At 39.7% G+C, this 249,722-nt stretch overlaps 3 protein-coding genes and 1 long non-coding RNA gene across 10 annotated transcripts; all 4 read left to right on the forward strand.

Moving 5' to 3' along the window:
- The first annotated feature begins 13,333 nt into the window (after positions 1 to 13,333).
- Positions 13,334 to 20,397, forward strand: LOC309694468. Its single transcript, XR_014272883.1, has 3 exons — positions 13,334 to 13,401; positions 15,821 to 15,900; positions 20,353 to 20,397. It is a non-coding gene; the product is annotated as an uncharacterized lncRNA (long non-coding RNA).
- A 47,611-nt stretch (positions 20,398 to 68,008) lies between these two features.
- On the forward strand, positions 68,009 to 163,932 carry LOC309693571 (neuropilin-1a-like). 3 transcript variants are annotated; one of them, XM_082512921.1, is made up of 18 exons: positions 68,009 to 68,086; positions 70,980 to 71,154; positions 97,057 to 97,238; positions 108,035 to 108,262; positions 113,491 to 113,661; positions 120,481 to 120,647; positions 134,381 to 134,536; positions 135,580 to 135,724; positions 140,265 to 140,440; positions 140,956 to 141,111; positions 144,825 to 144,969; positions 152,032 to 152,205; positions 152,744 to 152,785; positions 155,566 to 155,703; positions 157,732 to 158,033; positions 158,420 to 158,516; positions 159,073 to 159,117; positions 160,675 to 163,932. In XM_082512921.1, exons 2-18 carry the CDS (start codon positions 71,003 to 71,005, stop codon positions 160,947 to 160,949), a joined length of 2,751 nt encoding a protein of 916 aa, XP_082369047.1. In that variant the 5' UTR covers positions 68,009 to 68,086; positions 70,980 to 71,002; the 3' UTR covers positions 160,950 to 163,932. The 3 variants fall into 3 exon arrangements, with proteins under 3 accessions (XP_082369047.1, XP_082369046.1, XP_082369048.1); XM_082512920.1 differs by lacking the exon at positions 68,009 to 68,086 and adding an exon at positions 68,880 to 70,066; XM_082512922.1 differs by lacking the exons at positions 68,009 to 68,086; positions 70,980 to 71,154; positions 97,057 to 97,238 and adding an exon at positions 102,457 to 102,661.
- A 4,829-nt stretch (positions 163,933 to 168,761) lies between these two features.
- Positions 168,762 to 200,274, forward strand: LOC309693364 (integrin beta-1-like). Of its 3 annotated transcripts, none has more exons than XM_082512475.1 (17): positions 168,762 to 169,122; positions 170,870 to 170,953; positions 181,767 to 181,833; positions 183,472 to 183,557; positions 190,616 to 190,832; positions 191,867 to 192,037; positions 192,158 to 192,396; positions 192,540 to 192,695; positions 192,870 to 192,965; positions 193,612 to 193,701; positions 194,135 to 194,275; positions 194,502 to 194,704; positions 194,951 to 195,189; positions 195,274 to 195,496; positions 196,402 to 196,637; positions 196,881 to 197,047; positions 199,131 to 200,274. In XM_082512475.1, the coding sequence occupies exons 3-17, from the start codon at positions 181,767 to 181,769 to the stop codon at positions 199,194 to 199,196; spliced, it is 2,397 nt and encodes a 798-aa protein (XP_082368601.1). In that variant the 5' UTR covers positions 168,762 to 169,122; positions 170,870 to 170,953; the 3' UTR covers positions 199,197 to 200,274. The 3 variants fall into 3 exon arrangements, with proteins under 3 accessions (XP_082368601.1, XP_082368602.1, XP_082368600.1); XM_082512476.1 differs by having other exon boundaries at positions 170,870 to 170,885; XM_082512474.1 differs by lacking the exon at positions 170,870 to 170,953 and having other exon boundaries at positions 168,763 to 169,122.
- Positions 200,275 to 201,317: 1,043 nt separating this feature from the next.
- LOC309693661 (enhancer of polycomb homolog 1-like) lies at positions 201,318 to 237,614 on the forward strand. Of its 3 annotated transcripts, XM_082513088.1 has the most exons (15): positions 201,318 to 201,670; positions 209,118 to 209,213; positions 222,993 to 223,152; positions 225,730 to 225,875; positions 226,072 to 226,278; positions 226,409 to 226,557; positions 226,746 to 226,893; positions 227,211 to 227,375; positions 228,901 to 228,990; positions 229,261 to 229,409; positions 229,560 to 230,008; positions 232,876 to 232,994; positions 233,125 to 233,260; positions 234,179 to 234,554; positions 235,404 to 237,614. In XM_082513088.1, exons 3-15 carry the CDS (start codon positions 223,053 to 223,055, stop codon positions 235,474 to 235,476), a joined length of 2,307 nt encoding a protein of 768 aa, XP_082369214.1. In that variant the 5' UTR covers positions 201,318 to 201,670; positions 209,118 to 209,213; positions 222,993 to 223,052; the 3' UTR covers positions 235,477 to 237,614. The 3 variants fall into 3 exon arrangements, with proteins under 3 accessions (XP_082369214.1, XP_082369213.1, XP_082369212.1); XM_082513087.1 differs by lacking the exons at positions 201,318 to 201,670; positions 209,118 to 209,213 and adding an exon at positions 210,632 to 211,129 and having other exon boundaries at positions 233,128 to 233,260; XM_082513086.1 differs by lacking the exons at positions 201,318 to 201,670; positions 209,118 to 209,213 and adding an exon at positions 210,633 to 211,129.
- Positions 237,615 to 249,722: the final 12,108 nt, after the last annotated feature.

The following is a 249,722-nucleotide window of genomic DNA, read 5'->3' on the forward strand; positions in this document are numbered from 1 at the left end:
AGGCCAAAATGTTTTTCTTTCAATCCTTTTTTTTTTTTTTTTTTTGGTGGGAGGTGTTAGTCTATGACTACGCAAACTCTGTGTTTGTCTGGTAATGAGTGTTAAGACAAACCGCAAAGTCAATCCTAGTACAACTGTATGTATGAGACCAATTACAGATATTAAAAGAACAATCATCCGACTAACCAAACAAACAACAAAGACACTATTTGAATCATCTTTGGAAAATTAAAGGGAAATAACAGAAATGGCTGGAGCTCCTGTTTCCATTTTATCAATAAAAAGCAGTTCTGAAAACTTGTTTTGATCATTTTCCAGAGTAATGGAAAACATTCATTTCTTTTTAGTGCACTGAGCATCACAAAGTACTTCACTGGCTGATAATTATATTGGAGTGGAAACCAAAAATCACAGACAGCAAAACTATTTGAATGTCTAGATTCTACTAAAGGAAAGATAAATATTTTTCTGTGAGGTAAAGTGGATGGAGGAAATTTAATCCAGACATTTTCTTTTTTTCAGTCACTTTTAGTTTAGTTCCTGGACAAGAAATTTGAGATGATAGCTGAAAAATTAAACACAACAACAGGATAACCTTGTTAATCCACAGGGGCGGTAGACTGACCACCACAACCAACCGCTCCACCCTGTCATCCCACTTTTTTCTATGCACAAACTGCAAGGAGGTGCAGGCACACTCCATTACCTCTGCAATGGCAGTGGAATTGAATTAGCCGAAGGTGGCTTAAGCATGTGGGCTTTCGTGAACCTGTTAGCGAGGTGCGAGTGCATCATCTTTCACAATCAGCCGCCTGTGTGATGTACACGGGAAAATGAGGCTGCTGTGGCTCTGCAGATGGAGTAGCACCTCGCTGGTGAAAATGTATTCGTTTTTCCTCTTGCTTTTTCTGGGGTGAGAGATCCTGCTAGTGCGAGGGTGCTGGAGAGAGATAGGAAAGATAAAATAGAAAAAGGGATATTTCTGATTTGATCTGTGGGTCACAGTTAAATCGGAAGTTTAATTGCAGTAATAATTGCTGTGAGACTTATGCACGATCTGATATCGGCGTGTTGGTGTTGTTCCCAGATCATCATAGTAAATGTTGTTCCAGGATCAACATAGCAAGTGACCAATCAGAATGTTGTGATGTCATACTTTTGTGACTTCGGGAAAAACCGCCGTAAAACAAAAAACTGTACTTAAGCTGCGAGAAACCGCCTCTGTCCGCCGATCAACGGACCCTAACCCTGACCCTAACCCTTTAATAAACGGTAAGCAGAACTGATATTGTCCTTGCAACATTGGAATTTCATAAATGCACGAATGGCTTGGCGCGCAAAAGAATAATGTCACAACAATGTGATTGGTCACTTGGAATGTTGAACCTGGAACAACATTTTCATGATGATCTGGGAACAACACCAACACGACGATATCAGATCATCCGTGACGCACGCACAGTCTTCACTTTTTACGAGCGTAAAACTTATTACAAGAAAGAGCTGAAATGTCAATGGCACATCACCCTGGTAACCAAAGTCAAACAAATACTGCAGCATCACTGAGAGCTAAAAACTGTCTAAAATCTTTATCAAAATTATCTGTGTGGCTGCTTTACCAGGTGTAGCAATTACGTTTAACATCCAGGCATCCATGAAAACAGAATTTATGAAATTTAAGGGAGTTGGAAGTTAGCAGGAAGTGAGCTCGCTAGTTTCCATCTAAAGATGATATATTACATTCTGACTGAGGGATTTCTGAAAAAATTCAAACATATAGCTCTGCTATCACTTCCAACATAAATGAAGACAGAAACCTAAACAGTAATGACATTTGTAGGGTTACTGAAGTTGGGCTAGCTGGTATATAATGAAGTGCTACGTGGTGGCTAGCTCCACAGCTATGGTTAGCATAATATAAACGCATTAGCACAGTGAAGCTGTAGCATGAATGCTAACTTCCACTCGATAAAAGTTAACGTGAGAGTTCCCGATGGTTAGGGACAGATATAATCGCATGGCAGGATGCTGTAAACGGACCAAACTTCAGTCAGGAGAACAACTGAGATAATCCATCCACAACAAGACGTTAGTCATTCATTTATTGCTGCATTGGCTGGGTTGTAGTTACATCGTAAGGTTTTAAAAACTGAGCTTTAAAATGAATAGTGGTAATGAAAACCGAGAGAGGCCAACAGTGATCACTGACTGTTTTTAGGGGCTTGTTCAGATTAAATAGAACAAAATACAAAACATTAAAACATGTTAAAAACACAACAGCCTTAATAAATGCAGAGTAGTTTGGACCGGAAGCAGGGTTCATCATGTCATCACTTAAAGACCGGATAGCTAAACAATGATGAAACAATGGAGGTGCAGGTAGGAAGACATGGCATTGATCAAGTTAAACACATAATACACTATCAGCTGAATTTAGTGAAACATTGAGATAGTTTCATATACACCCACTAAAGTCATCAGTAAGATCACTCAGTGATGAATATTCCTAAACTTTCTCTAAAGAAGGACTGAGCTCTCCTACTCAGAGGCGCTGCTTACTGCCAGGCAAGGCAGACAACTGACTTCCTTCCAATCCAATCTGATTTGAAGCTGCTAAAATCATTTGTGTTGTCATGTTTTGTTTTGTTTTTTAGCTTTTTTTCTCAGTAGTTGTGATATCTGATATGGGTTTATTGTCTGCTTTACATTTACCTTGCGGCTGTTTTTGTAAACTCGCTCGTGCCTTGCTAACAGAGCAGAACCATGTATAATTTTTTTTATTGGTTTACATATTAGTCAGCTGTAAAATTAGATTTGTTACAATGGTTTATCAGTCTGAATGATCACTGACAGGCTACTGAGTTGTTAAATTGTGATTTTTAATTAAGATTATTTAAATGTGAGAAGTCATTGAGGGCAAAATCTTGTTACTGTACTGGTGAGTAATATTTTCAGTTGATACCAGCCATAAAAAATAGGAAAAAGAATCCAGGGAAAGAAAAAAATATACATACAATTAAGAATACATGATGGAAATTAAGACGGATCAAAAAAAATGTTTTTGAACCTAGCCTAACGTTCACTACTCAAAGAAAGATACCTATGTGGTATATATTTACACCTATTTGCTGTAGTGATCTGGTCATAGTCATGGATTTTATGGCTGTGGGTAGTTTTGTACTGAAACTGCAGTAATAATAGCCCATTTCATGGGGAGATGGCTCTGCATTCATGGCTGTCTAATCAATACTGTCTGTTAGGCGTCTGTGTTTGATGTGGGTTTGCGATTCTGTGATAACTGGTAGAATTAACTGGTGGCCTTGGACAGAAAATGTATTATTTTGTGTTTACAGGTTTTATACATTCAGAGTGGCTCTTCTTGATCCTGTATTTCTGATCAATAATACCAATCAAGTCCTGCACTTACACAGGAGTAAAGCCCTTTTTACACTGAAGCATCTTTTAGGGATATTTTTACATTATTTTGACCCACTGCAAAGAGCACAGCATCCATGCATCTTAATATTATGATTCAAATAATCAGTGAGGGGAACGTACTGTATGGGTGCTAAACTTGTGCTGTCATTTGATAGTTTCTGGACAGGTCACTTTTGTATAGCCTTATTTATGCTTATCATTCAAACAGCGTTTCATCCTGGAAACACTTAGCAGGTTCCTTTATCTTGTCATGAGAACAATTTGCTGACTAGAAAAGGTATCCAGTTTCTTTGGGACTGCAGAAATTCATTTGTGAAGTACCTTTGGTTTAATTCTTGTAAATTGCATGTTGTTCATAGTTTGCAGAAGAATGGATGTCTTGGACCTTTGTTTAAAGTGCCTGCAGCTTGTTCTATCGATGTACACACACACACAGTGACAGCTTCATGGGTCTTAGAAAAATGTATGAACTTAGACTTTTGATTTGTGTTGTCATCTTCTAGAGTAAACAAGAAGGATGTGCTTTGGATCCACCGAAGAATCCATCCATCCTTTTTCTGCTCCTTATCTGGGTTCGGATCATGGGGGCAGCCGTCCGAGCAGAGAAGCCCAGACTTCCCTCAGCCAAACCACCTCTTCCAGCTCATCCGGGGACACTGAAGCGTTCCCAAGCCAGTTGAAAGATGTAACCTCTGCAGCGAATCCTGTGAATTTATTTTTTCACTCTCTTGCTTGCACCGTACAGTTGGTGCAGCAATGCATTTGTGTAGGATTTAGTTTCTCACAGACTTGAGGCCCCTATTATGTGGAACTCCACACCAGCATCGGCTTGGCATGATGCATAATGCTGATGTACTTTTTTCCCGTGTCAGCTCCCATTGCTCCCCTTTTCTCTGCTCCTGGCACCTCCATTTCATCACTTCTTTCTGCGGCCTGTGTGTAGTAGGACAATTGATGAGGGGAAAGATGCTGCTGGTTGAGAAATATCATAAACTATGAGATCCACAATCTCCACAACATGCCTAAAAATGACCACAACTACTGTTGTAAACATCAGCACAGCTCGTACTTTAGTGTGAGACTTGGTATGTAATGTCTTCGTTAGTAAGAAGACTGTAAAACTGACGATGATTCAGACCTCTGGCTGAGAGGAAATAAACAGCTCATACAACCACTCTTATGATGTGATAGACTATTAAGAAACTACAGTACAGTACCTGCTGGTGTTAAAGATACAGTGAAAATTACAAAAATCATATTAACATAGTTTTGTATTGCTATTAATTGTACATTTTTTATATTTTATTTCTCGCTTTTACTTATTTTGTTATACAGCGTTTTGTAACTTAATGTGAAAAATGCTCTATAAATAAAAATTTTCTTTTTTGTACATCAGCAATTATAAAATTAATTATTTGGAATTGATTATTAATTATAGAATTAATTCACATGTGAGAAGTGTGTTGTGTGAGTTTCCTTTGTTGGTAGATTTGGGATTTAAATAGTTCTTTGGGTTTCATTCCAATCCAATCCAATCTTATTTATAAAGCACTTTAAAATACCCAGCACAGGAACAAAGTGCTGTACAGAAAATAAGTTAAAACAATAGAATAACAGAAAACAGCAAAATAAATGAATAAAACACATAAAACATTTCATTGACCAATAGAGGAATTGGTGTTAGGTGAATGAACAGTGGGGGGAAAAATGTCTTATCACCTGCAGCCCAGTTTGCGTTCTAGTTGTTTCTCTGTTTCCTGTCTGTGATTCACGTGCTTCTTTGAAAGCACTTTGAGGAAGGAAACATAGAATGATTGTCCCAGTGAGACTTTGTGGTTGTTTTGGTCTTTTTACCTTCATTTTTATACGGACTATTGTGTGTGACGTAGTTGACACAGCCTTGAAAAGCTATTCATCAACATACAACACTTGATGTTTTGTTTTTTTTTTGCTAAAATTAGCGCAGCTTTTCAAGGCACCCTTTTGAGTGGGAAGTCTTCATGTTCCTCTGTGACAATGTTATCTCGTGGTGCAGTAAACAGCTTTGCGACTGCTCTATCTCGCTATTCCCATACACCAAACTTGGGTCATATAGTTGATTGAGATAAGCCTCGAGATTTAAGGAGTGGCACAGTCAGATTTTGGGATCATGAATTGTTTGTGTGTCTTTGATAATGTATCCTGATATTGAGCTAAATAGAAAATATTTTTCAATCACTTGATGCGACTGAGGTTTCTGATATGATGCAGTATTAGAACCACGAGGTGAGAGAGAACATATTTATTACAATTTTGCAGTATTAAGAGTGAGATGTTATGACAATAAACAACATTTTATTGTTTACGTACAAGTAATCAGCAATGATTTACTTTATTAGAATCATTTAAATAAAATATTTGCGCTACTTTCTCACAAAATTATGACAAGGCCACCAAAACAACAGCAAACACATATACAAGCACACATACACCCATTACCCCTAGTAAAGAAAGCATAGGACCTTTATTGAGCTTCATTTTTCAACTTTCAGCAAACTCATTGAGGTCCTCCTTTAGCCTGCGGTGGGTCCTCATTGACCTGTTAGGGGCCTGCATGTAAATAAAGCATTAAATAGTTTGACAATGTGGAAAACTCCACGCATCACTGCACCATCAAACCAACAGGAGCTGCTCTGGAGAGCAATCAGTGCTGACTAAACACGTCATATTGATGGATCTATCAGCCACTGGCTGACGTCCCAGAAGCCCCTGGCTTTGTGGTTGGACCATATTGTCAGCTCAGTTTGAGATCCAGCACCATGAATCCTAATCCTTCTGTCATGCCCAAACACCTACTGACAGCTTTAATTACTGCCGCGAGAGAAAGAGGTTTTCGTACCAGGGTGGCCCAGGTCAACAAGAGCATGTTTTATTGTTCAGTTAGGAACATTTTCACTAACAGTGAATCATGTCTGTGGAAAAATTTCAGTAACACTTTATTAGGACTGTCTTATTGATGTTAATTGGTCAAAAGAAAAATTCTGTGGTTTCTTTTTGAGTTTTGGGCTGTCAGACAAAAATCTTGATGGTGTCTTGGGAACTTTTTCAAAGTATATGCTGACTATAATTTGTGACCAATATTGGTAATTAATAAAGCACTGGAATCCCTTATTGATGGTTTGGATATTGTAGTAGCACAACAGGCCCTTTGTGACACAAATAAAAATAGGAAATAAACTGAAATAGAGCACAAATAAGACATGTTCCTGCTTTTGGCCCGTGCAAAGTTCTGGACAGTTGAAATATGAGTCCAAAACATACACAGGTAGAGAAAGGTAATGCTTGTGAACTTTCATCCAGTAAAGGGTTTTACAGAGACAATGGATGATTTCATTTTTTAAATTAAATTAAAATAAATTTCAATATGAGACAAAGACAACCTAAAAAACCCAACAAGCTATCCAAACCTACCTGTCCTTATGTGAGAAAGTAATTACCTCCCTTAAGTTAACTGTTTATCATATTTCTTGCAAAGCGGAGTCCAGTTTTACTAGCCAATTTTGTCACACAGGTTCTGTTTATGATCTCAACAAACAACACATCATTGCCATGATCTAAAGAAACTCAAGAACAGATGAGAATCAAAGTCAATGACATCTGTCAGTCTAAAGATGGTTACGACACTATTTTTAAGGCTTTAGGACTTTAGAGGTGAGAGTCATTATCCACAAAGGGGGAGAACTTGGGACAGTAGTGAAGCTTTCCAGGGATGGTCATTTTTGGGAAAATATTCTATGGACCGATGAGACAACAGCTGACTTTTATAAGCTAAAACAATAGTTTTAACCCATTTGAGGTTGTTTTATATTGATTTTTTTTCTTCTTTTCAGCAGGTAGACCTTCTAATTCTACACATGAAAAGCCCTTGTGGGGAAATTGGGGTCTCAGAGCTTTATTTAATCTTTATCTGGAAAACCTTTCTCTATGTGGGTCCCCAGACAACAGCCATCCATTAAATATACCTGCTTTATCCTGCAGAGAGAGGAGTAAAGCTTATCCCAGCTGATATCAGGCAAATAGTGGCACACGCCCATGTGTCAGTCCAATCAGAGCTAACACAAAGAGAAAGGCACCTCACACCTTGGACCAATTTAAGATTATCAGCTAACCTACCAACCATGTCTTGAACATGTGCATGGAAGCTGGATCACAAGAACATGAAGAAAAAACCCTGCAGAGAGGCCCCACTAAACCCCACAGTTTCTTATTTCACCTCAGTTGGATCAAAATTGCCTAAAATTGGTTGTGGTATCCACACATAAACTCTCTGCTTCCTTTGTCTTCCTTTTTTTCTGGCATTCTTAAACAATTATCAAGACTGCTTTATCCAACAGCCCTGTTTCTCCATTCCTTGATAAGGGATGAGTGCAGGTCTTTGATCTCAGACTCCAGACTATTTCCTGTCTCAAGAAGGCAAACACAGGAAGTGTTGGAACTGGGGGTTTTACAAGGTGGTAACAACGAGGGCAGAGTAAATCAGTGCCCAGTGACACCAGCTCCTACGAAGTCCGTGGGAAAGTTACTTGCAGAAAAGAAAAGCTGAATGCAAACTCACCAAAATATAACAACAAAACTGAGATTAGTGTGATAGCATATAGAAAAATTCCAAATGAGAAATCACATAAAAAGCTTATCACCTGTGATCAGGAGGAATAAAATCCAATGAAATGGTAATCTGCAATGTATTTTAGTGTTTTGCAGGAATCAGCTTAATATTCAGACCACTGAACACTTATTTGCATTTTTTTCTGCAGGCATTTATCAAATCATAACTCGTATGGAGGCCAGAATTCTAGGTTTGTGAGGTTGATTATTAACAGTTTAATATATTCAGACAAAAGAGTGTGCTTGCTCACCAGTCCATATCTATTGGATTCTTGTTCATCCCATCCAACCAAAGAACTCAAAGTCAGTACATATTTTCTTTCTACATATAACTACATATTTTTCTACATAGCTACATATTTTTCTACATAGCTACATATTTTTTCCTTTTAAACAGTTTGACCCAAGAGGTGGTCATACCTTTAAATCCGATTGTGGTTGTCATATTGCATGTATTTACGTAGGTAAGCCTATTGCGATGACCTTCTATATCAACATAACCTGTTACATTTTTACCAGACTGTTTTGTGTCAGCAGCCACGTGAGGTCAAATGCTTGCAAAAAAGCCCCTGATCTCAGAAGTCCCCATGTATCGGGCTCATGTACATGAAGTGAATCTCTACACAAACTGTGCATGTAAATGTATAGACCATGTGAGGAATTAGTGAAACCTTAACCCACTCTTTCCTTTCAAAAAGCGAGTGAACTGTGGGATTCAGGAAAAACATACACGTGAGTAGAACCACCATAAATGTTTGATTAAGTCTCTCATTAACAGGGTCGTACGTGAACTGACTCATGCGGCTTCCCAGCTTACGATAACATAAAAATGTGAGGAGTTTAATTATTATACAAACCATTTCAAATCAAGGAATTTGATCAACGCTCTTTACAACAATAGTGTGCATTCAAAAAAGTCCTAAGCCATTACCAGCCACGCGTCAGCACTGGTTCCTTGTGACTTCTATGTCTAAAGAGCAAAGAAGGTCTTGTTTGTTAAAGCCCATCACGACACACAACATTGCCCAACTCCCTTGGCTTCATGCGCAGTGGCTGACAGGCAGCTAATGATTCTCAATGAGGGTTCCCTGCAAACAGCCTCATGAATTAGTCATCACCTTCCCTTGACCTGTGCTATGATACAATCTCTGCCAGCCTCGGAAGCCTCCTGAGAACCACAGAGGTTATGTAAGTTGAGAGATAGTAGACTGGAGGGATAGTGTGCAGAAGCAGCCAACGTCTTGCAGTCGAGAGCTGCACAGCTGTGATGGATGGTGGCAATTTGTTGTTAACGTGCAGGTTGTGTTGCCATGCAAATATGTACGCCCTAGAAATAAGTAATGGACATCGGATTTGCCAGTGAAAAAAAGGTCAGTGTATTTTATGTAAAATTAGACACAGGCAGTGTATGGAGGTCTGAGACCCCACGTTAATTGTCCAACAGTTGTGCAATAACACAGCACAAGTCACCCTCCGTACACCAGGATTCATCAAATCCATTCATAGTGGAAATGTAGGTAATTATAGCTACAAGTTGAATGTGAGGAAGTGCATGTAACTAATATATCTAACCATGACATGTTACTCTTTGTACTCAGGTCCTAAAGAATACTACAGGCAAAAGTCCAACAGACAAGTATTTTAGGCAAAATATTCTCTAAACTAGGGTAGACAACATGTTTTTGGTGTCATTAGACATAAAATTCAGCACATTGTAATTCATGTGACGGAGAGGTAACCGGACACCTTTACTTCCTCCAGCCTCTGTTTTCAGGCTTTAGAAAATCAAGCCCATGAGGACTTATTGAGGTTTATCAAAGATCTGTTCAGGTACTATACAGAGAAAAAAATATTGATAATACAACATGATACATTTACTGAAGAATGTATCAATGCATTTATAGGTAACACTGAAATAATAAAGGTTGTCAGTGAAATCGGTGCGATGCTGAATGTTCAGTATAAATTGTTGCTTGATCAGAGTGGCTTATTTTCATGGTTGCACCAGAGCTCTTCCCCGTCTTTCAGCTCAATTACTAAAACAATAGGCCATGCTAATGGAAAAATACTCACTAATTCATTGGCCTCCTGTGTTTTATGATGCCTGCAATAATGACTGCACATTATAATGTTACCAAAGGCTCCTAATGAACAAAATATAAAGCAAAGGGGTCCATGGAGCACAACATAAAATGTAATTACAATGTGCTACCATGAAAAATGACACTCGTGAAACCAAAATGGTGAACTGGCGTACGTTTTTTGCCCCAGAAAGCACAAAATAATTTTATAGTAATTAAATGATTTCCCCGGTGCTTTAAAATAATAATCATGATCTGTTCATAAATATAAATGTCTCTGTGGTGAATAAAATTACTTGCAAAATAGCCAGAAATTAATTATTTAACATTTGTTGTTGCTCAAAGCTAGTATAACTAACTATGAGCATTTGAAAAGAAAAAAGTGCCACCTAAGGAGAAGTAGAAAATACAATTGTAGATTCATGAAATGATATGTTTTTTTTAATCAGCAAGTAACTAAAATGTTAAAGAGGTGCTCGTACTCAAATCAGTACTTTAACTTTTCTGTTTTGTTTTGCTGCAGATGTACTTAGAGGCCTGGAAATGGCATTGTTTAGTTTAATATTATGTTGTCACAACAAGTAATATGTCAGGGTTATGCTTCAGTCATAGACTGAACTCCATGGATGTAACCACTGCGATGTCTCCCACTGGTTGTGGACATCGAGGCTTTTTGAAACAAGATTTGACCTTACTTGGTAAATATGGTAGAGCTGGTCAAGCAATGCTTTTACTAGAAAGCTAGCTTGGTTAGCAGGATGCATCCTGTAGTCGGTGATATTAAGTGGCATGTTGCATCTTTCAGTAAACATGAACATTCAACAAGGAATTCTTGGGGCAATCATGGCTCAAAGAGTTGGCAATTCGTCTTGTAACCGGAAGGTTGCCGGTTTGAGTCCCGGCTCGGACAGTCTCGGTCGCTGTGTCCTTGGGCAAGACGCTTCACCTACCGCCTACTGGTGATGGCCAGAGAGTGAATGAATAGTGGAATTGTAAAGCGCTTTGAGGGCCCCGAATGCAATCCATTAGTATTATAATAATTATTATATTATTATTATAATATTATTATAATAATTGAGACCACAAACCTGTTTAATACGGTTTTAAATCAGGCCAAAGTATTCTCATTAGTCCTTTATGCAGTTGTCATGTGCTAGCAATTAGAAGCAAAGCAGGCTGTGCCCATTTATAAAATGTCAGTGGTTTCTGAAATTGTGGTTGATTTCCTTTCTTTCTAATGGAATAACATTAGAATAATTTGGGAAATATACATTGGGTTCTTTCTAAGAGTGTGCGATAAGTAATGATTGTAGAAACTCCACCATTCAGTGAGTGCTCAGCCTAAGTTATGTCAAGGAAAAGATTTGAGTCACAAAATTATTTTTTTAAAATTATACGTATAGTATTATAGTCACTGAGACAAGTAGGAGTCTTACATATTCTGGGGGTCCCCTAGGCTGATGCAAAATGGTGACCATAAAAATGGCGGACTGATCACAGTTGTGCACAAGCCATGTCACGATTTCAAATCAAAGTGTGAAGTAATTTCTCGACTGAAAAGTGGGTAAAATGGTGAGACATTTATCACAGATTGTGAGATACCCAACTGAGCATTCATGCAATCACTGCATTCTCACATTCGCAAAGGGTCATATGGGACGTAGGACCGCTGGGGCTTGAGAGAGCATCATGGCCTGCTGTGCCTGCGAAGTCACACAAGAGTCACAATCTGTGCTTCTTCTGGTTTGGAAGGCGTCAGTAGGCCAGGACAGATGGGAGAGTGAGCGGTGTCATCTGGTCACACCGTGGCAAGAAGGGCATCGGGGCGACCTTTGTGTAATTAGATAGATGCCTTCTGCGGGTTGGTTGGTGAGCTCACACTGAAACCTGTAGCTGTGAGCCAGTGATGCTGGGCTTTGCATTAAAACACTAGACAGGGAGCTCGGCTTTAATAAAATGCCGTCACCTGACTCTTTCACAAAAGCATTCACCTTGCAGAGAGTTTGTGTGGCTACGAGACCCAATTCAGCTTTTAATATACTCTATGTACAGACTGCAAGAGTGGAAATCCTGGAACACGTATTAAATATGAACACTTGAGACAATTAAAAGCCTTAGAATAAAATATATAAAATCTACCTTATTAATGCACACATGCACAAAAACACTTCTTGTACTTACTTCTTGTACATACTTTCTTGTAGTACACTGCTGCAAATATAAACTTTATGAGCTTCTGGCCACACATAACACAAAATTCTTGAACAATAAATTTAACATCCATAAATGGCAACAAAATGCCATAACACATGAAGGCCCATCAATAAACTCCAGTCAGGGCTTTAAGCTCGTATACGCTTCCCCAAAGTTGGATAAAAGGGGAGGGTCATGTCACAAAGGACATCTGGTGTAAAATATTTGCTAAATGAATGATTCCATGCCAGATCAGGAGATCAGACCTTGGATGATTCGCTGCAGGGAACCTGAAAAGGAGCAGCTGTAAGGAGGAACCAAGATGGCAATATCTGTGGTATTCTCACTGTTTTGACTGGTATGAGTACACCACTTGAGTGCACTTGGTACACTTCATGCAGCATTACTTGTCAGTGAGTTCATTTATGCACTCAAAATATGAAGTTTAAGCACAGAACTATGCGATTTGAGACACGACACCCAACAATTCATGCAAGGTTTATTATCATTAATATCTGAAAGACTTAACAACCAGTTGCAGTTGCTTCTATCATCAGCTGAAGACCATAACTTACCAGCAGCTAGCGCTTGCTCTTTATTTACATGCACTCGCGCAAAATATGAACTTTCCTCTTTACAAAAATGTGCTAAAAGGAAGAAAAAGCCAAAAATTCACATTGTGACTAAAATATGGCCTCAAAATAGCTATAAGGGGCGTCTGTAGAGTACCTTGCGGGTTTTGAGTATGCTTTATAATTGGCTGCACATTTTGTTTTTTACTATAGTCTCTTACTCTTGGTGATGCTACTTTCATGGTTGAGTGTGCTGTAATATGTTAATGATACCTATGTGTGTGCCTCCCAGTACTGAAAACAGCGCTGAGGTGCAGCTGGATGTAGTTGTGATTGTATCGTTGTTTTTAATTGTCTGCACCTGCTGCAGCGTGCTGTTGAGATGAAAACAGTCTTGCTGTGCTGCTTGTTGCTGATGTTTCTTTAATGGAGTTCTAAACTTTGGGATCCATTTATTTAAAAAAGGGACGAAGGTAGGTTTGTTTATAGATTGTGTACAGTAGCTTGGGCTCTTGGATGTAAAACTTTACTTCCACCAGGGACCAATTATAGCGGTATGTGTTGCATGGCCAGTTTTAATTTTGAACTTTGAATTGGATCCATATTAATTTCAGACACGACAGTCTGCGTGTTCTTCTTTAATCACACTGTGACCGAAAATGAACTTGCATAAGGTTTCTCGAAAGACTTTATCTCATTTTCTTCTTCCCTTTATTGAGTCTCCTTGTCTGATTTGGGATAAGGTGGGTGCAGTTGGTGCAGAGGGACCATCCAGTAGATTTGATTAAACCAGATGGAATGAATGAATGGCTGGAGGAAAACGTGGGGAGGGGGTGAGGAAAAGTGAGGGACTGGAGAAGGGGCAGAGCAAAAGACAGTGAGATGAGGAGGGGAGGATGAGGGTTACAGCACTGCATTATGCATTGTGGATCATAAGCCTGGGTGGCTTGCTTTATAGGCTGGTGTCAAGGGTGCCACTCCTGCTTCACACTCTGTGGTGATCGGCCTGTTGCCATGGCAGCAGCAAAGCAACTCATTAGCAAATATTACCCTTGGTCCACGGAGAGAGAGCGAGAACCGGGTGCTGACTTTGACCGACAGCAGACATCAAATAATAGGTTTAATACTGACTGAGAGGAACCTGATAAACTCTGCTGGATTGAGGAGAGTGCATTGGTCATTTGCATATTAAGTGACTGGATTTGTGAGATGCTCTTCTTACTGAAATCCATCTGCAGTTATGAAGCCTCTGTACTACTAGACCTTCTTTTGGGAATATATTAAATGTCCACATTTTCATTTTGGCAGCAAACTGCTTCAAATTCATCACTGTGGTTGTTGCATGCAGGCTGGGAAAGTGTTTCATTTCTGCAGTCAGTTTGAATGCAATGGGTAAAGCTCCTTCTTACTATTTGCAAATAATATCAAGACTGAAGAACAAAGTTTGCACAGCATATCTTCCAAAACATAAATGTACATAGCTGCTGCTAAATAAACATGCTGTAACATGACCCTACATTGTTTTCTAACTAGAAGTAGTTTGGTAACAATGTTACCAATGCTTGGAAGCGTTCCAAATCCCTTTATTTTCTGACCTCAGCACACTTTACTATGTGCTATGTGGAAATTTATGGTCAAGGATGTTGTTGTAACTTTTACAAAGTTAAAAAAGAGTACTACATGAGAAGTGTAATTTTCTTCAGTAAACAGCACTCTAAATTGCTATGGATTTTTTAGGTTCACAAATCTTCTGATACATTTGGAGGCAGCCCCTAAAAAGTCCCACTAACACTTGGGGAATTGATGTGGATTTATGTTCCTGGCTATTGCAGAATATGTGAAATGGGGACCTAAATGCAGACTTTCAGACTGGCAGACATATTCAAAAAAAACATCCATTTATTATAGATGGTAGCAGAGAGTATAAAGTTGCAAAGTTTTCTAAGATTCCAAGAACAGCTGAGAGTGCGCAAGGATGGCAACAGACGCTGAGACAAAGAACTGAATGGAATAGTATATATACACTACATGTACACAGAATGGCAGTCAGGGAAGTGGATAGAGCAGGGGGGGGAAAGACACAGGTGCAATCAAGACAAAGAAAATGGAAGGGAAGTCAAATCAGACTGAAAGACACTAAAGACCTCTTCTGCATCTCTTAATCGGGGTCGCAGGGGAAATGGAGCCTATCCCAGCTAACATAGGGGGAGAGGTGGGGTACAGCCTGGAGGGTCTGTCGCAGAGCAAACACAGAGACTGACAACCAATCGTACTCACATTCACACCTATAGGCAATTTAGAATCAACATTTAACCCAACCACAGTAACTGCATGTTTTTGGAGATGGAGAGAACCCATGCACACATGGGAAGCACATGCAAACTACAAATAAATAAGTATTATAATGCAATGAGTAAATACCACAATAAAACAAAAGGCAAAATGCAGTCACATAAATTAACTTAATTAAGTGTGACCCATCACTAGAGACTACTGGACCCTTTGGGAAGATTAATAAATATGGACACGATGAAATAAATACTAAATATCTTGAGCACCAAATGTGAGCTTGTGTGATTAACTAGAAGGTACTCAGACTGAATTTTAGTTTGCTCTTTTGTCAGTGTAATATCTACTTAAATATAAGTTGAGTTGATGAGCTGATTGCAATATATTTAAACAGGAATTTTCACTGATTGCAGACCAAGAACATACCCCACGTAGGACTCAAATTAAAAAAAATTTTTTTTTGGCTGCTTTGCTGCTTTCAGGAAAATTTCAAAAGTCCAGAGTTCACTCGAGTGCCCACATACCATAGCCTTAAAACTTTCATTTCAGACAAGCCAAAACACATAAATTAAAGCTTTTTTTTTTTTTTTTTTTGCTCTACAGATATGATTGACAGCTTATACAGTCCTGCACTCCTCTGCAGCACTGCAGTGTGGGAAATGGCAGTGAATCTTCAATAACAGGTGATCACGGCTGAGCAAACAACATCAAACCATAACAGCAGAGTGCCAGAACATCCAGAACAGCCATCCTTTCAGTCTCGCAATCACACTTCAGTACGTACAGCTCGAAAAAGAGCCTCGCCCAGGGTGTGTGTGATCATGGTAATGGAAAATAGTGTATAATCGAGAAGAGCGCTGGTGAGCTAATGAAAAGGGTAGCGGGGTGACATTTTCAGAGTGATGTCTGAAGTAGAATGACATTTACAGAGAAGAAGCCCCAAAGACAGTCTTTTTTTAAAGGGCCTGTATATTATATGGGAGCAGCACAGGAGAACGTGAAATGTGAAGCTGATTTCCACATGACTCATGCGTGCTGGTGTCAGTTTTTATCTTCAGGTAGTATCATTTGGCTGGATACTGGTGCACAGATGGAAGATGTGTGAAAAAAAATTCCCTTTCAAACTGTCAAGCATTAATTTGAGACAAAAAACTAACAGGTTGTTGCAGAACATTAAAAATTAACAGAGTGCATTAGCGATTAAAAAAGGTCATTTCGTCTAAAGATATGAATCTTTTTGGATGATTGCGATTCTTATTCATCGAATGGCAACAAATGATCACCAAGACATCTGTTCCAGGTGAGGTAACCCAGCAGGTTCCTTTTAAAACAGCTGTGTTAACACATAATTGACAAGTTTCACAGCCTGACAGTAATGTCTGGCAGTGCAAAGGAGGATTTCTCATAATGAGATGGTGCAAGATGGATAGCCAAGGCAGGAGAAACGTGAAAGGTTTGTGAGACATTAGGTCATGGCTGTGAGAAAGATGACTGTACGGTGAAATCTGGTTGAAAAAAACAAAACAAAAAAACCCAGCCTGAGCTCTTTGACGGACTTGAAAGAAAAAATACCACAATTCTGCTGCGAGACCTCAGTCCTGCTAGAAACCCTCCCTCAACAAAAAAACATCAACAATATTGATGCCTTAGTAATTTTAAGTGTGTTTGAGCTAATGGAAATCTTAACTTCGTTAGTATTTCAGGTTAAGTAAGCATGTCAGTGTTAAATAACCGTGCCGCACACAATCCCACGTAATCTCAAGCGGTCCAAAACTGCATATGCATGATGTCCTTTGGTGTCAGTGCCTTGATGCAGGAGTCACTGCACTTCCAGATGGCAAGCGATTTCATAAAAGTCCATATATGAGGAGTGGAGGGGTGGTGGTTGCTAGGATACAAAACCTGCCACCTTGACAAAATCTAAGAGTTTGATGTTATGAAAGCTGTGTACAACTTCCTGAATATTAGTGTGTATGTCCAATTAGCTAGTGGCCAAGCAACTGAATGAGTCTCCAACTGTCGAGCATGAACACACAGCATGAGTGACACAGCTGTTACTAAGTTGCTAATGCAAACCGACGTATAGGAACATACGTATCCACATGTGAATTTTCAAATTGCACTTGAACATAACAGGCACAGATTTAAAAACAAAAGCCAGCGAAAATGTTTTATATTTAATAATAGTAGAAAAGATGGGATGGGGATAAGAATGAAAAAGGTGTATACACATTTGAGTCACATATACATTTAGATCAGCTGGACACTGGTGTAATTTTTATGTACACTAAAAAACTAAAATTAGGGAAACTATAAAAAAATGCAAAGCAGTGCATTTCTTTATTTAACCTCGAGCTTCACTTCGAAACTCTAATTTGACTGAGTTTTGGTACACAGCGAAAAGAACTAATTACTTCAGTTTGCAAAAATACTTAGACCTACTGTGCCATGATGGCGTGGAAGAAATACTGATGGGTTCTTGATTGTGTAATCAATCGTCCCATTAAAGATGTTTAAAAAAACAATTTTTCTTTCAAAATTTTGCTTAAATCTGACATCATCTTATTAGAAACACAACTCATAACACGTGTTAAATGTTAACATCAAGTTTCTTTGCAAGAGTTACAATCAGAAGGTTTCCAGATGTTTCCTTGCACGGACCTGTGGATTGTACTAAAACGATGATTCACTGGGAGAATAGTCCATTGTGTCTGAACTGCACAAAAGGCTGAAAATCAATGCAATTTGTGCTTTTTAGTGGTGTAATCATTATTTAAGCTCATATGGAGTTTTGGCTACCATATAATGTCAACTTGCTTGTTTATCTTTTAGGTAATAGATTTGTTCTTATGTGTAGAAGTGCAAAGGAAATACCATTCTCATATTAAAAAGGCACAGTCTATGTCTTCTACAGAGGTCCCATCGTCCTGATACCGTTATCCAGTTCAGTTTTAACTGTAAAAAGTTTGCCTTTTCTTCTATATGAAAACTAAATATATTCAGAGGGGTATAATTTTTTAAAGACATAAGAGACTTCTAAGGACACAGCAAAAGTGCAGCTTACAGTAAAAACTTCACATGGCATTAAAAGTCTAACAATTTTCCGTCTGGTTCAAACACATCATCCAATGTAACTAAACAGCATGAAATCTTTGCACAGAAACATGAGCCATTTTCTCACAGAGGACATGCCCACTGAGAGAGGATCGGGTCATTTGAGAGACACAGATCAAGGAAGAGAACGTTCCCCTGCCACATGGGGGACTTAATCAGGACAGCTTTTTGAGACTGTGATTCTTCTCTTGAGAATGGAGATTCGTAGGGTTTGAACCTTTGATGTCTCTGCCAGTTGTATGGCTGCATGTTTTCCTTGGCAATCAATGAGCTAATAAGCATGTAATGACAATGGCCTGATGGTTGGATATGCAACAGATGTTTTCTTAATTCGCTGTTTGCTTAAGTTGAATGCCGGGCTAGAACATGAACATTAGCTGGTAAAGTAGTACAGTATAAACAGTATAAACAGATAATGAATAGGAGATATGGTTCAAATCTTATTTAAACACATCCTTACACTTGCATCTAAGTGCATTATGTTTAGTAATACTACTAAATTGTGTTTTTAAGGCAAAGTCTTGACATTGTCACAGACAAAGATGTAATTGTTATTGACATGAAAACATAATATAGGTGTACCTTCAACATTTGACTGCATTCCCTAGTCTACGTGAACATTACCATTGGCCTGGCTGCTAATGCACCTACAGTAAAACAGTTTTAAGACGTCTGCCTATAACATCAGTGAGCTAAAACTGTGGATCGATTGTACAGCTTACATAAAGCAATATAAATATGATATATGTGATAAATCTATATGTGATAAAATGGCAAAAATGGCTGTTCAGAAACACCAAACAAAAGAATAGAAAAATACAAACATATATTTGTTGTTCTTCTTCCTTCTTGCAAGTTACATCTTGACTGTATAAAACAAAGAAAGCAATTTCAGGGAGAAGTAGTGTCACTGTCTGATGAGCACTTACACATATGCAACATGTACATGTAACGTGCATGTTTCTACGTGTAATTTAAATAATTTGTAAGGATTTGACAATATAAAAAATAATCCCCAAAACTGATAATCCTGGTACCTGAGGCAGCTCATATAGTAAATCTAATTCAGATTGATTAATGTGTCTGAGAGTTATGGAACAGACTTATATACATAATGAAAGCAGCTAATTTCTAGCCTCAATTTTGAGCATCTTCTAGAAACTACTTCAATATACAACCAATTGAGACGAGCAAAAATCAAGATCAAGACATGTAGAGTTAGCTGAGCAAATGTCTTTTTAACATCTGGTTAGAATGCATGTGATCCCCTGTAAATATCCAACCTCTACAGGTGACATAAGGAGGCTAAATGTAGACTAAATGGTATCATACAGCATGTTTTTGTTTCCTAACCTGATTCGTTCATTCAACAAATGTTTCTTGCAGATTAAAAAAAAAACCCCAAACCTTTTGATTATCACGTGTGTCTATGTTTGTGTGTGTGCATGGGTTTATATGCCAGAGTCTCCACACCAGAATTTAATATGGATGACAAGTCGAGTCTACAGGGTCTCAATTAGAGTCCGAAGGCTGTTTTCCTCTGTGGCAGATTTTCTCAAATGTGATTTTATTAGTCAGTCAGAGAAAGCAGGTGGGTTTTTAGCTTAAAATGCCCACTTACTCAGTTAATTATAGATATCAGTTTGTGTATTGTGTTTAATCAAGGGTGCAGCAGTGATGTGGAACTAAATAACAAACCCAACATAGGCAGGGACCTCAAACAGCCTGACATTAAAGATCTGAAATACAGTTTTCACGGTTTTGTTCTATTATTAGGGTTCTGCATGAACTCTTACTCATAACCAGCAGATAAAGTTAGCAGACTTGGTGGTTTCACAGGGTCTCTGTGGTTTTTACAGTGGCTGCAGCAACTCATGACACAATAACTGCATTATTACCAGGACATATGTCACTGTTTAAGTTGCTTTAATGATTTGAGAGGTCACTGGGAGTATAAGTGATTTTAAAATTTACATTTTTGAATGTTTTTTTTTTCTTTTTCTTTCTTTTTTATTTTGCAGTTCCATTATCCTGAGAGTGGGAAGCAGAGTAAAAAGGCCATTCACCTGCATCTTAACATGGGCTTAGCACTTCATAAAAAGATAAGGAGTTGGACAAAGCCCTAAAGCCTCATGGTGAAAGCTGCTGACAGTAATTACAGCATGGTGACAAAAGAGGGCTGAAATGTGCTGACATTTGCAGAGAAGTGTAAAGGCTATCTTACACTAATAACCACTACAGATGTTTACTTGTTGATTCAGTCATTATGTCAGAAGCATGATGCATGTTTTAGTCAGGTGCTTTTGCATATTCCTGTGCTAAACCAATGCACTCATTTTCCCACACAACAGCCTCTAAGGAGAGTGACCCACTAATCACTGAAAAGCACTCCTTCAACACCATCCACATTTCAGGTTTTTCTTGTACAATCAATGCATTGTTGCATGTCTTCCCATCAATAACTTGACAATAAGCTCATGTTATTGCTTCTGCAGAATCTGACAGCATGACATTCCCTTTGAATGATGACACTTAATGGTTTATGTCTCTCCGTACACCCACTATTTTGATGGATGAGACATATGCTGTCGTCTGCAGCGCTGCGGTCACAGCATCTCTACATCTTATTGTCTCATAAGTCATTGAGCTTTTGAGGGGCTCCTGCCACTGCTCTCATGCCCCTCTGCAGTCTGCTGTGTTTGTGCAGGCTTAGCTAAGTACAGGCTAATTAAATTATTAAATGTCTGTGGTTTAATCTATATAAAGACACAGGGTGATAGGTGAACAGCTGCTTCATCGAGTGATGAGAAATTAAAAAAAAGAAAAAAGCTTTCAGTCCTCAATCAGTCGTTCCTCCGTTGCTTGTTTTGTCTGTCTACCTGTCACTTTCTGCCACACACACACATGCATATGCAAACATGGAAACTGTTTTCATGGAAACAGACATGTGCACAAAGCTGTTATGTGTTTGGTCCTCTTTTTGTTATGCTATTTAATTATGTCTTTTTTCCCCCCGTTTTTGTGGAACGGCCCACACACACACTTTGTCTTTTACTCCTTCCTTCATTGTATCACTCATTTTGTTTCAGTGTCACTCACCCAGTGTCTTTCTTTCCTCACGCTCTGTTGACAGTGAAACTATTTCTAGATCCCTGAGCCACACAGCACTGTTTGCTGTTATGCTGAACGCACCAAACCAGAGATGAGTAAATCCTGTTTACAGCAGGTACATGTAGATGCACGTGCAGTGACATACTGTCATGTATACTGTCAAGATGCACAACATATTTGGCCAAGATGCACATAAATATGGCTACTCTACGTGATTGCAGCTTGTGGCTGTTGCGGGAATATATGGCTATGCTTACAAACATGTTGGAAGAGACATTTTGTGTCAAAATACATGAATGCACCTAACATAATCTTAACTTATTTAATAGCTTTTGTGCAATTTGTGAAATATGTCATTTTTATTGACGTATTTGTCAAAGACACTGCCATCTCGCATCAGGAGTTGATGCTTCTGGCAATAAGGAGTTGATGACAATTTGAGAAGGACCCAAAAGAATCTGATTTGATCACATTTGTGGTGCTTAAACTTAATCAGAGAAGGAATTTGAAAGAAATGGGACAAAAGTGGAAAAAGGGACACAAACTGTAGTTTTCAGGCCAACAAACCGTATGTCAGTCTTAAAAACCTCTAAAGAGGTGTAATTGGTGCTTTTCTGCTCTATTTGAGAATTCAAAGCACAATTTGCCTCAATCACCCAAATAGTGCTTTCTATCTAACTGGGAGCAGACTAGGAGCAACCAGGGATCAAACTACCAACCTTCCCATTAGTAGATGACCTGAACTGCCCCAATGTATAAAATAGCATCCCAGGTGCAGCAAGGCAACAATAGCACTGCTTGTTGTCTCCACACTGTTATAGAGTTTGTTCACTCTTCTTATGTTTCACTATCTACTATGCAGTTTTATTTACCAGGGCTTTTGAGTTTTGGGCATCTGCTTCATCTATATTCGTTAAGGATATCAAAATGATATCAAAAAAATATGTGTTAATGATATTTCTGACAATATAAGAAAACAATATACCAAATGCTTTATTGGTGCTTGTAGCTTGCAGGCAGTTTTTGTAAATGTAAGTAAATGAAGGTCATTTCCAATTCGTTATTGTCACTTCCTAATTGGAAAAGTGAATCTTTAGAAATAAGGTGCCAGCAGTAATAGTAATAGTAGTAATATAGGACTATAGCTTATTACACAGCACGAGTCAAATGTTTCCCTGGATTTTTTTTATTAAAAGTATAAAATAACTGCTTCCCACTAATAATACCTAGATACACAATATTGGCACATAATAAAACTGAAAAATATTTTCTACCCAGGATGTCTTGACCCATCATGATGTAACTTGAGGCAAGATTTTTAACCAGCTTTTCCATGTAAGTGCATCAGTAATTTCCATCCACCGTTTGCTCTTCCTGTCATATGGAATGCAGTTAGAGAGTAAGTGCAGCTAGTGATGCTTGGTTGAGTCATTTGTTTAGATTTTAGTCGTGCATCACCAGCTGCAAATATCTCCTCCTTGCATGCCTTTGTACCCTGATTGTACTCAGTGGTGTATTTTTATCTCAAGTGGTGAAACGAGTTTGTTGTTTCCGTGTTTATCTGGAATAATTTTCTTGCATAATTTGTAAAACACTGTGTGTTGTTGGAGGTTGAAGTTGAAGTTGGTGGTGCTGCTGATATGACATTTTTATATCTTAAATCTACACTGGCATTTATACTGACAAACTGTGGCACAGTGGTACAAGTTTCATTTAATGTTACACAAAGAATCAGAAGCACAATGTACACACATTTGAAAGCTGCAAACTTTTTCTGGAGCAGGAGTAGTAGCTAGCAAAATAGTCTGAAGAAAGCTTGTTAAAGGTGAAGTTGTGCACCGTTTACACTGTTAATTATGTATTTTAATGTAATTTTTCTTTGCTAACAACAACACAAACACGTTTAATACTATGTCAAACATAAGTGTGTAACCAAAGTAAATAAATAAATAAGCTTTGAGGCTTTAAATAGCATAGAAAGAAGAGAGAAATGTAGTCCCTAATACATTAAACAACAGGTTGTAGTGTCACACAAACCCACAGAAGTGCTGCAGACTCAATCTTCAGTGTGAGGCATCAGGTTATGGGGTACCCAGCGCTGCATGTTATATCTTTGGTGCTACAAAATTGCCATTAAGTGTCATCAAAGTGCATTGCCTCTCAAGTGCAGCAGATTAATATGGAAATTATATGGTAATTATATTATAATTATTACCAGTTCATTTTCTTCATATATTTAGAAGAAATTCATTACATGGCACTGAAAGCGATACTCGGTGCCCTAAGGTGCATTTTGTACACATAATGCATTCCCTGCTATGAAATATGCATTTTGTATTCGGGGAATTTTTGTACTCGAAATGTACTGTGAGACAGTTGGTGCTCCATTTTAAAGCAATGTGACTCAACCGGAGGAGGGCGTTGGGAAAATGGACTCTTTATACATGAGGCTGAGGAGAGGAGTCACAGATTTATTTGTTTATCCTCTTCTTTTAAGTTTAATGTTTATCTTTGTCATATATTCACACAAGGATTCTTTGTAAGTTCCTTTCGTGGGTTTTCCCCTGACAAGTTCCTATTTGGCTCAATTTGTTTTTTGACGTATCTTCGACCCTGTTCTTTATTGAATTACTTCAAATTAGATTTGTGTCTTTCCCAAGTCGGAGGCTTCTTTACACCGTAAGTGAAAACAAATAACTCCTCATGCTTTACTGTGATCCCACATTCTCCCTTCAGTCTTTTATACCGTCTCAGTACCTCATGATCCATTTTACTCCCTCAAGTCATCTTTCCCCATAAACCGCTCTGTTTCCTGCATTTTTGTGCATAATTAATTCAGTCTCATTGGTGTTCCTGATGAGACTGAGTGCTCCTTTAGTTGCAGCTAATATCATGTGGGGTCATATTAAAGTAATAATAGTATCCTGTACCCTTTAACTTGCTCTTACCCAAAATACATGACCCAGTTTATAAAGTAAACCTTATAAATGAAGCGAGAAGTGTGAAAAATAACATAATTTTCAACACTGTTGACCTGTGCCACTCCTACTACGGTATAGTATTCATACTACAGTATGTTTCTCTTATTTTAACTCTGAAACATATGTTTTTTTTAACTGTCTTTCACATTTTGGATTTTTCTGATTATTATGCTGCACTAAGCTACTGACTTATAGTGATATCGGATTTGTTTTAGCACTGATTAACATATCTTAGTAGAAAAACACATTAAAAATGAATTTTGGTTGGAGAAGGACTGCAAGAGATTAATTTGGTGGCCTACAGGCTACCTTTTTATTTTTACTATTCATATAGACTTACTGGTTATTTACATCTTGGTAGCACAAGGCTTCAAAACGTCATTAATTCTTCATGGCATAGATTCAGATAGGCTCTGGAAATATTCCTCAGAGATTTTGGTCTATATTGACATGATAGCATCTCCTAGTCACTGCAGATTTATTGGCTACACATCCTGTTCCAACACATCCCAAAGGTGCTCGACTGGATTGAGCTCTGGTGACTGTCAAGGCCATTTGAGTATAGTGAACCTTCTCTCGTGTTCAAGAAACCAACTTTAGTTTATTTGAGCTTTGTCACATACTGCTGAACCCGGCCGGGTACACTGTGGTCATAAAAGGATGGACGTGAGCAACAACAATACTCAAGTAGGCTTTGGTATTTAAACAATGCTCACTTGGCACTAAGGGGCCTAAATGGTGCCAAGAAATAATCCTCCACACCATTACATCATCACCACCACCTTGAACTGTTGATACAAGGCAGGAAGGAGCCATGCTTTCATGTGTTGTACACCATATTGTGATCCTACCACCACAGACTCATGCTCGATTTCCTGTTCTTACTGTAGCTGACAGGAGTGGCACCCGGTGTGGTCTTCTGCTGCTGCATTCATTCAGAGATCATCTCCTGAATAGCTCATACCTGTGATGAGGGGTTATTTAAGTTACTCTAGTCTGGTCATTCTCCACTGACCTCATGCATTACCAAAGCATTTTTACCCAGAGAACTGCAGCTCCCTGGATAGTTTCTTTTTCTGAAACCACTGAAATGGTTATGTGGGAAAATCCCAGCTGATCAACACTTTCTGAAAACTTCACACCAGCCCATCTGACAACAACAGCCACGCCACTTTCAAAGTCACTTAAATCATTTAACAGTTAAGTAGTGACCAAGAATAAAAGCATTGAGCTTGGAATAAGCATAGTGCGTCATCTTTATTTTCGTTGGAAGTTTGAAATGAGCAAACCGCATTAGTGTGATTGTGATTAGCAGATCCTGGGTCATCCAGTTGATCTAATGTGTTTTAAGCAATGTCTGAAGAACAGGCCCTAGCCTACTTACCCAGGCTTGTTATGTCTGTACTGCAGCACTCGGTGTTAAAATGTATCCGTAAAACATTTAAAAAAGCACTCACTTTGTTTTGGGTTGTGATGCTGTATATGATATTTTTGCTCCACTTGCCAGTGAAGTGATAATGGAATAACTGTCACAAAATGTACTGCGTTATGGAAAAAGTTATATTGTTTGTGCAGATTGTTTTCTATCACAGGCTTTCTCTTTAATAGCATAAACATGTTGGCGAATAATTTTATTTCCCTTTTCCTCGTGCATTTGTAAACTCTGCACCATAAAGTCGTCATATCAGTCATACAAACCTGTTGCACTGAAATGTTGGACTAGAATGAGTAACTACTATAGGTTAAGCTGCCAAACATTCATTTGTCTTCAAGCTCACATCTCCTTCAAATAAGTGTCTAAAATCGGATAAATAACACTCAGTAATCCCTAAAATGCTCCTCTCCAAATGAACTTTGAGTATGAATATGTAATATCTGGCTGTGTTTATCTCAACAGTTTTGCGTTATGTGTAACAGGCAATTTTGGCTTGGAGGTGCATTTCTAGACACATTGTGCAACAGAAGCCTCTCTGTCAGTGCGGATTACTGCATTTTATGGTAAAAGTTCCCCCCCCTGGGATGTCATTACTTTAAACCCTCCTGCAATACATCAATTTCTAATTAACATTTGCATACTAGATTGTAAGGGTGCCTGAGAGATGGAGTAGGGGGGCCTCGTACACATACATTTATGCTAATTAATTGAAATAAAATGAGCCTGGAGTGTAAGATGGGGCGGAGCAATAGAATGCTTCAACACCCAACGGGAGGAGAAGGCTTGATGTTCGAGTGCCGTCAGAGACGCCTGGTGCATCCAATAACGCCAACTCTCTGATGACTTGTAATAGTTAGTGGATGGTGCTGAAAGTCTCTGTGGTGGAGGATACTTGTTTGTGTGTTGTAGTGTCCAAGACTGCAGACATGGGCCATATCTGGGGCGTTTTTTGCAGTCACAGCTGAGTTTCTAAAGAGTGGATGTCACCCTGGCACCATGCACCTTCTTGCACTTGCTAAGCAGAGAACCCAGAAGGTGTTTTTGTGATGCAGTAGGCATATTTCTCATTTGATTCTCCCAATTTTAAAAGTTGTCGAGTCAACAAAAATGACACAAATTACCTATTACCTTTTTTTTTTTTTTTTGCTTGAAGGCATCAGTTTTACACCCTTGATTGCAACATGTTGTAAGACAACGTTCCCCAAACCCCAGGCCACGGACCGGAGTCGTTTGGTACCGGGCCGTGAGAGTTGAGGTGTTAAGTGTATGGTTTTCAGGGTTTTTATCGGTTTTTATTGTTATTTTTTATTGTTAACTCAGTTTCCCTGGGTCTTTTCCCATGTGTTATGAATAAATCTTCTGTTTTTTGGTACCTGTACTGGTTTTATTTTGTTGTATTTATCTGCAACACCTTATAGGCCGCCCCGTGAAAATATTGTCATAAACCGGTCCGTGGTGCAAACAAGGTTAAGGGCTGCTGTTCTAGGAAGTACAAATGATGAGGCCACCTACAGTATTAAAAAGTTTGCAAGGTAAGATTTCAACAGTTAACTTTAAAGCTTGACTTTCTGGTAGATAACTTTATTACCTGCTGCTGCCCCAGAGAGGTACCAGCTCAAATAGAGATTCACCTCTTGTTATTAGTCAAAGATCAAACACCAGTTTTCAGCAGAGGCATCAACAGTGTACAAGATAAAGATCTCAAAGTGTGAATGCAGAGTTCAGCGCAGTTCAAGATATGCTCATCACCCATGCTGCTCGCTAGTTCCAGTGTGCACTGCAGACAGGGCAGAACAGGTCTTCCAGGTAGCGGTCAAGAAAGAGAACTTGAGAAGTACACGGGAGATGACTGAGCCAAATTTTAAAAAGTTGTCTGTGTAAGCCTGAAAACTTTGCTTATAATTTTATACAGTGACTTTTACACAAAAATATATAAAAGCTGTTTTATTGATTTGTCTGCAAGGTTTATGGTCAAATATCTAAAAACTCTAGTCTTATAGCTGCGGAACACATTATCGTTACATTACTTATAATGGAAGAAGTGTTTGCAAGAAGTATTATGTGAGATATGTGTGATACGCAGAGAGTTGAACAAACTGTTGCCCACTTGGGCCAATTAACATAAATTAGAAAATGCCCGAGCTGAGAATGTCTGCATCATTTCACAAATTTCCATTAAAATCCAATCAACAACATCCAACTGATAAACAGACTGAGGCCGATCCATAATCCCTCCCCTCAGTTTCATCTCGGGAACAATTGTCCAGCAGCACGGCAGATAATTTGACTGATAAGATCTTAAATTAAACTACATAGAATTTGTATCTTACTACTTTTAATTTGCAGTAGAGATTAGGCGAAGGCCATGCATGTTTGTGCGAGACGGTGCTCGGGGGAGACGAGTGGGGGGGGGGGGGGGGGGGGGGGGGGTCATGACTTTGCTCCAAGTCAAAGGTCTGTTGAAATGAAGCGCAACATCCCTTTAAATGTTGTTCTTGCCTCATCTGAGATTAAAGTGGAATTAGGAGCTAACACATGATAAATTTCTACTTTGTATGCAGATGCGCTAATGCGAGAACTGCCTCAGTCAAGAATGGCACTCAAGGCAAATAAATGGTTGGCTTCTGAAGCAAGGAGCTACAAAAACAACCCAAGCTCTCCCCCCTCGGTAATCACAGCGGTGTAGCTGTATACATTAGGGGTGTGAACTACGAAGCTATTTTTATAGCAGTGTAAATGGTAAGCCTTCAAACACGGGAAAGGTGCAATCAAAGAATAGTAATGGGCAAGTGACAGCAAGTCCTGCAGACTCAAGTTCAGAGCAAAAGGATTTTTTTTATAAGAACAGCAACTCAAGACTGTGTTACAGTGGTTTTCTTTCTGCAGGCAACCTTTGTTCATTTCTTGGAAAGTGGCTTTTTATATACACGGAACTGAATTACCATCAGAAGTTAGTAAATGCTTTCTTGTGTCCTGTTTTCGGTTCTTAATGTTCTGTGAGGTTAAGGGCTCCAACAAATTGGCAGATCTACACAAAACAATCTGTTTGTGTTCTTTAACCTTGCAGCAGGTTTCAAACTTAGCAATGCTTCATGAGATGTTGGTTCACAGCTTATTTTTTCTTAATTAGTTGGTGGAGACTGAAAATTTTACTCCAGATATTTTTGCTGTAAATTTATCTGGAGACTTGATGTCGTGAAGTTTCTTTTAAATATGCAATTAAGCCAAAATCTGGGGGAAATTTCTTAGATTTTGCTGTGCGAATGCCTCTAAAGTCACTGACATCAATCACATTGTGGGTCAAGATATTAATATCACTACTGGGTCATAACTGTCAGTTTTATATTATAGCTATGTTTAAGGTCACTTTAAATAAGCGCAATAAATTCAAAGGAATAGTTTGGGTGACTGATATATATCCGTGTCCTCTTGTTTCACAGTACAGACGCGTGCGGTTCAAGGACAACAGGACCTTTTCATGTTTCTAGAAATAGTTCACCTCTTTGTTGTAAGATGAATCTGCTCTCTCTTTTGGATGAAATTACATGTTGTGTGTCAAGTTGAGACAGAGTAATACGCTCTGATTATCAAGCAATGCACCGAATCTTCGAGTATCTCCAAGGAATGCTAATCACTCGTCTATTGGATTTTTCTGTGACGCCTGCCATTAATCCTCACCACAGTCTCATGTGATGAAACTGCGGCACTCTTTTGAACGTAATTAACTCCCATGATCGCTTTTGAACCTCACTGCATTGAGTGCTCTGATCGAGAGAAATTACACCAGGCTATTGCGAGTATTTAATGGACCCACGAGTGTCAATTAATCTAGAGAAGCTTTTCATTGCACTTTCTTTTCATGTCCACTAGCCCAGGTTTTTTTTTTTATTAAAAAGCTCTTCTACCGAGCCTCTGGTTTTGGAAATGAACAGCTTTCTAAGGCATTACAATAACCGGGTGGAGGGTGGTAAACCTCCATCGCTCGCGCTGGCATTTTTCACTTCTGACTGTATTTGTTCCTGCTAAAGAGTTTGGTTTAACCGTTTACATCCAGCGGTGCATTTCATTTAAACAGTCTTACAACAGTATTTGTTTTTGTGCAGTTTCTACCATAGCATTTTTAGTTGGATACCTCCCTGCTTGTTCAGTCCAGAAGGTAAAAACAAAACTTTGCAAATGAAAGCCTCCATTTTTTTTAAACATCCGCCCAGCGTTGGCCACAAACAGCAGCTGTTTTAACCCCTCAAACAAGTCTTTGGTAGTTCTTGGTGAAGTCATGCAGGGCAACACAGATATGGAGGACATTTGTTTTCCTTTTGTGTTGCTTTAAAAATACTTACAATAAGTTTTATGTAGTTTTCAGCCTCAACGTTGTTGTTATAAACAGCAAATAGCTGTGGGTTGGCCTGAACCCCATTGTAATTGTGATAACGGAGTGATCTTAGTTAACTGGCCCTATGTATACCATACAGTACATAATGTACAACATGACTGCCTTCATGGTCTTTTGCCAATGTGGTTAACATTTGCTAAGTGCAGACTTCTAACCCTCATACATTCAGGTTATGTTAGGTAAAAACGATATTTCTCACAGTTAGAGGAAACCTAAAGTATGCTAGCTGTTTGCAGGAAGAGGTACTTTGCACGCCCATCTATTCAACACAGCTTCCTCCCTCTAAGCTGTTTGCTGGATTACAATAATGCCACATGACTTCCTGCTTTGCAGAATGTAAACATGGGATGTTGTAAGCTGTTAAAAGAGCTAAAGTTATTTTTGGCGTGACAGTCTTTTATTTGAACTCATTGGCTGTGCTAACTTGAGTATGATAGCCAGCCGTGGCGAGCTCACAGTCGAGATTATTTTATGTCTGCAACTCTCCTGTCGAGGTGGTGATGAGCACTGATATTACAGCATCTGGCTGAACAATTATTCCCACAGCACTCAGGGGAGCTTTGAGATTATGCTGCATTCCCCCAGCGAGCAGTGCAGCAAACAGCTCTCTAATTCAGTGTCTCCAGAGGGAAGCGGGAACGCTGCAAACAAAACAGCAACAGATTGTGCTAAATGACAGGTTTTGTGGTGTTAAGTTTTTCAAACCATATGTAGTCTTGTTTACACTAGCCCCAGTGATCTAGTCGTTTTGAGAAAGCAGTTCTCGTGTTTTTCTCAGATTTATTATTTTTATTCTAATTGTCAATATTTTAATAATTACATTAATGTGCCAAATGTTTTAGAAGAAGTTCCTTTAGTCCAACTTTTCTTTGTTATTGGATTATAAAACCATTTCTCAAAGTTCAAAGGGATAGCATTGAGATATTTTAAATTATAGAAAAGATTTGCACACATGGTTGACCAGAAAATGCCACTCCTTTTTGTCTTCCTTGTATATTCTTTGAAATGTTTTCACATTGACTGGATTTGTTTGTTTAGTTGTGTGTTCTTAGCCTTTGTATATATGCTCTTACACCTGGGATATTACACAGGATAACCACACTGCTGCTGTTCTAAGTAATTCAGCAGGGTCAAAATGTTAATTGAAGTCTTGCTTCTTAAAGCAACTGTCAATTTAGGAGAAGTGAAGTGTTACAGCTTTGCTTTTTCAGCCAAGTACCTGCAGCCCGTTATCACTGCACTGAGGCTACCAATAGTATAGCTTCACTGTTATGAGCTGCACAGGCTGACTGCAAAGTACAATTTATTAAAGCTTTGTTGAAAACAGATGTGTTCTGAAAACTCAAGTTAGTAGAAAGTCTGCCAACCATATTATATCAGGCAGATTAAATAACTACGTTTTTTGATAACTGATTAAATCTTTTGAAGGACTATCAATTACAGGAAAGTGTTGTTGATCAATGTTCTCTCTGAGATGGTGAATTATTGATCTATTTTATTGTGGCCACTTTGCTGATTTTAGGAAATGAATTAATTTAAAGCAAGCGTGAAAGTTAAATACACAGAAAAATATTTTATATTGTCACTTTGGGACAGGAGGCTGTGGAAAACAATTTAGGAATTGAATTTTCTTTTCTTTTATTACGGTACCTAAAGGTTATCTTTGGATAATTTTGATTTGTAGGCATTTTCAGTAGGAGCTCTTGATTCCAACAGATGGGTTTGGGTTTTTTTGTAATGTGGTGAGGGGTTGTCAGAGGAACAGGACTGGCACCAGCTTAACAGATAATTGTTAAATATTCACTAAATCAGTCTTCCAGAGTTTGCCCAGCTTCTAATCAAAAAGCGTGGTGGGCATCTTGAGTAATTGATGCATAGCTAATGACTTGGTGATTAATAGCTTGGCACAGGCTTGCATAAATGCGGCTGATCCAAAGATGAGAAAAGGAGGGGGGGGGGGGACCTGAAGACAAAGACCCTGCAATGTTCTGTGACGCATCGGAGGCCGTGGAACATTGTCGAGGCATCGCTTTTATAAAAGCCATCTAATTAGCGGAATAAAGCTCAGTGCTGGTTGTGTTAATAAGTGATGGGTGTTAATTAGGTTTGTCCAGGCATATGGAGATTTGCTCCCTGGATTAGCATGCCTGTGAATGACAACAAAGAGGGAAGACACAGTTGGTTAAGTCTGCTGACTCTCATTGACTATAGGGCTTCTGTGATGGCTGAGCATCCAATCTCCGGTTTGTGTTTTGATTAATAATATTCAGTTAAAGGTCTTTTGGGTTTTGTAAAGGTCATAGTTTCGTTCCGTTTGACAGCGAGGTGACTGTTTCTGATCGGTTTCACCCTCCACTCCACAAGTGCCAGCCAGGAGATGAAAAGACACTAATTACTGACCTCTGTTCACACTAATACCTTTCTCATTTAAATAAGGGTCAGCGGATTCCTCATCTGCATGCAAGCTACACCAAGCAGTTATTAAATACCAAGAGACTTTCTTTCCCAGGTCATGAGAGCTGATAAATGAAATCTGCAGCTGCATCTAAGGATCCTCCGGATGTGAGAAACAGCAGTGCATGATGCCATTATCCCATACTGTGCGCCTAACTAAGACAGATGGTCCTGGGGGACCAGCAAAGCATCGCCATCAACCTCCCTCCTCTCAGCGAAGAGGTGATTGGTGGAACCAGCCTTGTACTGGGCTAATATTAGCCACAGATAAGGACACCTACAGAGTGGGGACATTTGGCATCAGCTAGGGATGTAGGGAAACCTTCAGTAGTTATACGTAGCCTGGAAAAATGACAAAAGGGATGGCTGCACGCTACATGATCTTTCACTTATTTCGAGGTCTTGAAAAATATCTCTGTACAAATTGATTCCCCTTCACAGCGTTTTTAAAACACTGGCATCTTTAATTTGAAGTGATTTTTTTTATAATTGTACAAGGGTGAAAGGTATATCTGTTACTGTAAGTCGATTCATTTAAAAGTGTTACTGTTCATGTCTGATGTATATCAAACACAAGAAGATTCAAAACGTGCACCGACTTTTGAATTTGGCTGGTCTCCCTTTCAAGATCGTCTCCTTTTTCATCCCTGGACCCTTATTTTTTTATTTAACCTTTATTTAACCAGGAAGATCCCATTGAGATTAAAAACCTCTTTTTCAAGGGCGACCTGACCAAGATAGGCAGCAGCAAGTGTCTCACAGTTACAGAAATTACTCAAATAAACACAGGCAGCAACAACAAACATGCAAAAATTAATGGAAAAAAAATACAATAAAATAAAAAATTCAATAAAATTCAGTAAAATTTAAAAAAAAAGAAAGAGTTAAATTGACAATCTGACACTTAATGAAATGAATTCAGTAATTTTTCAGTCGTTCTGCAGATTGTTCCAAGCCAAGGATACTAAATTGACTAAAGCTCTTTTCAGTTTGAAAATGGAACAGAAAGCAACAGGTAACCATGCGGACAAAGAGAATACCGACCAGCGTGCTCCATTGCAAGCAGGGAACATATATAAGAAGGTAGCAACCCAAGTATTGCCTTATATATAAAACTGTATAAATGAGAGATCGTCCGACTTTCCAAAGTAGGCCATCCTACCTGAGAGTATAATTCACAGTGGTGAGTCTGAGATTTAAGGTTAGTGATGAACCTCAGAGAAGCACAATACACAGTATCAACCAACCTTTTCTGGGCCTCTCTGGAAACCCTGTTCACTTTCATGCAGATATCTGAAATGTAACCATCAACCTCAAAAGAGCAAACAGCAGCTTCTGTATCAAATTGATCAGCCTTTAATGACGACTGATGTAACTGCTGATGAAAGCAGTGACTTAGCCTGGACGTGGCACATTAGGTTACAGCTAAAATAAGGTTGACATTCACAGGGTTATGAAGCATAAACGTATCTCCAGGAATAAGGCTCATCTCAGACTTCTACAACTCTGTCCTGGGGCATTTTTGGAAAGGCCAAATGTCCACTTCTCCTTCACACTGGCCTCAACTTCCATCTATCCTAATCTCAGTCCTTAAATTTCTTGTGCCTCATTTTCAGATACTAAATACTGCCAGAGACATGGTTGTCATCTGTAGCTTTTCCTGCAATGTTCAGTGTTTGTTTTTCTTATTTCAAAGAAGAACCATATGATAAATAAGAACTGTGACTTCCTAGCCACTTTTGTCAGTCACTCAAGAGATTTTGGCTCAGTTGCAAGTATCTCTTGTGCTTTTGCTTATACTTATACACCCTGAGCGGCTCATTACAGGCAATAAATGCATATGAGGAATCAAAATAGATGAAATCCTGGTTTGGTGTCAAGTGACTCATTCGGCCATAGAAGGGAAAAGACTATCAGACATTTTTTTTAACCATAAGCTTTAGTCTTTTAGTGTCAGCCAACATAAATTTTAAGCAGTTGTTACTCATTAGGAGTTGTTGGTACAAAGTGACTTTACATGCAGCTCTCAGTCCTGAGGTTAGCTTCAAGAGAAGTACAAATTTCCCATCAGTGTCACATTATTGCAGACAGTTATTTGGACAGTCGCACATTTTTGCTCTTTACTCAATGTTGACATTAACCATCTCAAATTAAAGTGAGGCCTGGCACTTTAATGTAGCATGTTTTATTTTATTTCAAAATGAATGTGCTGAAGCACAAACCGTGAAGAACACACATTGCGTTGGGCTGACAATTAGGGTGAAGAACAGCATACGTCAGATGTGTCCTTTCATGTTGTACTATCCTTAAGACACGTCACTCACAATGCACTTTTTATTACAAAATCACCTGGCTGTAGTTCCTAAGGTTGTGAGTAAGGCCTCATGGATTAGACTGCAGTCTGCAAATAAATGATGAGGCTGGAATTGAGCAACATGGTGCGGCAGGCAGCTGCTGTGAAAGGCCACTGCACTCTGTAGTTTAGTTGATCTGTAACTAACTTGCACATGGATGCCAAGGTTTCCTGCCAGGACATTAGATTGTAATCGGCTGATCAATGTTTAATGTTGTCTGTTTAATGTTATGGCTCATGGGTGTACTTGATATTTGTTTTCTCTCACAGCCTGTTTAGTAGCTGTCAGTTTTAGTTCTTTCCTCGAGTGTGTGATTCACATGAGAGTGCCTCCCATCTTATATGTTATCAGTACCCCTGAGGGTTTACGTGTGTGCTGGGAATGAGGCAACCTTTCTTGTCGGTATGTTTTAGAAGGTGTCTAAGTGAGAAATGGGTATGGATTATGACTTGGCTTTCCAAATAAACTGCTATTAAATTTGTTTTGTGGTTTTGGCAAGATTGTGTGTAGTTTGGGCAGAACAACAGAGCGATTGGATCCTGAAAACCTAATATTAATAATAATCATCATCATCACAGTGGTGGAAATTATAGAAATGTTACTGGAATAACAGATACGCTCCTGATTTGTTGTTTTAATATTATTCGTCTGTAACTCTGAGTACATGGCTGAGGAGAACTAAAGAATATATATAATGATATTATATTAAAGTCTGTAAAATGACAGAAGTGACAAAAGGCAAAAAGGCAGCACAGTAAATAAAAACTTTTTTACAAAAAAAACAAATTTCGAACCTGCCAATTCTGTGATTACATAAAGTCAACAAGTAATGTAATAATATCTGAGTTTAAAAGTTTTGTCGTCCCAAAATCGGACATTTCTTTAAAACAATCGCTATTAAGATGCTGTTAAGTATAACAAAACTGGTTTGTGTGTACTTGCGTCGTGCTGTTCACATCATGGCTACACATCTTTAGAGGCAGCTAAGTAGTCTTATGGTGTCATCTTAGTCGCAGATGTACGTAAACACACGCACACACACTCCGTCTGCTCACCGGCTGCTGTCATCTGCTGGCACGAACACACACCAGCTCGTGTCCTGCGGGGGTGCTGGAGGGTCGTGGGTGGTAGGGCAGGTTTTCTGGCAGGCCTTCGGCTCTTCACCCCACACACTGGCCTGTCTGTCTGAGCCTCTTTTCTTGTCAGCTCAAGGACTCCTCTATCAAGTGTCTGTCACTATCGCTGTATGTCTCTGCAGATAGCTAACAGATGTCTAAGTCAGAGTTGAGTGAGTGACATGGCATCACGTTGAGGGTGGTGGGATTATGCAGCATGTAAAAGGATTACAAGTGAAATGCTAGCGGATGTCTGCTGATGTTGATGCGGCAGAAGACACAGTAGCCTTCTCAGATTATCAGTAATGTCAAGAGCATTTCACTGCTTTTGAGTCAAATCTACATTGACAGCCTTTTAGGGATGAATATGCCTTTGTAAATGCAAAGCTAATACCTTTTGAAGGGATTCCTGAATCCCTAAAGAGCCATGTAAACCTTTAAGGTTAAAAAAAACCTCTCTCCTACATCCATTGCTATTTAGCTCTACATATAGGCAGAAAGACCTCTTCACAGTGCATCTCTTTCTTTTGTTCAGGTATTTGTTGTAGTCACAAACCTGTCACTTCCAGCATATCACATATTGTTGATCTTCAATTAAAATCAGTCCCAGAAATTCCGCCATGAAAAAATGCCACTTCTCCCACCTCTCTTCCTAAGGAGCCAATCAAAAGCCAAACTGGGGGGAAAAAGTGCTGCATTGAAATTTGAGTCATGGCTAAATCCACATTAATTCAGTCAGAGGATTTACAGTAACTGGTTAAATAACTACTGCCAAATGCCAAGACGTACTTCCTCCCTTCCTTCCACAATCCTGGACGCATGCAACACATCTAACAGTCATATCATAGCCTGAGATCCATGGATGTTATCAGCTAAATTTAACTGAATGATATCAAATATCTTCCTTTTTTAAACTCTTTTTGGTTTAAAAAAGAGAAGAGACGAACGTTTTTTCCTATAATGAGTCTTGTAAGAGTTGTCCTTGATATTTAACCTGATATCCACTTACGAGGACATTATACTGCAACTGTTCTATCGAAATTTAAAGCGAATGTCTTCATGTGTGGATCAAATTTTTCTCTTTATTTTTACATTCATCAGGTCCCAATCAGCCCAAATAGCAAAGAGAAATTTAAAATGCATGCCATGAAAGAGTTCAGGTCTTAGGAGGTTAAGGCAAAGTAAACACATGTTACTCTGGTACTGTTGCAATTTACATGATAAAGAGGAACGCTTTAGCAATTATAATCTGATCTATTTTACTTACTGATTATAAAGCACCAGTAAACTTGGGGTCTTAGGTATATTCTTAGAAAATAGAGGAGTAGAGACAAATATGAAAAAAAGACATGATGTAGAGCAGTTTTCATTAAACCCAACGAGCTCATACAGTGGATTATTAATAATTTTACTACTCACAGTTGCTCTATCTCTTTGGGAATTTTCTAATAGTTTTAAAAAAGGGAATATTTGAGCCTGAAACCAGTTTCCATCAAATTAAATCTATAATCACAGTTTAAGTGTTGAGTTCCAAGTTTTCTCTCAAAGAGGGGAAGCAATACGAAGATATTCTAATTAAATTGTTACACATTAGCGGAGATTACAAGAAAAACAGATGAAAATCAGGATACACTTCCCCAAATTCCAGAAACGCTTAGCATCAAGTACAGTAACAGTTGTTTTCTGTTCTTTGATGCTGTTATCTGTTGTTTTACTGGAGGGACACTGAGCATAAATATGTGGATCAAGTATGAAGGCACAACAACATATTTACCCCTAGTGTTCATTTGCTAAGAAACTGCCCATTTTTAATAAAAACGTTTTTATTTTTTTTTTTTAAATACTGTGCAGTATAAATCACATTCGCTCATGTTTCTTTAACTCTGTGCTTATAGTGCATGATTTCCAGGTTTTCTGTATTATCAGTCATTACACTCTACAAAACTGCAGATAATGGCTAAAATGTAAAAACTAAATGTCGAGCCGTTGTTATCTCTTCTGCAGAAGCTTTTCTTTGCCTGATTTTGACATTAATGCTTTATAACTATTGTGCTGATAATCTTTATGAAACCTATAATTATGTTTTGAATGGATCTTTACTCCGCTGGGGAAATCACTTAAATCTCAAAGGCTTTTTGTTTAATTTATGAGCGATGGGACTTTAATTCCACTGGCTAATGAAAACTAATGAAAACTTACATTCAGATTTCAGTCATAGATCAGCATATCAATAGCGCTGATGCAAGGCATTTTAATTCATTTACCAGCCTGGGATCCTTTATTAAATATTACTCTCTGGCTTTTAACTTTGCATACTTTCTGCATCACTGTTTACATTTCAGGCATCCAATCCAAGCTTATACTGATAAATCTTGCCATAAATGTGAAGAGATCTTTTAGGATCTTTGATGGGCATGTTTGTGGTTGCAAGGTTTGAACTTCCAGGTCACAGCGTTACCCTCTAACCACAAGCCCAACCTTTAAAGGAGTGCATTTCAAAAGAACCAATAATCTTCAACAACAAGTGTAATTTATGGGTCAGTGTAGCCAAGTCACGGTAGATTAATTCGCAGACTTGATGCAGGGCATTGCCAGTGACTGAGCTGAATGAAATGTTGAATGGACTCCCCTCGCTTGGCGGTGGGGGAAGTGAATTCTAATTCAGCCATAGTGCTGCACAGCCTACTAATACACCATTCAGAGTGCAGGATGGAGGCCACGTACGGTGAGCAGTGAATAAAGACTAGAATCAAGGCCAAACCAGACTCTAAGGTTCCGACCTTGAGGTTGCAAAGTCTCCACATGTACTGACTGAGAATAATGATAACTTGCCTGTACACTGTATATGTGTAGGTCTCATTGTTGCAAGGTCTTCAATAGTGCTGCTCTTACTTGTTTAACTAAACTGTTAACTGTCCTTGTGTGAACAAGTCTCATGCTGAATCATAACAAACCTATTCTGAGACTCCAATTCTTTTTAGCCTTTAGATGGTTGGAAATACACGTAAGCTATTCACATAGACTGTAAGAAATGTTTAACTTTAAGTGGGATGAAGATAAAAGAATGAAATAATATTGAGTGGACTCGAACCAGGGACATCACAGTTATGATCCCTAAAACAAAGATGGCCAGAAGAACTCATATGCTTTGCATTGCAGCTCCACAACCATTGGTATGTGAGTAATGAGCAGCCCATTGCAAAGCATTGTGAAGAACCACTAAAGTTAAAAGGTACTATAAGTGCAGGACTGCTTACCATTTATTATTGTTGGTGTTGTATATGGATTATTATAGAAGTTGAATGGAATCAACTGGTGAAGACCTTCTCCAGTTCACATCCCCATAAACAGAAATTTGGATTAAAAATAAATTTTTTGTAAGGATGTTTTAATTAATAATCCACATCCATTTTTTCATATTATATAATTATGAGTAATTATTCATTATTATTATTATTATTATTACTATTATTATTAACAATAATAAAAAAAAAATATAGTTTTATGGTCGAGGATGTTTGTAGATCCCATTGTGATCTGTAGTGAGAGTAGCGAGCAGGTGGACAACAACCCGGATAGGTGTAGGCATACTTTGAAGAGAGGTGAAATGAAAGTCATTAGACACAAGACGGGTATAACAGTACAGCTACAAGGAGTAGAGGTAGTGAAGGTGGATAAGATTAAATATCTGGGGTCGACCATCCAAAGGACAGTACATCCTCTTCCTAATCTCTCTTGTGCACTGACCACTGCTCTGGGTGGTGACCCCAGGTATTTAATCTTATCCACCTTCATAACATGCATGCATTCTGTCTTACTTCTTCTAACTTTCTTTCCTGATTGATTTGTGACAGAAAGATAGCAGCAAGAGTGAAATTGATTCACAAGATGGTAGTGATCTGCTTTGAAACGTGGTTTCGAGATGGTGACACTGACAAAAGAGAGGCAGAGCTGAAGGTGGAAGAACTGAGATTTTGTGACCAGGATGGACAGGATTAGAAATGAGTACATCATACAGACAGCTCAGGTCCAGCACTTTGGAGATAAAGTTGGCGAGGCAAGGTTGAGATGGTTTGGATATGTACAGAGAAACGATAGTGAATACGGTGGACCAAGGAGAAGAAAAAGAGGAAGACCTTAGAAGATGTGATGGACGAGATGCAGAGGGTTGGTGTGACAGAGGAGGATCCTAGGCATGGTGTGAAATGATCCGCTGTGTCAGCCCCCAAAGGCAGCAGCCAAAAGAAGAAGAGAAAGAAGCAGTTACAGTTATGTAAGGGAAACGACTATCTCTATGGAGTTTAAACACTTGGAGTAATAAAATAATTACTTAATTACTTAATAAAAGAATTAATTAATTTTAATTAATCTAGTTAAAATGACGTTAACGCCATAACGCTGTTAGCTCATCATTAGCTTGTTAGCTTTTGGTTAGCTATTAGCTCGTTAGCTAGCGTTAATGAGCTAACCGCGCTAACGCGTTGACGCCGTGCAGCCCCACGCACGGGTCGATCCGCATTAACTCGCTAACGGAGATTTGCCCCGTTAATGCGGTTATGGCGCTAACGTCATTTTAACAAGATTAACGCTGACAGCACTAAAAATAATACACATTTTCCTTGTAAAATCTATTTTCTTTCCACATTCTGACTTAAAAGCATGTGAACACCCTGAAGTCAAAGAGAATGGCTTCCCCACTTGGGAAACGGCAATGCAGGAGTTTTATCCCAGTTCCTTCAGTAAATGAACTTAGATATTATTGAGTTCACTTATAATAATTAACTTACCCATCTCATAAACAAAAAATGCTAATATGTTGCTAATATAATACCTATCTTTTATCATGCCAGAGTTGAAATGACACAGGATTGCAAAGCACTCAGAAAATCAGGGTAAAACTCTGTAAGCAAACAGTGTGGCACACATAAAGAAGGTCTATAACATATTTTTATTAAACCCTATTGTGATATGCTGATAATTCAAACAGTGAATTTACTTCATGTAAGCAAAAACTGATGGTATTTCTTTCAAGTCATGTGTGAAAAGCTTTTTTACATGTACATCCTGTTTCCACATGCCAGTAGCGTGCAATAGCGTAAGTAAAGAATTGCCACCACATTCATTCATGTTGCATGTTTGCACAAAATATTTTCTGCAGTAAAGCCTGAAGCAAATACCTTCAGCTTCTTGCCAGTACCTAGTGACAACATTTCTCTTCGTGTTTTCATTGTGTGCACAAATTTATCAGTGATAACCATGCCCACATGTGCTGGATGATTTAAATACAGAATCCATGTGTGTTTGTGCAAAAACGTGCAGACGCGTATTTTATTTTTTATTTTTTTAGCCATTCACAGCTTCCAGCAAAAATACGTTGACATATTATACTTGACAGTCATATCTCATAAAAAAAATGTGTATTTTTGTTTAATACCTGTGACATTTGTTTGGCATTTGAAGCCGCCTCCACATCGTTCTCACGCAGGACATACAGGAATCAGATCAGCCATTTATGGATTTAAATCCCAGGATCAGAGTGTTCCTCTTAAAACACCCTTGAGTTGAATTCTCAATGACATTTACATCTTGTGATTGCTATTTTAGATAGGCCTGGCCCCTAGCACATTATTTAGATGTCACTGGGATAGTGGATAGCATTTCAGCTGAAATTTCCCTTTGCCTCTTCCAGATAACGTTGAGGAAATATGAGCTTCCCTAAAGCTGCCTGGCAGAGTGACATTTCCATTACGGGTAGTGTTGTGACAGTGGGGAGTTGGGTGCAAATGAGAGCACGCATATGTGAGACTTGATCATGTACATGTGGATTTGGACAAGGCTCAGAGAGTGTGCATGTGTTTGGATCTTGTAGCAGGTGTTTGTGTGTTTGTTCATGCCTTTATCTATGTTTACATGTCCGTGTCGTGACAAATTATTTGAAACATGCACAAGCCTGTTCACATGTCCATTACTCTCGCACCAATGGAAATGCGCATTCGCCCAATGGCAGAGCAAACTGACACTTTTCTTTTTTTGTGGTTCATCTATTTCTTGAATGGCAACTAATTTTTTGACTTTATTTTCTTAAAAGCGAGAGTACAAAAAAACATAGATTTTGTTATTTTATTAACAAAATGTGTGGATGTGTATCTATGAGTAAAATACCTGCCCTGCCCACACTTAAAATGTGTGTCAGTTTAAGCCATTCAGTTGTTTCTTGGCAAGTATTTTGTAACAGAAGAAGAGACGGCATTTTTGGTCAAGGATAACGGAGCTTTTTGAAAACGCTCTCCAAAGCGGATATATTTGAAAACACCGTTTTCACCTCGCAGCATAGACTGCGTAAACGGAGCCTTTAGGAAACAATGATGCATTTAAGACACATGAGGCAGTCATGTGACCAATTAAACTAAGATGGCGGAGGGCATTACACAGCAGTTATTTTGTTTACAGCGCTATTAAAGATTAATATCAGTCTGTACATGCTCCAGATCGCTTTTCTTCAAATTCTTTAATTCTCTCTCGCTTTTGCAACTTTGTACTTTTGTGTTACTCGCAGCAACAACTCCACCTCATTGTCAGTCCATTTAAAAAATTCGGTGCTTTTCTGAAAACATTTTTGCTGCAAAGTTTCAAAGAGCCGGAAAGTAAATAAACGGCAGACAGAAATGACGCAGGTCAAATCGTCTTACGTTTCACGCATGCGCAATACAGGAACGTAAGCGCTTTCAGTTGTTTCAGTGTGGATGAACAACTGTTCGGAAACGATTGAAAATGAGAGTGTGGACATGGAGTGTTTTTAGACAAAAACGCTGTTTTCAAATTTATCCGGATTAGTGTAGACGTAGCCCAAGGTCATCCACACGTTGGCAGTCAGCAAAGAAGAAACAGAAACTAGAAAGTCCAACAAGGAAAACTGAAATTTGTCAAATTCAATGAGACAAAAGATACATAAAATAAGAAAACACACGAAAATGCCTGGAAAGTATGACTATTCAGGGCCCAAGCTAAATCTTCACTGGAATAAAAGAGTGCAAGAAAGTGTATAAAGTGAGAGGGCTGATTGAATAATTGAACATACTGATCCACAGCAGAGCAAGTAATCACAAAAGGCAGGATGTGAAACAGACTGACAGCAAAATGAGTGAAATGACCCAGAAGGCTCCGGCACGACAGCCATAAAAAGACCCGATCAAATTCTCCAAATGCAAAGGAAAGGTGCTTCACTGTTTTTAATTAGCAGGGGATCACTTTAATTTTAGCTAAGCACAGGATCGCTGAATGCATGAAAAGGAAAGGAGACAATGCCACCACACAATTCAAAGCACCATCTGCAACTACATCATTAGCCTAACTGATTATATATAAAGTAACACAGATCATCATGTAAAGTACTGCTGCTTTCATCCTAGGACATAACTGCTAATATGCAGACATGTTTTTGAACTTCTGAACTTGTTTAACTAACAGGCAATCTACGTATGAATGCTCATAGCTACTTTATTAATATCTGCATATTGTAGCGTGATAATTAGCCAAGTTTAAATGATCAAAGTGAAGGTTTTAGTAGACTTGTGTTGGTGCAGGTAGATTCCCTGAGCACTGCGGTCCCTTTGAATCTTCCATTACACCTTTTAGCCACTTCAGAGGTCTTTCCCTAATCACTTTTCTTTACCCTCAGAGGAAAACCTTAAGTTTCGTTTTTAATGCAACCATGCAAATAAATGGAACACAACACTAGACTTGGGGACAGCATGGTGGAGCAGTTAGCACTGTTGTCTCACGGAAAGAAGTTATCGTGCTTCCTCCCACAGTCCAAAGACAGGTAGGTGGTTAATGGTAGTTAGTGGGGTTAGGTTAATTGGTGATTGCAAATTGGCCATGGGCGTAAATTTAAGCGTGAATGCTTATCTGTTTCTCTGTGTTAGCCGACAGCCTGGCAACCTGTCCAGGGTGTATCCCGCCTTTCATACAGTGGCAGCTGGGCTAGACTCCAGTCTCCACCACCCTCACAACCCTGAATTGGATAAGCGGAGGAAAATTGATGTATGGCAATGGACAGGGCCATACTCTAAACCGGCCTCACTTGTATCACTAACCATGATAAATGTACAAAGATCCATCATACTTATGATATGGTTGATGACAATACATCATACAGGGACTGCAAGGTGTCGCAGGCAGAGTTCATAAACGGCGTGCACAGAAGACCGTCTCTATCACAAACATAGTTTTTAGATGAAACCCTCAGTTTTACAGCATTTCCCAAATCCAACAGATGATGGACGAGTACCCAGAGGATCAACCCAATAAATTAGCAGAACGGCAGCCTAATCATGTTAGCAACACCCACAGACATCTGGTAAACACTTCAGCTGGAACCATGCAAATGAACTCTGGCATAATGGTCGCCCAATTATGGATTTGACTAATGGGGGGAGCACAGGGTGGTGGGTGATATGTTTGTGACTGAAATGATGACTGCGATAGTGTATATATGTTTGTTTTTTCTAATAAAAAAACCCCCATACTGCATTTATTTTTACATGTGCATTGAATGCTTGCATGTAGCATGTAGGAGGTGTTTGTCTGTTTTCATCTATGCTTCTTTTTTTGTGTCTGAGGCTCATTCTGTTTGTTCATATCCATTTATATTACATTCTTTCATGCATGTGTGATTATGCAAATCTGCATCGTTACACATATGTGTTCATATTTGTTTTTGTCTCGATATATTCAGAGAGGACCTTTTGTGCATTTTCTCTATGTATGTGTGTACATGTGCTCCCCCCTGCGGACTCCCCCCATCTCTGCCTGACAGCATGACAAATTTACATTACGGAGCTCACCTGTTGACATGCAGGGGGCATGAAAGATAACTCTCGATATTGCCATGGTAACTGTGGCCCTGCTGTTACCAGAGACCTACAATGCCACGATGCAGTGTATGCCTGAGTGTGTGTGTGTGTGTGTGTGTTTGTTTGTGCCAAAGTGTATGTATTTGTGTGTGAAAGAGATGGAGTGGGGGGTAGCTGTTGCTTACAGGGGTTGGATGTTCTTTTCCAGAGGTATAGTCTGCGACACAGCGGGTAGGTGACAGGGATTACAGCCGCAGCCAGAGGTAAATAATATGACCACGCTGCTCGTCCCTGTGCAGAAAAGCCTCTATATTTCGGAGTGGTTGCCTTGGCAACTAGGAGCAGAGAGTGGCCCTAATTTTGTGTTGGACTCCCTGATACAGATGAGCTGTTCAGTGTTTTGCGGAAGGTTCTTATTGAATGTATTTTGTTTGTTTGGCAAAAGGAAAAGATAGTGAGAGATACAGACTTTGTGTTCGGTGAGCTCTGCTGCTACTAAGTGAATATACTATATGCATGATGCCAAAATCCTTCTAGAAGTAAGTCTTGCCACTTGGCAGCCATCCCACCATTTGAAGTGGGCTAGCAAAACCAAACCCTTAATTAAATGCAGTTTGGTACAATATACATTATAAACCACCGCTCGCATCTGATGAGCAGTGCTTTAAAATGCTGATGACAAGCACCAGAATAAGATTTTAAAAAAACTTTTCTCCCAGCAGGTTCTACTTATACTCTGAATGCACAACATTTCACAACATTGCTGCTTCATTTCAGGTAAACGCCCTGCTGATTGACATTACAGGTACAGTAAGCCAAGAAAACAAAACATACATTAACCAACGTGTTTCTGATGACATCATCTATATGGCTGCGTCTGTGCAAGAGCACGATTGCCAAATATGTTTTGCAGCTAACCTACCTTAAAACAAATGACTTCTTCTTTTTGGGAAGAGGCAGGACCACCACCATCACAATTTGTCTTGTGATGCTTTATTTTGAATGAAATTTTTATTTTCACCCATACTTAGAGCTCACTAGTCACTAGTCTGGCTTTAGCTAAGTGGGACTAGAATTCAATTCAGTTAAATTTATAAGGTACCAGTTAGCAACCAGTTGCCTCAAGTCAGAGTGAAAACCCAAAGGATCCAATGAGCAGCAGTTGGTGATGGCGTGGAGGAAACCACCTTTTAACAGGAAGAAACCTCCAAAGAATGAGACTCAGGAAGAGAGTAGATAAGTTAATGAGTTGATAGGGAGTGAAAAGACTAACATTACACTTAAATATTCTACTCAGAGTGGTGTGTTGTTTGTGCTTTTTGATTAAATAATGGTTCTTTCTCACTTTAATTATTAAGGCTCAACTAATAAAAGTGAAACTGCATAAAAATGCAAAATAAATGGGTGGCAATGGGTTACTCTATTCACAGAACCTGGATCCTACTGAAGTGTCCATGAGCAAAGCAACATAGAATAACAAAATAAAATGGGAGAATGGTGCATTCCTAAAGCCCCATCATCATGCTGCCTTGGCACACTGCTGAGCTTTATAGACGCACTTTTAATGTTTTTTTTGTTTGTTTTTTTTAAAAAGCAACTCAAACACTGAAAATGCATGAACTGCTCTTGTTCCTGTTTTTGGTTCCTGAGCTTTGCCCTCAGAAGACAGATAAAAATCACAAAATCAAATAAAACCGTCCAATGTACCCACTCTGTGTCTCAAGTCACATAATGGCAGACTTCACTGGCTATTTTGAGTGCATGAGTGTGGTCGTGCTGACATTGACAGCGATATAATGCACTCATAACATACTTACAAAGCTTATTTTGGATTACTGTATGCTTCTAACCCTCAATGGTCATCATACTGCCAATGAAGAAGGACATGAACCACAGAGCAATTTTCTGTTAATCAGTGCGGAGTTGTCGTCTCTGAGAGCAATTCCAATACTACTTACAGTATTTTTTCCTTTTTTTGTTTTTTGGTCAGGCTTTAATGGTACATGTGTTAAATTTTGGGGGTGTTTGTGTGCTGAATTGCCATCTGTAACATAGAAGATGTGTGGTCAGAGGCTCAGCAGATTGTAAATGCTCACAAAATGTGGCATCTTAAATGTGAGAATTTCTGCGCAATTTGCCATGTTTGGTTTTAAACAACACCTGTTCCCAATGCACGTAGAGTGGTACAAATATGACTGTATGCAGTTTACTGCATGGAAATGTACAAAGTGAATTATCTAGATTGAGACACAATGATTATTCTTATCATTTGTGCCTGTTTAATGTTTGATTTTTGTGCTTCTTTTGGATGTCACCCGGAAAACAGCTACTGTTTTGCAGCACATCAAGTGATGTATGAGTGCTTGCTGCAAAACGTCTTATGGTGGCATAACAGACATAAAGAATGCATTATTGCTTTTCATCTGTCTCACTAAAAGGACTGTGAGGCATAACAAAATCACAGATTTACATGTGTTTTTGCACAAGTAAACATAATGTGATGCCATGCTTGTGCATGTTTGTTATGCACACAGGTACATCCTCAACAGGAGTTGTGAGGTCCCTAAAACAAAAACAAATCGAAGAACGACCTTCATCACATTTTTGTCCAAATGACTGAAAAAAGCAAACTAAAAAGATGTATGCCTAATTTAATTTTCAGAAAAGTCAATATGTTGCAGAGACAGTAATGCACTGCCCAACATCTCATCTCCCACACTCAGTAATTCATTTGCTTTAAAGTAATTAACAAATGACCTCTGAAAACTCTGAGTTGGAAGTGAGTCATTCTCTCAGTTCATCATTTCAAAAATGTGGACTTTGTGTACTTTTAGAGGTGTTTTTCCCTCCATATTGTTTTTACACTCCATACATGCTCAAAAAACAAATACAGTCAAGTTCTGACGATGACAACGGCAACAACAAACCGTTCGGGAACATTAATAACATCTTTCAGTTTCTGTCTCTCTTTCCTGGCTCGATATCTTTTTGTCCCTTTTTCAGCATCTTTCACTCGGTCTCACTGTCATGTGGTGGACAATAAATCAATACGGCATCATTGAAGGAGATGTCTGTGGGAAAGTGAGGAAATAGGAGACCTCAGGGTTGAGAGAGGAAGGAGGCCGGGCTGTTGGATTGTCAAATGAAGTCTGTCCCTCTCGCTTTCTCCCACTGGGTTATTGTGTGTACGTGTGTCTGTATCAGTGTGTGTGTCTGTCAGGGTGAGCCATAAACTGTCTCAATAAGATATGAGATAAAAATTTTACTGGTGTGTGTGTGTGCGTGTGTGTGTGTGTGTGTGTGTGTGTGTGTGTGTGTGTAAAAGGGAGAGAGTGTGAGAGAGACCAACCCTCTGTGGCACAAACATGAGCCAAAACTGTCAAACTGAGAGATGAGTTAAAATTTTTACTGCTGCATCTGTGTGAGCATGTGTGCATATACTGGTATGTCTGCATTTGTGGGGACCATTGAGTTTTATACTATAAGAGAGAGGATATTTGAGGAGTATGAGGACATTTTATGCCAGAGCTGTTTTAAAGTATTGTTTGAGGGTCAAGACTTGATTTTACAATTAGGTTACCATTTTACATTTAGATGCGAGGGGAAAGTACGCTTAGTCTGGAAAATTTATTTTAAAGAAATATGAATTTTATATTTAAATTATTGTTGAGAAATACTGCATGCACATGTACACATTGCTCTGTGTCCATGCAACTGATATGCCCTTGTGTTATTTTTTTTCTTTTTAATGGAAGGTGGGCTTCATTCATAATGTATCATGGAGACGAGTGTGTATAAAACATTACCAGACTCCATCAAATTCCAGACAGTAAACTGTCTGGCAACTGTCCCACTAGCACTGCCCAAGGCAGCCTGACACACACACACACACACACACACACACACACACACACACACACACACACGCATGCTGTGAGTAAACCAAAGCACTCCTATTCAAATATTGATCCGCAGCCTTCTGTTTTCAATTCAGCCTCACTTATGAAATTCTCTTACAAATCTACTTCAAAGGCAGCAAGTGGCCGAGGGTGACGGTCTGCAACAAGACTGGCAAAATTATGCTGCTTAAAATGTGGGTGTGTACTGTATGTGCAGGTTTTTACTTTAATTTGACTTTGCATTTATGAGCGGAGCAGCCCTTTGTCTACTTTTTTGTTAATCCTTTGTCTCTGATATGTAAAATATTAATATAACCTCAGTTTTAAGCAATTTGTCTGATGTGTTGACACTGAGTTTGTGTGGCTATAAAAAGTGTCATAAGCTTTTTCTTTCTTTCAAAACCAAAAATATACAAAAGTCAAAATCAATGAATCTTATTGTGTGTGGTTTTGGTTAAAATTGACCAAGATCATTGTATATCAGAGTACCGATAGCAGTCCTTTTATTCTTTTCTTACTCAGTATAGTTCATCATGCCTGAAATCCTTCTCTTTTGCAAAGAAGAAATGCATTGAATATGTGAAATAATGTGCCTGGAACAGATAATGATGTATTATATTTAATTAAAAAGCAAATCACTAAGCATACTAATTGTACATTTAATTTTAAGCTAGTATATATAAATATATTAGAGATTAAGTTAAAAACTTGAAAAAATAAAGCTCCTGGTGTTGATTTTGTAGATATAACAATGTTTACAATAGTTGCTAAGTTGATAGCTGGCTGGCTATCTGTCATATTGTAAAACATTATTGAAGGAATTTGCCCATAAAGCATGGAAATGTGCTTAGTATTTCAGCAGCAGAAAAATAGTATGTCATGTTTTTGTGGATCTAATAGTCATCCATTAAGTCTACTACCTGTTTTGAGTAAGATTATAGAAAGAGTTGTTTATGAGCAGATTAATTGTTATTTTTGTGGGTATACTAACAACTGAATTTCAGCATGTTTATAGAAAAAGATATTCTACAACTACTGCTTTAACTCAATTGACAGATAATTGGCTAACTATAGAAGACAAGAAAATGGTTGGTGTGGTACTGCTGGACTTCACAACAGCCTTTTATATAATTGGTCATGATTTACTGTTGAAGAAATTAGAATGTGGATGAGGAGTTATTTGAGTGATTGGAAAAAATCTGTTTATTAATATGAGTAATTTTTAGACCTTAAAGCTGTAGACTGTGGAGTACCTTAAGAAAGTTGTCTTGGACCATTGTTGTATACGTTAAATAGTTTCTGTAGTGTATTAGTTTAGTGTGTAGTGTACCCCAATTGGTCATCGCAGATGGCTCCGCCCCTCCCTAAGCCTGGTTCCGCTGGAGGTTTCTTCCTGTTAAAAGGGAGTTTTTCCTTCCCACTGTCGCCAAAGTGCAAAGTCATAGATGTTGTATGATTGTTGGGTTTTTCCTCTGTATTATTATTGTAGGGCCTATATTACAATATAAAACACGTTCTACGGAGCACTTTTTACAATGACCCCAGAAAGAATGACTGCAGCTAATGGGGATCATAATGAAATTAACTGAACTAACAGCCATTATATGCTGTTATTTAGAATTACAAGGTGATCTATCTCTTCTTAGTAATATAAAAATGTTTGTGCTCTTCCATTTGTATATCTTCTACGGATTATCAACCAATTACTAAACTAATTTTGGACTAGCAAATATATACCATAAGCCTCACCCTGCTTATGTTAAAAGAAAGTTCCAGCAATGACTCCATAAAATTAACCAATCGTAGCTGATCTTCCTTTCAAGATCACTTTCAGTGTTTCACTTCTTTCTCCTTGCACCTTCTCTTAGTGCTTAACAAGCCAGGACATAGGGGACGAAGAAGAGGAAAGCTAACAAGCCCCTGTTAGCTTTCCTGTACCTAGCTTTTTAGTTGGCAAGAATGGTGTAATGGCATGCTAACTTTGTGAAGAAAATGTAGCTATGAAAAGCACTTGCAGGTAGTTAATCTCAAAGAAATTAGTAGGCAATTAGATGATTCATCCTTCATTCATCAGATCAGTAGCTCCTCATAGAACATTTAGCAATCGAAGTCAACTGCAAGGCTCATACCTTTAAGTCTCTTAATCTTGTGAGATGCAAATTTTCAACCATTTGAGGAAGTTTCCTGAATAATGCCTTCAATCTAAATAAACCCAAAACAGAAGACTCTCAGGAATAATGACCCTAATGAGTTTTGTTTTGCTAAGTAGTTTTAATTATTTCAGCTTTGTTTCTCTCACATTATGTTTTGCCTGCCGTTAATGGACCTAAATAGAAATTACCCATCAGTTTACACACACAATGGCAACTAGTGCAACTCATTCTGATGTGTGGACAAACATGTACCTTGCATATACAGGGGATTATTTAATCAATATAGTCAGGCACAAGCAAATATAAATACATAAATAGAAAGTGAACCAGCAGCAGCAGCTTTCCATAAAGTAACAATTAATCCAAGAGTCATAAAGGACATCTCATAATAAAGCTTTAATTTTTCCAAAGGGAATAAATAGCTTATGGGCTGTTTGCAGTTCATTTAATTTAAAAGATGCATAAATCCTGTCCCACTTAGATTGTTGTATATATAAAGTGAATTTAGTATTGGATTGAATTAAACTAATGAAATTAAGATTTAAATGAGAGTGAGAGATGTAAGTTAAGCTCTAGATGATAATGAGGTGTATACTGATAAAGTGTTGAATTTTATTGAATGGTAACACACACCTATGATTGTGTAGTGTTGGACATTTTGATATGGTGAAATATGTTTTGGATTATGTTCACTCCCACACACAAGCTGACCTGTTTTAGATGTGTATTATACGTCTGTGTATAGATTCATGCAAGGTTGTGCGCGGCCACACTTCCTAAAATTCCAGACTGACCAGAATATGAGACTGTTTCCATTCATGTGTGTGGGTGAGCTGTGACTATATTTCGCACTAACTATTGATTTGGCCTGTAAACAATCATCAACTCTGATTACATAATCAATATGATGGATTGACAGTGTGTCCACTGACAGACCGGGGAGTTTCTGAATGAGTCATTTTGGTCTGTTTGGGCCACAGAGCACAAAGACGACATTGCAGTAAATCTGTTTTGCTCTTGTTTCACCTGCAGCAAGACCTCTGCAGGTGGACTCATATGTTTCAGCTGCTTTACGACTTTTAAAAAGCTGTCCACATTGAACGAAATATGCGATTCAAATACATTTAATGCTGTTATTCTACAAGTATGTTAGAGGGAAACTGCCTCTGATGCCTTTTTAATGATGTTAACAGTGTGGCCTTGGACTGTAAAGATCAAATCATTCACAATCACTGGATGGATTGCCTTAAAAATTGGTACACACATTTATAGTATACATAGGGTAATCATGCTTTTACTTGAAGTGACACAATAATTATTGACTGTAATGCGCCAAATTTTTATATTTATGAGGAAATATTGGTTTTACCTAAACTTTTTTACAAAACCCTATAATCAGAATACTTTAATAATCCCTAAGGAAATTATGTGGGTTACAGTTGCAGACTAACAGTAACAGATTAAACTAATTAAATACTATAATATATATACCACATTAATATTAGTGGTATAGTGTTTCTTTTTTCCTTCCCTTTCTTTTCCCCCCCTAATGAATACAAGTTGTGGGAAGCCAAACAATTTTACAGGGGTGGCCAAGCTGAGATGATTACTTATATTAAAGTAATATTTATTTATTTATTTCTATGGCAAATTTCTATACTTCCAATACTCCTATTTTATTAGCCCGCCAAAACAAATATGTAATTAGTTCCCATTTCTTTTGATTAATCTACAAAGACTGACAATTTAGTAAAAAGCTGTCAGTTTCCAAAGAGTTATAGTATATAACATTTTTTTGGTGACACTTAATTGTTTAAAAAATAGCTGTTACATTTATTCTTTTACTATTGGTAAAGCTCCCAAAATGGTTAAAATTTAAATTTATGGTAGCACTGGTAAAATGTGTCCTTGTGAGAAGCACAGCCAAAGAGAAATGGTTCAACACAAAATGTCGTGAAAAACTCCTTAGATAATACTTGTCTGCTGACCATAAATTCAGTTATTTTAGTATCTGCAAAACACTCTGAAAGGCGAGGGGGCAAGACCTCCTCTGACTTAAAAGTATGTGTAGCTCTTCCCCGAATGCGGAACTACAGCTCTGCTCCACAATAGGAAAATTAGGCATAAATTTTAACTTATTAATGGTTTGCCAAAAGCAAGCCATTAATAATTAATTTGTGAATGTCAGTTTGTGAATGTCAACCAGAAATACTGTGAGAAACTGTTCCGTTTTCTCAGTAATTCATCCTCGATTTATAATGAAAGAATTGGAGCCATGTCCTCCATCTTTTATACAGTCACTGATATTAGCATGTTGATGTCAGCATTTAACTAAATGCACCATGATTTTTCTCAGTTTTTTTTAATGACATGACCAAATTAAAGACCATATGGCAGTGTGTTGGAGCAGACTGGTGGTGTGGTGGTTGACACTGAAGTTCTTGGGTTCATATCCACCATCCAGGCTCGCACCTTTCAGTGTAGGGTTTACCTGTTCTCTCCAAGTACTCTGGCTTCCTCCCACAGTCCAAGGACGTAGTTAGTGGGTTACCTGATTATTCTAAATTGCCCATTGGTGCGAATGACTGTCTGTATTGGCTCTTCAATAGACTGGTGATGTGTCCAGGGTGTGCTGCACCTCTCACCCTATCACAACTGGGATTGGCTTTAGCCCCCCCTGCAACCCTAAATTGAATAAGTGGAAGACAATGGCTGGTTATCCGCCTTCATACAGTAAATTTATGTTTGCGTCTCTGTAGGTAAGTTGAACATTGAACTCCCCTTTATAAAAATGTCTGGATTTAATCTGAGATACTTTTGTTGCCTTGTTGGCACTTTGTAAGAAACCCCTGCTGTTTTGCTTAAATTCCTTTCAGACAGTGGTGTCAGATGATTTATAGTGCTCTCCATCCACCTCCAACAACCTCTACTGTTTCCCATCAATCCACATGTTGCACCTCTCTGCACTGCAAAACTTGTCAACAGGCCATTAAGTGTTAAGCCTCCAAATCCATTTTTAATTAAAGAGTTTACTAAATTAAAATGCAAATCATCTTTCAAGACAAAATAAATGAACAATGCTTAGTTGAAAAACCAAATCATGAAAACAAGCTGTACTGTTGGGCGAGCCATATTTTTTCACCGTTTATTTGTTTCTAATTCAACATCATGTTTCCAGAGTTGGCTTTAATCAAATGGGGAAAGGTCTGAATGGAGGTCTGTGGAGTGATCTGTTTGTTCAATGTAAATGATGCTGAAGAAATCTCCATTTACATGTGTTGCCCTCCCCCCCCAAGACAAATGTAAACGATACCAGATTAAATGACTTGTTAAGATGGATTTTTTTTCGCGAGGAGTGCAGGCTAGCTAAATCCAGAGCCTGTCTTGGGGAGGAGAACAAATCGGCTCCTTCATGGACCAGTGAACCATCGACTCTGTAGCCAGCAGAGTCCTTCAGATAGAAAAGATGCATGGTGCTTTAAACCATCGCAGGCTTCTGCTGCTCAGCCCCTCCTCCTCTCCTTTTCATTCCTTTTGCTTGGGCTTGAAACCGCTGCTCCATGACACTGGACATTACACATAGAATAAAAATGAGGTGAGGCAGCTGGAAAATTGAACATGTTGTCAGGCTGCAGTAGCTGTTTTCACTGATTTAGGAACTGTAGGCCACACTCGATTAGGGTCATTTATTTTGGGTAATGTAAATACAGTGATAGTGGGGTTGGCCATGTGAAGAATGGGAGTGTGTTGCTGAGTTTATTGGTAAATGGAAAGTTACAGCATGGTATTTTTAAAAACGGGGGACGATGGCTTTTCCGTCTACTGACTGTGATGATTATTGCAGTGTAGCATTTTGAGATATAGCCACAAACAAGTGATAAATGCTGTTCATAGCTGCCATTCTGTTGGATGACTTCAGTTAAACGCTACAGAGGGGTGCATGCAACCCTGGCAAAGTTAATGTTTGTTCAAGTGAACGGCTCAGCATATTACATACAGGTCTTACTGATATATGACATGTACATTGTCATTTATCCTTATTCAAGCTGAGACTCCAAGCAAAGGAGGTGCAAAAGAATTATTGTCTTTTTCATCTTTAGTGTTTTTTTTTTGTTTAAACTCTCATTGTGCCACAAGTACAAGCAAATATCAGAAGATTATCTCAAAGCGATGGCTGAAAGGCAAGCGGCTTAGCTCTCATGCAATCTTTGATCTCTGCTTTGAGTTGCTGCCTCAGTTTAACGGAAGAAAAAAAATGAGTATTCAAAAGCTACATGTAATAAATTTCTGAGAGAAAGCTGCAGATTTGCATGCTGCCTGTGTGTTCTGCAAACATTTGGCATGTGTGAACTTATCATGTTTAAGAGGTGAACAACAAGAGGTCACAACGTTAGAGTCGCATTTACCAAGACCATCAGGTAGTCATGTGACTTATATAGGTCGAAAGTAGATACAACCATCATTTTTTCAGATGAATTTTTTTTATAGATTCTGCAAATATAAATATAAACTGACTGAATATAAAACAGGGGTGATTAATTTCAAATATTATTTGCGGATATGCTCCAACTGTTTTGTCCTTTTAATCTGTTTCATCCAGCAGATCTAAACTGGACTAACCTGCATGAAAGGTGCTACGCAAATAAAGAGCATTTTACTAAAGGCTGATCATTTTTCAGTATTTTTCAGTACAAAAACAGCAATTTGCACAATTTACTTATATATCTCTCTTCTTTTGCTAAAAAATCATTTCATTTAAAAAAAACATGATGATGTTTGAAGACACTTGCAACTTCACTGCCCTTAATGATGTAAAAATTATGATGATTTTTAGTCATTATCATGAAGCTTTTAAGAACTTTCCCCACTCTTTAAGGATTTTTTTTTTACTTTATTACTTTATATTGTTCTGCTACTAGATTTAACTTTTTCCTTTTTACGATATTGTTGCCAAAATGGTTCAGTTTCTGCATTATTTTAGGGACAGTGTAGTTTTATCCTGTTTTGTTTAGTCCTGGTTGATTTATGTGAGTTGGGCTTTTCTTCAGTTGATTATACATTTATCTGATCACCAAAACAAATAAATCAGAGAGATTTGCACTACAAACAATGCAAAGAAAAGCTATTCAACAAAGCAAAACTATATTTGCAAGCCTTACTTGCCTTGTCTTAACAGAAGGAGCACAGCGAGTTGTAATAGTTTCCTGCTACATAAATGCCAAACTTTAAAGGAAGGTAAATAACCTCTGCATAGCTGAAGTGACCATTCTGCTGAAACGTGTAATAAAACAACAGCCGGTGGCCACGGCTTTCGCTCCCTCGCTGATTAACGGCTCAGGTCGTTAGAAGTCAACCGAGGTGACCTCGCAGCTCTTTGACCTCTGTTAGTCAGTATGCTGTAATTGCCGTGTCCTTGTCTCAGGCTGGCTGGAGCATGTTTTAAAAGGATGGCGATAATAACTAACACACATAAACACGCACAAGCAGTCATTTCTCTCACAGTTTCCCTTCTCGTAAATCACAGGCCCAAACGCTCACACTTTTATTCTTGCACATCTCGCTCACACGCTTCCCTGCATCCGTGTTTGCAAACTGTCACGATTAGTGCAAGAGACCGAAGAAGCTGAACGTTGTAGAAAAAGTTAAACCTTAATTTACACTTTTGAATTCACAACAGGTATGAATTTGCAGCTTTTCAGAAAGTTAGTGAAGTCGATATTCAAACAGTGGCTTTCAGTTTTTGTAAGTCCAGGTGCCACAGGGTCATGTGACAGGAAAGTCTTCACTGTTCTCACTGGCTGCAGCTGCAGGTTGGTTATGGTTACTTTCACATGTGGAATTGCATGTAAGTCTACTTTGTTTTCCACAGATGTATTTTCTGACAACTATTCTCTCTTTCTCCACAGTCTCTGGTGCAGGTAAGGTCTCCGAATATGTAAGTGAGTATTTGTTTGAGTGCGAGAGGAGCCGGGCAACTTCACAACAGGACAGAATTTGCGACAAAGAGGAAAACCAGACGGCAGGTCAACCTGAGAGGACGCGGGGACCGCGGCACACGCATTCCCAGCCATCTCACTTCCTAATTTTAGTTTCAGTCCTATATAAAGTAGCTACAAAGAGATACGGTAACAAAAAACAGTGTTTCCATGACATTAGAAGATGTTACTTTGACTTGCATTCATTTCCTGGAGACTTCTAACCATAACTGCTGCTTGTGTAACCCTTTCCAATACCTTAAGTCAACTCTTCATGATTGTATTTAACCAAATTACTGTTCACACAAGGAATTTGCATACACACACACACAGGCACTCCCCCTGACTGTGTAATGGACTTCCTTTTGCCTACAGCTCCAGGTCACTGATCGCACTCTGTGTGACCTTTAGGCCATGATACTCTCAGTATCCTATTTGCTTCCATTTACTATGTTAGAGCCATTTTCATTAGTTCAATGCCAAATTTCCTCCCGTTAATACCTCTTAATGGTGTTTCTGAAAAGCATCAGCAAACATTATAGTATATAATTGTGCTGAAATTAAATTGAAAGAATTATTTGTAACCATTTGTAGTTATTAATTTAAAGCGAAGACCCAAAGAAAATGAGGGGTTTTTTCTTTTTATGTTTTGTTTTCATTACATAACAAAATTGGTCTATTTCAACCAGGGTCAGGAAGGAAAGGTCACTTTTCAACAGCAGCTCAGTCAAGTTGGCAAAAAAAATAGTAATTTTTGTTAATTTGGGGTCATTTTTTATAATAATATTTGCAGCTAAATATCACATTTTCATTTCAGCGAGCTTATTTGAAACAGGCAAATCCACGTCTTTAGGACTCTTTGATCAGTGCTGGCAAGAATCCCAAACAACCACAATAAGTTGTTCCATCCATTTACTTAACTGCTTATCCAGTTTTGGGTTGCTGGGAGCCATAGCCTATCCCAGCTGTCATGGGGTGAGAGGGAGATACACTCATGACAGGTCAGCAGTCCATCACAGGGCTGACACAAAGACAGCTAATACACCTGCAGCCAATTTAGAATCAACTTAACAACCTATTATTTGGACTGTGTTAGGAAGCTGAAGTACAGGGAGAACATGCAAAGTCCACACAGAACATGCAGGATTAATGCCATTATGGTCCCAGTAACGTCTGGCAAGCTTAGGTAAGATAAAAATAGGAATAAAAACATTCATATAGCAAGAATGTTTCTTGTTTTTATGTAGCTTTGATGATTTGTGTGTGTGTGTGTGTGTGTGTGTGTGTGTGTGTGTGTGTGTGTGTGTGTGTGTGTGTGTGTGTGTTATTGCATGTGGACCACAGACTGTGCGGTGTACAGAATGATGTAGTGGTCGTTTCTTTGTCAGCTGATGTAATACAACACCACAAACTGCGCCATCCCGCTTCTCACCCACACAGAGGGAGATGTGGGACAGTGTTCTTTTCTTGACAAGCAGCTCTTCATATCACTTGACAAAGTATCAGGGTGCCTGGAAGTGTTAGATGCTGGCATTTGCACTTAAAGCCTTCGTGAATAGCTGCTCTGTGCCAAGCGAGGGCTTAGGCTAAATCGATGATGACTGTGCCAAGAGAGAGAATGAAAGGGTAAATTTTGCACAGCTGTCCCTAAAAATAATGGAGGCAAATATCGTTCTGAGGAGAAGCATGTGAGTGGTCTTAGTTTCACTCAAAAACATGATTTGGATATTTTAAGAGGATCAAAACTGTGTTGATGCAACTTTACTAAAAGCTGGGAAAAGTCACAACAAAATATGTTTCGGGTAACCTGAAAAAAGGTTTACAGAACAAATTAAATGCAGTAAACTGATTGATGTTAAGTAGAAACACAATGTGTTTGTGCTTTCTACTTTTTTCCATTAATGACATGCAATAGTAGCAGCTGAAATGCCTCATTCAATGACTCGGTGCATTTTGCACACATGTGGTCATCATTATTTATCAATCAGTTAAAGCATTGGGTTCTCACGTCCGTGTGTCAACAAATAAAATCGGAAAATCGGAAACGTTTTTTTTCTTTGGTTGGTTTTTGTTGGAATGGGTGGATCTTAATGATGAATTAACGACGCGAATATATTACACACGAAAAACGATAAATAAAATGCATCTAAATTTCACGTCTTCACTTTGTTTATATACCTTCTGCTTAAGTTGCGTGGTAGAGCATTGGAGTGAATCATGGTCATTGCTTCACTTATTGGCTTTGACTTCATCTGATAAATACTGAATCATCCTACTGTTGCTGCTCTTGGATGGAAAACTTGCACGTGTGGCACTGTGAACCAGCTGGGCTCAAATCTTACTGAAAGGTATGACTTTCAGATGTTTCTGACGCAGTAATGACTCAGCATTTAATATCGGGGCTCTTTAAATAAGGGACGCGTTAATAGACATCAGATGTTACCAAACTTCACATTTCCCACGGCAGAACAAATCAGAAATTTCCGTGACTGTAAAAATCTGCCGTGGGAAATGTGAAGTTTGGTAACATCTGAAGTCAGAAAGGTTACGTTTCAGCATTTGCGTTTACTTTTAGAGCCACATGCTATGTAGATTTTAAGAAAAGTTGACAAGTCAAAAACTTGTATACAAATCATGCTGATAACTACCATATGTCAGTACGCCAAATGTGCTACATTTTAGCAGCAAATTGCTTCACTACTGTAAGCTTTCTACCTTATTTTCTGTTGTTTAGTGATGTTTAATAGTAGACCTTGCTGCTGAGAGCTGTACATTAGTTTTGTAGGTTTCACGTTAAATAATTATAATCTCTATTATTCAGTTGCAGAAAATAATGTCTTTAGTCGTGGTGAAACAACTTCTAACTAAAACAAATAAATCATGTGGAGTACTTGTAGATGTATTATTATTACTAGCTATATTACTGGGTAGAGTACTCTGGGCGTAGAATCTGCTGGAGAAATCATGTATCTCATCTGGCCTGCTGAGAAGGATCTGGAACTGGTGCCTCTGTGACCCCATCACGGACTGATGGCCGGATGAGTTGCTGCTGTTAATGTTGTCATTATCAGTGTGGCCAACTCCTCAGTAAGGAAAATCGCTATTGGTTGTCCTAAAAGTCGCTAGAAGTTGCTAAATGACATCATTGCCTAATTTGCATAATTGGTCATGCATACGTAGAAGAGACAAAGTGAGTAAAAAACACCCTAAATGCATTTAGAATATATTTAGAACTGCAAATTAAATAATTTTAGCAATTATTTAAGAGGATACAATTTCAATTGTACTGAAATATTCTAGCATAGACTTTGTCAATAAAAGGTTTCTCTTTGAGGTTCCACAGGGTTTCATCTTGGGTCCTCTGATGTTTATATTTAGTTTTAAAAGTTAATCATCTTTACCTCCAACTGTTTTTTTTTTTTTAATCGACTTATTTATTTTGTATTGCTTCTGTATGTACATTTCAGTAAGTTTTACTTTTATTGTACATTAAACTATGATGACTACTTCTCTGGCAGTAATAGTGCACAAACTGTAAATAAAGCATTTCTGTTCTGTTGAGTGAAAATAACCATTCAATCAGTTCTTTGTGAACTAGCGCTGAAAACCTCTGATATGGCTGTCAAGTGCGGTGGAACGTCAGTAGTGGTCTGCAGTGAAAGGTTTGAAGTTTCAAACCATGTTTTTTGCTTTAATACTAAATGCATGTGCCACTTGGATTATGTGAAGGAGCCATCTGTCTAGTAAATGTTTTGTTTTAGTTGAATTTTGTACATTGATCATAGAAAGCAGCTCCCTGGTGCACATTGGCAACTTGAAGTTTTGCAACTTCTTAACTTTTTCCAGCAAACCAAAATGCTTTTGGGCAGCCCATCAACGTAGTAGCTGAAATTAGCTCTTTTATTTACAGCTGGACGATTGCTATGGCGTCCTTTTTCAAATCGCCTCCTTGGTAATGACAGTAATTATCACAATCCAAGTCCTCAAACAAGGCGTTTTTGGCCAGCTTCGTCCATTTCACTCCCCAATCCAGACTCTCATCATTAGGTCCTTTGGGAAGTATAACTGGCATGCCTGCTGCAAGGCTGTGTGTGTGTGTGTGTGTGTGTGTGTGTGGGGGGGGGGGGGGGTGTCTCACATTGTGTACCATAACCAGCTTGGCTCATTGCCAGGCAGTGAGACCTGATCATCAGTGTCATGACCTTGTGTTGTGTTGAAACATCTTCTCACTTTGTGTGTGTGCTGCCGTTAATCTGCACATGTATACGTGTGTGTGGAAAAAGGAGGAGGGGATCAACACTATGAGAGTGTTTTGGTTTCACTGGATTGTTTTCTGAAGGAAAGCTTTTGAAAAATCTGAGAGGAGTGTGTGAAGTCGAGCTGAGGGTTGCATGTGCCTCGGATATTGATATGTACTTGAGCACATTAATGCATGTGATCTTTCATGTGATTTCTTTTGCAAATTCTGCAGCATTTTTAGATGTAGGAAATAAAATTAAATCAATCAATAAGTGTGCATGTGAATAAAAATCACAAGTGGTTGCCCTGTGCTTAATCTTTTACTGAAAGTGCAAAACCATCAACATAAATAAGGATAAAAACCACAAGATGGCAATAAATGGAAGAAATGGCACCATTTGCATGTGACCATATCCTTGAACCTGGGAACACCAAATGTCCTTGCCAGATGGCTCAATGATCCAGGTGTTAACTGGTCAGCTATGGCAGACTGTAAAAATTAATTGTATGTAAATGTTACTGTTTGTTTTCTGAGAAGATATTCTCACTGCAAGTATTAGCATTAATATCTGTATGCATTAACTGAAACTGTGAGTTGTGTGTTGCTTGAACCTGTTGGTCTGATTGGGTCATTCTCTCTCCACTTTGCATTTTTGCTCCATGCTTGTACGGGCTTTATCCAGGTGCCCAATTTTCTACCCACAAGACATGCATGCAGTTTAACTGGTGATTCAAAATTGGCCGGAGGTGTGGATTTTAGCGTGAAAGGGCCCTTAGATTTCCATGCCTTTGATGGACTGGCACTCTGTCCAGGGTGTACCCTACCTCTTGCTCTTGCCAAATATCTGCTGGGACAGGCTCCAATCACCCATCCACCAGTGTGACCAGCACTACTCCTATGCAGCCACAGCTGAATATTCAGTCATGAGAACGGTCTGAACCGCATTCGTGTGTCAGAAATGCATGCATCAGAATGTAAAGAGTTATAATTAGCTGTATTAATGAGTGTGTTATGGTACACGCAGATAAAAACAGTTGAAATAACATTGCCAGACTGTGTTTCAGATACGTGACTATCACTGCATTACACTTCTTTGTACATGTGCCCTTGAACATGTGCTCTCTGAATGCGGCATATATAGAAGCTACGTTTTATTACATGTGAACAGTAAGTGCATAATAATAGGATGTGTCTACCAGAAGCCCAGTGTTAGCCAGTATGTAGCTGCTGTTGCTCTCAGCCCACCACAGCAGACTAATGGATCACTGTCAGTTTCTCCTGTAATTACTGAGATATGACTGTGTCATTATAGAAATACCACCCCCTCCTCCATCATTCCACAGCCGTTAAATGCACGGGTGTTATTGTGTGTGGGTGTGCATGTTCCCGCTCCAGTATGCACATACACATTCAACTATACATCCAGTGAAATAAAGGGTTATTTTTGGGGATGCTTTAAACCTTTTGTGAAAGTTTGCTCTGCAAGTATCTCGTCCATCAGTTCTGTAACTTCACAGGTTTTCTCATAGAAGTTCCATTGCATCGTTTAATTAATTTAATTAAAAGTGACAAATTGCAGACGTTTTCTGCATTATAAGATAGATGAAGGCTAAACTATTACTACCATAAATACAAAGAATTTAGTTGCAGCAACACGTTTGTGATTGAAGCTTATTATTTGTACACTACTTATTGGTGAGCCTACTTCCTGACACTGTGCTTTAATTTAGGGTTAAATCGTTCCTTTAAACATTTGTTGAAATAACGTAACTGGATTTAATTTTTTAGCGTGAGGATTAATCCTAATGAATCTGCTTTAAAATATCAAAAGTGTATAATTTAAGCTCATCTAGGGTATTTTCATCACAGTAATTTCAAATTTTCAAAAAAATGTTACCTTCATTGATGAAACATGGCAGTTTCCTGAATAATGTACATGTGCTTTGTTTATTTTATTTTATTTATTTTTTTACTTATTTCAGTTATTTCAACAACGATTCTAAGAAACCAGGATTTTTTTTTTTTCCACCATCGTGAAAGGGAAAATGGTATCTCATGACCCTCAGTCAGGGAAATACCCAGTCACAATCACAGTGCTATTAAAAAACATCAGGGTTTCATTGCTGTGGTTTACAATAAAACATTGTCCAGCTCCTGCTGAACAGCTGAATATTTTATTTATATTACTTATTTATTTTTTTACAGTGTCATCTTTAAGCTTAAATTAAATGACAATGACTAATTGAAATTTTACACTTTAAAACCAAATGATTTGATATATCTCACAAAAACGTGTTCATTCAAAGTCAACATTTAGTTTTCTCCCATTTTTTTATAGACACAAACGTTTTTATCTACGGCTGTTGTTCAGATAAACAGCACAGTTATCTTAACCCCTGACACAGTTACACATCGTGTAGTGATGATTTATTCTGGAGAGTTTTATATCCAACTACACCCTGGAAGCGATCCAACTTATGGTCATCTACAGTTAAAGTGCTCATAATTAAATTACCTGAACTTTGTTTTCTTTAAAACTTGCACATGCAAAACAGCAGAATTACCAGCGTGTGCAATATATGACAACCATCAAAAAAGAGATGAATATCCAAAAGAAATGGATTTAGTTCAGTATATTTCAACTGAAAAAAACCTGCATAGCAAAGTATTATATAACAGCTATATGCCCAAAACACATTACATTATCATATTAAGAAATGATACAAAATAACGTAACTACTGTGAATGAATACGGCACAGATTGGGAAATCACTTTATGTCAAAAGATGAAGGCAGCTAAGAAGGTGCTCGATGAGCTCGTTCATGGAGTGATAAATACGCCCATTGTGTTAAAGCTTTTACACAGATGAGTGTGTGGCGTCCTTTGGTGTTCTGCTATGATACACACAGTTTAACCAATAGTGAGGAGGGTCTCTTACTCCTGACTTAACACACAAAGGACACTGTAGTTTCAAACTTAGATGCATGGCATATGCATCACCTTATAATATCCATCCATCTTTCCATTTTATTAACCGCTTATCCAGTTTACAATCACAAGGGCACTGAAGCCTATCCTAGCTGTCATAGAGTGAGAGGTGGAGAACACCTTGGACAGGTCGCCAATCTACTGCTTGGCTAACTCAGAGAGGCAGACAATCGCTCACCCTCACATTCACAACAATGGTCAAATTAGAGTCACCAGTTTAGTTAATGTTCATGTGTCTTGACTGAGAGGAAGCTGGAGTAACTGGAAGAACCCGCACAGGCACAAAAGATGCAAACTCCACACAGAAACACCCTATCCTGTGTTCAGATCTGCTGGTCGTTTATCAAAATGTGGGGTGTAATCTTTGCTTAAGCCTAATCAACTGCCTAAACTTCATCAAACAGCAGCAAAAATAACCACAGTAAAAGACAGAAAATCTCTCTCCGCAACACCAGCAGCATCTGACAAAATATCAGTATTTGATGAGAACATGTAGGTCAGAGGGGAGGAGCCTAGAGATTGGTTTGTAGAATGAGGAAGTTCAGGAAAATGTATGGAAGAAGAGGCTGATGAAAAGAAGTGGAGTAGTGAAAGAAGAAGAAAGCTGACAAGAGTACAAACAGTTGTGGGATAAGGTGGTGAATGAAAAGGACGAGGTATTGTGTAAGTGGTCCGAGGATGCGCACAAAGGATGTGTCACAGGTTAGAGAGATTAAAGATGGAAACTGACAAGAAAAGAGAAGAAGGATAAGGAGTGTTTTGAGGGGATAATGAATAAAGAATTACAGGCTGCATTGTGAAGAGATGGTGGAGCTGGGAGTGTAAGTAAAGGATTAGTATAAAAAAATGGGACGGTGGTTAGTCCATATGAAAGACATTGAGAGACAAAGAGGTCAACAGGCGAGATGACGGTGAAGTTTCTAAATAGAGTGTTTCGCTGTTTTGGAAATGAAGTGGATGAAGAGATGAAATGGGCTAGTATGCTTGCAGTTCTGAAGAATAAGGGTTATGTGCAGAGCTGTAGTAAATATACAAATAATAAGCCATAGTGGGGGAGTTAGTTGTGGAAAGTATTGGAAGCTAGGCTAGGATTAGTGAGATGCAGCCAAGAAGTGGGCTACAGATGCAGTGCTTGCTTTGACTTTGAGAGTACTGCTAGACAAACAGTCTTTGAGGACTTGGAGAAAGCATATGATAAAGTGCTGTGACAGGAGGTGTGGTACTGGGTAAAGAAGTCAGGAGTGTGTGACATTGGTTTATTATATGTATGAGTGTCGTGGGACTATAGTGAGGTGTGTGACAGATGGTTTTTAGGTGGAGGTGGGAATACGCCAAGGGTTGGCTCCGAGCCCTTTTCTGTTTGCAGTTTTGATAGACAGGCTGACAGGGAAGATCAGGCGAGGGTCTCTGTGGATATTTGCAGATGACATTGTGATTTGTAGTGAGATTGGGGTGACTTGCCTGGAAAGTTCAGGGAATGCTGTGGAGACAAGGTGTAATAAAATACAGCAGAAGAAGGGCAGAATAGTTGTGCATGAGTAAGAAGAAGGAATGTGGGATCACGAGGATGCAAGGAGTAGAGGGTTCAAAGAAAGTTAAAAGTTTGGGAGATGTACCGGGTCCGAATCCCGGATAAGCCCCCATATGTCTATGAAACAGCTGGGAAAGACAGACGGGTTTGGGAAGGTATATCACAGGGGCAACTCAGGTTAGTTGGTAAGACAGGCAAGATGGAGCAGCCAAGCAAAAGGAAAAAAGGAATGCCAAAAAGGTTGTTTATGGATGTGGCGAGAGAGAGTGCAGGCGGTAGGCGTAATAAAGAGCAGGACAAAATGGAAATAGATATTCAGCTGTGGCGTCGCCTAATAGAAGAGGAAGATATTGTTATTCTTATTATACATATATCTTTATATTAACACATAAACATATGGCTTCACTTTTAATAGCGCTCTCAACACTTTCTATATGTCACTCCTCCATCTTTTCACACTCACCTACATGCTGAAATCCACTTTAATGAAGCCACACTCCCCACCATTAGTACACATGAACTAGCATTAGAGTGATTTATTAGGCTGTTATTGGTCTTTTATTAAATCCTGATGAATGGCTCTGAATTCCTGGAAGCACTTTGCATTAAAATAGGAAAATGTCAAGTTGTCAAAAAATATCAACAGGCGTCAATACAGTAGAAAACAGTTGTGATCAGTCTTCAAAAGCTTGACTCTGTTGTCATAACACAAACACAAGTTCTGTTCTCGCTTTACAATCTGCGTCACTAACATGTACTTTGCCACCGATGCTATTTCAGTCATGCTTGGCAGTGTTATGAGTGCATCGTGCTGCCAACGATTTTTTATTGTCTCCACTCCGCCATGTACTGGTGCGGAAAAAATAATCAGAAGACTAAAACTAGAAACTAAATCAGATTTGAACACTGACTGGAAACATTAAAGTCTATCGGGATCTTTGGATTGTAATACAAACTGTTGAGATGAGAGTCTTGTGTCTCCTCGCTCTCTGCCAGACCCACTCAGCTGCTCATTTGCTGATCTCTTACTGTGTTTTTATGTCACTCAATCACTCGTTCTGCTCGCTCTCGCTAACACTCGCTCACCCCATCGTCCTTTGTGTTTACATTGCAGGATCCATTTCTGCATGCAATTATGTTCAAGCAGGTGTGTGTAGTGCAAATTTAGTAACTGGTGAAACTGTAGGAACAATTACTTTACGTAGGCTCGAGGGTGTTTTTTGAGGCCCTTTCCCAAAAGGGTGTTTCAGTTATTTATTTTGCTAACCCCCTGGAAGTCTAATAGTTTTAATTTTTATAGACCTGTTGCTCCTCTTGCTGTTTTTAATGGTTGCTGAATTGAAAAATAAACTTGTTTTGCATTAAAACTGGTGTTTCGGCACACTACACTATTGCTACATGCTAAAATTAAAACTTAACCACTTAAATCCCTAAAACAGTCAAATGAATTCACATTTTTGCTGTTGTACGTTTTTTTTTTTTTTTTAATCTCCTAAGACCCGAACTCTTCCACGGCATGCATTTTTAATTTCTCTTTGATATTTTGGCATATTGGGGCCCGATGAATGTAAAAACAAAGAATTACCAGATTTTTTTTTTTTTACCTTATTTTTGTTTTTAAGAAAAATAAGAGCCACATATGAGGATATTTGTTTAAAAATTTGATAGAACAGTAGCAGTATAATGTCCTCGTAAGTGGATATCAGGCCCTTGTAGAGCAAAATGTAGTATTTTGGTCTAAATAACCCAAAATGTGATGTCCACATATGTGGACACCAGGTCCTAGGATGTTAAATTTAAATTGTTCACCATGAGCATTCAATGTGCACACAGTGCTAGAAACCCCAAGTGCAAGACTGGCATGTGTACATTTAATTTAAAACATACTTTACTGCTATTGTTATTTTTAAAATCTTCTCCAGGGACACTGACCTTAATCTAAGCAACTGCTGAAGAGATTAAATTGCACAGAGCAGCTCATCAGCGAGGATGACAAACGCTGATGTTGAGGGAAACTAAACTCTTGTTTGCAAAGAGCAGAAGATTGCAAAAGTGTTTTCTTTAAGCATACAGTTGTTCAGAATTACGCTGCAGTGAGTAATTAGCCCCTCTTATAAGTGTCTAATAATCACATTTTTATCTTTATTTAGCCAAGGATGATGTGCTGAACAAGCAAGCTCTCATTAATTATAGGCAGCTCCACCTGGGACTGTTCTGCTGTTTACCACTGAGAGACTCCTGCAGGCCCAGGATATTAGAAAGGTCATGAGGTTTGAGCTATGACTTTTATTCTTCATGCATGTTTTGTAACTGTTATGCACTAGATGGTAAAATCCAAAGGGCACATTCTCTGCTCCTCCAAAGGACTCAGTCGATACTCTTAACTCCTTCATGAGCTTTTGGAGAAAAGAAAAATGGAGTTTGTGTTCTTGTCGTAAGTTTAAGATATTCTCATTAGTCTCAATGTCTAGTGCAATGATGAAAGTAATTTTGTTGGAGAACTCCAGTGCAAAGGACTAAACATGAATGCATTAATCACAGGAGGCCAGCAGTGCAGCACTAATGTTTTCTGTCTTGTGGTCAACTTGTGATTGACAGTTTAGTCAGTGCAGTGCGTCTATTATTGTAATTAAAGTGTTGTTTATCCTGAATGTTGTTACTGTAACCACGATTTGAATAGAACAAAAATGCTATAGCTAATGGCCCCTGAAATTCCACACTCTGTCCTCGTGTGCCATGACCCTGCGCTTTGTTTTAGGCCTATTGTTGCTCTTTCGTTGTCAACATTGCCTTATTCTCATTCAAAGTATTTATTTTCCTACAAGTTTGGACATGTTCTCTGGGGATTCCATGACAGGCATTGTGGGAACTGTAGGACGTCATGCTTCACTAGATAAGACCTTTTAAAAACGTGATCACAAATTCCTGTAATGGACTTGAGTTTAATCTGAGACAGCAGTGAAGTTTCACTATATGTTGAATACTATTATACATCAGCATAGATCCATAGATATTAGTATATACTACTAACACAAAAATTAGGGTATAATATATCAACAGACAAAAGAACAACAAAAAACCACTCCAGATAACGCAGTTCTCTCCCCTGTCAGCTCTCTTTTCACAGAACAAGTTCAGTCTTTGTCAGTGTTATTTCCATCCACCCAAACCACCCTCATTAATAACGAAAATAGACTAAATATGCAATAGACGTGTCCCCAATATACTTGTAACTATTTTCAGAGGAAAGACGTGTAATTTAACAATTCAAGTATCTAATATATTTCATGAACGTATCTGGAGCAAACTATTAAATGTGGGATGTAGGTCGCCAACAAAGGACCGAATAAACCTCCCTCCAATACTTTTCTCCTCGTGACTACGTGTCAGATGTGGATTCTCGTTGGCCCATATGGTCGCTGTCCACACCTCACCTTACACCAGACCCACATGCCAGCCTGAGTTTGCGTGCGCATTTATCCCCGCGAGCACGCGTTGGGAGCGCAAAGAGGGCGCACCGGTGTCAGTTTGCTCCAGCCCCTTTGTAGCGGTCGGTCGCTGGTGGCTGCGCGCAAGGCGTCTAGAAGCAGAAATTTGGGGAGTGGAAATTCCGCTGTTACTTTCACGTCTTCCTGACATTTCTGCTGCGGCGGTCAGTCAGTCGCTGAGAGCGGAGAGAGGCGGAGAAAGAGCTGAGCTGAAATAAGGAGTGAAGATCTGGAGAGCGGCGCTCCGATGTTCCCCGCGGCTGGGTTTCCTCTGAATACCGTTTAACTAGTGATTTCTCTTTTTCCATTTCCCACTTGGAAGTATGTCTGTCGCTCCCGTTTGGTGTCAGGAGTGAGAGGTCTGAGCAAGAGTCGCAAGCTCACGGCTGCCACTTTTGACGATCGGATTTTTCCTTTTGATTCTTCGTCTTTTTTTCTGCATTTGGATTATTTTTTTTCCAGGAGATGCCAAGTTGTTCCCTGACAGACGCAGGGCTCTGCTGCTGAAGCTCACAGGATGCTGGGGACTCTACAACAACCAGATTTCTTACTTTGAGACAAATCTGTTATTTTTCCTGTGTGGACGTAAACTCTGGACGTTTACCCACCCGTTTGCCTTTATTTTTTTATTTTTTATTTTTATGTTCTTTATTTTTTCATTTTAACAAATGTCTGTCTTGTGCTATCTAATAAGGATGCGTAGTGGATTGCTATTGTTCCTTTTCGCCCAAGTCTTCTTGGTTGCTTCGTTGACACAGACTGGTAGGTGTTGACGGGTTGAATGAATACATGTGGCTTGACAACAGGCAGTCTAGCTGAACGTTGATCCGTTTTACATCGTTTTGCACCATTGTTGCCTCTCACCTGTTATGCTTCGGCTCTCCCTTTGAGAGCACGTCCGCGGGGCTTCAAGTTAGACCACGCAAATACCGTTTTCAGTAGAATTCCTCCAACAGATGGAGGGGAAACGGCAATAAGCCACAAAATACACGGAAACCGGATTATACTAATGTATAATATAGCGAAAGAGGCGCAAATTACCTTGCAGCTGCAAACTAATACACACAGTCACTGAGGCACAACAATTCACTGTAATAAGTTTCCTTATTATAATAGAAAAATTAAACAATTTGTCTTTGAGGTCTGTTGGCTTCATCCATTCAGAGACGCATTTTGGAGCTTGGCGCTTGTTGTCATTGAAGCATGATCTCGGCTACAAGCAATTCATCAAATCGTTCAGAGAGAAAATTAAATTTAATCATCCTGCCTGATTGCTGGCAAAGCAGCCCACCTCACCTTCATGGGCGTAATCACACCTTATGGTGCGGATGCAAAGGAACCTCACTTTATCCAACACCTTTTCTAAAAAAGTGTACGAGTGTAAAGTTTTAGAGAATTCTAGTGTGTGAATTTATAGTTCCAACGTGTGCCTGGCTTCTTGGCGCAAAAAAATATGTGTAATTTCTTTTTTTAATTTCTGCTCTAGCGGTGGATATTTGGATTTATGTGCCCAAGCTGGAGTTGTTAGTGTCCTCCTCACTCCCACCCCTGCGGTTGCACTTAAATCTTTTACACCAGAATGCGCAATCAGTCAACATTACAGTGCAGACCAGTGCCCAGAAAGTCAATTTATCTCCTCTAACTGAACAACTTTCTTGCTTTTTTTGCGGTGTAGATAAATGCGGGGGGAGCATAGAGATGCACGCCGCGGACTACCTGACCTCCCCGGGCTATCCCAGCGCCTACCCACCGTCCCAGCAGTGCGTATGGGTGATTACCGCCCCTGAAGCGGGTCAGAAGATCCTCATCAACTTCAATCCGCATTTTGATCTGGAGGACAGAGACTGCAAGTAAGAGTTCACTCCTCTCGCTCTTCTCTCTCTGCCTCTCCCACCCTTCTTTGCTCTCTCTCCTCAATTCTGCCTGGATACAGTGTGAAACTGTGCCACCTATTGGTCAAGGAGATAGTTGTACATCTGTTCCCAGGAAACGGGGGTGCAGGGATGAGATATGGCGCTGAAGGTGCTGGCAATTACTTCAGAGGAAATGGGCTTTGATGGGTTTAGTAATTCATACATGATAAGGAGGCAGGCTGGACGGGCTTTTAGCATGATTTTAGGGGGGAGCAAACTCTGCAAAACTGGCTGCATCCGCTTTTGATTAATGAAGTTCACTTTGCTCATTGCTGAAATGGAGAAAGTGTGTTTACTTTTCATTTGGAAGTAGAGTTTACCTGTTTGTACTTGAAGAAGAAACGCTTTGTGTGCCTTTTTGTATGCAGCGTTGGAATAATGATCAAATTTGATTTTTAAAATGGGTGGAAGGGCTGCTGTGTTGGTTTTTCTGAGGAAGATGTTGAAAGATAAACACAAGTCAGTTAATGCTTTTATCTGTACTCATGCTTCCTCTCCTGCTTTTTCTTGCGCTATTTATGAATCACAGTAACAAAAGAATACGCCAGTGCATCCTGATATCTAACAAACCATTTATTTCTTTAGGAAAGTTCCAGTTTTTGAGTTGCTGTGAAGCTTTTGTGCTTTTCTTTGTCTTCCATCATAGTTAAGGAAATATATTCGAGTTTGGGAGCACTGGTCAGACAAAACAACGTAAGTGACGGGATGTTGTTTCCTGAGAACTTGTATTTTATATTTTTTATTTGTTTGTTTGTTTTTTGTTTTCCTTTTTGTGAAAATGATCAGCAAAAGATAAATAAAGGTCTATTCAGCCTTATCGCTGTCACTGGAGGCAGTTTGGGTTATCGACTTTTTGAAAAAACATTCTTATAATGATACACGCACGCTGGAATCATTCATGTGTGCGTCTCATGGTGCTTTCCTTTGAATTACTGTTCAGAACCTGTGAGCAAGCACCCATGCAGACACCCTTAAGCCACCCTCTGTGACATAGAAACACACACTCAATTGTGCACGGCCGCACCACAACCCATGTGTTGCCGTTGTCCATAAATAAGCTTGTTTTTATGTCGGCTCCTCTGCCTTTTTTAAAAGCTCCATAAATGGCTCCTGTGTAAATCACGACTAGCTGTCCAGCGCTGTCTCACAGATGGGGTCCACCAATACTATTGGATCATGTTTCAGCACCAAGGGACTAATAAACCATTAGCGCTCGGGACAGATAGTGGATATCGTGTGTCTTTCGGGGGAATATACACCATCCACTGTGCTGAAAGCAAACAAGCTGAAAAGAATCTCCTTTGGAAGCTAATTCTGCAGTGACCCTATTTTGTGTGATAACCCAGGGAGCAGTATAAGCATGCAATAATGCTGCTTAAGTACTTAATGAAATGTAATAAATCATGGCGATAAAATTTTCGACAGTGGCTGGCTGGCACTGCAGTAGATCTCGAACTGAATGTTATTGTCTCCCTAAATGACTTTTCCACAGGTTAATGTGCTGAAATAAGGCAGTTGTAAAATAAAATATTACAGTTTAATCAGGTTTTATCATGAGCAAATGGTTTTAATATTAACTAGAGACCATCTGGCTTCTGGTGTCGGGCAAAGCACCAACAGAGTGTGTTCAGGTTTTACGAAGATCACGTTTTTTATGTCCAAAAGGTGGAAAAGTGTGAAACCAGGAGGGAAATGGAAGCATGAGGTGTATTGATCGTGTTGCTCTTCAGTGTTATGGGATTGTTCATTTTAGCCACACGTGCCTGATTCCATGTCTCGCAGTCAAGAGAGCCAACGTTTCCACATTCTGATTGACGCGCCTGTGCCCGCTGAACAGCCTGACCACCCTGCAGCCACCTCAACATGTCATTTGGCTGTTTACTTAGGGGCCTCTCTGCTTTCCTTGATTGGTTTCATTATTTGTTGTGTGAGTTTATGTTGGATGATGATGGGGTGCAGCTCGTAGCTCTCTGACTTGGCAGGAGCGGTGTTGTTTTTGGGAACGAGTCAAATCTTCGAAATATGCCCGTCGAGGGGGGCCTTAAGCCTTTGGCAGCGCTGCGGTCCCACTTAAAAATTTCCTGAGATGATATCTTAGTTTTATTTCACTGGCACAGCGTCAGCTCCGGAGTATGATACGGCAGTTGGCGGGGGAATGAGTGGAAACAGGAACAGAATATAATGTTTTACTGTGAACCGAATGTCTGAAAAGTTGAGCGTTAATCTCTGTTGATAGACGAAGGCGGATGAGGCATTACACACCTGTTGTAGAACACCTGGGACAGCTACTGCTCACCTGAACGCCCTGTAGGTGCCATACATCACCCAGAAACCGTTTAGATTGTTCATAAAATCATGTTTAAGCTAAAAACGTGAAAATGTATAAACCTGGAAGTATTTCAGACTATCACTTTAAGACTCTGTTTTACAGTAGTGAGTAATATGCCATTAGAAATTAAACTAAAAGCTGTAACAACAGCAATTTAACACCTTTTATCAGCCCAGTCAATAGCTGTCATCAGCTGTTATCAGTCCAATACATATTGTCAGTAGCTCTGAGCTAGCAGGCTTAGTTTGCTCTTATAATCGATTGTATTCAACGATTAGTAGATAAAAAGACACGTTATACAAGAGACCTCAGGCAGGACGCAGTGAATATGGAATTTATACAATGGTAAATATGGTGAGCTAACAAACAGAGCTTTGTAACATGTGCTTTATGATGTGAAAGGAAGCAATTTACACAAACAGTACTGTTTTTCTCACCTTAGTCTATTAGCTTTGCTGCCTTAATGCATCCAAGTGCTTTTGTTGCCAAAGCCTACCAAAGTGCTCCGACGCCTGACCAAGTAGTTTGTTTGCATAAACCTAATCCTTTTGGTGCCTGATCCTAACTTAGCGAGTGAAATATAATTGAAATCAACATTTTTTTAAAAAGCCCCCTAACCGAAAAGACAGGTCTCAAACTCATGACTCAGTTTAAACTTGAATTGATTATGTTTCTGCAGACTGTTTATAAGCTGGCAACACAATTCACATTACCTTTACTCAGCAGAAAGACGATCTAGAAGCAGGCAGCTTACAACAAGTACCAACAGCTACGAAAACTGATCATTGATTTAGGTCTCGTAACACACAACAATAGTAAATGTATTTTGGCTAATAAACTCATTAATTTGAAATAGTGCAAATTGCCAATTTCATCTTCAAAGAAGCCAAGATGATGCATTTGAATGGTCTGCTATGTCTAATCAATAGTCCAGAGAGCAAATTGAGTTAACTATTAGAGGAAACAGGAAATCATCCAGTCTGAGAAGCTAAAAAGAACAAAAACGTGTTTTTTCATCTTTTTTTTTGTCTGATTAATGGCATAAATTAAACTATTGTCACTTACTTGTCTGCTAATCAACCAGTGTTTCAGTTTCCAAAGCACTACAATCATCAGTAACCTTCACAGCACCTTCACAGTGCTGGTTTGAAGTGTCTCGCTAACACACATTTGGAAATCCTACAAGGAAAATCAAGCCAGTGGCATTTAGGTTACAGTTTCTCAAATATCCCTGATTTTAAGATACTCTCCAAATTGAAATTCATTGTTGGAATGACAATCCCACCTCCTCCGTCATAGCATGTAGCCGCTTGCCCATTTCTCCCAGTCCCATAATTAAATTATTGGACCAAAACAGAACAAACATGTTCCACTGCTGTGAAGCATGTCTGCAGTTAACTAGCCAAGCAGAGAAACCATAGCAGTGCTGTTCCACGAGCGAACGCCGGCTACATTTCCGACATCTGTGTCACAAAATATCTTCCCCGTGCAGCCTCATGACCCAGGGTTTGTAATTATGATCCCTAATTACAGCATATGTAAAAAATATATGTTTGTGAGCCCTGTTTTCTACAGGGGTGATTCATGAAGAAAGAAATCTGGGAGGAGCTGTGCACTAGATTTAGATGATCCATCAGTGTGGAAACAATGTAGCTTTATCTGAAAAATAACACAAGTGTAACAAACACCATTATAAGCTGCTGTTATTTTAAAAGAAATAAAAATGGAAGCATCTTTTTTGTGGACTTTGAGGTCAAATAGATGGATCTGTGGTTCACGAGGCCATCGTAAGCTTCAGAAAAACAGTCAGTCTGTGGAAGTAAAAGGTCGTTGTTGGAATTATCACCCAACCTCTCAAGTGACAAATTCTGTGCTCGGTGAACAGACGAGAAGCAGTAACACTTTTTTTTCAGACACATTAAGATCCGACGGCTCTTCCTCTGTAGCCAATCTGGAGCCGCACCAGAACAAGACTTGTCTCACGTCCACGTCTGAAATAGCGTGGCCGACAAAGTGAATCCCCGCGGAGCGTGGTAAAATAGAGCAGAGGCATGGGTAAGGAACATGCGTCGGTGGCCGGATAATTTGGGACATCTTTTTAGGAGTTGGCTGAACTGTTGCCTCCTACATGAGGCTGAACTGGCACAGCGTGCACCTCACACATACACAGCACACACACAAACACAGGCAGCCTAAACTTTCTGTCACTTACATTAAGCCTCGTGTTCAGACGTCGATGCACGCTGCTACAGTACGCACAAACCACACATCCTCAAGCGCACATTCATACTGATGCATTAAAGGTAACTTCAAAAGGAAATCTGCCATTTCTATCTCCTTTCAGCGATGGATATTGTCTTTGAGCAATTTTGTTGTTCAGCTCTCATCTTTCTTTCATGTAGATAAATGTCCATAAAGAAAAATCACGCGCATAAAATGAAATAAATGATAGATTAAAGGGAAAATGTGAACCTAAAAACCTGGATAAGCATAAAAAGTGGGAAGGTTAAAGGCAACATACTGGAGCTCTAATTCAGTTTTGATCATTCGGATAGCAAGTAAGTGAATATCGTTTGGAAGGACAGAGTACTGAACGTGACTCACTGAATACAAAAAAGCACTGAGGCGATTCAGAGGCCTCTTTGTGAAACAACAGTTTCAAAGATTTGTTGAGTTTTGCTTCTGTCACCAACATTTTTTTTTGGTTACCAGCCACATCAAAGAAGAGACAAAGAAGAGGTCTGTCGTGGATTTCATAGCCCAATTTGGCTCAAATACATCTCCAGTTATATGAAAGGGACTCACATGACTCTTTGCAGTTCTGTGAAAAAGTATGACAATGCAGTGCAGTAACTTGAAGTGATTGTTTACTGTATGATTTTTTTGGGGGGCCCATTTTGCTTTACAACTTTTCTTCAGGCCATTGTACTTTGTGGGCATTTGTTTATGCACGGCTCTCTCTGAGGTCTGGACTTCGACTGGGCCACTTCTTCACCTTAATTCTTTTCTTTCTCAGCCGTTCTGTTGTAGATTTGCTGCTGTGGTTGGGATCACTGTCCCAACCACAGCAGCATAGGATGTGCTGCAGTATCAGCCAAGTTTTAGCTGTTGGACAGACATCCTCACATTTGATTCTAAAATACTTTGGTATGCAGAGGACTTCATGGTTGATTAAGTAACAGCAAAGTGCCCGGTCCTATGGCTGGGGGGGGGAAGCCCAAATCATCACCCGTCCACCACCATGCTTGATAATGAGGTTTTTGTGCTGATTTGCTGTCTTTCGTTTTTGCCAAATATGGTGCTGCACATTAAGGCCAAACATCTCTAATTTGGTCTCATCTGTCCAAAGGACATTGTTCCAGCAGTCTTATGTTCAGATGCAGCTTTGCAAAACTGAGCTGTGCTGCAAGGTTGTTTTTAGAGAGAAGAGGCTTTTACCTGGCAACCTTCCCAAACAAGCCCTACTTGTTCAGTCTTTTTGTAATTGCACTGTCACAACATTTAACAGTCAACATCATAACTGAGGCCTCTAGTTTGAGATGAAGCCCTTGGATTTTTTTTTTTTTTTTTTTTTTGCAGTTTCCCTGAGCGCTGAATGGTCTGACTTTAGAGTGAATTTGATGAGAGATCCACTCCTGGGAAGATTATGGCATGTGTCACAATAAACCTGAATACTCCAGACCAGCAAACTGCTAAAACTTCTGCTTTTATAGAGGTGCCCATACTTGATGATGATCAATTAATCGAATGCATTTCATTAGCAGCACCTGGCAGCTACTTGGCCTCTTAATTCTGGTTGAAGCAGGAAGGTGCAAATAAAGAGAATTCAGATTTGGGATTTTGTGAAGTTCAGCTAGTCGCTGTTTCAGTTGGTGAACAGTTATAAACAGTCTTAACAATGCTGACCTTAGAGAGAACAGAGAGAACCAGAAAATCCAAAACAGAGGAAGCTATCAAAGCTGTGTCACATGACCTCAAGGCTTTCCAGCACCACCAGTTTAATAAACACACAAGTGGATTTCAGTGTGATTCATATGTGGAAAAACACTGGGGTTCTTTGTTTTAGAACTGGGTTACACTCCACATCACATGCACCCTGCTGCCAAGTTTTTATCATCATGTAGATTTTTTTTAAAAGTGATTTACTACAAGTTCGTTGTATCGGTCTGCATTAACATGGGTTAAAAAAAGTAAATGAGTGTAAAATACACAAGTGAAAACTCTCCTTTCGGTGATGGAGATGAAACAGGGTATAGGGTCAGTTTGAGTAAAAGTAGGCACGGCTAAGAAGATAATTAGAGTAGTTAATCACAGCTGCAATTTGTGGACTGCCTCGTGATAATAAATAACATTATAAGGATATCTATGTTTTTTTTCCCTTTTCTCTACCCAGCAACACATTTAAATTTGATGCAGCTTGACATTTCAGGAACATACAGCGAACTCGTCATCGTACAGAGGAGAGGCTGGAGGGGGAGAGGAAAAAGGGAGAAAAATAGAGTTCCTCCAGAGTGTGACGGAAGGATCAGTTGCTCCTTACAGTTTGTCTCGAGGCAAAGCGCTTCATGATAAGTCAGAAAAATGCCCCAGCAGAGACACAGTCACAGGACCGACATCTCGTAGCCCGGAGGTGTCACATGAATGGAAACGTACTGTTAGAGGGCATTTGTGTTGCGTGTGCAATGGTTGGTGGAGCTCGTGTTTTCAAAGTTGATTTCACGTTCTCATTTCTATTATTATTCCCAGTATGTCTCACTTATTTATATATATATTTTGCTGAGGCATGGTTTGATGTGAATAAATGAAGAATGGATCATTGGAAAAGCTTGTTTCTTTTCTATTTTGCAGGAACATTTATTTCAATGAGGAGAGATCACTTGGAGGAATTGAACATGATTTATTAAGATAGAGAAAATAAAGTATTTGGGGATTAGACTCCGATGGCCCATCATGGCTGAAAGGAATCCCAGCGGTGATAGGATTTAGAATAGGACCCCACGGAGTCGAGACGCTGGTGGTGGTGGAGAAGATGGAGATTATGGGTTGAATAGAGCTCTGGCTGAGGTGTCTGAAGTGGAGATGGGGAGGAAAATGACGGAGAGCACAGATTTAAACCATGCGACGCTGAGGCTGATTGGCTCAAACAGGGTGGACAACTAGATGATCGGACTAGAGTAATGGTGTCGGTATTGATTCAAGATTCTTTATTCGCCACATGCATAGTTATACAAGCATAACACACAGTGAAATGTAACCTGACTCGCTCCTCGACTTGTGCAAAAGTACATAAAGTGAATTAAATAAGAATAGACAATCTGAACATTTTACAAAATAGACAATATGAACATATTTCAAATTAAAAGAATTTGAAATGTACATTGTGCCGGTGGGTTTAGAGTGTCTAGAAGAGAGTCCTGTCTCAGTCACGTATGGATGATGTGAGAGGGCGGGCGTGTGTGGTGTTGGGGGGGATGTTATGGTTTAGGGCCCGGATGGCTTGGGGATAGAAGCTCCTCTTGAGTCTCTCTGTCCTTGCCCGGATGATGCGGAACCTTCTACCGGATTGCAGAAGTTGGAACAGTTTGTTGCCAGGATGGGACGGGTCCTTCAGGATCTGCGCTGCTCTAGTCCGGCATGGGAAAGCCGTAGCACAAAAGCAGCCAGGAAAGCAGGCAGATCAGTGATTGCAGATCTTCCTTACTGAACTTATGCATAAGCTTCATTTAGTTGACCCCAGTGTTTTAGGCAACAACGAAGAAGAGTCAGCAAAACTAATATAGCTTTAAGGCAAGACCAGTAAGATTTAAGGTAGATCAGACAATATTATTGTCGCTTTGCAACCCACATTTTCACTCCACTTCTTCCTTTACGTGGCGTGTCCTACTTAATCATTGCCATGTCTGTCGTTACTTATACTTGCTCCGTCCTGTAATGAGGTCTTGCCGCTGCTATCTCCTTCTGCATCTTTCCTTTTATATGTATGCACATGGAACGGCTGGGAGGTATGCTCTCCTCCCGTAATGGAGGGTCAGGGAGGCCCCAGGACAGAGCTAGGCAGCCAGATATAAATTACTGCAGATGGAAATAACTATAGAGGTCCTGACTGAAATACGCTTTATTGCAAAATAAAATAAGAGAAGAAAGTGTGATGGGCAGCGACACTGTTACACAGACTGAAGGAGTGTAGGAGAAGCTTGTTTGGGCTTTTTATTAGGTGCTTTGAGGAAACAAACCCTGGTATAAAATAGATGGTAGAATCAAATTAATGGACGCACGCGTTTATGGATGGGCCGATAAAAGGATGGAATTCAGTGTGATGGGAATAAATGTCAGAATGGATGGATAGATTGACAAATGATTGGCAAGATATGAGTGTTTTTGATGAAAAATTACATATAGGCGACTGAAGGGATAAAATCATTTCTGGGTGACTGAGAGAAGCATGACACGATTAGTGGATAAAAGGGTGTTTACCGAATATATGAATACATTTGAACAAACTTTGTTCCCTCCTCTTCTGAAAGTGTGCGTTTATACCACTTCAAAACACGTCGTCTTGAATGTCATCCTTTGTTTTGTGGCTTTAGACCGAGGCGTCGCTTCACCCGCCCCGCGCTCTGAATTCTCAGCATTCACTCTGACTTTGCCATTTTCAGAGGAAAAATAAAAGCCTCCCTTCCAGATGGTTGTATTTTTCAGCTCCACAGCGACCACACAAAACAGGAAGGCTGAATGTGCTGCTGTCACTCCACGAGTGACTTGTGGCCCAAAAAATCGAGGCGGGAGCCTTCAAAACTAATTTAGCTGTTTGTTTTTGTGTTCTTTTGTGATCTTTAACTTTAAAGCACAAAAGCACAATGAGGATTAAGTCAGCGTCATCATGTTTGCATTCTGAATGAACAGTTGTAGTGTCTTATGTAATATCATTTCCATTTTTTTCAGTAATGCACAAACAAATTTGTGATTTCTCGAGTACATTTGTAGAAATGGCAGGCACACCGGGACTATTTAAACTTGTAAAGCAGACCACCTTAAAGCTGGTGGTTGTTTTTGATTGTAAAGCCAATCTCATAGTGGCCCCTGACAGTCCTCAGCCTCCACTGCAGGATGCATGTGGGTGCAGATGGGGGCAACAAGAGGCCCCGGGAGCAGTGGACTCGCGTGCCTCGGTAGAGTTGCGTGGTAGCTACACAGAGAGTGACGGAGAGCCGAAGCCGACAACCAACACCGTGGTTGCATGCTGAGAGATCCTCAGCGATACAGAGACAAAGACTTAATGTTCCTTCTACAGATCTAACAATAGCTGCAATCATAAAAAACTGCATGCTTTCTCCTTTAAAAAAAATGAGCACTAAGCTTCAATAGAAATAGAAATACACACTGAGGACTGAAGTTTGATCGTTTAATCCTGTGTGGTCAGAAAAAACGTTCAGCTTTTTATAGAAAAGGGAAAATCTGCTTCATAAGAAGAGATGAAGATTAAGCCAAAGGTTAGAGGGTGAAGTGATAAAAGCAAAGAAGGATGAAAAAGAGATCAGAAGGGCACCAATATACTCAGAGAGACAGCGAGCGTCATGCTGGTTGGCACGGTCAGTCTGATCCTGACCTCAGCGACAGACCTCTCACTGTTTCTCTCCACCTCCTCCACCCTCAGGGTGTCCTGTCACTTGTTTGATCCAGTCGCCTCCTGCCATTACTTTCTTTTTCTCTGTCCGTCGTCTTGCTCTCTTCTCCCTGTGAACTCAGTGTGCACTTGCTATGTTTTCATCCCACGTTCTCCCCTGCTCGCCATATGCTCTCCCTCTCTGCTTGATTTGACAAATGATGGCGAACTTTAAACCGTGTGCAACCTGAGCTCTCGGCCCTGTTTGACAAAAAACAAACACAAAACGATAACTGGCCAAATTACAGCCTACCAGGATTTGCTTTTGTCTCAACCACATTATCATAGAAGACGATATTTGCGAAGGTGTAAGAATCGGCTTTTTAAAAAAAGGGTCGTGAGCACCCAGAATAACTGAGATGTAGTGGCCTTAGATAGAAATGTGTGCATACACAACCAGAAAACAGAGTCCTTATCTCTGTTGTTTACCAGATATTGCACGTAACCTCTCAAAGATCTCATATATTCATTAACTGCAAGCCATGAGCAGGGGTAACCTGACAATCTAGGGTGAAACTGAGTTTTCTGTTTTCATGCCTCCTAATTAGGAGCTTCAGATTAAATTTATAAGATTATGAAGGATTTAGAAGTTTTGATAAGCTCATAGGAATCATGCAAACAACTTTAAGGACACCCTGCACTCAAAATAAAGTCATGCAGGGAAAAAAAACAAGGAATACAAGGAAACCTCTACAAAGAGCATAAAGAGACACCTCAATCAAAGAACTCAGAGCTTTGAGTTATTTAACGGTGATTGTTTGGTTGATTGGATCTTTTTGAGGCCTTTAAAAGAAAAAATAAAGATTTCTTTTAGGAAAAACACACCGAAGCACTTTACAATAACTGACAGATAGATTTACAGAGCTGGCTGGTGCGAGGTTTTTAGAATTTATTTAGCTGTGAATGCAATAATTGACATCCACCATTTAGTACGAACAGAGGTTAAACACTGGCGAACAAACAGACTTTCACCAGCTGACTTCTCTCTTTCAGCAGCAAATATTTGTGTAATAGGAGGAAGGGTGAACTCTGAATCCTGCTATTGTTTCTCTTATGTAAGTTAATATTGTTTAGATTTGCCTTTTTTAAACAATTACAGGCCCCGAATTCTGTGAATCAGCTCTCACATATGGAAACACTGATTCACACTGACTGTATCAAGGCAGGCATTAAACAATAGCGCACATACCAGCTAAGCAAACACAAAGTCAAGTGCGTGCACACACACGCGCGCGCAATAAAACTAACAATATGTTGTGAATGTAATCAGAGCCATTGTGGACTCATCAGTGAACTACACACACAGACAGACACTCACACTTTCACACACAAATGAAAACACATGTCAGATTAGATCCTTAACGAGCAGATTAGCAGGGAGAGAGCTTGCAGGGGGGAGAAAGGGGGAACCTAGTCGACAATGTCACACACACACAGCTGCAATCACAGGATTTACAGGACACACTCGCTGATACACTCCAGATGTCCTCAAAGCAACACACACTCACACACTTATACATCAGAGGGCATCAGAGGGCATCCATCAGAGTAAACAGCTGGATTTAACGGTGATGATAAAGCTTCTTTTGAACTCTTTTTTTTTTTTTTACAAAGCTTCTGGCTGTTATCTAATCTTCTGTTCAACTTCAATATATCTGATACACAGTAACCACTAAAATGACAGATGGTAGTGAATAAATGTGTCATAAATTGCTGGATGGGTTGAATAAGTTTGGCGATTTTTATCCGAAGAGGTGTTTAAGTATAAGCATCGCCTTTAGGATTATATTTCATGGGGTGCTGGTTGGATATGGCTTCCTTTAAATCTTAAGAGGCTTTCAGGTTTCAGCTCGGCTTAAGTGATTATTCAGGTTTGTTTCTCTGAAATGTTGTGTTGCAATCAAAGTTGAAATCTGCTGCTCTGTATTTTTGTACAAATGCAATATACAATCTCTTCATTTTTGCCCTTTACTTCTGGATTATTTGTTCCTGACAGCACATAAGAATCTACTTAAGACAGTTTTTCTGGATTGAAGTCCAGCCAGAGCAGCTTTCACACTTCAGCAAAGGTCTCAGGGAAAACGGGGTCTGGCCCAGCAGTTGGCTGTGGTGTAAAAATGCCCCTGTGTGAACTTTGAAACACCTCTAAAATAGGATTCCCAGACATGTCTTTAGAGAGAGAAAAGAATCCTTGTGATTTGTTTGTTAAATGCATAAAAATCAAAGCGGCCGCACTGCTCCTCATCACCAAACGTAACGACTTCACTCCTCGTGCTTCAGTTTCAAGCCGACTTCTGTGAAAACAAGGACAGGTCAGGGTCGGGATATGAAGGTTAGAGGTCAGTCAAGGGGTCAAACTGTGTTTTGACCCCCTTCAGGGAGGACGAGCAGCTTGAGAGGCTTTTAAATATGCGTAACAGGGAACCAGCCCTCAGTGCAGCCTGAATGGCAGTTCAGTCGCGCGATGGACAACGGCCTTTTTCTTCTTTAGCTTGTAAAGGAATGTGTTGTATCTGTCTGGGTAGAAACATCCAGAGTGACCTCTGAATGAGACACGCAGGCAGAAGATACACATCTTGCGGGCAGATGATAAACAGACGGAAATGTGTGGGAGGCATAAGCAAAAACACACAGATATATGCACGAATTAAAAATTAGACCAATGCATGCATGTATGAATGAATGCATTCATTGTGTTGACCCAGCCCAGCTAACAGACACATTTGGGCCTAATCTGAGCTACGTGCTGCACTTACAGCTCATTTGCAGCCCAAAAGTGTTGAGCTACGTTTGACATGAACAACAGCAAATATTTTGTGAGCTACAGTGCTGTAACCTACCTGACATTTGGCCAATATAAGGTGAACCTGCGGCTGAGTTAAAGCAGCCAGACCAGAATCGATGCCACCATTCAAGTTCAAATGTGGCCCCAAAGAAAACCAGTGATTTCTCCCAACACTAGTTGCTACTATCTAGAAAAACTTTGAGAATAACTTGATTCTTTACTTTCATGTGAATAAACTTTAGTGCAGTGTGTCTGTGTCTTTCTTAGTTTAACTTTTGCATACATTGCAAAGCACAGTGAGTGGAGGTAGGTGACTCTGCATAATGAGCTGTAAGTAGTTTTGAATTAGACTGATGAATCAAGGAAACTCCCCAGGAAATGCTGCATTAGTCACCAGAGATATTTTATGCTGTTCTTTGCTAACATTTAGTATAGTGCACATTTATGTGAGCAATAACAGGCAGTTGCTGTGTTTAGATGAACAGATAAGACACGTCGGTTATAACTGCCGAACATTTTTATTATGGGAAATGGCGATTAGTGTTAATTGAATGAGGAGAATGTAGTTCTATTTGGCTCTTTGGAGAATGTGCATCAACTTTTTGGTTGTTGAATGATGAGAAATGTTTCAGCTTTCCAATTAGAACATGCTGTTGTTTTAAAAACTCTAATCCTATTGTTATTCATCTTGCTAAAGTGTTAGCGTGGAGCTCCAGAAACATTAATCCTCAAATAACACGAGACTCATTTGGGTGTTTATGTTTTTATTACTGAAAAGCCAATTTTGCAAATGGGCTAATCTCCATATAACTTGGTTTATTTTCCAAATGTTAGTCATTAAGTCCCAACACCAGGAGGCAGTTCTGCTCGGCATCATCTTTCTGTCAGATTGAAGACTGTTTCGCAGCCTCTGAGTGTTTGCTCTTTATCTCTCTATCTGCCTCCATGTCTGTCTGTCAGCAAGCGTCCATCGCTGCACACTGAACAATCCCTGCTAGAGTTTCTATATTTGTGTCTGAATAGGGTTGGATAATTAATCTCACATGTTTTTGGAAACTAGAGAGGAGAATGTATAGCGGGGAAAGCCTCTCTGTGAATGCAAATGAACTTGTCGAGTGCTAACGCATGTCAAAGTGCAGTGGAAGTGACAGTGTGTTTATTGCTTTGACCCCGGATCACTTCAGAGAGGTGAGGATTGAGTGTCGGTTGACAAAGGGTCTTTTTCCTCCCAAATCTCTCAGGTACAAAGTGAGAAGTTTGGAGTTTTTCAGGATTCAGACTCAGAAACGCCCTGCTGTGTTTATTGAAGTCTAAAGTTACCCAGGCATACTCAGGATGTAGCAAATTTTATGAAGCTGATTAAACTTTATCTCATTTTCTGCGCTCACAGGAAACACCTGGATTTTTATTACTTGTATAAAACATACAGGCTTTAGCTCATCTTTTTTTTTTTTCTCATAAAACAGAAGCACTTCGAGCAACGGAATAACTTTCTGACTCTCCAAAATGTCGACTCTGACGTTCGTTCTTTTCACCTTTTCCACATTAAACACAGACGAGTTTGCAGCAAATCTCATTTCATCCTTCTGGGTCCCTAAACAGTCTGTCTAAGAAAGCGGAGGGGAAAACGGTGTTCTCTTTCCCCTTTCTGCCGGATTAAGGCTTCCTAAATGAGAACAAATTCCACCTCCTCCTCGCCTCCGTTTTAATTTCCCAGAAGGATTGCGCTGCCGTGGCTTTGTATCTGCACGGCCGAGGTGAAGGATGAGGATATTCATACTTTGGCTGCTTGGCCCAATTTATTTTTTGGGCAAACTTCTTGTGACTGTTTAATCCTATTGGCTTAAATTGGATTTGCTTTAATATGTTTTCTCAGTTTTTGAGATTCATCATCATACCTCAGTTACAGAGTCTCATGAACAATTTGTCATCTAGGACCAAATTTGCATGTAGGTTCAGGGTATTTGATTAGCAGCCATGGCCATTGATCATCTAAGTCTGTTAGATGTGAAATGACTCTTGTGTTGTGATAAGTGTGTCCTTAACTGCTGAATTTGAGAGTTAGGTCATTTTTTCTGATGCTATTCTTAATCTCAAGGCTGGCATAAGCTGCTGGGTCGGGTAGAAGTGATGAATTATGTGACACCACATATTTTACTTGTCACTGTAGACTTGCCAACCGCTTTCTCTAAACCCTTACATGCATAATCTTTGGACCATGTAAAAAAGGATATTCAAGAAGCAATGATACACATTTATCAACACATCTGGTGAAGAACCAGCACAGTCTCACAGCCAGGCAATTTTCTCCTAGCTGGAGTCCTCTGCTGATGCACTGTAACACTGAGAGCAGCTTTTGTCCTGGTTAGCACAGCTTGGCATCACATTTTAACACCTTCAGCACCACTATAGCACCATCTTTCCATGTGCAGTTTTTCTATTGTAGAGTCAGTTAAAGAAGCCCCGTTAGGAAGCTTCGAGCTGAGCATTCATAGCCTAACCAGCTTAGTGACTGTCAAACTGAGGACATTGGGATTGACAAGTTGCTAGCCAATGAGCACTGCCTGGATAATCCTCATTTCTGACTCTAAAGACTTCTGACTCGACTCCAAAGTCTTCTATGCAACCAGAACTCTTTTGGCACCAAAGAAAGCGCTTCAACATTTGCTTCACTTATCACACCCAGAAAGTTCATCGTTTTCTATCAAATATCAGGTTCGAATGAAAGGAAACGGCGAAAACAAATGGGAGAAAAATCTGTCTCTCTGTCGATAGCCGACGACACCGCTATTCTGTCACGGTGAACGGATGGGAGTCGGGCGCAGACTGAAAGTCACAATTAAACAGTTCTTTATTCACAAAAATACCAGGTGCAGAATATATACAGGTGGGGAGAAGTCGGGGGTGCCAGGATCCACAGGTCCTCTCACACTCATATTCCAAACACAGTTCCACACGCTCCTTCCACACTCGCTCGCTCCGCTGGGGGGAAATCTTCACACAGCCACGCCAAACAACTCACGCTCAGGGTTCCAAAACGCAGGGTTAGAGGTTTACAAGAGACGGAGGTCACAACCAGGAAACAAACTCGCGAAGGAAAGCTTTTCTAATTTTCACAAAGCCGGGATTTTACACTAACGTGTCTAGCACAATCATTCAGCGACAAGAGACTCCAAGTCCCGGCCTTAAGATGTGGCATAGAAAGATTCAAGATCTTTCATTTATCACGTGCATAATTATACAAGTACAACACACAGTGAAATGTGTCCTGATACGCGCCTTGACTGTGCAAAAAGAGAGAGAAAACATTATATACAGTAAGTAAAGAGGACATTATGTGCAGGCAGTGAATGAATTATATACATTAAGATAATTAAATTAAATAAACAATCTGGAAATTTACAGTTCAAATTTGGGAAGCCAGAGGATCAGGCGTGATATGAGAACGTGATAACAACGAGTCTCGTCTTAGCCAGTTATGGTTGATTGGGGAGGGGGCATGTCCTGATTTAACACACGGATGGCCTGAGGGTGCCCAGATGGTGCCAAACCTTCTGCCTGATTGCAGAAGTTGGAACCGTTTATTGCTGGGGTGGAACGGGTCCTTCAATATCTGAGCTGCTCTGGACCAGCATCTCCTGGTGTGAATGTCCTGAAGCGGGGGAAGAGCAGTCCTGCAGCAGCGTTCTGCTGTACGGATCACTCTCTGAAGAGCTTTTTGTCCTTGACACAGCTGTTCCCATACCAGGATGTGATGTTCTGCGTGAGGATGCTCTCCACAGCGCCTGTATAGAAAGTCCTGAGGATCTCTGGTGAGACCCTGAACTTCCCTAGTTGTCGTAGGTGGTACAGGCGCTGCCTAGCCTTTTTTGGACTAACATGATAGATGCGTGTTTGGAAACAGGTGTGTGGGGAAGGCAGAGCGGCGAGAGAGAAAAACGTTAAAACAAACACATGTCGCCTTGTAGGGCTGGATCAAGGCATTGACGCCAGAGCTCGAGCTTCTCTCTGTGACACTAATGGCTACTGAAAGATTACAGCGTTTGATGCACTGGGTTGAGAATACGTTGGAAGGCCAGTGGTTTGCATGCCTGAAAGGATTTGGTGGCATCTAACAGTCATGTTGCAGTTGTACCGAGTCAGTCTGTGACAGTGGGGCTGTTAAGGAATATATTGTGTCAGTTAGGGAGAACCCAATTTTTAAAAATGGACACGTGTGTTGTGAGTAATTGGATGGCATGAATGCAAGTGAGTATTTATGCAAAATACGTGAGCGTGAGTAGAAGAATGACTAAGAGTATTGTAAGGAGATGAGTTGAGCTGCAGCGAGTGAGTAAGACAGCGAGCAGGAGATGATGTCGATTTCTTGATGAACACGGAGGAGGTGATAAACGCAGAGGGATGGACTGGTGTGTGTTTGTGATGACAGGTGGCATCGTAGTGTGTTTTCTGCTCACGCGCTCAGACACTACACACACGCACGCACACACATGTGCCATCTGTAGCCTCCCAGCAGAGCGACTGGTCAGGCTGAGTTTATCGGTTAAACACAGAAACCACTCATGTATTACAAAATCGGAACATTGTAGCCTTCAGCATCCCCCCGTGTGCGCGTGCGAGTGTGTGCGCATTACTCACAAGGACAAAAATGTCTTCACAGAGTCACACTGTGGGAGCTTGGCTTGCATTTAGGGACGAAAGCTGTTATCAATAAGGAAAGCCATTAAATTAGTTGACTCGGTTTATAGTTGAGGGTCAGACGTGTAATTTAGAGATTCGAGGTCAGTTTAAATCCTGGGAGAATGAGCGTAAGTCTGTTTTCTGAAGCAACAAAAACACTTGAGAAAACAATGTTTTAATGGACAGTTTTGAGTTTGTGTATTCAAGAAGCTTGTTATTGACAGATGTTCAGTGGTATGCACAAAATCCGAGAGAATTTGGGGACCACGTTAGAACATTTATGTCCTTCCTCACATATTATTTTTCCAGTCAAGCTTAGACAGCACTGTGTGGTGCCCCCATTGTTGAACCAACAGGGAAGTTCTTCAATTGGCCACTTAACCTCCTAGGACCTGGCGTCCACATATGTGGACGTCATATTTTGGGTTGTCTAGACCAAAATACTAAATTTTGCTCTACAAGGGCCTGATATCCATTTACGAGGACATTATACTGCCACTGTTCTATTGAAATTCTAAATGAATATCCTCATATGTGGCTCTTGGAAACAAAAAACAGGTTAAAAAAAATCTGGTAATTCTTTGTTTTTATATTCATTGGGTCCCAATATGTCCAAATATCAAAGAGAAATTAAAAATGTATGCCACGGAAGAGCTCGGGTCTTAGGAGGTTAAAGTTGGTTTTGCAAATCACACAATCCATTGACTCCCATGTTAAACTGTCCACAGCAGAAACAGTCATTCTCCTTGCTTGGTACAAAAACAATTTTAGCTTCCACAGTTTTGTTCTCACTCCATATGTTTTCTTAATGTACATGTCAATAGTTGAGCTGTATCAATAATTAATAGACTTATTTTTTTTATGATTAGGCGTGTAGCCTGTTTGTTAAGTGGTATTTGGTGGGCAAACGCACTCTCACTCTCAAAGCGTAACGTTTTACGCTAGGTGACAAATCGTCAGTATATTACGGTTCCGGCCACCCAACGTGTCCCTAAATTACGAGTTCAGAAAAATGAGGAACATGAGAACCGTTTGGAATGAATCTACATGTACGTTTATTTTACTTAAATCACTTTGGAAAACACTATCTAACACGATTGAGGTGGTGGTTAAGATTAGGGATAAGGTTAGGGCTGGAATAAATCTATTCGATTTCATCCACAGTCCGGCGTGTAGCATAGGAACGCGGAAGGTCACCTTTCGCGTTCTCGTGGAATGCCTTGGGACGTGACGAATCGTCAGTATATTACGCGTTGGGAGTGCATAACCTGTGCTAATTCAAGTCATACATCTGTATGTGATTTATATGAATGTGCAATATGAATATTACCAAATTATTTGAATTCTATGGTGGAGGAAACTATGGCTGCACCTTGCTAAACAAACTAGCATGCATTAGCTCATAATTTATTCACCTTCTTCAAGTATGCTGACTTTTGGCTCCATAAAGACAAAACAACATCAGCCAAAATGCTAAAATCAATGTGGAACTTCACAAACCAGTGAGCAACATCCATTATTTACACCTAGTTTAACTAGATACACCTAGGAAATGATGCACAGATCAAATGTAGCATTCAAGGTGTGTGCGCCATCGTTTCTGGCGTACAAAAGTCCTAAATGACTCATGAACAGGAAAAAGGATGTAACAGAAGAGAACTTCTGATGTAAAGGCTGCTGACAATTTTGCCTTGTATTCAGTGCAGTTCTTGTTTACAAAGGCAAAGGGAATTTGCATTGACGGATATACAGTTTGGCAGCTTTAGCTGCTTAATACATTAAAAGTAGATTTGTTTGGGTGTGAAAGAAAAAATGTTGCATTATGCAATTTTCTTTAGGCCCGTTGGACGATGATGCATGACAATACCTGTTAAATTTAGAGAATAGGGCATGATACCCTTTTAAAAACAGAGTACTGTCTTAGTGTTATCGACACAATGGCTCTCAGCCTGCTGCTGAGTCCAAAAATATTTTGCTGAGGTTGTTAAAAGGCTAATGAAGGAAATCACTGGATGAGACAGTGCATGAGATGGGTGCTGTCGGAGAAAAGTGGGCATGCCAAAAAGTTTATTACAGTACTTGATCAAACTTTACCACCTGAAAATGACTGAAAGAGAAGCTTTTGGAAGAACCTTTTAATGTCTGGAGAGGAAGGTGGAGCGCAGTGTTTGCACAGAGGGATCCAGACGAAAGGAAAGGGATCTGGTTAAAATAAAGGGATGTCAAAGAAGAAGGTGTGACGGCGCTCTGCAGAAACACTGAGTCATTCCCAGCTTCAGCTTCGCCTTGCAGGAGGTGAATGTAGCAACAGCTCAAAGTTCACTCTGTAAATGCTCCTGTGATATGTTCCAGATGTGCTGTAAGAAGTTAGCCACAGGGGTAATGCAATACAACGCAGCACCATGAGCATGTTAATGAGTTGTAATGCATTTGGAGAGCAGAACAAGGGTGCATGCTTACAATTCAGCACTCCAGTAGCTTGGGAAAGAGGTGAGAAGGAATTCGGGGCTGTGTGAAAAATTCCCATTCCATGTCTGGATCTTATTTATTTTAAGTGGTAATCTGCCACATCCTCATTTGTGTTAAATTTGGCAGCGCTGGGTGAACGAAATGGTCACTGTTCTCAACAGTTTTCTTTGCACTTACCGTAACAGAGATTACTTATCTGCGAGGGTGATACTGTGACACGTTTATTTGTTTTGCTTTAGCTGGTTTCTCAACTGAATGGAAATTATTTTTAATCAGTGAAATCGCATCTTTGTTTTCCCAGTTAGGCCTGTTAGAAATTTTGCTAGCCGCCCCGTTTCCATAGACTGTACAGGAAAAAAATGCAAGTGCATGTTGTTATTGCACATAAATAACAGACATATGGGACTAGCATAGGCCAAGCTATCCATTTTAGCTGCTGCCTGTGCTGACACGCCCAGACTTTAATCTTTAACTAAATCCACACAGATGAGCTATAACAGCAGCTCACCCCCCATACGAGTGTTATAAAGGGAGAAATTAGCTACTTTGTACTAAACCTTTGTACCAAGCTGTAAACATGTTATTTTGTTGAAGTTGGGGATTTTAACAGAGGCACACATGAGAATTGTCTTAGAGCCTCTAGTGGCCACTGGAGTAACTGCAGTTTTTGACACCTCTGCATAATCGTTATTTTTCAGTTGCCCATTTCTCATCATTTAAAATATAGCGTTATTGTTACTGCTGTTAGGTTAAGACCACACGTTAGGTCTCAACTTTGTTCAGTTTTAAAGCCAAAAGGTGGAAAAACAAAGAAGGGGATGCCACACCGCGCTGCCACAAAGGGCCATAGGTCGGACTCAAACCCTACTGCACTCCGACCGTGTGGCATATGGTCACCTGCTCACCCAGCGAGCTGAACTGGCACTCACAGTCTCACCGCATAGTCATTTTCTTTTGCAGTTAAGACTGTAGCGTCCTCGCCTTATAGATTTTGTCAGGTGGTTATATATGTAAGATGAATATCTGTAAAGACTTTCCAAATGAATTCATAAACTTTCAATAATCATAGTCTCCAAACATATTTAGAAACTTGAGAAAGTGCATCCAAAATAGAGATGCAGACCAGTTTAATCTTAACCTTCAGCTTCTTTCATCTTGTAACTTTTGCAATCAAATCAAACCGTAATTATAAAAGTGACAGACCTGGCTCCTTGGGGCACACTCCCTTAATTTTCTGAGGGGGGAAATTGCACAAGTATTAGCTTACACTGAATTTTGTTAAATTATGAGTTCTTTGTGCTATAGAGTGGACAAAAAAGTCGCACATTTCTTATGAAACTGTTTAATTCTTGAAGCTCCTGCGACTTTATTATCCACCTCTTCACCTTCCTCTGCTCTTCTTCTACTTGCTTATTAACCTTCACATGCACTTCCTGTTCTATACATGACGGTCAGTAAGTGCATCCATTAATTGCTTAAAATGTTAATTTAAACATCTGCTCTTGGGCCTCCAGATGGAATGCCAAGCATTTTTGCCCTTGAGCAAGGCATTTGCCACGGACAGCTGCATTTGGAGGGCATGAATAGCCGGTGTGGTTAATGAGTGATGTGAGGGGATGGAGAGGAGGCTGCAGGGCTGAAGACTGAGAGACTCTCCTTAACTAGAGTGTGAAGAGACAGACCCACTTCATTAAACGGGCTGTCTGTGCAAACACTCACTGCCTGCAGGACTGGCTACAGTGACTGAGGGAGTGAGTATAGCCATCTGCATGCAGCCACACACACCAGACACACACAGTTTCTGTGCGCCTCGCTCTCCCTGTTATTTTATGAGCCTTTCTAGGGGAGGACAAGGGAGGGAGAGGTGGAGGAGCTGGGTGGAAGTTTGATGCTATGAATAAAAATGCCATCACCTACACATCACCGTCGGCACTAAGACTTTACAAGTGAGCACTTAAGTCCATTTCTCACCGGGCATGTAAAGTCGTCTGTGAACGCATGCAGAGCAAGACCAGAGACAAAAGGAAAATAAGTCAGAAAAGGAGAAAAAGCAGATTTTGTACACCCAAGGCGAACGTATCCCTGTTTAAACACAGAAAACCTCATCTGTCCCCTGAGCTGTCTGAGAGCTACTGTAAATTTCACAACATTAAAATTAAAAGCATTTATTTTTTTTTATAAAATGCTGCTGTCTTTTCATAATCATGTTTTTAGAGGTTTTTGCTGCCGTAATAGGCGTATTAGTTAAATAACTTGGGGCCTGTTAATTCACTGAGCTTAGAGAGTCTGCGTCTGGGCAGCTTTGGGCTTTGACTGTGTTTCTACTTTGCCTGCTGGTGTAAAATTCTGAATTTTGTGGCATTTCTTTGGCAACTGATCCTGTATGATTTCTTTACAAATATGTTATTGTTAGCTGGATGAAAGTACAAAGCCATTGTCCTTAAATGTTTGCAGATTTAAAGGTGTCCTGGGAGAGCCTGGTCTAAAATGAGCCTTTATTTTACCTTGTTATGCTGTGTCTCCTGTCTGTCTGTATTTCCACTTTTAACCATCTAATAAAGGCAAGAAAAGCTGTTTAATAAATCCAGTTTACACTGTTAGAAAATAAAATATCCAAATGGTATTTTTTTTATAATTTACTAAATGACTTTTGCTCACCTGTTCAAGACCTTACCTATAATCACCGCTATGATTTGTAAGATTTGATCTAGAAACATCCTCACATCTGTGCACACTGATGCACAGGAGCTTTGTTTTTCCCTCACCGTAAAGACAAAGAGACCAAAAAACTTTAAATCAAGATGTCTGCATCAGATACAGGAGAGAAAACAAAGCCCTGCTGTCAGACTCACGGGGAGACTCTTTGAAAACTACTACCTAACAAGCTCTCTGCCTGCACGCTAATGCTGTTAGCCATCAGGAAAATCATCAGTCAGCAGTCTGAGTCAAGCTAACCGTCTAGACGAGCTCCAGTCAAAACCCACCGATTAAGTTTCTGTGCGAAAGCCATAGGTGTGTTTATCGTTTCTGGTTCAAACGCATTAAACTGGTCATGGTTATCTGGGGAAGCTTGTTTTTGTTTTAAATATGCATCACTGTGGGGAAGAACTCTGATTTATGTGAGTCTTATCTACGAGCTTCTGACCAACAAGCTGCTAAAGGAATATTTTCATATTCGTTCCAGCTTCCTCAAGAAAACTTGTCTGATAGGTCAGAGGTCAAACTTTGCTTCAAAACAAAAACCCTAGAGCTCTTATGGATTTTCTGTCTTACTCAAGGACGGCACAGCCAATCACGTCCCACTTCTGCCGCTCTTTTATTTTACACATATCAGCTCCGATTCTTCTTATTCCAAATTGCCTCACTTGCTGCCTTGAAAGGATGAGGCTTTGTACATCATATATTACTGCTGTGCGAAATATTTGTAAAGCACTAATCAAAACAGCTACTAACGCTTTCAGACACTGTAGAAATAATAAGAGATACATGTCAAAACAAGGACATGAAGAGCAGAGTATAAAAAGGCCAACAAGTGAATAGTGAGTAATGATTTTTTTTTCTTTCACATCCTACATGTTCTGAGTGCCGATGCTGGAGGCAGTCTGAGCAGTATAGCTGATTTCCAGTGGGTTTTCCCGTCATAACAGCCAGACAGGAAATTTAACAGTGTTTCCCACACACTTAGATTGTGTTTGTGGCGTTTAGGATGAGGCCGACCTCTGTGTGCAGCATCCACACGCTCTTAAATTATTATTAAATCCCTTCTTTAAACAGGTTGTTTCCTTGAGTTCAGGATCTATTCCTAGAGAGAGAAACAAACTGACTTATAGATAATACAGATGCGATATAAACCTGATATAAACCATATAAACCTGTGAAATGAATAGTTAATTCCAAACTTTGCAGAAGAGCTTCATAATGTTTCTTTTTTTCTGATGTAAAGGAGGCCCGTCAAACCTTTGCAAACAAGAAATCCAGTGCACACAACATCACACAGCTTCCAGGTGCACAGAGATGCATGCATAATGATGATATTACAACTATAATAAAGTGCTGACAAAATGTGTAGATTAAACAACAATTTTGCAAGTAATAAAAAAGAAAAAAAAATTAAATAATACCATAAAATCTCCTCTGTCTCAGCCTGAGGCATTTCAGCAAACACTGGAGCTGGACCTCGACCCTAAAGCACTCACTTTTTGGATTATCTGCTTTCTTAGGCAGTGAATTAATAATCATGGCGTAACTGTTTTCTAGCAAGCAAGGACAAAATATTTTATTCAACAACGACAAAATCCAGTATTTTTGTGCACTATAGCTTACTCTAATCTGATCTGAAAGCAATCGATTTGATATGAATAGAAAATGTTTCATTTTCAAACCCTGTTTTGACGATGGGCTCGTCACATTTGGTGTATGTGGTCTTGAATCTGTTCAACCAGCTTGCATCTGAGCAGACAACCTGTGCAGCTTCTTCAGGCCCAGTTATTTATTTTAGCTCCTGCATAGCACAAAGAGATGATTATCATCACATACACACACTTACAAGTGTATTCATATAGCCAGACATCCACTTTTTACTCATTTCGACCCTTAAAAGTGTAGTTAAGGTGCTGAATAACATGAGTTGATGTGCAGAGTATTTCACAACATGGCCTTGGATAAACAAAAACACACGTATTACTGATTACACACTCACACACAGACTTGAGATGTTGTAAAGCGGATGATGGGTGGACAGAAGGGTGTCGGCTGGTAAAGGATGAGTCTGCAGCGGTGGTGGGAGGTCCACGCTGAGGGCAGAGACTGATGAAGTCTCTCGGTGCGCACGGTGGGATCCCTGCAGCCTCCCGGTGCTTCATCCTGCCATGTGTTCATATTCCTGTTATCTCTGCCTCTCTCTTTCTCTCTGTGGTGTCCCTCTGACTCCCAGACGGAGAAGCCTCATGTCCGATCTCATAGATTCTGTTCACGCTACAGTTTCCTGCATCTGATTCTCTTTTCATTTACCCACACATACTTGAGACAGAGCTGATGTTTTCTTATCATCGTGAAAAGAAACAACATACGCATGAAGTCCAGTGACTATATGGATCGCAACGTGGGGTTAGATTTAAGCAAAGATCATTTTTATATGAATGTGCAGACGTTCTAGAGTCACACAAGTCTGATCCATACGCCGTTTTTGAGGTTGAGTTGTTTAATATCATACTGCCTTGTGAGCTGCCTGTTGTTGCACAGCCCATCCAGATACCGGCTCTAAATCTAGGCAAACAGTTACATTCCTCATTAATTACAATGCTGCATCAGAGCACATTATCCAGCTGAGACCGTTTAATCCTACAACAGTATTAGCTATAAGGACAAAAACCCCAAACATTTCAAACAAAGCCAGCCAGCTGAGGTGGTATTTGGGGAAACGCCTCGATTCAGTCGAAATCCAGAAGCTCAACAAAACATGTTTGAGAACGACAAATATGCTCTTCCTTTGTTGTGGTTTCACAGTATGGGCGTGTCCCCTCAGCTCCTCGAGCAGTTGGAATCAAAGTATTTATGAAAATGCATTCAAGAATAGATAAATCTGTCTCAGCAACACAAGGCAGGACCTGTTCTTGCATTGTGGGAGTTTTTATTTCTGTTCCTTTTAACAACAGGAATGCATTGAGTTACTATTGTGTGCCAAACAGCAAGGAGGGGAAGTGAAGACAAATTCACTTCCCCTCCTCATTAAATATTTGCAGTAAGCTGGAAGTCCCACCTATAATCAGTAAAATGCCTCAAATCACTAATAAGCAAATCAACAGGAACATAAAAATCATCCTCGGTCTCAACAATTCAAAGTCAAAGTCGCGCACAGCTGCTGTTTTGCAGGATCATAAATCTGAACGTGCATCTACTCTGATTCCCCCACAGGTACGACTATGTGGAAGTTTACAATGGCGGTGATGAGTCTTCGCCCATGTTGGGAAAGTTTTGCGGGAAAATCGCGCCATCTCCGATCATCTCCACCGGCGGCCAGCTCCTCATCAAGTTTGTCTCCGACTACGAGACCCACGGGGCGGGATTCTCTGTTCGCTATGAGGTCTTCAAGACAGGTGTGTAGTTTCAAACAGAACTGCTGTGATGTCCTTGCTTTATCTGCTCAGCAGCAGTAAAAGCATGAGCTGAATGGCTCTGCTGTTTTACATAAATCCATAAATGAATGTGCTGAATACGCCTGGTGAAAAATGGCCCCTTTAAATTCAAATGTAGTTTTAGATATCCAGGTGATTGTTCTGTTGCTCTTGGATCAGTTTTATATATCACCTTGTCATACATAATGGGAAAAAGTCTGAATTGAACACCATTTTAGCCATTTAACATATTATTTGGGCGGAAAAATGCAGGAGCAGATGACAAATTGAACAAAATCGCTATACCTGCCCTCTGTGACTGAAAGGCAAATACAGCCTATATTTTATGGTAGTTATGGTAGCCACTTATCGCAGTAATTTTGCAAACTTAGTCGAATTTTAAGCTCCATTGACGCAATCATATTATCTGAGATTGCATATAAAAAAGACTGCAATCATGTGACCTGTGTTTTTGCTAAAATCATCTTGACTACGAATTTATGCTTTTGGTAGATGAATGTAGCAAGTGAGGGACACAGTGACTTTTCAGTAACAATGTAGCCATGCCCTGTGGCATACCCTGCGTCTCCTCTGTTTTACTCTAAGTTAGTGTTGTCAGCGTTAATCTCGTTAAAATGACGTTAACGCCATAACAGCATTAACGCGGCAAATCTCCATTAGCGAGTTAGCACGGATTGCCCCGTAGGTGGGGCTGCACGGCGTCAACGTATTAACGGGGTTAGCTTGTTAACGCATTAGCGCCGTCCAGCCCCACACACACGGCAATCCACGTGTGTGTGTAACTTGCAAATGGAGATTTACCGCATTGATTCGGTTATGGTGTTAACGTCATTTTAACAAGATAAACACTGATGGCACTACTCTAAATTTAACTATAATTTAGCAAAAGAACATCAGATTGTATTTAATAGGATGTAAAACTAGCAACTCAGACCCTTAAACCCATTAGGAGAATATTTTTTTAACATTGTAAATTAAGTAATGCACTCAGGTTTTTTGTGTATCCACATTAGTAGCCATTAGTTACCCCCTGGTGGCCTTTAATAGGAATGCAGATTCGAGTAAGTTTTGCACTGGCTCCACTTTTCAGACCCAGAGGTTATTTTTATATAATCTATGGATTACTGAAAGGAAGTAAAACAGGAAGAAGTTGGTCAAGTAACCATAGCAACCACAAGTAACACAAAAAAGCTTCCCGGTTAAAGAAACATACTTGGAAGAGAAAATAAAAGTAAGCCATTATGAGCCCAACCTTGACCTAAACTTAAAACTGGGCAGGAAAGCACAGTGAGTGGAGTGACCTTTAAATGAAGTGATTTACCAAAGACTCTGGAAAAAACACTTTTTTTTAATAGTGGTGTCAACATGTTTGTGATACTTGCTTTGTAAAGTTGATGAATTATAAAATCAGGAAAGTCTATCCTTATTGTGATGATTGTGTAGATGCTTCATGTGTATTATTTTTGCAGTGAGTAAATAACAATTTGTATGTTAATGTAATCATGACAGTAACAGAGATAAGAAATGACCTGAAAATAATCAAAAGTATGGAAGTGCATCTATTATTAACACCAATAAGCATTAAAAGGCATGCAACTTCACTAACCTGCTGCAGCGTCAACAGTCAATAAAACCTGGAATTCACTCCCCGCAAGAGGCTTTCTCTAAAATTAGGGTTTAACAATATTTTTGGGTTTGTCTGCCTGACAGCTATAGCTGAACCTCTGGTACAGTGACCTCTATAGCTGCAGGCCAAACAAACTCAAAGACCCAGAATTCATTGGAGGAACACCAAGTCCCAGATGGACAGGATGCTAGCAGGATAGACCTACATAAACACTCCCTCTCAAGGAAGGAACCTTGCTCCCATGTCCTACATTTGTATCTGGTCTTTCCTCCAGGGTCCATTTGAGTAGCCGCCAAAATGACAAGTCTCCTGTGACCACTTCAATTTTCACCAGTGGGGACTGGAGATAAATCAGATAAAAAGGGAACATGTGTGAGATTCCCCTTCGTTTTTTGTTTGTACCCAAGAGAGCAATAACCATTCAGAAAATAACGGCATCCAGAAATAACAATCCCCAGGTGGATTTAAGTTAGCAAGTGCTCCATTGTACTGTGAAAAATGGATAGGCAAGTGCTCTTTTGTTCTTTAACGAGGTGCACGGCAGTACTATGAGGGGAGGTTAGAGGCCCAGCTCCAACTGAAGCTCCTCCAGGCTCTTCACTTGTCTCTTCTCTAAACTACAAAGTACGGCCCGACTCCTGACTCTGAAACTTTAAAAATATGCTCGTATCAACTTTAATTTCAGGGTACAAAGTGTAGCCATGACTGATGAATGACAGGATGTCATTAGAGAGTCGGTGTAATAAATCTTTAAAAGTGGGTCAGCAAAGTATTAGCATGGAAGGAACACTGGTCCTGAGCATTTTTCTTTAAGGATCTTTTTAAAGATCCACAAAAAATTTGTGCTTTGATCTTAAATAAAGTGAAGATTAGGATTCGCAGGCTCTTATGAGCCGACTGCTTGAAGAACAGATACAACTTCTTATAATTTTATCTGAGATGGATGGTGGTAATGTTTTGGTTAAAAACAGGCTAGTTTTTAACACAGTAGCCGTGCGATGTCACCTATTCCTGCCTTTTGGCCGTTGCCCTCTTTTTTTTGTGAAACCAGGCATCGTGACTGAAAACAGCTTCTTGCTCATTTATTTTACACTAAAAGGCAATTTTCTTGTATTCATTCAATTAAATTTAATATTTATATAGGCTGTTATTATATATCACAACAACAGTCACCTCAAGGCACGTTATATTGCATGGTAAAGACCCTGCAATAACACAGCTGCATAATAATACAGTTGGCGACAGTGGGAAGGAAAACCTCTGGCAGAACCAGGAGCAAGGGAGGAAGAATATTAAATAAGACTTAAAACTAATGAGAGAGGCTATAAACTCATTAGGTCATAATTAGGTCTTATTATGAGGCCATAAATCAAGTGAGAAGTCGAAACCGTCTCATAGGCTTCTTTTTTTGTTCCTTACTGACCATTAGAATGAACGCTGGGTTTAGCTAAACTTTGTAACTAATAACCCCAAATATATATGCAATTTAATTAAACAGACCCTTTAAAAATGGTTTGAAAAGTCTTGCACTTTGCACTGGAAACAGCTGCAGAGACGTTTCACCACAAGGTCTATTTAGTATTTCTTCTGCGGGTGATTGATCTTAATCATCACCGCTCTTCATCGCTAGGTTTTCATGGAACTGTGCCAAGAGTTTAATTTAGACAAATCATAAATCACTACCAGAAAACTGCCATCGTTAAAGAACGTGATCAGAATCTTCTCAGCAGCTACTAAACGCACCTTGCAGTGAGTATCTGAAAGATCGTTTTTCAAAGTAAAATTGCTCCGATTTTTCTCATATTACTGTTACGTGTCGATTAAAAAAATGAGGGTTTAACTGTGTGATGTATGAAGCGAATGAAGCGTAGTTGTCAGATCTGTGAGTGTTGCCATGCTGCTGTTGTCCCACCTTTTAACTGTCAGTGAAACTGTTGTTGTTGTTGAACGCGTCCAGCTGCCATGTCTCGTCTGCAAGCTACTGTTCAGCACCAAGACGAATGCTTCAGAACAAGCTGTTTCAATGTGCTCACACCCATTTTTATGTTATTGCACAGCCTGCACATGCACGTGTTAACATCTTATATTGCTTTTTTTGCTTCTGCGTGTGTGAAAATCAGTCTTTGTTGGTAACGCGGTGCATTCATTTGGTTTCCTTTGTGCGTATGAAACAAACAGGTGTGTGGGACCCCAGGCTCATTTAGCTAATGGGCTGTTTGTCCTTGGAGGCAACAGGGGTGACCTGCAGATGAGATGGATGCTCTGGCATAGAAGAGGGCCTGTGAAACTAGGGCACAATACGCGTGTGGGTGGGAGCATGTGTTTGTGTGTGTGTGGGTGTGCTGGCCTCAATATGGGTCCTCTACCTCCTAACAAGTTAAAAACAGCACTTGTACTCACTCAGGTAATCCCCCTGCCATGTCGCTGCCTGGCTCCTCACCACATTTAAAATCCATTACAGTCAGAGCAGCATATTGTGACTCACTGCTAAATGGAGCCACTGCTCTGAGCAATGCTCTTCTTTGTCTTCAATGCACGATTATCTCTCTCTGTTTTTGTCCTTTGAGCGCAGATCTTTTCAGATCTGTGCACCCTAAAGTATCAGAGGGACTAGATTAGGCAAAGGTTTTGGATATTATATGTAATGTAAGATTTTTTTTTTCTCGCTGTTGTTATGTGCACTTTTTTATCCTCACACAATAAAATATGTGAGGATAAAAAAGGAAAAGTGACGGAGATGACGAGGTCTCTTTGGAAGCACTGCTCCTGTTGCATTTGAATTACTCCCTGTTATAAACGTTGACCAGTAGCCAGTATTAAGTGTTCTGTGTTAAAACCTTTCAACCCAAGGTTCATTTTGAGAAAGTGGATGGGGTTTGAATGAGAGAAAATTTGAGAACAAGCTGCTGTGGTCAAAAAAATATTTTTAATGCACTCTGAGCAGCTGACACACAAAGTTCAGGTCGTTTGCACCACATGTTCTTCCTCAGATGCCTCGGGATGTTGCAGTCTCATCCTGGGGGAAGAATTCATGGTGCACAACCTCATGACTGATTGAAAAAGCGACACTCATGACCTTATGTGCCACCTTCAGACTGCAGGTTCTCTCTCAAGCCATCTCTCAGCACCGGTGGTGATCCTGAAAGTTGCTTCAGTTTGACGCTGAAGTTGTTGTTTTCCGTCCTTGTTGGAATCACATGTTTTAGGGGATTTTCATTATGTGTTTTAGTTGCAGGAAGGTTGGAAATGGTGCAGAATTATTGACTATTTTAAATCAGCTGTGCTACTCGTATCCATGAGCTTTTTTCAGGCGTTTTTCTACAAGAGTGAAGACTAACAAGATTAACTAACAAGCTAACGAGCTGTTTGGTTCCATTTGTAGTCCAAAGCCTTAACCATACCTTCAAAAACTTCAATTCTATCATGTTAATCTCAGTTTCTCTTTTATATTTAATAGAGATGGACCGATCCGATATTACGTATCGGTATCGGTCCGATACTGACCTAAATTACTGGATCGGATATCGGAGAAAAATAAAAAATCTAATCCATTAAATATCACGAAAGCACCTCACAAAACTTGCAACACGCCGTAACTCACCTCAGAACGTTAGCACGTCGGAGCAGTATGCATCACGTGATAGAGCGGCTGTGGCATGCGGGACCTGTCGGTGCTCTGGATAGCATTTGGAGCTTCGCTAGCAACCCGGCATTTCATCTCCGACAAAGTTATCCCCGAGAGAAGTAAAGCAAGTGTGTAAGTCCATCTCTGAATGTTTGTAAAGCATTCCTGCGTTAAGCTTAACAAGCGACTGCCTCTTCTTGCTGCTACTTCAATCATGAAACTGCTTAACGATCAGCTGATCGGCTTTTCTGTCGCGAGTCCGTCTCTCTTGTTTGTTTTTGGCCCACTTTGCACCAGAAAGAGGAAACCAGCGGCTGAACAACAGCAGCACGTTTAAGCTTGATCAGCTGTTGTTAGAATTTATTTAATATTACTTTCTACTCGAGGATCTTTTTCTACGTAGCTGACGCTGGTAACTGTGCAGGGGCGGATCTAGCAAAGTTTAGCCAGGGGGGCCGATAGGGCATTAACAGGGAAAAGGGGGCACAAAGACATACTTTTCTTTCTTATTCTCATTTAAAATTTCTATTTAATAATTTCTTTTAATAAATAATTATCCGAATCTTACACCCAAAGTTTTAATTGATGTAAAATGAATAGAAGTCAATTACTGTATATAGTGACTATTAAGTCTAATATATATACCCTAGTAAGCTATGGTACTTTTTCCTTTGGGAAGGTACCATCTGTGCAGTCTGCAATTTTGTTGAAGAAAGATGTTGAATCTATTTAATATTTCTTGAAAAATAATTGATTTCTGTGCATTTTTTTTCACACTGCATCAAATTAAGGTTGATTACGTCGATTAAGCATCATGAGGTGGAGCGTGAGGGGTGGTTCCCTATTTTTTATTTATTTATTTTTGTTGTTGCTGGGAGTTGGAACCCTATTAGTTAGGTTGCTTAATATTTACGCTAAGTACTCTTTAAAATACCAGAATAGTGAGGATGGTGTAGGTTTAAGTTTATTAGATTGATCAGTATTGCTGAACTATGAAATATTTTTTTTTTGCATACAGGTATAACAGAATAGCTTTAGTGTAGTTGTTGTTTTAAACTTGAGTATGAACTTATACAAAATGCAGCAAGATATTTAAAAAACAGTTTTGTTGATTAAAAAACACTGTATCGGATTCATATCGGTATCGGCAGATATCCAAATTTATGATATCGGAATCGGTATCGGACATAAAAAAGTGGTATTGTGCCATCTCTAATATTTAAGCAGTATTTGCATTTGAATTAAGAAAAGCATATGAAGTCTGTAAAAACAGGGGAGCATTAGCTGTTTGTCTGAACACCATGAATGGCATGTTTTTCTTTTCTTGCAAAAAAGTCCTTGTGGGTGTTCTCCGAATGACTGATTTTATCTGGATAAAAGGCAGCAGTGATGCAGTGTTGCTATATCATCATAAAAACATTCGTGTGCAATCTGCAATGTGGGAATTTCACACAGGAAACTGAGGTTCCCTTTTTTTAACCGACATCAGCGTTATTTTCTTGCACCCATGACCACCGGAGCTACTCAACATTATTAAATGTGACTTTTTTTTAAGCCAAGCAAATTAAATGAAAATAAAACACTGGGTTTTAGTATTTTCCCTTTATATGAGAGACTTTTTGCTAGATTTGACATATGTCTCCACTTACCTTTGCCTAATTCTGTGTATCAGTCTGTGGCTTCGTCCCTCATCTCCAGCCCTCTTTCCCCCCTGTCATTAGTACAAGAAAATCCCTAAACACTGCCACAAAAAGCACCAACCCTCATTCAGATGACATGTTCTGTTTGGCTTTAAAGATGGCACTAATGAGTGCTGGGCTGTAAAGCTCAGTCGCATCCGTCTTTTGTAACCATAACCATAACTCCACCCTCTGCAGACCGCACAGTGCATTTCATTTAGAAATGATAGCCAAGTGAGGCCTCTTCAGTGTCCTGGAACTATATTTGTCCCAACTCTCCTGTTTCACTACAGCTTTTTCAAACCAGAAACACATGTTTGTCTTTGTGGTTTGGTAGACAAGAGGGGGGCCGATTTCTTTCCTCTCTCTCTTTCTGATGTGACCTCAAGCCGCAGCTGATTGAAGGGTCATTGATTGAAAAGAAGATGAAAGTAAGAAGAAGATGGATGGACAGAGGATGGATAAATGGGAAATGAGAGCACCATGTTGTTAAAGGAAAGAATGCACTCGTGTCAGTAACGTAGCACAGTAACACATATGCTTTTCACCAAAACATTGTTAAATATGGAAATATACACATACTGAAGGGTGCAAGGGTTTTTGTCTTTTTTTGGTCTATTTGATTGTTTGTTTAAGCTGGGCTTTTTCTCATTTTCAAGACATAATAGTCCAAGTTACAACATCCAGAACTGAAAAATACAAAACAAAACAAAACATTGAAGTACCAAAAACTGTAGTTCCTCAAGTGGCCACTTGAGGCTGCTTCCATGTCTGTGCAAGTAGACAACCATATATATATATATATATATATATATATATATATATATTGGGGGTTTTTTGGTCTCCCTAGCCTATTTCTGCCTCCACAATAAAAGCACGGTGGGTGAAAAATTAGAGGCATGCCCATTTTAACTGACAGCACCATCTACAGGGCCTCGCACCCACTGAAATGATCTGACACATAATTTGATTCACTCTGTAATGCAGCCCATCCAAAAGGTTTGTGCTCTACTGTTTAATTAGTCCTTTACTAATGCACCCATACAGTTTAACAATGGCGCTTGCTAATCAAGCTCGCTAACCTCAGCTGATAACTTCACCCTCTCATGTAAAAAAGACAAAAAAAAAAACAAATTGATGATGTCATAGTCATAGGGACTATGCCCATCTTTTATATACAGTCTATGGTTAAGTCATATTTATTCAAACGGGTACAGCTTTCGAATTTGTTTGGTTGTAAATTTGATTTTTTAACATAAGGAAATCTTAAACTCAAAGAGCACAACAATGCACAGAGGCAGAGGAGGAGAGGTGAAAAGAGGCTTGTAAACAAAAAGGCTGGTGGTAATGGGGAAGTACAGGACTATAGATACTCTGAGAACTCACTGACTAATAAAACAGAAGTGAAATAAGTCAGGTTGTGGAAAACCATCTTAAAGGCAGGAAATACAACAAAGGCATGCAGTAACAGAACAAAACACACTAACATAGGTGAACATAGGGAAGCGGTGAGAAGAAAAGATGGGGCGGCAGGGAAAAGTAAAAGAAAAGCAACACAAAAACACCAGAAAAATAATCACAGGCATTGCAAACCATGGCAATTAAAAATAACCCACATTGATTGATGAACAAACAAGTTGCATTATTCATTTTTATCTTCATTAAATCAGATTAATTTCTGTCCTTGATCGACATACCGCAGCACAGATTTCTCAACCTAGATTTGAGAAACCCATCTGCACATTTCACACAGACACACACATAACTCATGCGCACACACACACAGTCCAAAGTGTGCCAGCTGAGCAGGAGTGAAGCCTCCCTCATCCCTCGCCGCCCATCTTTCCTCATCATTTATCATGTCGGCCTTTTAATGACACCACCTGTGTCAACAGCGAGGGGACCACTTCAGTGTGTGCGTGCCTCTCCTTGTGTTTCTATCAGTGTGTGGATTTGCGTTTGCAGGCATGCTCAGATAACATGCAGGTCACATCTGGACTGGCAACACGAGAAGCCCCCCGCGCCGCACCACACTCACGCTAACACACACGCACACTTTGTTCCTGCCTCCGAGCAACGCTTGACCCGCGTCCACGCCTCGTGTCCTCCTGTCTCGCTCGGAGATCAGTCACTGTCTCGTAACCTCGCTCATGTCACTTTGCAACAAGCAAGGTGTGAACCGCCCCGCCGCGTTGACCGATGCAAGCCGACGCAGAGATTTTACATGAGCAGTGTAAACATTGCGGATGTGACTGTGGAGAAAACAGCTTGTGTACAAAAGATGGCACTGACATAACAGCTGCCAAGCTGGCCCGCTGGTCTGTTTGGATGAGCCTTGTGTCACGTGTTATTACTTTGAACTGGGTCGTCTGTGTTAAAAAAAGGTTTGTCTAGATAATGTGAAGATCTAACAGCGCATGTGATGTTTTCATGCAACTGTTGTGGGTCAGACTCTGAGGCTTCATTGTCCAGTGGACAAGAATCATACTTTCTAAAAACATCTTCCAGGAATTTAATTTGTAGTCAAAGCTTTGCTCAAACCAAATGTTTCTATTTTCCCTTTAGCTCGTAACATTTTTCATCCTTCTAGACTATTTTGGTCGGTGTTAGCCAGTTTTGTTCTCACTTTATATATAGTAACTGCAAAGACAGCTAAGTTAACTAAGAATAAATATAAGGACTTTAACTATTAATTAAAGCTTATTACCAGGAACTTATTGTAAAGCGTTGCTCTTTCTTAAAACCTCTTTGTCTAAATGTCAATACTCAATATATTTATGTACTGTACGTGATTTGTGCTAGAAAATATCCATAAATGCTGTTTGCAAAACTTAAAATTAATGCATGCACTAAAAGCTTTACACATAAAACAGAAGGTAAGCAAATATGTTTAAGAAATAGAATCATAGGCTCATTATGACTTCCTCGAAAACCCCATAAAGTAAATTTAACATCTGCGTCCTGACCGTGCAAGTTTCATTATGTTATTAGTTGTGATTGCAAGATTAGTATTGTGTTGTCTGTTAGTGTGTCTCTGGGTGCGTTGCTGTTTGTTTGCCATGATCAGTCTCACATGGTCTGGGATCTTAAATAAATTCCAGTCAAACAACCCCACCCCAGTCACAACTCAGACTCAGTGGGCTCCGACAAGGGAGGGGACCAATCACGACGCAGCAAATTGGATGGAAATTGCATGAATTTTGTCAACAAAACAAGGTTGTTTTTTTTTCTCTCATTAAGAAACAGCATGTGTGTGTGAGTGGGGGGCTTTTTCTGTATAAAACAGGTATTTCAGATTCTCCTTATTTTTGAAAATCATTTCCGGTCTTAGAACTTATTACTTCCTTTTTAAGATGTTAAAGCTGCAAAAGTGTTTGGACCTGCCAAAGTTTCAGACACAGGAAAAGGTCAAAAGCAAATATATTCAGTTGATTTCCAACATGTCTATCCTTTTTTTTGCCACCGTAACAACTGAAAAGGTCAGAAATCCAAACTGCTGAGGATTTCGTAAACCGTGCCAACACAAACAGACCAAAAAACCACCTCAAAAGGCCCTCTGTTGAAGCTCGCGTGGAGGGATTTTGAAGCAGATGCATTCTGACATTTTGCTTCTCATTCTGTAAATGTTTAATTTTTTCTTTCTACGTTGCAAAAACATGAATTTTATTGTAAGAAATAAACTACAAAACCAACGTAAGGGCGGACACATCATGACCCCTTACTGCCTTACTGCCCCTTAACTCCACAGAGTTTACGCCGTCGTTTAGCTGAGGATTGGTCACCTCTTGACATTTTAAAGCCTCATCTGTATCTTCTCACCTTGCAGGTCCTGAATGTTCCAGAAACTTCACGGCTCCCAGTGGAGTCATCAAGACACCAGGCTTCCCTGAGAAGTATCCCAACAACCTGGAATGTACCTTTATGATCTTTGCCCCCAAGATGACAGAGATCGTGGTGGAGTTTGATAGCTTCGACATGGAGCCTGACACCACGCCGCCACCGGGCGCCCTCTGCCGATACGACTGGCTGGAGATCTGGGACGGCTTCCCTGCAGGTGAGCGGAGGGCTGGGGTGCAACGGGCAAATGTTAGTTGAAACCTTAGAGTTTAAAACATGACTGAAAAGGAATTTAAAACTGAACTAGTGCAGACATGAAGAGAAGAGAGAGGATGATGCTTACAGCTTCAAAATAGTAATCATAAAAGAGCATTTTCTTAACTAGTCAGAAATTGTAAATGCATATATATAAAAAATGATTACCTGATAAATAATTTCTAAAGGGCATAAAGGATTTTTAATGTTTTATGAATTTCCAAGCACTCTTTTTACCCATTCATACACTTAACTTAAATGCCAGAAAATGGTCTTGTTTATGAATTAAAGCATGCAAAATAATCTGGAGAAGATTTTTTTTTTAAATTTACTGATTAATGTGAAAAGATGAAAGTAAAAAAAAAAAAGCAGGGCTGTTTCTCCACAGATGTGAAGCAAAGTTACAAAAAAAGGGGCGCAGATGTAGATGGAAGTGAGGAAATTGGGAGGAAAAGGGACGGAGAAGTGAAGGAAGAATATAGAGAGTTGTGAAGCAGAGGAGAGGAGGATGAAAAAGGTTTGAGACAGCTTCCCCCTGTGGATGCTGACAGAAAACAGACAGAAAACAGGCAGAGACATGTGGATGTGAAGGGGAGGAGGACCGTGGAAAACAAGTATGGATGCCTTCCCTGCTGGTGAGATGAGTCGGGATTGAGTGACAGAGGTGAAAAATAGGTGGATAATTGCAAAAGCGAGATGCGGGATGAGCAGGGGGAGCAAGAACAGCAGACGGGGATACATACAGGATATGCAGAGTGCACGTGTGTGTGTTTTTCTTGATTGGTTCATTTAAAAACATATTTTTTAGGCTACAGGATGAAAACCCCGTTGGCCTTAACATTTAATTTCCAGTTTGTGTAGAAACACTCATTTTCACCTAGCAAAAGTCTGCAGTAGATTTTCTCATCACTTCAAAACAAAACAAGTTTCACTCACCCACGAAAAATCTTTAAAGTCACTGAGAAGTCGCTGCGTGTTAAGCCTGAGCTTAAATATGTTTAAAATTAAACCCCTCATACTCGTTGTTTTGCTGTTGCAGTTTGGTGAATCACTCTCTGTGACCTCATGCTCCCCAGCAACAAAACACATGTTGCAATGCTTCAGTACACTACAAATTATCTTCATATGAAGTATGTGTCCGAGCTTGTTCTCCTGCTTTGCACATCCCAAGTCCGGTCAGGATGATGATTATGCATTAAAGGAATAGTTTGATGAATAAAATTATTAAATAAGATCAATCTGGAGTGGCAGATAGCACTCCTGATTGAAAAAAAATCTATCTATGAGTGTCATTAAACCTCAAAGGGAGGTGTATCCAGGTGTCATGGACATGCAGAAATATGAGGAACATGCAGAAAGTGACGCTTATTTGCATCTTTTGCACTGAAAGTGAATGATGCAGAGACTCCCACACATTGTTCCTTTCACATTTGTAAAATCAGCTCAGGCACAACCTGAACAGCATTTCTCAGCTTCTATTGTTGTCTAATTAGCCGTGCAGCGTGCATATAATCGTGAGAGCTACATACCTTGGACAGGCCTATGCCGGCTGCCAGGATGCCCACAATACTTGCTGCTGTGCCCAAAGCTTTGCCTGATTATTGCCAAGGAGGAGACTGGCATGAGGACGTGAGGGACACAAAGACTGGCACAGGTATACAGGCAGTGACATGCACTTTTAAGCGGTGCCAGTATACATAACATGCCAGGGCTTTTCCTGTCAAATGATCTGTGCGTATATTCGTGTGTTCAGGTGTGTCTGTTTGCATGAATGCATGCGGATGTGTGTGTGTGTGAGAGACTATCTGTGGGTGATGTTAAAGCCGAGCCGACAACAAAGCGTCTGCAGCAGGGTTGAGACCGGCATGTAGCTCTACATCCCAACAAACGTTCATGCGCACATCAAAGATTCTCATTAGCCACGTTTTTTTCGTCTTTGAGGGCTGTAAATCGATTCTTCAAAAAGAAGCTCTTTCTTCTGACTGGACTTAATTGGAAAAACATTCAATGGTCTTTTGTTTGTTTTTTTGTTTTCCTATTTTATTCTTCAGAAAAGATTCTTTACAAGAGATTTTTCACATATTATCTCACCAGAACAATGCAACCATTACCAAGTAAATATCTTGATCAAAGCTTCTCATCTTTTTGATGAAAAATTCCTACTTTCTTAGTTTTACCAAAGCTTTAAACACATTTCATGGCTTTCATTAGTTCCTGGGGTTTGTCCGATTGTTTTAGAAAGGCTACAAGATGTGCCTCTTTGAAAACCTATAAAAACTATGATGCAGTTTATCCATTTTATGATTCTAATGCACTGCCTGCAGTTAGAGCTTACAGGAGAATTTGATTTATACGAGCCACATCCACCCATTCATGCAGCACTTTTTCTCTGTCAGAGACATGTGATGTGTGGTGCAGGGAATAGAAACTTCAATACGTGGGCCCAGAGATCAGTCTACCAGCCTTATGATTAGTAGACCACCAGCTGTACCTCCTGAGCCAGCTGTCAGAGCTTTACATGTGCATATTTATGTTAGATTGTTTCTTTAATTTCTTGTATTAGTTGACAAATTCTTGAGAAGATTGGTGGCTGAATACCAAAACACACAATTTGAGAACTAACATCTGTTAATACTGACGCATCCAAATTTTTGCAATTTTTTTGCAACTTCAGATTTTCTGTGATGGTTCTATGCATTCGTTATTTTATAAACTTATTATTTTGGGTTACTTCAGTTTGTCGGAGAGCACAGATCGTATAAAAAACTTAGAGAAACTTTGAAATAAATATTATAAAGTTGTACAAAGCTCTATTTATTTTGGTGGCTTGGATTCTCAAACTTTACAAACTGATAGCTTAATGTCAAGAGTGCTGAAATGTAATTTTCTTCCTCACTTTTCCTCGGCGTTTGCTTCAGATATAACCATTTCCTTAGATGTATATGGAGCCATATCGCCTGCAGGAGTTTCTGCTTCCAGGGGGCTGATTGCATCAACTGACAGCCTTGCAGCAAAACCATTTTCACAACACCTCCGATAAGGCTGAAGCAGTTTTAAAATGTAATCCGTCACAGATTGTCGACTACCTGCTTTAAACTGTAACTGATAAACATAAACCATCAGAGTAGCGCAGCTCAGCATTCCTGCTGTGACCGCCTTGTGTTTCTGTTTAGCTGGTTTGCCTTTAAAAGCTGAAGGAAATTGTTAGAGAAGTATAATTTTTGTAACATATAAAACTGAATCTTGCTCCGCGGGTCTCTGAGAGATCGCTGGCGCAGTATCTCCTCAAAGCAGCAGGCGAGACTCACATTGTTTCTCATAGATAAGAAGAGGATGAAACAGGGGACCACCTGTGGATGTGGAACTCAAAGTCTTCAGACATGAGACAGTCTGTGACTGTGTGCTGCGCATAAAAACACATGATGTTACAGCGGGCGTTCCTGTGATGCTCTCATATTTTATCTTTAACTGTGAGCGTCTCCTTTACTGAAAGAGGAATCCCCGAGTATGCTGGTTCTGCCTGTTGCCCAAGTAAAAACAATAGTTTTCAATGGTTTTCAGGAGCTTTAACCCCCTCAGGTCTGAATTGTTGTCACTTAAGACCCCAAACCCACCTTAACTGTAACTAGTCAATCAGAATATATCATGTTTGTTATTATTAAATTCTTCTTCTAAGTCTTTGTAGGCAGGGAATAAAGAAAATGGTCATTCTAACTGGAAACCCCCCCAAAAAAGAAGAAAGTATTCACATTTTTTCCCTAAAAATAAAAATGTATAATATATTTATTTTCTGGTGACCAACTATGATAACACAAACCTAACAGAATTACACCACTTTGCATTATTAGCATTATTATTATTATTTAAAACTCACACTGTTGACTGTATCTGCATTTTTTTTTCATTATTTGCCTGACTGAGCGTGGTGATTAGCTACAGCACTTTTAAAGTGACAGTTTACTTTAAATATACTTATTTTTCATTGTTTATCCATCTAGATTCTGGTGTTAACTGATATTGCTTTTATAATTTAATTCTTTATACTGAAGTACACCCACCAACCAGGTAAATAGAACGACTGGAGACTCAGTCCAGTGACATTGTAAAAGCATATAAACATGAATGGTGCTAAACATAATTCCTTCAGTAGTTCCCTAATAGTTTGTGTTTCTCAAACATGTGTTTTGTACAGAGCACAGAGTTTGCATTTCTGTTATTACTTGTATGCATAAATCAGGGAACAGCAAACCAGCTGAACATATTTTTAAAAAGTTACATTTTTGTGCAAGCAAGGAATTTATTCAGCAAATTGAAGACAAAGTTTCTAATTATAAATAAATGTAAATTGGGAGGTTCAATAGATGGTTGTTTTCTGTATATGTTTCCTCATAATTAGTGTTGGTAATTACACTGTACTTTGTAGGAAATTTGTACAAAGAAGCTTAAACAAATCGTTTACATTTCATGTTGTAAAATGGATGTTTATTTTTGTGGCGTGAATGTTTTAAAGTCGGCTTTTATTTATTTATTTGCTTTTTAACATGGAAAAAGAAACAGGTAACTCTTCCTCAAACTGTTCTTGGACCCTTCAAAATATATATTTTTAATATATCTGCCATATTTTGCTCCTCCCACAAGACTACAGCTAAAAGAAAGTTTTTGCATGGATTGTTATAATTTGATGTCATGCGATAGGAGTTTAAAACTTAATCAAGGTGTGATATCAGAATAAAATACCTTGCACTCACTTGATACAAAGGTTATTCATTGCTGCGCCTGATATGATCCTGTATACACACTTTGCTTGGAATGTAAGGTTGGGAGTGTCAAAACAATACGTGGTGGGAATGAGTGTTTCTGCTGCCTGCCATCTCACCTTTATTTCTGCCCCTAAGGTGTCACATCACTCCTGAGAGGTGGGAGATTGTTGCTGACAGGAGATTAGCTCCAAACTTTGTTTGTTCAGAGCAGACTCGAGTTTTTCTAAATCTAAATCAGAACTTTTCAATCTTGGGTTCCATGCAAGATTTAACAAGTAGATTTAATTGATGTCGCGTAATATTTCCCATGATAACAAGGGAAGTATAGGACAGAAAAAACACTCTCTGGTCGGGTGATGAGTGATGAAGCTGACATCTCCTTTTCTTTCTCCCTCCCTGTTGCCCATACTCTTCCCCCTTCTCCTCCCAGTGGGCCCTCACATTGGCAGATACTGTGGCCAGACGTCCCCGGGCCGAGTGATCTCCTACACGGGCATCCTGTCCATGACCATCACCACTGACAACGCCATCGCCAAAGAGGGATTCTCTGCCAACTACACCATCCGCGAGAGGACCCTCCCCTCAGGACACGAAGACGAGGGTGAGCAGCTGGATTAGTGAAAGGAGTGCGCGATGCGGAGGGCAAAGCTGTCATCTGGTTCACTTCTTTGATATTTCTGGTCTCATAGAGAATGAAAACAGAGTAAATATGAGCCAGTCTGTAGTTTCAACTCAACCTAGTTGTCCTTGAGCACGAGGCAGTAGTTCCTCCAGCTCTACAGAAGCCGGACTCTATCCGCTGTCTGACCTCTGGCCTCTGTGTTCCAGTCAATAAAAGCCCCAAAAGACACTGCATTATAAAATAACTATTAATGCAGTTGAATAATTAAGTTAATGGTTGATGATCAATATTTGCTATAGTCAGCTGTTGCATTTTACAGCTTAAAGTCCATTTGTTGTGGTTGAAGTCTAACAAATGGACCAAAAATACTCCTTCCCAACCTTTGGGCTTATTTTATGATAAAGCAATTTATTCTCCTGACAGCTCATTCAAATAGTGTTCCCATCTAAGACCCGTTTATTTTAATACATGATAGCCTCCTGAAACTCGGCAGTATTTAACAAGAGTGGTGCATAGATGTGGGTAAGATTATATATTACATGCTGTGTAGCTTAGATATATTTTCTTTCCTTTTAATCATCCTACAACGCCTGGGATTTACGCACGACTTTGTAGGGTGTGGTTGGAGAATGCTGCAGAATTGTCGATAGCTGTTTTCTGAGTGGCTAAAAGGACAAATTTGAGTCTTTAGAATAAATACAACCAATCTTGCATATTGTTTTTGTAAGTGATAATTTACCAGAGAGGTGTTTTCTGAGAGATAAAACCGATAGTTCTATGAGTTATTTGCAACAGCTGTGCTTAAATGACTCAACCGTTACCATCAGACACGTGAGTGTAATCTTATTACATGGTTGCTTTTAAATTAATTTCTTTTAGCTTTTATCTCCAATTCACTTGATCAATTTCCCCCATGTGGATACTATCATGAGGCAAAAGTTCCTCATGCTTGGTTATTGTCTTTTTCGTGTTTGTTCATGTCCACGTGTTCGGGACAGAAGCCGTTTGTCTGCATCGGTTGACTGTATGACCTTGCTGGAATGCCTTTAGGGGTTTAAGTTATGCTGGCCTGTATGCTAACTGCACTCTGGTAACCCTGACCCCGGTCACCCCTCTGTAGGAATGTGTGTGTGTGTTCAAAGGTGAGTTTCCTTAAGGTCCCTCAGTGGCGCTTTAGGAGAAACCAATGTAAAATACTCAGTTTGCTCTTCCAAATCGATCTTTAAGTGTTTTTTAGGGTAAGATTACCGGCAGCTGCACACAGAGGCCGGTGTTATTTTTTTTTTATATAAAATCTAAATAACTGGTTATGTCAAGACAGGAAATATAAACAGACTTGGAAATGGTCAGACACAAATAGTTTTTGGCCAAAATCACAAGCCAGTTATTAGATATTTTGGAACTTTTGAGAAAATGAAATTATCGATACAGAGAAAAGCTTTTTGTTAATAAGTCAGAGCAATGTCCGTGTCTACACGTAAATGTTAAATATTTGAATTTTTAAGAGAAAAAGCACAAAGTCTCTCGGTTTATTGTTCCAAATTTTGAGGATAGTCTTGTTTTAAACCCCTTTAACTCCAAAGGTGATATCATGATGAACAGATCACACTCACTCTAAGGGAAATATTTCTGTAACCAAACATGTAAATCTCGAATTTCACCAGAGGGTCAAAGTTGTTATCACCATTTTTTTTTTTTCACTCCTCCTGTTTGTTTTTGCTGTGGGCGGAAGATGTGGGTGTTTTCAGCTTGTATCTTATGTTGATGGTGAGCATTCGAGACAGTGCGATAATGCACTGATGTGCATGTATCAGATATGTCAATTGGTATTTAAACAGTAACGATAAGTCGCTTTACTAGCCGAATTTTCTTTTTTAGGATGTCTGACAACAGCCCTGGGTTTAGAAAAAGGCTCACGTACAAATATACACATACACATGGGAAATTACTTTGCCTGCAGACCATCGGCTAGGCTCAGCAGATTGAATCAAAGCTTCTCACCAAACCAAATCACACTGTCTTTTCTGCAGTTTTATACAACCAGGGTTAGCTACTCCTGCAGCAGGGGGTAATTCAGCAGTTGCCAAAGGGTGCGTGGACACATTTTAGGGTAGCTCAACTGCTCTGACACTAAGAAAGATTTGTACTAAATAAACCTTGTGATACAGGCGAGAACACCAGCTGAGAAACAGTTGTTGATTTTTTAAAATTAATTCTATTTCACCTCTGTTTAACCAGGAAGCAACTGGAGATCAAAATCTCTTTTTCAATGGAGATCTACCCAAGACAGCGCACTGTTACGAGGTTAAGAGTATTAAATCAAATGTAACATGAGCAGGCGTGGGATAAAAGTAAAGCAAATCAGGGAAAGCAAGTAACATGACAGAATTAGCAATTCTTTAGAGCTTTACAGTCTCACTGGAGACAAAAACATCCAGCTTTAGTGTGCACTGGAGGTTATTCATGAACAAGGTGCAAAATAAAGTCCTGGCTACCTATTATTAAAAAGGAGACATCCAGAGGAGCGAAGGCTGTGGAATAATCACCACTACAGCTACTGTTAGTTGACTCTGTGGACTCTTAAAACAAGCAGACAATTAGGATTATTATGATTTTTTTTAATTAAACTATCAGTTAAATTTATGGTGTCTTTTTAAAAGGCTGTAATGCCAAAGGAGTTTAGCCAGTCTGACTTTGTAAATAAAAATATGTCAGCGTTAATGAAGATCAGGAAATCAGACTAGTCTGGATAATGAAGTGTCGGAGAAGCAGCAGGCATGTAAATAATGTCAGAGAGATAATGAAATAGCTGAAATGTGAATAAACAGTCAGTTAAAATGCACACATTTGAAACAACTGTCAGATTAGAAGCTACAGCTTTAAATGTTTTATGTTGTTTTTATGCAGATTTTCACACCAGTGCTGCGCTTCAGTTTCGTAAAACAATCCACAGAGAAGTTTTCTCCAAGCAAAATGCTTACAGTCTTAGAGGACGCAAATGCTGACGTCCTGCAGTGAATTTATGGGTTTCTCTCACTCTGTCCCTGCCATCAGCAGTGGCCTCCAGCAGAGCTTTTGATCAGCTGAAGCATTGGCGGGGGCTTCAGTTTGCATCCTTTCTTTTTAGATAGTGGGGTACAGGGACAGGCTGGATGTTTGTCCCTCGTATACCTGCTGCGGCGGGGACGCAGGGGCTGTCTCATGAATAAAAATAAGTTTGATGAGACGGGAGCTGAGCTGAGATGGAAAGCAGAAAAATCGAGAGAACTGGAGAGCTGTTGAGGATAAGCTTGTGTTTCAGCTGTATGAGCGTGCTTTCTTATGGTCTAGTTGTAGTTTCAGAGCATTTTCTGGCAAGAGGATTCTTCTGGGGAAAGCTGAATTGGAGGATTTGGGCCTGAAAATTGTCAATTTAAAAATAAATAAATAAAAGATGATGAGCACAATATCCAGCTTTCTGCAGGCTTTAGGAGATGTCGCAAGCAAACTTTCTCCCTGGTTTATTTGTGGGACTTGGAATGATGTAGTGTGTTTGTGTCAGTCTGGCAGACCTTGTGTCTCCAGACAGCCCTCCCACACACACAGTCACACACACAAACACACATTTCTTTACGGCCACCCTCCCTCTTCCTTCCCCACACTCTCCTGCTGTTACAGAGTGGACACTCATGCCTAACAGATACAGATGTGCAGCTTAGATTAGATTAGATTAGATTAGATAGAACTTTATTAATCCCTCGGGTGGGTTCCTCTGGGAAATTCGATTTCCAAAAAAGCACAGCACCGACAGAAGTTACAGAGTTACAGAATATTATATATATATATATATATATAATACACACACACACACACACACACACACACACACACACACACACACACACACACACACACATATATATATATATATATATATATATATATATATATATATATATATATATATATATATATAAATACAGAGACATATATAAATAAAATATACGAAGGGGATAAATAGAATAAATAGGAATAAAAATAAAAATACAAGTGAATTGCACATTTCAAGTATTGAGTCTATTGCACCGTTGACTATTTACAAAAGTATTGCACAAAAGGTATTGCACAGTGAGGTGAAGAGGCACTACAGCTTAGTTGTTCCCCCCTCCTTTGTCCTCCTGTTTCCCCTCCCTCTCCCCTCCAGGGAGGAGTTAAACAGTCTGATGGCGTGTGGGACAAAGGAGTTTTTAAGTCTGTTAGTTCTTGTCTTTGGGAGAAGCAACCTGTCACTGAACAGACTCTTCTGGTTGTTTATGGCCGTGTGCAGAGGATGTCTGGCATTGTCCATAATGTCCATCAGTTTCTTTAATGTCCTTTTCTCTGCCACTGTCACCAGAGTGTCCAGCTTCATGCTGACCACAGAGCTAGCCCTCCTGATCAGTTTCTCCAGCCTGGATGAGTCCTCCTTTGCTGTGCTGCTCCCCCAGCACACCACAGCATAGAAAAGTACTCCAGCAACCACCGACTGGTAAAACATCCTCAGGAGCTTCCTGCAGATGTTAAAAGACTTTAAAAGACAGCAGTTTGACATTGTCCAAGCTGCTGTTTTTGGTCCGTTTCGTAAGACCAGCGGATTGCAGAGCTCTCTAAACCCACCGAGGAGTGGATCATCCTTCTGATAAAGATTAAAACTGAAAGTCACAGAGTGTTAAAGCTGAACCAAACACAACAATAGCTGCAATAGCTGCCTGCTTGGGTTTGTATGCATTTATATCCGTTTGTAGCTGAGCACATATGCATAATAGCACCTCAACAAACATTTTATTATTGGAATTATTGTCAATTTACTTAACAAAACATGTATAATATTTTCTCTAACAAACATCAGAAAGCCAGAATTATTTTACTTTAACAATCATAGGTCACAAAGAAAAGCAGCAAATTATTTTAGAAGCTGAGAATAGCAAATATACTTGAAGAGAACATTTCCCATGTCTGCAATCACTCACTGCTCACTATAATGGACTATTTAGTTTCCTTTGAGTGCTTCTGAATGTATAATGAGTATGCTACACTTGACTATAAGCATCCCACAATATGTCTCTAAAGGCAGAGTACAAAAAAGTGGTTCCTAGACAAGCGTCGTATATCATCGTGCACAAATAGCAGGGAAAGCAGTGAATCACAACAAAACTACCGCATTTATTAATTAACAAAAAATCTGTTGGTATGAGGTGAATTTAAATTTTGTGTTAGTAAGTACGAAACGCCCAAATCTTCCCAACGACCTCACTATATGGTTATAAAGGGGTTTTGTTTTCATTGTTAAAGATGCATTTTGTAAGAATCTCTGCAAATTGCAACTAAAACTTTCACCACTAGAGGCAGCAACAGACACACAGTAGAAACAGAAGTGCCGTTATCCGCTTTTTTATCGTTAATAATTTTATTTTTTGCCCTGCCTCTATTTTTTCAGTTTTTTTTTTTATTTGTTTTTGTCGCCATCTAAATAAAGGTCACTTTGACTCACTGCACTATCTTGTTGTACTGTAAACTAAACTAAACACTAGTGCTGTCAGAGTTAATCTCGTTAAAATGACGATAACGCCATAACTGCATTAACGCCGCAAATCTCCGTTAGCGAGTTGGCGCGGATCGCCCCGTGCGTGCGGCTGGCAGGCGCTAACACGTTAACGAGCTAACTGTACTAATGCGTTGACACCATGCAGCCTCACGCACGGGGCGATCCGCGCCAACTCGCTAACGGAGATTTGCGGCGTTAATGCAGTTACGGCTTTAACATTATTTTAACGAGATTATTGCTGACAGCACTACTACAAACACATTTGTTTACAATAAGAACTTTTAATGAACATTGCTATACATGGCCCATGAAAAAATTTGATTCACAGCGATGGTAAAGTACACAGCAGAAAATCAAAATTTAGTTGCAGATGTAGATTAAAATGTGTTTATCGAAAATAGTAACGCCACCTGAATCCAGGTTTTAAAATGCAAGGATTTATTTAATCTGTAAAGTGATTTATAGTTAGATTTTGAGTTACTTTGGACCAGTTAGCAATATCATCTGCTTCTGTGCCATTTTCCACTATTTTGTTACATTTTTATAGCTTTTTTTGACATGCTGAAGCTTCCACAGATTCACAGTAACCCTCCGTGGCCTGGACTAAAGCAAAAACACATAGATTGTTCAGTCAGATAGATTTTTATATATTTTGCTGGCTCCATATGTCTGCACATGGAGTATAGCCTGTGAATGTGTGGATGCTGCATAGACATATCAAACCAGTGCAGCAGCTCTTTGTAATGACCTCTTACTGACTTCTCTGCAGGCAGCAGGAAGCTGGGACAGACTACTTCACATTGTCTGGGCGACACTCTAATCACACTCAGGCTCACTTGTTTTCCTGCCTGACACAAACTCAAACTTGAGTAGTTGTTTTTTTTCCAACTCAGATTTATAACTCTAACTTTCAGAGCCCGGTTCTGGAGTTTAATGATAAATTCATCCATTAGTAATGACTGCATGCAAGAGCAAAATACCAAAAATTCAGTTCATCCAGCTAATGATGTGTGTAATAGACTTTTTAAACTCATATTATAGAAGCCGTTGGTATGATTTTGACAAACAAACATTTTCCCATCTAATCTGATGATAATTTATAGGCAAAAGAATTAATGCGTCTCTTGATTCACAACAGTAACTTGATGATTATTTTCTCGTTGGGGGTGTTTTGATGTATACCTGTGCTGTGGAGCTTTTTATCTGAAGGATTTCTGTCTTTTTCGTCTCGTCAGATTTTGCTTGTATGGAGCCACTGGGCATGGAGTCTGGAGAAATTTCCTCTGACCAGATCACCGCTTCCTCCCAGTATAACTCCAACTGGTCCCCTGAACGTTCCCGCCTTAACTACCAGGAAAATGGCTGGACACCCTCAGATGACAACATGCGGGAGTGGATACAGGTGAGTAAATTTGTCCTTATTTTTAACTGTCATTCATCATTCATTATCGTTATGGGTTAGAGTTACTCACGTCTATATCTTTAGATAATGTAGCGATAATTACTGCTATAATTCCACATTTGAAGGCTCAGAATAGGTTAGAGGGATTGAAATTATGTCACATTGGCTTAATTTTCAGAGTGTGATCTCAGACTGAAAGCATCCTTGTATCTCTGTGGAAAGAGAGTGTTCCTCAGTTTGAACTTCACTGTACCACTGAGACCATGCTCACATCTGGTCTGAATATTGTTCACTCATATGTACCACTTCTGTGTATTTTATGGGGACACTCGACAGTGAAAAAATAAACCAGTCTGCATTATTCATTGGAGCGTGCCTCTCCAGCACAGCTGACATCTCTTATTCATAGTGAAATCTGATAAACTAGCATCCAGCAATCCCTGAATGAAGGAGCAAAACATTCTTGTGTTGAAGTTTGGTTTTTTTGACCCTTTAAAGAAGATGGAACTGTTGGGTAAATTTGTTTGGTTCAATAGTTGATCAATTTGTTCACGCTTGTGGAACATTTGACATAAAATTAATATAAACTGGTGAGGAGAAACTATTAATGCTTAGTGTGTGGTTGTATTCTTAAAGATGATATGTAGATTGGTAAATGGACTGGTTCTTATAAAGCGCTTATCTACTCTGAGAGCTTAAAATGCTTTTAAACAACTTGCCTCAATCACCCATTTATACAAACACTTTTCTATGCTTTTCCTATCTAAGTGCTTTCTAACTAAAACTCAGCAACTTGGGGTTAGCTTCTTGCCCAAGGATATTTAGCATGCAGACTAGAGCAGACGGGGATCAAACCACCAAGCTTTCTGCTTTACCTCCTGAGCCACAGCCACCCCAGATTAAAGATTTATATACAAGTAATGCTGTAGGATGGTTAATGGCAGTTATTTACCACGGTATAGTAGGTATTTTATGAAAATACCACAAAACTATGCTAACTTGTTGTGAAAATTAAGCTAGCAGCTACCCTGTAGCTACTATACTAAGCCTTTTAGTTGTTTTTTCCCCCCATATCATGAAAAAATATATATTATTATTTCTTACTTGTTTTGTTCTGCATATAAAATAATCTAAATTTTGATTCACCACCTGATATTTTTTCAGAGAGACAGTATTAAGGGTTAAAAATAGCTGCAGCTAGCTTATTACTTTACCTGTAGCTACCATTAGTTCTTTTGTGTTGCCTTCACTAAGAGACAGCCAAGTCAAAGCCTACTTTTTTTTAAACATATCAATATAAATGTAGGTACTATTTTTGTACGGAAAAATACAAAAACAAGGTGAGATGAGCCACAAATGTGTGAGTCCTCAGGACAAAAGCTGTTTTTCCCTTATTTTCTAAAGAAAAATGTGGTAAATCAAATTTAGGTTTTTAACTATGATTACAGGAACTAAAATCTAATTTATTTACATTCATATTAGAACCCATTAAAGTATCATACCCAACAGATGCTCAAATTAGTAAAACTCAAGGGACCTTTTTATAATTAGCAATTGCAAAACAAAACCAGCCTGTGAATTTCCTAATAAGGGTTGAACCAATAAAAACAAAATCTACTTCACATAAACAGTCCCAGTGCTGAGGTGCGGCCAGAGTCCAGCACTGTCCCATTGTCCGGGACAGGAACTTATAGAGGAAGACTCACAATGCCCCTCGCAATAAGAGCAGACCCTCACTTCCCTCCTGTGAGGCTTACAACAGGAAGCAGACAGGAAGACGGCCTCAGCGGTGGATTAGTATTAGTGGCCCTCTATTGTCTGTCTTGGGACTTGTTTTAGGTAGTGGCTCATTGCTGAGCCCTCTGAGATGTTAGGATATGAAGGACAGTGTTTTAATAGAGGTCAATGGGTAAATTAAGAAGAGGCTAAATTTAATTGAGCGTCACTTTAAATACTACATAAAATATGTAGTATTTAAAGGTTTGCCTTAAGAGATGTTAAATATTTATTTTTCCTGATGGTACCAATTACTTTGAAGGATGTTTCATTTAGTGACAAAGTAGAAAGATTCTTGGAAATGCACTGTTAATGAGTTAAAGCCCCTTTTATATGTTTCTTAGTTTTTGTAAGGTTTCCATCCATCCATCCATTTTCTTCTGCTAATCTGGGGCCGGGTTGCAGGAGCAACTATAAATGCATTGGCTTTCCCAGGCCAGCCGAGAGAGATAATTTCTCCAGCGTGTCCTGGGTCTGCCCCGGGGGTTCCTCCCTCACCTAGGACGCATCCTTGCCAGATGCCCGAACCACCTCATCTGGCTCCTTTCGATGCTCATTTCCGCTGCTTGTATCCACGATCTCGTTCTTTCGGTCACTACCCAAAACTTGCAACTATAGGTGAGGGTAGGGATGAAGATCTACCAGTATCTGATCGCTTTTTACACCACGAAGGACCGGTACAGTGCCTGTATCACTGCAGCCGCAGCACCAATCTGTCTGTCAATCTCCCGCTCCCTGAACAACACCCGTATATTTAAACACCTCCACTTGGTGGCGTAACTCATCCCTGACCCAGAGTGGGCACGCCACCCTTTCCTGCATGAGGATCATGGTCTCAGACTTGGAGGTGCTGATTCTCATTTGTGCCGCTTCACACTCGACTCGGAAACGCTCCACTGTTAGCTGACCTTTAAGGTTTATTATCATTAAGTGGGCACTTGGCATCATCTTGTTGGTCAGTCTTGCTGGAAAATCTCATTTATATTGTGTTACTTGAAAATGAACATAGAAACTTAGAAGATTTACTAAGAAATTATCTCTTTTTTCCATTGAGGAAAAAATTACCAGATTTAACTTGTTTTTGACTCTTAACTAAATACAATGAGCTCCCTTCACTAAAGTTTTAAATCACCAAAGAAGACTAGGTTGGCAACAGTTGTCACTTTAACCACATATGCACTGTGGCAGATCTACTAACATTATAGATGGAGGATAATATTCCTGCAGAGGAGAACTGGTTTGTTTCTGAGCCTCTGGGCAAAGTATTACAAGGCTGCCATCTGCACGGTGCAGATTACTTATTATACACACAGTGGACAGACAATGGCAGTGCAATTTGTTTATAAGTAATATGTATGTGTGGTGTATTGCTTAATTTATTTCCTTTGTTTTATTGCACACTCCTCTGTGCAGTTAGATGCTAATTTTAATATCTCAGAGAAGAAATTGGCAGTTGTTTAATGAATCATTTCTCTTTAAAGAGAACATGGTATGCTTCTGTCACATTTATGCTGCAACATTGGTGAAGTTGTATTAAGGTTTAAAAACTCTGTTTTAGACATCTTATTCAACTCTTGGCTCCGTATGATGTCTAGGGCTGCCACGATTAGTCGACTAGTCACGATTACGTCAAATATCAAAATTGTCGACGACTAATTTAATAGTCAACGCGTCATTTGAAGCTTTGTAAGATCCTGAAAGACGCAGGATTAAGTAGTAGGATTTAAGAGTGTAATAAAGGACTGAAGCAGAAGATTGCAGCAATGCATCTAACAAGGATGCTAGCTGCTGTTAAACACCAAAGAAGAAGAAGCAGTCTCCGGCATTGTAGCTGTGTCCAGCATTTGTAGGCCGATTACGTGACAGCGATGCAAGGCTGTCCAAATTCAAAGACTCCTCCAAATGCAGCTGAGAAATGTGTCCTCCTTTTCCCCAGATTTGAAGGATAGGTTGGGTGTATCCTTCGTGGCCCAACCTGTCCCAGAATTCATAGCGCGGCCCAGCCAATTCCAGTTTCCAACAATGGCGGCAGCTATTTAGTTTTAATATTATTCTTTCTGGGTCACAAAATAAACTTTTAAGATGTTTTCAGGCAAAAATGTAGCTGTGTAAACTTCAAATTGCTGCGCGATTTATCAAGACATCAAATATTTGCAAAAGTGATCTGATGTAAACATGATATATAAGTCACATAGATAACTTAAGAATGTTATTGAGAAAAATGTCACAGAGAGTTGATTTCCCTAATATGGTAATTACACAGCTCACTGAGAGTACAGAAGACCCTCCCACCAGATGTTCAAACCAAATGTTTACCAATACTAAACTGTGACTCATGCAAAGCTATTTCTGCATGGACTAACAATGAAAATGCATAAAGGTCGCTTTGATACGGGAAGTTTGCACAATTAATGCAGAACAAGCCTGAAGCGTCAGTTCAGGTGATGTTATACACGAGTGCAATTAATCAAATTATTATTAACTGACACACTGTGAAAATGGCGCTTAGCTTTCTTAGTAATGTAGGCTTTTTAGGCAGCATGGTGGCTTCAGGAGGTACTGCTGACAATCTGAGCCTAGAAAAATTCATGTCGCTCACTGTTATTGACACAAACACCCATCTGTGCAGCTGCAGTGCAGAGACACTGGCATTTTTCTTTTTCCCATCAATTAATCTGTAAAATCTGCAGGGTTTTTTTCTCGATAACAAAACACCTGGCTTGAATATGCCTTTTCAGCAACATTGCTTCTCCTGTGTTTCCATCTCAGAGCAGTTTGATTGTAGGTACTGCAGGAGGTGACGATACTCCTTGTGTCAGAAAGCTCTGAGAACTCTGAAAGCTACCAGGTCCAGTTTGGTGTGTGCAAGCAGCTTTCTGCACGTGTGTTCATCCGTTGCTCACATAAAGAAACATGAAGAAATGGCAGACCATCCCCCTGCCACGGTGATTTATAGCCTCCAAACCAATGCTGTTGCTCGCCCCTCTGACTCTGTGAGGTATTTGAGTTATGACTGGTGGATTTTGTGAGGAGAATTTTCCCATTTTATTTGATTAAGTGTGGTGCGTGGCCAAGTCTGCACAGCATGGTTTGCCTTACGGCTTTCAATTCATCTTATTTGAAAAAAAGGAATTATGACTTAGTTAATTCTTGCATGCCTGCCTCCACCACTGCAAACACCTCTATTATTCATTTAAAGGCATTTATATTTTATTGATACTATTTTCAGGTTCCTATTCATAATGTGATCGGGGTGATGTTACCCGGTGGCGGTGTGGATGGCGACACACCATGAGCTCATTATCTAGCTGTATGATAAATATGTAATCATATTTTGCAGTGCCGCGTAGTGACCCATTTCATCAACATGCTGGATATTTGCAATTAAATGAGGCCCAACTCCTACAACCACATTTGCTCAAGAAGAAATACTGAAGTTTTACTTGTGCTGCAGTAAAATTAACCAAGCAGGAACTTTGCAGTCAAATGAGCTTTAAAAACAACTTTTAATAAAAAAAAAAATTATAAACTATGAGTCTGTACTCACAACTCATGGAAGTCCTCCAATCTCATCATGTAGGCCTTTGGCACTCTTTCAAAGTGGAAGCACACCAATATGTCTCCAACCACCATCAACAAATGAAGTGATAGCACTGGGTGGAGGAGCCCATCTACTGGCAAGATTTATAGATTTGATAACATTTGATAACTGCCATTTAATGGGCTGATAAGATTCTGCATATGTGCATATGGGGGACATTATGATCTGATTCACATGTTTTTAAATTAAATTTTAAATGAGGAAAATGCAGATAGATATCTACCTCTTACAGATAAATAACTAGTTTTGGTTTAAGCGATTAACGTTAAAATAGTTGGAAAGCAAACATTTTAATAACTGACTGTATTTATTTTAATTTCTGGAAAATATTTACAAAAAATCACTACTTGGGTAAGTTTAATTAGCTCTAAATTTACTATTTATTATGGTTGTTATAAATATTTTATTGTTTACACGTGTTTAAATTGGGCTCCACTAGTAGAGCGGAGCCACAGCACAATGGCACCAAAGTAATTTGTTGGATACTTGAGATTAAAAGGCACTATATATGTGCAGAGCATTAAATAATTAAAAGCTACAAACAATATGTTGAGCATATTAAGAACATGTACTCGAACATGTATTCGATACATTCCTAATTCTTATAATTACTACTTACTCTATTATTAATAGAAAAATTCCAAGGCAGTTATATTGAAGTCTGAAATAAGAATCATTCATAAATAAAACAAAAAGTTATTAATGGTAAATGGAAATTCTTGAGTCGTGTTGAATTTCCTTGCCATATGGGAAACATGGTTAGTAGGTGCATCTTTGCAATTGACCTGTTATTGAGGGCAGTGATGTAAACCCAGGAAAGGTTTCCTTCCCCTCCTGGCTTCAGGTATTTATAGAACCCCTGCTGTTTGTCTTCAGGATCTCTTTGACGCCACCAGGAAGAGCATCTGTAGAACTCATTTAGACATATCGCAAGTGAGGTGTGTTACTGAAACCGGGGCATTAGGGAAGCGGAAAGACAAAAGATCATCCACAGAATGTTAACGGGTCGGCCTATCCAGAGCAGACCTCTGGAGGAATGCCACAGTGAACTTCCAAACCTGGGAAATATCATTAACCGAGACAAATAATCAGTGCACGTCAGACTTGTTAACATAGAAATGTGTCCAAAAGTTGTGATGAACGAACTGAAGAGCCTTTGCACTGATTATAAATATAATTTCTCAATTAGTGAGAGAGGAGAGGTCGAAAAAAGGTGATGTTCTCATCAGTTATGTCAATCATTCATCAAAGAAAATAATGCCCCCAAACCATGTAGATCTAATTAGTCTGTTCATTAGCTCATTTTGACTGGAAACCCAAGGCTGCTAAAAAAAAAAAGAAGAAGAAAAGATAGAAAAAAGACGTAGTTGGACAGTGAGAACAAAATATATTTCTTTTTAAGCAATGCCAAGTAGTCATGCTGTAATATGATTTTAAGGATCCCGTGGTTCTAAATGGCACTCAGCAGATGCATAATTGCATTCAAACAAAAAACATTTAAAAGTGACTTTTTTCCCCCCTCCAGCAACAATTAGGGCCATTAATGATTTTGCCATTTAATGATTTTAACACTGTAAAAGCAAGCCACATGCCACAGCTTTGCAAAGCATTATTTGCAGCATTAGTATAATTTAATAGTAGAATTTTAGCTGTTTGGACATCACTTCAAATTCACTTCCTCGCAGCATGAAAATCAATGAGCAGTTAATGAGAATTCGCTGTTATTTTATTATTTTAGAAGGAAACCCTGTAGTTCCAGAAATATATTTAAAATTAGAAACTAACAAAATAACTTAAGAAGTGGAATTGGACGTCAACAGATGCAGCTTTATTTCAACATTTGAATATAATGTGAATATAAAAGGCCATAATAAAATTCTTTGCAACTCCTTACCGTAAATACAGCATCAGTTTTGCACTGCTTTTTAAGTCATTCTGTATTCATATACTGGACCGTCTTCTCCGACTGTTCCAGGCAGCCCTTGATTTCCAATATTATCCATGTAGCATTAAGCTCAAAACAGGTAAGGATGTGCTACATGCTAAACAAGCTAGCATGTAGCTAAAGAAGCTACATGCTGTAGCTAAACAAGCTAGCATGTAGCTTGTTTAGTTACATGCTAAACAAGCATGTAGCTAATAAACGTGTTACTCATTGTTGTTTGATTTGACAAATAATCAGCCTAATAAAATGTCAGCTGTATGAACAAAACCTTATGCTAAATATATGAAAATAAAATTAATATTTAGGTCGTTGTGTAGTTTTCCACATGTTCCAACCATCTAATTATCTTTTTTATCCATAAAAACAAACTGCAATCAGCTGCATCACCACAGGCCTCCACTTTCCTAAGTAAAAACTAAAAACTTCAGATGACAATGGAGTAATTGAGGCTCAGTCTTTCTCTATCACTCTAAAAGCAGTATCCTGTTTTGGCAGGAAGTAACAGAGTTTCTGTTCAATCTCATTTAGCCACACTTCAGCTCGAGTTATGTCCCCTTCCTGCATTTTGTTCCCTTCATTAAAAAGCTCTAAGTGTGACCATTTTCTGTGGCATAAATGGTAGGCACTGCCAAGTGTTGAATAATTAGAAGATGGAAGAGCAATTACCCTCGGTCGCTTGATGGAGGAAGTCTGGAGAATGGAGTTATGGCCGACCGCTGCAGAAAACATGTAATGACAGCAATGGCTGGCCAAAGGATGGCTGTAAATGGTTTTCCTGAAACACTTTGTTTAATCTTAAGTAAACGGTCTCCCTTTTCTTTAAAAGCTCTTGTGTCAAATATTGTTTTCGCCACAGAAGAAACTTTAGCACTACAGGGAAATAGCAGTCCCTCCAACCCGTTGTTATACCCAAGATGTTTGGTCAGGACCCACAGACATCATATTTTAACATGCTGTAGCATCATTTTTGAACATGCATGGTCACCAGATGGAGTTCATTACGAGTCCCTCGGAGATACAGACTCAATGAGACCGCAGCCAAAAGTGGTCTGGCAGTGTTTTCACTGCAGGACATGAAGTCACTTGTAGTGTAGATAGAAGTTTACCTTTTAACATGTGATTAAAGTTGTGAAAGGGTGTACTTTAATTCAAACCATGTACTTTCATGGGCTTACGAAAGTCAAAACAAAAGTAAAATCCCAGACAGGATTCGGACTTTTGTCTTCTGGTTGGAGGCTGTGGGATTGTCCCGTCCACCACTCCAAAAACCAACTACTGCAAACTACTGTAGGTTCTGGTACTTCCTCCCTCACAGTGGAAATTGACACTAAAGGGGCACTTTTTGTGTAAAACTATGATGAAAAATGGCAACGTTTCCATAATATGATTAGTTGGGAATGAGAATATGTCGATTTCTCAAGTCAGGTTTTTACAAAACGTATTGATATCTATTATGTTACACTAGAATTAACATTAAAGTTACTCTAAAATGAATCCTTTTTTCCTATTTCTGAATCAGGTCTTTATCCTACACGCAGTATTCACGACTTACCTCCTCACCTCCCAGTGTACTGACTTCTGTTTTTATTACAAGACCAGCCTTTCTTAATTTAAGCCTTTATTTAATCAGAAAGTTTCTTGAGATTGAAATCTCCTTTCTACGGGATGCCTGGCCAAGAAACCATACCATTAACTGCAGGCTGCTGTGGCAAAATCTCAGATAGATTTCTCTGTATAGGAGTGTCCATTAAGTACAAAATCACAGCTCCAGAAACACAGAAATGACTGTGACACCTACTATTGATAGTTTAGCAGAAATTAATATTTTCAAAATCCTTTCAGCACTAGCAATTTTTTTAAACTTTATTAAAACAAATCTTCTTTTAGGATTATGCATTTCCTAATAATTTTAAATTGGTATCAGTTTTTCCATTTAATTAAGGGTGCCCTCTGACTTAACCTTCCCCGACTTGCTTCACTTCTTAAGTCAGAGCAGATCTGGTAGCTTGTTTGTGATTTCACAACAAAAACCTGCTGTGTAAATCTTCTCGGTCACATACAGTATGCATAGTGTATGTGGGTGAGACGTCTCGTGGGAATTTAGATGAGAACAGAGCTGGGAGCGCCGTCAAGTAATCCCGCAAAGTATCGTTTCCCAGGGGTCTCCCTGTCAGTTACACATCCCACAAAGACCTGCGGGAAGCTATTCTCTGCTCTTCTCCTTAAAAGGAAACAGTGGGAGAAGTCAAATCCTGACTTCTGGGGTCTTCCCATGTACAATATCACAGCTGCAGTGTCTCTATGGTAATATAATTACACACCATATATTATAGCCATCCCACATATAGCTTAGAGTGTATTTTGGTATGCAACTGATAATTTAGAAACTCAACAAACAAGCGACTGAGTTTAAGAGGAATTAAATGGAAGCCCCATAGAAAGTCTTTATTACACATTTAAATCGTTTCCAAACTTTGGAGAAACTCGATGTGACGAACACGAATCTGTGTGTTGGTGAAATAAGAAATCTTAATTTAAGATAAGCGTTAGTGTGGACATTTATAGACCACTGTGAGGCTTTCTGTTATCACTGCTGCTCTCTTTGATGATAACTATCACTTCTTAATCTCCTTTTTTATCGTTTCCTTTTTCAGCACTTTGAACAGCCGTGTTTCTGGACGCTGCTGTGCTGCATTGAGATTAAAAAAAAAAAACTTCCGCCATCTGAAAAATTATTTTTATCTGTTTTTTTAGCCCTTAGATCATAATTTCGTGAAAGAAACTTGGGGGAAACGTATTGCCAGGAGATCCGTTTTGATCGAGTAAAATGTGTGGTTGAAAAAAGATGATCGCTTCTGAGATTCTTGCTAATAATTTGAGAAATCTGCATATAGCTGTCCTACTGTCTGTTTAGGTCGACAAATGCTTATCTGATCCTCTTCGAACTCGTTGGACATGTTGCTCTGTATCGTTGCGAGCACGGTGCTGAATCTGAAGTTGTCTGGATGAGCTGTTTTTATGTTTTAATTTGTTCTGTGTGGCCAGTGTTGCCCCTACAGCAGGTGTCGTGAATCTGACGTAGCCACTTTTATTTTTTATATGTCAAAGCTTTAAGTGATTCTTTCTATTCTCCAGCTGCAAAAAAATGTGTAACCTTTAAATCACATTTAATTTAAATCTACATCCTACTAGGGCTGCTCGATTATGGCAAAAATGATAATCACGATTATTTTCACTGAAATTGAGATCACGATTATTTGACGATATTTATTTAACCCTTTAAGACCTACCATAGAACCAAGTCCACCAGAGCTTATATTATTATTTTTTTTACATGCTGTAGTGCCATTTGTGGGAGCATTATAAGTTGCTATACATCAATACAACTGTTATAGCCCATATTTTAATAATATGTATGCATTAAGTCCATAGTAATTACATAAATTGCAAAAAAGTGCAATAAACTACAAAAAAAAATTGAAAATCGCTTTTGTTTTGTTTACATATATTTCTACTTGGAGAAATTTAAGAGGTTTATCCCTCAAAACTTTAAATACAATAAAGTTGCAAAAAAATAGTTTCCCACCACAGGAAATTTATTTTGAGTGTCTTCATAGTTTTATTTTGGAGATATACCAATTTTTATATACTGCAGGAAAAACAAAAAACAATCCTATGATGCAAATTTGCAAAGAAAACAGCAGGTGCATCATTTCACTGTGGGAAGTGTTACGAACAGCTGATAGGAACGGCAAAGCGTGTTTCTGGAATATTATGTTTTTGTTCCTGCAAGCGCTTTTTATGCAATTTTTGCAAAGCTATATGTGGAACGAAACTGTGACTGAGGACAAGCTGATGGCATCAGATGTAAGTACAACTCCTCCGGTTTCATATGCAAAACAAATTATTGCGCTAGCTTACACAGTTCAGGTTCTACAGGGATTTAAAAATAGTTACGCAAAACGGAGCGTGCTGCTCTGACCGGCTTTAAAGGGTTAACAATGACTTTAAAAAAATAATGTAAAATAGTGTGCAACACCACTGAAGTTTTTTTTTTTTTTTAACTCTCTTTTCAACCAACGGCAGTCACTCTCCAAATAACTTCTGCTTAGCTTTCCGAGCTTCCCTCGGGCCCTCTTAATCAGCGGTCTCCAACCTTTTTTGCGCCACGGACCGGTTTATGCCCGACAATATTTTCACGGACCGGCCTTTAAGCTGTCGCGGATAAATGAGGGAGGGGCTACTAATCGGCTCAGTCATTTTTAATGATCGTTGAAAGCCCAGATCGTAATCGTGATTAAAATTCGATTAATTGAGCAGCCCTACATCCTACCCTACATTTATCGCCAAGCGCCTTATCTCTCAATTTAGCTATTCCCTGAGAAAGCTACAACCCCAGGTCTGCACACTCTGTGCAGCCACATTTGAACAGACCAATCACACGCATGCATTCAGTGAGCGTTTCTTCATGAGTCCTCTTGTCAAAACTATAAACTTAATGACTGCGTGCACGTTAAGGACATCTGTACGTCATAGTTACAATCTCTCAGAACAGACTCTGTACTAGTTAAAAGGAAAAATTGAGTTACCCCCATTTGGGGGATTTTCAAGCATAATTGAATCATTTTCATTTCACATTCTTTTCTGTTTTTAGGATTTCTGGGAAGTTTGTCGTTGTTTGCTATACTGGATAATTTAACTCAGACACATGACAGTAAGCTTAGTCAGTCTAGCCTCAGAGTCAATCTGAGAAAGCCCCAGACACATCATGCTTTTTTTAAACTGCTACTGCAAATCGCCTTGTTGTCGGCCAAGGTCTCAGTTTTTAAGAATTCAAGTGTCAGAAAAGGGGAATTTAGATCAAGGTGGCTCAAGAACTTTACTGTTAACAACAAGACAGCTCCCAAAAAGAAAGTGTTTTAGCTAACTCCTTATATTTCCTGACTGGTCTTTATTTTGCTATTTAGTCCAAACAACATCTTCAGCACCTATTGTAGTAGGTTTGAGTAATACAGCGGTTTACTGTTAATTCCCTTCGAGCTGACATGCCCCTCAGCCCGCCCGTGGTCGAGTTACATATTTATTCTTTGCTTTCAGTTGTTGGTTTAACACAATCTCTTAAAACCAACCCCGCATGTCACACACTAGTTAGTAGTAATGCAGACTGACGACCATAAAAGTAGTCATGAGCTCCTACAAACACACACTGTCAGGCGTGCGGACAGTTTTAGACGTAAATCGTGTATCATGCTAAATTACTTCGTGGGGAAATTTTACATTGTTGTTAATGAGAAAGCTCTGACATGCGTCTAACAGTCAAATTCAATCAAACAATAAATGAAAGAAACGTCAAAGTCTGAAGTCACTTCTGGGATTAATAGCTAAAACGAGAGATGATTTCAGCCATCGATGCCTCCTCTCACTGTCTTTAAGTGAGTATTCATTACTTATAACACTTGCCAGCATTTTACTCATAGAAACAAGTGGCAGCTTAATGTTTCTGTAAACTCTTTCTCATTAGGTTATGTGTCTGAGTTTACAAATGGGGTGGCATATCTCTCCAGCATCCTCCTCTGATTTTTCACCGTCTAGTTAATGATGAATCACAGTGTTATTAATGAGGTCTGAGTCCTTGTTTCCCATATGCCTCAAGTAAAACAGAGCAAGACACTGTAGCCTATCCAGTCAGTGCTGCTTTCATATTATGTCCTTATTGTATATTTTCTACAAGATACAAGAACTAACCTGCAGAATTCTGCAAAAACAAGTTGCTTTATTTCACTACAGGCACATTTTGACACTTTAAGTTGTTCCCAAAGAAACACAATCTTATGCTTGAGTGCACTGGGGTTAAATCGGGCCTCAAAACTCAGAACTTTTGAATCTACAGGCTTTCATTTCCTTGCTTAAGTGCTCTTTGACAGTAATTGTTGTTCAGTGGAAAAGCATCTGCTGTTGGATTTTCTGTCACAAATCCACTCTTTTAATCGCCGCTCCTAAAATATTTTTGTCTCTGATGTCCCCCACGGCTTTCACCCACACACTTTTTACTTTTACTCTTCTAACAGTTTGTACAATACTTCTAAAACGATTTCATTTTTAGCTAATTTTGATTTTTACCCATTTCAACAACCTTAATGCATTTACATTTCCACTGTTTATGTACTGTATGCACATGTTTTTTTCACCTTTACTGATTGCTTTTTATTACTGTTTATCCATCACATAAGTAACAGTTTAAAATTTTTAGGCAAATCTTCTTCAAACCCAACTCTTAATGGTCTCATATTTCTCATTATCAGCCACAGATTATACATAAAGACAGTCTGGGGTTTCGGCATGTTGGAATGTTGTAATTTCCACTTGGTTACAGTTGTAGAATTCAGTCGTTGGACTTTGTTGTCTCTACAGGTGGACTTGGGGTTCCTACGATTCGTCAAAGCCATCGGGACGCAGGGTGCCATCTCAAAAGAAACCAAGAAGCACTACTACGTTCGCACATACAAAGTGGACCTGAGCTCCAACGGAGAGGACTGGGTCGCCGTGAAGGATGGCTCAAAGCAGAAGGTAATGATGAGTCACTTATTCTCTTACAATGATCATCTACCTAATGCTGACAAGTAATGAAGGACCCTGCATTCTAATCAATGAGGTAAATGGCTGAATCAATGTTTTCCAAGGCTACAGCAGCTGGCTGCATGCCTAAACTAAAGTGTGCACTGAAGGTCTGCTTTGCATCCCACTTCTTTTAACACGTTTAGAATTCATTTATTCTGGCACTGGAAGTTGTTGGTGCAGAAATAAACTTCTAGGGACTGAATTTAGGCAACATACTGACAAACACTGTGTAACATGAAGCTTCAAAAGAAAGTCTCGTCTACTCTACGCTAAATCTGCATCACGCTGAACATTCGTGGTTTATTGTTTCAGGTGTTATTTGTTGTTTTTCCCAAATTCTAATTACTGTGATAGTACAGTATCATCCAAAGTCATGCAAAAACACACTGAAAGCTCAGTTCTTAAAGGTCTGCATAACCACAAGGCCGCAGCTCAGGCAGTTGTACCAGTAGTATCAATACAGTTTGCTGTAGTCATGTGCAACGAATAAATAATTTTCAATAAGGCAGCTGTGGTGTTACTGTAGTAGCAGCTGTATTATTGGGAAGAACACTCATTTCTATTGTCGATCGTGGAGATGCTAGCAGCCAGAGCAGAAGCTTTATTTGCACTTTTGGTGGGAGTAGCAAACACTTACAGTGTTACAGTGCATAGCTGTACTGATTAGCAGCGACTGTGATGAATAGCAGTAAACATTCCTGCCAGCGCTGCTGTTTTGCCCAGGTTTTCTCCTTCTATTTAAAGACCATCCCCTGCGCCCTCACGCTTTAATCTTTCTCCCGGCAAAATCACCTAATTTAGGAGTAACTGTGATGCATGCATACATAACATTTGTGCATTTCTTTAACGTTACCTGAGTTCCAAAGTCATGTATGGAAGCCAGTCTGGAAACAGTCCACACAGTTTTAAACCCATCAGTCACTGCGGCGGCCCGACTGAAGTGGGTAAATATGAGTAAAGTAACAGATGCTCTCCTGTGCCTGTATTTTTAGATCTTTCTGGGGAACGACAACCCCACAGATGAAGTTCACAGCCATCTTCCCAAACCCACTCTGGCTCGCTACATTCGTATCCGCCCTATGTCCTGGGAGCAAGGCATCTGTATGCGCTTCGAGATCTACGGCTGCAGAACATCAGGTACACAAACTCATACATACTGATGTGGGACCTCACTCCCAGCTTCAACTCCTGATGTATAGATTTATGTTCCACAGCTACTCCGCCGCATACCGTTAGTGCTGAAGTCCGTGTTTTTACATATTCCATTCATACATTTTCTTCTTAATTAACTTTCCCTGTCCCCTCGGGGATTAATGAAGTTTAATGTAATCATTTTTTCCCCCTTATCTAACATATACATATGCAGCGTATGCATCTGCTAATACTCACTGGATTGCTTTTTTCCCTATTTTCTAATATAGTAAGCCAAACAGACTGTATATACAGAAATTTCCAGCTCACTTTACCATCTCCATAATTTTTCTCCATGCTCAGTAATCTCTTGCAAATATTCTGCATTTTTCCCCAAACACAAAAAGAAAGATTTATCATTTATTAAATGTTTTATGAAATTTTAATTAAGAAAAATGTTCAGTTCTTTCCTGTTTTTATAGACCATTCGTGCTCTTCTCCAAACCTGAGCTGAAATTTTTAACATAGCCTCTCTTTAAAAGATGGATAGAGCCCCGCAGCCTTGTTTCAGAGCTAGAATGTGCTAGAAAATTAGTAAATTTTAAGCTTTTGAAAATCCACCAGGGTAAAGTTGTGATGAAGGTGGTGATTACAGGCTGTAATCATGAGTGTTTTCTGCTGTAAAGTTAGCGTTTTATGATGCGAGTCTTACTCATAGTCTAACTCGAGTGACCGTTAGAGGAACTGCACTAATTGGCAAAAACAAAAAGCCACTGATCTCTTAAAGAAATGACTAACATTTCACCAGCTCGTCAGTTCTTTTTTCTTCCTTTTACTTTTTCCTCACTTTTGTTCATCATGAATCAAACTAACATCTTTTCGCTTTGTGGATGAGAAACCCCCGCCGCTCTCTGTTGATTTAAAATAATCACTGCTTCCAAAGCGAGCGCAAACTCCCACAGAAGGATGCCATTATTCATTACAGTGGAGCAGAGGAAAATCATGGTGCCTCATTACTCATCCCCTAACATTACATAAACCTCAGTCCTTGAAGTGCTACAAACAACTCTCAGTAGGAGGGCCTCATGAATTGGATATCAGGCTCTTACTCATTGGAGAACTGGATATAGAGTGCCGGACAGGTGATTCGGGAGATATAGTGACGCAGTTTGGAGAGTATATATGTGTGCTGTATGCAGGTAATGCACTTGAAGCAGAGCCATCATTTACTTCAGAGCACAAAAGTTTTTATCTACATTTTCGCAATTTAAAGAAGTGATAAAAACATGAATGCACGTTATCGTTTGCTGTCCCTGGGAGGACATTTGGTTCTTATAAGCTCAGCAACATCAAAACGCACACTGGCAGCCCTGTAGGAGGTTTCCATAAAGGAGTCTGAATAGCTTTATACTTTCACACTGTGCAAGAATTTACATCCCCAAGAGCTGTTGTTGTTGTTAAACGGCAGATACAACTGTGGGAGCATTTGTCAAATGCAAATATCATGACTGTTTGGGCCCGGATATTAGCTCTAGCTTGTTGTGGATAATGGATTTAACTTAGCCTTGCAATGACTAGACCATGCTGTGCAAGTATTATTAAGAGTTCACATTCCAGGCAAGCTTATCCAGTCATTATCCCAGAATATTTTCCAATACTTAAACACTGTAATGAAAATGGAAGCGTTCGAAAAAGCAGCCTGGCCCGGTTGTTGAACAGATTGTACTGTATCCTCAAGGTCGCAGGTTTTTCACACACGTCGATGAGTCTGTCAGCATCATGATGCCCGTGAGGCGAGACTTTAAACCTCCAACATGTTGCTAAGATTCTGCTGCGAGCCGCCTCTTGACCTCTGATGATGTGAGGCAGATTTGTAGTTGTAAACTTTTCTCTCCTTCTTCATTTGAATCAGAGATCCGTCCGGTTTTGCTTAATGAGGCACATTTGTCATTTTGGTTTATATAAATCATTTTTAAAACTCAACTTGACTTCACTGCAATAGGAGTGAAACTTTCCAAGCCTTCTATGTGCTGAAAGAAAGCTTTGTTTAGACCAACTCTGCATGAATAATGCAGCCTCTTCATTTATTTCGGTGGAGTGTTCAGTGGAGGCTCGGTATCATCTGGCAAGGTGCTGTCAAGTGTATAATGCAACTAAATTAACTTTTACCCTGAATGCAGAATTTCTCCTATCCCCTTTCATGCTCATCAAGAGAAAATAAAATCATTTCCACTGTGACAACTTCCCCCTCCTCGTCCTAATGTATTAACTTTGCAGTGTTTTGGTGTCTGGTAACTCTTCATACTTGAGGATCTGTTAAATCCCGAATCATTTTTCATCATCTAGCTGGTACTTGAGACTATGTTGCAGAGCAGGGCGATATGACCAAAAATATTTATCACAATATATATTTGAAAATTTGCGATAACGATATAACTGACGATATAATTGACACTAGACAAAATACTTTACAACTCCACAACTTTATTAATGCAAAAAAACCCAAAACATCAATGTGTTTTCACTTAAACAAGCAGCTGTTTTTTGTGTGCATTAAAGTTATATAAAAATGTAACAGTGCAAATGCAAATTCCTTGCTGACAGTTTAACCAAAAGGCATTTCCGGTGGAAATTGGCCGACATATCCTCAGCATAACCATGTAGAATATCCACAAAACTTAAAAAGAGGTTATACACACACAATACGGTAATATTATGTTGAAGCACAGTACGTATCACTCCGCGAGGCTCCTGCCTACGGTAGCCGTAATGCACCGACAATCCATCAAGCGGTGCGGCTTCGTAGCTTAGCAAAGTCGTACTAAAAACATTTGACAGATTTTCGAGCGCCGTGTACATAAAATCATTTCCAGGTCAGTAAACACAACCAGAATTCATACATAACGCACACGGGATTATAAGGGGCACTGTCGATTTTCAGAAAAATCAAAGGATTGATTTTAAGTGTGTCGTATTTTCCAAACAACACGGTAATAGCGACGGCCCGCTAGCATGCTCTACCAAAAATAGTGCTTTGTTGTGTATCTGAATCTGAGGGACGAAAGCTAAACCAGTTCCACACCACTGAAGTTGCAGCATTTTTACAAACCAGTTCTGGTTCATCCGTTTCGTTCAGCTATTATCTTTTGTCATTCTCCATCACCGCCATGGTTTTTCTGCTTTTTATGAAAACAAAGGCACTGCGCATGCGCGTTTTGCCCATATTCTATCGCGATATTTCATTTTCTTATCGTTGCCCGACATTATACCAGTATTACCGTGAAAGGTACGATATGGCCCAGCCCTACTATGCGGCAACACGATGAATGCTTTGGATCTAACAGTCACAAAGAAGGAGGCATATTCCTCTTTTTTCACTTTAATGTTGGCCTGAACATAGAGGGCACAGACGTGTTCATACCTAACAACCTTTGTCTTATAGGTGTTGGAGTATATCCAGCCATGATAGTAACATCAGTAATGGCAGGAGAAATATAAAAAGAAGCACTTATTTTAGTTCAAAACACAGCTGAGACACAGACGTTTGGATGTTTGGGTTCTTATCCATCACAATCATGTTGCTATCAGGGAGCTTTCTAATCTGCCCGTTTTCATTCTGTTTAATGTCAGTGACCATAAACTTACAGTCGCAGTCAAAAAGAATTAACAAGGAGTCCTGAAAAAGATGTTGTGGCAGCTCCAATCACCCTGATCTCAATATTATGGAGTCAGCGTGAGACTGAAATCCCACTGGTGCCTCAATCCACAGAAGACGCTCGGAAAAACATACCCGCGAAGTCAAATCTGTGCTTGCGTACAAGAAGGAGAATAGTTGCTGATAGTCAAGCCCCTCGGAATCAGAGAGGCTCGACTCGGGAGGCAGACACCCTCTTTAAGATTCAACTCACAGCTTTCCTTTTTGATAAAGTTTTTAGTTCGAGCTCGATCAGGTGACCCTGAATATCCACTGCTAAAGGCTCAGGCTCCTGGAGGACTTTCAAGCGATGCACTGAGCACTTATTTTCCACTCACGTCTTTTCACTCCCCACCTGTTTATACACCACTGCTGCATTTTTGTCTTATCTCTCCAGCCGCCTCTATTTCGTCTTGTTTCTCCATCATCTCTGCTGGAGATTTCTTCCTATTAAAATTGAGTTTTTTCTTCCCAACATCACAAAGTCCTTGCTGATAGGTTTTCTCACAAACACCTTACTGTCCCTTGTGGCGACTGTTGTTGTGATTTGGTGCTATGCAAAAAGGATACTGAATCCCTGCTTCGTCTACAGAGCAGCAGCGTACACACACTAAAAGTTTAGTAATTCCTCGTTTATTCAAACAAACCCATGCTGGGGATTAAAGATGACTCTTTGATATTTTTACCAAAGCGTTTAAACACTGCTCCAGCACCCAGAGGGCCTCAACTAAAACCGCTGACTTAAGCAGTGACAAGATAATGATGGCCGTGGCATTTCTTATCGTACTTTACGCCTTTCAAAAGTTTCCTACCCACTGTTCACTGTCTGCTCATCGTTTTCCTGCTGTACAGACTACCCGTGTGCAGGGATGTTGGGGATGGTGTCTGGCCAGATCTCAGATGCTCAGATCAGTGCCTCGTCCTACGCTGACCGGGGCTGGGTGGCCGAGAACGCGCGTTTATTGACGGGAAGGTCGGGCTGGACCGGACAGTCGACAAAGCAGCCTTTCAAGAATGAGTGGCTGCAGGTGGGTTCACAAACACAGCTGAGTTTAGAGATGAAACAGGCAGATCATGACCTCATGTGTGTTTTATTTGTTTACAGTGTTAGAAAGTTCAGTTATGCATCCAGCAGCCACAAGCACATCCTTAACTGCTGCACTGTTAACTGAAACAGTGCTTCCCAAAGTTTCTGGCTGGTGATGCTTTGATATGAAGACAGTGTCTGCTCACTCATATGGCCACGAGTGCTTTTATAAACTGTTTAAAATAGAGTATACAGTTTATTTTTCCTGTTCCCCACTCAGATGGGAAGCATCAGGCAAGAAAAATATCTACATTTTGACTAGCAAATATCTAAATAGTCTTAAGATTTCTCAAATTATCCTGATTCCCACCTGCAGAGACCCCAGTCCCCAGAGTGGAAACCACTTGTCCGCACCAATCCAAGCCAGTTCTTTTTAAATGAAACCACAGTTTGTCTTTGTCATTTTTATAATCTATCACAGATCATAGGTGTAGACAGTATTTTGCTCCTTCACAGGTGGATCTGGGCCAGGACAAGACAGTGACCGGTGTGGTGATCCAAGGAGGAAAACACCGTGACAGGAACGTCTTCATGAAGAAGTTTAAGGTGGGCCACAGCCTGGACGGAGAGGAGTGGACCATGGTGAAGGAGGAGAACACCACCAGGGTCAAGGTTGGCTCACTTACACATGTAACAGCAAAATGTCACTTTTTATTAGTCTGTGTTTGCGGTGCCTGGCAGCCAGAAGGTCAGGTTGTGTAACGTGAGTGCTGAAAACAACATCTATTTATCTGTTTGAGATGCAGATTAATTAGTTCGCACGCAAAGACAGAGTAAAACAGAAAATGACCAAAGACATGACGGCCAACATAGAAATGAGGAAACACAGTCAGGAAATTGCCCGAGAGGCTAAAAATTAAAACTGCACATCACCAAAACAACAATTAAATCCAAACAGGGACAAAAATTCAAAAATATCAAAAGAACTGAGGCTCAGCATGACTGGAATCGAGAATCCAAAACTCAAAAACAACACAGAACCATAAGACTGTGACTAAATGTACTTAATATGACTTCAAATGAGCACATCTGAAAGGACCACGTGTGCATATCAGATGAAAGTGGTTTTACTTTTTCTTTTGGCTTCTATTCCTCTTCTTTCTTTATTCCTCCCCGTGTCTCATTCGGCAGCATTGTGAAGCAGGCGATGAATTACAAGGAAAGCAGATAAAAAAAGTTGTTGACATGAAATAAACATCTTCTTACAGACGTCTTTAATTCCTGAAAGCCGTCAGACAGACGCTCTGCACGACACAGCGCCGCTCCTGGAATGAAATGTTAATCACCTAAATTATAGACGGCTTTTCATGTGAGCTCTGTTTGCTGGTCCGTGTTTGTTGGATGCTTTTGTCTGAAGAGCTCCACAAAACTTCCATCAGGAAATCTGTGTTTTTATGGAAGCGAATCATTTTAGTGTACTTTAAATAAACGCAGGCTAGAAGAAGAAAGAAGAACTGTGGGTAAAAAACTGAAGCGGCATTATTGGGGTGTGTGAAATCATCACAGCAGGATTCGGTGACACAAAAAAAGTGCGGCGGGAGTTGCTGCTCGACCACCCACGCATTTATTTATTTTTCACATTCGCCCAAGCTTTGTGCCGAGGTCCCTCGCTTCTCTCTGCACCAGAGCCTCTAAGACGCGTATTGATCAAACGTGTCGATACGTCTGTGTTACAAAAATATTAGTGGTCATACCTTACGGATTCCCTCATCGATCGGCTTTCTAGCACTTTCTTGGCTTAATGACACCACAAAACTGCTGCAACTAAATGAAGTTTTATTGCTCTAGAACAGAGTGCAGGGTGTAGTCCTGAACTGAAGCCGATAAAAACGTTAATATACAAGTAACTTTAAGTTGTTAAGTATATTTCACGTTGCTGGGATTTTTTCTTTTTGTCCTTTAGATGACAGAAAACATAACAAGTCACGATTTTGGTGTAATTTTCTGTCTCTGTAAACATAACTGTAATTCCAATCTGCAAAAAGGAAATGCATGTCGTTGCTCTCGAGACCCTTCTTCCCCTCCTCGGCTGGCCCTGCTGGTGCGACATCCTCCTCTATGTTTTCCAGATGGCAGGGCGGAGGGCGAAGCTGGCCATCAGACTCCTGCTGATTTACTGCAGACGGAGATCTAGATGCTCCCGTCAGCCTCTCCGCTCTGTTTCCTGTAGCTTTTTATAAAAAACGCGTCAAAAGACGAGGCAGGAAGGCTCAGTGGTACGTGTGTTTAAAGGTGCCTGGGCACAAGCACGTACTCTGTACGTACAGTGCATGTTCGTGCATAAAGATGAGCGTATATAGAGTTGTATAACATGTGCAGGTGGCTTATTCTGTCTAATCACAAACAGAAGTCCTGGAAGATGCACAACAAGAACAACAACAACACACAAGTAAAGGATGATTAGCTTTCAGGAACCACATTTGTAATGGATTTTAAGATTACAATTACAGTGGTAACAGTGTAACCTCCCAGCATGCAAATTCAAATCACTCATTTTATGAGTGTAAAAGTGCCACAGTGTTGTCTAAAGAAACTAAAAGGCTACTGTAATTTCCATTGTGGCACTATTCTTTAAAGAGGACCAGAAGCTAATTTCCAGATCCATTTTTTAATTCTTTACCAGAAAATCTTTCCATGATTCTCAATTTAAAATAATCCTTATTCTTCTTGAATTTCCCCTGCGTGCAGCCCCTTACTTTGTCCTTTTTTAAACTCCTCCTCCTTTCTTCTTCTTCTGCTGATTGACTGCCCCTCTGAAAGTTTGAACAGCATGTGGGTGGGGCTTCTGTGCCTGATATGACCATATAAGGATACCCTCTCTGACAGGAAATTTTTTTAAAACTAGCAGGTTCGTATACTCATCAGATATATGTTGGATTTTATGCGTACCTGCAGACAAACATAACATTTGTGTTATGGAACGGCTGTGTGCAGGCAGGAAAAGGACCCACAGTGCAGACTACAGAGACAGACATGAACTCAAAAGGGTAACAAAACTGAGAATACAAAATAAGCTTACACAGCAAGATGAGGGTGGATCGCAACATGGACACAGAGAAACACAGGGCTTAAATACACGGGGGGAGCAATCAGGGAATGGCAAACAGGAGGGAAACACAGCTGGGGCAACTCAGGCCTAACGAGACAAAGGAAGCAAAACCAGACACATTAACATAAGACATGGACCTTCAAAGTAAAACAGGAAACATAACACAGAGACGCAGACTTGACACGGGGATACAGCAGACAGGGGAGACAGCAACTATGGATCACAGACAGAAAACCAGAACACTAAAACTCTAACAAAACCCACATAGAAAACCTAAACTAAGAATAAACCTATTACCCATAATATAATGAAATAAACAAAATCAAAGAACCAAAACCACAAAACACTGGGCCGATGACCCAGGAACTCTAACAATTTGTGCATTTGCACATGTAGACATTAAGAGCTGCAACAGTTTTGCCTTTAGTTTCTTATGAAAGGCCACTTTTAGTCAGCACATACCAGAACATGCTAAGGTGTTAGCAAAGATGGAACAGCTTTAGTGTAACAGTTATGTCCATACACAAACTTTTCATATTATAATTCCAGCTATACTGCCACTCTGCAGCCTGTAATAAATCAGGCACGAGGAAACCGCAGCGCTTCAGACATGCAGGCGTGCGTTTGGTGTTTGGTGTCCCGCCACTTGGTTCCCGGTGTGACTGTAACCATTTTCATCTGTGCTGCTTCCATGCTGAAAATATGAAAGGATGGCCTCTGGATCTGATTTCCTCCTTTCATTTTGTTTCAGCTCCTTGTCAAACAGAGTAATGCCTGATCAGAGACAGCACACGCTGTTTTTTTCTGTTATTCTTATCAAAGCCCCGAGGATGGGGCTTATCAGCAGTGAGTGCTGCAGAGTGTTCAGAATAGCTTGGTAGTATTAGTTATACTGGTACCTTCCTCTGTAAATGACAGAGCTTTCATACCAGTTTCATACGTTTACTTCTTTGATGCAATTTCATGCATCTCATATCAGAAAGATCCTTAGACTCTATACACTGGTGATAATTACAGGTAAAATTATGAACGACTTAACTATAAAGCTGCACAAGTTAGATCAGAAAGCATGCTTTCCAACTTTATGGTCATTTGATTCAGGGATACAAACATATATCCACCAAAAATCTATATCAGCTTATGTAGGGCTGCAGATCAGATGATGTTTACCGCTGTCAGTGGTCGATATTTATCAGCTGTATCGCATTCATTTCATAATCACATCCCTTGTTTATATGTAAAGGCCTAAATCTGTGCAATACCTTTATTTCTTCAGGTATTTTTGGGGAATCAGAACCATGACACCCCGGAGCTAAGATCCATAGGTCCACTTATTACCCGCTTGATCAGGATCTATCCGGAGAGAGCCACCAACGAGGGCGTGGGCCTCCGTTTAGAGCTGCTGGGCTGCGAACTGGAGGGTGAGTCCCTTTTACCACAAACAGATCTATCAGTCCGTCGTTCTGCAGTATGCCACAAAGATATAAAGAATGGCATTAAGCCTGTGATGTGGAGCAAGTTTGAACTGGATCAGATTACACTGGAAAACTTAACAGCATGTTGCAGTTTAATATCCTGATATTACACACTCCTGTGGTTTCTGCCTTTGGCAGGCTTGGTCTTGCTTGAAAGTGGCACTGAGCTTTCATAAACCATAGCAAATAGCATGCAGAAAAAAGAAGGTGAATTCCAGAAACTGCAAAGAAACTCGTTGCAGGAAGACGGAATTTACCGTTGGGGTTGTTGACAGAAGGAAACAAAAAACCCACAGTGAGGCACAATGGGACACACGCACAGTAAATGTTTTGTATCTGGGCTGAGTCTTAGATCTCAGTCATCACACTCACAAACATTCAGACTACATCTCTAGGCCGCATGTTTTATCTCATGTTTAAAACATCGTACTAACAAGAAAGCTCAAACTTTACGCCTCTGTTGTTGTGCATCGTTCTCTCACATTTTCTGTTATTCAGTTTACTTTAAGGTGTTAAATGAAATAAAGCAGGCAAACATAAAAACAGCAGGTATATTTAAAGTTTGCTTGTTTTTTTCCTCAAATGAAGTTCACCGTTAAAAACATTACTTGAATCCTTTTTTTTCTTCAGCCTCTTTAAGAGAGAGAGCAGGTGACGTGCTGCGGCAGTTCTAAATCTATTGATCTGCAGTTTTTGCTTCTTTTAAATCGCACATGACTCTTGAAAACCATTTGCCTTAGATTACATTACAGCAATCCATGTGAGTCAAAAGCTTTAAACACTTGATTTCAAGCATGATTTTGTCACCATAGACGGAAAAGGTTGAAAAAATTAAGCCAGTGTGAAAGTGCCTCAAACCTGCACGCTCATTGGCTAACAGATGGTAACAATGTAAAGATGTATATGGTTATTTTAGCGACAGATACCTCACTCAAACTGCTTGTCGAATCTTTTTGTTTGCGAGGGGCAGCCAATCAGAAGAAAGCTTCCTCAGAAAGAGGGAAAGGGAGCTAAAGCAGCTCGTTTCAGACTGAAGGCACGCACAAAAGCCCAGGATAAGATAAATAAGGATAATTTATAACAGTGACTCAGGCAAACGCTAATGAAATCTTTGAAAACGTTCGACATGCAAACAGTATTTGGCCTCAGTCAGCCGTTAAACAGTAAACTGCTTACACTTCACGCTGGTTGGTGTAATGAGAGGCAGAAAGAGAGTGTGAGCACATGAAAAGGCTGACGCATGCCGTGGCAGGGTACTATCTCTGCTGTTGCAGTGGTCAGAGCTTGACGGGTGTGTGGGAGAAAAAGGGAGAGGAAGAGAGGGAGGAAGGGTTTGACCTCTCACAGTAGGTGAGGAAGGAACAGATGAAGGGAGGAAGCAGGCTCTCTGATGGAGTATCTGGTTGCACTGTAGGGAGAATGATAAGAATCAGCAAAACCACGCAGGACTGCGCGTGAGAGCCCGAGAGAGGAGAAGACTGATTAAAGGACGGAGAAGACAAAGAGATGAGAGAAGTACGCGGGGCATCTTAGATCTGTCAACTCAATTAAATCAACCATGTTAAACTGAATTTTTGAAAACCTTAAAATCTCTCAACAGCTAATTGTTTTTTCTTTGTATTCACGTTCCCTTCAAAGAAAAATGTTTCCCAGTCGACAGGGAAGCAGCTCGGAGACAGCGACAGTACCTGCACACCTAATTGTGCAAACCATTAACTTTAATACTGCAGCTCATATGCAAAACAAACATCCTACTCTTCCCTAGATGAAAACAGTAAACACACTTTCCTGTGCGGAGTCCAACCTACAGTAATATCCGCAGCTGACACATACTCTAGTGATATGCTTGTGAATGCAACAGTTTGTGACTCATGTTACAGATGGACTGTGACTCATTGTTTTTGACAAATGATCTACCATGTAGGTCTGTTTGCATGTGGGCATATGTGGGTCATATTAAAGGAAAAGCATTAATCCTTGACCCTTACAGCAAGGGGCTGAGTTCCTTCTGTTCCACTCTGGGGGCATTTTACTGGCATTGTTAGGGTGCACTTGTTTTTTTGGCCGGGAAAATCACAGCAAATCGGTTTGGGTTTCTTTTTTAAGTTGTTCTGAGTGGGAGTGGAAGATGGCAGTGCCCACCTTAATAAGAAATAAACCGTCACTGAGCAGTTTTGGGAGTGCAGCAGTGATGTAAATCATCTTCAATCTTTGGAGTCACCAGATCTTAACAAGTCTAAACACCTGAAGCCAGTGTGAAAGTGCCTCAAACCTGCATTTTGTCTGATGGCCATGAGAGGGCGATACCTGTGGTTGGAAAAGGACTTCCAGTCCTATTGAGGTGTATGAGAAAACAGCTTTCTGTCTGGACCTCTGTAAACACCTTCCTGATGAGTTTTAGGGGTTAGTTACTCATTTTGGGTTCATATTGACTGAAAAATCAAAAGTCTGTGTGGCAAGTCACACAAGCATGTCGATTATCAGGTTGGAGAGGTAGGATGGGTCGATGGACGGATTTCTTTTATCAATGAAAGACACAGTCTTGGTCACTCCTTAAAAGCAGAGGTCACTCAGTGAGAAAGGCAACAGTTTTGCAGCCAAAGTAAATTAAATTAGGACGCTCATCTGCCAAAATAACTGCTGCTGAAGCTCACATTTATGAACCAACCAATCGGAATACAGCGTGAAATGATGCGGATGAACTCGATGTACTTGTAGGGAAAAAAAAGCCAAACAAACTTGAACAGAGTAGATGCAAAACAGAATTTGTCTTGTTTCTGAGATGCTTCCTCCAGCTGTTATCGTGACTGCAACAACGAGAGCGTAGCAGGGAAACAAACATAGACTGCAGCATCACGAAACAGTCTGATGTCCTCCCCAAGTTCGAGTTCCACAAAATTGATTTCCACTTTTTCCTTTAATTTGTCACTCCTCCACTTATGTAGACTTTGCTGGGAGATAATCACACAAAACAATCCACACATTTTTACATGTGTTTTTAAACAACACTGTGTACAGTATGTGGTGGATGATGGTGTGGCATTATTAAGTTAAACTGATACTTTAGTGTATTTTTAGTTAAAGGGGGGTCACTGCAATACACACTGCAGCAGGAGACATGACACAGACACTTTAATCCCACTGCTTGCAGCACGTGCACACATACTTAATAAAATACATGCAAACCATGTGGATACATATAAAAACGTGGTACATAGACATTCACAGTCATATCCAATTATCCAAATCACAGCTTTCTTGTAGGAACAGAGAAGCTCGCTGAGGCAGTTTGGTGCTTCATAAATGTGCATAATGACCTCAAGTGGTCCTTAAAGGGCTAAACAAGCAAAATTTGTGCTATTAAATAAATAAAATGTGCTAAAGCTATTGTCGAAAGCTTTAGAAATGTACGGTGTCGGATATACCAAGCATCAACTAGCAGTTCATTTATAACTGAAAACAGGTTTTTGTTAATTAGACCGAGAGCCGCGCTTCATTAATGAGTCTCCCTCTCTTTTCACGAGAACATCAAGATGCCAACTCGAGCCCAGACAAACACAAGCGAAGAGAAACTAACAAGCTCAACGATATTCCTGCGGATCACTTTCAGCAGCTTAATCAGATGTTTTGCCTCGAGCTCCGAGTTAAATCAGCTCGACGCGTACATCCACGCTGCTGTAAGAGCAAACCTCCATCCCACTCGAAATGTCACAGACACGTTTCCTTACAAAGTTTAATTATATGCAGACCATCTGTGGTTTTCACATAGTCTGCATACGCTTAATGCAAGTTCAATTTGTTTAATTTACATAAAAACACATCACCACACATTGACTGCAGAGTAGAATTTAACAAGATACAAGAGTTTCTGTCATTATTACTCTGGTACTTGATGAGGGGAAAAGTGCCAGCTCTCAACCTTCCGAGAAATCAAGACACTTGAGTTTTGTAGTTAATGAGAGCGCTGTATCCAACCTTAAATCACTTTTCATTAAAGGGGAACCTATTATGCTTATTTCTAACTCCATATTTTCATCTGGAGAGTCGACTAGAGTAGCTCTGCATGATTCACAAGTCAAAATCATCTTTATTTAAACTTATGCTGGGTGTTGGTGCAGCCCTTCAGTTCATCCTCTGTGTTAGCTTTCTTCGCTCTCCCTTTAAGACAACTTTCTTCTGACTGGCCCGTGGTAAACTAAAGATCATGTTAATGACCATATTAAGAGCATCCTGGTATGTTATTGGGTCTATGCCCCTGCATTTTGGACTTATGATTCATAGTTTTGCTATTTATATTAATAATTCTTGTTTCTTGTTTGTTTGTTCCCTTTTTTGCTTCCAGTCGGTCTTCAGTGTCTATGTGTTTGTTTGCCTTCAGTCTCCCCAGTCCTGTCTCCTGTGCTCTCAAGTTCCTTCATCTTTTGTCCACATGTCTTAGTCTGACTCTCAGTGTGTTACTTCCTGTTTTATTTTGAAACTGCCCTGGTCAGTGGGATTCCATTCAGCTGTGTTCCCAGGTGTGTTCACTCTGCCCAATTCCTATGGCGTTATTTTTGTGCCACTATTCTGAGCGCACGTAAAAAAAAAATTGCAGGTGCAAGTGTTGCATTTTGAGGAGAAATTTATTTTGAGCGAAGAAAAGCTAAATTTGAGTGAACAAAATTCATTGCTGCATGCAAAAAATGTATTTCAGTGTTTGCTATTATCCACACACACACACACACACACACACAATAGCAGCCCCTCTCGCTCAGTTTTTGCATTTGCGCTTGCTCGCAATGTGTTGCTCGCGCTCTCAACATTTCTGCCCGTGCGCGCTCAACTCTTTCTGTACACCATTATATTTGTGCCACAAAACCAGCCAATCACAGACTTGGATGCAAAAAAATCTGATTGGCTGTTTTGGTCTCCAATCAGCTCGAAATGACGAAATGCAATATCCCAGAATCCATTTTGTCCAAAACTCAAACGAGGCAGTGGCGGAGGAACACAGAGTTCTGGGTCACAAAATAAACTTTTAAGATATTTTCATGCGAGAATGGTGCTGTGTAAACTTCTAATATCTGCTCGATTTATCAAGACATCACATATTTGCATAAGTGCTCTAATGTTTTCGGAAACTCTTTCAGGTCTTTCAGGTTTTTGTTTCTTGATTACCAGCAATAATTTTATGATTTGGAGTTTTACATCTGTATGCTGAGTCCTGCATTCTGGGTCCACTCCCTGCCTGCCACACGCCCGGCAACAGACAGAGCAAACATAAAAGAAAAAATACTGTCTGCAACTCGGCATTGAAAGCAGTCTGAGGCCTGAGCATTAGACTCACAGGGATTACTTTTATGTTTTGTCATGTTTAATAGGAGGAACACCATTTGTAACAGTATATATGGAAAAGCGTAATAGGTCCGCTATAATGACTCTGAATTCTCATATAAAAGAGACAAAATGTGTTAGTTTCTCCTAAGTATTCTCCTTTCTAGACCAAAAATCCTCTGAAACTTTCTTTTCAGTCATTTTCTTTTTCGAGCTCACTGCAAAAAATGACATTAAAGTTAATTAGACCGACTATATTGTCAAAAGCTTTTAATGCATGTAGCTACTTTTCTTCTTTGTAAATCTGTCTGCAGAGTAGACGCGATCTGCCCAGCTCCATGTTATTTTTAATCTTCATTTTTTAAGAAGCACCGTGAAATAAATCAGAAAATCAAAAAGTCCTTTGTGCCCATTCCTGTTTGCGTTTCCACCACGATCGCAAAACTGTGAAAATCAACTTAATTAGACTGATAGCAGATGAAAAAGCAACAGGTTTTTAACAGTTTTCCCCCAGTGGGTATCTGACAAGACCGAGACACAGTGGCATCCCACTGAGAACGCCTGTCTCCGCAGTAGGAGGTGATTGGGTCCTCTTACTTGTTAGTTACCAAATAAAAGTTAAGTTTTGTTTTTCTTTGGCATCTTTGTCAGCAGTGTTTCTCAGACACTAATTCAGCCCCAGTAGTTTTCCTCCATTTTAAAACAAGTTCAAGCAGCTTTCATATTACAGCTATTAAGTTAGATTTTCAGACTATAACGCTCTTTGATTTGTACACTAGAATATACGTGAATTGTAAACTGCATCTAAGGCAGGATTACAAACAGAGCAAACTAAGCAAATGCTCAGGAACCCACAACTCCAGGGGGACTCATAAGTCTGTCACCGATGATCGGTCCTGCATCCTTCGAGTTTGGCTCCAGTAAATGAGAGGGACTCAGACTGGAACCAAACTGTTTTAGTTTTGCTTCTTTCCATCAGCGCTTTGTGTAATTATCAAGCAGAAACCCAAGGAAAGAACTGTAAGACAGCGGCAAAATATTTTTGGTCTCAGTATGTCTTTAGCAGTTAACGAATCACTAAAGGCCGATCATTATTCACTGAGTGTTTTAAGACTTTTTTTCTCTGCCCAGTAGATGATGAGTTCGCTGTCAAAGAAAAATTGCTAGCTTTTAATTAGCTTTGAGAAATCAGTGAATTATTTTGGCTTTGGTTTCAGCTTTGGATTGGTGCTTATGTAGCACTTTTCTACTTAAGCTACATTCACTCATTCACACACACAGTCATACACTTCTTCTTTTTTTAGTGCTTTTTAATAACTAGCATCCTCACATTTGTTGGATGCCCAAGGGCTTCTTCAATGTCCACACATGTGGACACTGGAGAAGCACTTATGATTGGTAGATGAGCCCCCCACCTCCTGGGCCTCAGTCGCCTGTGACGACACAACTTTGGAGGTGTCTTAGTACTTAAAAAAATGAAACTAGTATAGTTGTGCCACAGGGCCTCATATGAGATCACCCTAGCGATTACTGAGCCAAACAGGCTATATCCCTTTGACACTCAAACTGCATTTAAACGTGCATGAAGGGCACTGATAGGGTGAGAGGTGGGGTCAGTTCTTGACACTCTTTCATCTCCTTTTTTTAATCCATTCTAGTCACTCACACTTCCTGTCTCTTCATCTTCATCCACAGAAATAACAACTACAGCACTTCCCACCACCCCACTCGCATCTACGCCTCCCATGACCACATTTGGTGCGACCACCACAGCACCGATCACCAACCCCGGCACTACAGCAGTTATAGAGTGTGAAGATGGACGGCTGGACTGCATCACTGAAACCGAGACCCCCGAATACGACGAAGGTAAACCACGGAAACTCGGTTCCTTTTAGTTCGCTCTCCGTCTCGGTGAGCTCGCCAAATTAAAATGCAAAGCAATAAAAGCTAAAAGGATTGAACGCGGGAATAAAAGCCTTTCTTCTTTCTTCCTTTAAATGTTATTGATTTAATTTCTGCTTTAATGAAGCCCAGTTGGAATTGGATCATGAGAAATTCTCCCTTATCTTCTCACTAGCTGCTACAGTTTTGACTGAATTGGTCTTTTTCTGTTCAGCTTTATTTATTTATTAGCTTTTCTTTAGTGCTGTCTGACTATCCTTGTTTCCGATTCTCCTTTATCCTCTCTTTTATTTACAGCCACGTTAAGCATTAGGCCTCTTTTCTAGGATTTAAAAAGCTAAAGAAAAAATCTAAAACCTTAAAGTTAAAATGTTTGGCTTGAATGCCTGGTACTAGTTTTTCATAAAAGCAGGTATGTTGTGTTTGTGCTGGCATCTGTGTGGGTGAGAAATCCCTCTCTGACCTTTGACCCCAAACTGACTGCCCCATCTGTCTTTCGCAGGAGGCACCACGTCCACCAACCCCATTATGGAGTTCATGCCAGGTGAGCATTTCCGCCCCAATCTGCTCCCATGTTTCCCCGTACAATGTGTTTCATTTAAAGCAAAGTTAAACCATTTTACAGGCAGCTGTAGATGTGAAAGCGCTGCTCGGGTTTTGCCAGATCGGTGCATTAATTCAGCCAATGGACCCATTATTCAGTGTCACCAACGGTACTGACCACGGTCGCGAAGAACAGTGAAGCTGACCTCCATTAGAGTTAATAGCTTTTTCATGGCCCCACTTCACAAATGAACCTGACACTGCTGAACCCTGGCACTAGCGGACTACAGAGAGAGACAGAACAGACACACGTGCTATTAGGTTATATATTTACAGAGAGAGAGAGAGGAAGAGAGTGAAAGAGAGAGCAAAGACTTTTTTTTTCGTCAGTGTTTTTCATCTTTGACGCCAGACCAGCTGTAGTCAAAAGACGATTATTTCCCTGTGTAGTAATTTGCACAGCACAGATCGCGGAGGCTTGAAGATGCACAACACCTGTAGGCAAGCTTAAATGCTGCGCCACATCTGCCAGCTAGATGCAATTGGAAGGCTATCAGCTGATACCAGCTGAGCTTGTATTTGTAGCTTGTCTCTATGCTCAGTTTTTAAATGTAACACAAAAAATCTGTTTAATCAAAGTTTTCATGAAGTGCTATGCACAAAAAATGAATAAATATATTGAAAAATCATAAAAGAAATAGTTAAAACTCAAGAATTGAACATTTTAAGTTATGCTGGACATATGGGTGGGGCATCCACTACTTTTACTGGTACTGGATTTGCTAGTAAATTTCTATAGTCTGATTCTTGAGGTGCCATCGCTATATATTTCTCTGGGTTAAATCTTCTTACATCGATGAAAAGGTTTCTACAGGTTTCAACAGCAAGGGGAAGGATAAAGGAAAGGAAAGAAGGAAAGAAAATAGGAAAAAAAAGTCAAGATATTTGTGCATAAATGTCATTTTTTCATGTTCCTTTCCCTGCAGATTTCTCTTAAACCCCACTGGAAATGTTTAAATAGCGTTTTGTTATAAAGAAACAACTTAAAACTTTCTAAGAGTGTCTGAGGTTGAAACTCATGATCATTCATCTATAAAACTGCACTTTACAGATGTGGAAACAACAGCAGAAAAGAGAGTGGCATTAGACTCGTGAGATAGTGTGAAAAAACTGCAGGTGTTAATGGAACGAGAAACATTGATGTTGTGATTCCGCACATGCATTTAAAGCCAACTGCAGCGCTCTGTTTTGGTCATTTATGGCTTTCTTTTCTGGGTGAACATTTTAGCACCACATCACAGTTCACCCTCCCTTGTGAGTACACTGAATGCAACTCATTTTGAGCAAACAGGCTGAGAAGAAGAGGAATGAATAGGCAGAAAGGTTAAAAAAAATGGCAGCTCTGACGGGGGGGAAAGAAATAAAGCGGGGGGGGGGAGGCTGGGTGAGGAGGATAAAGAGGCAAAAAGAGAAAGGGAGAGTGCAGGTAAAAGAGAGGAACAGAGGGAGGTGAAGTGAGAGCAGCGGAGGAAGAATAAAGGCCTCTTGGGTCTCAATTAGCTGAGCTGAAGCATCGCGTGAAGACAGCTTGGGGTTGCTGGATGGTGGGTGGGTGGGTAAGGTGGGTATTACTGTGTAGCTCCACGGTCATCTCTGCATCCTATTAGCCTCTCAGAAACATGTCCACTGTTGAGAGATTTTTGCATTTATTTGGATGCTGCGGTGAACCGATACCGCCCGTCAACTGCTGGCAGAGGCAGAGGAAAAAGGGAGGGTTTTTTCTGTTTGGGTTTTTAAGGGGGCCACATCCGTTGATGTTGGTGGCACCGCGCCCTGCTCCGTGGTCCCTCCACTCTTCGGTTTCTCTCTCCTAAAGTGCTGATCCCAAACATATGGACGTGCTTGATACTGTTTTCTATCAGGGCTGACATCTTGCTGAGGATGTGGAGGAAAATGCCCTCCAGCGCTGCACATTGTACATACAGTCACAACGGTCTCTCTGTTTGTCTCACCCCATCTGCACAAGCCTTTTGTAGGCTGCACAATTTATACTCGGAGAGCACATGACAGCAGGAACAGCTTCCTGATAGGAATGCTACGAGACTTGCTGTCCTTTTTTTCAGGCCATCTCCCCTTACCTCCTCCTGAATGACACTGATTGGTCAGTGAACACAGCACCAGATCGTAGCTGTACGCCTCTTCACTTAAAAACCTAAGCAGTTTGTCACATAGCATAGCAGCTTTTCAGGGACTTGATTCAGTTCTCAGGAAGGGTTTACAGGAGCAGATAGGAGCTGTTTACTTCAGCATTTGGGATTCAAATGAAGGGCTACTGTTTCCTTAAGGTTGTCTTTAAAGTGCTTGATGTACCAGCAAAGATAGGAATAAATATAGTTAAGACACGCGTCTTAGAGGCGCCCCTCCCTGAGCCTGGTTCTGCTGGAGGTTTCTTCCTGTTAAAAGGGAGTTTTTCCTTCCCACTGTCGCCAAAGTGCTTGCTCATAGGGGGTCATATGATTGTTGGGTTTTTTCTCTGTATGTATTATTGTAGGGTCTACCTTACAATATATATTGCCTTAGATTGAAGGACTGCTGTTGTAATTTGGCGCTATATAAATAAAATTGAATTCAATTCAATTGAATAGAGAACCTTCCAAAACTAGGACTGAACTCACAACAACTGTGCTTACTAATAGCTGATTATTGATTACAGGGAAAATTTTCAGTTATATTTTGTAGGTATGAGATTCTTAGGAGTGTTTTTGTGTCTCTTTGCTACAGCTTACTTGTGGTTCGCCTGTAACTTTGACTTCTCGTCGTTCTGCGGCTGGACCAGAGAGACCGGTACGGGAGCTGAGTGGATCATCCAGGCCAACGGGGCTCCCGCTGTCCACAGAGGACCACCCCTTGACCACATGGGTAGGTGATGAGTGCTGACTTTTTTTTTTCTCTCTTTCTTTGAACTAGTGGCACTCGACAGATGCTTTGGGAGAGTGCTCCGTAGCTCTCGATGTTACTATGCATCTGCTGAAAAGTCTGTTGAAACCTCTTGTGCTAGAAATGGGAATATTTTCAACAAAGCTTTAAATAACACTATACAGTCCCCGTGCTGCTGTAAATTCACAACTCTGCCTTTTTTCTGTTTAAAGAAATGAGGAAAAACATGCCTATGATGTAAAAAGAAATTCCCACTGGACACCCAACCTTGTTCTTACTTTGAAGGACAAAAACTTTGTGAATATGGAAATATATCACAAAGCTAAGTAGGCCTGATGCTCTATGAGCTGTTATACACATGAAAAGGCTCAAGCCACTCACTCATGCCACAATGTTAAGTCCCTGTAAGGTCCGAAAGGACATATTTGGGTAATAATTACTGTAAGAGGTCCATCTGTCCATCCTGTAAAGTGTATCTGGCAGAAGTCTAGGCAGAGATGCCCAAACTTCTTTCTTTTGGTCACCTTGCGAAGCGCAAACAACTGACCAAATGACCGTTATCCCAAGGTTGTGACCACACACCCTCAGAAGGAATCTCACTTTCACTGCTTGCATCCAAGAGCTTATTCTTTTGGTCACTACCAGCACCTTCTGGCCGCAGGTGTGGGCGGGAAAATAACTCAACCTCCCACCTCCAAAACGCTGAGATGCTTGAACTTCTCCACTTGAGGCAGTAACCCATCCATAAATATCAAAACTGTACTCATCATGGAGCACAGCCGGCAAACATTTTCTGGATCTGAACTGACCCAACCTTCCCAATAAGGATCTTTTCCTGATGAGAGCAGCATCTCTCACCGGGTTTTACAATGGAACAGTCCAGAGTGTTCACAGCTGAAAGCAGGGGATCTAATCATAAGCAGAATCAGAAGCATGCTGTTCTGCTGTAGCTTCCTGATGGGTTTGATGGAGAAGAGTTGTCAAAAATGGTCCAAATTGTTGTGCATGTCATCGTGTGCATTCACACAGGGAGAGTATTCTGGCTGCACCAACAAAATCGTTGCTTACTACCCGGCCCTACTCACCAGAATGTTTGCCTGCAGCTTCTTCCTCTTCAAAAAAAATTATCTTCAAGTTGAAAGGTTGCTGTTATGAGACAGTGGAAGAAACCCAAAAATAGTAGCCATGTTTGAAAAAGATAAGAAGAGATGGCGTGAATTTAAATCAACTTATTTTTGTTTTGCTGTGTTTTTTAAGAACAAAAGATGCAGTTGCATCTTGTGCCTTTTTCTAACAAAACATATGTTTGTATGGGCGTATTTTAATGTTATGTGCTGTAATACAATTTGAAGAAGGAACGAACAGCCTTGACATCCTTGACTTTTAAAAGACATATAGCACTGAAATTCATCAACATGCCTCGGCTCTCTGTCCTTCTCTCCATTCAAGCTTGATGGATGTGATGGATGTTTCTGTGGAGACGGGAGCAGCACTAGCAGCAGCTCTAAAATGAATGATTTCACCTTGATTTCTTGACTTAACCAGATCACTAATAAAAAATGAGTATTTTGTGATGTCAAGTCAGATTTTTCTCCTGAAGCGAGAGCCCTTTGTTTTCACGAGAAAACCTTGTGAGGTCCTTGAATCTGATGTGTGTGGGGGTTTCGAAAGCTTGATGCTAAGCAGTATCGCAGACATTATCAAGTACTCACTTTATGAAAAGACAGTTAAATGTTTAGACAAACCACAAGGAAGGTAATCAGCTGAATGCAGTCAAATGAATGTACTGTAATGAAGGCTTGGGAGATTTATGAGTCCTTTATTGTCACACTGATGTTTGCGCTCAGTCATATTAAGGCGTGTATTCATTAAAGATGTATAGATATCAGCATATTTACATTCAGGGATGTATTTAAAAGAATAATATCAGCAGTAACGCATTGGAAAAGCTTTCAGGAGTCCTCTAATGTCACAATCACCTCTTACCTTGTCTTCTGCTGCCCCCTGCAGGCCAACCTGGGAACTTCATTTACGTGCAGCTGACTGACTCGGACACACCGAGTAAAACTGGTGAAGATGAGGACAAAGAAGAGAAGGTGGCGAGGTTGGCCAGCCTGCCCATCACCTCTCCAGACTCTGACCTGTGCATGGCGTTCTGGTATCACATGGTTGGTGAACACGCAGGAGCGCTTCACATCAAACACAGGAAGGAGACAGAGGAGGGGCAGATCCTGTGGACGCTCAGTGGCCATCAGGGCAGTCGGTGGAGGGAGGGACGAGTTATACTGCCACACTCAAGCATCCCCTATCAGGTAATATAAATCTGGATGTAATGACTCTTAAAATGACAGCAGGGAGAGATTGTAAATTCACTACTACTGATAACTATAAGACAAGTCAGTCCTGAGTCAGAACATTCTTTCCTTATAGGCTCACCATTAGGATGGATTTTCGGGGTTATTTTTGCCTTCATTATGTGCAAACAGAAAGTATGTTAAGGGCAGAGAAAGAAAGGTATGATTTGGAACAAAAGAATAAACTCTGGATGTTGGGATTACAGTTTGCACCTTAACAATTTAGCCAACAAAAATAAAAAAAAATTACTTATGTACAGCAAAGTTTCTGGATGATTAACCTTCTCTTTTTGTTGTCCTGTATGAGAAAATGCATGTGAAAGACTTTGTGTGGTTTTTTGCAGGTGGTGGTGGAAGGCATCGCAGACCGACGCAGCTTAGGCTACATAGCTGTGGACAACATCCAGATCATGGATGGAGTCAGAGCTGAGGACTGCAAAGGTGTGTATTTCAATGTTACGTAACATCGTCATCATTGCTGTTTTGTGCTTCGCTTTTTCTGTGCGAGGCCAGTGTAGCTATGGTTGAGGTGTGGGATCGGCCCAGTTAAATATGTGATCAGAATTTAAGAGTAAATATTTTAGTTAAGCCAAAAAAAGTGGAATGTCACTACCGTGTGAATGTGCAGTATCCCTTGGTTTTTTTAGTCAGATCCATCCCTCGTGGCCTGTTTAAAAGCACCAAGATGAAAAAAACTCTGCTCTTTATTTAGCAGGAAAAGTCCTTTTCTCCTTTTTCAACAACTACAGTGAAAGAAGAACCGCTGTTGGTGGAAAAATTACCTACCCTAACACATATCTTGTTCCAATAAATGCAAGAAATGGAACGAATCAGCGCTTTAAATATTAGCTCAACTTTGGTTATTTTTTGTCTAATATTCTTATTTTTGTCTGGGACATCATCCAAAATGTGTAGAAAGAAAGATATGAAATGCCAGCATCTGGTAGGCCTGCTTCTGCATTGTATGCAAACAGAGAATCTTTTTTTTATCCTCCAGATCCCAAACCTCCTACATCTCCACCAACAGAGATCTTCATTCTGCGTAAGTATTGAACATAATATCTTGGTGCCCGGTAAATAAGTACATGCAGTTTTTATTGGACATTTCTGCACTTTAAATCATTGTCTCTGTCTCTGCAAAGTAGAATTGGTAAAGAAAAACATTCAGTCAATGCCAGAATAAGAATCAGACTTGTGTTAGCATGTTATTTTGTTTGGTTTTACTTGTGTCAAAGAACTACATCTGTTGTTATTGTTGTCGTTGTGCTCCCATATACCAAATGCTTATTCATTACTGTACTGCTGTAAATGTGATATTTATATAATAATTGTGGTCTTCAAGTAAGCAACCTCAGAAACTAAACAGTCCCAGATTTTACAAGAATATTTTAACATAATTCTAATGAAATTAATATGCGCAATATTCTCAGTCTCACATTTTCCTCTTCAGATATCTGTGGCCTTTCCATGTATCGCTATTATAATCTAAAATTTCAATAACACAAAATGCTGTCAATTGACAAAATAGCAAATAAATATTACGCTCCAGTAGATTCTGACATATCAGAAGTAGAAAACAGCCGAGTTTGATGATTTCTGCTTTCTGCTTCTGCTCTTTCGCCCACATCTGCAAATCTCCGTATGGAGAAGAAGGCAACTCTGATACATTTAGTCAGATCAGGAGCTAGTGTTTCTAATTGGGAGTGTGGCTGCTCCTCTCTATCAACCCAACAAATTGTGTATATAATTTCTAAAGAGATATTGTTCATAACAGCAGGATGCAGCAAACCGCAACCTTAGTGCATAGCTAAAAGCTAAGATTTCATTTTTATGTTGACCAGGAATAAAGAAATAATTAGCAAGGCAGTGACATATAGGTCACAGGGGGGAATTTTCACCATCCCTCTTGGCAAATATAGGGATGGTGAAGACTTGGGTCAGACACCAGTCGAATTGGGTGAATGGGTCCAGAAGATTCAACACATTCCAGGAATGTGTTGAATCTGATTCTTTCCTGGAATGTTCAACACATTCCAGGAAAGACCTCCGAGATCTCTGTCCAAAAGAGTGCAGTCCTAGAAACATCAAAAATACTATAAGGACCCTCAAGCTCCTTAAGCCTCTAGTAAAGGACCCGCACATGCATTGATTCTGTTTCAGATGTAGTTTATCGTCAAGATACGCTTTACCAAAGAACAAGACGTACACATGAATATATATTTGCAGCTTCCTCCCTGGTTATAACATAGTAAGAATACTATAAGTTTAGTAGCCACTGAAGTTACATCAGCTTTCCCTACATAAATCTAAGAAAGGAGATCAAAACTCAATAAAATTATGAACATTTACACTTAGTAAACAAGAGTCAACCTCTTTTAGGGCTTTCCAACCAAAAAAATTAAATAAAAAAATGTCTTTCATTAAAAATCAGAGTTTAGGACAATCAGGGACTAGATTTAGGATCATTTGAGAGACACATTTTAAAACTTTCCATCCACTGAAGTGACTTTTTTGACGTTACATTTGACACTGGCTTCAAGGTCAGAATCTGTGTCTATTGTGAATATTTTAAATGGAATCTTTTTTTAATCTTTTGCAGCCATGGACACCTACTCACAAGAAAACAGTCCACTTGGCAGCCCAGGAAACATGCTGAAGACCCTGGACCCGATCCTCATCACAATCATTGCCATGTCAGCTCTGGGTGTCTTCCTGGGCGCCATCTGCGGTGTTGTCCTGTACTGTGCCTGCTCACAGGGCAGCATGACAGACAGGAACTTATCTGCCCTTGAAAACTATAACTTTGAGCTGGTAGATGGTGTGAAACTAAAGAAGGACAAGATAAATGGACAGACTAACTACTCAGAGGCGTGAGTTAGAAACGGGGACGGAGCTGCAGTTGCTCCGCATGGACACGTTCGATGCAGCCAATCAAGAAAGTGGAACACAGGGCTGAAGCCACCAATGGGACGGCAGGGTGGGCTGAAAAGTGAGCCGATGTAATTTTATTTCTCAGGAGCAGCAGTGGAAGGGACTCACCAATAGGGGGCACTGTGTATAAAGAATCTGTACAGCAAAAAAAAAAGAGAAAAAAGAAGAAAACTAAGGATTCTATTTGTTTTTCGGCGTGCTTTGTTGATTTCATGTAATCACATGCTGGTGTTGAGACCAATTCAGATGGAAGTATTATTTGGAAAGATAAAATGTTTTTTTTTTTTTTTTTTCGTTTGTTTGTTTGCTTGGTTTTTGTTTTGTTTTTTCCTCTTTTGTTGTTTCAGATGTCATTGTTACACAGAACAGGCAAACTATTTGAAATATGCTATTGTGATATCTGGCTCTTGTTGGCCGTATGTCCCCGTCCCCATGTGTGCATGAAAGTGTTTATGTGTGTGTGTGTGTGTCACATTCATACACATCTGTATATAAGGTGTGTATGGGTAGTAGTCTGACTGTAGAGGTGTGTATCATTACAGTCATGTTTGTGTACATGATCAGCATGCATCTGTGTGTGTGTGTGTGTGTGTGTGTGTGTGTGTGTGTGTGTGTGTGTGTGTGTGTGTGTGTGTGTGAAAAGCGGGGACCCGTCCCTGCCTGTTGACCTGCGTCTAGTTCCGACAGTGCCTTTTTTTTTCCTCCAGTTTTTCTGTTGCCTTTTTTTTCTGCTGGTTGTTTTCCCATCAGCTAATGTCCCATCTGGGGTTCCTACACGGATGTGAAAAAAAATGGAAAAAAATAACGTTTCCACATTGTGATAATAAACCTACAAACTTTTTAATGTTGTAGTGTGTTGTCAAATATCACATGTGTTGGTGTAGCTCTGTAGATCCTCATGCCTCAATGACAGTGGCACTGACACACTTTTAAAATCTAGGCGACATTTAGGAAAACTTGTGAAATCTATGGAATTTTCCAGATGGAAAATGTGTAGGAGCCCCGAATGCCTCATTTTCACGACACATCCAACATATTGTACATAGGTTTTAATATATTTGAGCGCCCTCTTTATAGAGAAAGACACCAGTGCTGCAGCATCCTTTCTATGCTGAAAGAAATGTCACTGTTTATCATTTGGATTTTGATAATGTATAGAAAAACAAAGAGATACAGACCTGTTGTTTTTGTGGTTTTTGAATTTAACTGTTCCCTGGTTTTCACTTATGTTTTTACAGACATGGAAATGAGAGTAAGGAGAAAAGCATCAGATATGCCTTGAAAGAAGAGATGATGGATTTTTTTGTACAGGGTAACCTCAGTACCATAAAGATGCTGACAACAAGTTGAGGATGGATTGTTAAGATTATTTTTGAACGCCACTGGCACACAATGAGACTGCTAGAGCTTTAAGCAGAAGGGTGCCCAGTGGTCTGGGAGCCTTGTGATGGACTTCAAGCATCTCTTTCAGTCTCTTTAGGGTCTAACAGCATCTATTATTGAGCAGACTGGTTTCATTTTCAGATAGGAATGAATAATTAAGAACAGCTGGAAATTTAAAATTGTTTTCACTTTAAAAAAAAATCTTAAAATGAGTTTATTTTGTGAGATTTGGTTTTGTATTTCTATTTCATGTGGTTTGTACTTGGTCTTTAATTTGCTTGAGCATTTTAATGCCTTATTTACTGTAAACCATAGTAAACCTTTACACTTACCAACTTTGGTGTTTGTGAAATATAAAGTCAGGGTATTTATCTTCGAAAACTGGTTAAAAACTAAGAACAGCAAGTGTTCTACAAAGACTGCTTTGTTGTGCTTTAGCTTTTTAGCTGAACTTCTTGTTATATGGGTCTCTTCTTTAAAACACCGTAAAAAGAAAATGTTGGTGAAAACTTTTTACTACTCTCTAACTATCTGACAACCTCAAACAGATGTTTGTTTTAAATGGGAACATTCTGACTTAATGCTCCTTAAGTTGGGGCAAAATATACATGCACAAAACTTATTGAAACCCAGTAGTGTGGTTGACTGACATTTTGCCTTGTTTATTTCCTGTTTCTACTGCACCATGAGTGGTAACTCTACCTATTTTTAATGTAGCATTATGAGACATCACCCAGCTCAAACTGAGAAGTGCTCACCTAAGTATCAGTTCTCCATCTTTAACTGTCTTTTCTCTGTAGCCATTCAGTAAGCATCCACAATCAAATAAAGTGTGCTGACTGTTGAAGCATTCATGCTTTATTCTTCCACATAACTCTTCATCTTCTTGCTAAAGTTTTACCTGTACATTCATAACAGGAAAAATAACCAGATAGGATATCCTCCCCCTTTAAACTTACAAGGATGCTGCAGCACTCAGCGTGAAAACAAATGTTGCACTGATATATTTAAAAAAGAAATAAATAATCTATGTGTTTATGATGTTGATTTGCAAAAAGAGAGGAAGGAGGGAAGAGAGGACAGTGTTATTGTTGCTTCTTTTTAACACGGTTTCAGAAGACTACGTTATAATTCTGAAATGTACAATTTACAGAGATGTTTTTCATTCTTGAAAAAGCTTATATGCGTCTCTTTGAAAAGTAACAATTTTATTTACTTGGTATAATATCACCTTGTGTTTTTGTACTGTCACTGATGTACGTGCCAATGTTTTATTTTTTTTCTTTGTATGACAAAAAAAAAGTTTTATTTTCAGTACCGTTTTCTGTAATTTTGCTGTCTCAAATCTAGAAAAAGAAAGGAAATGAGGAAGTTAAAAAAAAAAACATTGGAAAGCAGTGAGGCCTTACGTGACTAATAGTATTGTTTGTACTTTGACTTTCTGGTCAACACTCAGACTCATCTGTCTCTGTTGTCTCAGACTCTCCTCATTGACTATTACATTCCAAAGAATTGGATCAAATAAATGTTTTAATTAAAAGCTGAGCTGCTTTTTCTTTCTAACATCAAAGATATATTTTCTATTCATTACATAAAGCTTTATTTCTATTTAAAAGGGTTTTCACTGCAGCAATTTTGTCATATGCAGATGTTACTTTAAAATATTTTGGCGTCACTATGTGACAAGGACCGGATACCTCAGATGATGGAAAATCCTCGGTTAACACAGTGTTTCTCCTTACTTTTTAACTTTGTTTGGGAGACTTTTGACTACCTACGGGACACTTTAGGGCACAGGTGTCGAACTCCAGGCCTCGAGGGCCGGTGTCCTGCAGGTTTTAGATGTGTCCTTGATCCAACACAGCTGATTCAAATGGCTAAATTACCTCCTCAACATGTCTTGAAGTTCTCCAGATGCCTCATATGAACTAACCATTTGATTCAGGTGTGTTGACCCAGGGTGAGATCTAAAACCTGCAGGACACCGGCCCTCAAGGCCTGGAGTTCGACACCCCTGCTTTAGGAGTTACCAAGAGGGTTTAGCATGTTGCTGCCAACACACCAGGCACGGGACATTAAAGATTTCAGGGATGGGTTAAAATTTCTGGCTTTTATTCTTTTTTCTGGACAAATTGTGATTAAGCTAAAGCTACAGCTGGATGAAGGTCAGTTTATCAAAAATACTGGACACAAATCCTGGCATTGTAGAAAAGTAACCACAAATGTTGCCTACAAAATTTCCTATTTTCCTATTGGTCTGTGAGACCCCTCTCTACATGATGTGTAAGTTTTGCTTTGCCTGTCTTATTATTGCTCAAGACATGTAATGCGGTTTGGCACACCGAAGCTCAAGATTGTCAATTATCCGGCTTGTACAAAAATGAAAATCTTAAAAAGCACAAAGCAACCTAGAATCAAAGAAAGTTCACCTTCAAACTAAAGGTTGTTCCTTTTGAACACAGTGTAGCAGAATATAAAACAGTGAAAAAAGTTTCCCAATTAGACTTTTGGTATCTCATTTTAGAAACATCTAGTCATATTGTATTTTCTATGAACAATAAAAAAGGCAATGTATCACTATCTTTTGGCAAAAGTACACAAATTTGTCACAGGTAGAAGTACAAATACTTGTGTTACAAAAATACTGTATTAGAAGTTGAAGTGCCACACTTCTTTACTCAAGTGAAAGTGGAAAAAGTACAGACAGTGAAATGTAGGGCTGTTCGATATAATGATATATATCGGCTAACGATATAAAAACGTCTATTGTTTCATTTTACGCTATTGTGTGTTTCTTGGTGTCGCAAAATAAACTGTTTACGACAATATTTTTTCATCGTTTTGATGGACACTGTAGTGGCTATATTAATTTCTTAAAGTTCTCTCTTTCTCTTATATTTAATATAACCACACTACAGACCGACAAGCGCCTGTTTTTATGCATTGTGGTTAGCAACAATGACAGTAACACCATCGCGTGTCTGCTTGTTTATGTTCCACATAAACCTTTCACAATAAAGCTCAAGATCCTGTTGAGACTTTTCAAAATAAACTGAATCACGTGAAAGAGCAGATTATTTACGGATGAGAAGCAAAAAAGAGCTGCCAGGTGCTAAAAAATAGACCTTAGACTCAAACGTTAGAACAGGCTGTTCCCCGCAGCACCCTGTGTAATAAATACTCACAAAGAAAACGGCGGCTGTTACAACTTATGTCTAAAAATGTATGGTTTCATGCATCGGTTAAAACACTCGACTCCAGCTACATGACGCGCAGCTGGAAACACTTCACACAAGTCGAGCTGCCCGAGATTCACAGAATTTACAGAAAATGTTACATTTTTGTGATTTATATCGTTATCGGATGATAGAATTCTTATATCGGGATATGAGATTTTGGTCATATTGCACAGCCCTAACTCAAAGTATAAAACTGAAAAGCTCTTTGGAGGACATTTCTACCAACAACTTTGGTGCAAATCTCAATATAATAATTAAATATTAACACAAGGAAATAGAAACTTTATTTCAACTTAAATTTGAATTCCAATTAATGTAGTCAGCTTGAACGTCCGCTTTTGTGGAAAAAAAGAAGGGGAAACAATGTGAATTCTAAAAAATTAAATATCTATTGTTGCCTTCATTGCAGACAGATGGCGTTACCTTCACACCTAAACAGAAAAACCAGTAAATTGAGATTGAGCAGGTGGGTGAAACGTTAGATTGGTTGTAGTGGTGCAGCGTGGGAAAAATAGTAACTTATAATCATTTATATAGAGAAATAAGTCACAACAACTGTGCTGCTGCTCTTTGTGAATTTTAGCTAAATATTTGTACTTTGCTTTTTTTCAACCCTCGGCTTATAAATAAAATAATGTCATTGATATCATGTTGTACATCTGTTTTCAGAATGCTTTAGATACCAGTATTCAAGAGCATCTGGTCTACTCCACCCAAAACCCTGAACTGGTTTATAGAAAGACAAAAATTTCATGGATGTTTGTTTTTTCCCAGTAATTTCAAGCATCCCTTTGCTATGTTGTGTTTTGCCCACAAAGAGGCAGCATTGACCCTATTAATACTATATGTGACACGATCATATGCCAGATGCAAAAACTAAATGCATTTCTATGGCCTGTATTTGTATAGTGCTTTACTAGTCCCTAAGGACCCCAAAGTGCTTTACACAACCAGTCATCCACCCATTCACACACTGGTGATGGTAAGTTACATTGTAGTCACAGCCACCCTGGGGCACACTGACAGAGGCGAGGCTGCCACCGGGCCCTCTGACCACCACCAGTAGGCAACGGGTGAAGTGTCTCGCCCAAGGACACAACGACCGAGACTGTCCAAGCCGGGGCTCAAACCGGCAACCTTCCAATTACAAGGTGAACTCCCAACTCTTGAGCCACGATCGCGCCGTTTCTATTCTCATACAACTTCTGACCTGCATAAATGACAACATCTTTCTCACACCAGGTAAGTCTGATTTCGTGTGAACTTCAGTTTGTGGCTTTGTTTCAACTTAGGTTTCCTGCCCAAATCGGACCCACTTCACCACTTTCTCACCCTCTTTTTTTTGTATCCGCAGTTTTATTTCCTGGAGTAACACTATACTGTGGTTTGCACTGATGCCTCACAGCAAGCAGGTTCTGAGTTCGAACCCCTGCTGTGCCCTTTACCTGTATAGCCTGCATGCCTGTGTGGTTTCTCTTGGTTATTCTACAGGACATCTATGTTAGGTTAATGGGTAATTCTAAAGTGGCTATGGATGCAATGCAAATAAAGTGCCGAAATTATAGAATATGGTTATGCCGTATGGTTAAAATGTGTCTTTTAGTCTTAAGGGCTTTAACTGGCCAGTAATACTTCAACTCTATTTGTGCAAGTGCATTTTAAATCTATGCTAGACATCTAACATTGATGGTACTTGACCTTAACATTATCCTTATCATCTTATCATGCAAACCAACCGTCATGCATACAATGCAAATAATGAATGATTCAAAATGTAGTTTTCTGGTGTTCATTTCTCATATATATATAAGGATGAAGTAAGTGTGTTCATGCTGTTACTATGAATCCTCCAGACTGGTTCAGCAAATGCAAACATCGCCAATTTTCTTTGCATTCTTCTGTGGTGCCCCATTAAACGAAGAAAAACAAATTACAGAAGTCTGTGGTCATGTTAGATCCCCCCCCACACACACACACACACATATGAATCAGAGACTGAAATAGAGCACCAAGTGAACTCTTCCTGAATGGATTGTCAAAGGTACGAAGCAAGATGAGTGTGCAGTGGTGACAAGATGTTTAATAAAGCTGGTGACTTCATGACTCAGTTTTCTAGCTGGCAGCATCAGCTGCTATACACCAATATAAGACCAATATAAGAAGTAACTGCTAAAACTGTCAGTGAGAGGTCATCAAAGCTGAAAAGTTGAACTGCTACGACTACTAAAGCACAGTAGCTGTTAGCATTCTTTTTTTAAATCTTTTTTTTTAATTTTTTTTTTTTTTTTTACAGGAAATAGGTCTAGGTGACAAATGACTTAATCTTCATACTGTTCACAGAGGAAGTGAAGAATCTGGGAAACTAAGCGCAGCAGAGCTAAAAACAAACAAACAAAAACCCTCTGCAGATGAACTTCCTAGTTGAGATAGTTTGGTGGAAGGTATCTTAATACAAGGACTTGTGATTTGTTTAGATTACATTTCAAATAAAAAATATTGCATGAGCCTATAAAATTCTGTGTTTGCTCTTTAAATCTTTTTTGTAAAATAACGCTATAACTGAGTATTTACCTTTACAGTATAGTGCAGAACTACTAAGTAGCCTGAAATAGAAGTTATAAAGCAATTATTTTAAAAATACTGTGTATATAATTCTGTTGAATGAATACACTATCATTACAAAACAGTGTTTAAACTATTGCATTGTGTCACTTTTCATTCATGCCTAAATATTGCACACAATGTTCTATACATAATTTTTTTTTTACATACGTATTAATTTCTTTTTCAAATATTCAGATTTGCTGTGGGGCTTCTCTGCTTTGTTCATAGTCCACCCAATGCCACCCCATTGAAAAATTCCTCGAAACGCCCCTGGTATCGGCATATCAAAAGCGAAAAACAAACAAACAAAAATCTAAAAAAATGTATCTTGTGTGAAAATTAAGAACGATATTTGCCTTTGAATATAATTATTTGAGTGTAAATTACTTTTACACTGTGCATATGTGTGTGTATGAGTGTTTACTTCAAAGGCTACAGCCTGCGAGATTGTGCGTGTGACTTTTCACCGCATCGAGGGTGAAAAAGGGTTCACTGCTCTCTCCTGTGTGGTTGTTCGTTTCCCCTCTGCGTGCCGCAGTTGTTCCTGTGTAGGCGGAGCTAAATAAGAAGAGGTTTATGAAGTAGGGGCATAGAAAAAACACCCAGCAGCACCAAATTCACGACGGTAACGTGTTGGTTGAGCGGGATCTCAAAGAGCCTTATCTATTATTGAGAAGGCTCACATGAATAAACGTTAACTCCGCCCGTTTTTAATCGCTAACGTTACGTCCGAGCGGTGCGGCTTAATTAGCTAAAACAAAGCGGACCCTCAGAACAGTTCTAGCTAGTCTTCGCTTCAGTTACCGGTTATATTCCGTTTGACGAGGACACTTTTTGGAAGCAAATGTTACTGTAAATCTACACAGACGTCACAAAGGTATCGGCTTAAGGTGAGTGGTTTTATTTTAACCGACATTTGTGACATTTACCGGCCTGCCATGGCTGAAATCACAATGACGATGGGGGAGAAGCAAAGAATGTGTGTCTTGAGGCTAAAAAAAAGTTTGGGTGTGGATTAACGGCAACTCTAGCTAGCGGTTTAGTTTTTAGTTCAGTGTTGGTTTCTTTGTTTGTTCAGCTCTGTAGCATGTGAAATGTTGGCTTGTTTAAAGCTACACCTCAAGCAGGCTCCTCGATAAAATCTCAAATTGAGCTTTGTGCTGAAAGTAGGCCAAAAAGTAGCCGCTTTGTACTACTGAAGAGGGCAGTGTGGGAGGCTAAACTGTGAGTGGACAGTGGGATTTGTCCCTCAAAGGGAGCTGCTAACAAAGCTTAATCTTGTTGAATCAAATCAGATATTTAGCAGAGGCTTAAATTGTTTTCCAGTTTTTTACTTGGCTTCTTGTTATACAAAGTTGTAGTAGTTATTGTGGTGTTGTGAAGTCATCAGATTTGTAAAATAATTGCTTTTAATTCCCAAGTTATCAATCAGAAACTGCCTGGTTTGAATAAACAATGTGGTCATTTGGCTCAAAGTTTAAAGCCACCCCCACTGTGTCCTAAACAGCCTTTAAGTTTAGTCTGCTGTCCTGAGAATAGAACTTCCCTTTTGTAGACCCACACCACCCTGGGAGACTTGTAAAGAATATCTTGAAGAGACCACAGCTGGACTATGGTTTGGTTAGACTGCATTATGGACTGTAAACTGTGGTTGAGGATATAGTAAGATCCAGGATGACTTAAATCTAGGTCAGCTTGGTTAACCAGATTCTTAAGAACCTCTTGTTCAGCCTTGGCCACAGCTGTGATTCAGCTATGTTGACGCCAGCACTCCAGTTGGACAAGATTGGTCTTGCTTGCATCTTCCTGTAAAGGAATAGCAGCCTCGGGCTGTGTTTTGTCTTCCCTGAGCAAGCTGAGTTGGTTGAAGTAGTAGTTGGTGGCCATCTAGTTGTTGCTTTAATAAAGTGACTCGTGTTAATTACTGACCAGTCTTGGCTTGTAGACAGCATTATAATGACATGGTAACGGTGTCATATGGAGGTGTGACAAACACCTATGTATTTGATCTTGTACAGCAGTAGAGCACAGATAATGTTCACCAGGCATATTAATTCCAGACATGCCTGCAGACTGTAGCCAAATGTGCACCAGTGAGTCACTTCCTTAGTTACATTGTTGTGCTGTTTAGGCAAGGCCCTGCAAGTATCCGGGGGAGTTTTGGAGGGTCATTTAACCTTACTCAGTGCCTTAGCCTGCTTCTGACTGGTCAGATGTGAGTCACAGATTACAGGACCTCCAGTGACGGCAAGACAAAGCAACTGGGAGTGTTTGTTTGAGGAGATATAATCATGATCCTTTCATAGATATTATGAGGCTTGATTCAGTGGTAAAATGTGGTAGTTCTCACATCTAAGAGGAGAAAAGTTTCATAACACTTCATCGTTGTATTTTTACTCAGTTGTATATAGTATTTGTATTTGTATTCTATTTTTATCTTATTGTATATTTATTTTATTTTATTCTACTGTATATAGTATTTTATTTTATTCTATTCTGTACAGTTGTGTACTGTATTTATTCTTATTGTATTCTAATTTTTGCCTCATAACTTTTGCACTGTCCACTTCCTGCTGTGACAAAACAAATTTCCCACGTGTGGGACTAATAAAGGTTATCTTATCTTATCTTATGCAGAAAGAAACGCACGAAGGTTGGTAGATGGACCCGAGGCCATTTTTACAGTGGATTTGTACTTCTGCGTTAACTCAATGCTCATAGGTATAGTGTTACCACAGACCCTTCTGTAACCATATGCTGTAACTTGACTTGTAGCTCCCTAGAAATGTAACTGCACATCACCAGGTGGGTAATCCTTTTATGGTCAAAATGAATCCATTTGCAGCCTCTTAAACTACAAGGACTCGCTGCTTGGTTTCTCACTTTAAAGCGAAAATGTTTGCCTCATTAACTTTCGGCTGGGAAAAACAAGACATGTGAAGACACAACCCTGTGAATCATCAGGGTTTTCTTTGGTTACAACAGGTCTTATTAAAATCTGTTATAAGTCAGAGTAAAAGAAATTTCCCAGAATAACCTCTCTTTTGGTGAAAAGCCCCCCCATCCACAAAAATGTAAAGACTGCTGGCCTGCTGTAATTGATAGAAACAATGACAAAATTACATTACAAAACATTTAGCATGAGCAATTTCAAATTTCAAAGCCTTTGGAAGTACGTCAGTTAACTAATTTATACAGTGTTTAATGAAATCCAGCCGTAGTAAATTCTTAATGCAGTTTTTATTTAGGGAAAACTGTTCTGGCATGTAAAAGATAACTGAGCAGCTAAAATGTTCTCACTTGGGATCAGACTGAGTAAACTCTGTAAACAGAAAGAGACATTTACATAGTTTCCCACAACATAAATTTGGAGTTTGTTAAATATCGAATGCATTATCTCATCCCTCTGAGGAATGTTGAGAGATGGGGATCTTTTTCATACCTGAAAAAACTTCAAACAAACTCTACAAACATTTTTCAGCTAAAACAATAGATTTATCTGTGTCAGAGTAAGATTTCATGACTGCTGGATATCTAACACACTGGGTATGTTGGATTTACTCACATTTTTTTTTTTTTTTTTTTTTAGATTTTAAAAGCAAGAGCTCACAGGCTTAGGCTCGTCAGAATAATCAAATCTCACCTTAAACTTTTTTTTCTTCTTCTTTTTTTTTGCAACAGATAGTTTAGGTAAAACGAATACTTTGACTTTGTTGATAAAGAGGTCAATATAAAATAAAGATCTGCATTCTTGACAATTAAGGCATCAGCTGAACACTTGTTGGTGGAAAGAGTAACTTCCCTTCAACTGTTTTTTCTAGTCAGCTGGTTGCCAGATGATGGTTTCTGATTCTGTAACAGGAAAAAAGTACACAAATTATGCACACGCAACGAAAGGAAAAACAGCTAGAAAGTAGAACATGGTTTTTGGAAGTGCTACAAGGGAATCACTGAAATTGCAAGCGGGTCATTTCCTTCAACTGTGCTCTGACAATGGACGTGCCCATCCTGATCCTTCAACGGCCTATTGGATGAGGCTGGGTGTGGTTTGATTAAGGAAATTGATGAAAAGTCACGCTGAGTTGTTTGGGGGCCTAATGAACCAAGAGTAGACTGTGACTTTCAGCAGCAGATGTGGACCGGGTGGCAAACAGAGCTTGGTTGTGGGGGAAGGGTGCTCGACTCGGTCTCTGAACTCCCAGATGACCCACTCTGTAAGAACAATGGGGACTTGTGTTGTAAACCATCTTTCACTTTTGCATATTTCTCAGAGAAGATTTGGAAGAGTCACGCTTTCACCAGTGCGCTTGCTACAGTAGCTGTCAGTTTTTTAAGGCCCACATTGTGGCATTACATGATATCCATTACATAATGAATAAATGTACATTGAAACAAGGCGGGAAACCATGTCAATGTGGAACTTTTAAAGATGGTGTTTAAAGCAACAGCTTGAGCTAGAGAAATCAAACTAGGTTAGATTTTTGAAAGCTGGTGCTGCCATGCTGAGCTCACAGTTGCAGTCAAATATGGTGCTATTGAAGTTTGTCCACATTTAATTTAAGAACACACAATTGCGTCTCCTTTCAGGTGCACATGGATAGCTGCATACATAAACACCACCTCTATCCTGAAAAGCCTTTGTGATGATTTTCTGCTTAATTTATAGAAACACTAAATGTTTTTTTACCAGTGGTTGTACAAAAGAAGCAATTTATAGATGTTTGTTTCCATGTTTGGATTTAGAAACTTCGTGTGAAAAATTAGATGTTTGATAACATTTAATTGAGAAAATAACTGAAAGATTAATTAAATAATCATTAGTAAAAGCCCTGGTTTCAGGTAGGAGCCCATTTATTAAATGTAACATATGATATTGGGGATTGTTTGTGCATCGGAAAAGAAATGATTATAATATTGTCTGATGACGATGGGAAAAATGAAAGTGTTACAGGTCTTACTGTGCAGGGATACTGTGCATCTGACCACAGATATCTACACTGCATAAGATCAGACTTCAGAGAGAATAACAGTAAAAGGGACAAAGATGAAGAGCAAAAATAAATTTAATAAAGTAGATTAGTATCAGAAATTGTCACAGCAACAAGTTCACAATATTCAGTGTCTAATAGTGTGATGCACATTTAAAATGATGTAAGCCAACAAGAAACCAAGTGGCTAACCTCAGCTCACATGAAACCAGAAACCAATGAGAAACGAGCAAGAGTCACGAAACATTTTCCACGTTAAATATTGGCATGCACAAATGCAAATAGTTGGCATAAAGTGATATGTTTTTGTTCAGAATTGGTGCTTATTCTTTTCAATAATTTCATTTATATGTATGACTTTTTTGTTTAAGTCATGGGCTAAAAAAGTGCAAAGATTATTCAGCCCGTGTGGGTAGAGTGTTGTCTAGACAACCATTTGTTTTCTTTTGTTCTTTTATTTATTTATTTATTTTTTATTTTCAGCCTGAGGAAGTCGAGGAAGCTGCACGTCAGCAGAACCTATTTGGCAGGAAGCTTTTTGCGGGTGTTCTGAATACATTTGAGATTGACATGGGGGGGGGGTGCAAAGTAGACGTAGGCTTTTAGATCATGTCATGCTTCTATTTTTCGTGTTTATCACATAACACTTTGTACAGAAACACGATTTAGCTTTAAAACACCATAAACACAGCCAGTCATTATTGTTTTGGACTGCGGTCATCCACAATTTAAACAGACATATATATTATGAAATACTAAATACTAACAGATGTGCTTCCTTTTCACCACACCGGGCTTAACTGTTCATATTTGTATTGACAGGCAAGTCACAGAGGAGTCAGGACAGCAGGTTTTTAGGCTTCACTTGGTTGACGTGTTTTACTTTAAATCAGAGCAACTCTTTCATTTCCACATATCAGCCTAACAATTTATGGGACCTTTTTTTCCTAGAGGAGTTGTCGGGCATCAACTTTAAATCCCATTTTAAAAGAGGTGGTCTCTCTCCTCAGACTTTGTGTAACACATGATGACACACATCTGCAGAGTCTGAGTCAAAACTTCCTTGTTTACTTCTTGTGTTTCTCATACTTACCCTGCCTGAGAAAATCCCAGCATTGTTTTAAGTCAGAGATATCAGATGTAATTGTATTGCCCCAAACTTGGGGTTTGTTTGCGTTCAGTTAGGCATTTTATTCCCCCTAACAGCTTGCTGTCTTAGATTTGAACCATTTTGCTTGGAGGGGGCCTTTGAGCCTGTCCTAGCTATCATAGAGTGAGAGGTAGGGTACATTCTGGGCAGGTAGTTTATTCCACACTAATGCAAAGAGATGGACAATTAGTGACATTCACATTTAAACTTACAGCAAATGTGGAATCACCAGTTAACCTGACAAGTCTTAGTACTTTGAGTGAAAGCGAGACTATGGAGACAGAAATCGAACCCTTCTTTGTGTTGCTAACCGCTACAGTCCTGTTCTCCCTGCGAATCTTAAATTATCAATCAATATATGATGTTCTGTTTTCCTTTCAGAAAAGCAGTTACTGGGATGATAGTGTCTAATGTAAGTCAAAATAAGAGAGGAGTCGATTTTCTGCAGGACAAAAATAATTCTCAGTGAATTTTCATCACAGAGCGTGGGGTCTGGTCCCTAAGGCATCCTTCTGATTGCAAATTGAATCAAAACGCCTCGGGGCTGATGGCAGGCAGCAGGCAGCAAATCGTAGTAAAAGGTGCTGTGGAGGACTGAGTTTCAGTCAACTTTTCTCAGCAGTTGTTGGAAAAAACTTTTTTCATTTCTTTTCTTTTCTTTTTTTTATGGCTATCCAAAGTAATCCATGGAAAATGACACAACTTCTGTTAGCGTGTTATGTTTTGCCGGTACGTTTGGAGGATTGGACGAATATGTTTACTTCTGCCAGTTGTTGAACTAACAGTTGGAAAATTGTAACATGGTGCACAACCCTACTTGCTGGTAATTATACAAAATACCTCAAGTTTAAAAAAATCTATATTTATTTCCAGATTCTGGGACCAGAGTAGTTCCTTTTGGGCCCGAACTGGAATTGGTCCTGATGAATGATTTATTGGTTGTTTAAATAAGACAGAAAATAAATAAATAAATAAATAAATAAATAAATGTAAAAAGAATCAGAACAAAGGTTTTTGGTCTTACACCAAAGGAAAGTCTCTAGCACTGTGGTTTTTGAACAGGTTGTTGTAAGTGGAGTGTATTTACAGTACCTTAAAGTATTTTTGTTATAAAGTACCTAAAAATGAGAGAAAATTAACAAACTTCTGTTAAGTCACACAACACGGACTTTTTGCCTTAATTAAATGTGGTCCAAGTGTGCTAAGACTTTTCGTTGATCAAATTGCTCTATAAATATTGCTGAAATCTCTGGCACTTTGCATTATACTTAACTTTGCACAGACAGTGTCAGATTGGTTTAGCAAGTGTGGCTCATGTTGCCAACAACATGAGATATTTTTGAATGTGGTTACACATTGCATTGTTCAAGTGCTACATGCGACACACCAGTTTCTTCATCAGACTGTAGGCCCGTGCTGGTTAGCAGGATGTCGTCTGTTTTACTTTAAACCTTGTTTGTTTAAAGCTTCCTGTCAGAGGAAGACGGACGGTGCTGACTACTGGGCCTCGTGGCATTGTAAAATTTTAGACAGTTATGGAAGTTGTAGGTATCTTGATGCATGCTCAGTCATCCAGGTGAGGAAATCTGAAAAAGTTGAGTCTGTTCATCCGGCCGTAGCGTTTTCAGTCCAAGTGACTCATCCAGGTGATCTGAAGAAGTCTTCAGAAGAAGAGTGATGAAACGTTTTTCCTGAAAATGCTACGCCCAGATGAACACAATCAACTTTTTACGATCGGTTGTAGGTAGTTCTCCTATAACCCACTTATGTTAAGAAAACTGTGTTTGTACAATGGTTCCCTTTTAATTTCCTGTCAGTAAATAAATAATAGCCTCTGTGTTTCAGAGGAATGGCTGCCAAAGCTGAATCTCTTGATATTGATTCATGGTGACATTTTCTAGTAAAAGTGGACTTTGAAATTCAGTGTAAGGCTATTGATATTGAAAGGTAGCATTTGGATGTGAGCACTTATTTAAGAAATGCCTGACCATATAAGATAAGATAAGATAACCTTTATTAGTCCCACACGTGGGAAATTTGTTTTGTCACAGCAGGAAGTGGACAGTGCAAAAGTTATGAGGCAAAAATTAGAATACAATAAGAATAAATACAGTACACAACTGTACAGAATAGAATAAAATAAAATACTATATACAGTAGAATAAAATAAAATAAATATACAATAAGATAAAAATAGAATACAAATACTATATACAACTGAGTAAAAATACAACGATGACAGAAAGGATTATTGCACTTAGTATTATTGCATATGTATGGATGTGTGTGCTTGATCAGTTAAAGTCTTTATTATGGAGTCTGACAGCAGTGGGGAGGAAAGACCTGCGAAATCTCTCCGTCCCACACCGTGGGTGCCGCAGTCTCCCACTGAAGGAGCTGCTCAGTGCTGTCACAGTCTGCTGCATGGGGTGGGAGATGTTGTCCATCAGGGATGACAGCTTAGCCGCCGTTCTCCTGTCACTCACCACCTCCACTGGGTCCAGAGGGCATCCTAGAACAGAGCTGGCCCTTCGGATCACCCTGTTCAGTCTCTTCCTGTCCCCAGCAGAGATGCTGCCGCCCCAGCAGACCACACCATAAAAGATAGCAGAAGCCACAACAGAGTCATAGAAGGTCTTCAGGAGTGGGCCCTCCACTCCAAACGACCTGAGTCTCCGCAGCAGGTACAGCCTGCTCTGCCCTTTCCTGTAGAGGGCGTCTGAGTTATGAGTCCAGTCCAGTCTATTGTTCAGATGAACATCCCAGTTACTGCAGTTGTACTGGTAAGAGCTGTGCTGGTTATTATCAGCAGGAGCTGAATTGTTATGAAAAAGTGTGACACTACAATGCAGCACCAATGGAGAACTTGTACTGTCTCCATCAGCGTGACCATACAAAGTCATAGTTAGCCACAGTTTACGCATGTTCTTGTAAACATTAGGCTCGCAGGTCTGTCCCGTCTTCCCGTGTGGTGATTCAGAGCAGGTTTTAAATGGGAACATAACTGTCACAGTTGTGTTATCACTTGTATTTGTTGGCAGGTTTATTAATTTTTTAAAATTAATTATGACATTTTTAATCATTACTTACCAACAGTGTGCGGCAAGGAAGCAGCATGGCATGTAGAGGACCAACTCCTTCAACTCACATATGGTACAGACTAATCTGTGTAGTCACAATGTGAATTCAGAACTTTCTGCTAATACACTGAACGTTATTGTGCAAGAGTGATATGAATACTGAATAAACCACTTTTACCACTTTTTCTAAGATCATACAGAAAATCTGATAAGTAAATGGGGGAAATATGCTGGAGATTCCCTGATGATGAGTGTAATTGCAGCTATATATGTGTGTGTGTATATATGTATATATATGGGTGTAGCCACTGTAATTTGACACAATTACAGTTGCCACACTGTGCTTTCATTGGTTAAATGAGGTCGTGTGTGTGTGTGTGTGTGTGTGTGTGTGTGTGTGTGGTTTTGTTTTTTTAATCAGGGCGAGCCATGGGATAGATATAAATGAGAAACAAAGAGAGAGCAACTTCCTAATCACAATATAGACCCACCTCAAAACATATCCTTTCACTGAATGTTTTTCCTACATAAAGAAATTGGTTGATTTTGATCCAGCTTCATCCTCATTTCTGACTCTAATGTGGACCATAATTTACAAAATGAACATTGTTAAATTCAGTAAAGTTAAAACCAGCAATGACATCAGTTGTACACCCACCTCAAATGTCACAGTCTAAAGCCAAGCCATCTTGTTTTTCTATAAACAATCACTGAGCATCACTGTCTTAGAATATATTTTAGTTTCAGTAGTAAAACCAGTTGAATGTCAGTGATGTAGAGTAGCAGAAGCCAGCATTGGAACCCTGAAGGTTTAAGCTGTTTTGGGTTAAATTACCAGCGAAAACTTCAAAAAGTGCATTTGGGTAAACTTTAAGGACCATATCACCATGTGCGATGGAGTGGCTGATCAAAAGAAGTTATAGCATATGAAAGGTCCCTCATTTATCTTTTGATAGACTCATCTGCAGCTTTTTTCCATAATCATCATGTAGTTTAAAGCATGTTACACCTTAACTGGATCTTCTGTAGCAGATGAGATGTTTTTTGAGGTTACCACTAACATAAATCCTTTGAAGTCCCAAATATTGTCATAGTGATCGGTGTTCAACCTTGTATGTAGGACATGCTCCTATGCCAGTTGGCGTTCTATCATGTTTTACAGTTGTGAGAAGCTGCTTAGCCACACAGTCTGTTACAAATTAAGCCTTCACACTGTTTAGCTTGAAGCTATCAGTTCTTATCAGCTGCACATGTTAATGTTCTATCAATACTATTGAACAAGTAAGAGCCTTTCCCATTCAACAGTCAGACACTGGTTCAAATAAAACTGTTAAGTAAGTGTTTCTAAATAATTCAAACTAAGCAGTAAGTTGTCTGTCTGGATATTTAAACCCAGTAGCTTGTTAATAAATGCAAAGGCTATGTTAAATTAGGTAATGTATCCTACACTGTTGTCATTAGCTCAAAGGATCTTTAAGTCTCCTAGTGATCTAGGTGGAAGGAAACTTTTGTTCCTTTTTGTAGGTGAACCTGTCGCTCAGCAGTTGGGTGTTGGCTGTAGCTCTCTGCTGCTTGCTCTTTCTCTTAAATTTAATGTAGACAACTAAGACATAAATGTATATTTAAGGAAAGACCAAATGAGTCGCGAGTTCAGAATATTTCCTTCAGGAGAGATGTGTAAGCCATGTCATGCCCAAAGATTAGCAACACAAATACCAATGCCTTTGACAAAAGGAGGCATTGAGTGCCTTCAAATCTGTCATCTCTCTGTAATTTGTAGTCGACAGACAGAGTTGGCCTTCAGAAATGTCGGGGTGGAGCTCAAAGTCTTCACATCGTGCTGGATGTGTTTCATGTTGAAACATTTTGTCCGTCTTGCCACACAGTCTTGTTTGTGTCCGAGTTTTAGTTGGTTGTAACTCTGAAGAGAGATTGTTTACTGATCAACTGAAAGAGTGAGCTATAATCTGTTGTTCGTGACTGCAAAGATTAAAAAAAAAAAAAAAGTCACACTGCAGTGCACTTTTTCTGCTAATGTCATATTTTGTTTTTGGTTTGTTTGTTTTTTACAGAAATCAGAATCAGAAATGCTTGATTAATGCCGTAGGAAATACATGTTCTTATTTTTAACTGAGAAACTTGCTTTAAGTCGGTCAGTATTTCCGATATAATAGGAAGTGGTTATTTTGTGGTTTCCCGTGCTCTCTGACCCACTGCACAACAGCAAACATACATACATGCACCTTTCATATCAAAACTTGTCTTACATAAGTGTTAAATTACCTTTCTTTTTCTTGGGTCACATGAATAGACTTTGGTCCCTTGCCTATTATCCTAACACTATCCAAACAGACTATTTTGAGTCACAACGATTGGATTTCCTTTAAACAGACTATTTCCTTAGTGTTATCTTACTGTGAGTAAAACACTGAAAATTGGTTTGTGAGTTTGAGGATTGGGCAGACAGTCAAGAAGTGTGTCGCTGGAGATTTGATAACGGCACAGATTCAGGAGGCGGTATGAAACAGCCTCACCAAATATGGGAATGTACATGCATGTGGACACCCTTAACTCTTTTTTTTTTTTTTTTCTGGTATGGGTGGAGTTTTCTGATATACATTTTATTTATTTTAAACCAAAATGACAAAACTAATAAACAGACAAGAAGAAATAAAACTAAGTTGCGCTCAACAGTTTGATTTTACTCCAGGGGTTGAATTCTTAAAATCTGTCACTAAATTGTTAAGGAGACTAGTTAGAGTGCAGTAGGATTCTCTGCACATCATGTTTCTTTGTTCATCTTTATAAATGCACATTCACACCTTTTCTTGATCTCATGATGTTAACTACAAGCTTTTTTTTTTTCTTTTTAAATACTTCTCAATGAATACTAATGTTTATTTAGTGTCTTATAGTTTCTATATCTTGTGTATATACAGTTGTTTAATTTAAATTGGGACGAGTTACATATTTCACACTAGCTAATATAGTTTGCTAATCTGATGCCTGGGTTCACAGTATGAGTATGAGGTACTAAACTTAAAGAAAATCTTGATCATCTCAGTTCTGCTTTTTTCCCCCCCCCCCACTTTTGCTGTGTGGTTAGTACACAGTGTGGTAGAAAGGCATCTGTTTAATCAACCACAAGTTATTCCTTCCTAGTTTACATTCTCTGGTATGGGCAGCTTGAAATTTCGTCATGCCTGCTAGAGTCATTACATGTTTTCTGTTTAAGTCATTATGAGATACTTGGACAGTAAAGCCTAAGAGAACACTTCAGTCTTGTTCTATCTTCCTACTTTTGTCGAATTTCATTAGTAAGCCTGAGTTGGCCTAAAAGCATCCAAACACAGTCCGCCTGATACAGTCAGGAAGTTGATCCATGGAAGTGATGATGAGCTGGCAGCTGAGGCCAGCTGAGTGTGGGTGAATCAGCTTTCCTTATTTAGGATTTTCAAAATGGGAATGGCTCCTCCCTGCTGCTGCTTTCATCTCATGGTAAAGACAGAAGCTCAACAACATATGATGGGATAGACATTAAAAGACTGTCATGATCAAGACTTAAAGCCTGTTAATTCTTTGGCAAGTGTTTTAGACATTTGACCCCCAGATGTCCGTGAGTTTGCAAGTTTGTGTTGTAATATTTACTCCAAATTTTTCAAACTAATAAAGCTGAACTAAAAATGACATTTTATTAAACAATAAAGTGTCAACTTAAATTAGCTAATTTAGGTTTAACTAAGTGCAATGCTGTAGTGCCATAGAAGCTAATGTATAGAATAGAATAGAATTCAACTTTATTGTCATTGCACATGCACAGGTACAGGGCAATGAAATGCAGTTTGCATCCATCCACAAGTGCTTTAGTGATATAGATATATTACAATATATATTAGCAATAATATAGATATGTAAGTATATTACAGAAATGGGTCTATTATGGTATGTTATAATGTACACGGTATGAAGTATGTTGTGAATATTCAATAACTATAAGTATGTACAGCTGTGATGAAATTAAATCTGAAACCTGGTATGTTTTTAAAAAGAAACCCATCTTCCTGTATTTTAGGCCACACAAGTTTCAGATCTCACTGAGTTTGAATGTCTTTAAAGTTTTTTTTCTGTGCCACATTCAACCTCCACAACCACAACAGCACATGCCAGCACCTTCCTCTTTCTCTTTGCTCTCTTAGAATTTAGTATGTTTGTAAAGCCATTTCAGCATGTGCAGCTGTTGTAAAAATGTGTCCAATGTAGATGTTTTAATGTCATCTATCAGTGACCTGTTTTGTTTTCTCTGTTTTATTTTGCAGATGGACCTGAGCTTACTTTTAATAGCAGCATTATCAGCAGCCCTCAGTGGCAGCTTGGCACAGCAAGGTAGGAAGTTAAAGTTCCCGTTTTGCTCCTTTTCTTATCTTAACTATTAATTATAATCTAACCTACTGCACAAGGTATTTTCATCCCTTTGCAGTACAGCCACAAGAGCACTAATTTACTAATATTTATTTTTTCATCCTAAGAATGTGGAACTGTTTCTCTCAGGAACCTGTTTCAGGGAACTAAACGGGTCAAAGTCTGCTGATGTAGCAACAGCCTTTTTAAAAAAAATGTTTTTACATGCAGCAAAACCGAGATACAAGGCCACATGTAGGCTTTTGCAATCTTTTAAAAAACACAAGCACTCACGCAATATAACAAGCAGAGTGAAGCCTGTTATATTTTCCACGAGTATGTGAGGGGTTTGCTTAGGCCTGCGTGACATAAATTTCATAACTACAAAGTGTGAACATGAGGCACTGATTGCAGACTCCTCTTCAGAGACGTTATCGTCACATGCATTGACAATATAAAAGATGGGCCTAGCCACAGAGATGTCACCCATCAGTTTCTGATGTCCAATGTTTTGGTGATTTGAACCTAAAGGTGACGAGTAGGAGGCGAATCTGACCTGGCATGCACACCACTTAGCTAAGACCCTGAATAGTCTTTGTTTCTGACATTTAGAATGACATAAAATACGCAAAATGGATTTAATGTTTTTGACTTAATAGATTTCCGTAGGATATGGTATTTTTTGGAAGCCACAAAAGTCACCCCTGCTGGGACGTATGCATTGGTTTAGCCTTCCTCACGGTGTGCTGTTGATGATTTATTCCAGTTGCTCAGTTAAGTAACTGAGTATCAAAATATACATATTTGGTAGAAGGCAAATTTCCTGGCTTGGTAGTGTGCACATAAGGAAGGTGTTAAGTGTGCATGTGGTCTTTTTTCATAACAGTCTTCTGTATTATGACTGACTTCCTGTCCTCCTCATGGAGCATCTCTGTATTAGGTGTGTAGAGTTTAACTACTGCAAAACCACTCCCACTGGCACAGAATCTCTTTCCACTTGATCACTGCCTCATTGATCTATATCTGATTTTTATTTTTGACTCTTCCTTTGTTTCTGCTATTCTTGATCTGACATCTGACTGGGTTTTAAAAAATAGTGGTCCTTTCTTAAACAATTAGCTTCAAACACAGAAGTACTAGCCTATGAGTATGTACTTCTTTTTTCCATGAAAACTGCCCTGTAAGAAGTCTTACAGAGGTCAGTAAAGTACACAGACCACCCAAGAACCACCAAATAGTTCCTGAAGTAGAAATGATTTATTGTTACACTTTCTTTTTCTTTCTTTTCTTTTGCTCTTGACACACATTATGAATGATAGTGATAGAAAAGTTTTCACACTGGCTTGTTCTCATGCTTTTTCCCCTTTCAAATCTTCATTCATGGTTTTATGACTGTTAGTCCTTTTGGCCAACAGTTGGAGTTTTTTGTTTTATGGAGTTAGGTCATTACTTGGTGAGTTGTCTGGAGCTTTTCCCAGCATGACTCAGTTTTCTGGTCTGGGAGGGGGGAAGGGAGGAGGAGGGAGGGGGGGTGCTTTCCAGCCAAAAGCTGCTTTGAGTTAGTGAGCTAATGGAAAAGATTGTATCATCTTGGCTAAAAGGAACTTGTGTCATCTCTTTCAGATGGAAGCATATGCATCAAGGCAAACGCGCAGTCATGTGGGGAATGCATCCAGGTCTCTGAGATCTGTGGATGGTGCACAGATGAAGTGAGTTGGATCAGCAAAGCTGTGTCAAAGCTGTTTTATCACATGAGTGAAAAAATATCAGAGAGCTCTTTATCAGTGAGGAAAGTTTCAGTTTCCTTGAGCTGCACAAAAAATGATGAAAACTGTAATATCTGTCATTGTCACCATTATTAAATAGGAGTACAAGACTGGAGTCATTCTGCAATTCAAAACAAATGAAATAGTTCAAGTGACAAAATGCAATAAAATCCATTTAATTAAATTAACTTTCACCTTTGTTTATATGAATGCGTGCATGTAATCTGTACTCATCCTGTAAGCAGTATAAGTACTCAGGAGTTAAGCGATTAGAGACTTTTTGTTTTTCACCCAATGGCAAGTAAACCACAGTTGGTCCATTAATTGTAAACAGCAGTGCTGCTCCTGCTGCTGCTTCTTCACTGGAAACTTGGTCAGGATGAAGCTGCTTAATTAGATGTTTAGTAGGGCTGTGCGATATGACAAAAATCTCATATCCCGATATAAGACATTTATCGTCCTGACAACGATATAAATCACAAAAATGTAATATTTTCTGTAAATTCTGTGAATCTCTGGCAACTCGACTTGCGTTTAGTTTTTTCAGCTGGGCGTCCTTTACCTGGATTCGAGTGTTTTAACTGATGCATGAAACTATACATTTTTAGACATAAGTTGTAACAGCCACCATTTTCTCTCAAAGTTTGAGTCTGACGGCTCTTTTTTTGCTTCTCATTTGTAAACTCTGCATACTCTCTCATGTGATTCAGTTTGTTTTGAAAAGTCTCAACAGGATCTTGAGCTTTATTGTGAAAGGTTTACGTGGAAAACAAACAAGCGTACAGCGGAGCCACGCGATGGTTTTACCGTCATTGTTGCTAACGAAAACACGTAAAAACAGGCACTTGTCCGCCCATAGTGTGGTTATATTAAATATAAGAGAAAGAGAGAGCTTTAAGAAATTAATATAGCCACTAAGGTGACCGTCAAAACGATGAAAAATACTGCTGTAAACAGTTTATTTTACGACATCACGAAACAAACGAGAGCGTAATAGGAAACGATAGACATGTTTATATCGTCATTTGATATATATCGTTATATCGAAGGGCCCTAACATACACTCTTATATTTGTACATATATTTATTCTTATAATTCTCAGATTTACCCATTCGTATATTTTTCTTGTTCTTATGTTATTGTATTTTGCACACCTCTGTTGCACACACATAAGAATTTCGCTCACATGTGCTGTACCAGTGTACCTGCACATGTTATGTGATGCGGGAAATCTCCAATTTTTTTTAATTTTTAAAATTTTTTTTGAGATTAAATAATATACCATTGTAAAGACGACACAAGAGTTCCAGAGGCTCTTCTGGGAGCCAGAGTCGACCAGAAAACATTTCCCCGAGCTTGAGTCCTCTATGAAGAGCAGCCTTTCCTTATCGGCAGCGGTCACAGCCGCTACAGAGCGCTGGCAGGTTTGTTTCCCTGGGCCTTAAAACTGCAAAGGCGGCACGGTGCTGTCACGCTGATGGTAAAAACACAGGCCTTTACCACAGTGCCGCTGTGCCACTTTATTTTTTAACAAAACACTACGCTTTATGTATAAAGAACTGCCTATTCTACTACTTATTGAAGAAAAAGAATCCACAAAAGATTATTTTTACTTTCTTTTATTTGTTCCAGATAAATTATAAATTATTTTTTAAAAAGCAATGAAATGCATCAGATGTCTCCCATGCTTTCTTTTCTGCTGTAATTTTTTTTTTTGAACATAAATTGGTCTATTGAAAATAAAAATGTAGTAAGAAACACTACATTTTTTCAATAGGCCAATTTATGTTTAAGAAAACCCCAACAATCAAATGATCCCATCTGAGCAAGCACTGGGCGACGGTGGGAAGGAAAAACTCCTTTGTCTTAAAAAGAAGAAACCTTCGACAGAACCAGGCTCAGATGGTGCGGCTTCTGTCAAGACCGGTTGGGGGTTAGGTAGTTAAAAAACTACTCTAACGGTACAGCACTACAGCTTTTTGGTGGAAATGGGTGGAAGGATGGGTGTTACACCTCGTTTCATTGGAGGTCTTACAGGTGGTCGGGGTGTAGATTCAGCTTTTTTACAAATAGGTGGCAGAGGGACAGGACTAGGTCGTGGAATTATAACTAGTTGGGTGGGAATAGGTTGTCTGTGAAGGTTCTCAGTCATGGGAATAGGTTGCTTTCCACTTCTGGATATAGGTGGAACACACATCCTACGAAAAGGTGGTAGGTTGTCGGTCGAGAAAGTTTCTTTTTTCGTTGGTTGTGTGACTTGAGGAGCGGGTGTCAACTTTGTCTTTTTCGGTCTAATGGGTGGCAGTGGAGTCCGCTGTAACTGTTGTTCGTCAGATGCATCTTCCCTGCCTACGTAAATGTATTTATGTTCCTCAAAAAGGGCAATGTCTTTTTCAACTTGACTCATTGCCTCTTCGAGAAACATTTTGTAATTGTATTTTTTGTGCTGTGAAGGGGAGATAGTAAAAGGGAGGGATTGATATTCAAAGTTTAGCTCATTAAACCTCCTCTTTAGGCCCTGGAGAATGTTTTGTTTCTCCTGTTCGGCCAGTGGTTTAACTGTTTCCTGTTGTTTTGTTAACCAGGCATCATTGTCCTGCTTAGCCTTTTCTTTCTCTGCGTTTCTTCTACGCAGGTAGCCTGGAACGACTCCGTAATCGTTTTTCTGTAAATAAAAGGGGACAAGTCCAGATTTCTCAAGGAGCTGCTTGTCCCCTTTGCGTGTATCCACACAAGCAGGTTGAGCCATGACTTTCTTCATGCCTGTGTGTTCTGGTTTTTTCCTGAATGTGTGTTCAGGTTTTTCGCCTTCTGGCCTCTGTGGGCACATTTCGCGATGAGATGGGGCCTTAACTGTTCTTGGCACCATGGTCCTGTGTTCATTTTTATATTTATTTTCTAATACAATTGCTTCCCTGTATTTAGAAATATACATTTTAGGTTTGGGTGGAGGAAGAGTACTCTACTTTGGGAGAAGGTTATAAGCGCTTTCATCTGAAAACACAATTCAATCGCTAGCTTAAAATCACCTGCAAGGGAATTCTACAACTGTGTGTCGAGGCACCCCTATTTATAGATTTTTATGGCCTGGCATGTGACATCATGGTGGCCTGGCATGTGACATCATGGTGGCCTGGCATGTGACATCATGGTAGCCTGTCTTTGTTCTGTCATTTAAGCCCCACCCCCCTGGTTACTGTTGCTATTGTAACTATTATATTATGAATGCTGGTAGCTAGCATTCCACACACACACATACACTTTTTGCCAAGGTTCCAGCTGCAGTCACCAAGACATGTAAATGTATTTAGTAACCCTCTGGGGTCCAGAGTATAATTGGCCGTTTTTGACTACTTTAGATTTTACCTCTATATTTCACCTTTAAAAAAATCTTCTTCTTTTTTTTTTTGGCACAACCTCAAATATCTGAAATTTGAGTTAATTTTTCATTTATACTATATTTGCACAATAGATCTAAATTCAGACAAAAAAAATTCAAAATCCGAGTAGAAAATACTTGTCATTTTTACTGTAAAAGCCACAAACATGTTTAAGGATTTGTTTTCATAACTTGAAATGCGAATAGAAGTTGTACATTTGTAAAAATTATGCACAAGTTTTGCAAACAACTTTATGTTCAGTATAATATATGCAGGTTTTCTTCCTGAATACTATCGTTGTTTATATTTACTGCGGGAAGAAACGGTTTTTATAAGGAAAAACACTAGAAAGCACTCAGTCCCCCTCCCAACTCCCCCAGCCTTTCCTATTGGTGAAAAAATATACCATGTGGACCAATCAAAAAATGATAGGGCAACATAGCATTTAGTTGTTTACGAAGGCGGGCAGGTGTATACATATAGTTTGAGTCTGACGGCTCTTTGTTTGCTTCTCATCTGTAAACTCTGCATACTCTCTCATGTGATTCAGTTTGTTTTGAAAAGTCTCAACAGGATCTTGAGCTTTATTGTGAAAGGTTTACGTGGAAAACAAACAAGCGTACAGCGGAACCACGCGATGGTTTTACCGTCATTGTTGCTAACGAAAACACGTAAAAACAGGCACTTGCCCGCCCATAGTGTGGTTATATTAAATATAAGAGAAAGAGAGAACTTTAAGAAATTAATATAGCCACTAAGGTGACCGTCAAAACGATGAAAAATACTGCTGTAAACAGTTTATTTTACGACATCACGAAACAAACGATAGCGTAATAGGAAACGATAGACATTTTTATATCGTCATTTGATATATATCGTTATATCGAACAGCCCTAATGTTTAGTGTACCTAAGGCGGATTTTCTTGCTGTGGTTGAAATACAAACAGACCACAGTATGAGGGAAAAGACCAAAAACATGCAGTTGGAATTAAACATTCATGCACAGTAACAAACAAATGTAAATGAAGTTCTTTTTATGCTGTGTCAGTGACGTTAACACAAGCAAGTAGAATTTTTGTTTACATTTATACTTCGATTGTAACTAAAAATGGATTTATAATCCAGCGTATATTTAAGTTGGTACACTAGACACAGAGTGGGGCATCAGGAGCTGTTCTCTCTGCCCCTCAGTGGCACAGAGGCCAATCTTTAACCTGCTAGTTCCCTAGTATAAAGTCTCAGTGGTATTAGAGTGGGCGGGCATTTCCTGTCTTCTGCATGCTCTGTCCAAGCAGCTCCCTCGCCTTATCAGAGGATACAGAGCATTTCCATTATTTCAAATACCTCTGAAGCAGACCATTTCCTGCTTTGCGCTACTTGTGGATAACCGTGGAAAACATACTGACCTGATTCTCTTAAAACCACATTACATTTATGTATGAACATGGCTGTAGATTCCACTTCTACTGTCACCTGACTTCAGTGTATGGTTATAACCATGTTTAGGTGAGAGACTCTTAAAATAAGTGAATTTATCTGAAATGAAACAGGGGGGGAAACACTGACTGATACCCGTGAGGCAAGATTCACATGTATGTGTTTAAGGGCTCATGTTCACTTTAAGCAAGGTTGTGGGAACACAGATCAACAAATTCCTACACCTGGTTAGCCTTGGATGTATACATATGTATATGAAACATTTTACATTTCTGTACATGTTCGTTGCAAAAAGAGAGAAACTAAAGGCAAAAAGAGCTAGATTGAACTGGGTTACAGTTTAACCACCCAGGAAACACAGACAGGCTTTAACCTGCACCACATTTCAAACAACAGAAGAAGCACAACCCTTAAACTGTCCAGTTTTGTTCTGCACAGAATAAAAACACTGAAACAGGGAAAAAAATTTAATTGATTAGATGGAAAGGCTGAGTTTTATTGGAGAGGAGGGCCAACTATAGGAAAACGGGTTTATAGTTAAGGTGAGCCTTTTAGTAAACTGTTGAAACCATGTCAGGGTTAAATGCTTTTTGTTCTCGTCATGTGCCAAGACAACTGCATTCCTGTTAAATCATGTCTGCTGCTCTCTATCAGCCTGCTGATATCCACCCCTGAGCTTATGAAACCAGGCCTCGACTTCAGTTTGTAGTTGAGTGAAGTCGTTTGGAGCACCTAAAGAGATCTCTCTTTAGAAGAAACGCTCTCTCGCAAAGTAGCTCTGCTTTAGAACTCATCAGATTATGTGCAGCTAGATGCAGGCAAAAAGAAAGGGGTGTTTTTATGTCATGAGGTTTTGGAAATAACTGAGTCAAAGCACTGTTTTCGTTTTGACTGGGTTCATTGTCTCGGCTTCTCCTCGACTGCTCCTTGTGGTGTCTCATGTGCATCCAATCTATATTCTCTGTTAGGCCTGTCAATCATCTGTTTCTCCTTTTCTCTCCTTTCCACGAGTAACAGTGAAAGCAACAGTGAAAGTAACAGTGAAGCCTTATCTTATGTTTCGTTGCATACTTTGTCATTTCAACATTCATGAGATTTGTATCTGCAGCACTCGTGCTCCAAAGATTAGTCTGTTTATTAGTTAAAATAACCAAACAATTTTGTTTCACTAAATGAGTCTTTAACCTTTTATACTTGTAAAGTGACACATTTAAATCAGTGTCATTAAAAACACTGACATTGAGGCTCCAGAATATAAGGTGCTCCATGGTGGATTGAAGCCTGGTAGAAAAATGAAAGCCACTAAGCTTAATTTTGGAAAATTAGATTTTAAACTTGAAAATACATTGTTCGTCTTCAAAGATCAAATTACTTAATTTTGGTAGGCTAATAAGATGCATAAATTAAGGAAGTAGCTTTGTCGAGAAAAAAAAATTAAACAAATTCAGTGAAAGGGGGGAAAAAAGGGAAATCCTTAATTTGAAGGGTCTGAAATGGTAAAAGCTGTGAGCAAGGGTGTGACATGTAGCCTCAAAACTATATAAATAAAACGCTAATGTGGACGTGGAGTGTTTTTAGACGAAAGCACAGTTTTCAAATTTACCTGGATCAGTGTAGATGTAGAGCCATAGGAATCCCCCAGCAGCCTACACCTATTGCAGCATAACTAAGGGAGCATTTAGATTCACCTGATCCAGCCCTAACTATATGCTTTAGCAAATAGGAAAGTTTTAAGCCTAATCTTAAAAGTAGAGATAGTGTCTGTCTCCCGAATCCAAACTGGAAGCTGGTTCCACAGAAGTGGGGCCTGAAAACTGAAGGCTCTGCCTCTCGTTCTACTTTTAAATACTCTAGGAACAACAAGTAAGCCTGCAGTCCGAGAGCGAAATTCTCTAATGGGGTGATATGGTACTATAAGGTCATTAATATAAGATGGGATCTGACTATTCACGACCTTCTTTGTGAGGACCAGGATTTTTGAATTCAAAATCCTGGTCTTCTGCCACATACAAGGATGTATTGTTATTCATTCTTTCACTGATTAGGTTATTGCGGCAGCGTGGTTTTCCTTTCACAATACAACCCAAAAGGAAAACACAAACAATTTGAAGAAAATTATCCCGGTCTGTGGTGGGAAAGTCATTTGGAGTAATTCTCTAATGGTCTTTTCTTCTTTTTGCAGAAGTTCCTCTCAGAGGGCGAGTCCAAATCAGCTCGCTGTGATGATGTGACCTACCTGAAGAAGAAAGACTGCAAAAATATTGAGGACCCCCGCGGCAGCACTGAAATTACCCAGAACAAAGATGTCACCGTTCGCAACAAGGATGGGAACGTAAAACTCAAGCCTGAGGAGATCACACAGATACAGCCTCAGAAACTCAAAGTGACGCTCAGATCTGGTAAGCAGGCGTATGCTGATGCTATGTTCCTGACTATGTTTACATTTATTAGCTAGCTGTTCAGCATCGATTTCAGTATTTTCACCGACGCCATCTTGGTATTTTGAAACCAGATGTGATGAGTGATGGCGGGTCTGACTGTGAAACCAAGGACACAGCAAACTCATGGGCTAACATTTGTGATTAGCAAGTCAATAGCCAGTGAACGTTCCCTGGATGATAGTAGTGGCCATAAGCTACTGCATGATTAATGTGGCAAAATGTTATGCCAGATGCCCTTCTTAATGCATCGTCAGGGGATTTGTGTGCTTCTGGGATCAAACTTGAGATCTTTTGCTTCTTAGGCAAATGCATAAATCACTGTATTATGAAGGCTCGGGTCTAGAAACTAGCGACTGAGCCCAAAGTTTGCTGAGGTCACAAAGCTAGAAGTCACCTTGAAGTCTTTTTTTTAACCAGAGGAATATAGATGTGAATATACATAACTTTCCCTAGGGATCAATAAAGTATTCTGATTCTGATATCCTGGTTGAATTTCTTTTACTCGTCACAGTTAAAACAGCTGTGTAAATACCCTAACGTAATTAGAGATTGTGTTATGTTAAAAAGGCTTTCAATATAGCCTGAACTTTTGATGCTTTGGCAGTTTGCTGAAACTGTTGTCAGGTCAAAACAAAAGCAAATTTTTATTTGGAGTAAATATGTTGATGGTTCATAGTTGGTGTAATGTCAAAGCAGTTTAGATTTAGAAGCCGTTATATTTGTGTCAGTCTCACCTTTAGCCACTTTAAAGCCAGTGGACTGGAAAAGATAAGAAATTTATAAGAATTATTTTAATAATTTTATCAGTTTGAAGAAGCTGGCATGATGCAAACTTAAATTTCCAAAGATGGTAAAATGAATTTGAGACCACCCCCTTAAATTATCTTTAGTTTCCAACCCTTTTGTATTTAAGTGTAACTCTGGTTTTCCAGTAAAAACAGGAAACTTGTCGTTAGTCTAATAACTAACAATGCTCTGCTTTTGCCTTTAAGGTGAGCCACAGACTTTTGACCTGAAATTCAAGCGTGCTGAGGATTACCCCATCGACTTATATTACCTCATGGACCTCTCGTTCTCCATGAAAGATGATTTGGAAAATGTGAAGAACCTTGGCACTGACCTCATGAGGGAAATGCGGGAGATCACGTCAGACTTCAGGATAGGTACGGTTAAAAACATGAAACCCAGTAAATGTCCTTCAAAACAGCAGAAAACCCTCAGCCTTCCAAATGAGTTTATAATCCCAAGTTAAGAAATGCTCTCCTTTTTTGTTTCGCCTTAAGGTTTTGGCTCCTTTGTGGAGAAAACGGTCATGCCTTACATCAGCACCACACCTGCCAGGCTAATCAACCCCTGTTCCAACAACGAGAACTGTACGAGCCCCTTCAGCTACAAGAACGTCCTGAAGCTCACCAGCAACGGAGACAGGTTTAACCAGCTGGTCAGTCAGCAGCAGATCTCAGGAAACCTGGACTCTCCAGAGGGGGGGTTTGATGCCATCATGCAGGTGGCAGTCTGTGAGGTGAGCGTTTAATTAAGCTTGTTTTTTTTTTTTTTTGTGTGTGTTTTTTTTTTGTTTGTTTGTTTTTTCTATTCTTCTGTGCCTGCAAAATGCATAGAATACAAATAAGTATAAATAAGGATATCTTCTTGTTTTGATCCCAGGAGCAAATTGGCTGGAGGAACGTGACTCGTCTGCTGGTGTTTTCCACTGATGCTGGTTTCCACTTCGCTGGAGACGGCAAGCTGGGCGGCATTGTCCTCCCCAACGATGGGAAGTGTCACCTGGAAAACAACGTGTACAGTATGAGCCACTACTACGTATGTACCATCATGTCTTTAACACTAACAGTAAATCCAGGGAGAGCTGACTGAGAATGAGAGCTGTTATATGTTCACCTTTTTTAATAATGGTCTCAGTTTTATCGTCTGTTCATTAATTGTATCTTCACATGACCCATATTCTTTGTTAAGTTTGTTTTGTATGTTTAACAGGATTATCCCTCTATTGCTCACCTGGTCCAGAAGTTGAGTGATCACAACATTCAGACCATCTTTGCTGTAACTGAGGAATTTCAGCCTGTTTACCAGGTAACCTTTGTACATTGTGTTTGAAGACTATTCTTTTTCTTTTTTTATACAAGCAGAACCCACACTGGGAAGGTCAAAAAACCCTGTATTGTTATGTATATATGTCTATCAATATTTATTGTTTTATTATATAATGTTTTTTGGCTCAGAATGGGTGTTGGGTGGTTGATTGGTCCATTGGTCCATCGCCTCTGTCAGTGCACCCTAGGGCGGCTGTGGCTACAATGTAGCTTACCGTCACCAGTGTCTGAATGTGTGTGTGTGTGAACGGGTGGATGACTGAACGTGTAAAGCGCTTTGGGGTCCTTAGGGACTAGAAAAATGCTACACAAACACAGGCCATTTACCATTAGACATGAAATCTATTATCTTATTTTTTTTTTTAAATTACATTATATTTCAGAAAATTATACCTCAGTTAACAAAACAAGGTCAAAAAACCAATCACAACGCTGGTGATTTTCCTTTCTGCTTTCAAAGAATTTCTCATTGCAGGAAAATGTAATAACTTTCCAGCACTGTATTTCACAATTTAGTTAGGAATATCATCCAACCGATAGATCAGCTCCAATTTTTTTTTTATGTAATTCACAGGATATGATTCATGTATGTTAATTCTTTCTTTTGACTCTCGTTTCTCTTACAGGAGTTGAAAAATCTTATTCCCAAATCAGCTGTCGGCACGCTTTCCTCCAACTCCAGTAATGTCATCAAACTCATCATTGATGCCTACAATGTAAGTTGAACTGCACAATCATCACGTGATCTTAGACTCTCCCCTGATGATCGGGGATTGATTTAGCATTGAGTTATTTCTCATGTATACATAGCCAGGCATTTGTCATCTTCATCTGAGCACGTGAAGATTACAGGTAACGAAATGTAACATAAACGTAAGAGGTCACATCCAGAGAAATTCAACGCAAATAATCAGCCAAATTTGAGGAACTGATAACTGGTGCTTTCCTCTTCACCTGTGTGCATGAATACTTTCTCTCTTCCATCATAAACAAACCCAAGTGACAGCTATGCCTTAGCTGTGGCACTCCCAAAAATACATCTTAATTATAAGGAATTAATTATTACTTAAGTTAGTTATAAGCTGCTACTCATCTGTAGAGAGACAAAGTTTAATAAATGTTTGATTCTTATCTTTTTCTTTTTTGCAGTCTTTGTCATCTGAGGTGATTCTGGAGAACAGCAAGCTGCCCGAGGGCGTTTCTATCTCGTACAAAGCCTTCTGTAAAAACGGTGTGCGAGGAACAGAGGACAACGGCAGGAAGTGCACTAACATCTCCATTGGCGACGAGGTAATAGGATCCAGGCTTGGTTTCCATGTGCTGACGAGTGTAAAACAAGCAAACCAAAAATTATATCTGAGAAAAAGAAAGGGTTTAGATACTCTGGGGAAAATGTATTGAGTCAAATACATTTATTTGATGATCTGAAACATTTAAATGTGACAATCATACAAAAAGAAAAACAGTTACCTTGATGGCATCCTCCTCATACGGTGTGATTCTCTCTGGTTTCCAGGTGTCTTTTAAGATCTCTATTGAATCTCAGAAGTGTCCTTCAGGTGGCAAGCCTGAGGTCATTACAGTGAAACCGCTGGGCTTCAATGAGGAGGTGGCGATAGAGCTCAATTTCATCTGTGACTGTGAATGTGCCAAAAAGGGAGAGCCCAACAGTCCGAAGTGCCACGGGGGAAACGGGATTTTTGAATGTGGAGCCTGCAAGTAAGTATTGATGTGCATTGATGCAGAGAGATGTAGAGCTGCTGAGCCATGTATGATGGAGCATAAGGATGTGTGGGTCTGTAATTTCAAAATATTCCTCAACATATTTAAGTAATTTGATTAAAAGCTGGATTTATGATTTCAGTGGCATACTTTAATCATCCACCTAAATAGTCAAGAGACTTATTGCTGCTTGTAATGTGACACTAAAACTTGAATAATTAAACTTTTGTTGTTCTGTGGCAGATGTAACGAAGGACGTATTGGGCGTGAATGTGAGTGCAGCAAAGACGAAGTCCGGTCAGACGACCTGGATGCTAACTGCAGAAAACCCAACAGTACAGATATCTGTAGCAACAATGGCGAGTGCCTCTGTGGCACCTGCGAATGTAAGAAGCGGGAGAATCCTGCAGAAGTCTACAGTGGCAAGTACTGTGAGTGCGACAACTTCAACTGCGACCGCTCTGGCAACTTGCTCTGCGGAGGTAAGGGTTACAGAAGTAAACTCATTTGAAAGTATGATTGATTTAACTCCACACTGAATGTGTTTGATGCCTGTGCTCCATTAGGACATGGACGCTGCGAATGCAGGAAGTGCATCTGTGACACCAACTACACAGGCAATGCCTGTGAATGTTCCCTGGATGAATCCACCTGCCTTGCCAAGAATGGGCAGCTCTGTAATGGCCGCGGCAAATGCGAGTGTGGAATCTGCAAATGCGAAGACCCCAAATTCCAGGGTCCGACATGTGAGGTCTGTCCGACCTGCCCCGGTGTCTGCACTGAGCACAAGTGAGTGTGAAGCTTTCATCTTTGGTTGGAGAAACAACATATAGAAATCTAAAAATGTAAAGTCTGTTTTAACATGTAAGCTTAGAAGTTGTATGCCAAACTGAGTCATGTGATTTATGATTAAATTCTAGTTAAAAGCCAAAAGATTTATCTTTGATTTTTAACTAGAATTTCATAACAAATCATCTCAGAGACTATAATAATTCATAGTCATTAAAACTTATTTGATACACATTACAAAACAATTCAAGGAACACTTAAAAAAAACACATCAGGCAGTTTGCAGGATGCCAACAAGGTTCTGCCTGGGTCCTTGTCACTGGGAGCCTTTGGGTGTGGAGTTTCATGTTTTCCCAGTAATTTCATGAAATCTTCCAGGTGCCTGCGTTTCCTCCCAGAGACGTGCTTGTGATTCTAAATTAGATGATGTGCTTGCAGTGCATAGAATAAGCCTATGACAAATGACAAAACAAACTCTGTGGAAGAAATGCTGTTAGTTTTAGTTCATGTCTTTAGTTTTAGACTTTGTCAATAGAGAGGCCTTTATGTTTAAGCGGGGGATGTCTGTATGACTGAGGCTCTCACAAAATAAATGCCTTTAATTCCTGTTCTGAACTGACACTAAACATTTTCAACAGTAAAAACTAAAATGAACAAACTCACTGTGGAAATTAACCCAAAGTACAATAAATCAAAAACAAAATGTAAAACTAAGAGTTAAAATTAAGAGTTCTCACTGTATTAAAATGATCACATCATCCTTTATCTAAACAGTTAGATTTTCACTCGTTTTTTTCATGTGTGGCAGTTCAGACCTGACGACTGTTTTCCAGCATGGCGGTTATAATGTCTGGCGTCTCGAATATAAAACACTGTGGTGAGTAAACCACGCTGTGCTTCCACAGAGATTGTGTGCAGTGCAGAGCGTTTGGGGATGGCGAGAAGAAGGAGATGTGCCAAAAGGAGTGCAGCTACTTCAACCTAATAAAGGTGAAGGACCGAAAAGATCTACCTCAGCCCACAGACCAGAGCTTCCCCCTGACCCACTGCAAAGAGAAGGATGCAAACGACTGCTGGTTCTACTACACCTACGCCATCACCAAGAATTCCACCAAGGAAGTCTTTGTGGTAGAGAAACTGGGTACGGTCACACTGAGCTGATTTTGTCTGATCATCCTTTTACTTGCTTTCTGTTTATTGTTACAAAAGCAGATGCAATAGACAGTTTAATAGATGAGATGGCAAATCTTCCCTACTTTTAAGAAATCAAGAAAATAGCCATTAATATCAATGATTACTTATTTTCTGTTTATGATAATTACATTTTTGTTCTTTATATGAGCAACCGTTTTCATTGGGTGTCTTTGCTTTCCTTTTCCGTTAGACTGCCCGTCAGGACCTGACATCATCCCCATCGTGGCAGGTGTGGTAGCGGGCATTGTGCTCATCGGCCTCGCACTGCTGCTCATCTGGAAGCTGCTCATGATCATCCACGACCGCCGAGAGTTCGCCAAGTTTGAGAAGGAGAAGATGAATGCCAAATGGGACACGGTGAGTAGTAGAACCGCATCATCCACAGCACTAAATGACAGAGCCGTTCACTCGGGTTTATGCTTTAAAAAAATTTACCATGCTGAAAGAGCTAGTTATTTAAGCTATTGTGTCACAGTCCGCAGGTTAAATTTGGTATAGAAGGAGGCTGCTTGTTTTAGATGGTGAGAGTGTTATAAGATACGGGTCATTTTAGACTGAGACTTATGCAGAGCTACTCCAGTAGAGCTAGAAGATTCAGTAAAATGAGTCCACTTTAAACTGTAAGTGTTAAACAAAAAGATGAGTGTAACTTTACAGATTTTTCCAGGATTGTGCATGTGACAAAGCTCTCTAGGCAAAAATGTGAGGTAATCATGAGGATATGCCTCTCACTGTGTGGCCTGTACTCAGTCCTCAATGAACCCCAGCTCTATGCAGTTGTGTTAGTTCTCTATTCACTGAGGGCAGGGAGTGGCCTTTTCTCTGCTGCTGGTGCTGCCACTCGCCGTCCACATGCCACAACTGCATGACCATAAAAGGCAACGGAGCAGAGCGAGGAAGCCTGCAGAATGACCACTGATGGAAAGTTCAGCAGCAGCTGCTGCTCAGTGTGAGGCAGTTACAGCAGCAGTGTTTACGATTTGAAGGGAAAAAGCAGAACACAAATCACAGCCAGAGGACTTTAAATACTATTATTTACCATATTACAGACACACAGTAGATGGCTTTGAATTTCTTCTGATAAACATGTCATGAAGTGGACTATGTTACAGTCAGTTGGGTTTTTTTTTTTTTTTGGTTTTTTTTTAAATGGTATTCAAGTCTGTTCTTCCTAGTTTCAGCAAACCTTTTTAAAGAAAATTCGTTTTTTAAGATTTTATTTTATTATCAAATGTTTTGGCAACACAAGTGGAACCTATAAGGAAGAAGAATAAATATAAAAACAGTTTTAAAGAAAGTAGGAAACAAACTACTAAACAGAAACTGTGCAGCACTAATGACTGGTAGTAATAATTACAACGCTAATTAGTTACTATAATGTATTGCCTTCTTAGACTGTTTTCTATCCTTTCCAGTGCTTTTCCTGATTCTCTCCATTTCTTTCTTCAGTTTTTTCCATTCATCTTCCTTCTTTTTCTTGTTAGCAAGGGAACCCCATATACAAGAGTCCTATTAACCAGTTCCACAATCCCAGCTATGGGAATAAAGCCGCTGCCCTTTAGGTCAAAGTTTGTATTGCTCCTTCTTGCATGAGTGCAGCAATGAAATAAGTTTAGTGTCCGCATGTTGTGAATTTATATGCATGTCTAACCATAAATTTATATCCTGGAAACATTGGAAAGCAGATTTATTTTCACATTTGGTGATTAACGTGTATCTCTGTGGGAAAACTTTCTCCTATAAACATAAAAAAGCAGCTGCATCATCTACAAACAGGCAAAGCTTAAAACAGCACATGTGAAAACAAAAACCGGAACCTCTGCCCTGCTACAACACCCTGGACAGATCGCCGCTTTGTTGCAGAGCTAACATGAGAGGCAGAACCATTCATGCTCACTTTTTACATATACTGTCAATTAACCTAACTTCATGCATGCCTTTGTGTTGTGGGATGAAGCTGGAGTACCCCACACAGAGAACCCCAGAGCAGATTTTAACCCAGGATCTTCTTGCTGTGATGTGATGGTACTAACCACAGCCCTATGCTGCCCGACCCAAAGAAAAACCTCCAGGGAAAATGGAGTTTGGATTGTCAGCTGCTTTTAGGACAGATGAAAAAATAAACATAAAGCTGTCAGGAACTAGCTCAGAGTTCAAACAAGAGGGAAAGCACAGTTTAATTAAAAAAGGAGCACATTTTCTTCAATTAAATTAAACCTACTAAATAGTTTAAAAAGGATACTGTCAGTATTTTGAGTGTGTGGACCCGCTTGCTAGGGAAAAGAGAGGTTCAAGTATCAATTTGTAAGCAGCTGGCACACAAACATGAAAAGGTTATGCATGTTTTCCCTGTTCTTTTGAGTGCTGTGTCTCAGTGATGCATTTACTGTGTTTGCAACGGTTTACTCACTTTTCTTTCTCTTTTCTTTGCATTTCTCAGGGTGAGAATCCGATCTACAAAAGTGCCGTAACAACTGTCATCAATCCAAAGTACGAGGGCAAATGATGGAGCTTAGCCTACTTCGTGACAACACTGTATGGAAAAGAAAGCGGGAGGGGCGGGTTTTATAATGCTCACTGTTTTTGTTTGTCTGTTTGTTGTTGTAGCCACCAAATAATAGCATTGCATTTTGCGGCTCCGTTCTATTAACTTTTGATCTTCTATGCATCATCTGTAATTTGTACAGTATGTATAAACGTGTGGTTTTTACGTTTTGGTTTTGTTGAGAGAATTTTTTTTTGTTAAATAGAAGCCATCAGTGTTTCGATGAGCGGTTGAAATGAATGTTGATAATGGGCAGTAAAGGAAGGGTTTCTTTCCAAATTAGCGTGCATGCATACAGTGCAGAGTAGGAGGCAATCAGTGTTTCAGAAACAGGCATACAAAAGTTTTACTGTGTCTTTAATCATTTTCAATGAGTGGGCGTCTCTTTGGATCGAGCCCTTCAGATGTAGTGCCGGGTTTGGCAGCAGCGGGGTGTGTACAGGAAGTGTTTTTTTTCTTTTCTTTTTGTTTTCCTGTGTTCTGTGTAAAGCCATACATGTATTCACAGAACAGAGCTGGGGGTGATGGTATGTTTGTTTTCAAAGTGACATAATCCGTCTGAACAATCATTTTTATTAAATGTGTCTTTGTGGAGAAAAGATTTTCTTGGGTTGCCTTACCTGATGAAGGGCAGCGGTGTACAGTAGTCTTACTGTTCAGCTCCAGGTTTTACTTGCTTAATTTAAAGCCAACTCAGGTCCTTTTATTCTTCTCAGCAATGCCAAATACACACAATTCTGCCTTATTTGCTGACTAAATTTGCTTATATTGTTTTTATTTGTACAATGTGAATGGGGGGCAAGTGTCCTGTTTTACATCTGAGTTACTACACCTAACTCTTTCAGAGGTGCCTCGATCAAACGTGCTTAATTAAAAAGAAATGGGGATGATGGAAAAAAAGAGGATTGATAAGAGAACTTTTGGAAGGCTACGCCTGTCATCAACGTTTAAGTGCCTTTGTTGATTTCTCCATCACATTCACAATTGCGATTCTGTTTTCTGGAATTATTTATTGAATAAACCCCTAAAAAAAAGAAAATGGACCCATATTGTTAAGTGTCATTGTGTATTTGCTGAAGATTTGATGCAGTGGAAACTTACATCATGACGTTAAAAATGACAAGATGACGCTCCAATGAGAAGTGTGGATGGTTTTGTTTACAGGCATAACAACAAGACTGTAGGTATAGTAGCGGGTAGTGTTCTTATTTTATTTGTTTACATTATGAAATTATCAAGCATTTAAATGTTTTATCCTGTTTAATTCAAAAATGATCGAAGTACTATATAGTAATATAAGTTAAAGTAATACAATTAAAATGCATGCAGCATACATGATTAAACTGCCCTACTTTTACAGTAATGTAAGAGAAAAATGGGGGGGACAGAAAATAAGAGAGATAAACATGTTTGACCATTTTTTTTTCTGCAGCAGTAGAGTTGCTGTTGCTTCATTTCATGATTTTTTTTATTTTTTATTTTTTGAATACCAGGTGTCTGGTATCAAAGAAGAAAAGGGAGAAAAATCCCTCGTTTTGTTTTCTCTGTATTCAAAGATATTCTGAATGTATGAAAACAATTCTTAAAAAGAAACTCAAGAGACCTGTTGAAGTCATTGTTTATGTATTATGTATTACAGACATTCCTTTACAAAAATAAAAAAAAAAAATCGCAAGAATCGCATAGCTCAAAATATATGAATGCATTAGCAAAATAGTTCAATAATTTAAAAAAAAAAAGTAGGGAAAAATGGATTCGAATAAAAGTTCAGTGAGTAAAACTAAATAAATAAATCACTGATCAAATCAATTTAAAATGTAATAATCTAAAAACCTCAGTCATACAGAACAGAAATATTTTTTTGCTATTCTACGTTTAGCAGATCTTTCTTTTTTGTATATAGCTTTATTTGCTTTCATTTTATACTTTTATTTGTTTATTTTAGCATGTAAATCGGCTACAAGCTAACGCTCGTCGTGACGTCGCCAGCCAATCACGTTGCACTCCATCCCCGTGGAGCGTGACGCCTTGAGTCGGGTGCTCTCCACAGGTGATTGGTGGCCTCGGCGGGCCAATCAGATCGCGTCGTTTACAGCAAAGTTGTTAACCCCCAACAGTAGCACTTTGGTTTCCACCTCTCTAGTTTCAGCCAGCTTTACATCGACATGGACTTTTCAGCAGCCAAAATAAGCCGTTTTTTGGTAGATCTACACCGGACAATGGCTCTGCCTGCCCGGACACCGGCGGACCGACCGGCTTTTATTATGAAGCCAACTAGAAGAAGTAGCTGTGGCTAACGCCAGTGGTAGTTGGGTGCCTCTGTGGCTAGCTGCGTCGTGTTGCCTGTCGTTTTTTTTTTTTTTTTTAACTTCTGACTTGCAGAAATATTGCCCATCTATTTATAAATCCCCGACGTGTGACCGATGGTCGACTTGGTGAGTATTTTTCTGCAATGTTTTTAACTTGAATCGATGGTCGCCTGGAAAAAAGGCCCATCGTGATTAGTGTTTTCTGGCATCAGATGATTTCATACACGCAATCAAATTCCTGGCTGGTCAGCTGGATGCGATTCAGCATTAAAACCACAAGTTTCTAATCACTTTGCCACCTCCCGAAGCTAGGAGACCGTGATATGGATCGATATGTTCGGATGAAACGTTTATTGTTTTTATAAAACAAAAAAAATCTAATACTCTAGTTGTTACAGTTAGGTGGAAAAATAAGATGTCGGAAATCTGATCGGGGTTATTTGAGGGGGGGGGGGTAAGAGAACATGAGCAAAAGGTGGCTTCCTCATTGAGAGGCTGCAGGTAATTTTTTAAATATGATTTCTTCTCTGGAATTTCCATCATCATCGTTGGAAATGTAGCACTGGGGGATCATAGGCTTTAGGGTGTGTGGCTGAACAGTGCCAGGCAGCTCCTGTGGTCTGCTAGGGAACTGCTTGGCCCTGGCCTGTATGGGTCTGGATCATAGCCTTATGCCCCACTCCACTGTATTATCTAACCTACAGTAGCTCCTTTCATAAAACACCCAGCCAGACGAAGACCTCTGACCGTCCTGGCCTGCTTGGCTGGATGAAGCTCAAATGGGAACTGCCTCATGGTGACTAGTTGTGCTGTCATTATTAGTTAATAATTAGTAATAAAGGCCTGCTTGGGATAAAAACTATGCTGGGGTTGCCTCATCTTCTGCATTAGACTGGATGTAAATCAGACGAGGACAATGTTTCTCGTGTTTTCCTGTGATTATGTGAACTTTTTGTGGGACAAACCCCACCCACATGGCACTTTTGTGTTGTGTGCTGACCCAAAGTATGTGAGGTATGAAAGTAATGTATTTAGTTTGAGGTAGTCTCTTTTGTATTTTTTTTTTTTTTAGATGTTTTTAGAAGTATAAATCTCAAGGTCACAAGCTTAACTTACTAAAAGTATGTCACTCAAGCTCTTGTCTTTTTTGCATAACCACAGGGCAGTTGAGGCCTTGTCCTCAGAACGCCTTTACTCAAAGTTTCTGGAAATTAAAACAGATTTCAAGGCTTTATTCTCCAATACAGCTTAATTTGGGCTTGGCTAATTTGGAAAGCATCCAGCAGCTGTTATAATAACTGCATTACACAGACTTTATTCGTTTCAAAACCTAGAAACATGCACATGTCCCACTAGCCATATTTTAGTCATAACCTCATGACAGTGGCAGGCAGCATAAAAGGTGAAATATCTAAGAGAAGGAAACTATCGAGCATTGTAATATTACTGACACTGCATTTACAATTATACCAAATAAACTGCTTATAAGAAACTTTAAGAAATCATTAAATAAGGTATAAAAGTACTGACAAATGCAAGTACCTTTTACAGTTTTTTATCTTAAATGTAGCCTGCCAATTTCTTTTCAAGTAAAATGTTATAGATATAGGTTTTCATGTGTCACAGCAGGAGTCGATGACCACAGTAATGCTGTGCCTCTTAATATAAATGAATTGGGCTCATGTGTGTGTTTGCGCACAGCAGGGAGCTCGGTTACAGTCAAAACAGTAGATGACACACTTCATCACGGTACAAAGCTTTACTTTGAATCCCAGATAGTTAACATTTGATAAATAAAACTGAATTTCCTTGTAGGTAGGCACCAAAATATGCTTTGTAAATCCGATCTATTTCCCATTACTCTTGTTTTAGACATAAATGTCAGAGTTGTTCTCTCTAAAATAGCTTCTTAAACCTTCGCTAGTAAAGATGGGATTCACCAGACATCCCACAATATCATATTATCACAATACTATATTCATGTTATATTAATTAACATAGTGCAATACTCTGCACTGCACAAACATATATTATTATTTATCACCTTTTTTCCAAGTGCAAACTGTCCTCAAAGTTATTGTTCTATCCAAAGATAAAGTTATCTCACTTCAATTATTCATGTTTTGTATTTGCTCCAAATGAAATTGTCAAGCATACCAACACTGTAACCAAAACCTACCATAAATGTTACATATGGAATGGGGTCACCGCAATCGGTTTGTGATAATACAGCAATTTCCAGGTATAAATCATCGAAAATCACGTAGTGTTGCTGTCCATCTAGACAAAAAAAAAATCACATTTAACTATTAACTTTGTGCTAAGCAACCTTCCTCTTCTATAAGAGTCAAGTTCCCTCGAATTGTGACTCAGACCGATGACAACATGATGAATTTGTCTACATTTATAGATAGCATAGGAATGATTTGCAAACCTTTGACAATGTCTCTGAGAGTGGTTGCAGCCAGTCCAAGTCAGACTGCAACTGTTTGCAGAAAGATTTCCTCCTCTTAGGCGAGATGGAGAGACCTGCAAGTCCAACATGTAGATTCATCACTGGTTAGGGATCCTTCTTGATCTAAACAAACACTTATTGTCTGTCTGCTGACACTTAACAGCGAATTAAAGGTAAGTACCTTACCTAGTTACCTTCATAAAATGTCAGCCTGCTTCGGACAGTGGATGATGCCGCATGTAGTAGACATGTTTCACTGGATAAACAGAAGGGCTTAGGTCCAAAGGTGGAGGATGCCGTGACACGCCTGAGGCCTTTTGTTTACAAAGCAGGCTTTGGGGTTAACAGTGTTTTAAGAGTTACAAAAGTGATTAATTGCTTAACGGTGTAGATCACCATGGTAACATATACTGCGGCCGTAACCAGCTCCGAAGCAGGCTAAGTTTGAGATTAGAGATTAACAGGTTTTAATTCACCAGCTACTGATAAGTTAGTTCTCCAGAAAACAGAATTATTCCTGGAAATCCCTTGGACATCTGTGTGTGAATAATAAGAGGTTCTAAGGTGTCTTAAGGTTTTTTCTTTTCCTGATGAGCATTAATAATAAATATAGATTCTTAAAGAAACCTATTTCCTGGTTTTTCCTTTTGGCTAAAAACCCTTTTTATAACAATTTTATTGTTCTATATACCATGTATATGATCGTAAATCACATGTTTATACTTGTTGAACTTATATCAAATTTGCACATAGACCAAGCCTGTGTCTAAATTCTGGGCCTGTGGCTGTTGTATTTAAAAATTAACCTCCCCTAATGACAACCTGTTTGTCAGCTTTACATCCTGATTTCTAATAGGCTAAACTTCATTAATATACTAGATTTTTTTTTCCAGTCTTCCTGGCCAAAGTGGTTAAAGTACTTTGACATTCATACTTTTCCTCACACACGTACCCAAACACGTAGTGGACTCGCCTTCGGCTGTGTTACTTTCAGCCTGTATTTTGTGTTTTAACATCTTTATATTTATTCTAATACGATAGTTTTATCTAACTTTATAAAATCAGGCACACTGCTGCCAGCAAACCCGTCAATGTTTGATAAATCAAATGCTCCCAACACTGACTCTTTCACATGAACACGCTCACAGCTATGTTGTGAAACCCTGGTTTAACTTATCGAGACGATAACCCCCTTTGTGGGACTGAGTCTCCAAGTGGACTTTTTAATCAGATTGTGTTAAACAATCTTGGAGAATGTGAGAATGCCAACTTTTGAGAACAAAGGTGAAGTGCAGAACTGCAGTCGCTACACAGGGATAGAGTTGATGAGCCATGACATGAAGGTATGGGAAAGACTTGTTGAAGAGCGGTGGGAACGTGTGCAGTAGGAGTGATGGATGGGTTCAGGGATTGCCTCTGAACCTCTTCTGTCTTGAACTGCTGATGGACAGATGAGGTCAGGGGTCCGTTTTTCGTACCTCGCTTACTACATCCAGGATCAAATCATCGCGCTAACTTTGAGCTTGCTATTCCGGTTCTCCGAACACACCTGTTGTTGACGATTAGTATAGCTGGATGAAGTAATGTGAGATCACTGGATGAAGTAATGTGAGTAATGTGGCTTAACAGGGGCTACGCATCGATAGTAGAAACATTGATCGGCAACCCTTTGATTGGTCGGCGAAAATGTCGAAGGAGCGCGCTCGGTATTTTTCGGCAGCAGAGCAAGAACTCTTGATTGAGGGATTTCAGGAGTTTCAGAGTGTAATTAAAATGCAAGGGAACACTGCAAAGGCTGCAAAAGCAAGGAGAGAAGGGCTGGCAGAAAGTTGCTGACAAATTAAACTCGTAAGTAATTTAATAATAATAATAATAATGGATTGGATTTATATAGCGCTTTTCAAGGCACCCAAAGCGCTTTACAATGCCACTATTCATTCACTCTCACATTCACACACTGGTGGAAGCAGCTACGGTTGTAGTCACAGCTGCCCTGGGGCAGACTGACAGAAGCCAGGCTGCCATATCGCGCCATCGGCCCCTCTGGCCAACACCAGTAGGCGGTAGGGTAAATTTATTATATTACACTATATTATATTATATTACATTATATCATATTATATTGTATTACATTATATCCTCTTTCACATTAGAGCCACAACAGGACCCACTAGAACATGGGAACAAGTAAAAGTGAAATATAAGAATATTCTACAGAATGGTAATATTTATCACTTATATTGCTTGTCGTCTCTTGGAAAGAGACCCTGAAATAATCTGTTTGTTTGTTTATAACAGCAACCAAGAAAAGGGCAGAGCAAAAAAAGACAGGTGGTGGTCCTGCACCCCCTCGTCAACAAGTTGGTTAAGTAAATAATACCCTCACGGGAAAACCGATATCTCTCTATGAGCACACTGTCGCGCTGAGCTAAAGGATCCTGTCTGTCCCGCAATATACGCGGAATTCTGAAAACTCTCCTTATCAATCTTGCACCTTCCGCAATGGGTGGCTCGCGTATACGGACAGGACATGGCTGCGACAGACTTCCCAAGTCCACCTTCGCTTTTATAGCCGTGGTCTCTCATCTTGATTACATGAAGTAATTTACAATTACTACTCTGAAATATGAATTACATCTGAAATAATCACATACATGTAATATAATGTTAATAGTACATTTCCCTTTTTTTAGGAAATGACCTGTATGTATCTGTGTGACATCAATAAAAGGATCAAGTGCTGCATTATCTTTAGTTACATTGATAATATTTATTTATGGTAAAACAGTGGTAAAATATCGCTGTTGCTTTCGTATAAATGAAGCGGACATACCTGAGTGGCCGCGATCTAATCTTGTTTACATAAAGTAAACCTGCTCCCGAGCAGGTTTACGCTTACGGATCTGTTGCTATGACAGCAAGTCCCGGATGAGCTTCGGAGAACCGAACGATCCAAGATCACGCGAAATCGTCAACAATCAAATCCAGCTAACTTACTTAGCGAGGTACGAAGAACGGACCCCAGAAGTCTCTGTGAACAATGTTTACAGACAACATTGTGATCTGTGGTGAGAGTAGGTGGAAGAGAGTCTGTAAGAGGTGGAGGTATGCTCTGGAGAGAAGAGGAATGAAAGTCAGTTGGAACTAGGGCTGCCACAAACGATTATTTTGATAGTCGACTAGTCACCGATTATTTTTGCAATTAGTCGACTAATCAGATCATGCATCCATTGAACATAAAACGTACAGCTTATTGCTCCAGCATGCAGCTGCTCTTATATAACTATCATTAGCTTACAGCTTTAAGTGTTTAAGGTATGTGCTAACTAAAAATAAAGACAAGATGATAGTTTGTTAAACTTTTAATGAAATTTGCAGGTTGTCTCGGTGGAGTTTAATAAACTCAGCCGTCTGCTCCTTGCTATCTAAAATATAACAGGACACTGGAGTAAATTCTCGACCACCTCACACTTCTGTTTAATCAGTTTTCTGTTTGACGTTTATTCAGCTGTGAAAACTGTAACTTTAATCTCAGCCAAACTGATTTACTCAGAAACAAATAAAACACTGAACAAAGCCAAACAATATAACATTTTAAGTCATCTAACTGACTTATATATCATGTTTAACCTGAGTAGCAAAAGACCACGGGGGTCTGAAAACGATGTGCCGGGAGTTCGGTGTTCTCGCCGGCTCTAGTGAGCCTTGATCTCCCAATCAGCTCGTCTCTGAAAACGTCGGAGCACTTTTGGGAATATGTGTTGTCTTGATAAACCTAGCAGTTATTTGAAGTTTACACAGCTACATTCTTGCCTGAAAATATCTTAAAAGTTTATTTTGTGACCTAGAAAGTGTAATATTAAAACTAAGTAGCTGCCGCAATGTTGGAAACTGGAATTGGATGGGCCGCGCTATGAATTCTGGGATAGGTTGGGCAATGAAGGACACGCCCAACCCATGATTCAAATCTGGGGAAAAGGAGGATGCATTTGTCGGCTGCATTTGTCGGAGTCTTCAAATTTGCCTGTCACGTAATCGGCCTACAAATGCGGCCTCCAGAGGATGCAGCCACTGAATTTCGACAGCTACAATACTGGAAACTGCGTCTTCTTCTTTAGCCTTTAATGGCAGCTGGCATCCTTGTAGATGCACTGCTGCCATCTTCTGTTTCAGTCCGTTATTCCACTCTTGAATCCTACTACTTGTTTCTGCGTCTTTCAGGATCTTACGAAGCTTCAAACGACGCGTCGACTATTAAATTAGTCGTCGACGGTTTTGATAGTCGACATAACCGTGACGGGTCGACTAAACGTGGCAGCCCTAGTTGGAACATGACAGAATACATGTGTGAATGAGAGGGAAATGGGTGTAACAGTAACGATGCAAGGAGCAGAGGTACTTGAAGGTAGATGAATTGAAATACTTGGGATCGACCATCCAAAGCAAGAGACAGTGCACAAGAGAGGTGAAGAAGAGAGTGCAGGCACAATGGAGTGGATTTGGAAGAAGGATGGTAGTAAGAGTGAAAGGGAAGGTTTACAACATGGTAGCATGACCTATTGTGATCTGTGGTTTGGAGACGGTGGCACTGACAAAAAAGAGAGGAAGCCGAGCGGGAAATTGCAGAGTTGAAGATGCTAAAGTTCTTGTTTAGAGGGACCAGGATTAGAGAGGCATGTCTGAGGGGGTTTAGACGTGTACAGAGAAAGGATAGTAGATATATCAGACTAAGGATGATGATTATGGAGCTGCAGATGCTGCATTTTGTGTGCTGTTGGGCAAGAATGTGAGAGTAATGTACAAATATGAAGCAGATCTTCCTGTTGGAAAATGTTCAATAAACGTGCCATTTCAGTTTAAAACCCCTTGTTGCACACAAATAAACTCCTTTTGGTCCATTTGAGTGCCTTTGTGTGTTACCCACCAACACAGCCAGGTGTAGTTGTTGGATGGCCAGACCAGGAGGCCCTTCTGACAATTACAAACAGGTGGTGGATTTTGTTTTTGCTCCACCCAGACCAACAGGATCTAAATCTCCTTTTAAACTACATGTGAAAAACTCATCAAGCGTGAGCTTTTTGACTAAATGTCCCTGCGCTGTTGTCAATTTGCTTGCAGGTCTTCATGGCACCATCTATGGATTTATTGATGAAAAGAAAACCTCAGGTCCCCTGGGTGGATCCTGGCTAAGAAACATGTCACCACCATCAACAGGTAACAATGTTAAATTAATGTTGTAAGTGTTTGGGTTTGGTGTGTGGTTTTTTTTTTTTTTTTTGTGTGTGTATTTCTTTGGGGGGGTCACTTGAGTAGCATACTCAAACCATACCTTTGTGCTAGTCTTACCCTGAAAGCACCACAACTTCAGCCTGCTGGGATAAGCATGGTCACTTTTAAGCTTTTAACTGATACATATAATAATACATGCACTCAAAACGATGCACACAGTTTGTGATGCACTCACAGAGAAATGGCAGGCAGCGAGTGCCAACATGCATGCTGGTGATTTGATCCTTTGCCTGTCAGACCAGAAGAGGGCAGCGTTGTGCTCACATGGTGAGGCGTATCACCGGGAATAAACGTTTCTGGGGGGTTTTAATGATGGGCTGTGGTCAGATCAGAGTGATAAGTTTCAGTGGATCCGGGTTGTTCTTTCTGTGTGGTTCAAAGGGACGGCTGTCTCTACCCTGTGGTGTTAAAGGCGTTGGCTGTAGTTATTTTTAAGATTTTTGTGCCTCCTGTATTGTTTATCAAAGCATAAAATACACTATAGTGAAAACTTCCAATGTATAGTAGTAATTAGTAGTATTTTTATTCATTTTCATATATGACAAAGGTTTGGGTGGAAAAAATACAATTAAATGACATTGTTTGTCATTCCTTGCCAATAAATGCAGGGCTGTTGATCAGATTGATGAGCTGTAATGAATCACTGTAGTTGTTTCAGCTCAGTTAACAGTTATCTCTGTTAGCTGCATTGGCCTGCAGCTAGTCTGTCTCTAATTTTGTTAACCAAAACGTAAAATACACTGCAGTAAGATAGCTTGTATGTCCCACAGTTGGGAAATTCACTTTATTACAACAGCAAAATTAAAAGGAAAAAAATATATAGAAGAAGCAATAAAGTAACCCATGACAATAATACTACACAATAGAGAAAATGTACACCATGCAATATTAAATACCTTTTTCAAATTAATTTTATTTGTTTACAATTTGTTTACAAAGTTTTAAGTGTTTTTTTTTTCTTTTTCAAAAGTAGAAATTATTCATTATATATTAAATGCATTTTTAAATAGGGGTATCTTTTTTTATTTGTTGTGCTAAATACAGTTGGCAGTGGTTTTTTTTGTTTTTGTTTTGTTTTTTTAACCGTAGTCCTGTTATTCCAGTAGTCCCACTTTTTATTTATGTTTTTAAAATCGCATTTTTATTTTCTTTCATTTACTATTTTTTGAAGGGGGTATAGAACAACTTTACTTTTGTCATTTAATTTATTTATTTGAAAATTTATTTCGTTTTAGTTTACGATATACATTTCGGCCATTCCCGGTGCTTATTTCAATAATTTATGTGTATGTGTGGAAACGGAGTTAGTTTGCAAGAAATACCCCCTTCCCCCTACCCCCGCAACGCGCAAGCGCTCGGGACCGTGTGGGAATGGTCGGTCCACGAACTGGGGGTTGGACCGCTCCGAGCGAAACAGAGCAAACGAGTTTTAAATGTCCGCCATGTTGTCCATGGCGCACTGAACCAACGGTAGGGAGCGGAGCGTCGGAAAAAAACAGTCCGAGAGAGAGCGACCAAGATCCGGGCCTTCCCCCGGCTCCGTTGGCGACGCCCTAAATACAAGCTACAACCATTCGAACGTTAGAATAGAGACTAACCGCACAGAAACATCCATGAAAGCTCCACTCGGTACCGTTGTGAATATTAGGAGATCGGATAGATTTATATTGCACCTCGAATTGTGAAAAATGAGTAAATTGTCGTTTCGGGCACGGGCGCTGGACGCTTCCAAGCCACTACCCGTCTTCCGTTGTGAGGATTTACCCGACCTACACGAATATGCATCAATTAACCGGGCAGTGCCGCAGATGCCGACGGGGATGGAGAAAGAAGAGGAATCGGTATGCTTTAACCGTTTGAAAATATGAATTTATACGTTTTGTTTCATTTTTACGTGATCACAGGCGTCCCTCTTTTTTCTGCGCAAGCTTTCACAAAATGGCCGCCAATTTTCTCAGGAGAAACACGACGGTTTTGTGCCGCAAACGACTCATATACGGGGCTCGGACGGATTTTTGGGCAAAGCGGGGATGCTTTGTGTCGTTATTGGATAAAATTGTCCGGTTTGACCGGCATATTTGTGCGTGAGGTGATTTTCTGAGTACAAAGGAGTCATGTGACCTGAGCGATTCCGACATTTTGTCTCGTCTGTCAGGACGGGGCCTTGTGTTGGCGTAATTGCAGCGGACCAGGGCAAGGGGGAGCTAGTGATTTCAGATTATGTGGCATCTTTGCTACCAGCAGTCAGAAATGTCAACAAGGCGGCCATGCATTGGAGAAAACACAGCGGTGTTCGTTTTGCATTGACTTGATGTAAATGTTTGCTTGCTGTTTTCCTGCACAGAGCCTTGTGTGTCATGAATGCAGCTGCCGGTGCCACATTTTTATGATGATTTCTCCGTACGGCGAGCCCGGCTCGTTATTAGTATGGACGCTGTGGGTTTGTTATTATGTTGTTGCAATTAAGTTATTGCATGTGCAGCAATCACACAGGTAAATCACTTATTGTCACTCTAACCAAGAAGATACTTCTCTGTAATAGGTTAATGATGTCGATTTTCCAGAGGTGCTGTCACCGGCATCTCTCATTGCAATGTGGTCATATTCTGTTGTGCATAGAAGGAATATTTAAACATCAAAATAAATCAGAAAAGCTCGTTTAAATTACCTAAAAGTGCTTTGGTTCATATGTTATAATTTTCGTGTAAGTAAATGTTGCAAAATAAGATTGGGACTTTGTTGTGCAACTTTTTGTGTTTCCTCTTACTCCACAGTTAAGCCACTGTGGGATGAGCATCTAAATGGTTATGTGCATTGATAGTCAACTATCTATATAAGAACATTGTTACATTTCAAAACTCATGAAAGCTTGATCATTGTTAGAGAAAGTATCTTTCTAGTTTGATCTCCCTGCAAGTAACTTAACAAATTCTGCTTCCTGTTGCATCCCACAGGGCTGTTGTGATTATTTCAAAAATAGGGGGGGGTTGTAAAGCACATGCACCCTGTGGGATTTCTTTTTCCTGTTCTTCGCTTTTTATGTAATTTACTATGCAGTAGTCTGACACAGCAGTGCTCTCATCCCGGGAGTATTAAACAATATATCTGCTTCTCTGAGGAGTCTGCTACACAGCTTACCCAGCAGTCTTGCCTGATGTTTAAATATAAGGTTGAGTACACGAGGGGGATATCGCTACAGGGATCTGTGTTGGATACTTTTTTCCCTAAATTATTCAAGCAAAGTGTGTTGCAGCCGGTGTTGTGGAGGCTCGGTGTCAGGGGTTCAGTGTGTCAGATGGCACAGCGGGCTGGCAGACCAGCGCACGTGGCGCTCCAGAGGAGATCAGGGTGGCAGGAAGGAGGAGAGAGGTGGGGGTTGCTGTCACTTCAAAGTCTGTGCTCTGCTCAGCTGGAGTGCTTGGTTATGTAACAGTCATATTATCATAAGAGGTAGGCCAAGGCCTGCTGCGTGCCAGCCGCTCTGTGTTGGGAGCTGTCTGTTATGAATTCTGCGTCAGACTTTAGATGGAAATGTATTTTGAGTTGTTGTTGTTGTAGTTTCTGCTGCTGGTGTGTATTTTTAGCTTTTGTAAGAGCACATATTATTTGTTTTACCTCCATGCTCATTAATTTGCACAGGGATGCTTGGTCCCTTTTTCCTCCCTTAGCGATGTGCTTGACCCAGTGAAAGCAAAAACTGCATTTATTTTCTGCAGTCTGAAAGTGTTCAGAGAAAGCATCAGCTTTGCATGTTTCACTCAGGACTATTTAAGCCAGACTATGCAGTGCTGGGTAGTCTGACACTCTGCTAATAGAAAGATTTCTGAAACGAGCAGGGAGACGCTGCATAGTATGTTCAGCATAGCCAGATTTTCTCTGCCTCCACGTGGGCCTCTTGGAGGGTAGCGACAATTTGTTACCCGAAATCACCGTTGGATGCACAAAACTTAATTTTACGCTTGAGTAAATTCAATGCTCAATACAAACAAGTTGTTTAAAAATTCAGTCCTGGTTATTTTTCTTCTGGACAGCACCAAAATTATTCTGCTGTGAGGGTGGAAAAAAACCAACTCTGTTAATTATCCTGACTCAACAAAGCCTAAAAGCCCAGTCGCAGGTGACGGGCATCACAGCAGTAACTGATATCAACTTTCTCTGTTAACCCAGGCTCTTTGCTCCAGGCTCTTTGCACACACTCATAAAAGCGAGTGGTTGATGCATCATTTGCTGCTGCTTCTGCACAGTCGGGCACCGTCAAGTGAACAGGTTGTGGAGGTTATAAAGATCAGTCTATAAGAAAAATGACATTAAAGCAGTGTTGCAGAAAATGATTGATATTGTAAATTTATCAAGCTACAGCTTCCCATTTATTGCACCTTCCACCCCTCTCTTGTACATTAGAGCGTTGAGACTTTGTACATTTAAAACATGAGTGCATCGGGATTGACTCGGTCTCATAGCTCAGTGGAAGTGGTGTGGAAATCGCTCTAGGTTGTAGCCAGTGAAATTGTTTCCACAGATTCAATATTCGTGGTGATAAATGACCTTGAAATAGACGAAGCATTCATCTTTTTTATTAGCTGCATTTCCAGCAGGAAAACATACCAGGTAGCAGATAGGATCAAGCATTAAAAATTTTTTCCTGTGCTGCTTCCTTCAGTGATGCTGTTCAATGTATGGCTCAACAGTTTAAATTTATACAATTCTGAGCAGAGACTGTACCTCACTAAGAGTATACTGAAAATGAATTGGTATACGTTTAGTGAAATCTGGCACATCAGGAAGGTTTTAAACTGAATTGTCAACTTTCCTTTACTTTGCACCAGCTCGTAACTTCAGCAAAAGTTAAGAGAGCTGAACTCATGGCATTGAGAACTCACAACTTTGCGCTTCCATGTCCATCTTTCTGCTCAGCTTGGGCAACAGGACACCTCGTAACGCTTGGCACACGAATAGTCAACGCTTTCAACCGTCGTATCTCTGTCCAACAGGCCGGTCTCTGCGTGTTTGTGTATTTCTGGTAGCGTAGATCTACCAAAGAGCTGTCACTGCTGAAATTCCCTCAGCACATGTAGCGTGTTTGTTTTGGAGCCAGACACTTTGTCTCGTGTTTACGTTTGGGTGAAAGTGAGGTCAGTGTCTGCAGCCCTGCTGGGAACCCACAGGCATCTGTTTTTGCCTCTTTTCCAGACACGCTTCTTGTACATACACACAGCCACATGCTCTGGCGGGACACCAGGTTTTTTCTTTTTTGTTGCTTGTGACCTTGCTGGGTGGGAAAGTGGGGCATGTCACCTGTCCAAAGTCTCTGCTGGCTCCACGATGTCAACTAGATAGCTTCCTGCGTCAGCTGTTTCACTTTCCGTTTGACTATTGACAGATTGGTTCTGGATGTGTTTGTGCACCAGGTTCCAGGAAGGGTTTTCAGGCCAGTGAGTTGGCAAGTTTGCAAGATGGGTTACAACTCCTGTGGAATTGCTCACTCTGTGACCCATTAATTAAAGAATGAGTGTGTAAACTATACATGTAAACCAGCATGATCAGTCCATGTACAGTGGCAATGAGTCTGGTTGACGGAAATCTTTGCAGTTTCCTGTTAGTTCTGCCTTTTTCTGTTTGGTTTTCCTCCCTCTCCAGCTGAATTTAAGGGATTTTAACACTAATCACATTGTGAATGAACCAAAACATGGTTTAGATGCTGCTAAAATGTGTAGTGCTGTGCATAACATTGGTGTGACAATTTTCAGAGCATGGCTAACAGTAGCTAGCGGCTTTATTTTAACACTGCACATAACTTGTTTGTCAGCTTCTACAAGCTTTCTTGTCCGTTGGGGACAGTCAACATCTTAAGTCTGTATCTTCCCTGTTTTTCACTGTTTGTCAACCTAACCCGACCTCTGTACCTCGGGTAACACGAGCCAGGAGGTACCAGTCATTTACATCAACTAGCCCACATTCACAAACCCCCCTCGCATCTCTACTTTTCTTTATTAATGTACTTCCAAAGCAGAGCTATATGTTTACTAAGTGTAACTAAGTTAGAAAATGGTCTGTCATCATTAGATTTAAACTAACTAGCTAATTCTCTTCTAACTAAACCTTGTAACCTCTCTTTACAGATTCCTGAAAACCAAACTTCATAATAACGTCTGGGCACAGCCACACTGATCATTTTATTTGAGTAGAAAGAATTTGGATGATCTGTTGTTTTCGGTGGGGACTCATTGTAGAGCATTTGGATCTGCGAATGGCTAATGACGTCAATGGTAATCCCCGGAAGGTGACTATGCACATTTTAGACTGGGCTGGGGGTTGGTAAATTATCACAGCCTTATTAACTTATGAGGCTGCATTCAAGTTGCAAAGACTTGGATCGTCTTATAAAGCAGGCTGAATTGGAGTGAATCAAAGGTCTGGACCGAGGCAAATTCTCTCCCCATTTCTTTTAATGTGTGAAGCGGGATGGAAAGTTGCTCAGTTAATTGCTTGTTACTTTACAAACTGCCCCACAGAGTTTGAATTGACCAACTGTGGAGAAAAACCTAGGCTCGTAGCTGCTATTACTTTCCCACCTCTTTTACTCTTGGTGTTGAATATCGTTCTCTCCCACACACGCTGCATAAAACTGCTTTTGTACTGTGGCTAAGCATCCCTCAACAGCCTCTTACCAGACTGTCCCTTGCGGCTGTCCATCATGTTAAGTGGCATTTACAGTGTCTGGGACAGTAGCTGTCAGAGGCGAGACTGGAGAAGGTGGAGGAGGCCGCGGCTGGCTCAGCAGACTTGACAGTGATCGATGTGGTCATTTTAGAGGGCTATTTCTGGACTCCTCTGTGTATTTGAGGAAACGAGTGCAAGTGTGTGCGTACGAGGGCATCGGCCAATGCTCTGTATTCTGACTGTTCATCTCAATCTGACTTTATTTATTGTCAGGCAAATGACCACAGCCAGGAAAGTAAACAACCACGTTGCTTGATTAGGTTTGGCAGGCGATGTGTTTTTGCTCAAGGCTGTTTAGTCGATAAAGTTTTTCCTCATAGCAGAGGGACCCGGAAGCAGACTTGGAATAAGATGGGAACATATAAGTGTAGAAGTGCGTGGTGGCATATGTTGCATGTTTAAAAGGTGTTTGTATGGTTTCATTCATGCAGGTTGGTGCAGATCAGATGAATGACTGGCCTGTAAGACTGATACAAAGGAAATGCACAAATTAATTAGTGATTAAACTAAATTTAAAAAGGTGGAACAGAGAAATAAGAAAACATTCAAATAAACCCAGAACCATTAGAACATGGAAAGTAAAGTAAGGCAGGTATGTCACAAAATAGAATAAGTCAAGCAGTTGAGTTCTAATTGGTCAGTATAATTAGAATAATGCAGTGCTAGATGATAAAACTGAAAAACCTAAAGGTACAGTGTGTAAAACCTGACTACTAGATTTTGGTAGATTACAGTACCCCAAATTCTATTTTCTTATCCTGCCTAGTTTTAGCTACAGCGGCTGCTCTAGGACAAACTCTGGCTGTTGTTCATCTGCACTGAGTTTACCTCAACTATACCTCAACCTCTGTATTCTTTGTTTCCACATCTATTTACTCTTGAGGAGGCTGTAAAACTTTGTGAAAGAAGTCATGAGTTAAAGAGCCCATGAACAACAATACTGGGGTGAGATGAGGATATCCTGGTCTTTTCTGCTTGCCAGTGCTGCTGTTAGTGACATTTTTGAAGTGGTTCTAACACTGTTGGACATGGAGCACTTAACTCTTAAATGATTTGAGAATGTTAATTAAACGGTTTCTCAGAGTGTGGTTTTTAGGATACACAAGGCTAATACTAGCTGGTGTGATGTTAGCTTATAACTATCTTGCAACAATATGAGGAATAAACATCAAGTTGTGGACTTTTTTATTTTTTTATTAGAACCAGTTTAAGAGATGTGGCTTGAGGTGAGAACGAAAAGGTGGAAATAAAGTAGGGCTGCCACAAACGATTATTTTGATAGTCGACTAGTCACCGATTATTTTTGCGATTAGTCGACTAATCAGATCATCATCCACTGGACGTAAAACTACAGCTTATATAACTATCATTAGCTTACAGCTTTAAGCTTTTAAGGTGCTAACTAAAAATAAAGACAAGATGATAGTTTATTCAATTTTAATGAAATTTGCAGATTGTTTCGGTAAAGTTTAATAAACTCCTTGCTATCTAAAATATAACAGGACACCGGGGTATATTCTCCAGCATCTCACACTTCTGATAATCAGCTGTCTGCTTGACGTTTATTCAGCTGTGTAAAAACTACAACTTTAATCTCAGCCAAACCGATTTACTCAGGAACAAATAAAATACTAAAAAAAAAAAACCAAACAACAACATTTTTAATTTATCTAAGTGACTCATATATATTTAACCTGAGTCGCGAAAGACAGCGGTGGGTTTGAAAACAATTTGCCGGGAGTCCGGTGTTCTCACGGCGCTAGTGACCCAGCCCCCGGCTAGCTATCGAGCTAGTGGGTAACACACGTCTCCGAAAACGTCGGAGCGCTTTTGAAAATATGTGGTGTCCTGATAAACTGAGCTGATATTTGAGGTTTACACAGCTACATTCTCGCCTGAAAATATGTTAAACGTTTATTTTGTGACCCAGAAAGAATAATAAGAGTAATATTAAAACTAACTAGCTACTGCCATTGTTGGAAACTAAGCTGGGCCGCGCTATGAATTCTGGGACACAGCTACTTCTTCTTCGGGGTTTAACGGCAGCTGGAATCCTTGTACATGCAGTGCTGCCATCTTCTGTTTCAGTCCGTTATTACACTCTTACACTCTGCTATTATTCCTGCGTCTTTTGCGATCTTACAAAGCTTCAAACGACACGTCGACTATTAAATCAGTCGTCGACGATTTTGATAGTCGACGTAATCGTGACTAGTCGACAAATCGTGGCAGCCCTAAAATAAAGTAGAAGAAAGATCTAACAAAGACATGATGAAAATGTTATTTGGGCATATATAGTTTGAAAGAGCTCTTTGTGATCTTTAAATTAAAGATAACTTATAAGGCAAACGGTTTGTGGTGGCTTTCCAGTCAAATGCATAACAAGATTAGCCACGAAAAGCTTGCTAGCAGACAATATTACACACTGTTAGTGTACATTAGAGGTTATTTAATAGAAATGTTACAGTTTTGATCATTTTTAAAAACTAAAATGGAATGAAACTTAATATTGAAATGCACAAAGTAAATAAGTAATGTCTTTCAGGTATACTCCAGTCAGGTTGGGTTATGTTTGCAGGGCACCATGGAGAGGCTATTAGGAAAGAGGGGGGGGGGGAGAGAGAATCTGCATTCTCAGAACAGATCGCAGCACCACATGGCAACGATAAATGTAAAAGACAACCGCTCGCCTCGGGTGTACTAAACAGACTGTGCATGATATTGTCAGGCCCAAAAAGTGCAAATGGTGGTGATGAACACTGCTCTGGGACACCATAAAGTAGATTTAGGACTGTAGACTGAAAGTTTTGCGGATGACAGCACAAACTTATAAATTGAAGGTCAGACTTTGTCAAATTTGCTTTCCTAACAGTTTTTATATTGTTTTTCTTGTGACTTGCTGTTTACAGGTAACAGGTATGAGTAATCATTCATTATAATTATATTTATTTGGAATACAAATTTGTTTGTTTAATTGGTAAAAACAGATGTTGATTAAAACCTGTGAAAAAGCAGGCACTGTGGATACTCCCTTGAAAATTCACCAAAATTATGTTTTTCATGAAATAAAATCACCTTAATCTCTGTTTATTTCCTTTTATTTCCACTGGTAGTTTCTGACTGGATAGTTCTGAAAAGCATCTCTAAAGTAATTAGTTTTGTTATGATGGTTGGTCCACATTTTGCAGTTTTGTCTCGTAGATGATCCTCATCTGATTGCATTTGTTATATATAATAAATGACTGCAGACCATATGAGATTGTATACATTGTCCTCAATGTGGTAGAGCAGCAATGTTTCAAGGTCTCTGTAAGAGTGAATAACAGTAAAATCTCTGGTGTGTTGAAATGGCAGCTTGGTGTTGTAAAGAGAAAATTGATCTTTTTTTGCTTGTTTTGCCTCTTTCAGAAGACCAAGTTCAGAAGTTACATTTCTCATGTTAATGTTTCGATCACTTAACTACTGCACATGTTGCAGGGTCTCTACTTCTGTGTGCCAAGCTTGGTGGTGCATCACACTGATCCTTTTTAACACTGGGAAATGTGTTATGTCAGCTAAGCTGGAAAAATGGGATTTGTTATGCTTTTGAATGGTGGATGCTCATATATTATATTATTAAATATATTAAGCTAATCTTTCAAGTAATGCACTCAGCATATGTGCAGTATTTTCTACTCTCATCTGCTTCAGTATATCAGACAAGTTGTGAGGCACTAATATGACCTGGTACATGTTTGGCAAATGGAAGCATGTAAAATGCAAACACATCCGGTGACTAAAGAAGCAGCAGTGGCTCCACCATTATCTGCACAGCTGATGTTTTTTGAGGGGGGGCACTAGGTGTCCAATTGGCTGAGTCTGAATGTAGCCGTTCAGTACTTCCTCCTCATAATTTGTTTATGGATTATCTGGGTTTTTCCTGCAGAGAGGAAGTTTTGCCTTTTTCCCCCAAGAGGCTTGAACCAGAGCTAAAGGACAGTTGTCAGCATTGGAGTTTGAGTTAGTCAAGCATGAGCATCTTTCTTCTCAAATGATCAGAACCAAAAACAAGGTGTTAAAATGCAGAAAAACAGATAAAATAAAAACCTTTTTAAGCCGGGTTCATTTACTCAAATAAATTTAACTATTATGTAAATGACCAGAATTACAAATACCAAAGCATCATTTAAAGTAGCCCAGCCCTTCATTGTCTTCATGAACATTTTTTTGTGCAGTCACGTAAAAACAAATGCACTTGTGGTAGCATGTTATCACAGATTTGGTGCATTTATTCCTTCCCAAAGCCCATCTAAGCTAGGATAAATGTGATTATACAACGGTAACGGACTTATTAGGGATTTTTTTTTGCAACAGACAAAGTTCAGTTGCTTTGAATAACGGACCACTTACTGACTCATTCACTTACTTTATCAACCTTCCCTGGCTATTAATACTCCCCCCCCCCCCCCAAAACTACTCTTGTATGTCTGACAGCCGTGGGGAAAACGATATACACACCCTCTCTCCGGAGAGCTGTTGTACGAGGCCAGCAGCACGTTGCCTTGTTGACAAAATGCCTGCCAGTGGCTTGGTGCCCGGCTCTGGGCCAAAGGCTCTGCAGCTCTGACTCTTCAGACAAACAGCCCGCCAACAAACCAGTTAGTCAGTCCTGCAGCCTATCTGCCTGCCTTCCTGCTTTCCGCCTTATTCCCTCAGCAAGCTTGCAATCTTGGCAGCAGTAGGCTTCCATCTCTTATTTACCTGCCATGAGGCAAAAAATGTTGTTAGCCTCCATTTCTGCTCTCAAGATAATGATTGGATCGTTTAGCTAAAACTTGTACTTCTAGAGCCAAATTGTTATTTCTTGTTTTTATTAGGATCCAAACTACATATGTGTTTTATATGTTTGAATTTTTGTTTTTGGTTAAATTTAGTTTGAATTAGTTTCCAGTGTGAGTTTCATTGTTTATTTTCATTTTAATTTGTGCAGAGCATATTTCTCTAAGTCCATATTACAATAAAGGCTTGTAGTAGCAGTCAAGTTTGAAAAAACAAAAGCACCAAAACAAATCCTTTGTGAGGAGTTGTCTTCAGTTCTTTTCACATAATGTTTGGCTAGTGATTTAAAGACACACAGGTAATAATAATCATTTAAACTTATTTGGTGACCTGTTTTTTCCTGATGCATTTCACTTCACTACTAACTGTTGCCAATGTTTTTAAACTGGCTTGCATTTTGAATGTATGTAAAACATATTCATCACTGAATAAGCTGTACTCATTCAGTGGAGCTGACATCAAACTAAAAATAAACAGGAAATGTCTTTAGTCTTTGATCAACTTTTCCAACAAAGTAAGCATGAGCAGGCACTGATGGTTATGTTGATACTGAGCTGTGTACAAGACTGACAGTTAGCTGTGTTCAAGAAGTGTTTGTTTTGTCATTTTTGGAGCTTGTGCATGTCTGGTTTCCTCCTGGAACTCAGTTTGCAGGGTTACAAGTTCTTTACAGTCACCCCAGCTTTCAGCTTTTCTAGATATCGCCTGATAGAAGTGCGTTTTAGAATTAAACCAGTTCATTTGGATGTTGGTCGAACTTTAACCTGTCAGTTCCCAAGTACAAAGACTGTGCCAGTAGCTGGGGTTGGCTTACTCTCGTGCATAACCTGCTAGCCCAAACCATACCACACTGAGAATTTCCAGTAATGCCTGCATGCAAGAGAATATTACTGCAGTTGTCCAAATTCATGTGTATTTTTAATGTGGTCTTGGGGTGTCTTAATTACAGAAAAAAATTGCAATTATTTTGGTCTGGATACTTTTATTTAAGCAGATTTCCTTGGCTTTACTTTCCCCTCCATTTGAATCATAAGGGTGAATTCAAATTAACAGAATCTCCAAGTCTGGAAAGTTTGTTTTGGACTTGGGTCAAAAGTAAAGGACGTGTTTAAAGGGAAAACAAGACAATTATTGCAAGTGTTATGGCACAGTGATAGTTTTGATTATCTTGTTTTTGCTATTCCCATGAAGACTAAATGTAATTTCAATTAAAATTTGATTGCACAGCTCTGTGTGTAAAGGATATCACATTTTATTTTAAGTAATACACGCACTGGTCGCAAGTTTGTTGTTCAATATTTTTCGTGCTTAGCTTTGAATGATGTATACAAATAAGTATTTAAGAGTATTTATGGAGGGATCTGTTGGTTAAAATATGCTTGAATGAGATGATCGACTGAAGTTGTTTCCCTTGTATTTGACAATCCCTGGACAAGCAAGGTCAGGTTATAATTATGCATATGAGAGTATTACGTGACCATACTATCGCTTGACCCATACCAATGTTGATATTTTTAAAATGTAAATAGTCTAATTTCTATGAACAACTTCTGCATCTAAATTCTGTAGGCATTAGATGAGATGTTTAGTTCTTTCCATTTGAGTCTGGTACTGGCCATCACATTAGGAGTTTGCAAACAGAAGCAGAAATTCTTGCCTGAATATCTGCTGGCTATATCAGAATTTTTAAAGTTAGGTTAAGTATCACAGAAGCTGAAGTCTGATTAGACGCAATCCACTGGGTATGGATTTCTATTCTATAGTTAATTTAATACTGTGTGTTTGCCTAGCAAGGTACAAGCAAATTAACTCGTTGCCAAATCTGGCACAAAGCATTCTTTCTGCTGACGTCATGAGTTTTGTTTTTGTTTTTTAAATTAACCTAATATTTTATTTTATCATCGTCAAAGCATTCTAAGAATGAAATTTTACAGTTAAAAAAAAAAAACAAAACTTTAAAATGTCCTTAAACCTAACTCGACATGTCTGTCCTTCAGCTCGGCGATCATATCGGTTGATAGTTGTTTTTGACAATGTTTACAAAGCATCAGCATTGATATTCTGTCTCTTGCCTTCATATCAGCCTGCTGATTTCAAGAAAAGTACTTTGCTATGTTTTGTTTTGAAGAGGACATCATCCTCACCTCGTCTCCGTGTTTCTTTTAGGAACACCATCTCCAGCGGGCCATCTCGGCACAGCAGGTCTATGGCGAGAAGCGGGACAACATGGTCATCCCAGTACCGGAGGCGGAGAGCAACATCACCTATTACGATTCCCTCTACCCTGGAGACTTCAAGATGCCAAAGCAGCTAATTCACATACAGCGTAAGTGGGCTTCTCTAATGGAAAGTTTGTGATGCAGAAAGCAGAGAAAATGAGTGTGATGTAGCAGATTAGGGGCCCCAGTTGTTTTCATTAGCCTATAATGGCGTTCCCTTCATTTATTTCAAATGTGTTAAATGACACGTGGGGGCTTGCTGAGCAAAGATTATACGCTGCAATGAGTTGAACACTTCACATCAGTGTTACTTGCTTTTCTAATTTGAAAATTGTCACTCATGTTATTAGATTTACTTTCCCCTCAGCTCTGTAGCCCTAGAGTTTTTCCAAGAAGCAAGGGGGGAAAGGTGACCTGAACTGACATTTAAATATATCCTGTATTGAAAGCAAGCCACTTAATAAAGTAGAAAGTTGGCTGCTACTTAGAGTGTAAAATCCCAGCCAGTTTAGGTGATTGAGATCTTTTATCATTTTTATTGGCATTAAGCTTTGTTAACTTGAAGTTGTCATGTTTTTCTATATAACTTGAGATTGCCTGTTCCAGTAGTGAAATTGGAGGAAATTATGTTGCTACATGGCTTCGTTTAGTAACCATGGCTGCGTCACAAGTGGTTTGCTGTGATTGTTTCTCAAAAGAAAGGCAATTTGCTGTACCTGAAACATACAATGTTATCAAATGACATGTTTTGTCTAGTTAGAGAAAACCTTGAAATTAGTCTGAGGCTTGGATGGGTTGAAACAAGTAGAAAACCCAGTTTGCATCAGTCTTAGTCTTGAAAGTTTAGTGTTTATACAAAAGTATCTAAAATTCTACAAAAGCAGGCCTGCCATTTTCCATGCATATAAAAACCTTTTATATATTTAAGTCAGTGGTGTGAAAAGATGCTGAATGTTAAAAATGTTCAAATTAATGGCCCTGGCTGGTGAAAGTGAATTTGCCTTTTTACTCTTCAATAACAATCTAGCCCATCTATTGTGCTTAATTGGCATCTCAAGATGAAAGTGAATTGGTGTAATTAAATCTGAAGTGAGGGTTTCATTTTAAAGCTGAAACTGCAAATACTTTGATCTACACATTTTGTTCTGCAGGTATAAGTTCAGTTAGCATAGATGTTTTAATTTGATTTTGGCAGATGCGCCTGCATAAATGCTGCTGGCTGTGCGGTCTCAGGCAAAATAAATGTGGTTATTTGAACGTCTGAGATGAGACTCCTTGGCTTTAAACAAACTACAAGAATGCAAAAAATTCGCTTCAGATTCTGTTGTTAATGAACTCAAAATGACTTTTTTTGTATTCATTTTCTTTGTGAAGCTGTGGTGCATTTGTGGCCCTCCTGAGAGCCCAGAATTAGATCAGTAAGATCAAGCTAGGGTGTCAACCATGTGGCTTAGCCTGCTAAAGGATTCAGTCCAGACCACTTCAAGGCTTACCAGTAACATCAATAATCGTTTTTCCAGTAACATCCCTGGTAAGATGTTTGAATTGCTACATACTTACCTGGGAAGTTACTTTTCGTGTGTGTGTGTCTGTCTGGTGACTCAAACAGGCTAACAATAAACAGACTTCCATGTTTCAATGCAGCTAGCCAAACAAGGAAGAACCACTTTCTGCTGTTCTGTAATGGCACAAGATTGTGCTTAACATGTTTAAAAACCTTTAAGCATTTCTTAAAAGCTTTACAGACAATGTTAAATCAGTGTCTGTTTTTAGGAGCAGGGATCCATGGTGTAACTTAGACTTTATACATGCAGTGTTTCATGTCCACTTTAAGTGGTACACGGGTATCTTTCTGCTTTGGCTCTCAATTGGTCAGGGCGTTGCTTCGATGCAGGTTTTCGAAGCAGTTTTATGGCCGCCTCGGATTAAAAATGGTTTACTGTCATAAACGCACATTTTGGACAAAAGCAATGTTTATGGTTACTTAAGGTCATTGGTTGATGCCTGCATCCTGTACATCAGGGCGGTTCAGATGCCACATGGCTTTAGGGTTGCATCCTCGTAGTGCTTTCTGAATGGAAACTGCTTCGGTGATACTGATGTTTAAATGGCATATAACAGATTGGCCTAAAAATTTGAGGTGGGAAAAGGGAGCAGTAGGCGTAACGCACTGTGTCAACACTCTACAACAAACACCCAGATAATCTTTACTGTTCATTGGTTCCACTCGGTCTCCAGACAGCCCTTCCTTCCAGTTGTCTGAAATGGCAAATCTGGTGTAATTAAGCCTGATAATCATCCAGTGCATCCCCAGCCTTCATGTCCAACAGCTGCTGAACACTCATTTATTCTCGTTAACGCTTTAATTTTGGATTATATATTTTATGCAGCAGGTGTTTTGTTGCTGCTTGGGCCATAATAATAATTGGTTATATTCCCCTGTACAAAACTCTTTTTTTTTTTTTCAGCATTAGAATAAACAGTAAGAATTGTTTGGAATCCAAACAGATGCTGAACCAAATGAGTGGAATGAGTCCATGTTACCTGCATCTTGTCTGTATGTTTTAGTGAGACCAAAGCAAGCTTGTGTGAACTTGTCCAGAAACAATCTAAATGCTTTGTATCGTTCCTTGTAGTTAAATAAAAATAAACGTATTTATTTATTTGTTGCCTCCCTCATGCAGCTTTCAGCTTGGACACAGAGCAGCCGGATTACGACCTGGACTCAGATGATGAGGCCTTTGTCAACAAGCTGAAAAAGAAGATGGAGATCAGCTACCTGCAGTTTGAGGAAATGATTGACCGGCTGGAGAAAGGCAGTGGACAGCAGGTTAGAAGTGTAAAAAATGTTTTGCAGACAAATTCATCAGGTTTGTTCCAAAGTGAGATTCACCGATTAAAGAACTTTTTAAGACTGCATTAGTTACTAACACTGACTTGAAGCCACTGATGGCAGGCAGTGTCAGATTTGTCACCCTCACTGCTCTCTAACGTGATTGTATTTATCTCCTTTGTTGCCCTCGCAGGCTGTGAGTCTTCCTGAGGCCAAACTGCTGCTGAAAGAGGATGATGAGCTCATTAAAGAGGTCTTTGACTACTGGAGCCGCAAGAGGAAAAACAGCAAAGCCAACTCCCTCATCCCCACCGTCAAGCAGGAGAAACGGGACGGCTCAAGCACCAGTGACCCTTACGTGGCCTTCCGACGACGCACTGAGAAGATGCAAACTAGGAAGGTTGGTGCTCTCAATTACTGTTGCTAATTTTTAGTTCTGCATTTCTGCAGTCCTATACAATCAGTGTTGCTTTTGGGGATTGTTTTTATTTCTTATCCCTGTTTATTGTAAATTTCGCTTCACATCTTAGAACCGTAAAAACGACGAGGCCTCGTACGAGAAGATGCTGAAGCTTCGCAGAGATCTCAGCCGAGCCGTCACAATCCTGGAAATGATCAAGAGGAGGGAGAAGAGCAAGCGAGAGCTACTGCACCTCACACTGGAGATTTTTGAGAAGAGGTAAGCCAGTCTCGAAGTTGCACCCACAGGACGTTGCTACATAAGTTAAAGCACCTTGATAGCAGATTCTTATTCACTTGTTACTACTTTTTTTTTTTTTTTTTTTTTTTGTGGACTTGTGCCAAATTAAACGACTTTGAAATGCCTCACCTTTAGATTTATAGAGTTATCCTCTCCTTTTCATCCAGAAATGTCATGTCAGACTTTGGTGGTGAGGTTATGGCAGAAGTTCTGGCTGAAAGGGCACTGGTGAGACCACAAATCATCCCCCTGGTCCCACTCACCAACCAGTACCGACACCAGGACCATATGGACCTCAAGGACTACAAGTCTAAGGTGAGCCCGTAGGAAAAAATTTGTCTTACAAAAAAGACAAAGGAGGAAAAAAAACATCTGATGAATTAGTTAAAGTTGCTTATATCCAGAATTGAAGGGTCAGTGGCATTGTTGCAAGTCGTGTTTTTAAACCACTGACCTGCTTAAAATGCAACCAAGAAGGAAAATGAAAATGGTGGTATGAAAAGTTAATATAATGAGTCTTTTAAGAGGAACACTGCGCAAGATAAAAGGCTGCCCTTGGGCTGCGGTCTCTAAAGGTGTACTTTAAAGTGCCTCTGCAGTGTCATTAAGTTTGGCCGCTCTCCCTCTTGTAGCCTGAGAAGACAGAAGTTCCCCGGCAGAAAAGGAAGTATGAGAAGAAGCCGAAGGTGCTGCCACCATCATCAGGCACACCCCACCATACAGGTCCGGTTGTCTTCAACGCCAAGGACCTAAACCAGTACGACTTCCCCAGCTCGGATGATGAGCCCTTTTCCCAGGTACCTGCACGCTTAAGCAAATGCGTTCATTCATGTAAAGCCAAGCATGTTACGCAGATCAAGCTTGGGACTTTTTCCTCAGAGGAATTCTTTACACAACATTTTTTTCCCTGTAGTTTGACTTTTTGCATGGTGCCACTGGGTTATTTCCAGTTTGCATGGTTTTGAAATAGTATTATTATTATTTTTTTTTTTTTTACAAAGTGGCAGCAGCTGTTATGCTGCGATAAGGTTCATTAGCTACAAAGCCAAAAGAACAGGTAAGGTTTTTACACAGCAGGAAGAATTGGGGGGGGGGGGGGGGGGGCACCTGTCTGTATTAAGCTTTTATTTTCTTTATTTTCTTTTTCTTCCTCTACCTGAAAACTGATCAGATACCAGAAAATATGTTTTTCTGGCTGCATATTGTTTGGTGCTTAATAGAAAAAATCGATAGGGAGTTGTGTAGGTACAGAACCCAAAGGATGCTAAAGAGGGCTATGATTTAAATCAAAGATTTATATACTTGAAAATTATTTTTAGGATCTAAACTCAAACTGAAAGATTTGAATCACTGCCAGGCAATTGCTTCACTGTAGAACCTGCAGGGTCACTGGGGGCTGGAGCCTATTGCTGCTGTCATAGACACAGCCAGACTCATTTTATAATCATTGAAAGGGGAGGAAAAAATATCAGGGTAAACCTGCATAAAAGCTGTTTCAGTACTCAGTTCAGCTTGAGTGAATCTGGGCTTTAATTTAAAAAACAGAAGTCCTTAGGGAATAAAACTCGAAAGGATTCTCATTGGCTGCCTGCAGTTCCCTCTGTTTCCAGATCAGTGTCTCTCACCTGGTCCATTTTGGGTAGTGTGTGACAGTTTGCAGCCAGTTTTGTCTTTTTGCTTGCCCTTTGGCTACTGTGTAGGCCTCCTGAGGGAGTTGAGGTGTGCTGCCGCCTGGGCCCTCATCATACACGTCTGCACTCGCAGACATGCTGTGACAGAGAAAGTCAAACTCCAAGTCGGGTCCTTGCTTTGTACTAGATGACCTCGTTCTCCTCCACCTTTATTTTTTCCATTTGTTTTTCATTTTAAAGTTTGAGGAAGTACTCTGTGAAAAGATGTTACATTTTGCCCCAATCTATTGAGTTTGGGGCAAAATGAGACTACAGAAATAATCCTCCACTCTCAGAAAATTGATTTATTCACTGTTTAAAGAAAACTGTTTTGTTTTTTTGTTTTGTTTTGTGTTTTTTTTGAATAGTGTAAAAAGACATCATCTGTCTTCTGTTGCTTAATTATGAAGTACAACACATACTGGAAACTGTTCCCTCTTGTCTGTGCAGCCACTTGGCTGTGCACTACGGCCTCTTCTTGTCTCCACTACCGCTGCTAAACTCTGCCCTTTGTCTTCAACAATCTTCTCAAAATTGCCAAACCATGTTTTATTTAAAAAAAAAAAAAATTAACAAAGGCTTCTGGCTTCAGTACTATAACTTCTGCTCTTCAGCTGACCTTACGCTGACCTCTGACGTCTCTCATCCACAGCTGCACTCAGGCTCATCAGAAGCAGAGGAGGAGAACGACCCAGATGGTGCCTATGCCTTTCGCAGGAAGGCAGGCTGCCAGTACTATGCTGTAAGGAACATTACCTTTTGTTCCTTAGAATACCTTAGTTATCTGTAAGGAATAATGAAAATTAGTATTACATGTTTAAGGAAACCCTTACTATGTTGTAAACATAACTTGAACAATGCTATCCAGTACTGAAGTCAATACATTGGGGCATGTAGTTCACTGATGAGATTGCAGATTGATTCTAAACTGCACAGGTCAGATGTATTGAACCCAGAGACCTGCAAGAATGAGTGGAAAAGGTGAACTTAAGTGTCCTGTCTGTCTTCGTAGGCTCGTCAAGATCGGGTGGGTAGCTGGCCGTGGTGTGGACAATGGGAGGGTGGTTTGGCAGAAGCTCGCTTTCGCTACAGTCTCACCACAGTCACCATGCCACGACGATGCCTGGGCATGGCTCGACGGCGCGTGGGACGAGGCGGCAGGTGAGTTCACTTACTGCAAAGTGCTGGCATTTGAATCCAGCTTTACATTCTGTGCTCGTCTGTCTCATCTGTGTAGATATCTACAAAGCAAAATCAGCTAAACTTATCACTTTTAGTTGTTAAACCCTTTTCTCCCTCTTTTTCTCTCAGGGTGTTGCTGGACAGAGCATACACAGACTTTGACAACATTTTCCATGGACTGGATCCAGACATGCTTGACCTGCCTGTTCCTCAATCTCCTCCTCCTCCTCCTCCTTCTCCTACTCCTGCAACTACTTCACGCGCACCGGCCACCGACAAGTTTGCCAGTACCTCAGAAACAAATACCTCGGAAAGAAGTTCCTCCTTCAGTTCCTCTCTTTCCCCATCCTCCCCCACTTCCACGGACCTCAGTCAGATACTGTTGAATATAAAGTCGTGCCGATGGAGGCACTTTAGACCACGGACACTACCACTACATGAGCTGGACAATGCCCACCCTCTATTCAGGAGGCTGAGCCGAAGCCTGAAGCGCCCACTCTCGGCCTCCACCACCGGAGGGCAACCCTTTGGCTCCCAACGTCCAGGGAGGGTTGTCCCTGCACCCACACCCGTTGCTGGTAGGTGGCTTATCTGACTGTAGACAGACACTGTTGTGTTCTCTTTGGGCTGTGTTGGTTTCATAACTTATACCCATGGAGACGGTAAGATACCAGCTAGTTAGTGTTAGATATTGTTAGCTATATAGTGGTTTTTTTGTAATTAGCAGTTTTTCATCAGGCAGTATAAAGATGGCTCTCGGTCTGGAAAGTAAAGCAAAGGTGACATGTCCTTTTAATCCCTCTGTGGTTTCAAGAATTCCACTTGTATAAAACTCTCAGCTGCTCAAGCTCAGGATGCAATTTTTCTCCCATATTTTTATTTATTGTGGCGGGTTTTGCTGTCAGGGCTGGGCTAGGTATATGTCAGGGCGAAAAGGAAGCAAAGCCAGACTTAATAAGGTCTGCACAAACTAAATGGTAGTTTTGGCATGTCAGTGCTTGAACTAGCTCTCATCCTATTGCATTTTCAGGATAGCATGGTCCTCAAGTTGAGAGCGGAACAAAGACTGTCTTCCAATTTGCAATCCAAAGCAATGGAGTTGGGAGTAGGCCAGCAGGAAGGTTCTCGTTACTAATGACTAAACATTTAAAGTAAGAGCACTTTCAGTGGTATGACAGTCATGGATGCCGTTCGCTTGGAGAGTTTGAAAAAGTAACGGTGACAAAGTGAGTCGCCAGCTGGCTTGTTCAGGACACATGTCCAAGTGTGGTTGATTTTTAATCGAATGTTTGCAGCTTTTAATTTCCTAGATTTTCATCAGAGTTCCTTGTTTTGTGGCTGTGCTAAAATAGCAAGAATTTCTATATATTTTATTTTTTTGTTTATTTAGAACAGCTGTTGCTCTGGGGGTAACACTGTATGAATACAATCTACCTTTCATTCCTTAAGGTGTCAGTTAAAGCAGGATTTCATAAATGAATTCATGACATGCATGGATTTGACGAAGAGACGAAATGCCACAGGTCCCCGGTGGTTTTACTGTGAGGGCAGTCAGGCGGCGGGTGTCTTAATATTGCTGCAACTTGTTTTGATGTGCATGAAAAAACAAGCTGCTTATTGATTTTTCCAGAAAAGGTTCAGTGAGAATCTGAAAGACTGATATAATTAACATGGATCTTTCAAGAAACTCTACTAATATGTATTGTGTATGAGCAAATGTGACAGCTGCACTTGTTGTTTAAGTAGTTGATTTTTGATTAAATTACACGGTGTTGGAGTTCAAGAAATAAAAATGACACGTGCTCCAGATGGAGGTAATGCCACAGGACGAGCTGTGACTTGGAGATGTACGCAGATTGTGGATCTTATGAAACTGAGAAGTGAAAAGCACACAGGGAATGGATACATCAATAATGCACTGATGCACATAATGCCTTTAAAACATGAGATGAGAACTTTTCAGTTCAAACACTAATGAAGAAGAACTTATGGCCATGTTATCTACAGCTAAAAAACTTTGATTCAAATACTAGGGTGGATGAAATATCCACAAAAACATGTTCAGGTTTTCTTTGGCTCTACAACACCTAAAATGTCAGATATGACTGGTTTCATGAAGGAGTTTGACATTGACTCAGGCTTTCTATTTCAGAAACTGCACGTTTGCTTAGAGGCATATTTTACTCTTCACCTTAAAACGGAATGATTTCCCCTGGTGTATTTAATTTGCAATGCCAATCCTATTGATGCCATTAATATCTAACTTAATCAGTTTAAATCTATTAATCAGCTGTCCTGTAGCCGTAGATATGGATATCACTTCAGATTAAATACTGACTTGAGTTTTGCCACTAATAACATCCTATAAATAGACTAATTTGATCCAATGCAAATGGGCTTGGCAGCTAATTAGGACCAAGTATGAAAACGCATTCATGCATTTATTGGGTGCACATTTTATGCTGTTGTGCCTGGCAGGGCTTTATTTGCTGGCGTTCATGACATATGGCTCAACTGATACTTTTGTTTCTGTAGGGATTTAGCCTGGTTGAGACAGCCACCTGTGACATTAAGAACTCCGTCTCTAAACTTGTTAACTGTATAATCTTGCTTTGTAGTAAACCTCAGTTGTCAGGCAGGAAATCTGAGAATATATTTTCTGGAGTACCCTAAGTTTACCTGAATATGGCCAAAGCGATTTCTTTTCCTACCACATATACTCAAAACTGAAAGAATCAAAGCTGGAATGTTTTATTGTAGTACAAAAGCCACCTGGAGAGTAAATGGATGTACTCATTACCAAACATTGGTCTGACCTTTCATTAGAATGCATTGCATCACTAAAAACTCACTGGTCCCCAAAAAGTGTTAAAAATAATTCAGGAAACCATGTAGTGGTTTTGCTTTGTTCATAGTGAATTGGTTTCTGGTTCGGTCATTCATTTATTCATGAGCACAGTTTGCAGTAAGGTCTGCAGCATAACAGTAAAATCCAAGACTGAAGATGCTCCTTCGTGACTGAAGTCTTTGGCCTTTGTTGTACTCACTGTTGTTTGCTTCCCTGCTGACTTATCAAACGAGGCATATTGAGTGGGTGTGAGTTGACAGAGTTGTTGTCTGTGTGTTGCTGTTTGATTCAGACTGTTGGAGCAGCTTACTTTTCTTTCCCAAATATGGTTTTTATTCATCCAAAAGCAGTTGAAAACAAATATTTGACCAACTTTCTATCTTCCCAAGAAGATAGAAAGTTGGTGGCAATACATTAGGCACAATGTGTCATGGCCAGTGTATCTGAAAGGCTCCGTATGTATCATGTGGTGCGTATCTTGACCTGGGTTTAAGGTTTAATGCCAACCTGCCACCACTTAGCTCAAATATTCTTTGTGTCAAAAGATCTGTCTGTTTTATGATTGGGAATTTGTAACACTGTTTTTGTTTCTCTCAGCTTTCACAGTTGAACAGTACCAGCAGCATCAGGAGCAGCTGTCCCTGATGCACAAACAGCAGCTGGAGCAAGTCCAGCAACAGCAAGCCAACAGCGCCACCACTGCCAACAGCACACAGGTCAGCGTGCAGATCAACTGTACAGCAGCAGACAGTGATCTGAATTTATATATTTATATAATATATACTTTTTGATTGATCCCCCCCGTAATCTTCAAATCATGTAAACTTGTTACTCTTGGTCTCCTAGCAGACCCTGGCAAATACATTGGACCAGGCCAGTGCTCAGTTTGCCGCCTCGGCCCTCGTGACCGCCGACCAACTGCTGGCTCTGAAAACCAAGGAGGAGCTAGGACCAGGAGTCAATGGCGTCCTCTCCCCCTCAGGTATAACGGCTTCCCACACAACCACTGGTTTGACCAATAGCCTCTTAGCTTTGAAGGCTCATGTTGTAATCACTATTGTCGAATTTAACAAAGGTATATTGGTATTGATGATCCCAAAATTGTTTACTTATTGATTCTAATTCTAGTTATATGTTGAAATTAAAACCAAATTGATTAATTTTTTTCATTTATTTTACAACAGCACTATTAAAATGAAAAGTCCACTTTACCAAATTGTTAAAGTACAGTGAAGTCAAGACAAAGCAAACAAAGGGACAAAAGTAATCATAGTACTAACGCCCTCAATACTCATCAACACAAAAGAGCAGATGGCAGCACAATGAAAGTTCAACAAAACCTGCACCAGCAGCACCCCAACGACTGATGCCGCTTCACGGAGGAGTGTTTGCTAGATAACCAAGAAAAGTGACAAAAGGGAATTTAGATTTTCATTAATCTGGAGATGGAAGCGGGGCACCAAGGTGTCCTTCACAGATCAACCTCCTGCAACCTGAAGTCTGATAATCAGTGACTTTTTCTTTGAATACTGATTTGGTGAAAAGGGGAAAAAAAAACCTCCTGCTTGTACATTTTCTTCTGCCACGCAGCAGATTAAAAACTTTTCCTTGTCAAAGTTTTTTAAATTAAAGTTTCTGTTAAGTTAGGCTTTGAAACCTGTGTGCACATCTACAGTACCTCATTTTTTAAGGATTATGATTCACACTTTGAAGGGAGGGAAAAAGCTGCTTTGAAACTTTGTGTACTCAACTTCAAATTGCTGTGCAAATTCAGTGCTTCAAATTCAGAACAGGAGCAGGTTTAAAAAAAAAATTAAAAAAAAATCAGGTGATAATTAAAACTTCTTCTCCAAATCCTGTTTATTCCAACACCACCCCCATCCCACTCCACCCACTTCAGGTGTCTACAAGGGCTTGCACCTCTCGAGCACAGCGTCCCCGTCCCCTGCCACCCCGGCTCCTCCCACTGCTACAACGACACCTGCTTCGCTCCACCCCTGTACCACCACCACCAGCTCCACATCTGCTACCAGTAACAACAATGGCACCACTCACCCTGCCAACACAACTACCACTAACACCACCACTCAGGTCCTGCTGGGAAATAACAACAACCTACGGCTGAGTGTTCCCGCCACCAAGCGCATCCCCACATCCCGGACACTGAGCACCACCATGTCTACATCCGCCTTAAAGCTCGCCCACGCAGCAGCCGCCAACTGTCAGAAACCCAAGGTCACTACAGCCTCGGCCTCGCCGCTGGACATAGTGCCCAGGTAAGGAAAACTGAAAACACTCGAGGGGTGAAGTGATGTTCCAAACAGAAGGCCGTACCTAGCTGAATAGCACACAGGAAAACGTCAACATTAATCCTTTTAATTTATTACCTTTTACTCAAAGCAGCCATGTCCAACATGGAACACTCTTGAATGTGTATGTTATGAACCTACTGAGTTACCAGCAGAGTTGGCAGCTCTCAAAGTTTACATGTTCTTGTGAGCTCAGTTTGTAGTTTAGCTGTCCAGCTTTCACATTGTCTAGTCATTCTGCTCTGTGACAAACGGTTTGTCTGCTTGAGATATATTCCAGGGATGACATGTTAGACCAAAAAAGAAGAGACTTTACTTTTGTATATGAAGCATAGGACTGCTTGCTAAAAGGTTTGCTACCTGTGCCATCTTTTCATGTGTCTGATGAAAATCTGTCCAAAACCAATGTGAGAGCAGCTGTGCAAGATGTTGTCACAAAATTTATGGATGTGCGTAGTTAAGATAAAAAAACATAGTCATAAACATCTCAGTACGCATCCAATCTGAGCTCAGGACATTACTTCCCTGTCAATGTTTACCTTATAGATCCAACCTGAAAATGTCTTTGGCGGCACCTTTCACCTACATCTTACTCAAGAATAACGTGTCTAATCGCTATAAAACACTTACTTCTGGGCTTTTATTTAGAAATGTAGCACATTTAGATTTTATCTGTTGTTTTTTATAGTTTGTAGAAACATGAGTAAAGATATTGTTTGGCCTTAAATCAGGCCTGTTGTGCTTAATTTTAAGACAACTGAAGTAACAGGTTTATGCTAGCCTGTCTGTGCTAACAGTTTCCATTTTTGCCCTCAGGGAGAATCATGAACAAGACAAGCCAGCACTGAACAGTCTAACGGACAACACAGTGGCCATGGAGGTTACGTAGCCTCTCATACACCGCTCTGAGGAAACGTGACTCCATTGTTTTCTTTTTTTTGTTTTTGTGTTTTTTGTTTTTTTTTAAGGTGCTATGCATCATTCGTTAGTCATGAATGCAAGTGGTGGCGGACTGAGCACGGCAAGGCTGGGTTTCCATAGCAACAGTTTGGGACTTAATTGCAATGCTCGTCTCGTACAATTCCCCCCCATTTGTTACTGTTAATAGGAGATCTCTGTAAATTCTTAATATGGCAATTATATGTACAGTACTGCATATTTGTAATACCCCTCTCCCCACCCTTCTTGTATATAACATTACTTGAATACAGAATTGTTCATTTGTGATGTTTTGCACTCGATATTAAAAAAAAATTTCAAAATTAAAAAGAGAAAACGACAAACTGCAACTGGTGCGAGTATGGGGTGTGAAAGTTATACCACAGAAAAATGTATGTCATCACATGCATGGTGCGGAACCTGCTGTTTGATCTATTTATTGTGCCGTGTTTACAGAGGTTTTCCCCCCCACATTCATTAAATTTTTTTTTTTTTTTAAATACACTGTATCCTTCATCAGTTCCCTGTGCTGTAGTAAGTGTTTAGGTAGATTTATACAAAAAAGAAGTCCCCACTATTTTTTTTTTTTTTTTTTTCTCCTCCCTTTTTGGATGTTGTGAACATGGCCGGGGGCTCACCCGTTTTTGTTGGGTGTTCCCATGTGTCTGTTTAAATCCACGCAGACGTGTGTTTGTTAAAGATTCAGGCGCAGGGCAGTAGATGTGTATTTAGCCCTTTTCAGACGTGATGTGAAGCATTCGGCTCAATCAGTCTCTTAAATTGACGGCACTGTCGTTCAGAATTCACTCACACACATCCGGGGGGGCTGCTGTGGTTGCCACGCGTACCAAGAACTTATTACATTTGTGGTGATTAGTATTGTGTGAGGTGCAGCCCGCGCTTCTGAATGTTTCTTTGACCAAGATCTGTGGGTGCTGCTGACTGTGCTGTACCCACCTGCCCCTTGCACACAAGCCGAGGGCTTTTCTGAATCAGGAGCAGCTAAAATACATCATAGATAAATGTTTTAGTCTAGTTTCAAATCTAAATCAAAGATGAAATGTTATTGTTGTGTAACGCAGCTCAGAGACGCAGGGGAATCGCTAACAGATGCGATCTAGTGCGAGCTCATTCGTTGACGTGACTTAACGCAATCAGACGAGCTAAAGTGGCCAGTGAATGTCACTGAGACGCCAACACGTTCAGATGCCGTCAGATTAATTGAAATGTCTGAAAGGGGCTTTTGTTTGTTTGTAGGCATCAGTTTGTCAGTGGGTAAATCAGTCTCCACAAAGCTCTTCCATACATATGTTATTCCTGAGACAAGTAACAAAACAATGGGGATGAAGACTTTCCCAGAAGACTTTGCTGCTTCTGACTTATCTAAGCACTATATATTATAATTTTTTCTTTTTTTAATTAATGCTGCTTTTGTATGATTTTTGGCGTCTGGTTTCTACCAGATGGCCTTAGTAACTTTGTTTTCTCTAAAGGATAATCCCCCTCCCTTTACCATTTTTTTTTTTTTAAACAAATATTTTTGTATCTCCCTTCTTCTTTATTTTCCCATGAAAGACTTCATTCTTTTGTTACTTGTTCTGAAAAAAAAAAAGAAACTATAAGGGAGTAATTTAAAAAAAAATGCAGTAACTGACATTTATTATCATTCCAGCTTCTGTATAATAAGGAACATGTATCAATTGAGAGAAGAAAAAAAAGAAATGAAACAGTTTTCTCTACTTTTAAAAACTCCAGAAGGCTGAAAGGCCATGAACCACAAGTTATCGGGTGCCTTCATTTGGGAAAAAAGAAAAAAAAAACTTTTAAAAAAAATCAATAAAACAAAAAAAATCACTCTCTTCTGTGAAGAGTTTGGTACTGAACAAGGCTACGTGTAGTTTTTCTTTGTCTGTACCACAAGCCCAATGCCCATTCCAATGGCCCAGTTGATTCATGATTTTTTTGTTTCCCTTTTGTTTTTGTAAACCCTTCCACCACACACACTCACACACATGGGAAAGACTTAAGAATCCTCTTGAATTGTCACAAAATGAAATAAAAATCCAGGGCATTATGTGTTTCGACCAACATGTCTCCTTTGTTTTTGTTACTTTAATGGTTTCGTTGCGTCTTTGTGTGAAGAAGCTTCAGTTTAGGAGCCAAATTTGATCTCAGGTGGGCCGGACAAGACAAACTGTGTAATCCTCCTACGTGTGAACATTTAATGAACCGTCCAATTCCTCATGCAAACTAGATGAACACCCTGAGAGAAAGAACTAAAGAGCAACCCGACTTTTTCCTTTGTTTAAAGTAGTGTAGATTCAGTGGGTTCCAAAGTGTGGGCTGTGAAGCTGCCGCAAGAACTGATTTGTATTATTTACTTTGAAACAAGTTTTTATAACTGAGATGTTTTACTTAAACTCTTGTTTGCCAACAGACTGCAGAAGTTGCTGGGGGCATTCATCATCCCTAAATGCAGCACGTGGTAGTGGTGAAGTTAAAGTTATGACCACTTTGTAGTCTTTCTACTGCTGTGGTTTAGTGTTTTACTGCTGGCAGTAAACAAATCCTAACCAACAGCTAATCTTATGTGATAATCAAAGACTGGGGATGAATTCTGCTGATGTTTTTAGTGATCCAGGGCGATGCAAACTTCTCGTTTGGCCTTACAGAAAGCATCTCTGAGGGGCTTGTTACTGGCAGCCCACAGATGCAGTCTACTGTGAATTTCTTCCCACTGATTTTTGTGTAGCTGAAAACACTACGTATGTTCGTAAACTGGTGAAATGTGGGATGATTAAGTAGCACCAGCACGGTGGTGTTGGAGCTATCGAAGGACTGGAAAGAGTTGGAAAACTGAAGTTTGTGACTGTCCTCAATCATATCCTGTCATAAGGATATAATCTTTAAACTTGAAACTTTTATTACCATGGCACCAGAAACTGATTGTTTTTGAAAGGAATTTGGACTAAAAATGAGTTCTTAAGGTGATATTCTTATTTTTCTTTTTTCCATTAAAAATAGTTTCATTCAGCTACATAATGAGAGGCGGTTAACTTGCTTTAACCAATGACTTCTGCAGAATTGGGTTTAAATGATCATTATATGTTATGACATTATGATATAAAAATGGAAACATTGAATACTCCCGCTTCAGCTACTTGATCCAGTTTCATGAGAAGGATTAGTAAAGTGTCCTGCTATATTTATCCCTTTGATCATGGATGTCAAACTCATTTTACATTTTCTAAAGATGTCCAGTGGGCCGGATTGGAGTCTTGGCCTGGCCGATTCTGGCCCAGAGGCTTTATGTTTGACACCCCTGCTGCAGCTGGAAGAAGGCTGGCAGCTGCTCCTTCCACACATTTTATAGCCAGTGGTTTATGAAACTGCTGACTCAGCACTTTCATTAAAGTGTTTAAGTGATACAACTTTAAAACGCATAAAGCTAGTTTTCAAAATGCTTGCACAGTAGCAGCCTGCAGTGACATGAGCCTTAATATGATATATTTTTCATTAAACACTTTTCCAAAAGATTCACTCAGAAATTAATATTAAATTAAAAAAAGATCAATTCCTCTTCCTCTAAGAAGTCGCTGGTGACATTTATCCATTTTGGTTTGTACAAGAGGAAAAAGTGAAGGGACGAAAATAATCCAACCTGTAAAATGTCTACATATATATTTTTACTATCTATTGTGTAGCAGAATAAGAGGAGTGTCACTCTGTTCCCTTATGTATTATTGAGCTATAATCCATAGTTTTAATGTTGCGACTGCAGAACGTGAAGCCACCTTTCCCTTCTTTTTCAAGCTGAAGCTGCACCATGTTATCATCCTGGGACACTATATGTTGCTGTTCAGTTTACCGTCTCCTGCGTCGTCCTTTGGCAGCGATGCTCTGACGCAGCAGCCGCTGCAGTCCTCTATGGCCCTCTGTCAAAGACCTGCAAAGCCTGCAGCAGGAGGCTGGAAGCGTGGCAGCACAGGTTCGTCAGCCAGGAGATGCTGATTCCTGCCCCCGTGAGACCGTTTTACAGTTTGTTTGGCTTTTTTTTTAACACTTGCTGAATTATTTTCTCTTTCACTTTTACTCACTGGTTAGTTTTAGCCACTAAAGATGACCTGATTAGTTTTGGGTAAAAACATGCACCCTCATTAGAGTAATCCTGCTTTTTAACAAACAGCCAGATCTCTCTCAATGATGCCATAACATCATCCCTCAGGGCAAATATTACCTGGGGGAGGTTTGAGTTCCAAACATGGCGTCTGTGAGTCACAGAGAGATTTACAGATGGTGGAGATTTCCTCAGATTTCAAGACAACACCACAGCACCCAGTAGTGACTGACCCTGACCTCTCTTCCATCTGGTTTAGGGTTTATGATTTGACACCACCAGGGTCTGTTAGGCCTGTCTTAGAGAACTGGCTTCAGCTGACATAAACCCAAGCAAAATTATCTGAGCAGAGATGCCCAGATCGCCCTCCTTTCAGCCTCCTCTTCTAGTGAAATACAGACCCAGCTGAGAGGAATAACTGCTGCTGGGCCTCCTCACCTTAGAGCCTTCCAGCATGAATCCTGCTCAGATATCCAGACCATATCAGCTGACTTGTGTCTGTGTTGAGCTTTCCTCTGAGCCCCCTCATAATCACCTAAAACTTCACCCTACCTGTGCAGCAGAGCCCCGACGTTATAATTGTAACAGCTTTTAATTCCACTTTTCTTCTGATCACACAAACTGTGGTTCAAGTCTTCAGTTCCTCTAAAAGTAACAGCCAGCTTTACAGGTATCCACCCTCCCCAAACCGCTGCATTTACTGTAAGGTGACTGTACCCTGATGAACCGGTTTAGTTCTCCTCTTTGTGCCTCATGCCCACGTGTGTCCCTTTTATTCATTGACTGAATAACAGGCAGAGGACCCTGAGCCGTGTTTTGGTGTTTGAAGCTGAAAATAAAGCAGCGTGAGTGGGTGTAGTGAGCGTAGGTCATGAAGTGTTTTTCACCGGGTTTTTTTCCACATCAAGGTGGCTCACAACTAAAACGCACGGAAAAGTACTGCAGCACACACACAGTTTTTAAATCAAAGTTTGGGCAAACATACATTTATTTTCCCCTGCAAAAAAAAGAAAAAGAGGCCATCCAGGCATAGTGTTGCTGTTTACTCGTGGCTTCTATTCACTGCAGCAATTTGGGCAGGATAAGCGATGACATTTAAATGTAAATTCTACTTCTTAGAGAGGGAAAAGCAAAGTCGATAAGAGCTGCAAAGTAAATGAGCACAGCGGAGTCTAACTCCCAGAGAGAGATTGCCTTTGCTGTGCGACTGACTTGATCATATTTAGATCTTTCTCCTGTAATTGCTTGTTTCAAAAAGATAGAAAGTGATGAAGTGTAAATGCAAGACAGTTTTAGGGACGTGACCTGATACTGGGTCTCGGAAAAGTGCTGCCGATTTCGCTTTTAGTTCAAAGTAAATGCGCTGAAAGTGGTTAATGTGGCTGAAATCAAAGTTTTAATGCGCAGGTTCAGCAAAATGCAGAGAAATAAAAGTGAAAGAATGGAAAGGCAAAGAGTCGGGATGTTAGTGGGAGGCTGGCTTTATCTGTGAGAAGAGGTTAGTGCAAGTTTGCACAAAAAGATTCATTTCAGCTTGAGGATAAAGGCACAGGACGTACTCAGATTGGTCCATTGTGTGAAGCCAGTGCTAATTTTATTCTAAGAATAGTCTACTGCAGGGGTGTCAAACATAAGGCCAAGGGGCCAGAATTGGACCCAGAAGAGTCTAATTTGGCCCACTGGACGGCTTTGGAAGAAGTAAAGGAGGAAATAAATTCTTCCTGCTGATAGAGACTTCTCCCACAGCCATTCTTACTACACCAAAGCAATTAAGTAACAGATAAACAATTAAATAACATAAAGTTTCCTGTTTTTTCACTATCAGCTTTTTACAACAATAAAAGCAAATGGATATTTTCTGTGACTTATAACAAACTTGTTGTTTTATAATTACAGGACAGTCTCAGTACTTTTCTGTAATTTGTGCTGACAGACTTTTTCTCTTTGCCACTGCAGCATTTTTGAAGTTGCCTTTCTTTTTCAGAAGGGGGGATTTCACCAATCTGACCCACTTGAGATCAAAGTGGGCCAACAATGTAGTTTGACACTCCTGGGCTAATGCAGGCTAGTTTCAGATCCAACTTCCTCCTTATTTCTTATTTCTTTTCAGTTGATAAAAATTTGATCATACAGTAAAGAGACAACCTGAATGTTCAGACTGCGAGTGGCGACAGTAGGAAGCTAGAAAGCTCGGATCAAACCAGGTTGGTCGTTCATTCTCATTTGATCCAGCTCTAAATATAAGCTTTATAAACAGGAACGTTTTTAAGCCTATTCTTAAAACTAGAGACAGCGTCTGTCTCCTGAATCCAAGCGTCTGCCTCCAATTAAGAAACTCAAGGAACCACATGTGAGGTTCCTTACATTAAGTTGCTAATTTATAGTTTGACAGTGAAGTGCTTCAAGATTTGAAGGGTCCAAAATGAAGAGAAGGAAAAGAAGACAATCCTCCTTTCGAGTCTCTGTTAGCACTCTCGCTGTGGTGTTTTGGATCAACTGAACCTTTTTTAGTGAGCTTTTAAAGCTAATTTACAAGAAACAAATCCATTGATTACTTTTTTCAGCATCACTCTGAGGATGTTTCTATTTTTTTTGTTATGTTTCCAGTTCCAGTCAACAAATGCTGGTAACGAAAGTCTGTCAAAGCAAAAGCACAAAGCACGGCTTGTAATTTGTGATTTTCTAACAATGTTGAGTAGCTGTGATAAAAAGGACAAAATATTTTTTAGAGACCAACCTGTTGGAAATTTGAGCAATTTTCATTTCTTCAAAGAGCTTTACTGAAGAAGTGCCGATTCCTGCCACGTTATTGAAAGAAATTCAGTTTTGCTACAGGTCTGCTCAGAATGTTTTTCAGTAAAATGTTGAATTTTTTCTACTGAAAGAATCAGCCGTGATTTCAATTTGAGGAAAACATGCAAAAAAATAACTCACTCAAACTTCACAGAAAATCTGAAGTTTTTAAAGAGTCAATTTAATAAGAGTGGAATTAAACTGACTTCTTGAGCTGAACTCAGTAAATATTTGATCAGCATGTTCTTAAAATTACATTAAGTTGCTAATTTATATATCTTTTGTGTCTTTTTAATTGATTTGGTGTCATGCTTTCATCACGTAGCGTCAGAACTATTAATCACGTCCCCTGCTGGGATTATTAAAGCCATCTTCATTCATTTTTCGTTCAGGTCTTTCATTTGTTTGTTTTTTACCTCAGTTGACTGTTCAGGGAAATGCATCCTGTAGCTAATTGCTAATTTCTCCTCTGCATTATGAGCTACTCTCTAATTATCTGTCTCCTGTTTGGTGCTGTGCAGGTGAGCGGCTTTATCAGAACTCCCAGAAAACAGCTCCCTGCATGAAAGTAGCTTCATAAACAAAAGATTGAAATTGTTTGATATGCTTTATGATCAAATTCTTCACCGAGAAACTTTTAAGCAATCAAGCATAGTTCATGCCCATGCATAAGATGTTTTTAATTGCAGTGTTAATAGCCACTTTGTCTGAAATAAAACACTTAAAGGGAACTTATTTAGCTATTTTGCAGCTATTTTTATTATCGGTGAACCTGGTTAGAGGAGCTTTGCATGAGACGCAGTTCAAAATAGTCCTGATTTATCTCATACTGGGCCTCAATGTAGCACTTCTGTCTGTAAGAAGCTGTTTTAAGCTCCTTTACTCTCCCTTTAAGCTGTCAAGAGGCAGTTGTATACCTGAGATGGCCATATTAGCCATTTTAGCCCCTCAGTGACATCATACAGAGCCATGAGTAGAAAAATACTGCATCAGAGGTTTTAGAGCAGTTTGAAGTCTGAGCTTTTGGCTCACAGGGAGTACTCACACATATACTGACGCAGGTAGATGTATCTATACATGAAATAATAAAAAGTATGGCAACACACCTTGAAAAAAAAAAATTCTGCAGATCCAAACCCACATTTGTGCGTGATTTAGAGGTGAATGTCCACATCAGTGTGTTTGCCATCAAATCCTCTGACCTGTGATCACAGTGGGAGTAACTCACAGCTCAAATTTCTTAAGAATTTCAAAGAAAAATCCCACATGACCTTGTAAAGTCTCACTGGGTGTGAAACAGCAAACACAAAGCAGCTCACCAGCTCTGGATTTCTGTTACTATGGCAGCACCACTGTGGGAGCTGTGCAGACGTCTGTTACAGCTCAGTAGTTTTGTCACCTTTGTGTAAGTCACGTTTCAGTTACACATCCGAGTCAGTGTTTGACTTTTGTTTAGTCAGTGAAAGGCTAAACTAGCAGTAAACTCTCTGCATCACACATGAAGACACTCAGCAACTATCAGGTGAATCCTCGTGAAACTGTTTCCGGAGAGTTAACTTTACAAACTGCAGTTTTTCTCCCACAGAGGGGTTCACATAACTTTTGTCAGTGGCCGGCGCCTTAATGCTTCTAAAGACCAATTATAGCTCCGTGTTTGTTATACAGTGTGAGCAAAGCTCTGCTGTGTAATCATGTCATTCAGTCAATGATTTACTAACTCTTAATAAAGCCACGAATTTCCCCTCATAAATCTCGCACAAATGGTCACTTATTAGACAGTAGAAGCGTAACACAGATGGACGTGAACACCGACTCTGAATGCTTCGAATGAGGTTTACTTCAAAAAGGTTTGGCATGGGGCAAAAAATAAAATTACAACTGAAAGAAAACAAACTAAAAATGTTCAGTTTTGGCTCATTGAACCATAGTTGCCACATTCTGTGATTAAATCTATAATATTAACCAAGAAAATGAAACATTAAGCTAACATGGAATTACTAAAAAATGCAGTTTCCTTGTAGTTGTCACTTTAGGCTGGCTCAGGAAGTTAGTTAGTCCACATTGACTCCCATGTTAACATTTAGAGCAATAGAAAGCCTGCTTAGAGCCTGGTACAAAGAGGGGTTTTGAGTCAGTTGTTTTAATAACTCTTACTGTGGATTATTTGCTTCCTGACCTTGTTCAATGCCATTTAGAGCAACTTTATTGGCATAAAGGAACAATTGATAAAGCCTGGTGAGTGGTACGCCCCATCCAAGAAGTTTGTGGCTCACACTGTTACTTAGCACCAACACCAGATGTGGATGCAGCTGGCTAACCAGCCTGCTGGTTTATGCTGATAAGTCGGCGCCTGATCGATCAAATACGGTCACCTCTGGCTCCAAAACAGCAACGCGGTAGCTTGGAAAACGCTGCCGCTTAAAACTGCCGAATCTAAACCTAGTATATAATATCACAGTGGCCACATCCATTTTTAAAATACAGTCTATTAATTACACAGAGTTGCTGAATTGAACTTCAAGACAGAATATTGGAACAAAACTGTGAAAAGATGTATTCTTAAATAAGGTTGGTATAGGTGATATCCTCTAACATAGCAGTGAGGCACATGTTTGCAGTGACAGTCTTCCACTCATTAGAGCACCGAATGTGTGTGGATCCACTGCTGGAAATAGACCCAGACATATACAGTATGTGCTAAGACCGACTATTTTAGGAAATCCACAGCCTCATTTAAAAATCTTGTCTTTTTGAGCTTTTTGAGCTTTTATCCTCCAGGTGTATTAGACCTTTTCACAAGAATGACAATTAAAATATCACCATAAAAACACACTTGGTCTCTAACCAAAGCATTTTCATGGTAAACCAGTTGAAAAGACACTCAGCTAATGAAAGTCACAATTGGCTGTTTTGATACAATGAAAATCTTGTCAGATTTCATCGACTGCGCTTTTGTCTCTCGGTGTAAGCGTTGCTATAGTAAACAAGAGTATGATGGCATTGCTTTGTGTCGTTCATCATCAAGGTTATTTTCTGTGGCTCCCAATCAAAGCCAAGGAGAGCCGAGCACAAAGACGCTTTCACACCCCGGCCTCATTATCACTGCTCTTGGCTTGCACGTATTCCGTCTTTATCTTTCACAGCTTCCATCATATCTTCATTTAGAGTCGTGCCTTTCAATTACCGGGGAGCCCTAATGAACAGCAGACACCCTCAGTGGAGACATTGTGGACAGGCCAGCTCATTAAGGCTGATGAGTCAGAGGGCAAATAATGATGATCAAGGTTGTCTGCAGAGTCGGATCACCTCGTTCGAGTCTGACTTCAAAGTGTGGGACTGTCTCAGTCTTTGTTCTTTGATTTGACCGTGGAGTATCCACCGGTACCTCCAATAATGCCGCATTGCAGCTCGCGTGTTTTGGATGGTGAATTTATAAATTAAGCTGTTTTTTATCGCCCTCCTTTCTTACAAGTTCTCGTGACTTTTATAATTTAATTAGTAGATCTATGGAGCATTTTTGTGATGTGTTGTAACCCAGCAGAAAGTAACTATGACATGTCAATATGTTTGGATACAGCTAGAAGAAATCTAACATAATGAGCTCTTTTGTGGTGTTATGGTGCAGGGGTTAACACATTTGCCTTACATGTAAAAGATCCCCATTTTAAGACTGGGAGGAGGCACAAACCGAGCCTCAGGGGGGTCACAAGATAGTATTCCTTTAGGAAAGGCATCCGGGGTCAAACCTGTGCCAAATCAAACATGCAAATCCACTGTGGCGACTAGTTGGGAAATGAGGGAGCAGCTGAAAGTGTCAGCAGCACTGCTACAAAGCCCTGCAGATATTTTAGTCCCACTGCAGTCCTCCTTTTGTGTTTAGCAGTGATCATGTGGTAAATGTTTGTCTTTTTGCATTATAACTGTTTAGAAGGCCAAACATCTTCATTCATCCTTGGCAAGAGATGCTCACAGTGGTGCACGCTGCTGTGACAAGTGAAACAAGTCAGATAAAATCTTCAGCAGTTTTTCTTTCTGAAATTCATGGAATAATAAGTAAATGTTTAAATTTCATCATTTTAGTGGACTAAGAATCAAAACCTGCACATTATCTTTATCAGGGACCTAGCTGACTTTTTAATAAACCCATAACACAGGGATCATTTCTCTAAAAGAAGACGCTTTAGTCTTATAAATATGAACCGCTATTTCAAATTAACAAAAACCTCTCGTTCAACTTTAAAGCTAAATTCAAATTTTACGACGTCTTGTTGAGTCAAAAGTAACTAGATTTGATGAAAAGCAGCAGCAGGTGTTCGGTCTCCTGCAGATCAGAACGGAGCAGAACCGAATATTGAAACTCATGAACGGCATCCACTTTAGTGAAAACTGCTCTACCTATTAGCCAAAGTCTAATAGCTTCGTGTTTCTCAGTCTGCTACACGTCTTTCTCCCCTCTGTGAGTTTCCAACCCTTAATAAATTAGATGATCTCACAGAAAATTTCCCCCAAAAGTTCTCTGGGAGACACACGCAGCATAAGAAAATATATATGTCGCTGGATCTCTTCAATTCAACTCAGTTACATTTTATTTAAATTGCACCAAATCACAAAAACTGTTGTCCCAAGGTGCTTGGATCTCACAAAACAACCCTTTCCTGCTGCTTTCTGTGACATCACTAAACCTGATAAGTTTATGGTCTCGGCTGCCAGTTTCAGGCTGTGTTCAGCACAACATAACCTCCTAATTATAACAGCTATCAGTCAAAAAGGATCAACGGGATGCTTTAAGTCAGGCTCACACATGACCATCACTGCCCATCTAGTTTCACAGTCGCGTGCTCCTGATGTTTGGTTTCAAAAAAGCAAGATGGTGACAGCAAAAATGGTAAAGTCAGTTCAACACTAGACTTCTCTAACTAATGAGTGATGGTACGGTGGCTATCTTTTGTATTGGCAGCTCGGCTGAACTGTGGAGCTAAATCCAGTTTTCTCCATGAGATTATCAGTAATGTAATGACCGGCAATCATGAATGTCAGCGATCCCAAGTTAAACCTTTCTGACCTTTGAGATGGGTGACTGGAGTGACTGCTACCGACTGACACGCGAGGGGGCGGTAAATAGATTATGGGGTTTCCTAGGCAACTGAATCTTGCAACCTTCACTTGGGATCAATCATTAGATGTGGCTTCATCCTCCCACAGGTGAAGGCGATCCTGAAACCTGGCTTATTTTCTGTGAGACCAATCGTGATGTGACTCATTGACTTTTATTTTCAGGAAGTGTGAAATGCAGCAGCACAGGTTTAGCGGGCGGTCTTCTTCTCTCGGAGGCCTTTCAAGGACAGATTCAGTCTGAAAAACCATGTTAGAAGGAGTACACGGTGTTCTGTGTCTGAGCAAAGACAATGAAATCTTCAAATAATAAGAGAAAACTTAAACAATCCTCGTGGGCAAACTGAGCCCATTCAGCAGCAAATTAAACAAACCGCAAAAAAGGAAATGTAATTTAAATGATAATGGGTTTAAACGCTGCACCATTTGTATTATAATAATTTCACAAGTTGAGGTAAGAGTACGAGGGATTTATAACGAGCAGCTCCTTTTAAAGACTCAAGATGCTTTTCAGTTCTTATAAGTGGGTGATGCAAGTATTGCCACAGCGGGGCAAAAAGGGGGTTGACACTGAGAGTAAAGCAGGAAAAGATGAAAAGGGAGCTTTGCAAAGAGATGGTGGAGGAGGTGGTGTGGCATCAGTATTAATGTTAATGTCAGACTGATACTGCAATACATATCATGTTGAAAAAGTCACAAATCTGACTCATGAATGCGCCGAAATGCCACTTTGTACCATTTGAAATCATCTCGATTGTGCGCCGTCTTTTCCGTTTTCTGTGTTTTTTTCTCCTTTTTTAATCTTGTAAAGAAGTAGAAAGCGAGGCTCATGTCAGTGCGACCACGGAACAGAACTCAATTATGAGTTTTTCATTGTGTCAGCAGAAAGCGTCTAAAAAGCTGCTCCGTGCTGAGGGAATCCTGATTTCACAGCCGCCCACATGCTCCGGTTCTGTGGAGCTCACACTCCTCTGGCTCCCAGCGCGGGATGAATACCGGATTATTACGTTCACGATGATGCAGGATGTCGGCGAGAGCGTGACAGGCAGGAGGAGATATTTTTAATGTAAACTTGTTAAGTCAAGGAGGTGAGAGAAACAGAGGCGGCGTGAGAGGAGCGAGTGCATTATTTATGTATGAGTGCGCTTATTCAAGCTGAGAGAGAAGCGTCTGTTAATGCTGGTAAACATAATATACGTGACTTACCCTACTCATTTCCAGCTCTTTATTTCTGTTGTTGGACTCCACTACAGTAGCTTTGTATGATTCAGTTTACTCTGAGCCTTGCTGCACTCTTTTAGTTTGACGTCTGTGTGAAACAAGCTGCTTTAGCTCCGCTCCCTTTATGCCAACTTTGGTGTTCTGACTGGCCTGTGTCAGGAGGACTAGTTACCATTGGGTCAACCTCCCCCCAACCAAACAAACCCTCACCTAGTTTCACAGCAGCTGCCAGTATCAGGGAATACACGTTTTAGTGACCAGTGGTTGCCAGCCGCTTGCCAACTGGTTTTTAGACCTTTATAAAATAAGAGCAGTTCATTTGACTGACTAGTGTTTCTATCAAAAGCAGCAATAGTTAAGATTCAAGATTCAAGAGCTTTATTGTCAAGACAGCAGTATACACAGTGTACAGTGTACCGAAATGCTGTTTATATTTATAAGTGTATAAAAGATATATCTCCAAGAGATATATAAAACTAGGAATTACAAATAATTAACATGCTAAATTTCGGTAGAATTAAGGGCTAAAAAGGTACTAATTACTAACTATACCGTACTATACAATACTATAATGATAACTATACAATACTAACTGTACAATAAACAAAGACAGGACAGAGACTATACAAAGGGGATTGTGCAGTTGGTATTGAATACCAGGTTCAAGTCTTTACCAGGATATTGTAGACGAGTGAGGACGAAGACATGTGCAAGATGCAAAATGTGCAAATATAGTATAGTTTAGATGTGTGCTCAGTAACTATGTGACTGAGTGTGCAAGTAAGCATATTGTTCCCAGGTCCAGTTTGTAGTGGATTTGTGAAAGTTTTTGTTGTTTTTGAATCTTTTGTAAGGTGTTTGTAAAGGTGTGTATCAGTCCTTTGGTGGGAGTGAGCTGAGGGCTCTGACTGCTTGGGGGAAGAAGCTCTTGCAGTGTCAGGCCGTTATGGTTT

The sequence above is a fragment of the Aulonocara stuartgranti genome, assembly GCF_965226115.1.
Source record: "Aulonocara stuartgranti genome assembly, chromosome: 18".
Lineage (NCBI taxonomy): Eukaryota > Metazoa > Chordata > Actinopteri > Cichliformes > Cichlidae > Aulonocara > Aulonocara stuartgranti.

Coding starts and splice junctions, on each gene's coding strand:
- LOC309693571 (XM_082512920.1), top strand. CDS start 69,973: ATGTCTGTCTTGTGCTATCTAATAAGGATGCGTAGTGGATTGCTATTG. Junction 134,537..135,579: donor AGGATGGCTCAAAGCAGAAG/GTAATGATGAGT, acceptor CTGTATTTTTAG/ATCTTTCTGGGGAACGACAA. Junction 159,118..160,674: donor AACAGAGATCTTCATTCTGC/GTAAGTATTGAA, acceptor AATCTTTTGCAG/CCATGGACACCTACTCACAA.
- LOC309693364 (XM_082512475.1), top strand. CDS start 181,767: ATGGACCTGAGCTTACTTTTAATAGCAGCATTATCAGCAGCCCTCAGT. Junction 183,558..190,615: donor GTGGATGGTGCACAGATGAA/GTGAGTTGGATC, acceptor TTCTTTTTGCAG/AAGTTCCTCTCAGAGGGCGA. Junction 192,696..192,869: donor ACAGTATGAGCCACTACTAC/GTATGTACCATC, acceptor TATGTTTAACAG/GATTATCCCTCTATTGCTCA.
- LOC309693661 (XM_082513086.1), top strand. CDS start 210,977: ATGAGTAAATTGTCGTTTCGGGCACGGGCGCTGGACGCTTCCAAGCCA. Junction 227,376..228,900: donor ATGATGAGCCCTTTTCCCAG/GTACCTGCACGC, acceptor TCTCATCCACAG/CTGCACTCAGGCTCATCAGA. Junction 233,261..234,178: donor TGGCGTCCTCTCCCCCTCAG/GTATAACGGCTT, acceptor CACCCACTTCAG/GTGTCTACAAGGGCTTGCAC.